Source organism: Microcaecilia unicolor, chromosome 1 (genome assembly GCF_901765095.1).
Source record: "Microcaecilia unicolor chromosome 1, aMicUni1.1, whole genome shotgun sequence".
NCBI lineage: Eukaryota > Metazoa > Chordata > Amphibia > Gymnophiona > Siphonopidae > Microcaecilia > Microcaecilia unicolor.
Genome location: NC_044031.1, coordinates 730,442,828 through 730,688,437, shown reverse-complemented (window position 1 = coordinate 730,688,437; position 245,610 = coordinate 730,442,828). Strand labels below are relative to the sequence as shown.

The window sequence follows — 245,610 nt, the reverse complement described above, 5'->3', positions numbered from 1 at the left end:
ACAGCTGACATAAAAGTTTGCGCCTAAATGCCGGAGATATGCAAATAAATGATAGTATTCTAGAAGTTATGTGTGCAAGTAAGAGCCCCTCCCAGACTTCGCCTATATGTATGAATGCTATGTAAGGTGTGCATGCATTAACAGAATAGTGCTTAGATGGAATTTTGGCATTTACATGTGCATTTACACACACAAGTATGTATACGCCATTGTTCTAATCATTTACATGTATAATCAGTGTGTAAACGTTAGTATCATAAGCAGCATAATGAGGAGGGCCACAGGGGCCATGACCCCACCCATATTTTGCCCAACACAGTATCAGTAACTTGAGAGCTTGGAGAGGGGCTGGAGATTGGTTATTTTGGCCCCTCCAGACACAAAGATGTTCTGGTGCCCCTGACATGATATTTATAGAATTACCACAGTATCATGACAACAAGTGGTCTTTCATAATGAACATTCTTGGGATCAGAAAGAAGTCTCCTACAATCAGATTTTAAGAAAAACATTAAGATTGGATTTCATGGACTCTTGTCCTCAAAAGCTTATGATTCAATAAATTAGTCATTAATTTTTGATTATCACTTTCACATCACACAAAGATGATTAAACAGTTCCAGTTCTATGGGACCATCAGATGCAGGGATGCTCAACTCACCAAGCCACTTCGTATCCACGAAGTTCATTTTCTTCCTTATTATATTTATGCCAACAAAAATGAAAAATTATACTTCTGAAACAAATCAGGGATGCATGCATCTATATGATGCCAGCCACCAGCCTACAGGCCAACATGGCTACCCCTCTGGATATTTTCCACCTTAAAAAAGACAGCCTCACTTCTATTACAGCCTGGCAGAAATATAAGGGATGTGCTTTTTAACGGAAATGAAACATTTCTTCTTGTTTGTTAAACAAAACACAAAAGATTCATTTTAAAAATCCAGACCATATCCCTGATATCTATCTATAAACAGTTGCCTATGAGGCCCTTTCCCTATCCCCCTACCTTTTGAATTCTCAGCCCTGGCCCTTTATCCCCAGTCAGTCCTGCATGGCAAATTGGCACCTGCTGATCTGGCATAATCTGAAAATGCCACCAGCCTCCTATCAGCAGGCTTCATTTTACCATAATGAACCACTAAAGCTGGAGTGACTGGGAACTTTTCATTATATTTTGTTGATCATGGATTGGGTAAGATGCTGCGGTGTATGCGTGTGGGTGTGTGTGTGTGTGTGTGTGTGGGGGGGGGGGTTCCAGTGGGTTGAGGCATAGGCTTGGGGTAGGGGCTTTTTGCTAATTGAGAACCTTTTTTCTTTTCAGCATGTGCTATTGTAAAATAGCACACACTAAGAACAAAGTGACCGCTTCCCCAAGAAAATTTAAAGAAACAAAAAACAACTGACCTTTCAAATTCAAATCCGATGAAATGACAAACATCAAATGGAAAATATTAAAAATGCCCCGCACCACCCCTAAGACGTGTACTCTCTGGCCAGCCAGTAGATGTCACTGGAGTGCAATGGCCAGGACTCTCTTCTTCCCTATGGGCCTTCGAAGTACTCCCAGCAATATCAGACAGCAGGATCAGGAGCAGGATCTGGGAATTGAATCCAACGCTTTCACTTGGCAACACGTAATGCTGCCGTTGGACTTGGTCCACAATATTTTAAGTTCATTACATTCTGTTCTGATACGCGTATTATCATAGAGTGACCTCCACCTCCTTTTACTGATGGTTAGTGAATGCTAATGGCCCAGGGTCCATTTTGTTCCCATCAGCCCTGCTGCTATTAGCATTGCTAACTGTTAGTAAAAATCACCCCTAACTGCGTTTGGGTCAGAACACACAGATTCCAAATTCTAGCTTCCCATGTAGCTTTATTGTTAATATTTCAGGCGGTTTCCTTCTTACAGTAATTTAAAATGACAGAATATTGCACATGTGGAGATGGGGAAATTAAGAACATTAAAAAAAAACCTTCAACGAACCAAAGTTAATAGTAATATGGTACTGAAAGTTATAAAGAAAAATACTAACATAAACTTCTGTTCCTGGTTATAGAACACCGAGCACAGAAAGAAGCTATCCGTAGTGTAATGTGTCATTTCAATACAAACAAGACATTCATTTTTCATATATGTTTTAAAATAGTTTTTTTTTATTTGTATCTATTACATACAGGAGTATAACTTATTACAGTCCACATGCAGAAACAAGCAGAAGCTGATCTGAAAATTTTCCCTATATGTTATCTATATTTTCAGTTTCATGGTAGTTATGCGTTTAGACTGTACCCCTTGTGCGTGTGTGACAAATTAACTATTGTATACAGCCCAGCAACATTTCAGACCCCCTACCCCTTCTTCACCAAAAATATGCAAAATGTGTTTTAAAGGGTTAATAAGCTGAACTATTTTCCTGGCATTTGTGAAGGGAATGAGGTGCTCCAGCATGGACTGAGCTCTGCTCTAGAGAAGCAGTGAAGGAATAGCAGAAACTGTAGTCCAGAAACTGACAGGGCACTTCCTTGTATTACTTACCACCCTTGGTAGTCTAGTGTTATTGTTAGGAATAATTTCACAGCATCTTAAAAATAATTAGGAGCAGTTGAATATCAGACCATTTGATGCATGGAAGAAGAAATCTCTCCCAGACATGATCCATTTTACATCCATCTGTAACATTTCTCATTGCCGGATGAAAATCTCACTTTTTCACGTGGCTGGCTGCAGTGCAGAACTCTGTCAGAGTGACGTGGTCTTTTTCTTTTTGTGATTTAAAGACACACTCACTCGTGGATACATTCAAACTCAGTGCACTTGCTTTTCTGCCTAGCTACACCTCTTGAGGAAATAGATTGAGTGAAGGACACTCATCTCTGTTCTCTTCACATACTCGCAGCTTGAACGTGGTTGGATTTCAGGCACCTGTACTTGTGCTCTCACTCAATCACATTACAACAAATAAGCCAGCAGGCTGTTGGACCACATGGAACAAAACCCAGCATAAGAGCACATGAGGGAAAAGGAGCATTGGAAATTTCCAGAAAGCAGCAAAGGGGGGATGCACAGAGGAAACTGCCAGGGATGGGCAGTCATTTACAGTGATATAGGACTTGTCGACAATATTTCATTTGTCATTAACAAATGAAAATGAACAGAACCTCCCCCCCCCCCCCCCCCCCCCATAACATTCTGTGTTTTCTTTGCTTGCCAACAAGGGCACCTTATTTGCAAATTGTGTTTGAATGCATGAATCATCATGCGTGCACGAATTAGGGTGCATATGTATGCACTATCAGGAAAGAGTGTGCACTATTTACAAAGACAGTGCACTTTTAATGACTCTGCCCCCAAAACAAAAATGATAGACTAATCAAAACAAAAGAAAACGATGCTGCAAACACCACAGGAAACAACATGAAACGAAAACTTTTGGGCTGCCCATCCCAGTGAACCAGAATTTCGCCTAGGCAGATTATAAATGTTTTAAATAAAATTTTGCTCCATATAGGCTCGTAATTCTGCAAAATTCAGGAGGCACGTTAAATGTGGGATGTTTATTGTTTAATACCTTTTTTTTGCAAACTTTCAATAAGATAGTTTTAAATATGGGCAGCTGCTGTTGACCTTATATATTAAATTGAAAGTCTGAGACAGCACAGTTTTGTCCTTCCTCTTTCCTATACCCGGACTTGGCGTATCCACAAAGGTGTCAAGAGGAAAGGAGCAGAATACAGTGAACCAGTGAATGGATTCTGCAGGCTGGAGCAGGGATCTCTTTCAGAAGCTTCCCTCTGGCCCTATTTGTCACTGATATATTTGAACAATTTAGATCACCAAATATTCTTGTGTGTTATTTTATTCCCCACCCCACCCCCACCTCCTCTATTTTGAAGAACTGAGCCCTTGTTTCATTTGCTGCTGCAGCACAAAAAGTCATTGCACCAGGATCAAAAGACTATAGGGAGCTGCAATTGAGGGAGTAGCTGCTGAAATCAACACTTCAAACACAATGGACCAGAAGAGATAAGAACAGAGAGGTTTGTCCTGAGACATCTGCTTGGAACAGTCACCACTTAATACATTCCAGTACAAGACTCAACTGTTGACATCACACATTTAAAACAATACATAGGAACCTCTACACATGAACAGCAGGAGGCTGGTTACGTGTGTGATGTGACTGCACTGCTCGGAATATTATTGAACTTTCCCATTTTTGCAACAGTGCTTTTGGGACTTTCTTAGACTGTAAATTTGTCCCCCACCCCTACCCCCACCTCTCTTCTGTTATTTTATCCAAGCTACCTGAATGTTGTGCTTGATGTACACAGTATTATTTTTCAACATACAAAGCCCCAATGCTGGGGAATGCATTTAGCAGGGATGCTGGACATGAAAACAGAGGCCTTGTTCGTTGCTGAAAGGGTTTTTCTTCCTTTTTCTTTTTATAACACAGTATCTAATACAGTATGTAGATCTAAAATGCTTATTAAATGAAAACAAAAAAAAAAATCAGCACTTATTGTTAAACCTTACAAATTATAATAAACGTCACACAAAATAGAGCTTAACTTTGTAACAGTGGAAAAAATAAATATATAAATTAGACACACACACACACACACACACAAAAACCCCACTGACAAACAAACTCCATTTGTTTTGCGTTCTAACAATATGTTTTTCTAAGGCATTATTTCCCCTACACCACTGACAGAGCTTACAGTTCAACAATGGTGCAGCAGCTTTCAGCTCTCTGGTACCAGAACCAGGTCGACTGAAACAATGGGGAAAAGCTAAACTAATAATGAAGAACTTTACCCTGTGATTCAGTTTGTTAATCTTAGGTTTTAGTTTCATTTATACAACAGCCGTATCACCCGTCTCTCTCTCTCTCATAACTTCTCAACGACTGGTTTTACAGTCCGCTTTCCAAAAGGTCAGAGGAAAACTCACTGGTCTTGTCCTACATGGTGGCTTAGTACCTTAATTCGGAAGCAGCTCATATTCTCATAATAATTTCATCTCATTTCATTCAAGCCCTTGGCACAATGCCATCAATATAAACGCTTCAAAGGACCAATGGAGTAGAAATGGGCAAGTGCATTTACAAAGTCCATGTTGGCATCCTACCTTCACTATTCAAGGAGGAAAGGCAGAACCATCCACGCCTACCCCTAGACATGCTTCCATTCTATTATGCACATTCTACTGTTTTGCTTTAGATCTTTCCTCTGCTTAGCATTTTTCATTACATATTTCATAATAGCATTTATAGAGCAGGTATGATATAGTAAAGTGTGCATATGTGTATATGAGGTTTTAGTCATAAATGTTATATTTGTGTCCCAGTGACTATTCAGACGAGCTCATTCTGCTCTGTCAGTGTGAACACGTGGGTTCAGATTCTAAATGTAACTATTTTCCAGAATTTCCAGAGTCACTTTTACTACCACTGATTGTGTCACTGCTTCCTGTGTCACTTTTACTATCACTGCTTTACCTTTCTTTCTTTTATCCTCTGCTTAATTTCTTCATTCAATCAACTTCTTTGGAGAACCCGAGTTCTGTTTCACTGCTCTGACTCAGCTCCTGATGCAAGGGAAGGGCTTGCTGGGTTGCAAACCTACGTTTCATTCAAGAGCTATATTCATTTCTTCAATGTGGCACTCCTATCTGCATCAGGAGAGCATAGTTCAGAGCTCCACAAAACTATGGCATCTCCTCCACGGATAAAATTGTGGTGCATATATCCCTCAACTCATAAAAAAAATCCTTAGCTCCACAAATCTTTGCAAAATTGGAAAAGATAACCTTATTTTGTAGAATGGGGGGGCAGGCTGTAGAATCTTTCAGATTCAACCCTGTTGTAATGTTGTTTGAAATGGGAATGTCTAGTGAAGGCGATCGACCCATTAGTGTCTTCAACATTTTCTCAAATGAACTAAACAGAGCCGATATTATCAGCTAGTCCAAATGAACAGCCTGTATTTCCATCCAGTCTACCTGATTTTCAGGACACCCCAATCATGGAGGAAAGGATAAACGGGTACCTCTGAGATTAGGAATTTAGTGAAACCTTCTGCAGTGTAAAATGTCCTCGTCATGATCAGTCTGACTTCAGTTCTCTGTTAAGAATGCCAAATATTTGAAACTCAATGATGATCAAAACAGAGTTCATTGTTGCATTCAATCTTTCTGTGGGATTTCTCTAAAGGTGGTATTGTTCAGAAATGACAATCAATCCCTTCCTATGTTTTTATTACCAGTTTTTCCACCTGTTTTGGATTTTGATCAAATCATATCATCCTCTCTCTGCCAGTCCCACTTTGATATTCATACTGGTAGTAGTACCATCATAGCTACATTCCATTAGCCAGTCTACTGCATGCACAGTTTGAAAGAAGAATTTAATATTTATAAAACTGAAAGAGTAATCGGGGGGGAAAGGATGAGTCCAAAGTTATTATTAGTACTAGTTCTACAAAGATGCTCTAGGGAAAAAACCAAAACAAAACCCAAAAAGAACCAGAGAAATAAAAGCTGTTTCTCAAACTCCTAATGTGCCTTGCATAGCCCCCCGACCAGCACAGTTTAGAAGCATATTTGCCTCTTCTCCATAGGCATCCACTAGCATCCGACAAGTTCCTGGTGGGTGGGGATCCCACATTTAGAAGAGAGACCTGGACTATGACAGGACAGTCTTAGAGCTGCTGGGAGCTACATGATGGATTAAATAAAATCACTGTCAATGAATGGAAATGAACCGCGGCTATGCAGCTTAGAATTCAATTTTGCATGCTGGGAAGGATTCATCCTGCATCACAACTGTGCTGCTACTTGCTAGTACCATGATGTTCAGCTCCTGCTGTTTCTCATGGGTTTTCTGGTACCATTCTCGGGTTACCTCAGTGTCATGAGTTGGGATCAATGTCACCTGAAAAGGACAAGGGAAAAGGCATACAGACAATCTCAGTTATTTTGGCAATAATATATTTTTTGATCCAATAGTTTCCTCTTGTTTTTTTTTCAGTTCCCAGAGTCAAGGCTGGGATCTGGTACCCTGAGTCTTTATTCACAGCTACTTGGGGCTTCCCCCCCCCCCCCCCCCCCACACCTCCATTTGGCTCTCTCCCATCTTACTTTCAACCAGTCACTGCAGTGCAGTCCCCATATGAGAGCCATTCCATAAGTGCATAATGACAATGACCAGTTCCAGAAGGAAATATATGTACATAAGTGTCACTGTATAGAGACTAACCCAAGGCCCATCAAGCCCAGTATCCTGTTTCCAACAGTGGCCAATCCAGGTCACAAGCACTTGGCAGGATCCCAAACCAGCAGATTCCATGTTGCTTAACCCAGGAATAAACAGTGGATTTTCCAAGTCCACTTTAATAATGGTTCATGGATTTTTCTTCCAGCAACTTGTCCAAACATTTTTTAAAATCCTGCTATGCTATGCTAACTGCTTCTACCAAATTCTCTGGCAATGAATTTCAGAGCTTACTTACTTGTTGCATGCAGAAATATTTTCTCCACTTTGTTCTGTGTACTACTTTGTAACTTCATTGCATTCTCCTTAGTCCTTATACATTTGAAAGAGCAAACAAGCGATTCACTTCTACATGCTCCACTCAACTCAACTCATTATTTTATAGACCTCTATCATATCCTCACTCGGCTGTTTATTTGGCCCATCCTAGTTTTGACCTTACATTCCCGAACAGTGAGAAACTTGTCCCTGATTCTATCTATTGACGTCAATGCAGCAGGTCCCATAATGCCTCAGGACTCCTAGAACTAGCTAACTGCGTCTCTGCTGTGACACTCTCCCCACTCTACAGTATCTCTAGCCCCCACCATCCCAGGGAACAAGGATTCAAATCAATGTTCTTTCTAAGCCATGTGGGATTCCCTCAATTGTATTGCTGCCAATAAGGGGCGGTGCTTCAATACTGTGGGATCCTTTTACTAAGGTGCGCTGAAAAATGGCCCGCGGTAGTGTAGGTGCTTGTTTTGGGCGCGTGCAGATCCATTTTTCAGCACGCCTGCAAAAAATGCCTTTTTTAAATTTTTGGCGAAAATGGACATGTGGAAAAATCAAAATTGGCGCGGTCTGAGACCTTACTGCCAGCTGTTAACCTAGCGGTAAAGACTCACATGGTAACCGGGCAGTAATGACCTATGTGCATCAAATGCCACTTGGTGCGCATCCAAAATTTTTCAGACGCACGTATCGGACGCGCACCAAAAATGAAATTCACAAGAGCCATGTGGTAGCCAGGCGGTAACTCCATTTTGGCGCATGTTGGGTGCATGTAGATGCTTATGCGGCTTAGTAAAAGGGCCCTTGTGTTTTTAACCGCTAGAGACAGGCAAGTCCTCTGGTGTCCTGCAGTATTTGTCTGACTCATGCAATTGGAAATGTGATACAGCACTCCCAATGGCAGGAATGTAAGTGGAGAACTCCTGTACAGCTTAGAGAGAACATTTGCCCAGATCAAAATCAGATCTTTTGGCATGGTAGTACACAGAACTGACACTGAACCATTGGGTCAGCAAAGGTAACTTATACCTGAGCAATTACGATTAAAGTAATTGCTTTTGAAGTTTAAGGAGAGTATCTACCTTGCACATGAAAACTATGAATTAGTTCAAATAATGAACATTATTTTTAATACAGTAAAATCTATCATTTGAAAGTTGCCTTCATTTGATGATTTTTTAAAATCAATAATCCATGTCCCAAGAAATGTAGGTTATTTGGAGTCAAAAAGAAATTATTTTACCTAGGACAAGTCATGCACTGCCATATGAAACGATTATAAAAATTCTTCATATGCTGGTCTTGTTTTAAGTGAACTGAAACTGACTTTGATCAGGCCTCCTTTTAAATGGATGCAGGTGTGGAGACTTGTAGAAGAACAGCTGGCAGCTCTATGTTCAATGATATTTTGTCAAAATTAACAATATGTATAGTCAGAGCCACCATCTTGTCTGTCTGGGACCTAGGAAGAGTGACTGCTTTGAACAGAAATCTATCATAAAACTAATTCTGTGTAAACCATTTAGAGCTCAGTGGTTAAGACAGTATATTATTATTATTATTATATCTAGTTCAAGAATGGGCAACCACATTCTTCAAGGGCCACAGCAAAGTTGGGTTTTCAAGATGTCATAATGAATATGTATGCGACTGATTTGCACATACTGCTCCCACTGTATGCGAATAGAACTCATGCATACTCATTGTGGAAATCTTGAAAACCTGACTGGGTTGTGGCCCTCAAGGACCACGGTTGTCCACCCCTGATCTAATTCACCATTGTCCTGTTGCACAGTAACTGGTCACCATCAACCTTCTAGTTTCTGGTGAGCTGAAGCCTTTTGGTATCACCCCAGGCTATGTCGCAGTTTTGCTAAGCTGTGCTTCCTTTATCTGCCCCTGGTATTCTCCATATCACCTTGCTCACAAAAACAGACCCTGTGCACAATTCTTTGAACTGATATAGCAGTAGCGTAGCTATGGGGGGCCACGGGAGTTTGGGCCCCCTCAAACTGGCTCAGTGGCCCCCAGTTTGGCTAGTGGAGGGTCCCCAACCCCCGCCAGCTAAGGTGTCTGTCCTGCGCTAGTCATACATTGCTGGCGCCCTGTCCTGTTTTTTTCAGCGCTTTGCACGCTTGTTTTAATGAAACTGAGCATATGAAAACAAACATGCATGGCGCTGAAAGCAGGACAGGGCGCCAGCAATGTAAGACCAGCATGGGACAAACACTTTAGCTGGCGGGGGTTGGGGACCCCCGCCAGCCAAGATACCTTCCAGTGGCAGCAGGGAGGCAGATGGGTACCTTCCAGCAGTGACCGGGGGGAGCAGTGGCGGCGGCAGGGAGGCAGAAGTGGCGATGGTGGGGAAGCAGAAGCAGCGGGGGGGGGGGGGGGGGGGGGGGGGGCAGAGGTGGTGGTGGGAGGGAAGCGGGCCAAAATGTGCTCCAATACAACAAAGACTGAAAAACAGCCAATCACACTCTCAAAGGGTCGTGCAAAATAAATGTACAGCAATAACTCACCGGTGGGAAATACCCTCAGAAACCAAGGTCTCCGCCAAGGTCTGACCACCAGGACACTGATATCTACATGAGATTTCTATGTGCCTGTGATCTTATCTCTTTCATAGGGTATATTATCCCACCTTTTTTTAATGCAGCTACAAATACTACCTTTTTACTCAAACATTTTTCCAACTGCTTTACAGATTTTGTTGTATTAGATTACCTTAGTAGGATTAATAGTCTATACTGTTTATTGCACGGATTGCCAAAATGTGCTCCCCCACCTTGGGGTCTGGCCCCCCTCCCGTTGAAGTCTGGCTACGCCCCTGTGATACAGACAGAACTGCAAGCATGGTGATTTTTGTGGTAGACTGGAGATTGATCTCCCACGATCCGCAATAGACTAGAGGAGCATTACCTTCCTAGTACCAATTCCTTTTCCAGATACTCTCTCTCTCTTATGTGTTTTAAGATGTGACTAATATATCAGGAACAAGTGCAACAAGAATGGAAAGCAATGTTTAATGAATGGTCCATTAATTATCTCTGCCAGCAGCCATTCTGTGAAGGAATAGAGTTTACCTGAAGATTTTCTCCCCACTGGGATTTTCCTTCCAGAAGAGCATCCAGCACTGTCCGACTTGGTTCTCCGTTGGCTGGGTCATTGCCACTCACAACATAGTATGAAGCACGAACTCTCTTAAAGAACTCCAGGTCCACGTTCTTTCCACTGCAATGGTTGGGGATGTAAGCAAGGTCCACGTAGACAGGAGGTCCTGGTGGAACTGTTTTGGAACCACTGGAGACTTTTAAATAGAAGATAAATCACATTGTATTAATACTTTTAGCAATGAAAAGATCAACAAAATACAACTCATTTAACAATTGCTCTGGAATGGTAAATTCAGTTCAGAAGCTACTGAGGTCCCCTCCAGCTAAGCATTAAAAATGTTAGAATAATTTAATACTGAAAGCAGGACAACTGAAAAAGCCAGCGGTAATAATGCCTCTGAACAGGCCATTGTTGACATCAGGTCAACGTCACTGTGTTCATTTCTACAAGTCCTACCTACAAAGAGATATAGACAGAGCACAGCCAGTCCCAGAAAAGAACTAGCAAAGTGGTGCAGAGACGAGAAAGAAGAGTAAACGGGAAAGGTGGGTTGCCATTATTGTTTGCTTTCTCTAAAATCCATGGGGACTGGATAGTGCTGCTGAAAATCCACGGATAGGGGACTAGACATATAACTGCAGCCATTAAACATATAAATCCCTTTGAGTATTGATCCAGACATGGGGGAGAGTGATTTTCAAAAATTACTTACACCTATAAATCACTTAAGAACATAAGAATAGCCATACTGGTTCAGATCAATGGTCCATCCAGCCCAGTGTCCTGTTTCCAACAGTGACCAATCCAAGTCACAAGCAGTGGCGTTCCTAGGGGGGGGCAGTAGGTGCGGTCCGCCCCGGGTACACGGAACAACGGAGGACAGGTGCGCGCGGCACCCCCCCCAGCGGCATGCACCTGGGGGGGGGGTTCCTTCGCGGGGGGTGTCCTTTCGCCGGGGGGGGGGGGGTCCGCGCTGCACCCGGGGGGGGGCATGGCGCATCGGCAATCTGCCCCGGGTGTCAGCCCCCCTAGGAACGCCACTGGTCACAAGTACCTGGCAGAAACCCAAATAGTAGCAAGATTCCATGCTATCAATCTCAGGGCAAGCAGTGGCTTCCCCATGTCTATCTCATGAGCAGACTATGGACTTTTCCTCCAGGAACTTGTCCAAACCTTTTTTAAACCTAGACACTCTAACTGCTGTTATCAAATGCTCTGTCAAAAAGTCCCAGAGCTTAACACCTTTTGAAAACATGCATGGATAAAAGTTAAAAGGAGAGAGTTAATGAGGGGATTGTGACCATGTGAATACTTTTATTCAATTTCTGTGGAGGTGCTCTGAGGAGCAGGGTTAGGGCCCCTTTTACCAAACTGTGGTAAAAGGTGCCTTGTGGTAGTGCCAGTGTGCGTTTTTCACATGTGCCAAGGCCCCCGTTTACTGCAGAGGGTAAAAGGCTGGGTTTTTCTTTTCTTTTAAAGGAAATGGCCCTGCGCTAATCACAGGGATTGGCACACAGTTATTTCCGGAGGGAGCCCTTACGCCACCTATTTAGGTGACGGTAAGGGTTCCTGTGCTAACCCACCGGTAACCAGGCAACGTACAGTGAAGCCTGATTACCGCCAGATAAGCCCCAGTGCTACAAAAATACAAAATATTTTTGCAGCACCAGAAATGGTGCACGCTGGCGCAGTGGCGTAGCCAAGGGTGGGCCTGGGTGGGCCCAGGCCCACCCACTTTGGGCTGAGGCCCACCCAGTAGCAGCACACCTATGGTGTGGCTGGCAGGGATTCCCAAGTCCCACCAGCTGAAAACTCCCAACAAATGTCCTTGCTGCATTCCTTGTATATAGCAGATGGCATGCAGGTGAGCCAAGGAGAGACCAAATCACCTGTGGGACAGGGAGGGGTTCTTCTGCCCACCCATGTTGGGTCCAGGCCCACTCAAAGTTGGGTGTCTGGCTACGCCCCTGCGCTGGCGTGTGGCAAACCCTTTGTAAAAGGGCCCCTTAATAAGGTGATTGTCACCACGTGATACTTTTACTCACATTCAATGGAGATGCTCTTAGGGGCACGTTTAGGGTAGGGATTTTGTTATCGAGACATTATCCATTATGGTGCTACCCTCAGATTACCTGGTTCCATTTTCTACTACTGCATTGGCCACAGATGGAGTAAGAGGTTGGAGGTGGGCCGAGCAGATTTTTTAAAATTTTCCTTCAAAATACTACAGTGGAAACAAAACATTATGCCAATAATAGGATTAAGAAAATAATTTTGATAAACAAATAAAACATTAAAGAAACATCCTGGCCCAGGGACGTTAACCAAAGAACTATGGGAGAAGAGGTACAAGGAATGAGAAATTAATCTAAGAAAAGCCAAACAACAAAGTCGACGCTCTATTATTTAGCCCATTACAATTTGTACCCCAAATTACGGCCTAATGTTTCCACAGGGATGTACCTACATTCTAACTAAAAACTTTCATTTTTCTGAGCTTTGAGCAGGTAATAAGTCTTCCCATTGTACAGGCTCTTGAAATGTATAATCTTTCCCCTGAAACTGCACCTGACATAGTTGGGGAAATTTATAGAACGAGGACATACCAAAGGCCAAAGCCCTCTGTCACATGGTGTTTGCTGATCGGTTGGCTGTTCCTTTGTTCTCTCTGTGGATTAACTTACATACATAAAGGAATTCAAGCCTATCAGCTTCTCCTCAGAGAAAGTTGATTGTGACCCCTGAGGCAGGCGCTTTGGCGCCGAAACACGGACCGTGTCGGGTCCTTGATATTGATATGAGTATTCTGAATAAACTGTTTTTTGAGATTATCTCCCTATTGGTTTGCGCATTTGTCAGCCTCTACTTTTGCTGTTTTGCTTTGACTTTCCATGGAGGCTCCTCCTGTCTTCTTGGATTTGCTCAATTTAAGAAATTCCATATGAATGACTTGAGCCCTTCAGGAAACAGCAGGAAAAGCACATATAGGAGAACCATGAATAAATACGAAATCTGTTTCAGCATTACTTGAGTAGAGAGATGTGGTAGCCGTGTTAGTCCACTTCCAAAGGTAATCAATAGAAATAGAATAAAAGAAAACAGAGAAAAGAAAATAATATGATACCTTGTCACCCTCTTATCACCATGCATATCTCCCTGTCCCTCATCCACTCGGCCCTCCCTGTCTCTTACCGAACCCACCCCACCCTCACCCTGTTAGACTGTCACTGAAATGCTTTGATGTTTCACTTATATATACTGTCATCTACCAACATTTGCTTATTTCTGATCTGATGAAGAAGGGCTACCTTTGAAAGCTAATCAAAAAAATGTATTAAGTCAGTCCAATAAAAAAGGTATCATCTTATTTTCTTTTCTCTGTTTTATTTTATTCTATTTCTATTGATTAGCATCACTTGAGAAAGTAGTCATTAAGGTTCTTCTCAAAGTAGTTTCTTGTATAGACGTTTCAAGCATTGTGGTAAGGTCCACCTCTAGCACTTCCCCTACCTCACCACTTGAAACATTTTTAATAGAAGAGGCAACATAATAAGTTTTAACAATATTTGGTAAAGTAGAAGGGTCTAGACTGTGGACCAGTTGGTGGTATATGACATCATCTAAATGCACTTCAACTCAAAAATACTATTCTACAGGATCAAAAACCCTTTTCATCATAAACTATAGATTATAAATTGTAATACTGAGGACTCTACCTTCAATATAAAATACACAAAAAGAGGAAAAAGACCTCAAAGTACCCAGGTGCTCAGGCAAACTATGCCACCTCCATCTTTTTAATATCTATTTAAGAAGGAGCGAAAAAGCTTTTGAATTCTCCCTTGAAAAAGCTGGAGGGCGAAACGGGTCCCTGTTGGGAGTTGGAGCTATGCAGCAAATCTGATTCTTAAAAAGCTAAGTAGCTTAATACAAGCCTTTGCAAGTTGTGTATGGATTGTGGTGAATAAGATGTTCATTTGAACAAGAACTTTGCAGAAGAAAAATATTTATAAAAATATATACATGTATGGAGGTTTAACTTTGTGAGTGCTACGAAGATGGAAGCGGCGTAGTTTGCCTGAGCTCCCAGGTACTTCGAAGTCTTTTTCCTCCTTTCTGTATTTTATATTGAAGGTAGAGTCCTCAGTATTACAATTTATAATCTACAGTTTGTGTTGAAAAGGAGATCATCTAAAAGCACACCAACTCCACAGGTGATTGGAGGAGGGAGAACTATGGCCCACTCTGAGCCTTGGAGCACTTTTCAGAGAAGGAGGAATGCAGCAGGGAAACCCTGCAGTTGGCATATGAAGGTACACCCAGCTCCTGATTGGGAGAGTCACAGAATATGGCCCATGGATGCAGGTGCCCAAATGGGTTTCACAAAGGGGCAGATTTGGCCCATTTGGAAACTCTTCATAGTCACTGAGGAACCATGAGGAATTGGAAAATCCAGCGAAAGTGGTTTCTATCCCTATCTTGTCGGCTGTTTTGTCTTGGGCAAGAGGAAGGGGAAGATCTAGCGCCCTACTCAATCCTCTGTGGTACAAGTAACAAGGCCCTATGGAAATAGAGTTGAGGGTGCCCCTTTAGTAAAGGAGGTTCTCATGAGAGAAGCTATCTCGAAGAACCTCCTTAGTCCGGATCTCTGCTTGCAGGCTCAATTGTTTAGCATTTCTTTGGGTCCAACTCTCCTAGCTTCTATCACCTTTTAAGAATTGGGTGATGTAGGGTAAGACATGTGATATCAAGAAGAACCCAAAGTTTATAATAAAGGAGGAGAGTTATTGGAAACATCATTGAGAATACCTACCTCCCACTCTGACATGTTGGATACTTCCGTGAATGCACTGGGACATATGTCCTCTGCAGTTAAGATGTTCCTGAAAGTGATTTCCTTTGCGGGAATTTAGGATCTAGTGTTTTAACATCTGTGAATCCTCCAAAAGAGGTCACTCATTTGGAATTGTGGGGAAAAAATAGTGTGGTAGGCCATGTTAGTCCACTTTTAGCAATAATGAAAAGAAATTAAAAAAAAAACTTTAAAAAGATGATAAGATGATGCCTTTTTTTATTGGACTAACAATACATTTTTGACTGACTTTCAAAGGGTATACCTTCTTTGGGTCAGAAAAAAATTGTGGAAAGTGATAACTAAAATGGAGACAATCTTATCTGGCTTTTTGTCCCAGTTATGCTCTTTTTTTAGGTGAAGCAACATTAAAGGTCACCTCCTTGGAAACTGTGGTATTGCACAGAGGTATTTTGAATGAACGCTGAGAAGACTAAGAATCTATAAGAAGCCGTTAACTCTTCCTTAGTGAAAGGGAATGCTTTACTTGAAACGAAGATTGGAAAGAGTGTAATAACCTTCAATTCTTTTAAGTTTCCATATTGTTATACGATTTCTACTTTAGAGATGTTGAAACAGTATTTGCAGGAAGGATTTTTGTTATTCTTTTGTAGCAGGGATGGGGATATTCTTAAAACCAAAACCAAAAGCAATTTAAATCATGTTCTTTTTTTTTCTGTTCCAACCAGTGGTGTAGCCATGGGTGGGCCTGGGTGGGCCAGGGCCCATCCTATTTGGACTCAGGCCCACCCAAAATTTTGGCACCCTTGCTATGGCTGGCAGAGATCCTCAAACCCCACCAGCTGAAGATTTCCTCCTCTTCAGGCAGCTGGTGCTCTTTCAAACCGCAGCTGGCAGAATTTGCCTCGAGCTGGCACCTCTACACATGCTTAGTCTTCATGCATGCACAGCCTGTGGCATCAGCTCAAGGAAAGTGCTGCTGGCTGCTGTTAGGAAAAGCGCTGACTGCCTGAGCAGGAGGAAATCTTCAGCTGGCGGGGATTTTTAGATCCCTTCTTGCTCAGGTATTTAATATTTTGGGCTTGCAGGTGGAGGGAAGGACAAAGAGCAGAGAGCGGAGCAAATCAGAGCGGAGGGGGTCTAGGGACGGGGGAGCATGAATTCTGTGCCCACCCACCTTGGACTCAGGCCCACCCAAAATTGGCCCTCTGGCTACACCCCTGGTTCCAACAATGAAAGGAAACAAAACTGGAAACCAAATTGCAGAATGGTTACACGGGGCCCAGAATTATCCTAGAAACATTGCGGAGATAGCTTTTAATTCTCTATAATTCTGGGGGCTTTACGCTGGCCCTTGCATTTCCTGTCTCTAGAACAGAAACACAAAAATAATAACAAAAATGTAATCTCTCCCAACTATTAAGTGTAAGCCACAGTGAAGCAAAACTTGTTTTTGGATAATTGTGGGATATAAGAATGAATGAATGAGTGAATGAATAAATAAATAAACAAACAAACAAACAGGGGTGTCCAATTTCAGTCCTTGGGGGCTGCAACCGAGTCGGGTTTTCAAGGCTTTCCCCAATGAATATGTATGAGATCTATTTGCATGTACTGCCTCCACTGTGTGCAAATAGATTTCATGCATCGTGGAAATCCTGAAAACCTGACTGGGTGAGGGCTGAGGTTGTACACCCTTGATCTAGAACGAGGAGTCACAGGATGAGGTTGAAAGGGTGTAGGCTGGTGGTTCCCAAACCTGGTCCTGGAGGCACCCCAGCCAGTCAGGTTTTCAGAATATCTACAATGAATATTTCATAAGACAGATTTTCATGACGTGGAGGTGGTACATTCAAATCTCTCTCATGAATATTCATTGTTGATATCCTGTAAACCTGACTGGCTGGGGTGCCTCCAGGACCAAGTTTGGGAACCACTGGTGTAGGCTCAAGATTAGTCTAAGGCAGGGGTTCTCAACCCAGTCCTTGGTAGCCAGTCCAGTTTTCAGGAGACACATTTGCACAGAATGGAGGCATTGCATGCAAATTTATCTCATGCATATTCATTGTGGTTATCCTGACTGGCTGGGTATATCCCAAGGACTGGGTTGAGAATCCTTGGTTTAAGGAAATATTTCTTTACAGAAACAGTGATGGGCACATGGATGGAACAGTCTTAGTGTGCCTTAAAATGTGTTAATTTATGAATTAATGCACTTTAAGATGATTAATGCACATTATAAAGTTATATTCCTTGTCATCAACAGCAGACAAATCCAGAGATATGGGTTATAACCATCAACCAGCAGGTGGAGATAGAGAGTAGCAAACTGAACTTTGCCACATAGGATGGTACGCTTCTTGGTCAGTCAGTATTCTCTGTCTCCTGCAGGTGATGGGCGGTCTCTCACAAGCTCCTGGTTTCTCCTGTTTCTTTGACTCCCGGTCTGGTTTCCCTGGTTCAGTTGAGCTTGGAGGTGTCTAGGCAAGGTGTCTGACTTGTCTTTGGGTACACCTAGTGGTGCCAGATCCCTCCCCCCATTTCCCCCCTATCCTGCTACTTCCTTCCTCCTCCTTCTCACAGAATTTTGGAAAACAATAATGCTAGAACAGAGCAGATTTCTATTCATATGACATTCTTGAGGAAAGGGGGTGTCGCTGTGCTCCTGCAGCTGTCTGGATTCAGCCACCTAATCAGAGTCAGGACTGTGGGTACTGATAAGGCCAGCAAAATTGTGAGTATGAACTTTCACTCTTCCTTTCTGTTGGGTTTGTGTCGTTTGGGTTAGTGCACTTGCGGCGGTACACTATTTGAGCAGCCTGTGTGGGAGTTTGTCTGTGGTTTTGGGGACAATATCGTTGAGCCAGCACGGGAGTGAATTTGGCGTGGTTTTTTACAGTATTTCTCTTCAGACAGCAGCACCTATTTTGATCACAGGCTGCAATAATGGATTGTTTTTTCTCATTTTTTGTCTTCACAGTTTTCAGGCCATTGTGGTGTGCATGGCGCTGGTTCCCTTGATTGGAAGAGGTTTTTTGTCTGCCCTTGTGGTTTCGAGTTTCGGTTCCTTCTCACATAGCGAATTCCCGCAGAGAAGAAGCATGGACCTTGCTGCTCCTGGGTCACTCTTGGCTTCTTGACTGCTCTCTTCAGTGACCTTCTCCAGGTCATTTCTCCCGGCTGTGTTTTCAGTCTGCAGCTCACTTCTCTTTCTCAGGCCTTGGCTATGCTGGCATGGGTTGTCTTCTTTTCCTGGTGGAAGAGTATTTCCTTCTCACCTTGAGCTAAGGGACAACATTTCCTCATGGTTGCCTGGCCTGCTCTTTCCTGGCTGCATATGCAGCCTTTGGCTTGTACCCACACTTGTAGGGTCATTTGCTGCCCTCTGCTATGTTTATTCCAGGTAATGGATTGCGGGGTTCCTTGTTTTGGTAGGTATGGCTCTATGTGACTTGGAATGTATTTTTTTCCTTCCTGAGGCATGGCCATTTTTCTTCTCTCTGATGTGGGGGCAGCTGGCGGCTCATGTCCACATGAGCATCTAGTGGTGAGCTGCTGTAGCGGCTGCCTTTGGTGCATGTCAGTCATCCCAGTATGGCCTCTCTAAGGTGGCGATCCCATGCAGTACTGGGAGCCTTAGACTCATGGTTGTCTGACCTGTTTTTTGGTCCGTTGCAACATTGTCAGCCTTCAGCTCCTGACTGCATTCGCGGACTTCGACTTCAGCATAGCTGGCATCATATTTCGGCTCATTCTATTTCTTTAGAATTCTGCTTGGCTCTAAGCCTGTGGCACAGTCTCAACCTATCCTGGGACTCAACTCTATCGTGCGACAAAATCCTCCCCATCTTACGCTGGAGTTCTCCTTTGTGCCTTCATGCTTGAACTGGCTCCATCTCTGCATAATCAGCATGACCCAAGCACGGCATTTTTTGCTTGGTTCCATTGCTAATTTAGAATCCTGACAATGTTCTGTGCAGATCCATTATTCATGAATTGGAGTCAAGGGTGACTCTCAGCATGGTCCCACCATTGTTGCGTGTAGTGGTATCCACATTTCCATTTCCATTAATCAACTGTTGATTCTTCCATTCTTCAGGAGAAAAATCATCCTGGGAGTTTCCGTCTGCTGCTTTATATCATGGTTGCTGTGGGCCTTTCTGGTACCTTCAGGCCACCAATGAATGTCTGGGCATAGTCTCCCTCCTTGCTACTGGTGGGCCCCAGTCGAAGCAATTCAGCCTCATGTGCAGCCATAGCTCGCTGGATTCAGGATCATATTGCTTGGGCGTATGTACTCTGGGTGCGTCTCCTCTTCATTTTCTTCTATGAAAGTCCCCTACGTGATTCTTGTGACACACATTTTCCACATCTTGTCCAGTTGATGGTTTCAGCTAGATCTAAGACATCCTTTGGGGCATTATTTCTTTCCGTGGGGTGTCTGGTTCCCACCCTACTTATGGACTACTTTGCTACATCCCACAAGTCTCTGGATTCGTCTGCTGCTGATGACAAGGAAGGAAAAATTATCTTACCTGATAATTTTCTTTCCTTTAGTCACAGCAGATGAATCCACCCTTTCATGCGGTTGACACTATCAGTTCAGTCTGTTTCTCTGCTTAGGTTTCTTGATGTGGTTGCCTATGCACAGTTCTGCTAGTTGACAGGTTTATGCCTCATTTCTGTGAGGAGGGAGAAATGTTTGCCTTATTATTCCTTCTGCTTTGTTATGAGAAATACCGACTGACGAAGGAGAATACCATGCTATGTGGCAGAGTTCAGTTTGGTACTCCCTATCTCCACCTGCTGGCAGATGGTCATAACCCACAAGTCTCTGGATTCATCTGCTGTGACTAAAGGAAAGAAAATGATCAGGTAAGATATAATTTTTCCATGTGTATTGAAATAAATTAATATGAATGTATGAAATGAATCAAAAAAAATGTTTGGAAATCATGGTACAGGTCTAAAATTGATTTGAAAACTATCTCAAAAATTTTGACATGGACATCTCTAGTAAGAACCATGAAATGCTCTCCTGTCAAGAGCTGGCAAGATAGTATTAAGAAACTGTTTGTCTACTTTGTTTATTCATTATATTTTGTATGTTATTTAAATTTCTATTTTTGTTTAGTTTTGAGTAGAGAGGTGTGGTAGCCGTGTTAGTCCACTCTTAAAGGTTATCAATAGAAATCAAACAAAATAAAACATGGAAAAGAAAATAAGATGATACCTTTTTTATTGGACATAACTTAATACATTTCTTGATTAGCTTTCGAAGGTTGCCCTTCTTCGTCAGATTGGAAATAAGCAAATGTGCTAGCTGACAGTGTATATAAGTGAAAACATTCAAGCATTACTATGACAGTAAAATAGATACCATTGGAGATTCTACATGGAATGTTGCTACTATTGGAGATTCTACATGGAATGTTGCTATTCCACTACCAACATTCCATGTAGAAGGCTGCGCAGGCTTCTGTTTCTGTGAGTCTGACGTCCTGCACGTACGTGCAGGACGTCAGACTCACAGAAGCAGAAGCCTGCGCGGCCACATTGGTGATCTACAAGGGCTGACTTCTACATGGAATGTTGCTAGTGGAATAGCAACATTCCATGTAGAATCTATAGAAATCAAACAAAATAAAACATGGAAAAGAAAATAAGATGATACCTTTTTTATTGGACATAACTTAATACATTTCTTGATTAGCTTTCAAAGGTTGCCCTTCTTCGTCAAAGAAGAAGGGCAACCTTCGAAAGCTAATAAAAAAATGTATTAAGTTATGTCCAATAAAAAAGGTATCATCTTATTTTCTTTTCCATGTTTTATTTTGTTTTTTTAGTTTTGAAAATTTTTCCTATATTTTATTGCTTTTAACTCTACAAATCACGTTAGACATTCTCTTATGGAGGCCAGGAAAGCAGTTTAGACATATTTTAAACAAACAAACAACTAACTAAAGAGTATAAACACATTATCAGTGAGATGTGATTATAAGTTGGATATTTCTGTATGTTTTACATGAATCATTCCTTAAAAAATTGCAAGCTCAGCTCTGTATAGATTTTATTATAATATGACAACAAATAAATTACTGACTGGCTGGCTCAGCTGATTGGACTATAAATAATATTGCACTCACAAAAATACTGTTCACAAAGCAGCATGGGAAACTGTATTCAGAAGGCCAAAGATATTATCAGTAAAAGTTGCTGCTTCTCCTTTTTAGCCTCTAGAGTTGAAGATGGATGGGAGCTGAGCAGTGGCATAGCTATGGGGGGGCAACGGGGGCCTGGGCCCCCCAAAAATAGATCTGTGCCCCTGGGTTGGCTGGCGGGGGTTCCCAACCCCCGCCAGCTGAAGCGTTTGTTCTAGCGCTGGTTTCTGGCACCGCCGCATTTCCTGCCCTGCTCTGTTTTCCCTTCATATCCGGCACACATGTTTTAGTGAAACTGAGCACGTGCGCACGCTCAATTTCATTAAAACGAGCATGCTGGACATGACGTAAGGGGAAGACAGAGCAGGGGCAGGAAATGCACCCCCACCAGCCAAGGCGGTGGTGGCGGTGCTTCAGCTGGCGGGGGTTGGGGATCCCCGTCAGCCAAGGTATGTGTAGCAGCAGCGGCGGTGGGTGGGTGGAGGGCGGTGGGGGGTGGGGGCGGCAAGGCCTCACTTTGGGTTCTGGCCCCCTCCCACCTCAAAGTCTGGCTATGCCCCTGGAGCTGAGGCTGGATCTGGATGGGGATAGGACCATGGCTAGGAAGAGGAGAATGTAAATATCCAAGCAATTTTTGAACTGAGAAGGAGTGCTGTAGGATCAGAGGAGCCAACAACCGCCATAATTTATAAGAAACTGAAAGTATGCCTGAAGGTCGAGTGACTGCAGGACAGGTATCAAGGATCCCCACATGAACAATAAGGGAGTTTAGTGGCATGGTGTCCATAGAGCCTTGGTTCAGGAAAAAGATTGACATGAATCAGGGAGTTCAAATAAGAGACAGAAAAGCATATAAGGAACTGTGGAAGATTTATTATATCTGAAAAGAGCAGAAAGTCCTGGGTAATTCACAAAATGCAGGTTAAGGGAGAAATATGGTAAAGTTTTGTAAATTTTTAAGAGGGCCTGGCAAGATGTTTCATGCAAGAAGACTGATGGACTATGAAAACCATAAAAGTTTGATGGTATATATTGAAATTGGTGAAGAGTACATAATAATTACTGTCCAGGAATTAAGACCCAGGAGCAGTCTGTCACTGAGTTAATGGAAGCAATATTTTTTAGTTATTAATTGCATATTACCATCAGTTGTGGGAAAGCAAAAGAATTAGGAATAGATGCACATTATGAACTGTGAGAAGGCAGCAATATGATGGGTAAAAGTCTTTTTTCAGTTGCCTATCTTACTATACCATATCCTATATAATAATTCTCACCTCCAACGTTCTGACTTGCCTGGGACCGTGGCTCATTCCAAGTTGGTCTGCTAGGCTCCGGGGGAAAAAAACATGCCTCACAGCTGATCCATGTCCAGAGGAGGGTTGCTGGACATGGGTGGCTAGAGGGGGGGCAGGGGAGAGAGGAGGGTCACTGGACATGGGTGGCTGGAGGGGGGCAGGGGAGAGAGGAGGGTCGCTGGACATGGGTGGCTGCAGGGGGGCAGGGGGTCACTGGACATGGGTGGCTGGGGGGGGCAGGGGAGAGAGGAGGGTCGCTGGACATGGGTGGCTGCAGGGGGGCAGGGGGTCACTGGACATGGGTGGCTGGAGGGGGGGCAGGGGAGAGAGGAGGTTCGCTGGATATGGGTGGCTGCAGTGGGCACAGGGGGAGAGGAGGGTCGCTGGATATGGGTGGCTGCAGGGGAGAGGAGAGTCGCTGGACATGGGTGGCTGCAGGGGAGCTGAGGAAAACCTTGCTAGCGCCCTTCATTTGTGTCAGAAACGGGTCTTTTTTACTAGTAGTATAATAACTGAACAGGAAAGTCGGAATTGGTAAATAAGGGTCTATGTGCTTTGAAATTGAGACTCAAAACATGCCACTACTTTCTGTGGATCATAGAACAACTGCTTTTTAACAGAGAAATTACTCAGATATGAGAATTTTCACATCACCTCTTACCTGGATGTGTCTTGATGCCATTAGATACAGTTTTGCCAGGGTTGCTGTGGCTGATTCGAGAGATCTCATCCTTCTCCTCACCTCGAGAGGGCTGTGCTAATGGACTCCGTGGTTTGGACTGTTTCTCTGCTACATCTTTTTCTTTTTTCACGGATGTGCCTTTCGGTGACTTCTCTGTTTCTTTTGTCATCTGCTTTGCAGGTATTGGGGAATGTTTACCTTTAGGATCTGTTTTCCTAGCAGGTGAAGATGATTTGGGTCTATTCAAAGGCTTCCTCATCCCTTTATTTTTTTCTTTTAGATCTTTTTTAGAAAGTTTTTCAGTTTTACTTATATTTTGATCATGTATGAGCATCTCAGGATCCACCATGCAGACGTCTGGGTGAGGGGGATGAGGATGAGGATCCAGAATTGGCGTAGGTTGAGGGTCATGTCCTGACCTTGAGCCACCATGATGAGAACCACTCATGGCTTTGTCCACAGGAAGGAAATCTGCATCTTCATCAGAGTCCATTGCAGCATCAGCTGTTATAGATGGACACTCTTCTGTTTCAGGAGGGACGTCTGAGTCTGACTGGGAGGTACCAGAGTCACTTACAGATGTTGAAGGAGTCTGCTCAACCATTTTCGCTTGTGCAACATGGCTGCTAGGGGTATGATGGGCCACTCCTTTCACTGAAGGGTGACCTTCATCCTGTGAGAAATCACTGTCCTCTGACAGATCATGTGGACTGGGGTTGATAAAGGATGGAGATAACTCACCCTTCCTATGTTTAAATTCACATGAAGAATACTTTTGTTCATAGACACGGGTGGCTCCTAAACATGGCTCAATTTCATGTGAGGCATCTCCATGGTCCTCATTTCTTCCTCCTGTCTGTGCATCTGGAATAAAAGGTTGGAATGTATGTTCAGGAGACATCAGTGTGGAAGGACGTTCTTGTTTTTCAGTGTCTTCTCCAAAATACGAAGAAACACACGGGTCAAAATCTGGCAAAGTCTTTACATGTTTTCCTTCCAGAGTACTAAACACCTCCTTCTGTGCATACTGCATGCTTTGAAAGGCCCGTGGACTTGTGCTTACTTCTGTAGGACCATTTGCCGTAGCTGCTCCTTCCTGAGGGACAGGAAATGATGTCAGGATATCAGGTAGTGCTGCCACGCCTGGATGCTTTTCAGTGAATTGTGATTGGTGCTCCAGGCTGGCTGCACACATTTGATCTTTTGCTTCAGTAGCTACTGGTGCAACTGATTCTCTTTGGCACTCAATTCTGCATGGTAGGGTGCTGTCATCCATATCATATGTGCAGGTGGATTCACAGTCTTCAGCAGAGATATGATCCTCAGGGTCAGATGGATATCTGTTGACAGAATCAGCTGGAGTTAGTGGAGATACATCCCACAGGTTCCTAAGAGATGGTTCTGCTGCCACATGAGATGAAAGCATTTGTGAGTAGAAACTTCCTGCTGTACTCTGTCTCACTGGTGTGGTGGCTTCAGGTGACGCTTCTCCTGAAAAGGTGTGTGACCTATCTTTTGTGGGCTCCTGGTGTGAAGTCTTTGCCTCTGGACTTTTGGAAACCTTTTGATCTTCCTCATAGGGGCTTAAGGGTGAAAATCTAGTAAAAGAAGAATCTAAGCTGGTAACATGTTCAGAAACCTCTAAATACTCATCCTGTTTTCTTTTGTGAGAAGATGGGGAGCCAACAATATCTGAGAAAACAGACTTATCCCCTGTGAAGGCCGAGGACTCAGACTGGCACACTGAGGACTCCTCATGCCAGAACACAGCAGACTGCCTGGGTTTTTCACTGTACTTTTCAAATTCATAAGAATGTAATTCACTTCCAAAACCAGCTTGTTCTGAGTACCTTTCTTGTTCTTCTGTACCAGCAAAACAAGTATCTTTTTTTTGTCTGCCCAGTACTGGTTCATCTCCCTCATTCTGTTTCTCCTCAGTTGTTTTGAGCTGAAATTCTTGAGTGCATTTTTCAGCATAATCACTTTCTTGGCCTAAACAACCCTCTGTATCAAAAGCAAACCCTCCCTTTCCGATATGCGATACATAATGATAGCCAATGGTGTTGTGCTCTTCGTCCTTTTCTTCTTCCAGTTCTTGTACAGGAAGCGCTGAAGTTGTATGGCTAGATTCTAGGTGTTTGGTTGGGAGAGCAAATTCTGATGTGCTTGTTCTCTCCACCTCTAAGATATCTGTATACAAGTTTCTTCCACAAGGTTTTTCTATAGCCCCATAAGAAGCTGTGGATTTAGATTCTTTTTCAGATTTTTCATTAGCACCCTTTTCTGTCTCAGAGTCACTGGCACTTTCTTCTTCTAGCTCTGCCTGCTCATAGTAAAGATCTTTGGCTTGTGGTTCCTTTGGTGATACAGGCCTGCAATGTTCACTTGCTGAAAAACTGCTTTTATCCTTATGGGTTGTTTCAATATAAGAATCCACTGTTCTTTGCTCAGCATGATTTGTAGTGTCCCTTTGTAGTGAATGCTCCTTGCCGCCTGGAGATGATTCCTGTGATACCAAGACAATCCTTTCTTTTTCAGTTACTACTGTCAACTCACTCAGGCTCCCCTTCTTTTCCTCAAAACCTTCACTAGTATGATCATCCTCTTCCTTATCTGCAGGAGATGAATATTTTTCATGGACATCTGTATAATTGAAAGCTGTTGATTCTACTTTGTCTTTGGGGGAAACTGGGGATGAGAGTTCTTTTTCAGTGCAAGTGTGTAGACATGATTCTTCTTCTTTTGCGGAGATATGATAGAGCAATTCCTTCTGAGTTACCTGTGCATTTTCTGTCCTAGAGGTCTCACCTGACACTACAAATAATGCTTCTGGCTTTTCTCTATCAAGGTAACTTAGACTTTGTGAGTCTGTTTCTTTTACAATGGGGCTCAGATGTGTAGCTCTAGAAACAACTACCTTTTCATAAATGTCAGCATATTGAAATGTTTTTTCATGTGGGTACGGTGTCGGCTCTCTTTCTTCAACTTTGGGCTCACTTAGCTCTGTCTCAGGTGAATATAATTCAAAATGACTTGAAGGTTTCTTAGAGTAGACCTCTCTGTGAAAGTTTAGTTCTTTGAAAGAGTCTCTCTCCTCTTGTCTGATTAGCAGTTCTTCTTTTTCATCATGGTAATATTCTCGAACAGGAGAATGCACACTTTGTTTTGATAAAGCATCACTGTCCTTTAAAGAAGAGTCAACATATTCATATGGACTTGTTGAGTAAAGATAAGGATATCCTGCCTCATGGTCGTCATCTTTTCTTAAATCACTCTCAGCCTTTCCAGTGAGAGATTTGCTTTCTGCATCCTTTTTGTGCAGTGCTTCATCAGATTCCCATTCTTCTGTTTCCATGTGCAGGTTTTTAGAAGTCAGCATCTCTTCTTGTTGTACAGAATGTTTACTTTGGTTTATTGAGAATAGGATTTCTGGTTTAAGAGAAGTTATATCTTGCTCTTGGTCTTCAGTTTCAGCTACTGCTGGTGGAGGCAACACTACTGAAGCTTCTTCCAATGATTTGGCATATATATCTGGGATAGCTTTCTCTATATCTTCCAAGTAAGAAGCTTCCTGCTTTGTCATAAATGCTACTTCAGGAGGTATTTTCACTTTGCTTTCCTCCTCTTGCAAAACTACAGATTTTTCTGATGGTACCTGAAAAAATGGAGGCGGTGACGGGGTCTCAGATGTGAACTTTTCTATTGTACAAGCTTCTAATGAAAGGTCTACAGAGTCTTTTAATGCAAATGCTTTTGTAGTTGTTGGTAACTTGAAATGAATATCTGTATCTTCCAGCGTTGGCTTAGTGCTATTATCCCAGACAGCATCTTCTTTGTAAGTAGAAGATTCTGCTTTTTCAAGGGATTTTTCCTCTTGAAAGTAAGAACGTTTTGATTCACCTATTTTATTTTCTAACATTTCAGGAGCAGATCCTTCAGACACATCAGACTCCTCATCTTCTCTGAAGTAGACAGAAGATTTACTTTCATAATCTTGCACTTCATCCAAGAAGGTGCTTTCTCCTGCCTCTGTGTACCTCATTTTATGTTCTTCATCTGTCACTTTCTCTAACTCTTTCTCTATTCGCTCTCCAGTAAACCACACTCTTTTTTCAGTTGCTAACTCTTTAAAATAAATGGCTTCCATGTCTATAGATTTTTCATCTTGTACAGCTTTCTCTTCTGGAAAAGGTTCTTTAGCCAAACTTTCAGGATAGTTTTCCTGAAGGGAGATCTTCTCTTTGGCAGTTTGTGATATAGTATCTGCAGAAATTTCTGTGGGAGAAATGTCTGGTAAATATTTTTCCTTATCAGGACTATGTTCTTTGAATGAAAAGGATTTTGTATCAACGGGGCTGCTTTCTGGAGAAGAAATATGTTTATTCTGCTCACTTTCAACTAAAGCTTGTTCTCTGTAGTGAAATGATTTAGTATCTTCTGAGTATATTTTTTCTGCAGGTATTGATGTTTCCATACTGATAGCCCTTTCAGTAAAATAACAGTATGTTGTATCATGTGGAAACAGCTCTCTACTTGAACCCTGTGGGAACATTTCTTCATTTGAACTTGGTGCCTTTGTTTCATCTTGAATCTGGAGGTCTTCAGTTTTTAAGGGAAAAATGGGTCCATATCCTGAAGAGAAAGGGACTTCCATGCAGCTTTCCAATGATTTTCTGATTTGTTCTGGGCTTTGCTCTTTAAGGTGTAGTGACTCTACATCTTCTGAAAGAACTTTTACAGTGGAAGCCAGCTCTTTAGAGCACGTGGTTTCTTTAGACAGTAATGTCTTTGTCTCTTTAAAATAATTCTCCTTGTCAGTCTCAGGAGACCATTCATGGTAAGGAATGGGCTTTTCATAGTGGTCATCCATATGAGATGTCAGGATTGTTTCTTGGTCAATGGATGTCAGAGCTTCAGTACAGGTGGCCAGCTCATGATCTTCATCATCTTTACGTAAGGACTCCTCAGAAAATGGCAATTTGTCTTCTACAACAGGCTTCTCCTTCATAATAAAAGGAGATGCCTGTTCTGTCTTAGATACATGTTCAGATGAATGTATTTGATTGTCATTAAATATTTCCAATTCATCTTCAGGTATTTTAGGAACAGCAATTGTTCTTATGTCATCTCCTTTTGCAAATATATCTGTCTTTTCAAACATCTCTGCATGCAAAGTGGTAGAATTATCCTCCATAGGAGACTGATGGAAAGGGGTATGGCCAGCACTTGTGGGACCAGACTGTGTTGGAGATGCCATTCTAACAGTGCTATCATCAGGGCTTAAGCATCTTTCCTCAGATTCTCCATAGCTTGGATCTTCATGAGACAACTTTCTTTCTTCACTAGATAACAGAACAGTAGCTGTCATTTCTGTGGAAGCTTCATTTAAAACAGCAGTTGGTACAATGGATTGAGAGAACAACAGAGAGTTATAATGTTCTTTTACGGGCACTTCAAAATTCGGAGTTTCATCCTCTTCTTCCTCCTCCTCCTCCTCCTCCTCTTCTTCTTTTTCATGGCCCATCTTATGAATGTTAACTGTACTTACTCTCTCTACTAATGGTTGGAAGTCTTCAGAAGGTGGAGACTTATAGCATTTGTCTTCTTCTAATGATGAAGTTGGAGACATTGTGCCAGCTGAGGGTAGATACTCTATACCTTGAGTTGCTTCGGTGCGAGACGAAGGAATACTGTTGATTGTATCTAACAGCAAAGAGCTCTTTCCAGTCTCCTCTGTTTTTGGAGCTGTAATAGAAGCAAGAGATTGATCCTCTGCTACAGATGTTGCAAAAGAAGAAAGTTTGTCACATTCAGTAATAGATGTGGCAGAGGAAATATGCTCCTCTTCAGCCAAGGGGGCAGCAATGATATTTGTGGGATACACAACAATTTCAGGTTCTTGGTCAACATAGTGCTCAGGAACCATCTCAGAAGTGGGAATAGCCTGAATACCATGGATAGACTCAAAAGACCCTGGCTGATCAGGCACAGAAATATCATAGGCAGCAACATCATACTTTAAGTGGGGAATTTTTTCTTCTTGCTCATCATGTATTTCTTCATCGGAAATGGTTTGTTCAGTCTCTGAATAGCCAGGAATGGTTTCATCTTGGATATATGAAATGTGTTCTGCTATTGTTCCTGATGCCACAGGTACGCCACTCATGTACATTGATCCCTTTGTAAATTCTTTTTCATATAACTTTTCTTTGCCATCATTTTCCTCTGCCTCTTCTGCAGAACCTCCAGACTCATATATATCCCTTGATTTTACTTTGGAGGTGTAGACTCTATCTTCATCTTTGTGGAATAGGTACATTTCCTTAGTTTGTGCTTCCTCTTCTTCTTTTTTCATATCTATTTCTTCTAAATTTGTCTTTTCTGTTACATTTCTCTTTTCTCTATTCATTTCTTCCCCTGCTTTCCTACCCTCAATGAATTCTGTATATTTCTCCATTTCATCTTCCTTCTGTTTTCTGTCAAATGCAAAATTTCCTTCTCTTTCTCTTCCTTTGGTAGTTCTTCCTTGATGTCAGAAGACTGTTGTTTCCATGTGGGTGATGACACCATGTCTTTTTTGTCTATGGTTTCTGTATCATGATCTTGTGATACTTTTTCAATTTGGTCCTGCTTCGTAACTTTTTCCTCTAACTCTCCTATCTCAAGAGGTTCCTCCATAGCTGCCCCCTCATCTTCAAATTTCTCAGTTAGTTCTGCAATCTCCTTTGTTTCATGAATTACCTTGTCTTCATTTGGTGACTCTCCTTCTACATCAGTAGTAGTGATTCCCTCATCTGGAGACTCAAGAGGAAATTTATTTTCAGTTGTTTTTCCTGCTAATGTTATATCATCATCAAATTGTCTTTGGTTCTTCAATATATCATAAAATTTCATATCTACAGTTTGGGGTTCCTTTATGTCAAGATCACCTGCTTCTCTGCTGGCTATATCCTGAGCAACCTTCAGCTCCAAGTCCTCTTCATGCTTCAGTTCCTCAAAGTCTTTGGTGAGATCCTCAGGTGAAGACAAAACTGACCTCTGTTTTACCATATCAGTCAAAATGGGCTGTTTCTCTACAGGTACCTCTTCACCTGGAATTGTTTTCTGCTGAGCCAGGGTTTCCATTTCAACTTTGGGTTTGATTTTTTCTATTCGTGGTTTACCTGAAAGTTTCGCTTTGTGTAAAGTTTTTCTTACTTCTGGTGTAAAGGGTCTCAGATCTGGTTTTGAGATTTTTTTCAGTTCTGGTTTTGCTTCTTTCTTTTTTTCTTCTTTTTTTACATCTTTTTTCTCCTCTTTTTTAATGTCATCCTTTTTAATATCTTTTTTATCTTTCTTCATTTCTTTCTTTTCCTTGTCCCTTTTCTCCTCTAATTTAGACACTTTATCTTTGAGGTGCTTTTTTCCTGATTTTTCTTTTATAAGTTTTCTCTTTTCTGCCCTCATCGCATCACTTGATTCTATTTTTATCTTTTCTACTTTAATAGGTTTCTCTAGGATTCTTTCAATAGGTTCTTTTATCTTTTTATCAACTTTGGACTCTTTTACTGGCTCCACTTTGAGCTCCTTAGTCACTTCTTCAGACACTTCTTCCCTTTTTCCTGGCTTCCCTAAAACTAGTTTTGGAGATTTAAGACTTTCTTTACTGTCTGTTCTCTGTCTAATCTTTGTCTGTCTCAGAATGGAAGAAGGCATGCCAGATGATACTTCTTTTTGGGTAGCTATTGGATACCGCAGAAAATCTAAGTGCTTCAGTTTCTCAAGACCTTCCAAAATTTTATTTTGTGGAGCATTCCCTGGGAATAAAACGCGTACAATCTTTTCTGAGGGGCTTGCTGGAACCCACACCACCAAAGCTGTAATAGATGTGAGATAGGGAACCGAAATTTCTCCCTCTTTGCCGTTTGCCAAAATAATACCAGTCTTTGCTTTGCTGTTACCAGCCCATTTCTGCATCAGAAACTGCATTTCTTTACTGTCTTTCACAGGGTTTAAGATATACATATCCAGCCTCCCAACCCCCATTTTGTGAAACAAAGTAATAGGTTCAATGGTGTTGCTAACTACCCTATAAAGAGGTTCTGACTTAATACCAAGTTTATTCAGGTACTGTAATGTCAGGCAAGCCTCTTCAATGCTTCTTTTCACCTTCATGGTGGATTCTGGCATCTTGAGCCTTTCAGGGACATTAAAGAAAACTACACCGAGCTCTGGAGAGATAAGATTTTTCATCCAGTCACTGTACGTAGTGGAACCCTGAGATTGTTCCTCATCTTGCTCAGCAATTTTTCTCTGAAGAAGCCCATTAATCCCAGGTAGATTGTCTGCACCAATGTGTGTAAGGAGTACAGAATCAATCCTGTCCAAGTGCCTAACCAACTTCCAAAAGCAGGACTTCCTCTCAGAGCCTCCATCTACCAGGATGTTAAATCCATTGACAGCAAAAAGAGCAGAGTCTCCCCTCCCTCCAGGGAATATGTAGCAACAAGGTTTGGATAACTTCAAAAATCCACCAGATGTTGGAGGCTCCAGAAGATCAAAGGGAGATGGTACATCTATTGTCTCAGAGACGTACTCTGCAAACTCGGAGACCCCGTCCATCTTAGGCAAGATTGGGTTGGGGTTGAGTTTGTAGGTAATTATATCCTGAAAACTGGACTGCCCGAGGTTGTTCCAGTCGCCCTCTCCCAAACAGGATACAGTGAAAGAAGCCTTGATTTCTGGGTCAGTATTGCTCAGCAACTGGCAAACCTAACAAAACAAAAAAGACAAGGAAACAGGTTACATTTAGGAACAAAAGAGAAACACTGGGCAACTCTTTTTTTTTTCAAATTTAAAGAAACAATATTGTGGCAATGTACAGCTCTGGAATATTAGGCCACAAATCAAAAATCATATGAGTCATTTTAAAAGCCACACATGCACAAAAAATATAGGTATATGTGCACATAGGGCTTAGTTTTAATTGCCAGGACTATACGTTAATAGAAAATATGCACAGAGAGCTTATATGTACATAATGTTTCTTGGGAGGAGTTGGAGATTGGTTTGGGGGGATTCTACTTATAGCGCTGAAAGTTAGTTCCCTGACCCAGGGCCGGTCTTAAGGCGAGGCGGCCGCATAGCGCCTCGTGCTCAGGGGGGCCCCGCGCCTCAGGATGCCCCGCCCCGACCGCCCAAGCACCACTCTCCCGCCCTCCCAAGTTCAACAACGCGCGACGGCGACGTGGTGGGGGCGGTCCGCCCCAGCTGTGAGCGGGTGGTGGTGGGGGTGCTCCGAGTCCGCTCCCGGCGCTGCTCATCCTGTCCTGCCTTTAAAAACCCAATTTGAAGCGCTGGAGTAACAGGCAGCAGCGCCTCGCGTCTGCCCTTCTACTAAAAATCTCTTCGACGACATCATTTGGCCTTCCCACATTGAGTCCCGCCCTCCTCTGAGGTAACTTCCAATTACCGCGAGGGTGGACGGGACTCAATGTGGGAAGGCCCAATGACGTCGTCGAAGAGATTTTTAGTAGAAGGGCAGATGTGAGGCGCTGCTGCCTGTTACTCCAGCGCTTCAAATTGGGTTTTTTTTAAAGGCAGTGAGGGTGGTGGGCCTGGGCGGCAGGAGAATGGAGCTGGTAGGTGGGGAGGGACTCAGATGGGAGAAGGGTGTGGGGCTCTCAGGTGGGGGAAGGGTGGGGTGGGGAGGGGGTTCTCAAATGGGAAGGAGACTGAGGTGGGGAGGGATTCATGGATGGGAGAAGCAGAGGGGGGTGGGGAGGGGGTTCTTGGATATTTGAAGGGGACGGGTGGGGAGGGGACTGGGGTTCTTGGATGGGAGAGACTGGGGAGGGGGTTCTCGGATGGGAGAAGGGGACGGGTGGGGAGAGGACTGGGGTTCTTGAATGGGAGAAGGGGACTGAGGTGGGGAGGGGGTTCAAGGATGGGAGAAGGGGATGGGGAGGGGGTTCTTGGATGCTTGAAGGGGACGGATGGGGAGGACTGGGGTTCTTGGATGAGAGAGACTGGGGAGGGGGTTCTCAGATGGGAGTAGGGGACGGGTGGGGAGGAGACTGGGGTTCTTGGATTGGAGAAGGGGACTGAGGTGGAGAGGGGGTTCTTGGATGGTTGAAGGGGACGGGTGGAGAGGGGACTGGGGTTCTTGGATGGGAGAAGGGGACTGAGGTGGAGAGGGGGTTCTTGGATGGTTGAAGGGGACGGGTGGGGAGGGGACTGGGGTTTTTGGATGGGAGAAGGGGACTGAGGTGGAGAGGGGGTTCTTGGATGGTTGAAGGGGACGGGTGGGGAGGGGACTGGGGTTCTTGGATGGGAGAAGGGGATTGGATCTGAGAAGGGGCAATATGGGAAAATGGGGGCCATGCCTGGGGCTGATGGGAAAATGGGGTATGCGTGGGTCAGGTGGGAGAATGGTTCTGAAAAGGGGGGCCCTAATACAAGGCATGTGGATGAAGGGGGCTGGAACTGGGGGCTGAAAAGGAGGTTAGGTGGGATAAGAGGCTGGAGACTGAAAAGGGGCAGGGGCTGAAACTGGGGACTGGGGGCTGAAAATGGGACAGGGAGAAGTGGCTGGGGGGCTGAAGCTTGGGACTGGTGGGAGAAAAGGGCTGGGGCTGAAATGGGGGACTGGTGGGATAGTGGGGCTGGAACTGGGGGCTGAAAAAAAGGGGCGGAGAGAGGGGCAGATCCTGGATGGGGGAACAAGAGGGAGGGCAAACCCTGGATGGATGGGAGAGGGAGGCCAAATGGTGGATTGAAGGAGCAGAGAGAAAGGGCAGACAGTGGATGGAAGGGATAGAAAGGGCAGACAGTGAATGGATGGGGGAGAGAGAGAGGGCAGACGGGCAGATGGTGGATGGAAGGGGCAGAGATAGAGGGCAGATGTGGATGGGGAAGGAAGAGAGGGCAGACACTGGATGGAGGGAACAGCAGAGAGGGCAGACACTGGATGGCAGAGAGAGACCGAAGACAGATGCTGGATGGAAGGAAGACAGTGAAAAGAAGATGAGGAAAGCAGAAACCAGAGACAACAAACTGTAAATAAAATATATATTTAAATTTTTTTGCTTTAGGATAAAGTAGTATTGTAGATATGTTAATAAATGTTTATAATAGAACATGCAAACAAGGTAATCTTTTTATTGGACTAATTTTAATACATTTTGGCTAACTTTCAGAGAACAAAACCCCCCTTCCTCAGGTCAGGATAGGATACTGTAACAGTACTATACTGTATTGACCTGAGGAAGGATGTTTTGGCCTCTGAAAGTTAAATATATTAGTTGTATAAAATGGTATTTTATTTTCTATATTTGTTTTATTTCTATTTGTTAATTTGTAAAGTGGTGATTGGTATTTGTTAGTTTTTTTCAAATTTACATCTGCTGTCTTTATATTTTGCACAGTACTAGGGGACATTATCTGTTTCTGTGGTGTTGCATTGTATGCAGAGTCTGGCATCTTGGGGTTTCATTTTATTTTTTGTCTAAATAGAAAGTTTATGATTACTTATTCTACAGTGGGTTAGGGTGTATCTGTGTTTGTGAAAAAGACATGGCTTTCAGTTGGCACTGACTGCAGGATCGACAAGCCCTGGAGCTGGGGGCCTTGGAGCTCGGAGGGAGGGGTGGCGGGACCTGGAGCTAGGATGGGGGCGGAGTTAGGGTGGGGGCAGGGCTAGGGTGGGGCCCCATCAAATTGGTCTGCATAGGGCCCCGCACTTGCTAAGACCGGCCCTGCCCTGACCTTTCTAGATTGCTGGCATAGGATGCAGACTGTGCTCAGCTTTGGGTGCTGGACTTATGCCTGATAGAAAACGGTATAAGACCGGCACCCAAAGGTAGGCGCGGATTGGCAGAATTCTATAAGTTGATGCCTAACTTTTGGGAATACCCATGACCCTCCTATGACCCTCCCATGGCCACCGATACCATAAGGCACCAAGTTATAGGGAATAGCACACAAGGGAGATCCGCGCACATCTTCAATTAGACACCAAAACAGTTGTCCTAACTTTATGCACCAAGTTAACCGGGCACTGGTCTGAATATCGGCCAGTGTCCAGTTAATTTACGGGTCAGCAGAGAAACCTGGATATTCAGTGCCAGGAGCCATGCATGCCCTCGGTAATGAATATGCAGAATTAGCTCAGCCTGTACTGGAAGTGGCTTGCAAGTAACTTAGCTCTGCCAGCTGAATATTGACCCCTTTGAGTATAAATTTAGGCATTCAGCCCTAATACATTTTCAGAGAGGCTAATTTAGGAGTATAACTCTGAAAGTTAAGAGCATAAATCCTTTAAATATTTGGCTCACAGGAAGCAATTCTGTAACGGGACACCTCCATTTAGATGGCCTAATAACAACGGTAGTGAGGACTGCCAAAGGGGTGGGGTGGGGGTGGGGGGCTAAGATCACCTGGGCCTGGATGCCCAGGGGGTCTAGTGCCGAGGTTTGTTTCTCTCCTGGTCCTGTGTGTCGGGACCTGGTGATTGCATTAACATGATAACCCGGGTCTCGGCAAACAGAGCAGTGAGTGTGACAGACTGAGGGAGGAGAAGAGAAGACCCAGGAAAGTAAGGGGGCAGCAGCTTGAGGGGTGGGGCAGGGGCGGCGGCCCTGTTCCTGGCCCGGCTCTGTCTTTCAGTGGCCCTGTAGCATAGTGGCATAACCCAACATCAGCATACCAAATTATAGGTGCTCATATTTATGATAGGTCTATGACTTCTGGACATGTTCATGCCAGCCCCCTATAACAGTTACATGCTATGCCATTTGAATGCGTAATTACAGAATACCAATTAAGCACAATGCTGCCATTTATGTGAATGAGCGTACACTTACCCACAAGGATGGAAGGGAGGGGGGATGGGATTTGATATACCGCCTTTCTATGGTTACATTAAAGCGGTTTATATATTTATTTACGGGTACTTATTTTTTTTACATGTATGGCAGTATTCTACAAATTTACATGTGAAACTGATGCATAAATTTAAGTGAACTGTTATGAAATAAGTTAGATAATATCCCATTGGGTTTTTTTTTATATTGCTTTGTATGTTTCTGGGAAACTGGGAAATAAGTGAACTGTATTGTATGGGGGAAGCCTCCAGCTTTTTGTCACATAGGTGTCTCACTGGAGGGTTGCAGTTAGGGTAGCCCAGATTGTCCAGCAGGGTTGTTCCACCCTGTCCTAGGTTTACCCCATTGCATGCAGGGATTTGCAGTTCTAATTTCCCAATTGCATTCCCTAAGAAAATAAAGATTTCAAGCCCATGCATGCAACCCACTGAGGGTTTTCTTTACAAAGCAGCGCTAGTGTTTTTTGCTCATGCTAAAAATCAGCAGCGCTAAACGCTGAGACGGCCTCAGGAATACAATGGGCATCTCAGCGTTTAGCACCAGCTGATTTGTAGCACAAGCTAAAAATGCTAATGCTGCTTTGTAAAAGACCCCCTTGAGTGAATTTGAAACCACCTGTAAAGAACTGAGCCCCGGGTTCTGACTTCACATATAAGAGCAGAGAATTAAGTTCAGATTTTCTTTCTGCTCAATGCTACCTTGTGCTACCACCTTGAAATGTCATCTTTTGACTATGCAATACTAACCTCTGGATCTGTGAAAATTTCAGCAAAGTTTTGATAAGTGAAGGTTCCTGTTTGCAGGATCAAGTCTCCTTCCTGGTCTGAGATCTGGCCACTAAGGATCAGGAGCTTGTGGGCAGATGGATTTGATATGAGAGAACGCACCTGCAGATAACAGATGAGGCATCATCATACACTGTTAGCATAAAAAAGGGCGGGGAGGGAAATTTTCAGAAGCCATTTATTTCATTTTATTAAATTTATGAATCACTTTGCCATATGTGCAAATTATGCACAATCTAAATAATAAATATGTAAAAGTAGACAAGTAAAATCAAGTAAAAAATAAATAATAAAACATCACAAAAATAATTAAACAAGCAATATGAAAAATATAATGTAAACAAATCATCAAACATTTTAATAGCTTGTCCATAATAACCAGGTCTTTTACAAACTTAATTTATGGTAAACTCTGATGTAAGATGTTTTGGAAAGGTGTTCCACAAAAATGAAGCCATCATAGAAAAAAAAACATATTTCCTTGTTAATGTCAGATGTTCTTCTGAGAAGTACCATGGAGCTGCCACTAGAGGGCATGTCAGCCATTTTGGAATGCAAGTGGGCATTGCTCCCGCCTGATTTCCCCCTAGATCAGCAAGAACTTCTCCAGGGTAGGCCTGGGGGAGCCTAAAGTGCTGAAGGAGTGGAGGCTGGGGCAGCCTTCTGTTTCCTGGGGGGGGGGGGGGGGGATCACAGGGACGGGGACTGTTTTGAGTACCCAGGGTGGGGGTAGGGGAATTGGGACTGGGGGGGGGGGGGGGACTCCTGAACCGGCATTATTTAAATGCAGGTTCAAGCGAATATTCAGCTGGGACCCGCCGGGACCTGCATAAGCTCTGGTGGCTAACACCATTAAATTAACCTCATATGTAATTATTAGTGATTGTTCTAGTCTTCTTATATTGTAATCCACTTAGAACTTTGCTGGGTTTAGCAGAATATAAATTAGAATGTAATGTAACGTATATTCGGTGTGGTTGCCCGGATATGGCCCAGCACTGCCTATCAGGGGTTAATTCTTATTCTACCTGTGGCAATCAGTGTTTGCCATGGGCTGAATGTCGACCAGATTATTTTTATCACATTAACTAGTATTTATTGCGATTTATTTATCCAATCATCCATTTTTACATATCATTTCTGTTTTGGATGGTGTATCTTGCTGGTCTGCCGCTTCCTTTGTTTCTTTGTTTCCTGTTTGACCTTGGACATCAGTCAAAGCAGCTTAAGCTGACATCTGCACCCAGTTGGGATCTAATATAGATATCTAACGATAGGAGTAGTTTATCCAGCATTTACTCACTTAAAAGTACACGGGGTGATCAACACCATGCACACCGTTATGTGGTTAGTTTGGGGTATAGATTACAGTTTCAAATCGAAGGGCAGGATTTAATGAAAGGTACCCTTGCGTTACTGTGCAATAACATGCATTAAAGCATGTTAATGACATCTGGCTCCATAAGTGAATGTTTGAAAACTTAAGAGAGCTTCATTGGCTCTACACTGAGTACAGAGCATGTTTTAAGATTGCTGGTTTAATATGTGTGTTTATTTTGGCATACATTCATATATTTGCTGAATCAATTGACCGAATACGAGCCTACGGGAACATTACATTCTTTTTTAAATGTTGTTGCCATTATGAAAAATTAAATTCACACCTGCTCAGGAAAAGGTATTTAATTATGCTGGCCCTAAAATTCGGAATAAGATCCCTGTGGAGCTTAAAGAAGATACTATCTGTACTGGTACTTCAGGAAACAACAGCCTTTCTATTTAAGAAATGCTTTGGTGATGTGATGTAAGATTAAGGACAAAGAATTATTTAGTAGTGTTTAAATACAAGTAAATACTCTGGGAGTTTGGGGATAAAATTTTAGCAGTGGTTGAATCATGGACATAGCCAGCCCTCCAATTTTGGGAGCACGTAAGAGTGGACTGGGGGAGGGTAACATATCCCTCCTTCCTCCTCTCTTCCTCCCCACTGTGAACATTAAACATACCTTTTGCTGGTGGGGATAGCCAGGCCTTGCCAACCAAAGAAATGTAATGCCCCAGCCACTCCTCCTTGTGCTTCTGTAATGTGAAAGTCAGCAGCATGCCTTCAGCCGCCTAATCCAGGGCTCCCCAAGCATGAACTGAGCATGTGCGAGAAGTCCCTGGTGTTGGTAGCTGGAGGCACACAATGGACTGCATTACAGAAGCAGAGCGAGGAGGAAGGGAGCAGTTTGAGCACAACATTTCTTTAACTAGTAAGGCTTCCTCACCAGCCATTTAAGGGGGTGCTGCAGGTCTAGAGGGGACCCAGACCCCCAAGGCCCCCCCTATAGTTATGCTACTGGGTTGAATGTTTTACAGTTGGGGTATTTTATGTTATTTTTATGTTTATATTGTTATGGTTATTAGAATTGTGATCCACTATAATGCTCTGTGAACAGCAGAATGATAAAGTAATAGATCAGTTTAATCAAATTAATGCAATGGGACCTACTAATAATCAGTGCATTTTTTCTAGCAAAAAAGGCTCTGGTACTCAACTGCTAGGCTGCCCTTCAGGAGTCGGGTGCTCACTGAGGGACCCACCCCACAATAGCCAGGCCCCCTGCAACCAGTCACAGAATCTATGACAAGACTGAATTGGTATGTAGAGCCTGCTCTTTCATTAAAACTTGGGGTCCATGGGTCAATTTTAGCAGACAATAGAAAAGGTGCCGGTACTCAGTACCCCCCAAGTAACCCCTCAAAAAAAGCCCTGCATAATAATACACATTAATGGAATTAGTGTGCACTGACCCAGTAGCACACATTAGTAAATCTAGCTGTTTAGGCATCCCACTTTCAATGAAACGAGTGCCTGCTAACAAAGAAGGCACCAATCTTTGCGTACACTTTTTCACAGAAAAGTACGCTCAAACTTTCCCTTTGAGAACAATATAAAGCTTGTGGCTGAAAATGCTCAGAGACATTTAAAATGATATGAGCACTTTTGAAACTGCCTTTGTTGTTTCTAGCCTAAAGCCATGAGGTCCATATTGAGTAGATTTAGGAACTTTTGATACGCTAAGAAATCTCAGAACAGCACACCATAAGAGAATATTTATTTATTTATTAGGTTGATTTATCGCCTTTTTGAATACATTCACCCAAGGTGATGAACACTGCATATTTCACCTGGTTTCCATGAGAGTAATTTTATAAAAAGGTGGCTATGTGTGAAGGGTAAAAAAGGCACCTTTTTGTCTATTCTATAGAATCCTTTTACTAAAGGGTGATAAGCCCTCAATGGACAGTTAATGCATGCTAACAGGCTACTGCGAACACATTATGCGCTAATCCCATGTGTTAATGATTTTTTTTTAGAAATATATTTTAGAAAGGTGTGGCATGGGTGGAGAGTGGGTGTTCCCGCATTATCTAGCTAATGAGTTAGGACAGGCGCATGTTAACCAGATAATGCAGGAGCACTTAGTGTCTCCGAAATGGGACACAGTAAATGCTGCCATGTTAATTCTGTGCAGGTACCACATACTGATGACAATATTAGCGCATGACCTGCACTTGAAACAGAAAAAACCCCTAAAATTTGCCCTGTTGAATCTGGGCTTAGCGCATGGGAAATTCCTGCGTTAACCCACGTGAACCCGATTTTACTAGTGCTTACCAAAGCAATTCCTGTGTATCTTTATTTAAAAAAACTAGCATAAATCCTGCAGAAGTAGTACTGCAGACATTACGTCTTCCTGGGAGTAGGCGTAAAGTGCACGTGTAAATCAAAACTTTGCCTGTGCTCTATCTAAACGCCTATTCTAAAGTTACTTTTAGGCATGAAGTAATTTGTATAAAAGCCCTTTTACATGCACAGAATAACATCTAAATGTGAAAATAGCTTATAAAATTATCTCCTATGTGTGGAAATCTCAATAAACACTTTCCACTTACATTTGTTTTTAATTATAAATGTCTCTATTTACCAAGAAGTGCTAAGGGGGCAATTAGTAACTAGGTCTCATTGCATAGTACGCAACCTGTTCTAAAATAACATGAGTTAGTTGTAAAGTAACCCATCTTAATAGTAGCCCACATTGATAACTTCCCCCCTTAGTGGGAAGAGTTTTAGTCTCTGGTAACCAGAACTGATATTATGATGTCATAATGTCTCATTCCACCAATGCCTAAAGAACCAACCTCATCAGTAATGTCACAATGGCTTGATTGTCCTATACTTGGCTCACTATTATTACATATAACAGCTATTTTGATTTCAGACCTAGGCAAACCCGTTAAGGACAGGCCGAACACAAATGGGCTGAAGGCTAATGAAGACAGGAAAGGGGGGGTTGGTTAGCAAGGGGGTTGAGAGCATGGTAAATGTTATATAGAGGGGAACAATCAAATGGCGCTGGCGAAATTGATGGCCGGCCATCTTCAGGGCCAGCGCCGTAAGCGGGCGGAGCCAAGCGTATTTTTGAAATACGCTTGGCGCCAGTCAAATCGCTCGCCGGGTTTAGAATAGGATCGCTGGCGGATCACCGGGTTTAGATGAGATGGCCGGCTCCGATTTTTAGCCATAATGGAAATCGGACCTGGCCATCTCAAACCCGGCGAAATGCAAGGCATTTGGCCGTGGGCGGAGCCAGCATTTGTAGTGCACTGGCCCCCCTGACATGCCAGGACACCAACTGGGCACCCTAGGGGGCCCTTAAAAAAATCTTTAAAAAAAAACACAAAATTAGCTTCCAGGTGCATAGCACCCTTCCCTTGTGTGCTGAGCCCCCCAAATCCCCCCCAAAACCCACTGCCCACAAGTCTACACCATTACCATAGCCCTAAGGGGTGAAGGGGGGGCACCTACATGTGGGTACAGTGGGTTTTGGGGTTTTTTGGAGGGCTCAACATTAACCACCACAAGTATAACAGGTAGGGAGGGGGGTGGGCCTGGGTCCACCTGCCTGAAGTGCAGTGCACCCACTAAAAACTGCTCCAGGGACCTGCATACTGCTGTCAGGGTATGACATTTGAGGCTGGCATACAGGCTGGCAAAAAATGTTTTAATTTTTTTTGTGTGTGTGTGGGAGGGAGTTGGTGACCACTTGGGGAGTAAGGGGAGGTGATCCCCGCTTCCCTCCGGTGGTCATCTGGTCAGTTGGGGTTCTTTTTTGGGACTTGGTCCTAAAAATACATGGACCAAGTCCGAACGGCGAAATACTCGCTTGAGCCGGCATTTTTTTTTTCATAATAAGGTGAAGCTGGCCATCTCATAACCCTGCCCCATCCCGCCTTCGCTACCCTACCAACACGCCCCCTTGAAGGTTGGCCGGCGCTGCAATGAAAAAGCAATTGGGGCCGGCCAAAATCGGCTTTTGATAATACCGATTTGGCCAGGATTGAGAGATCGCCAGTGATCTCCCGATTTGTGTCGGAAGATCGCCGGCGATCCCTTTCAAAAATAAGCCTGATAGCAATCAAGGGGAGGAGAGGGTTAAAGAAATAAGGAGGAACCCAAAGGAGGAGTAAAAAGCAAAAGAGAAAGCGGGGGGGGGGGGGGGGGGGGGTAGGTGGCAGTTGGAGAGAGGAGAGAACATGGAGAGCAGCGCTGACCCAGCTCACCCACCCTATGGCCAAAGCGGTAGTGGTCGTGGCCGGGCGTTACGCTACATCAATTATACGTTACCAGCGCCGGGTACACAGCATCTTGGCAGATAACAGTTATAAGTTTGATGTTAAATATTTGGATGAAAGTTGAAATGTAATTCAAGAATTATATGCCCGCTTGTTAGCGGATATGTTGACAGAAAGAATGGTGACGCAGCTTGTCTCCCGGCTTGGATGGTCGGGAGGCCCAGAACATCGGGTGTGTGGAATAAAGGGTAGGTGCATCTTTCAATGGGATACACCCAAAGAACAACGGGTGCTCGCTGAAACAGCGCAGAGAGAGAACACAGGATGCTTAGACGGCACACCTGTGAGGTAATGAAAAGTAGTGATTAAGAAAGGTCTGTGTACCTAGGCAACAGCTAAATGTTAAAATACAGCATGTTGAATTAATATTCTATGTACTGTTTTTTTACATATGCAATGTCTGAAATCCTGGCTGCGGCCAAAATAAATTCCACTTACAGTTGAAATAAGACTATTGTGTGGTATTTTTAGTGTAAAAGGAATACCTCTTGAGTGTATGCCGAGTGCCCAATTTGTAGAGACATTTTTTTTCTTTAATTATGGGGGAAAGTTATCAATGTGGCATAGTGTTAAGACAGGTTACTTTACTGTTAACCCCAGTTATTAGAAACTAGATCTCATTGTATAAAATGGGACCAGTGTTAAAGTAACATGACAGTGGTAAAATAACATGTCTTAACAGTAGCCCACATTGATAACTTCCCCCCTTAGTGTGAAGCGTTTCAGTCTCTGGTAACCAGAGCTGATATCATGATGTCATAATTCCTCATTCCACCAGTGCTTAAGAGCCAACCTCATCAGTGATGTCATAATGACTTGATTGTTCTATACTTGGCTCTCTTTTATTACATACAGCAGTGATTTTGATTTCTAGAGGCAAACATAAGCAACCCATCCATTTACCGGTTCATCTAATCATTAACAACGACTCAGAAATTACCTCCTACCAATCTTCTTTCTCTCCATGCTCTTCAATTACCTCTTCTTCATCACTCCACTTCCTTACCTATCCCTATCCTTTCTCTCATACCTCTTTTATCCCATTTACCCCTTGTTCATTTGTCCTACCACATACCTCCTTTGTTGATCCTGATACTACAGATTGTATTCTCTTGTTACTATGTAAGCCGCATTGAGCCTGCGATGAGCGGGAAAGCGCGGGATACAAATGTAATAAATAAATAAATACATTTATTATTTTTTTCATTAATTACGGGGGGAAGTTATCAATGTGAGCTCTGTTAAGATGTGTTACTTTACTGTTAACCCTAGTTACTGGTAACTAGGTCTCATTACACAAAATGGAACCAGTGTTGAAATAGCATGAGTTAGTGGTATAAATAATACATCTTAATGGTAGCCACATTGATATTTCTCTCCTCCGCCCCTTAGACATTAATGCAATATTTATTTATTTATTAGGATGTATTCACCACCTTTTTGAAAGAATTCACTCAAGGCGGTGTACAGTAAGAATAAGTCAAACGTAAGCAATAGACAATTACAGCAGTAAAAATATTCAAATAACAATACAAAGTAAGGCATAGTATACTACTTACAATGTCAACACAATATAAATATCTAAGAGCTCCTTTTACAAAGCCATGCTAGTGATTCTGGCACGGGAAATGTGACAAAGCCCATAGGAACTGAATGGGCTTCGCTGCATTTGCCATGCTGGTATCGCTAGCGTGGGTTTATAAAAGGAACCCTAAATGTGGGTTTACACATATTTAAAACCCAATTAGCATTTCTAAAATAAGCGCCTTTCTGACCTCATTTGCAACTCTCTTTTTTTTTTTTTTTTTGGTTTAAAGTAATTTTATTGATAACTCAAAGTTAAGCATACACAATAATGCCAACTTACAAACAATAAGATACTATGCATGAACCATACAGCTTATAAACTACCCATACCCCCCCATCTCTCCCCTCCCCTCCCCTTCCCATCCCCTCCATCCCACCCCTGTACCGCTCAATTTCCAAAAACTCCGTATAAATTCAAGGAAGTACAACAGTACCAATAATCCAGAACTGTTTATGTGGTGACCTCTATACTCTATGGAAAGCAGCTTATTACGAAGCAGAGAGGAGGTGGAACCCCCCCCCCCCCACCCACCCACTCCACAACCAAAATCAACAAGCATTAATAAGTAAACTCCGACCCCTTGGACTTAGAATCTGAAGATAAGGCATCCAGATCTGAAGAAATTGTTTTCTACGTTTAGGCGACATCTTGGAATCTCTAGCCTCCCAAGATGCTAAAAGGTGCACCTGATTACGCCAATGCCAGTAAGCGGGCGCTTCCGAAGAGGTCCAATATTGCATTATACACTTTCGAGCTACCAAACTCAGCTTTCTGCATAGCAGAGTTGCAGGAGTACTCAAAGAGGCAAAAGCCCGTGGATGGTCTAGCAAAAACTGTCCCTCCGTGCCCTCAATTTTGTTCCCAAGTTTGATCAGAAACCCCCGGACCCGCTGCCAAAATGCTTGCACCCCTGGACACTGCCACAACGCGTGGTAGAAGGAACTATGACCCTCCCCCACACTTACAACAAGCAGCATCAACCGTCTCTAACACATGAGCCAACTGCGCTTTAGACATGTAACCCCGAAGAACTATTCTATACCCGCATTCTCTCAACCGTTCATCCGTTACTAATAGGCGAATGCCTATTAAAGTAGTCTCCACATTCCATGAAGTCAATGAGGACCCCAGATCCTGTTCCCACTTATGCTTAAGACCCTCAAATGTTCTCCGAGGCCTACGCTTAACCAGTGCCCCAAACAAATCAGAGACCGAATGTCTAGCAGTTTTCATCCCTTCAAAAAAACCTCGGACCCGGTCCCCCAATCGACCCCTCAAAGAAGCCTGATGCAAGGACTTCATATAGTGCGTGACCTGCGTATAAGCAAACCTGTTACCCCAGGCTACTCCCACCTTGTCTTGTATAGCCTCAAATGGCAACAACTCCCCATTATTCTGCAACAAATGTTCTAAACGCGCAACTCCCTGCTGTCCCCAGGCACCAAAAATCGGATTGTCCATCCCTGCCTGAAACGCTATATTTCCTACTATCGGCAATAAGTCCTTGATATACGGTTGTCCCCCCAGTTGTCGCACCCACCACTGCCATACCTCACGAAGCGGCTGTAACAAAATGCTGGTTTTAAATCTAGGGGGTACCCTACTTCGAGGCAAATGAAGAAGCGTCATCACATCATATGGAACAAAAAAGGCCTTTTCTAAATTTGTGGGTGTGTAAAAATGAGTCGATTCAATCCAGTCCCCCAGATGACGCAATAATCACGCCTGATTATATAAGAACAAATCTGGGAAACCTATGCCACCCTGCTTCCAGCTCCCAACTAACATTTCCTGACTGAATTTTGGCTTTTTCCCCGCCCAACAAAAACGACTAAAAAGTCGCGTTATCCGTTTCAGATCTTTCTGCAACAATCGGACTGGCAAAGTTTGCAGAACGTACAGCCACCGGGGAAACAACATCATCTTTATTAAATTTATACGCCCCATTAATGACAAAGGGAGACGCATCCAAGCATCTAACTTAACCTTAGTGTCATCAAACAGAACCTTTAAATTTATTTGATAGAGTACAGAGGTATCCATGGCAAGCCGAACCACCAAATATTTGAAAGATTCATCAGCCCACTGCAGTGGGAACTCAGGTCCCCAATCCCACTGGTGTACTTCTGGGGAGGCCAAAACTTCAGACTTGTCCAAATTTAACCGAAAGCCAGCATAGTCCCCATTTTCTCGAAACGTCTCCAACAATGCCTCTAACGATTCCCTTGGGTTCGTGAGGTGTACCAAAAGATCATCTGCAAAAGCAGCGACCTTGAACGTTTGAGACCCCACACGTACACCCATAACCATGGGATTCTCCATAATATCTCTTATAAGGGGATCCAATGTCAAAACAAAAAGAAGTGGTCATAAAGGACACCCCTGCCTAGTGCCCCGCCGGATGGGAAAACTCTCCGATTCAAGCCCGTTCACCAATAATGTTGCACTGGGATTGGCAACTCTCTTTAAACTAGTCCTTTATTTTTTTTTTACTCCTGTTACTCTATCCTATGCTGTCTATTAAAATGTTTTATTGTGTTGGCATTGTAATGTAGCATACTATCCAGCTTATTTTCCAAAGAGAAAGACGGCCATATTTCGACCCAAATCGGGAGATGGGCGCCTTTCTCTCATGGGCGTCCAAATCGGTATAATCGAAAGCCGATTTTGGGCGCCTCCAACTGCAGTCTGTCGCAGGAACGGACAAAGTTGACGGAGGCAGGTCAGAGGCGTGGTGAAGGCGGGACTGGGGCATGTTTATCGGCTGAGGAGAGATGGGCGCACTCGGCCAATATTGGAAAAAAGAAGGGTGCCAGAAGCGAGAATTTGGGTCACTTTGGACCCTTTTTTTTCCCAAACAAGTCCCCAAAAAGTGCCCCAACTGCCCAGATGACCACCGGAGGGAATCGGGGATGACCTCCACTGACTCCCCCAGTGGTCACTAACCCCCTCCCACCAAAAAAACCAGAACTTAAAAAACTTTTTTTCCAGCCTGTATGCCAGCCTCAAATGTCATACCCAGCTCCATCACAGCAGTATGCAGGTCCCTGGAGCAGTTGTTAGTGGGTGCAGTGGACTTCAGGCAGGTGGACCCAGGCCCATCCCCCCTACCTGTTACACTTGTGGTGCTAAATGGGAGCACTGCAAACCGCCCCCAAAACCCACTGTACCCACATCTAGGTGCCCCCCTTCAGCCATAAGTGCTATGGTAATGGTGTAGAGTTGTGGGCAGTGGGTTTTGGGGGGGATTTGGGAGGTTCAGCACCCAAGGTAAGGGAGCTATGGACTTGGGAAGTATTTTAAATTTTTTTTAATTGTTACAAGTGCCCCCTAGGGTGGCCGGTTGGTGTCCTGGCATGTGAGGGAGGCCAGTGCACTACGAATCCTGGCCCTCCCACGACCAAATGCCTTGGGTTTGTTCGTTTTTGAGCTGGGCGCCTTCGGTTTCCATTATCGCTGAAAACCGATACCCAGCTCAAATCCGCCCAAACGCGATGCATTTGCCCGGCACAAATCGTATTATCGAAACAAAAGATGGATGCCCATCTTTTTCGAAAAACCGGTCTGGCCCGCCCCTTCGCGGACCCGTCCTCGGAGATAAATGCCCATGGAGATGGGCGTTCGTGTTCGATTATGCCCCTCCATGCCATACTTTGTATTTTGTTTGAATAGTTTTACTGCTGTAATTGTCCATTGCTTATGTTTGACTTATTCTTTCTCTACACCGCCATGAGTGAATTCCTTCAAAAAGCAGTAAATAAATCCTAATAAATAAATGTAAAAGCAAGGATATATGTGACTTGCTAAAAACTTTCAAAGTGGTAAATGACAGAGAAACATGCCATCTTATAGACTAACCAGTTTATTGAGGTATGATCTTTCAAGAGCCAAAATCCACTTGTCAGATGCACGAGGATTTATGTGGTTTGATGCAACTGGAAATATTTTTAATATCAGCATAACCTTATAAACATATCACATTCTGTGCATGATGGGATGAAATATATTCATTATGCAATTATCTCATTACTGACATCAAACTCCTTTGGAATCAGGACCATAGTAGAAAGATTGAATGAGTTCTTTGCCTCGGTCTTTAAGGAAGAAGATGTAAGAGATCTACCTACACTGGAAATGGTTTTCAGGGGTGACAATGTGGAGGAACTGAAAGAAATCTCAGTTAACTTGGAAGATGTACTGAGCCAAATTGACAAGTTAAAGAGTGATAAATCACCTGGACCAGATGGTATACACCCCAGGGTATTGAAAGAACTCAAACATGAAATTGATGATCTGCTGCTAGTGATCTGTAACCTGTCATTAAAATCGTCCGTAGTACCTGAAGACTGGAGGGTGGCCAATGTGATGCCGATTTTTTTGAAAAGGTTCCAGAGTGTTCAGGGAAATTATAGACCGGTAAGCCTGACTTCAGTGCTGGGCAAAATAGCGGAAACTATTATAAAGAATAAAAGTACAGAACACATAGAGGGGCATAATCGAACAAAAACGTCTATTTCCATGGGCGTTTATCTCCGAGAACGGGTCCGTGAAGGGGCGGACCGAACCGTATTTTCGCAAAAAATAGACGTCCATGTTTTATTCGACAATTTGTGAGCTGGGCGTTTTTGTTTTTCAGCGATAATGGAAAATGAAAGCGCCCAGCTCAAAAACAAATAAATCCAAGGCATTTGTTCGTGGGAGGGGCCAGGATTTGTAGTGCACTGGTCCCCCTCACATGCCAGGACACCAACCGGGCACCCTAGGGGGCACTTTTACAAAAACAAAAAAAAAAAGGTAAAAGAGCTCCCAGGTGCATAGCACCCTTCCCTTGTGTGTTGAGCCCCCCAAATCCCCCTCAAAACCCACTGCCCACAAGTCTACACCATTACTATAGCCCTAAGGGGTGAAGGGGGGCACCTACATGTGGGTACAGTGGGTTTGTGGGGTTGGACGACTAATAAGCATTAAGCAGCACAATTGTAACAGGTAGGGGGGGATGGGCCTGGGTCCACCTGCCTGAAGTCCACTGCACCCCCTAACAACTGCTCCAGGGACCTGCATACTGCTGCCAGGGAGGTGGGTATGACATTTGAGGGTGAAAATAAAAAGTTGTGAAACATCAGTTTTTGTGGTGGGAGGGGGTTAGTGACCACTGGGGGAGTCAGGGGAAGTCATCCCCAATTCCCTCTGGGGTAATCTGATCATTTAGGGCACTTTTTGGGGCCTTATTCGTGAAAAAACAGGGTCCAGGAAAAGTGCCCTAAATTCTAGCTACAAACGCATACTTTTTTTCCATTATCGGCGAAAGGCGCCCATCTCTGTTTGGGTGATAACCATGCCCCAGTCCCGCCTTCACCACGCCTCCGACACGCCCCCTTCAACTTTGTACGCTTCCGCGATGGAGTGCAGTTGAAAACGTCCAAGTTCGGCTTTCGATTATACCGCGTTATTCGTTTTTGTGAGATAAACGTCCATCTCCCGATTTAGGTCAGAACTTGGGCGTTTTTCTCGTTCGATTATAAGCAGGATAGACACCTATGGTTTAATGGGACAGAGTCAGCATGGATTTGTCCAAGAGAGGTCTTGCCTCACCAATATGCTTCATTTCTTTGAAGGCATGAATAAACATGTAGATAAAGTTGAGCTGGTTGAAGTAGTATATCTAGATTTTCAGAAAGGGTTTTACAAAAGTACCTCATGAGAGACTCCTAAGAAAATTAAGGAGTCATGGGATAGGAGGCGATGTTCTGGTGTGGATTAAGAATTGGTTATTGGACAGAAAACAGAGGGTAGGGTTAAATGGCCATTTTTCTCAATAGAGGAGGGTGAATAGTGGAGTGCCACAGAGAACTGTACTGGGACTGGTGCTATTTAACATATTTATAAATGATCTGGAAATCAGAATGATGAGTGAGGTGATTACATTTGCAGATGTCATGAAACTATTCAAAGTTTTAAAAGGCATGCATATTGTGAAAAATTGCAGGAAGACCTTAGGAAACTGGAAGATTGGGCATCCAAATTACAGATGAAATTTAATGTAGACAAATGCAAATTGATGCACATTAGGAAGAATAATCCGAATCATAGTTATCTAAAGCTAGGGTCCACTTTAGGAGTCAGCACTCAAGAAAAAGACCTAGGCGTCATTGTAGACAATACACTGAAATCTTCTGCCCAGTGTGCAGCAGTGGCCAAAAAATCAAACAGGATGCTAGGAATTATTAGGAGAGGGATGCAAAATAAGACCAAAAATATTACAATGCTTCCGTATCGCTCTATGGTGCAACTTCACCTTGAGTATTGTGTTCAATTCTAGTCACCATATCTCTTAAAAGATGTAGCGGAATTAGAAAAGTTTCAAAGAAGAGCGAACAAAATGATAGAGGGGATGGAACTGCTCCCATGTGAAGAAAGGCTAAAGAGGTCAGGGCTCTTCAGCTTGGAAAAGAGATGGCTTGGGGGTGGGGGTGGGGGGATATGATTCAGATCTATAAAATTCTGAGTGGTGTGGCGCAGTTGGACGTGAATCGATATTTCACTCATTCAAAAAGTGCAAAGACCAGGCCCAGGGGACACTCAAAGAAATTGCATAGAAATACTTTTAAAAGAAATAGGAGGAAATATTAGTTCACTCAAAGTTAAGCTCTGGAACTCATTGCCGGAGGATGTGGTGTTAGCATTTCTGGGTTTAAAAAAGTTTTGACAAGTTCCTGGAGGAAAATTCCATAGTCTGTTATTGAGATAGACATGGAGGAAGCCACTGCTTGGAATGGTGCTACTTATTGGGTTTCTGCCAGGTTCTTGTGACCTGGATTGGCCACTGCTGGAAGCAGGATGCTGAGCTAGATGGACCATTGGTCTGACCCACTATCGCTTATGTTCTTAGCTCTGGTCCCTCTGTCTGTCTGTCTGTCTCTCTCTCTTTCTTTCTCTCTCTCTCTCTTGGAGTGGGTCCCTGCATCAAGTTGACTCACTGCATCTAGAAACTCTCTGCTGGCCTTTCATCTTGAAAAACATAGAAAAATGAAGGCAGATAAAGACCATATGACCTATCAAGTCTGTCTATTCACACCAACTACTAAGCTGTACAATCTCTTCCTCTCCCTTAGAGAACCTCTGTGCTTGTCCCATGCTTTCTTGAATTCAGATACTGTCCTTGTTTCTACCACTTCCACTTGGACACAGCTCTATGTATCTAACATCTTTCTGTAAAAAAAAAAAAAAATCCTTATACTACACCTGAATCTGTTCCATTTCACCCTCATCATATGACTTCTCATTCTAGAGCTTTCTATTGAAAGAGGTCCCTCCCTCTCTTGTGCATTTATACCTTGGAGATATTTAAATATCATATCTTCCATTTCCTGTCATTCTTCCAAAGCACACATAATGAGATGTTTAAGTCTGCCCCCATATGCTTTATGATGAAGATCACTGACCATTTTAGCAGGTACCCTCTGGACCAGCTCCATCTGGTTTATATCCTTTTCAAAGTGGGGTTTCCAGAACTGTGCAGAGTACTCCAAATGAGCTCCCACCAGATACAGAGACACTATCATCTCCTTTTTCCCGCTGTCCATTCCTCTCCCAAACATCCTTCTGGCTTTTGCTTTTGCCTTTTCTACCTGTCCAGACATCTTAAGATTATCAGACATGATTCTTTATTTATTGCAATATATTTGGTATAGTGCTCTTCTAAAGTCACATCAAGGTAGTTTACAGAATAAAAGAATTATAACTAGAACATCAAACAATTACCAACATAAGAACAACATAAATAGACACAAAAGAGAGGAAAGAGCACAACATAAATAGACACAAAAGGGAGGAAAATGCCAGTGGCATTCCGAGGAGCGCTGACACCTGGGGCGGATCGCCGATGCGCCCCGCCCCCCGGGTGCAGCGCCCCCGTGCACGCCACTGGGGGGGATGCCGCGTGCCGGTCAGCGTCGTTGGTTTCCATGCTCCCTCTGCCCCGGAACAGGAAGTAACCATGGAAACCAACGACGCTGACCGGCGCACGGCACCCCTCCAGCGGCGTGCACCCGGGGCGGACCGCCCCCACCGCCCCCCCTTGGTACGCCACTGGAAAATGCATAACACAATAATAATTAACCAGTAGACCAATAAATACTACTACTACTACTACTTATCATTTCTATAGCGCTACTAGACGTATTCAGCACTGTACACTTGAAAATGAAGAGGCAGACCCTGCCTGACAGAGCTTACAATCTAATCAAGACAGACAAATAGGACAAATAAGGGACATACTTAAGGTGGGAATGATAAAACAGACATGGGTATTGAACAAATGAATTGGGGTTAGGAGTTAAATGCAACCTCTAAGAGGTGGCCTTTTAGCCTAGATTTGAAGACAGCCAGAGATGGAGTTTGACGTATTGACTCAGGAAGTCTATTTCAGGTGTAATAAATGCAGTGACACACAAGGTAGAAAGGTCAAGAATATATATAAAAATGAAATATCAGGCAGTTAAAATTTCTACATTCCTTACTAGCCATGTACAGTTGTATAAAATCACCTGCAGCTGTAAAACAAGTTGACAACAATTTCAATCCTACTTTCAATTTCCAATTAGATACTTCTAGTTGCAGTTCTGAGGGGCAACACAGTTAAACACTGTATGGAGTGATGAATCTAACCATATCCTCTTATGAGTTGGTACAACCAAATAATTTTCGTGTGAAGATCTTAAGAGTATGAGAAGGTTGATAAGACACCAACAATGTATAATAGGCTTTGATCACTCCTAGATTCTCTTCTTTTGTGTATAGAGAATCAACCCCTATACTCTACAGCTCCCTTGGGTTTTTGCCACTCAAACACATGATTCCCTGCATTTTTTAGTATTAAACCTTAGCTGTCATTCTTCAAGCTTCACAGATCCTTCCTCATGTTATCCACACCTTCCAGAGTGTTTACTTTGTTGCAGATCCTGGTGCCATCTGCATAAAGTCAAACCTTTCCCCAATAGCTCTTTACAATATCACCTCTAAAAATATTGAAAAGAATCAAACCAAGGATCAGTTCATGCAGCATACCACTGGAAATGTTTATTCTCAAAGAGGACTCCATTAACCACTATACTTTGTTGTCTCCCATTCAACCAGTTTCTAGACCAGTTAATCACTTGAAAGCCCATAGCAAGGGTGCTCAGTTTATTCATGTCATCTATATGGAAATGCATCAAGAGTCATGATGAAATCTAAATACATGACATCTAGCCTTCGCCCCTGATCAAATTCTCTGATGAGTCAAAAAAAAACTGGTAACATTCATCCGACAAGCCCCACTTCACTGTATTCCAGAAACTGCTTGGTTACCGCCAGGTTAACGCGGAAGCCCTTACCGCCACCTCAATGGGTGGTGGTAAGGGATTCCCTCTGAAATGGCTGCACGGCAAGTGCTTTACTTGCCGCCCAGCCATTTCCCGTCAGAAAGCGAGACTTCCCTTTTACCAGCTGCAGTAAAAGGGGGCCTCGGCGTGTGTGTAAAACATGCACTGACACCAGCACTGGCACCCTTTTTCCACAGCTTGGTAAAAGAGGCCCTTAATTTGGCACATTGTAATTAAGAGGTCCTCTTACTAAGTCGCATAAGCATCTATGCGTGCCCAATGCGCTCCAAAATGGAGTTACTGCCTGACTACCACGTGGCTCTTGTGGTAATTTCATTTTTGTCGCGTGTCTGATATGCGCGTCTGATAAATGCTTTTTATTTTCGGGTGCACGTAATGGGCACACGCCAAGTGGCATTTGGTGCATGTAGGTCATTACCGCCCGGTTACCATGTGAGTCTTTACCGCTAGGTTAATGGCTGGCGGTAAGGTCTCAGACCCAAAATGGAGGCGCAACAATTTTCATTTTGCCACACGTCCATTTTTGGCAAAAATTTTTAAAAGGCCTTTTCTAAAGGCACGCTAAAAAATGGATTGGCGCGTGCCCAAAACCCGCTCCTACACTTCCACAAGTCATGTATTTTTGAAGCAAGGGGCTTCCCCAAAAAGATCCCCCTTGTTTTAATAAAGTAGACAGAGGTTGTGGGATATTTGTAAGGACACCACTCCACTAGAGCATGCTCTCCCCAGCAGCTTTTTCCAGAGTAGTATTTCAGTTTGCATAGTAAGACAAACCATTGTGGTGCAAATCCAAATTCTGAATTCAAAATAAAATTGCACTGCTTAGTTTAGGATGGGCTGCTAATACATGTGCTGAAAATGACCAGAAAAGAAGCTTACCTCTGCTAGAATGCTGTCTGCATTTGGGTTCACCAGGATCACCGTTTCTAGGATGTCACTTCTATGGTGGAGCGTCCTTTGGCCTAAATAGTTAAAAAACAAAAGTACAGGTTTAAGAGGGGAAGGAGCAAGATTAAATGTGGAGTAGCACATGACCAGCTTAACCATTAGGCAGACTGCAGCTTCTGGGGGGTGCCAAGGAGCAGTTATAGCCTGCCACTGAATTTTATGTGGCCCCCCAAAACCATGGGAAGTATACAAAGAAAACATTGTTACCCGGAGTGTTGGTGATTTTAAATACTATATTTTATAAATATTTTCAGAATATGTTACCATTTGTGGTTAAATGTTTACTTATTTATCACAGAAAATCTATAAAGCTCTGTGCATTTCAGATTCTGACATTATATAATGTTGCAGCCCATTAGTGATATTCAGGGCTTTTTTTGAGGGGGTACTTGGGGGTACTGAGTACCGGCACCTTTTCCATTGTCTGCAAAAATTGATCCATGGACCCCAAATTTTAATGAAAGAGCTCAGGCTCTACACACCAATTTTGCCGTGTCATAGATTCTGGCCTGGCTATTGCAGGGTGGGTCCCTCAGTGATCACCCCAACCCTGAAGGGTAGCCTGGCATTTGAGTACCGGCACCTTTTTTTGCTAGAAAACACGCACTGGTGATAGTTCTGACATTCATGCAGCCCACTTTGTATAAAGGTTGCCCACCCCTGAGTTACAGTCAAAGCAAAACAATAGAGTCTAGCATCTACAATTAAAAAAAAAACATTCATGTACACTTTTACACATAGGAAGGGTGAACAGTTTTCAAATACTCCAGGTCATCCAATGTTTCAGCAAGTAAAATATTGGACCTTGGCATGCAATGCTGATGCCCTGTTGTGTGTGATTTATCTAAGCAGGGCTACTATTTGCCTTTACGTATTTACTGAAGGAATGTAAGGGAGTGTTTTGTAGCCAGCTTTCCTCACGGGTAGGAGTTGATGAGGTCATTGAAATTATAAGTAAAATGGTTTTAGAGGGAAGCTGGTCTTTGTTCCTTTCTGCCAGTCTGGCAATAGGGAGAAGAGGGGGTGCTGAATGATGAAGAAGGACTTGAACAGGGGAAAAAGAGAGATGGAAGAGTTGGCCTCATTTTACTGGCAGGGAGGTTGATGTGTCTACTGCTGAGGCCAGGAGAAGAGGACTAACAGTTTTTGGTGAAGTGATAATGAGCCTGTGACCTGTAGGGGTCTACTGAGGAAGAGGATGTCCAAGAAGGTTCTACTACATGCCAGAAGAGTTTGGCATTAAATTGGAAAAGTGACAATCTGGAATATCACCAGATCGGAGTACCACTGAGTTCAAGAAACTCATAGTAGAGTGAGAGAGAGATGCCTGGTTATATTTTTTCATGATAAAGAGATGTTGATGGCCAAAGAGGTGATAGAAGAAGGGAAACCTTACCAGCAAATCCTGAGAAGCTCCAGAAGATGAGAGAGGTCCTGAAGGAGGATCCAAAGAGTCAGAGAGGATGAAAGGAATAAAGTAACAAGGAGGAGAATACAGAGTGCTGGTGCATTTGATGGGTTACTCCCTGGTGTGTAGCCCAGCGGTCTGTCTCTTGGGGTTACATAATGAGAGAGAATCTTGGGAATACAGTAAATGGTTGAGGTGGGGATCTGCGGCAGCAAAATGCCTTATAGCACAATTTTGGAAGACAGCAGAAATTCCATCAGTGGGGGGTTGGAAGATTAAGTTGTGCCAGCTAATACATATGGAGCGTCTCACGGTATATCGAAGAGAGGGTGATTTGAGATGTAAAAGAGGGTGGGATAGAGTTCAAAAGGGTCTGTTAAGTATATAAGGATAATGGAGTTATATGGGGATGGGGGTTGGGAGGGAGTAGGATGGGGGGGATAAAGGGAGGGGGTAAGTTGAGGTAAGGGTTTAAAGGGGAAGGGTGAGTAGATGTGAGTATATGTTTATATAAGTAGAGCGGTATGCTAAGAAGTCGGTAAAATATTATGTAGGGTGCAAAATGGTTTTCCGGTGCCCCTGCGAGGGCAGGATTTGTGGGGGGTTTATGTTTTGCGCCCCAGGGTTGTTGGGATGTTGTTTAGTTGTTTTACTAATATTGAATAATAATAATAAAATTAATTGAGGAAAAAAAAATATAGAGAGGGGGGTTAATTAGATTAGAGGGGGAGGAATAGATAAGGGGGGTAGGAGTAAATGATAAAATGTATTGTCCTTGTGGCTGTATTTCTTTTAATTGTTTGTTCTTCTTCTTGCATTGGACAATAAAGATATTTCAAGTAAAAAAAAAAAAAAGAAGGCGAGTACAGAGGATGGAATAACCAGTGTCTTTACTCTAACATAGTAACATAGTAGATGACGGCAGAAAAAGACCTGCATGGTCCATCCAGTCTGCCCAACAAGATAAACTCATATGTGTATACCTTACCTTGATTTGTACCTGCCTTTTTCAGGGCACAGACCGTACAAATCTGCCCAGAAGTATTTCCCACCTCCCAACCACCAGTCCCGCCTCCCATCACTGGCTCTGGCACGGACCGTATAAGTCTGCCCTCCACTATCCTCGCCTCCCAACCACCAACCTCTCTTCCCCCCACCTGCTCCGCCACCCAATTTCGGCTAAGCTTTGTTTTTTTTTTTTGTTTTTTTTTGTTTGGGGTTTTTTTGTCTGTAGTTTTCCTGTCTATGTCTATGAAACTCTGTTGAGATAAATCCAGAAAATTCAAGCAATTATCTGTTAATTTTCTGGATTTATCCAGTAAAATATCAGGTCAACATTCAAATGCATGTATCCAGGTAACAACATTTTGCTTATCCAGATAAGTGCTGCTGACTGGGATACTCAGCAGCACTACCCAGATAATGCCTTTGAATATCCTTCCAGAAGGTCTTGCATTTCTTCTCTATTTATTACTTATTTATTGGGACTTAGTAGCCACCTTTATGAAGAAATTCACCCACAGTGGTGTACTGCAGGTAGTTTAACCTAAAACTTTCAATTTTAACAGTATAACAATAGTAAAATGACCAAATATAAGTAGAGGAAAACTTGGAAATGGCAAATTGATACCTTGTAATAGGACTATCATGATACAGTATCAGAAATATACACATTTAACAACAGTATAGAACAATCAAATAACAGAACTATGAAAAATGTCACTACAATACAAATGATACTGTGATAGCATGAAAAAAAACATTCAAATAACATAGATATGATATGATGTCAGCATAATACAAATGAAACAACCAGTAGACATTAATTAGAACATTCAAATAACAGATAAGTACATAAGTATTGCCATACTGCGACAGACCAAAGGTCCATCAAGCCCAGCATCCTGTTTCCAACAGTGATCAATCCAGGTTACAAGTACTAGGCAAGATCCCAAAACAGTACAATACTTTTTATGTTGCTTGTCTTAGAAATAAGCAGTGGATTTTCCCCAAGTCGCACCATGGAGTGATACAAAAGCATCGTAACGTCCTCATTTTTGTTTTCCATTCCTTTCCTAATAATACCTGACATTCCATTTGCTTTCTTAGCCGCCACCGCACACTGAGCAAAGGGTTTCAACGTATCATCAACGATGACGCCTAGATCCCTTTGCTGGTCAGTGACTCCTAATGTGGAACCTTGCATTACATAACTATAATTCGGGTTCCTCTTACTATGTAACCATGGGGGCAAGTGCAGTTGAGATATATAGGCAGGGTCAAGATGGCAGAGGCATAGCTAGGGGGGTCACCAGGGCAGCGGCCGCTCCCCCAAACGAACTTCCAATGGCACCAGTGCCTATTTTTCATGCGATCTGTCACATTTAAGCCATCAGCAGTCCATTCTCCACTCCCCCTGCGCCCTCAACCTGACTACGCTTCTGCAAGATGGGTAGTACAATGTCAGTTGGGATAAATAGATGGATGGCTAAACTGAAGGCAAATTGTATATAAAGATCAGTAAGATATGGGGAATTGATTGAAGTTACAGGGTTGAGTGAGCTAGTTCAGCTGCAGAGTGAATGGATGGTCAGTCACCACATACGTTAAAGGCTTAGGAGAAGATCCAGGCTTCCACCTGCTTCCTGAAGCAGAGATAGTCTTGAGTTAAGATGCAGTTCTTCTGGGAATACATTCTAGATTGTGGTCTCTGTCTGAGGGAGTACTTGATGGTGAGGAAGGCTAGTGAATGCCAGGAAGAGAGAAATGGCTCTCCCAAGGCTAATCATTTTCATGGGCTTTTGCTCCAGGAATTTGTCCAATCCTATTTTGAATCCTGTTATGTTAGTCGCCTTGACCAAATCCTCCAGCAGCAGATTTCACAGCTTAATTGTACACTGTGTAAAAAGAAAAAATGTCTAGGATTTTTGTTTATGCTCTGCTGGCCATTAGTTTCATAGAGTGACCTCTACTGTTCCCTCTAAGCTGAGTGAGAGTGCTCCAACTGCATTGCTGCCAGTAAGGGGTGATGCTTCAATATTGTGTTTTCAAAGGCTAGAGACCAGGGGCGTAGCCAGACTTCGGCGGGAGGGGGGGGCCAGAGCCCAAGGTGAGGGGGCACATTTTATCCCCCCTGCCGAACCACCCCGCGCCGCCATTTTGACCCCACCCCCCACCGACGCCATCTTTGCCCCCCCCACCGACGCAATCGTTGACTCCCCCTGGCGTCGCCAACCCTCCCCCGTCGCCATCGCCGTCGAGTACTTGTGCTGGCGGGGGTCCCCAATCCCCGCCAGCTGAAGTTCTGTGTCTTTAGCTCGTCTCTGGGCCGGCGCTGATCTCATTCTGGAAGCAGGAAGCCGATTCTCTTTGCGTAGTATGAATCGTCCTGACGTCCTGCACGTAGGAACTAGATTACAAAGTAATTATTCTGAAATCTCACGCCTTGATTCTTGCTATATCCCCCTCCCCCCCCCCCCCCCCCACACACACACACAAAGCTCTTTGATATATTTGCATTAGTGGCTATTACTTTGATCTTTTCTTAGAAAGACAGCAGTCTTTTTTTCTGCACATTTTAGGTGGAATTCCACAAGAAAAGCTGGAGATGCAGGGCTGGTCTTAGCAAGTGTGGGTCCCTGTGCAGACCAATTTGGTGGGGCCCCATCCTAGCCCCGCCCCCATCCTAGCCCCGCCCACCCTACCCTAGCTCCTCCCCACCGTAGCTTCACCCCATTGAAAAGATTATTCCATTTTTAGAAAATTTTAAGTGTGACTGATGAAGTGACATGGGGATCCCTAGTAAATTATTTATATTGGGTAACTAGGTTGTTTGTGAGACCACCTGCTGTGTAATAGCCAATTTCTTTGCAACCTTCTATTTGCTCTCTAATTCTCTACCTCTACTAAGTGCTTCAAGAAGTAATTTACAGTAACATACAAAAGCAAACTGTATGCCATCAAACAGAAGACTGTGAAGCATCAAAACACAGATAAAATTGCATATAACCCTTTCTAGACTCCAAGAAATGGAGCACTTGTCACATTAAGCTAAAAAAAACCATCATGCACAAGCTTTGATCTTCTGTAATAGATTCCTTACAACTGATTATATTAACCTGAAAATTAAAATGGCTTACTGGGAAAAGCACGGCAGCATTGTTCTGTTACAGAAAGGTTAATCGTTTGTTCTACCTGAGTGATGAAGTTGTTGGGAATAGAGGGGTCCCAAGCCCCCCCAAGAAGGCTAGAGTGACCTCAATCTGACTCCATCTCTAAATAACACTAGTACTGGGGTAATCAGGGGGTTGTGAAGTTCTAAGAGAAATTGCCACTGAGAGAGACGCTAGGTCTAAGGAAAAGGTACCAGCCTTATGACAAACTGGAATCAGATTACAAGTTATACAATGCAGTGAAAGATAGCTGCTGGATGCAACAAAAGCATTTGTACTTACAGCCTTTCATCATTAAGTGAAGCCCACAAACCATCATTTAGAATGAAGAGTTTATTTGCATATCAGATTTTAATCAGGTACATTCATCAGACAAATTCTGAATTCAGCTGACCGGAGCTCTGCTGCTTCCGAGGCGTTGGGGACGGACTCCGAAATTAAGCCCAAATCACCCTTCTTTTATACTCTCATCTCTCAATAGAAGTCTATGGCAGGACCTATTTTGGGACCTATTTTTTTCAAATATTTCTCAATTTCTTAGATCATACTTTCATATCCGGCCATCTGTACATCTGTACCCAACTCTTTCCGTTCTAGCTATTGCAAGTTATTTCGCAATTTCCTCTTTTGTCAACATGTTTTCTCCTCTGCCAGAACATCTTATTCTTAGCATATCAGTTTCACTTCCCCTTTTTCTATTATCTTATGATCTAAGTTTCATCTTATAGAAAGACAAACTCCATTTTAATAAGTGCTACATTCAATTTGTACCTGATTTTGTTAAGACTCATCTATAAGGCCATTAGTAGGTTATCAGGCCTAGTCAGTGCTTTTCAGCTGTACAAAGCTATGTAGCTTGGCCCACCACTATTCCAGTGGATAGATCTTAAACTAGAACGCATATTAACTTGCAGGAAAAGCAAGTCCTTGCTCAGCCAGTCATAGATTTTTAAACCTAGCTGGTATTTTTACAGCCTGAGTCCTAAAATCTGGCCTTCCACCCTTCCGGTGGGCATCCAGTGAGGGCCTCTTGCTGTAGTATAATTATACAAAGTTGCCGTCACAAGCATAAATCATAAGTTTCTTTATTTTTTAAGTCGCACTCGCACTGGCACGACCACGCTGCAGCTCCTTTTCCCTTCCCGCTCAATGACTCCCGCCCGCCCTTGCGGAAACAGGAAATACCTCATCAGAAGGAGGCGGGACATTGAGCGGGAAGGCGGAAGGGAAAAGCTGGGGTGAGCCGTCATGCCTGCAACTGTCTGTCGGGGCCGGGCCGGGCCGTCGCTGCAACAGTCGTTGTCCTGGGACTGGGAGGCTCAGCCGTGGGGGGGGGGGGCACCGGTGGCTGGAGGTGGGAGCGGAGCGATCATGATGATGCAGTCCGGAGCGAGCGCGGGATCATGATGATGCGGTCCGAGCAAGGAGGGCTCGGAGAGGCAGAGTTGAGGCGCGCCGCGCAGGGCCCCCTTAAGCGCAGGGCCCTATGCGGCCGCCTTGGTCGCCTCTGCCTAAGACCGGCCCTGTGGAGATGAACATGGCCTTGGCAAAGAGAAAAAGATTAACCTCTTATTTACAGCTGCCAATTGAACAGTATCTTTCTCAAAGCAGTTAACCCAGTTCCAATTTATTTTATGAAAGATACTAAAATGGTCACCCTTTTATAATGCAGTACTCTTATTTTTGTAATTCCAAGCAGATGGTAATGGTCGTAATTTTAAGTGTCTTCGACGTTAGCTTCAGAACTTAGTACAAGAACAGTGCTGGGCAGACTTCTACGGTCTGTGCCCCGAGAAAGGCAAGGACAAATCAAACTCAGGTATACATATAAAGTATCACATAGCATGTAAATGAGTTTATCTTGTTGGGCAGACTGGATGGACCATAAGGTCTTTATCTGCAGTCATTTACTATGTTACTCTTTGGGGTTCTACATGGAATGTTGCTACTAATTGGGATTCCAGAATCTTGTAACTCTTTAGGATTCCAGAATCTTCAGAACTTAGTACAAGAACAGTACTGGGCAGACTTCTACGGTCTGGGCCCTGAGAAAGGCAAGGACAAATCAAACTCAGGTATACAAATAAAGTATCACATACCATGTAAATGAGTTTATCTTGTTGGGCAGACTGAATGGACCGTTCAGGTCTTTATCTGCCGTCATTTACTATGTTACTGTGTTATGTTATGTAACTACTTCTGTTCTGTTTTGAGTTACTGTTACTTTAAAAATTAATAGGGGCCCTTTTCCTAAGCTGCGGTAGGGCTACCACACGGGTATTATGTGCCAAATCGACCCTACTGCCGGGGTAGCATGGGCCCCCAGTGGTAGTTCTGAAGTTGGCACGTTCAGTTTCCATGGTAGAAAATAATTTTCCGTTTTCTAAAGGGACGGCGCTCTCAGTCACAATCGGCAGCGTGGCCACATTGCCGCCTGCTGAATGATTACTGCATGAATAGAGCACGAGCCCTTACAACCTTCTAAACAGGTGGCAGCAAGGGCTAAGGCAGTAAATAGCCATGCGCTAATTTTAATATTAGCATGTGGCCGTTAACTGCCCCATTTTTAAAAAGGCCATTTTCATGTGAGACTTCTTAGTAAATTAAAGAATCAAAGGATCGGAGGTTGTGCCATTTCGTAGACTGCAAACTGGTTAAAAGACAGGATATAGACAGTAGGACTAAATGATCACTTATCCAGTTATCCGAATCTGGATCCCGTTGGCAACCCTAATGATAACAGGTCTCTCATGTACCAGTCTCAAACACTCAATCCTTTTTGGGATTCACTTCCATACAGATTCTTTCCAACAGGATAATCTAGTACACTGTACCTCTTCCAGTAGTCCAACTCCTAAGTTGGGCTTCTCTCTTCTTATCCCTTCAGCATATGCCGCTACTAGACTCCCTAGTTAAATAGAAGGCAGACAGGTTGGGTAAAATCTCTTTTACATTTACTCAAAAGTCAAAGGACGCTTCGCCTAAGACACAAACCCAACTAGGTCCAAAGACTGAGCCTTAGACACATTGCCTCTCTTGGCAAATTCACACAAATCCACCATATACTCTGTAGGGGTCTCTGACTTATATAAGGGCAGGCCGAACCATGGCAGCCATTCCAGAAGGAGGATACTTTAACTAAATGCTATACACCTGCTCTCTACTCTAACTTGATATGGTTCTCAATGCGGGACTGTACTGAGATAGTTAGGGGGCTGAAAAGATCCTTACACAAATTGTGCCAAGAACTATGAATAATCCACAAATTCTGGTATCACTATTTAAGTAGAGGGGGTATCACAATATACCAAGAATCATTACCCAACTCTCAAGCATTTCAATAAGTTCTTCTTTAACTTTCAAGGGTATCTGATTACATTGTATAGGATCCTTCAGATTCCCCTGACACCGCCATACAGGCTAATATTGTGAGCCAGGCACTTTTATGGTGGGCAGGCATTCCTCATTTGATCCACAAATTTTAATTCTATTTAAACAAACTTTTTTTTATCATATTTTCTCTTTTTACTTAAATATAAGCACTTAGCTTTAATCTGTAGCATCACTACGGACTCCTTCTCCAGATATTTTAATAAAACTGCTCATTCATCTCGGAGATATCATGCCGACATGAATTCACGTTTCGCAACTAGTGCTAGAACTATGAATATGCAGGACCGTAGGCTGTGTCCACCCACAAGTGGTGTTGATGAAAGAGGCAGAAGTGTGGTAGCTGCCAAGACCTGAGAGATGGCTGGGAAGAGGGGAAAACAAAGTTCTGTTGTACCAAGCAACACCACACGACACCTTCTTCTGCTGTGCATAGCTGACACTCCGACTGCTGTGGCACCACTTAAAGAACGCTGCCTGCCCACCTGCATACCATCCATAAAGGAAATGAGATACTGAGCTGGAAGAGTCAGTCTGGGCTCTGGAGGTGCCACGATGGGAGGGAGCTGCTGAACCACAGCTGAGAGGGACAGCACTGATTGACCTCAAGGAATCTGGCCCAGTGGCGTACTAAGGGGGGGGGGCGGTGGGGGCGGTCCGCCCCGGGTGCACGCCGCTGGGGGGGGGGGGGGGTGCCGCGCGTCTGTCGGCAACTCTCGTTCTCTGCTCCCTCTGGCCCCAGAATGGGTTATTTCCTGTAACAGGGCAGAGGGAGCAAGGAACGAGTGTTGCTGACAGACGCGCGCCGCACCTCCCCCCAGCAGGTAAAGATGCACCGGGGGGGGGGTCGTTTCGCTGGGGGGAGCTGCCCCATTCTCGTCCCCTGTCCCGCCCCTTCCATGCCCTCACCTCCCCCCTGTCATCTCTCCTCCCCCTCCCCTTACTCTCGCGAGACTTCAACTCTCGGCGGCCATTTTGAAACGCCGAGAGCCGGACTCACCAGGACAGGAGGATGTAGGGCAGCTAGCAGCTCCGGGCAGGAAAGAGGGGGCTCTTTCCTGCCCCGAAGAGGTACCTCTAGACCACCAGGGATTGGGATAGCAGAGTAAGGGGAGGGGGGATAGTCGCGTTTCGCCGGGGGGGGGGTCGCGTTGCACCCGGGGGGCGCTGCACCTGTGGGGGGGGGACGCATCGGCAATCCGCCCCGGGTGTCAGCCCCCCTAGGAACGCCACTGATCTGGCCTGCCAACTTGACAGAGGCAAAGGAACTTCAGAGCTGCTGCTGCTTCCTGCTACAGGCAACAAGACTGACCCAGTAAAATGTTCAAGCTAAGGGTATCATGGAACAAAGAGGTAGAGAGAAAGTGTGAGAAGAGAAAGGGAAGGATGAAAAGAAGAAGGAAGGGAAGAGCCAAGGGGAAAAGAGTGGTAGGGAAATTAGAGTAGGGGAAGCAGGGTTGAAAGACAGAGACCAATGGGTGGTGGAGGAGAGAACGACAGGAGGAATGATAAGGGAGTGGGACTGACATGAGACAGGTGGGGATGAATTTTATGGAGCACCATTAGCTGAAGCACTCATCCTATAGCCTTGAATCTCTTCCATGAAAAGTTCAATGACACTTAAAGGCCCTTTTACTATAGGGCATAAAGCTGTAACGCATGCTTAGTGTGCGAGAAAAGGCAAACCACAAAACGTATTAGAATGTGCTAAATTGTGTATGACCTTTTTTTTTTTGCAGGGGGGCGTGTCATGGGTGGAAAATGGGCTTGGAAGTGTTATCCAGCTAGCATGTTCTGATTAGTGTACTCGAACTAGACAATGCAGAGTTAACATGGGAGCACTAAGGACTCAGGGCCAGATGCACTAAACTTAACGAGCCATTAACGAGCAAGTAGTAAACCCTGGCATGCACTAAAGGCCATTTTCCGATCTCGGTAGCAGCTAACGAAAACGGAATGCAGATGATCCAAAGGCTATTGGAAGGCTATTATAATGAGATGCACTACGGTTTTCCGATCCCCTTACCGTGAAAAAACCTAACGGGAGGTCTACAACTCTCGTTATGGCAAATCGGAAGAAAAAAATGTCATCTGGGACATCCTTTTTGGACGTCCTTCACTTGAAAAAAACCCCCCACTCCAAAGACGTTCTTTTTGGACGTCCTTCTAAAAATCTGTGCCGCCCGAAAGGAAGACGCCGGAGAGTGCAGTTGAGGACGTCCATCCAAAAAGATGTCCTTTTTGGACGCCCCCTCCCAATAATAAAATGTCCTTTTGGACGTCCTTCACTCAGCTGAGAGACCTTGAAGTCTCTGAGCCAATCACAACACGTCTGACGTCAGAAGAAGGCGGGACACTGAGGGAACCAACAGCGCGAAGGGAAGGGAGACGTCGGCAGCGCTCCGCTTTCACAGACGCTGCTGCGACTGCAAGTAAAAGATTTAAAGGCCTTGGCGGTGCGGGGCGAGGGTAAGCACCGCGGCGGTGCCCTCCAGAGGTGGGCACCCTCCTGCGGTGCTTACCCCGCTTACCGCATCGGCACGGCCCTGCCTAAATAGATGGCGGTAAGGGATCCCCTGGAAATGGTTGCGCATCAATCCCTGTGATTAGTGCAAGGCCATTTCTCTTTTTTTTTTTTTGGCTGAAAACAACCTTTTATCTGCTGTGGTAAAAGGGGGCCTCGGCGTGCGGCAGATCCATGCGCCAATACCACCGCAGGCCCCCTTTTACCACAGTTTGGTAAAAGGGGCCCAAAGTTAGGCAGGGGAATAGGTACTATACGCGATTCTATAAAGTATAAAGTATTTTTGTATATGTAACTGCTTTGGTTGTACCCACAGAAAAGCAGTTTATCAAACCCATGGTTATGCTAGTATTCTGTAAAGGAAAGCAGACACCTACATTCCTTTACAGAATAGGCTTTTACCAGGTGTCCTTTGGGTGCCTGTTTATAGACTGACACTTATAGAATTACCCCCCTAACTGTTTGGGTAAATAGCTCGCAACCCAGATCAAAGTGTCTGACTGGAGATTCCTTTCCAAAAATGTTAAAAACCTCAAAGAAATATGTTTTTAATCTTAATTCTGTTCTATTTTGTTATGTTTTTATAGTTTTATAACTGTTAATTCCTCCTTATTTTTGGAGTTTTCTTTCCACTGTGAATCCTTTTGGAAAACTAGTGGTTTTTATAAAACTCCAATAGAATAGTATAATATAGTAAATGAGCCTAAAATTGTGGACAGGCTCCAGAACACCTGTGCATTCAGCTACATTATAAGGAGATCATCCTGAAGGCATGTGTAGGTTGCAGGAGGAAAACAGCAAAGCTGGTTCAATTTTCAAATTCATGTCCTCTATGTATAGCCCCTCCTCCTGCACAAATAGCAGGTGCATAGTACACAGCTGTTTTAGTACATTTATCCTGCTGTTGCCAATTTTCAAAATGAAACAATGCGGGCATTTTCTCTCTTGAAAATCTGTATTAAAACCACCCGTAGAATTTGCATCTACTCAGACTGTTTGAAAATCACCCCCATCACCAACAGAGACCATACTTGACAGCACCTGAATTCTGGAATTCTCTGCTTATCTTTTCCAATTTTGTTTTTACTATATACAGTGGTGGAAATAAGTATTTGATCCCTTGCTGATTTTGTAAGTTTGCCCACTGACAAAGACATGAGCAGCCCATAATTGAAGGGTAGGTTATTGGTAACAGTGAGAGATAGCACATCACAAATTAAATCCGGAAAATCACATTGTGGAAAGTATATGAATTTATTTGCATTCTGCAGAGGGAAATAAGTATTTGATCCCCCACCAACCAGTAAGAGATCTGGCCCCTACAGACCAGGTAGATGCTCCAAATCAACTCGTTACCTGCATGACAGACAGCTGTCGGCAATGGTCACCTGTATGAAAGACACCTGTCCACAGACTCAGTGAATCAGTCAGACTCTAACCTCTACAAAATGGCCAAGAGCAAGGAGCTGTCTAAGGATGTCAGGGACAAGATCATACACCTGCACAAGGCTGGAATGGGCTACAAAACCATCAGTAAGACGCTGGGCGAGAAGGAGACAACTGTTGGTGCCATAGTAAGAAAATGGAAGAAGTACAAAATGACTGTCAATCGACAAAGATCTGGGGCTCCACGCAAAATCTCACCTCGTGGGGTATCCTTGATCATGAGGAAGGTTAGAAATCAGCCTACAACTACAAGGGGGGAACTTGTCAATGATCTCAAGGCAGCTGGGACCACTGTCACCACGAAAACCATTGGTAACACATTACGACATAACGGATTGCAATCCTGCAGTGCCCGCAAGGTCCCCCTGCTCCGGAAGGCACATGTGACGGCCCGTCTGAAGTTTGCCAGTGAACACCTGGATGATGCCGAGAGTGATTGGGAGAAGGTGCTGTGGTCAGATGAGACAAAAATTGAGCTCTTTGGCATGAACTCAACTCGCCGTGTTTGGAGGAAGAGAAATGCTGCCTATGACCCAAAGAACACCGTCCCCACTGTCAAGCATGGAGGTGGAAATGTTATGTTTTGGGGGTGTTTCTCTGCTAAGGGCACAGGACTACTTCACCGCATCAATGGGAGAATGGATGGGGCCATGTACCGTACAATTCTGAGTGACAACCTCCTTCCCTCCGCCAGGGCCTTAAAAATGGGTCGTGGCTGGGTCTTCCAGCACGACAATGACCCAAAACATACAGCCAAGGCAACAAAGGAGTGGCTCAGGAAGAAGCACATTAGGGTCATGGAGTGGCCTAGCCAGTCACCAGACCTTAATCCCATTGAAAACTTATGGAGGGAGCTGAAGCTGCGAGTTGCCAAGCGACAGCCCAGAACTCTTAATGATTTAGAGATGATCTGCAAAGAGGAGTGGACCAAAATTCCTCCTGACATGTGTGCAAACCTCATCATCAACTACAGAAGACCGCTGTGCTTGCCAACAAGGGTTTTGCCACCAAGTATTAGGTCTTGTTTGCCAGAGGGATTAAATACTTATTTCCCTCTGCAGAATGCAAATAAATTCATATACTTTCCACAATGTGATTTTCCGGATTTAATTTGTGATGTGCTATCTCTCACTGTTACCAATAACCTACCCTTCAATTATGGGCTGCTCATGTCTTTGTCAGTGGGCAAACTTACAAAATCAGCAAGGGATCAAATACTTATTTCCACCACTGTATATATTTTTCAATTTTTATAACCATTGTCTATATTGCTTTGGAAACATGGGTACGAATTGTCATGCCAATAAAGTAGCCCATTTACCACACTGTGTTAAGCTTTTCAGTCAATGCAGCCCAGGGGCGTAGCCATGGGCGGGCCCGGGTGGGCCCGGGCCCACCCAATTTGGGGTCAGGCCCACCCAGCAGCAGCACAGCGATTCCAGATGGTCGCAGGCTCCAGTCCCCATCATCGTTCCTTCCCCCGTGGCGTGCCGCAACTTTCACCCCATCTTCCCTCACCCTCACTCTCGCAGGCCCGCCCAGCAGTGATTCCGATCGCACGCAGCTTCTTCGGCTCGCACACACTGCCTGCCGGCTGCCGCTCAAATCTCCTTGCAGCTACTAAGCAGCAACGCTAACCCGGAAGCTCAGAGGAGAGGCTTCCGGGTTAGCACTGCTGCTTAGTAGCTGCAAGGAAATTTGAGCCAGTGGCGTAGCTAGGTGGGGCACAGGGGGAGCTCCCCTAAACAGATTTTTACGAAAAATGGCGCCTATGCCACATGCAAACCAATATCTTCTCTGCCCCTTCCCACGCGAGTTGTGCGTCTTCTGTCTCTTCTGCCGCTCTCTCCCGTCTGCATGGTCATTTTGACTGAAGCGTTAGCGTTCTTCTACCGCCGGCGATTGACACAGCCAGCTAGCCAGCATCGGGGCCTCTCCTGAGGTGCGTCCCGCCTACTGTAATGTAACTTCCTGTTTCCGCAGAGGTGGGACGCGCCTCAGGAGAGGCTCCGACGCTGGCTGGCTGGCTGTGTCAATCGCCGGCCGTAGAAGAAGAACGCTTCAGTCAAAATGACCATGCAGACGGGAGAGAGCGAGCTGAAGAGAGGGAGAGAGGTGTAAGACGCGGGGCAGTGGAGAAAGATGTAAGTCGCGGGGGGTGGAGAAGGGAGAAAAAGCTGGCCAATTTCGATTATTAGATCGAAGTGAAAGTGAGCCATCTAGTCCACTGTATGCAAGGAAGCCAGACAGTTTGATTAATTTGTTTTCACTCCCCCGCGCAGCCTTTTAGGTACACAAATGGATTATTCTGTTGTTTGTGCATGTTTCAGGGACAAGTGGTTAATAAGTCAAAATAAAATTAAATATTTTTTCCTGCAGATCTCTTTTGCTTAAACATAAATGGGCTATAAGCCCCTAATGCAGTCCATTGGTTTTCTTATATTTTATTCTTGTGCCAAAACTAAAAACTCTTACCTCTATTTGGTCGATGATAATAGGAATACGATCCACCCTAAAAAGTTGTTTTGTGGCTGTACATAAGGAATTGTGCTATTGAATAAATAAGTGTATGTTTGTGGCCCTAGTCATGCATCCTAAATGTATATAATCCTTTCAAGAAATCCAGTTAGTTTAACATTAGTGGAACATAGCCACAGAAGAATGGTATGGTCGTTTTATAATATGGTAATACTAGGGCCCAGCTAAGGACCAGGTTATTTTGAGTTAATCTTCACTGGCCCGAACTTGCTTTCCTTGCACTGTTTATAGAGTCTGGCTTCCTTGGGCAGAGAGAAGTGGGGGGGGGGGGGGGGGGGGTCTTTATTTCAATTTTTGTTGGTGGTGGTGATAGTGTTTTCTTTTTCTTTTTGTGGCTCCCTATTCTGTATTAGATTGGTATTATGGAATATTGTCACAATTTGGGTTTCTGCCAGGTGCTTGTTACCTGGGTTGGCCACTGTTGGAAACAGGATACTGGGCTAGATGGACCATTAGTTTATATTATATAGATGAGGGTCTGTCCATGTTCTGCATGTGTGACTGAGGTGAAGGATTCTGCAAGCATGTAGCATTTATGTAGGAATGTGTAACACAGTGGCGTAGCTACGTGGGGCCTGAGGGGGCCCGGGCCCCCGCAGATTCGCCCCTGGCCCCCTGCCGACGACCCCCCTCCCGCCACCAACCTTCCCCCACCATCGCCGCCAGCCCCGCTACCGCATGATTTACCTTGATTGCTGGCGGGGATGCCCAAACCCCGCCAGCCAAAAGTGTTCTTCAGCGCTGGAGTTAGTAAACTCCGGCGCCTTCATTCAAGAAAGTTCGTCTGAAGGATCAGCTGGTTTTGACGCCTTACGTCCTGCACCGTGCATGTAGCCCCGTGCAGGACGTAAATGCGTCAAAACCAGCTGATCCTTCAGACGAACTTCCTTGAATGAAGGCGCCGGAGTTTACTAACTCCAGCGCTGAAGAACACTCTTGGCTGGCGGGGTTTGGGCAGCCCCGCCAGCAAACAAGGTACTTCATGAGGCGGGCGGCGACGGCGGCCGAGGGTTGGTAGCGGGAGGGAGGGAGGGGGGGGAGTTTAAGAGTGTCGGCGCGATCGAGCGGGGGAAGGGGGGTTGCCGGAGGGGGGGAGGCGGCTTAACAATGCCCCCCCATCTCGGGCTCTGGCCCCCCCTCCTGGCAAGGTCTGGCTACGCCCCTGGTGTAACAGTGCATTTTGTTCCAGTTTCCCAATAGTAGGTTAATTGATGCTCCAGAGCCCAGTGTAATATATTTAGCACTGTCTTTCATAGGTGGGTTAGGGCTGTTATGGTGTGGTATGTTTTGTGTTGTATGGCATTGTTTCCTAAGTTGGTCCTGGAGTACCCCCTTCCAGTCAGGTTTTCAGGATATCCACAATAGATACGAATGACATTGATTTGTATATACTCCCTCCATTACATGCAAATCTTTTTCATGCAGATTCATTATGGATAGTCTGAAAACATGAATGGCAAGGCGGGGGGGGGGGGGGGGGGGGGGGGGGTTATTCCAGGACCACCTAGGGAAACACTTCTCTAGGTTCCACTGTAATATTTATAGCACCGTCTTTTCATAGGTGGGTTAGGGCATAGAGCCTGCCATGAGTGGGAAAGCGCGGGGTACAAATGTAACAAATAAATAAATATGGTGTAGTAAGTTTTCAGTATAAGTTTTTTTGGTGTCTTTTTGCAGTGGTTTGTGTTATTTCACAAAGTGTCTATCCCTATTTGAAAGTAGACTCTAGGGCAAGGTTTGGTGGCACTTGTCACCCAAGTAAAAATGCTCCAGACTAGTGTTCTTCACATCCTGAAGAGTCACCACACAAACAAAAGCCCATCTGATTTAAACAAGGTGTCTAGCAGTGGAAGGAATGTGTGTGCTATTCATGATTTGAATATTTTTACTTTGTAGTTAAGAAGACAGGTTGCCTTCTCTGGCCAGTCCAGGGATCTCTTCTGCGTCCTGCCTCCTGATGAAACTTACTGTTTCCTTGTAGGCAGGACACAACAGAGACAGCCTGTATTAATCAGTGCCTGCTACAGCCTCTGAGCAACAACACAGACACTGCTGAGTAGCTGACACCAGCTGGCGCCTATTTTATAAAAGTCTGCTCCCCCTGAGATCAAAACCTGGCTACGCCTCTGATTTGAGCGGCAGCCGGCAGGCAGCGTGTGTGAGCCAAAGAAGCTGAGCCTGCGATCGGAATCGCTGCTGGGCGGGCCTGCGAGGGTGAGGGTGAGGGAAGATGGGGTGACAGTTACGGCTAGCCACAGGGGAAGGGATGATGGGGAAAAGATGTTGGACGGGGGAGGGAAGACGGGGACAGCAGCTGCACAGGGGGGGAGGGAAGAAGATTGAAGGAAAGATGCTGCACAGGGAGGAGGAGGGAAGATGGAATAATGAGGTATGGTGGGTGGGGGAGAAGCTGCATGGGGAAGAAGGGAGAGATCCAGTAAAGGGGTGGAGGGGTCAGGAAGGGAGAAGTCTTGGCTGCATATGAGATGGAGGGGAGGGAGACATGCTGCATAGAGAGGGGATAGGTGGTGAGACGGGGAGAAATGTTAAACATAGGGGCGGAGAGGAGGGCAAAATGGTGGGCATAGGGGTGGAGGGAAGGGAGAAATGTTAGACATGCTGGTAGAGGGGAGGAAGGTAGATATGCTTTATGGGAAGGGGAGAGAGATGTTGGACAGTGGGAATGAGAGGGGGAGATAGACGTGGGGGTGGATGAGAGGGAGGAAGAGGTACACAGTAGGTGGTGAGGGGGGAAAATGCTGGGCCATGGGGGAGAGGACTACTACTATTACTATTTAACAGGAATGAAGAGAGAAGGGGCAGGAAAATATAAGGCTACCATGGTGGGGTGGGGTGAGGTGGGGAGGGGATCAGATGCTGGTTAGAAGGGTGGAGGGAGAAGATGATGGGAATGGTGGAACCCTGTGGGAGAGGGCAAGGAAATGAATGAGAGATAGTGATTACAGAGGGTAGAAATATGGTAATGGGAAGTAGATTAAAGATAAAAAGAGAAAGTAGCGATGGGGAATGGGAGAGCTAGTGGGTGAAAGAAGAAGATGGAAATTTGATAGGTAGTTGAAAAGTAAAAAGGAGACAAAGAAGGGTGAGAGAGAGAGGCAGAAAAGAGCTACAAAGGAATGATCAACATGTCAGAAGCAGGAATAGTGAGGGAACAGACAGGAGAGAGGAGAAAAGACAAATGGACTACAGCCGCTTGAAGAAGAATTAGCAGACGGCAGAGAGGAAAGCAGAAAAGAGAAAATGGAACCAGCAAGATGGAAAAATAAAATGTCCAGACAACAAAGGTAGAAACAAAGCATTTTATTTTGAATGTTTTAAATGGAATATGTTAGCTTTTGGAAATGTGCATAGGAAATGTCTTTGTATTGTGTTCTGTAGAAAAGGAAATGCATGTTTTATGTCTCCAGTGTTGCAGTAATGCTATGTTTAACTTCTTGGGGTTCCTTTTTAATTTTTGTCTAAATATTTTTATTTCTAATTTGTGATCCCTTGTTCTGTATTTGGTGAGGGTCTGTTGGTGTGATAGTAATGGCAGGTGAGAAATTGGAAGGGAGGCAAAGAGGAGAGGGAATCGGGGAGGGGAGCCCTCCTTTATTTTCTGACCTGGGCCAAGTAGGTCTTACAACAGTCCTAACCCTTGCTGTATAGCTGGTGAGGATTCCCAGACATCCCCAGCTAAGGACCTCCTCCAAAGGCGGCCAGAATTCCCTTCTACCAAGCTCTGGCAACAGCATCCTTGAGCCATGGACAGCTAAGCATGTGTGGGGTGCTGGCATCAGTGGCTTAGGGTCATTGCTGCTGCCTGCCAAGCTTGGTAAAAGAGAGTTCTGGCCACCTTCAGAGAAAGTCTTCAGCTGACTGAGCTTGAGGATCCTCATTAGTTAAAGTATTTATATTTTGAGGTGGAGGTAGGGCGGAGCAGAGAAAATTTTGTGCCCACCCACTTTGGGCTCAGGCCCACCCAAAACTGGCTGTCTGGCTACGCCACTGATGCAGCCTAATGTGGGATTGTATCGCACGTTAGCTGCAAATCTAATACAGCAATCAGTGGAAGCATTTGTAGCTTTTTTTATATTCAGGTCATGCGTTAATGATCCCATTAGTGCATGGTAGTAGTTGCTCACAGTTAATGCAGGATTCTACACATCGCGTCTAGAGATCCACGCTGAAATCCAAGCATATTCTGTAACAACGCGCATAACTTAATTGGCTTAACAAGCCAATCGGTGGTGTTAACAGCAGTTAACAAGCAATAGTGAGCACTAATTGGCAATAATTAGAATTTATGCACACAACTCCCTAAGCTTATTCTGTAATGCACTGCACCTAAATTTTAATGCATGCAGGCAAAAAGGGGAATGGTGATGGGCAGGGAAATGGGCGTTTCAAAATTTACGCACATTGTTACAGGGCTGCCGAGAGACTGGGCCGGGCCCGGGGCAAGGCCGCCCCGCCCCTGCTCCAAGGTTGCCGCCGCCGCTCCACACCCCCCCCCCCCCGAGGTCACCACCGCTCCCCCCCTCCACCCGCCCCCCTACGTCCGCCACCAGGCAGGGCCCCCTGCATTGAAATCTCACCTCTGTGTGAAAGCACTGCAGGCAGCAGATCGCCTCCCTTCGGCCCTTCTTACCTCCTTGTGTCCCACCCTCATGGAAGTTATGTCAGATGAGGGCGGGACACAGGGAGGGAAGGAGGCCCGAAGGGAGGCGATCTGCTGCCCTGCTGCCTGCAGCGCTTTCACACGGAGGTCAGAGGCGCTGTGATTTCAATGCAGGGGTCCCGGCCCGGTGGCAGACGGTCGATGAAGGAGGGCGGGTGGGACTGCGGCGCCAGGCCCCCTTGGAGGCCCGGGCCTGGGGAATTTTGTCCCCCCTTGCCCCCCCCCCTGTCGGCGGCTATGCATTGTTATAGAATATGGTCCTCTGCACCTAAATCTATGAGCCAGGATTTACGCCACATTTTCGTTGGTGTAAATGGAGGCACGCAGGTTTAGGCAATAGGATATCAACTAAGGGTATTCTATATACTGTACCTAAATCTAGATGCTACTTACAGAATATGCTTAGACAGAAATGTGGTCTGCATGGATCTTCTAGGCGACATATATAGAATCTGGCCCTTAATGACTCCTATTTAGGAGGCACTAAGTGCTCCCATGTTAACTGTGAATTAGTTAGCGCACAGTAAGTAAAATGCACTCACTGGATAAGGTTTCTCTGATGCCCTACCCATGCCACACCCCTGAGAGAGAAATTCTGAGAAAATCATTAATGTGCAGCCTACTGTGTGACAAACCTGCTGAACACCTGAACACAGTTCCACGTTAGCCTGGGGCAAAAAGTGGCCTTAGCATCCTTACACGGGTCTTTCCTGTGCACTACGACCACTTTTTGCTGTGGCTGGAAAATGGCCTATTTTCTATGTTCAGCATTAATGTAGAAGGGGAAGGGAAAGGAATTTGATATACTGCCTCTCTGTGTTTACAATCAAAGAGGGTTTACATATTATGTGCAGGTATTTATTTTATACCTGGGACAGTGGAGGGTTAAGTGCCTTGTCCAGGGTCTCAAGGACCTGCAGTGGGAATTGAACCCAGTTTTCCTGGTTCTCAAGCTGCTGCGCTAACTATTAGGCTCCTTCTCTCATCAGTGCATGGCTATTAGCATGTGGTCCCTTACCGCTACCCTTTTTGTAGGCAGTAAGGGCTCATTGCACTAACCACGTGCTAATCATTTAGGGCCTCTTTTAGGGGCCCTTTTACAGAGCGGCAGTAAACCCAATGCGGGCTTACCGCTCGCTCTTCCAGGCCTACTGCTGACCCAACGCAGCTGCCCTAAGTGAGTAATTTCCAGGGGAAAAAGAAAACGCCTAGAAATGGATTGCATGGCGGTAACTCGGCAGTAATCGGGCATCGCCATGTGCGGCCCAGTTACCACCGGATTAGTGTGGGAGCCCTTATCCCCACCTCAATGGGTGGCGGTAAGGGCTCCCTGCCACATGGCCATGTGGTAAGAGTTCTCATGGCCATGTATGCTGGGGACTTTTTTACCTGCTGTGATAAAAAGGATCCCGCTGCTAGCGCAGGGCCCTTTTTCTCGTAGCTTGGTAAAAGGACCCCTTACATAGCCACGCTAGCGATTCCTGCGCTGTCACCAAACTGACAGAAATTACCAATGAAATCAAGCTCAGCCTGAACATCATGGACTCATGGGCAAATGCATTTCAACTAAAACTCAATAAAGAAAAAACACACTGTCTCATCCTCTCATCCCAACACAGCGCGGACAACCCCACAAGCATCAACACCTCAGATTACACCCTCCCTATCTCAAATAGCCTGAAAATCCTCAGCGTTACATTGGTCCGCAACTTAACATTAGAGAGCCAAGTGACATCCACAACAAAGAAAATGTTCCACTCAATGTGGAAACTCAAACGCGTGAAACAATTCTTCCCGAGAGAAACATTTCACAACCTGATACAATCAATGGTACTAAGCCACATAGACTACTGCAATGGAATTTATGCGGGATGCAAAGAACAAACCTTAAAGAAACTTCAGACTACTGAAAACACGGCAGCTAGGCTTATATTTGGTAAAACGCGATTTGAAAGCGCAAAACCCCTCCGCGAAAAACTACACTGGCTCCCAATCAAAGAACGCATTGCTTTCAAAATCTGCACACTGGTTCACAAAATTATCTACGGTGAAGCCCCGGGATACATGACAGACCTGATTGACTTACCAATTAGAAACACATCCGAATCAGCACGAACATATCTAAATGTGCACTACCCAAGCTGCAAAGGACTTAAAAACAAATCAACTTACGCATCCAGTTTTTCCTACTTAAACACACAACTGTAGAACGCATTACCAAAAGCCTTGAAAACGACGCACGACCACCTAAACTTCCGGAAAACACTAAATACTAACCTGTTTAAAAAGGCATACCCTACCGATCCAACTTAAATGCCAAATCTCTGCAACACAACAAAACTAAAGTACGTAATGGACGTAACACAACTCTTCCGTTGTACGATTCCCTAATGTGGCTGTGCAACATGAACTTTATCTTACCACAACATCACTTTGTATTTGTTCACACCGGAGTCTGCAAACGCCTCTCCGGTACCATGTAAGCCACATTGAGCCTACAAATAGGTGGGAAAATGTGGGATACAAATGTAAGAAATAAATAAATTAGAAGAAGCCAATGGGAATTGAATGGGCTTCCTCTCATTTGCTCTGCCAGGAATCACTAGCGCAGTTTAGTAAAAGAGGTCCTTAGTGCGCAGCAATGTGGCACTGATTAGCGCAGACACACCCACTATCTACCCCCCAGACATGCCCCCTTCACCCCTCCAAAAATAGCATTGTTTAGCATGTGAGTAGCACATGCATATCGAGATTTTACCGTGGGATGCCTCAACACATACTGCGGTAAGCCCTTTTAAGCTGTGTTAAGAACACATAAGTTTTTACCGCAGCTTGATATAAGGACCCTTAAGTGCCTAACGCAATTTTCAAAGTTTCCTAAATCTGAATTTGAGGTGTCTCTGGAGTGAAAGGCATTAGCAGACCATCAGTACTGGTTCCCTCATTCCCTCTCCAATATGTTTATTTTTTTTTCTAGCTATGCCAAATACCCTAAATTTTTCCAAATAGCTCCCAAATATGTGCTTTACAACAGATGCTATTTGCTTTTTTCTCTCCCTGATATGCATCCTCAAGGGGCTAAAAACATTTTGGGTGAACTGAGCCTTTGCTGCTTGAGGTGATGGGAAGTAGCAGAAAAGTGGAACTAGATTTTTGGAATAACTGTTCTCATCTCACTACTAGTTTGTACCCCTACTACTACTACTACTATTTAGCATTTTTATAGCGCTACAAGGCATACGCAGCGCTGTACAAACATAGAAGAAAGACAGTCCCTGCTCAAAGAGCTTACAATCTAATAGACAAAAAATAAATAAAGTAAGCAAATCAAATCAATTAATGTGAACGGGAAGGAAGAGAGGAGGGTAGGTGGAGGCGAGTGGTTACCCCTGACGCAGCCTGAGGGCGAAACGTGGCCACGTCGGGAAAACGCTGGTTTATGCTGCTTTTGCTGGTTTTTTATAAAGGAAATTCCTTTTAGCCTTGCCCTGATATATGATTTACTACCGCTCTCATTTAATGAAGACACAGATTAGCCCCTGACGCAGCCCTATTGTTGGGCGAAACACGGCCTGTGTCAGGCATTTAATACGGTATCTTCAATAAAATGGTTTGGTTATTATATTGATCTGCTAGTTTGTTTTCCACATTGGATTTTGCAGATCGCTTGCCTTGTTGTTTTCTGAGACCTGTATTTTTGCTTATACAATTTTTTTTATTATTTTGAATTACATACGAGAATAGAACTTCAATTCAAAGAAGACAGTATATAAGTGAACTATAACATGCCAAGTTCTGACACTGCTACTCTTTCCACCAAACAGCTGCCTTGCTTGTCTCCATCAAATATGATGTCATGTTTTACTCATATTTTCTGTACTTTATTTTTTTATATTGCATCTGTTCCTTTACTTTTGTATGTGGATTTCTTTCCTTCCCCTTGTTCTCATGCTCTTCCTTTACAGCTATCTACTCTCTAGAAAACAGAACATATCCAGCCCTTACCTCTCACAAAGTAATTACTTCATGCAACAGGGTATCCCCAAATGACCAAATGCAGGATAAAGAAAACCATGACACTCAGGAGTCCTTCAGGTTTGTTTACAAGTTCAATCAGACCTCAGAATGGAAGGCAGAGAAAATTTTAAACCCAGCATTTACTTCATGGAAGAGAAGATGAAAGATAACTGTTGTTTTTATCACAAAAATACAGCCCTTGAATTTGCAAAGATAAAGTATTTCTGTGTTAATAATAGCTTTGGATTTGTTGTAGGCGGCAGTCAAACACAGTGCTGGAAAGACTATGTTGCACACTGGTCCCCAAAGGTCTTATAGTCTGTATTTTTTTAAAATCATTTTTATTGATGACCCTGCCAACGTAAATTACAAGCAACAAGACAATCCAGCTTATAATGGAAAAAGAAAAACGCCTATATTGTGACCCAAATCGGAAGATAGACGTTTATCTCACAAAAACGAATAAAGCGGTATAATCGAAAGCCGAATTTGGACGTTTTCAACTGCACTCCGTCGCGGATGCAGACAAAGTTGATGGGGGCGTGTCAAAGGCGTGGTGAAGGCGGAACTGGGGCGTGGTTATCGGCCGATCAGAGATAGGCGCCTTTCGCCGATAATGGGAAAAAAATATGCGTTTTTAGCGAGAATTTAGGGCACTTTTCCTGGACCCTGTTTTTCCATGAATAGGGCCCCAAAAAGTGCCCTAAATGACCAGATGACCACTGGAGGGAGTCGGGGCTGACCTCCCCTGACTCCCCCAGTGGTCACAAACCCCCTCCCACCACAAAAATATGCCGTTTCACAACTTTTTATGTTCACCCTCAAATCTCATACCCACCTCCCTGGCAGCAGTATGCAGGTCACTGGAGCAGTTATTAGGGGGTGCAGTGGACGTCAGGCAGGTAGACCCAGGCCCACCCCCCCCCCACCTGTTACACTTGTGCTGGTAAATGGGAGCCCTCCACACCGCCCCCCAAACCCACTGTACCCACATGTAGGTGCCCCCCTTCACCCCTTAGGGCTATAGTAATGGTGTAGACTTGTGGGCGGTGGGTTTTGAGGGGGATTTGGGGGGCTCAACACCCAAGGGAAGGGTGCTATGCACCTGGGAGCTCTTTTACCTTTTTTTTTTGTTTTTGTAAAAGTGCCCCCTAGGGTGCCCGGTTGGTGTCCTGGCATGTGCACTACGAATCCTGGCCCCTCCCACGAACAAATGCCTTGGATTTATTCGTTTTTGAGCTGGGCGCTTTCATTTTCCATTATCACTGAAAAACAAAAACACCCAGCTCACAAATTGTCGAATAAAACATGGACGTCTATTTTTTTTGAAAATACGGTTCGGTCCGCCCCTTCACGGACCCGTTCTCGGAGATAAACGCCCATGGAGATAGACGATTTTGTTCAATTATGCCCCTCCATGTTGTCCAACAAGAGATACACAAAACACATAAAACCAAGTTGCAGTGTGCCATCATAGATTTTACATTTTCTCCCCCCACCTCCCCCTTTACTAACATCATCGTTTACAATAGAATCAGATGATATGACCATGATAGAACAGTAACAGCGTACATTTCTGATGCCACAACTTTTCTTTTTGGCATTCACCATTCCATCTGCATACCATCCCACCCGGTTCCCTCCCCCCTCCTCCTCAATACCCTCCCCTACCCACTACCCCCCCCCCCCCCACCTTATTCCATATTTAAGTATGTGTGGAATAACTTTACAAAACATTTTGGGCCCTTATAAAATTACATGGCTGAATATGCACATATAAGCGTCTACACCAGCGTTTCTCAAGCCAGTCTGGTTTTCGATATCCACAATGAATATGCACGAAATATATTTGCATGCAGTGGAAGCAGTCTATCCTAATGGTTAGTGCAGCAGGCTTTCATCCTGGTGACCTTGGTTCAATTCCCACTGCAGCTCCTTGTGACCTTGGGCAAGTCACTTAACACTCCATTGCCCCAGGTACAAAAAAATGTAGATTGTAATCCCTCTAGGGACAGAGAAAGACCTATATATAATGTGTACAGCACTGCATATATCCAGTAGAACTCTAGAAATGATTAGTAGTATATACTCATTGTGGATATCTTGAAAATCAGACTGGCTTGAGGTTTACAGGGCCGCCAAGAAGGGGGGAGAGCAAGATCCTACGGGGCCTGGCCTCTAAGGGGGGCCCGGCGCCGGGGTCTCTCTCTCCCCTACTCCTGACAGGACTCGGGTGATTGCATCCTGACAGGAGCAGGAGAAAGAAAACTCCAGCACCGGGTCCCCCTTAGAGGCTGGGGAGGAGCAGACACAGGGCTTCACTCTGCCGCATTGCCTGCCCTGCGGCTGCTTTTCCCCTCATGTCGCGCATGCTCGGTTCCCCAAAGGCCGTGTTGAGAAACTTTGATTGTACATCAACAAGAGGATGCATTCTTATACACGCAACATGTATAAGACAGGCCAGGATTAAGGCACAGGCAAACTAGGCCCATCCCTAGGGTCCAGATGTTTAGGCAGGCAGGGCCTTCTTAGAAGTAATTCAATGACTCCCAAAGCTTTTTGACTTGATAAGTCACCTGCTGGCAGAAAGAAGACTGGGGGAGGGGGCCAGGGTCATGGCTGCCCACACAGGTCTATTCCTCTTACCTAGGGTTACCATATGGCTCCAGAAAAAGGAGGACGGATTGAGCCAGCCGGGTTTTACTTCCATTGCTTTCAATGGAAGTAATTGAGCCAGCCGGGTTTTACTTCCATTGCTTTCAAAGCAATGGAAGTAAAACCCGGCTGGCTCAATCCGTCCTCCTTTTTCTGGAGCCATATGGTAACCCTACTCTTACCCCCTGCTGCTGCTTCTCTGCAGTGAGAATTACACAGGACTCTGTGGGACTTTTAAAATGTATTTATAGTATAATGGGGGGTCTCTAAAAGGGTTAATCTTGCCCTGTGCATAGATCTTTCTAGGGGTGTAGGATGGTGCAGGAGGAGTGGAGTTACAGTGGGAGTACAGGCACAGAGGGCATCCACATATGTGCATCTTGCATCAGGATGTATGTGCTGCTGGGGATAGTTCTGGGTGCCTATATATTACCTTTGCAATATAAGTTTAAAATAGACACCCTTTTGGAGCTTTGTTATAAGTGCCTTATTATTAAAATACCCCAAAGAAGTTAAGAGATTCATTAAAAGGGGGACCAAACCCAGTTTACCACATCTTTTTTTTTTTTTTTTTAATTTATTTATAATTTTAATACATTTTAACAAGGGTATACCTTGTGATAGCAATACAGGCAGAAATTAATATAAAGAATAATGTTCCATTCATAGTAACAATAACAAAATATAATATTTTAAAGAAAAAAATATCAATGGTGCACTTATACAAAATAATATTTTACAGCCTTTCTTAGACCTCAATAATAATGAGAGAGAGAAAAGAGTTAGAGAAGATTACAAGAACAAAAGAAATAATCTCAAAGGTATAGGCTGTTATTAACCAGTACTTCATTACTTATTCACTTCACTTCACTTTCTTCATCTCTATAAACACTTTCAGCTGTTCCGGTGAAAAGAATGTATATTTTGTTTGAGCCAGCTTGACCACGCATTTGCACGGGTATGCAAGAAAAAAGGAAGCTCCAATATCAATTGTATTTTGTTTTAAAGAAAGAAATTGCTTCCTTTTTTGCTGAGTTAACTTCGTAACGTCAGGATATATCCAAACTTTAGCGCCATAGAATTGAGACTTTAAATTTTTAAAATAAAGTCTTAAGATATTATTGTAGTCTTGTTCAAAAACAAATGATACAATGACTGTGGCTCTGTTCACTATTATATCCGAAGATTGTTCTAGAATATCAGAAATATTTTGCAAATCAAGATTATCTTCAACAGGACCTTGACCCCCATTTCTAACAGGAATATGATAAATCTTGTTTAGCGGAGGTATAGCCTCTAAAGGAATATTCAGAACTTCCATCATATATTTCCGAAAAATATTGATTAGAGTTTCCCCCGCTATTATTGGAAAATTAAGTAATCGGAGGTTTAGGCGCCTGTTAAAGTTTTCTAGTTGTTCAATTTTATTTCTAATTTCCGAAGAGTCTTTTATTATCACATTTTTAAATGAGGATAAAGTTTCAACTTCTTTCTTTATGGCTTGTACTTGCGTCGATAAATCATTTTTGACAGAGTCTACAGTACTTTGTAATTCTTCAAATTTAGTATTTAGTTTGACCACATCACCTGAGGTTTTCTGTAGCGTGAAGGAGATCTGGTCCAACATCACCTTCAATGTCTGTAGAGTTACCTCCGAGGTCTGCTCCGTGGCAATCAAACTACCCACAGAGCCCCGGAACGCCGTTTGCATGCCTGGGTCCTCCACTGTCGCCCCTATCGACGCATCATCGGAGCCGATGGGGTTTCCCGCCAGGGACGCTCTCGACGCCGGGCTAGGAGGAATGAGTGAGGTGGATGGTGGTGACAAGGAAACTTCCTCTCCCGGCGGGGATTCCGCTCCTCCGGTTATCCCCGCTATGGGATCCGCTCCTCGTTGTGATCTGGTAGCGCCGGGGAAGAAACGCTCAAGGGACGTCTGTGCTGGTGAAGAAACTGCGGTAGGTGGAGGAACCAATCTCACAGTTCCTTTTCTTTTAGAATGAGGCATTTCTGTATAGAAACCAGGAATTATTCGCTCATAGCCTCGAGAGCGTTTCAACAGTCAACCTGCGCGGCAGCCATCTTAGATCTCTCTCCCCAGTTTACCACATCTTAACTGCTATTTGTACAAATTACTCTGCTGTTCACTTTCTGGGGTAGTGGCCCAGAATGATGAGAAAATGACCTTCTCCAATAAATATAAATCTTGAATTTCGTATCCATTATGGTAATTTCCTCTCTACGACAGTCCACATTTTGAGGAATTGTCTTTGTTTTGCTAGAATTCACTGTGTGAGGAAGTTTTCCAGAGAGAGCTACTGAAGCAAACTTAAGCTGTTTTCTGTCCTCTTTCCTCCCTCCCCGTGATCGCCAGCCCTTCTTTGTAGCATAGGGAAACTGAGTGGTACAGAGTTGGCTACTTGCTCTAATCTGTATGCAAAACTAAGTCATGTGTTTTGAATGATATCATGGTGTTTGCCCCACTAATCCCCTGCTGACTTAATTTGGTGGTTGTGAACAGATTTCTGCTTTAGCTCTCAGCTCAACATCTTTCTTGGCTGACCAAAAGTATTTCCTTGACAATGGAGCTGGTTCAAGGGGTTGTGGTGCTCTGAGCCAACTTTTATGAGAGCCAACGAACATGCTCTCACCAGTGAGGCAGGCTTTGGCGTCTTGAGCCAGTGCCTTATCTGGCTCATGCCGTAGGCTGGCCCTGCTTGACAAAATATCCAGTTGTGTGTTAACACATGCTGGATCCCTTTCTCCAAGGCTTTTCCCTGAAATACATAAAAAGATACATTTATCCTCTGGGCCTCCACTACGTTCTATAAAAACGTGCCTCTATCTGCCGTGCAGGAGCATCTTAGATGATTGCCATGGTAACTACTGCTTAATGTGGTTCATATGATATCAGTGTTCCATCAAATGACTATGCACTGCTGGGCAGCCAATATTTCAGAGGTACCAAGGGAAGATTACAGTACATCTTTATAAATAATTTAAACACTAGATACATATATGATTTGGGAAGATGGTGTGATATGCTGAGTGAATTTGGATGACACTGATGGAAGGATTTACTTGTGATCTGAAATAGAAGATAACTTTATTGAGATGGTGGGGGCAAGGTCTCAGTCAAGCATTCCAGTAAATCTATTGTCCATGAAAGGTGCCGGATCAGCAATAATGAGAGCATGTCCATTTAGTCAAAGAGCAGATACAGCTTATGCCAGTAGCACTGAAAGCCTTCTCCTCTTCTGTATGCTCAATATGTCTCAGTCTAGTTTTCTGTAATTGTATATATATATATACATACAAACTGATTGAAACCAACTTCACCTTCACTTTGATTCTGTTATTTACCAGATGGTTAATGAAAGACTAGTAAAAAAAAGGCCTGTTTCTGAGAGAAATGAAACGGGCGCTAGCAAGGTACCATAGTACCAGTAGATGACGGCAGAAAAAGACCTGCACGGTCCATCCAGTCTGCCCAACAAGATAAACTCACATATGCTACTTTTTGTGTATACCTTACCTTGATTTGTACCTGTCCTTTTCAGGGCACAGACCGTATAAGTCTGCCCAGCACTATCCCCGCCTCTCAACCACCAGTCCCGCCTCCCACCACCGGCTCTGGCACAGACCGTATAAGTCTGCCTAGCACTATCCCCGCCTCCCAACCACCAGTCCCACCTCCCACCACCGGCTCTGGCACAGACTGTATAAGTCTGCCCAGCATCATCTCCACCTCCCGCCACCGGCTCTGCCACCCAATCTCGGCTAAGCTCCTTAGGATCCATTCCTTCTGAACAGGATTCCTTTATGTTTATCCCACGCATGTTTGAATTCCGTTACCGTTTTCGTTTCCACCACCTCCCGCGGGAGGGCATTCCAAGCATCCACTACTCTCTCCGTGAAAAAATACTTCCTGACATTTTTCTTGAGTCTCTAATGGCAATTATGTTTTTAAGGGAACTGTTAGGAGAGAGAGAGAGAGAGAGAGTGAGTGAGTATGTGTGAGAGAGTGAATGAGTATGTGTCAGAGAGTGAGTATGTGTGAGAGAGAAAGAGTGTGTGTCAGAGAGACAGAGTGTGTGATTGAGAGACAGAGAGTGTGTGATTGAGAGACAGTGGGTGATTGAGAGGGAGACAGAATGTGTGTGTCTGTCTGTGTCAGTGAGAGAGTGTAGTGTGTGTCCTGTGTGCACCAATTATGCTGTCTCCCCTGCATTCATCCAGATGCAGCAAACGTCCTGTGTGCCCTGCCCCCTCCATCCATCCATGTGCAGCATCTCTCCCCTGCCCCCTCCATCCATCGTGGTGCAGCAAAGTCGGAGGGTGGAGAGGGGACTGCCGAACTGGTGAGGGGTGGCGGGGGGCTTGTAGGGGGGTCAGCGTTGCTGGGGGTGTGTGGTGAAAGTGAGAGAGGGTGTGGCGAACTCGGAGCGCGTGTGTGTGTGTTTGTGTGAATGTTAGAGGGGGGTGCGGGACTGCCAAACTGGGAGCGGGTGGCGGGGGGCTTGTAGGGGGGTCAGCATTGTAAGGCTCACCCGGACGCGCTTCTCTCAGAGTGACGGTGATGGGAACACCACCAGCTTGGTCTCGGGGCCCTTGTAGCGCCGCAGCTGCTCAATCCGCTGCAACCTGGCCGACTGCCCGCTTAGTGCCCAGGTCCTGCTCCATCATGATAGCCGCCCTCCCGTTGGTTGACGGCTGAGGCTTCTCCTTCTGACGTCGCGTTACCATGCAGGCGGGGCAGTGATCGTGTGTGCGATTACAAACCCTTCGAACATTACACGGCTTCACTGCCACGCTGCCACGGAGTCAGCTTCAGAACGTTGGAGGTGCGATTATATTAGATGTGTAAAATCTTCTTTCTCTGCACATTCCCCATGAACTGGGCAGAGCACATCTGAGCTGGGTTTCATTATTTCAGTCAAGAAACCTGAATATGTCCAGAGAATGAAGATTTCAACTACAGCTGATATGGAAAATCCTAAAGAGATTGAAGTTGTTTCAGACTATAATGTATGATGAGAATAATGGCAACAAGAGTGGAGGAGTAGCCTAACGGTTAGAGCAGTGGATTGGGAACCAGAGAAGCTTGGTTCAAATCCCACTTGGCTCATTTTGATCTTTTGTTGCCTCAGGTAGAAACTTAGACTGTAAGCCCTCTGGACTGAGAATAACTTGCCTTGAGCTAGTACTGAGAACTGTGTGTTATATCCATATCTTTCTACTCCTTCTGTACTCTATGGGCCTCCGTGGATTCTTCATTCTCTCAATGATTTCCACTTGTAAATCCCTTCCCCAAGGGTTGTTATGCTAGAATGCAGCAGGGGCTGTGCATTTTATTGCATTTCACCATCATTATGGCATGCTCTTCCTTCCAATGTTCAACTTGGAATTTCATATTTTCTAAATTTTGTATTGCTTTGAAGAAAAGCATTTGGAGATGCGGCAGTGAACAGTAATCGTGCATTGGGGTGAATTCTATAATCTGCGCCTAAGAAACAATGCAGAAAAAAACCGCTTAATTGCTATTCTGTAAGCCACACCTAAAGATAGGCGCAGTGTATAGAAGAGCACTTAAGCACAGGGATCACATATAAATTTAAGCAGGTCCATTTGCACCAATGGCCTAAATTTACTCACTGAACCCCCCCTTAATTCTATAATTGTGCATGTAACTGGAATCCATGCCCATGTTCTGCCCTGAAATGCCCATGACCCTCCCATTTCTGCACCCCCTTTTCCGGGACACATGTAAAATTTAGGCACGGATCACACGCCTAAATTTACACGTGTGTATATTAAACGATTTCAATTAGCGCCAATAATTGCTTGGTAAAAATCCAATTATTGTCACTAATTGGCTCATTATTTAGTTAACTTGCATGCACAAATTGGGTGTGCGCCAAAATTTGCGTGCTGCAATGTTTGTTGCCTTTTATAGAATTAAGGGGATTATGTATTCAGTACCTGATTGAATTAATTTGACTGCATTCTTTGGGTTTTTTTCTCTCTTGCTGTATGTCGTATGACTGGTTCTTTGCTCTTTTAACAATGGCGTTTCTTTCTTTTATGTTATATTTGACTGCAAACTACCTTGGATCTTTTCGATCTTTTATATCGGTGGTTCCCGGGCCTGGTCCTGGGGACACCCCAGCCAGTTGATGTATCCACGGTGGGTGCTCATGGGATAGATTTGCATGCAGTGGAGGCAGTGCATGCAAGTCTCTCTCATGAGTGTTCATTGTAGGTATTCTGGGAGGCCTGGCTGGCTGGGGTGCCTCTGGGGCCAGGTTTGGGAACCACTGTTCTGTATTGAAGGGGCTGCTTTATGGAATGCACTACCTGAAGCCCTGTGCAAAACCTGGAGGAATAGCCTAGTGGTTAGCACAGCAGACTCTGATCTGGGGAACTGGGTTCAATTCCCACTGCAGCTCCTTGTGACTCTGGGCAAGTCACTTAACTCTCCATTGTCCAGGTACAAATAAGTACCTGTACATAATATGTAAACTGCTTTGAATGTAGTTGGAAAAACCACAGAAAGGCAGTATATAAGTCCCATTCCCTTTCCCTATTGGAGATTCTACATGGAATGTTGCTACTATTGAGATTCTGTTGCTACTATTTGAGATTCTACATGGAATGCTGCTATTCCACTAGCAACATTCTATGTAGAAGCCTGCCCTTGCAGATCAGCAACGCGGCCGCACAGGCTTCTGTTTCTGTGAGTCTGACGTCCTGCACGTACATGCAAGATGTCAGACTCACAGAAACAGAAGCCTGCGTGGCCGCATTGCTGATCTGCAAGGGCAGGCTTCTACAAGGAATGTTGCTAGTGGAGGAGTAGCCTAATGATTAGTGCAGTGGTCTTGATCCAGGGGAACTGGGTTTGATTTCCACTGCAGCTCCTTGTGTCTCTGGGCAAGTCACTTAACCCTTCATTGCCCCAGGTACAAATAAGTACCTGTATATAATATATAAACCGCTTTGAATGTAGTTGGAAAAACCACAGAAAGGCAGTATATAAGTCCCATTCCCTTTTCCTATTGGAGATTCTAGATGGAATGTTGCTACTATTGAGATTCTGTTGCTACTATTTGAGATTCTACATGGAATGTTGCTATTCCACTAGCAACATTCCATGTAGAAGCCTGCCCTTGCAGATCAGCCACGTGGCCGCGCAGGCTTCTGTTTCTGTGAGTCTGACGTCCTGCATGTGAGTTCCCCTGGATCAAGTCCACTGCACTAATCACTAGGCTACTCCTCCACTAGCAACACGCGGCCACGTGGCTGATCTGCAAGGGCAGGCTTCTACATGGAATGTTGCTAGTGGAGGAGTAGCCTAGTGGTTAGTGCAGTGGACTTGATCCAGAGGAACTGGGTTCAATTTCCACTGCAGCTCCTTGTGACTCTAGGCAAGTCACTTAACCCTTCATTGCCCCAGATACAAATAAGTACCTGTATATAATATATAAACCACTTTGAATGTAGTTGGAAAAACCACAGAAAGGCAGTATATAAGTCCCATTCCCTTTCCCTTTCTATTGTATAATTCAGAAAGCAATTGAAGGCACACTTGTTTACTTTTGCCAATATGTAAAGATAGCAGCTGTGGGTGCGAACGTAATACACATACTTGCTGCTTATGAATTTTATGTTATGCTTTTATAAAAAGTGTTGGTTTGTATATGTTTGTTATTTTTACTTTTGTTAAGACTCTTATTGTGTATGTTATTTTGGAAACTGCCTAGAATTGTAAGATAGTGCGGTCTATACATTTTTAAATAAATAAATATCAAGGAAACAGTAGAGGACATATCTTACGAGACTGACTGGGGGGGGCTGGTGGAAGTTTTAGTTAAAATGTACTTATTTCAGTGATGAACAGTATGGAAGTCAGTAGCATCATCTTAAACAGATGGGGGTATTTGCTTCATAGCTTCCACTTCTAGGCTGTCTTTACTACACAGTCTGAGCAGGAACCATAAGAAGGTCCTTGGCTTTAGCTTCCTTCTCACATTCTGCAGTGCTCAATCATCTCTTTCTCAGAAAAGCTTTATGTATGCATTATCCGATTTCAAGTGAAAGGATGCCACAGGGAGCAGAGTCCAATGATTTTCTGGTAGGTAAAAGGTTAGGGTGCCAAGAGAATTCTTCAAAGAGTAATGATCATGAGCCCGGGGGTTTTATAGCCTTCTGGCAAACAGAAAGCATAGACTGCAATGCAATCTTTGAAATTTGAAAGTCACAGAACTGATGAATCTCTGAAGAGATTTAAGCCCAGAGGCATAATGAAATTCTGGCAGCCAAAAAGCCCCAAGGCTCAAAGAACAACAAGCTGAATGCTGATGGATTCCTGAAACTCAACCAGGCACCTACTGTATTTCTTCTTCAACTACTAGTGAAAAGCTGCGAGCTAAATCCTAACTCCAAATGCCTATAACATATCTTTTTTTTAATGGTATATATTCAATCCTACACTAAAGGTACAAGAGGAAGTGTTCAGCTGGCCTCAGTGGCAGGCTAGCCAGCTTATAATCGAAAGACAAAAACGCCTATATTGCGACCTAAATCGGGAGATAGGCGTTTATCTCCCAAAAACGAATAACGCGGTATAATCGAAAGCCGAACTTGGACGTTTTCAACTGCACTCCATCGCGGAAGCGTACAAAGTTGACGGAGGCGTGTCGAAGGCGTGGTGAAGGCGGAACTGGGGCGTGGTTATCGGCCGATCAGAGATGGGTGCCTTTCGTCGATAATGGGAAAAAAATATGCGTTTGTAGCTAGAATTTAGAGCACTTTTCCTGGACCCTGTTTTTCCACGAATAAGGCCCCAAAAAGTGCCCTAAATGACCAGATGACCACTGGAGGGAATCGGGGATGACCTCCCCTGACTCCCCCAGTGGTCACAAACCCCCTCCCACCACAAAATATGCCGTTCACAACTGTTTATTTTCACCCTCAAATGTCATACCCACCTCCCTGGCAGCACTATGCAGGTCACTGGAGCAGTTATTAGGGGGTGCAGTGGACTTCAGGCAGGTGGACCCAGGCCCATCCCTCCCCTACCTGTTACAATTGTGCTGCTTAATGCTTATTAGTCGTCCAACCCCCCAAACCCACTCTACCCACATGTAGGTGCCCCCCTTCACCCCTTAGGGCTATAGTAATGGTGTAGACTTGTGGGCAGTGGGTTTTGATGGGGATTTGAGGGGCTCAACACACAAGGGAAGGGTGCTATGCACCTGGGAGCTCTTTTACCTTTTTTTTTGTTTTTGTAAAAGTGCCCCCTAGGGTGTCCGGTTGGTGTCCTGGCATGTGAGGGGGGACAGTGCACTACGAATCCTGGCCCCTCCCACGAACAAATGCCTTGGATTTATTTGTTTTTGAGCTGGGCGCTTTCATTTTCCATTATCGCTGAAAAACAAAAATGCCCAGCTCACAAATTGTCGAATAAAACATGGACGTCTATTTTTTTCGAAAATACGGTTCGGTCTGCCCCTTCACGGACCCGTTCTCGGAGATAAACGCCCATGGAGATAGACGTTTTCGTTCAATTATGCCCCTCTAGAGGTATTTGTTTGTGTATCAGCTTTTTCAGGAGGATAAAATTAGGACTTTCGAGCTGCTTAAGAGGGAATATAAACTGTAAAGTAGGCATCATTATCAATGCAGGCAGTTGCTTGACTGCTTAGTATGGCTCCTGAATTGACTAATTTTTCTGTGTCTCTAGTGGACTCTTCAAAAAAAGGTATCTACTATAAACAAGAAGATGACGACGACGTGTGTGGGGTATATTTGTGTTTGATTCGGAGAAGGTCTTCTCGAGACACTCTAGGAAACTTTGGGGACTAAAGTATAAAGGGCCATCACTATCAGCGGTGGTCATTTAGTCTCGGTATTATTTGACTCATACAGCCTTAATGACCATTTCCAAAGTCGGAATGGTTCTAATAAATACTGGTCTTATGGGTCTGCTGAGGGAACTCTATCTCATATGTTGTTTGCCTGTATGAATTTAAAATAATTTTGGGATAAAATTTAAGATGCGTTAGGAATTTGCACTGATTTTCATTACAAAGTTGTGTTGCAGTCAGTTGTGTTATCTCATTTCTAGTCTAATCTAATCCAGTGTTTATTAACCACCAATTCCTATGAGGTCTAAGATTGAAAAATACAAAATAATATAAATAATACAGCTAACAAAATAAAATAATATCAATTAAAGTAAATATTCATGACATAAAAAAGTCTTAAGATTTTTATGAAATAACTAGTAAAAAAGGCCCGTTTCTGAGAGCAATGAAACGGGCGCTAGCAAGGTATTTGTTTTGTGCAATGAATGTTTTGAAAGGGATTTTGTGCTAGGGTGGCCCCCCTCCCTCCCACCCTCCCAGGTGCAAGTGTGTGTTTGTGAGAGAGAGAGAGAGAGACAGTGTGTGTGTGTGGGAATGAGAGTGTGTGCCAATGTGTGCCAGGGTGGGCCCCCTCCTGGGCCACTGTGTGTCAGGGTGTGCCCCTTTCCCTAGGGCGGCCTCCTTCCTTTGTTCCCTGTGTGCCTGGCAGATGGAAGTGTGTGTTTGTGACTGAGAGAGAGTGATCGTGGGCGAGTGTGTTTGTGAGAGAGAGAGAGAGAGTGTGTGTGTGTGTGAATGAGAGTGTGTGGCAGGGTTTCGCCCCTCCCCCCTTCCCTGAGTGAGTGGCAGGGTGTGGCCCCTCCCCCCATTCCCTCCCTCCTTCCTTGCCTGCGTGCCTGCCAGTGAAGGGGAGTCACGTCAGTGCTGCATAGCATGGTAATCCTCTGTTCTGTGTGAACTGGTGGAGTAAGGAGTGGCCCACCCCCCTCCCTTGCCTGCCTGCCTGCCAGTGAAGGGGAGTTATGTCAGTGCTGCATAGCATGGTAACCATGTCTTCTGTGTGAACTGCTGGAGTAAGGAGTTTAGCTGTGTGTGTTGATAGTTTTGGCTAATCGTCTGTTCTCTGTGAAGTGTTAGCGGAAGGAGTGCACTTGTGTGCGTTTATTTGTTTACCTAACGCCGCTGCATTTTCTTCAGAGTCGCCCTCGCACTCCTCCGCGGCGCCGATCAAGGCGGTGTGGAACTCCGTTTGTATTGTGTTATCATCACCCGCCCTCGACGTAATGATGTGTAGACGCGAGGGCGGGGCGGGTGCAAATGTTGTTTGGAGCAGCGACTCTGGAGGGGGGAGGGAGAGAATAGCGGGTGCAGGAGCGAGTGGGAGGGAGTGGAGAGAGCGGTCCATTGGCCATTTCGTGGAGGAGGGTAGGTGAGGGGGAGGGGGCGAGCGGTGACTCGGGAGGGGGGAGGGAGAGAAGAGGAGCGGATCCAGTGGCGAGCAGGAGGGAGCGGAGACAAAGGGAACACAAAGCAAGGAAACCTATGAGCGCCCTCGACGTCATCACGGGGGTGAAGCAGCGACTCTGGAGGGGGGAGGGAGAGAATAGCGGGTGCAGGGGCGAGTGGGAGGGAGTGGAGAGAGCGGTCCATTGGCCATTTGGTGGAGGAGGGTGGGTGAGGGGGAGGGGGGCGAGCGGTGACTCGGGAGGGGGGAGGGAGAGAAGAGCAGCGGGTCCAGTGGCGACCAGGAGTGAGTGGGGACAGAGGGTGGTGTCGCAAGGGCAACATAGGCTGCTGCAGTGTGTGCGGTTGGGTGGGCGGGCCTGGGACGAAATTGGCAGGCCCACCCGTAGATACGGCCGTCCCCTTGGCCTCTGACGCTCCTCCCTTCTATTTCAGTTCCCTCTGATAGGTCCATCATTCGGTGTGACGCTCCTCCAGGGTTGCCAGGTGGAAAAAATTTTTCCCACCCAATCGAGCCCAAATCCAGCCCAAAACCCGCCCAAAGTCAAACCCCGCCCCTGACACCCCCACCCCCGCGCCATCATCCCCGCCCCCCATCAACCCCGCCCCCGCCGTCATCAACCCCGCCCCCGCCGTCACCGGCCCCGCCTCCCCGTCACCGGCCCCGCCTCCCCCGTCATCGGCCCCGCCCAAAACGTCATGAACCCCGCCCAAAACGTCATGAACCCCGCCCAAAACGGCACTAACCCCGCCCCCCGCGGCCGAAAAAAAACACTTTTAAAACTGCCCAAACGACCCAAAAGGAGCCCAAAAAACCGCAACCCGCCGCGGGCAAAAATTTCCTGCGGCGGGTCGCGGAAAACCGCCCAATTGGGCAGTAAAACCGTCCACCTGGCAACACTGCGCTCCTCCCTTTTCCTGTTTCAGTTCCCTTTGATAGGTCAGAGCGGTGTAGCTGTGACACTCCTCCCTTCTCTGATAGGTCAGGGCGGGGCAGAGATGTAGTGTGCTTAAAACTCCCTTCTCTGATAGGTGAGGGCTGGGCAGAGATGTATTGGGTTTAAAAATGGTTACAGAGCTTCGAACATACAAACTGTTGAAGCCTCAGAGTGTGGTTTAGAACATTGAGGGTGCTTTTTATGTGCAGATGGGGCGTGGCCTAGGGCCCAGATGGGCGTGGCTGAGTGCGGCTCTATGACTGAGGGTGAGTAGTCCGAATAGCCTAGCCTACCAGGAGGACAGGAGTTCAGGGCTTCACTGCCACAGATGGAGTGAGCTTCAGAACGTCTGAGGGGGGATTTTATTTATATAAATGAGTATGAATTTTCAGTTCTTAATTCCATGAACAAGGAATTCCAGTGAAAAGCAGCCTGAAAGGAATATGATTGTTCACAATTTATCTTTGAAACTTAACATTGATCCAAAGGATAATGAAGAAAGTTATTATGCCTGAATCGAAATGTTAACTTAAAGAGAGGTAAACAGAAGTCTGACCATGAAATGATTTAAAAACTAAGGGATCCTTTATCAAAGGCGTGCTGAAAAATGGGTTGTGGTAGTGTAGGCGCTGGTTTAGGGCGCACGCAGATCCATTTTTCAGCATGCCTGCAAAAAATGCCTCTTCTTTTTTTTTTTTTTCCCGAAAATGGATGTGCAGCAAAATCAAAATTGCCGCGCGTCCATTTTGGGTCTGAGACCTTACCGCCAGCCATAGACCTAGCGGTAAAGAATTTGGGTGGTAATGACCTATGCGTGTCAGATGCCACTTGGTGCGCGTCCTCTACGCAGGCCATAAAATAAAAAATATTTTCCAGATGCGCATAGCGGACGTGCGTCAAACTTGAAATTACCGCAAGGACCACGTGGTAACCGCCCTGTAACTCCACTTTGGTGCACGTTGGGCACGCGTAAGCACCTACGCGGCGTAGTAAAAGGGGCCCTAAGCAAGAAATCTTATAAATAATCTTAGCTTTCAATGGTAGCCAGTGCAAATCAATTAACACAGAAGTGACTCAATGATATTTGTTATTTTGAAAGATCATTTTAGCGGCAGTGCTCTTTAATAATACACAACGCAACAATGATTTTGCTACTGAGAGAAAAACATGTGATTTATACTAAATTGAATCCGTCGATTCCAAATATGAACTCCGAATTTGCCTGGCATGTCTAGATTTTAAGTTATACATGCAAAGCTTATACATATTAATGCTTGGGATGCATTTGTGCTAGTAGTGCAGAACTTCCTTGGGAACAGACGAGCTGAAAACTATGCTGAACTAGTAACAACATGCTTAAAGCATATGAACAACTTGGCTGTCGAATGTCATTGAAAATGCAGTTCTTACATTCCCATCTTGACTTTTTCCCACCCAATTTGGGACACGTAAGTGACGAACATGGAGAGAGGTTCCATAAAGACATTTCTACAATGGAGAACAGATATCAAGGCCGCTGGAATCCCAACCTGATGGGGAACTACTGCTGGTTTTTGCAATGGGGGAAAATATGACCGGTCACAAACGCAAAAGCAGATGCCTGAAGCACTTTTAACAGTACTGGGCCTTGCTGAAGTACGACTTTTAAACTGGAATACGAGTCTTTTTTGAAATGTTGTTATTCCATTCCATTTTCATATACTGTTTACTATGAAAACTTTGATGTAGATCAGGTAATTGTTGGAGTAAAACTTGTTCTGTAAAAAATTATTCAATGCTTTCCAAGTGCTTAATTCATTTCGGCAAACTTATGCATAACAAAATTTCCTGAGGTGTTACAACAATTCTGACTTCAGATTTGGAATACGCACACTGAATTTAGTATAGGACAAATGGTTTTTGCCCAGTAGCACACGAAAAGTTTTTTTTTCTACCAAGTTGTTGCTGAGGAAACCCAACATAGACTGAATTACAGTAATCCAACTGAGAAAGTATGAACCAAAAGAGCAAAATCTTTATTATGAAAATAAGAACAGATTAGCCTCAGTTGCCTCAATTTTAAAAATAATCTTTCTTGATAAACTGTTAATCTGAGGTTCAAATGAAAGAGTAGAATCAAAAATAATACCTAAAGTTCCAGATGTTTGTTCTACAAGAAGAGAATTAGATTGCTCAAGTGGAATCGACGAAGGAATAGAGTGTAAGGAGTTACTAAACCATAACATTTTTGTTTCGTCAGCATTAAGCTTCAGCATATGTATGGTAGCGTAGCCCCAGATTTTATATTATTAATACAAAATGAAATTGCAGAGTTGGTGAAGTCTAAACTGTCAAATACAGGAAGCCAAAATAAAAATATCATCAGCATATGAAGTCATATGGGCTCCTGGTGCCAAGATTTTAGTACTTAAAGTACTCATAATAAAATTAAATAAGGCAGGAGAAGGAGGAGAAACTCGTGGTTCTCTACAAAAGGGTCTAAGACTTAGAACCCTGTTTACTAAGGTGTGCTAGCGTTTTTAGCATGCACTAAATGCTAGAGTCGCCCGTATGTTTTCTATGTGTGACTTTAGTGTTTAGCGCATGCTAATCATTAGTGTGTGCTAAAAACGCTAGCGCACCCTTAGCGCTGCTTAGTAAACAGGGTCCTTAGACTTTTCACCGTGTTTCAATACAAAGTAATTATGATTATCTTAGAAAATCCTTACACCACGTATAAACTGTACCTGAAATACCAAGATCTGTAAGACTGGCAAGTAAAATAGAATGATCTACAGTATCAAATGCCCCTGAAATATCAAACTGATCTCCTGAGGTTCAAAGCCACTAAGAAGCTGGGCCCTGATCGGGTGTCGCATAACTAGTTAGCACAGAGGAGTCTCATTCATTATCATTATTAACCCCACGTTTACTAAGCCACACTAGCGGCTGGCAGTACACTATTGCCGATACAACCTAAGCTATTTTATTTGCTTATGGCCGTAGCTATACGGTCAATATTGTCTGAATGGAATACTGTTGGGCTCATTTTTGAAAGAGAAGGACGTCCATCTTTCAACATAAATCGGAAGATGGACGTCCTTCTCCCAGGGACGTCCAAATCGGTATAATCGAAACCCAATTTAGGACGTCTCCAACTGCACTCCGTCGCAAGGACGGCCAAAGTTCAAGGAGGCATGTCGGAGGCATAGCGAAGGCGGGACTTGGGCATGCCTAACACTTGGACTTCCTTGACCCTTAATCGAAAAAAGCAAGGACGTCCTTGACAAACACTTGGATGTTTTCACCCGGACCTGTTTTTATTACTACGAATAAGGCACAAAAAGGTGCCCGAAATGACCAGATGACCACCGGAGAGAATCGGGGATGACCTCTCCTTACTCCCCCAGTGGTCACTAACCCCCTCACACCCTCAAAAAACATCTTTAAAAATATGTCGTGCCAGCCTCTATTCCAGCCTCAGATGTCATACTCAGGTCCATGACAGCGCATGCAGATCCCAGGAGCAGTTTTAGTGGGTACTGCAGTGCACTTCAGACAGGCGGACCCAGGCCCATATCCCTCCTACCTGTTACAATTGTGGAGGAAACAGCAAGCCCTCCAAAACCCACCAGAAACCCACTGTACCCACATATAGGTGCCCCCTTCACCCGTAAGGGCTATGGTAGTGATGTACAGTTGTGAGTAGTGGGTTTTGGGGGGGGGGGTTGGGGGGCTCGGCACACAAGGTAAGGGAGCTATGTTCCTGGGAGCAATTTATGAAGTCCACTGCAGAGCCTCCTAGGGTGCCCGGTTGGTGTCCTGGCATGTCAGGGGGACCAGTGCACTACAAATGCTGGCTCCTCCCATGCCCAAATGGCTTGCATTTGGTCATTTCTGAGATGGACATCCTTTGTTTCCATTATCGCCGAAAATCAGAAATGACCAATTCTAGGGATGACTATCTCTAAGGATGACCAAATTTCAGGATTTGTGTGTCCCTGACCGCATTATCAAAACGAAAGATGGACATCAATCTTGTTTCGAAAATACGGGTTTCCCCGCCCCTGGATGGGGATGTTTTGCGAGAACGTCCTCATCAAAACTTGGATGTCCCTTTCGAAAATGCCCCTCTGTGTGTCTCACTAGGAAGTGTGGAGGGGCATAATCGAACGCAAACGCCCATGTGTAAGAACGTCCATTTCCGAGAACGGGTCGTGAAGGAGTGGGCCGAATTGTATTTTCGTAAAAGATGGACGTTTATCTTTAGTCTCGAAAATACGGTTTGTGCCAGGCAAATGCATTGGATGTGGGCGTTTGTTTGAGCTGGGCGTTTTCGTTTTTCAGCGATAATCGAAACCGAAGCATCCCAGCTCAAAAACGACCAAATCCAAGGTTTTGGGTCGTGGGTGGGGCCAGGATTCTTAGTGCACTGGTCCCCCTAACATGCCAGGACACCAACCGGGCACCCTAGGGGGCACTTTTATAAAATAGGAAAAAACATTAAATTACCTCCCAGGTGCATAGCTCCTTTACCTTGGGTGCTGAGACCCCCAAATCCCCCCCCCCCAAAACCCACTCCCCACAACTCAACACCATTACCATAGCACTTAATGGTGAAGGGGGCACCTACATGTGGGTACAGTGGGTTTGGGGGGCGGGTTAGAGGGCTCCCATTTACCACCACAAGTGGTACAGGTAGGGGGTGATGGGCCTGGGTCTGCCTGCCTGAAGTGCACTGCATTACCCACTAAAACTGCTCCAGGGACAGGACTTGTTGCTGCTGTATAACCTTGGCACAGCAGTTCACACCTTAAGACTAATCTGACTGAAAACGTCCTTTATTTCAATAACCGCGTTTGCTCACAGTTAACTGCAGATCAGAGGTTGTGCCCCACTGGTAACGAGTCTCCCTGGTACTAAGATTAGCAATAGGTCAGAGCTGGCCGAATGGTGTACAATGCCCTCTTTCAGCAACATTCAAGGTAAGAACTAAGTTCTGTAACGTGGCTAACACACGAAAGGGATCTAAAACGGACTTACAAAAATGGCCACTACCTCGTGGACTACAGGAAACAAAACAGGGCACACTCTGACCCAGTGAGCAGAGGGAAAAGCACCATGGGAGAAGAGCCTACCAACTACCAACATCGTGAGACTGTAACACAAGCTAGTGAAATCACGGAGCCCAATACCCTACACCCCCCACAATGCAATGCTGATGTGATCCTGCAGTGTACCCGAGAGCCACATCTGTCCCAGGGAAAAGCTGTGAGAGGATCGAACACATTCTGCTGTCATGGAGGTGGGTACGGAATTTGAGGGTGGCATAGAGGCTGGGAAATAAGGTTTTTGCAAGTGGGTTTTTTTTGGTGGGAGGGGGTTAGTGACCACTGGGGGAGTCAGGGGAGGTGATTCCCGATTCCCTCCGGTGGTCATCTGGTCATTTAGGGCACTTTTTTGGGACCTGTTCGTGAGAAAAAAGGGTCCAAAAAAAGTGTCCTAAATTCTCGCTAAAAACGCCTTTCTTTTTTCCATTATCGGCCGAGCGCACCCATCTCTGCTCGGCCGATAACCACGCCCCAGTCCCGCCTTCACCACGCTTCCGACACGCCCCCGTCAACTATATTCGTTCCCGCGACGGAGTGCAGTTGAAGATTACCAAAATCGGCTTTCGATTATACCAATTTGGCCGCCCACGGGAAACGGACGCCCATCTCCCGAACATGGGCGTTTTTCTCCTTTCGAAAATAAGCAGGATAGTACATTAACCTACAAAGATTACTGGACAAAATAGGCATCGGAGAAAAAGTGCTAGAATGGTTCAGGGGATTCCTGACCTCCAGATCCTACCAAGTACAAACAAACACAACGATCTCCCCCCACCCCCATGGAAAGTGGAATGTGGAGTCCCCCAAGGATCTCCATTCTCACCAGTACTCTTCAACCTTATGATGACCCCTCTGGCACCGTCACTTGCAAATCAAGGATTCAGCCCCACGTATACACCAATGACATTACAATCTATATTTCTTTTAAGAATGACCCATCTGAAATCTCTACCAAAATCACGGGCAGCCTACAACTCATGGAATCTTGGGCAGCAGCCTTCAAACTGAAACTCAACAGGGAAAAAACTCATTGTCTGATATTCTCATCTCCTTCAACAACAAACACTTCACTACCATAAACACTATGGAAGCAAACCTCCCCATAGCATGTTTCAGAAGTAAAGCTTATCTGAAATTTGCACCTTAACCCATAAAATCATCCATGGAGAAACTCCATCATACATGTCAGACCTAATTGACTTACCTGCATGAAACATCAAAAGTTCATCACGTACCTTCTTAAACCTTCACTACCCCAATTGTAGAGGACTCCAATACAAATCACTACACGCATCTACCTTCACATACCTCTGCACAAAATCATGGAATAAACTACCGAATGCTATAAAAAACAACGCATGACTTGACAACCTTCCGGAAGTTATTGAAGATGCACCTGTTCGAAGAGACTTACAATAAAAATCCTCCTTAATGACTTGATTCCATTCTACATCTAAACCAACTAATACTGATCCCTTCTAATTTGATTATGTTAATCACATTATCACTATTGGTCATTATATTTATTTATTTATTTATTGCATTTGTATCCCACATTTTCCCACCTCTTTGCAGGCTCAATATCTTACCTGTTTTATTTTGTGCTATGTGAATAATTCTACTGACCTATCTACCTAATTTCTTACACAGTAATATGTAAAACTAGACCATACCTCTTACTCTGTTTATGATTATACCTTTTGCAACATAGTGTAAGCCATATTGAGCCAGGGGCGTAGCCAGCCTTCCGTGGGAGAGGGGTCCAGAGCCCGGGGGGAGGGGGCACATTTTAGCCCTCCCCCTGGCGCCGCCCCCCCACCGCTGACATTGCCGCCCCCCCCCCCCTCCTGCCATGAACCCGCCGCCGCTGCCGCCTACCTTTACTTTTGCTGGCGGGGGATCCCACTCCCCGCCAGCCGACGTCTTCTTCTTAGTCGCTTCCCGCTCTTCAATTTGTTTGCTGACGTCCTGCACGTTGTACGTGCAGGACGTCAGACTCAGAGAACAGAACTGTTCTCTGAGTCTGACGTCCTGCACGTACAATTACGTGCAGGACGTCAGCAAACAAATTGAAGAGCAGGAAGTACTGAGAAGACGTCGGCTGGCGGGGAGTGGGATCCCCCGCCAGCAAAAGTAAAGGTAGGCAGCGGCGGGGGCGGGTTCGCCGGGAGGGGGGTCCTGGGGTGAATCTGCGGGGGCCCCGGCCCCCTCAGGCCCCACGTAGCTACGCCACTGGATTGAGCCTGCAAATAGGTGGGAAAATGTGGGGTACAAATGCAACAAATAAATAAACTATTAATAAAATAAACAAATAAAAACGTCAAAATAAGTTAGGGGCAAGCTATTTGCTGTGCTCATAGCAATAATTGGTCAACTAGTGCTTAAAGTCATAACACTGAAAAAGCCATACATTAAAAACACCCCCAACCCAACAAAAATAAATCAATAAATCAAACTATCTTATTTCAATACCCAGTATTCTAGATCTATGTTGGAAAAAGGTTTGATACATAATATCAGACACAGAAATGTGTATGTGTGTGTGGGGGGGGGGGGGGAGGGGGCTAATTTTATAAACTTCTTCCACATGTAAAGCTTACAATCTAATTAGGACAGACAAACAGGACAAACGAGATAAGGGAATATTAAAGTGAGGATGATAAAATAAGGGTTCTGAAGAAGTGAATAAGGGTTAGGAGTTAAAAGCAGCATCAAAAAGGTGGGCTTTTAGCTTAGATTTGAAGACGGCCAGAGATGGAGCTTGACGTACCGGTTCAGGAAGTCTATTCCAGGCATAAGGTGCAGCAAGATAAAAGGAACGCTGGAGTTAGCAGTGGAGGAGGAGGGTGCAGATAAGATAGATTTACCCAGTGAATGGAGTTCCCGGGGAGGAATGTAGGGAGAGATGAGAGTGGAGAGGTACTGAGGAGCTGCAGAGTGAATTCACTTATAGCCCCTGAGCAACAACACAGACACTGTTGTCTAGCTGATACCCACCGGTGTCTATTTTATAAAAGTCTGCTCCCCCTGAGATCAAAACCTGGCTACGCCTCTGCTTATGCCCAGGAATTGTGCCTAACTTTAGGCATGACCATTTGAACCAACTGAAACGTGGTGCAAATCCTTGCACCTAAATTAGGCATGGATCCTCCTTATTCTATAATTACGAGTGTAAATTCTAGGAATGCCCCCGATCTGCCCATGACCCTTCCATTTCCATGCCCTCTTTTTGAATTTGCATGTAAATTTATGTGCGTACATTTCAATTAAATCTAATTAGTGCCAATAATTGCTTGTTAATCTAATTATCAGCACTAATTAGCTCATTATTCAATTATATTGAGCGTGCAAATTAGGCGCACACCCAAATTTTTATGTGCAATTTTTAGCACTTTTATAGAAATCAGGGGTTAGTGCACACTGTTAACATTTTGCATGTTAATTAGTAATAGTGTTGCATGAAAATGATTGGTGATCACTAAAAATGACAGAAACTAAATGAAGTTTCATTTTTTTGTCATGACATTATAAAAATTACAAGAAATGACACAAGCAATGTTGTTTCAAATGCACACTTCTATTTTTGGCATGCCAAAATCCTTTATCTTGAATGCAAATCTTTACTGCACAGGCCCCACTAGGGCTGGCCCTGCCACTAGGCAAACTGAGTGTCCACCCAGAGCAGCAGAATTTGAGGGTGGTGATGTGACTCCCATGTTGTACAAGAACAACATTTTAATGCTGCTATCAGTATGGTGTGGAGCATTTAAGCACAAACCTGTCCTCAAGAGCTGCTGCATCTTGCCCCCCTCCCCCCAACAGGAAGTCTGCATTGAAGGGGTCAGGATATGGCAGCATTTGAGTCTGGGCTGAGCGGCTTTGTGCTAATGTTTCTTCAAGCCTGGGTAAGGTAGGAAACAATGACAGTGATGGAGTCAGGAAGAAGGGAAGATGCAGGGAAATGCTGGATATGGGGGTGGGAGAAGGGTAGAGAGATACTGGACACAAGAGGGAGGAATGAAAGGAAAAATAATATGCTAGACACAGGTGAGTGGTAGAGGAGGGGAGAAGATACTGGCTATCTTGGGAGGATCAGGGAGCAGAAGGAGAAATATTGGCCACATGGACAGGTAGGGAATGGAAGGGGAGATGCTGGCCACTGAGAGAGGGGCAGGAAAGCAAAGACTCTGGTCACCTGAAGGAGGTGTAGGGAAGGGAAGAGGAGATGCTGGCCACCTGAAGAAGTAGTGAAGGAAAAGAGAGATGCTAGCCATCTGGGGAATTGGGTAAGGAAAAGAAGGGGTGATACTGGACTATGGGGGTAGGCCAGGATAGAGGTGATGCTGTCCACCTGGGTGTGTAGGAAAGGAAAGGGGTGATGCTGGCCACATGGGGGGGTAGGGTAGGAAAAGGAAAAGGTGATCCCGGGTTCTGGGGAACATAAGCAACAGAAGAGGAAATACTGACCACCTGGAGAAATAATGAAGGGAAAGGGAGATGCTAGCCATCTGGGAGATCGGGTAGAGAAAAGAAGGGGTGATACTAGGCTAAGAGGGTAGGCGAGGATAGAGGAGATGCTGGCCACCTGGGTGAATAGGGAAGGGAAGAGGAGATGCTCGCCACATGGGGGGTAGGGTAGGGAAAGGAAAGGAAAGGGTGATCCTAGGCTAAGGGGAGTGTAAGCAAGAGAAAAGGAAATGCTGACCAGCTGGAGAGATGGGGGTTAAGGAAGATGCTGGCCACCTAGGGGGTAGGGTAGGGAAGAGAAGGGGAGGTTCTGGACACCTGGAGATTAGGATATAAAGGAGAAGGGGTGGAGCTGAACTATGGGGGGACAGGCAAGGCATGGAGAAATGCTAGCCACTGGGGGGTGGGGGGAGGTGTAGGGAAAGCAAGGGAAGTTGATGGACATGATGAGTAGATTATATTAGGGTAGGCAAGGGAAGGAGAGATGCTGGACTATGTTGGGGGTGTAGGGTTTTGAGTTGCCCTGGGGGAAGGGGCACATGGTTGATGGTTTGCCTTGGGCATCAGATAGCCTTGGGCTGGCCCTAGGTTCTAGTGAATTACACCAATTGTAACATGTAGTAACAAAATTCTATACAAAACATTCCCTTTACTGTGATGTAATCTCTAACAAAAATTATTCTTAAATTGCTTCACGGTTTTAACTAAATTCTCTCTGGCATTACCTATTATCAGACCCTGCAATTAAGTAAGCATCACTAAATTACAGTGAATGTCACTGATCACTGTCATAGTAATGAATTGTCTCAATTACTTTCATACGCTTTGTTGGTAATTTTTTCATTTGTCGGCTCAGATTACAGTACCATTCTAATACAGTGTCACCCATAAAATAGGCTATACTGAAGTAAACTATGGAAGAGAATTTTATGCTTGGACAAATTGTGGTGGATAAGTTCATTAGATATCTGTTGAGCAGGGACTGTCTTTTCATGTTAATTTGTACAGCGCTGCGTAAGTCTAGTAGCGCTATAGAAATGTTTAATAGTAGCAGTAGTAGTAGTAGATATCACAGACCAGGTAGATTTGGGGAACAATCCCCCCACCTTTTTTTTTGTTCGGGAGTGATCTCCCCATTACAATTGCCAGGTATTTTCAAGTGACTTAGACTGATTTGGAATCAGTATTCTGAACTCAAAGGACTATTGCTCTGGCCCACTTTGAAACTTATCTTTCTCCCCCCCCCCCCCCCCCCCCCAATAATTCAAGCTTTTACATCAACTTAACAGCTTCTTACATACAAACAGAATTATAGAGGTTTACATATGGCAGGCTCAGTGTTAGGTATAGGCTCTCTGGCACGTCTTATGTTGTTATGTACCATGTGCTCCTTCTTCTAGGCAAGGCATAACTTTCTAAAGAAAGTTGTTTCCACAATTTTCTCTCTAATTCCTTCTAGAATGTTTGCCCAGTGTCTTTGGCTGCTCTCTAGTTTCCATTCTGTGAGAAGCTGTTAACCAGTGCTTAGAGAGAGCCGAAGGCTGGAAAAGAAAACAGAGCACGGAGTTCTGTAAGAAAATTATAAACATCATTTTCCAGTCAATCACTGCTAAAGATTTTGCCCCTCCCCTTCCTCCACAAGGCTGAGCAGACAGGATAGTATGGTTTTTATTTTTTTTTTTGTCAGCTCTTGAAAGTAGGAACTCTATCTTCAATCTAATTTGATCACTCTGGAGACATGGTATAACAGAGTTTGACACTACATAGCTATGCAATGGTTTCCATTAAAGACCAGAGATGCTCTCTGAAATGATCACAACTGGATAAGTACCGGTTGAGGCCCGCAGGCATTTATATTCATACCTGAAAACAACTGAATTTACAGATGGGAAGACTAGAGAGGCCTTATTGCACTTTTCCATCCTACTGTTTCTACAGTATGTTTGCATCACCAAACATATGACCCTGTTTATTAAGCCGCGTTAGAGGCGCACTAGCGATTTTCGTGCATGCTAAGCATTAGAGTGCGCTAACATAGTAATATAGTAAATGACGGCAGATAAAGACCTGAACGGTCCATCCAGTCTGCCCAACAAGATAAACTCATTTACATGGCATGTGATACTTTACATGTATATCCGAGTTTGATTTGTCCTTGCCTTTCTCAGGGCACAGACCATAAAAGTCTGTCCAGCACTGTTCCTGTACTAAAAGTTCTGAAGCTAACGTCGATGCCCCTTAAAATTTACATTCCAGCCCCTTCCTATCTATTCAGTCACGATCAGGGCACAGACCGTAGAAGTCCGCCATGCACCGCTTTTATTCTCCAAATACTGGCGTCGCCACCCAATGTCCGCTAAGATTCCATAGATCCATTCTTTCTAAACAGGATTCCTTTGTGTTTATCCCATGCATGTTTGAATTCCGTTACCATTTTTATCTCCACCACCTCCCATGGGAGGGCATTCCACGTATCCACCACCCTCTCCGTGAAAAAATACTTCCTGACATTAGTCCTGAGTCTGCCCCCCCCCCCCCCCTTCAACCTCAATTCATGTCCTCTAGTTCTACCACCTCCCTGTTTCTGGAAAAGGTTCGTATGCAGATTAATACCTTTCAAATATTTGAACGTCTGTATCATGTCACCCCTGTTTCTCCTTTCCTCTAAGGTATACATGTTCAGGTCGGCAAGTCTCTCCTTATACGGTTTGCAACACAAATCCCATACCATTTTCGTACCTTTTCTTTGCACCACTTCCAGTCTTTTTACATCTTTAGCCAGATACAGCCTCCAAAACTGAACACAATACTCCAAGTGGGGCCTCACCAACGACTTGTAGAGGGGCATCAACACCTCCTTTCTTCTGCTGGTTATACCCCTCTCTATGCAGCCTAACATCCTTCTGGCCACGGCCGTTGCCTTGTCACATTGTTTCTTCACCTTCATATCCTCTGACACAAACACCCCAAGGTTTCTCTACTGAGTCGAGCTTACTAACCTCTTCCCTCCTATTCGGTATCTCTCTTTTGGGCATCTACGCTAACCATGTAAATGCCCATAATATTCCTATAGGTGTCTACATGGTTAACACATGCTAAAAATGCTAGTGCACCTTAATAAACAGGGCCCATATTGAATACAATCTTTATTTAATTTAAAATATGCGTATTTATTTCACACCTGCAGATTTCACATTCTCTACCTGAATTCCTCTTTGAATCTTCTGTATCTGAAGCATATGATCTCTGTCCAAGTACGTGGCCCATGCACATTTTATAAAACTGGCCTTAGTGATTAGAGAAGCAAGTTGTAAATCAGGGTTCAAATTCCACTTTCTGTACTTTGTGACTTTGGGCAGCTCACTTCATCCTCCGATGCCTTAGGTAAAACTTAGGGCCATGTTTACTAAGGTGCATTAACGTTTTTAATGTGCCTACAATTAGTGCACATGCTATCCGTGTAGGTGCCTATATGGATATTATAGGCGCATACACGGTTAACGCGTGTACATGGTTAACGCACATTAAAAGCGCTAACGCGCCTCTAACGTGGCTTAGTAAACAGGGCCCTTAGATTGTGAGACCATCTGGGCAGGAAAACAGTTCATGAAACTACACCAGAACTGGACTAAACCAAACTCTCTACACTTAACTGCTTCACTTACTTTGATACCAAGGAACTTTAACGCAATTCCACTTTATTTCTTATTCTGGAATTGAACTCTTTATACTTGAATGCTTATTCTACTCTGTCACTTATGAACTCTATACAATATCACGTTGTATTTCTCATCCTGGACATGGCGATCGCCACTACGGCATACTGTAAGCCACATTGAGCCTGCAAACAGGTGGGATACAAATGCAACAAACAAACAAATAAATAAATAAATAAATATAACACACCTTGAGCTCAGGGAGTAATACATGCAGAAAATCCACATCCAATATGCTCAGTTTCCTTGTTTTTTTTTTCCAAATCCTGCTTGCTGATGCAAAGAAACATTCTTTAGACCCTTTTGAAAAATCACCATCTCCTCCGATGCATGTCTCACATTCTTACTGTGATTGTTCAGTCATCTTATCTCCTGTATGTCTCCTCCTCTCCCTTAGGGGGCTTTTTACAAAACCACACTAGCATTTTTAGCTCACGTTAAAAATCAGCTGGCAGTAAACGCTGAGATGCCTGTTATATTCCTATGACGTCTCAGCGTTTACTGCCAGCTGATTTTTACCGTGAGTTAAAAACACTAGCACAGCTTTATAAAAGGCCCCTTTAGATTCTCCCACCCAAAAAACTCAACAACAACAAAAAAAACATGAATTACTCAGATGCATACCACAATTTGGAAAAAATTATTCTATAAATAAAAATAAGATTTATATTATTTGATATGACAAATTATGTAATCGTATGCAAATGTACCACAGAATTTCAAAAATGTTACTAGGAGTTTTTGAACTCTTGCTGCAGAATGAACCCATGGGGCTGCTACAAGAAACTAGCTGCTGGATTTATAAACCCATAAGTGAAATGACATAAACCTAAGCTTGACTAAATCTGTCTTTAGAAAAGTGCTTCCCAATTCACTCTTGGAGGCACAGGGTTCCTTTTACTAAGGAGTGCTAACAGATTTAATGCACACTAATGAATAATGTGTGTTAAATAATAAGAAAATAGCTTTGGAGACTGCCTTGAAACAGCAATTTAGCGAAACATGGATTTATGTCGGTGCCATTGGGTCTCCATCATGTATCGTTTACTGTGCCTGAAAAGCTAAGTACTAATTTGGAGTTTAAAGACAACAATAAGTGTGAAAAACTAAGATAAATGATATAACTGAATATTATAAAGAAAAAATAAGTAAAAATCAAAAAATCTGGATTGATGAGGATTGCGGTACTGCCTCTTTAAATATGTTTGGCTCATAATAATCACTAGCCATTATACAGGCAGGTACGCTGATCTGATGATCCTATTAAAGCGCTTTGATTATTTAGACCGTCGTGATATAACAAGGATGTGTTCATGTGAAGCTGAGTATAGTGACATTGATTGATCGATAACTCCCTTCACTATCTAAATTGTATGTATGCCTAGTTATTACTGTGATAATATATGGAATTAGGGCATTAGTGTGCACTAATTCCATTAGTGCATGCTAAGCTTTAATAAAATGGCCTTTAAGTCTCTAACATATACTGTATAGCGGGGTTTAAAAAATGATTGGACAAATTCCTGGAGGATAAGTCCATAAACTATTATTAAGGTAGACCTGGGAAAGCCACTACAACGTTTTGGGACTGCTCCAGATACTTGTGACCTGGACTGGCCACTATTGGAAACGGGATACTGGGCTAGATGGATCCTTGGTCTGACCCAGTAAGGCAAGTCTTTATATTCTTACGTTCTTTTATGCAGATCTCATGAATATTCATTGTGGCAAGCCTGAAAGCCTAACTAGCTAAGGTTTCCTCTAAGAAAGGTTAATAAACATGGCTTCAGAACATGTAAGTACCTTGTCTATAACTATATATCCAGGACTAATCATTATATTGTATCTGCATATTCATTGATTACATGTCACGTAAAATATCACTAACAGCTCAATTTCTACTCCAATCAAATCAACATCTTTAGAATACCAGTTCTGCATAGCTTAGCTTAACATGCATATATCTAACTTCAACAAACATTCGTGTTTTTAAATAATATTTCACTCTTTCTGTCCTCTATCTCCATATATCCATATTGGGACAGATTGGCAAAAGAGAGTGGTGAGACCATAGCTATGAACCTGGAGAGACACATTTACTTCCCCCTTTCCCATAGATTAACACGTCACAAGGAAGCCACTTTACGTACCTGTGCTTGTTTTAGTGATAAATCCTTTGGACAGGGATATTGTGACCATTTGAGCTATTTTGTGAGATGCTGTATACACTGCTAGCATTATGCAAATGTGAAGCATTATTGTGATAATGGATATCTTGGTGGTCAACTGTGCTACCATGAACACTGGATACCATGAGTCATTCTCTGGGCTTCTATTCAGCTGAGCCAAATTTCTGTCTGTCACATATAGTCAGTTTCTGCTAAATGCTCCATCTGTCTTTGAAATAGCACGTGGTCTGTTCTCACATCGCTTCATGGAGCATTAGTCTAACTGCTGAATACAGCTACAATGATCAAACATCTAGTTTAGAAAAAATGATTATCATTCAATCAATGTTTTGAATGTATTTAAAATATGATTCAAAGCTCTGAATCTAATTAGTCTATGGAGGTGATTTCGGGAGGAATAAGCACTATTTACATGTAAAAAAAAAGCTGATTTACATATATAAATCACCGTATGGTGGCTTATTTTAGAAGTACCACTTTCATTTTAGATATGCATAAAGCGGAACTTAAACATGTATCTTGCATAAATGTCTATGTTCTAATTTTGGAAAGGCGGGATATACACTTCTAAAACTAAAGAACATGCAAATGGCAAGGGGGTGTGGTCTGGGTTTGTTCTGGGCAAGGATAGGCCTAAAAAATGAATGTTTATTCCTCATTTCAGAAGGGGAAAGAACGTTTATATCCGAACAGATTTACATCGAGATTTACCTAGGATTAAATAAACTATAAACACCATTTACAATTTAGAGATATATAAACTGACACTTAAACGTTTATCTTGCGTAAATGTCTAAATTCTGGTTTTACAAAGCTGGGGTATATATGTCTAAAACTGAAGAACATGGAAATGGCAAGGGGATGTGGTCTGGGTGTGTTTTCAGCGAGGCTAAAGCAGGCCTAAAAACTGTTTTCATTCAAGCTGAGGTTTTCTTTGATATTAAGCACCTTAGATCTCTTTGGCATTGACAACTCATTTGTAGGTGCTTCAGCCAAAACACGGCCATGTTGAGTCATGCTTCTCCAGGTGCATTGCTATTTTCCAGTAGATGACATTTTATTATCAATAAATGGAAGTGACTATTTTACTCTTGGACTCCACGTTTTTGGACCTCACTCTACCTCTTTGCTGTTTGAGGCCTAAAAATGAATATTTATTCCCCATTTCAGTCCTAGGTTACACCAGTGGCGTAGCTACAGGTGGGCCTGGGTGGGCCGGAGCCCACCCATCTTGGACTCAGGCCCACCCAAAAATGTGGCAGTTACTGTGGCTGACTGGGGTCCCTAAACCTTGCCAACTTAAGATTTCCTCCTCCTTGGGCAGCCAGCACTCTTCCAAAGAGCAGCCGGCAGGTAGCACTTGCCTCGAGTTGATGCTGGCATTGGCCCAGCTGGTGGGGTTTGGAGATCCTTACCATCTCAAGTATTTAATATTTTGGGTTGGCAGGCTGGTGGGTGGGAAAGGGTGGAGAGTGGAGCTGAGGGGGTGGGGGGGAGACAAATTCCATGCCCATCCACCTTGGGCTCAGGCCCACCAAAAATTAGCCATCTGGCTACGCCCCTGGGTTACACAGTAATAGTTAGGCTATGTCAAATAGACAATACAATTTAACTTACTCCAAAAAAGAGGCAAATGGTGGGAAGAAATAACAGACAGGATATGACAAGACTCATGGACAGGCACCATAGCAGGTTTTGTCAGTGAAATGGTAGTCGTACAAGAAAAAGGAAAAAAAATGGTAGTTGGGTGGAAACGTTAATGTAAAATAGGTTTTCAGAGCTTTCCTAACAGCTTTATAAGTAGTTTCAGTGTAGAGGCAGCTAAGATTCTGCCCTTGCAGTGGTATTAGAACCTTCTGTGCTCTGCCAAAACTAAAAGCAGTTCTGACCTTTCCTAACCCCAACAACTTCCAGAACAAGGGCTGTGCCTTCCTTCCTGACTGACAGGGTAGGAGGATCCATCCCTTGGAGGGAAATCTGGGTCCAAATATCCAGCCTAGAGGGAGGGTTTGCTCCAGCACCACTTAAAGGGACTAAACATTACTTTTAACCTCCACAATGAAGTAGTCTCTTTAATAGTGGGATTAACACGCTCACTGACCCTGAGGATTTGGGTGGGAACAGCCTCAGAGCATACCAAGCTACTGGATTGCTTCCATGGATCACAGGTACAGGACACTGCCTGAGAAGAGCAGAAGGAAGACAAAGCTAGAGAAATCCAGCTAGAAAAAAAGGAAGAATGACAAAAAGGTAAAGACTTTCTATCCTTCATACATCTGTCTAGAAGGAACCAGCTGGACACTGTAACTAGGAAAGGAGAATTAGGAAGAAGATTATTGCAGATTTGTAAGAGTTGATTTATGCTTTGAGCAACTTTACTGGAACATACCTCCAATTCAAGCTATCAACGTCCCACCTCTACAAATCTACATCTACAAACCTACCTCATCATAACCCTTCAGATAATTACTTAAATTATCATCCTACCTCCTCCAGAACATTTTATAAACTATGTCCTCTCCATGTCATAACGGTTAAATACTAATGTAACTCTCAACGATAATGTAAATTGAAAGCCACTTTGAACCGAAACTTGTTTTTGGATAACAGTGGGATACAAGAAAGCATAAGTAAACAAATGTCAATAATTGTATTAAAGGAAGTGAATCCTTGTTGAAATATTCAAGTTCCAACTAACCCCTCCATAGTTTGAAGCATATCTAATTGTGTAGACTGTGTATTGCAGGGGCAGAGGAATGCCGTTTTGTTTGAGGGTTCCAAGCTCTGCCCCCCCCCCAAAAAAAAAAAAACCCATCTTAGCTCTGCACCCAACACCAGCATCTCCCCTTCCTTTACATGACATCCCATAGCCCTCCATGACTTCCAGCATTTCTCTACTTCCCTGTCTCACCCCCCCCCCCCCCAGGCTGTCCATGAACCTTCCCGCTGTGGTGTTCAGCATTTATTTCTTTATTTTTATTTACAGATACTTTATATACTGCATTTACCATGGACTGGTTTCAAAGTGATTTACACACAAACTGAATTATGACTGCTATAGAGAGGAGAGCTAAGGATGACCAGGGTAGGCAAGGTTGAAAAGATGGGTTTTCAAAGCTGCTTTGAATTTGACAAAGGAGGGATCAGACTGGAGGTCGGGGGTGGAGGGGCAGACCGTTCCAAAGTTTGGGGCCAATGTAACTGATGGCAGATGCACGAGTGAAGTCTAGACGGATTACAGAAGGGGGAGGGAGTTGGAGAAGACCAGCGGAGGTGGAACATAGTGAGCAGGAGGGAGTATAAGGGATGAGGAGGTGGGAGAGGTAATCAGAGGCTAATGGAAGGCAAGCTTTAAACACAAGTGTTAGGAGCTTGAACTGTATGCAAAAGGAAAGGGGCAACCAGTGTTCGTGACGGAAGAGTGGGGTAACGTAATCAAAAGAACTAGAGCGATGTAAAAGACGAATTGCAGTAGATTGCATCAATTGAAGATGCTTCCCTACCTCTCATCCCCCTCCCACAGTGTTCAGCATTTCTTTCCTTCCCTACCTCTCAACCTTCTCCCCCCCTCCATGGTGTCCAGTATCTCTTTCATTCTCTCCCTTCCCTCCACCTCATCAGCATCTCTCTACTTGTTTCATTCCCCCTCCCATGTGGTCTACAGCATCTTTCTTCTTCATGTTCTCCATGAAGTGTTTTTATTTTTTACCTTCCTTCTCTTGGGCTGCAACATTACAATTGGCACAACAGAAGAGCATCATTGCCAACCTGCGTGAGGCCTTGTGCATCTGAGGATGCTCAAGCTCTGCCGGCTCCCTCTTTTGGAGGGGGCAGAAGTTGGCAGGCCTTGAGCACGTGCAGATGCTCAAGGCCCTATGCTGGCCAGTCACAATGCTTCTGTTGTTATATCAATTGTAGCATTGCTGTCCCAAAGGAGGGAGGTAAGGAAAGAAACACTTCATGGGGGAGGGAAAGAGGCAGTGGTGTGCTGGAGCAGGCTCTCACAGGCTCGCAAGAGCCGGTTGTTAAGTTTTTAAGAATTTTGGGAGCCGGTTGTTAAAGTAAGGCCCTCCATGGCTACTTTAACAACTGGCTCCCAAAATGTGGGCTTGGGCCCCCTGCTGAATTCTCTTTTACTTTGCTGGTGGGGATGCTGAGCCCTGCCAGCCAAGTAAATAGATTACTGCTGCTCCCCGCTCCTTGTTTCCAGCATGCTGCTCAGAGCAAGACGTTGGGAGTGGTGGCAGTCCATTTATTGGCTGCCAGCAAAGGTATGCCTAGCGTGCCCGCACGAAGGGAGGGAGGAGAGAGAGGCAAGTGTTGCTCCCCCCCCCCCCCCCCCCCCCGGCCACCCCTGGCCCTTCCAACTGCAGAGCTGGCTACGTCCGGAGAAAGAGCCTGTTGTTAAAAATTTACCAGCACACCCCTGGAAAGAGGGAAGGAAGGAAAATTACAGCAGAACCAGGGAACCTGTGGCTCGCCCCCACTCTGACATCTATGGTTTATTGCTGACTGAGTGGATTATGTGCCAACCTGCCTCCCAACTTCACCAGTTCTAGCTCTGCTTTAAAGTGATCCATAAAAAATATATCTGCGTAGCCCATCTGATGCTGAGATCTAACTCAGGATTACACTAAGCAAAGCCAACTTTACAGAACGCTCTGAAAACAAGAAGAGCTGTGTATGAATATATGTGTGGGTGGGGGTGGGGGGGTTAAAAATAATATACCTGTACATGGTCAATACGTAAACTCTGTTCTCTGTGATTTTTTTAAAAATCTGGATATTTAGTACAGCTACCCAGACGGTGAGCAGTGCTGGATATCTGGATAGAGAGGATGACACTGCCATAATCCTGTATTCAAACCACTATCCAGATAGAGTTAGGACAGCAATTATTCTGTTCTCCCTTTATATGGATACTTATATTTATTTTTTTATTTTATTTGTTGCATTTGTATCCCACATTTTCCCACCTTTTTGCAGGCTCAATGTGGCTTACATGATACCATAATCGGCGTTAACCGATTTCGGTATGAACAAATACAAGTTGCGATTAATATCAAGGTGATATTATGGTAGAGTGAGATACATGTAAGGTAAAGACAATTGGGGAGAACTTAGAGAGGGAAAGGAAGAGTTAGGATATGTCCGTTACGATCTTTGGTTACGTTGTGTCGCAGATGTCCAGGTTTTTTTATGTTGGGTCGGTGGGGTATGCCCTTCTGAACAGTTCTGTTTTTAGTACTTTCCAGAAATTCATGTGGTCGAGTGTGGTTTTTACTACTTTTGGTAGTGCGTTCCACAATTGTGCGCTCAGGTAGGAAAAGCTGGAAGCATAGGTGGATTTGTATTTGAGTCCTTTGCTGCGTGGGTAATGGAGGTTTAGGTATGATCTTGCTGATTTTATGATGTTTCGAAATTCTGGGTTGGTAGGTCGATGAGGTCATAAGTACATAAGTAATGCCACACTGGGAAAAGACCAAGGGTCCATCGAGCCCAGCATCCTGTCCACGACAGCGGCCAATCCAGGCCAAGGGCACCTGGCAAGCTTCCCAAAAGTACAAATATTCTATACGTTATCGCTTGTCATGTATCCCGGTGCCTCGCCATAGATGATTTTGTGAACTGTCGTACAGATTTTGAATGCGATACGTTCCTTAACTGGAAGCCAGTGCAGTTTTTCTCGGAGTGGTTTGGCGCTGTCAAAACGTGTTTTTCCATATATAAGCCATGCTGCTGTGTTTTGGGCGGTTTGAAGTTTCTTTATGATTTGTTCTTTGCATCCCGCATAGATTCCGTTACAATAGTCTGTGTGGCTTAGCACCATTGATTGTACAAGGTTGCAAAATATTTTCCTCGGGAAGAATGGTTTCACACATTTTAGTTATATGGACAGCAGTTTGAATATCGCCACTACGCAGACGTTTGCCTCTGCCCACACTCCACCCCTGTACTGTCTGAGCAGTACCTGCATAATACCAAGGGGGGGGGGTGTCTAATGATTTTAGCAGTATTATTCAGATAGTGCCGCTGAAGATCAATGGAAGGCCCCAGTTAACGGCATTCACCCTGACAGCAGGTGCTATATACCACTAATACTATTACTAATCATTTCTATAGCGCTACTAGACATATGCAGTGCTGTAAACATTATATGCAGGTACTTTCTCTGTCCGTAGAGGACTCACAATCTAAGTTTTTGTACCCTGGAGGGCAATTGAGTGTTAAATGACTCAACCAAGGTCACAAGGAGCTGCAGTGGGAATTGAACCCAGCTTGTCAGGATCAAGGCCTGCTGCACTAACCATTAGGCTACTCCTCCACTCCATATCTGGATAAGTGTGTTTGAATATTGGGTCCAAAATGTACAGAATAATGGGAGAATAGTCAACTTACAATAATCTATGGGCCCAATATTCAGCGCTTTTTAACTGACCAGGAACAGCTCCTGGCCGGTTAAACAGCACTTAGCTGGCTAGGTGCTAATATTCAGTGCAACATAGCTGGTTATGTCTGCAGGATAATAGTGTTCAGCACATAGGACTAGATTCTATACATGGCGCCTAAAAATTTGGCTCTGAAATCAGTGCCGACTAAGCGTATTCTATAATCGTCATCTAGGTGCCGATTATAGAATACGCTTAGTTGATATCTCAGTGTCTACAATTACGAGCATCCATTTACACCAGTGAAAATGTGGCGTAAATCCCAGCACGTAGATTTACATGCAGTGGGCCATATTCTATAACTGCGAGCATAAATTTCAGAACACCCACGAAACACCCATTTCCCTGTCCGTAACCATGCCCTTTTTTGTATGCATGCATTATAAGTTCGGCGCACTTCATTACAGAACACACATTTAGCGTGTTATGCACTTAAATTCTAATCAGTGCTCATTATTGCTTCTTAAGAGCTGTTATCAACACAGATTAACTTGCTAAGCCAATTAAGTTGTGTGCATTGATATAGAATCCGAGCTGATTTTGGCGCAGATCTCTGAGTGCACTATATAGAATCTGGAGAATAGCAGCTAACTGGCTATTGCAAATATTCACACACTGGTTGGCTAAGTTTAGTGGGCAAGCGGACTGCCTAAATAGCAGTCCTATCTTTGCCCACTATTAACTTAACCGGCCAGTGCTATATTTACATAGGGACCTTTTTATTAAGGCGCATAGGCACCTATGCGTGTCCAATGCGCATCAATTTGGAACTACTGCCTGGCACTGCAAGCCCTAGGCGGTAATTCCATTTTTTCAATGTGTCCGATATACGCGGCAAAAAATATTTTGTATTTTCTACCACATGGCACTAACTGGGCAGTAATCGGTAGTGTACGCGCGCTGACGATTACTGCCAGGTTAATGTGTGAGATCTTACTGCTAAGTCAATGGGTGGCGGTAAGGTCTCAGGCCCAAAATGGACGTGCGCTAATTTTAATTTTGCCTCGCATCCATGTTTGACCAGAAAAAAAGGCCTTTTTGCAGACGTGCTGAAAAATGGACCTGCACGCGTTCCAATACACGTGCCTACAACAACGCAGGTCATTTTTCAGTGCACCTTAGTAAAAGGATCCCATAGCCGGTTAAGTTACAGCTGGCCAAATAAACCCTGGATATTCAATGCAGGTCACTGGAAACAGCCCGGCACTGAACATCCAGGACCAGCTAACTGAGCTGCCTGCCGCCAGCTGAGTATCAGGGAGTATATTCCCAACAGGAACTCCAATACACCACTACTTACTTGGTAGTTTGACTGTTTTCTGATTTACTGAATTGATTATATCCACTATGTTACACTTGTTTTTTTGTATGTAACCAATTGTTCATCTACTCTTGAATGGCACCTGCCATGATGTAATATTGTAAGCCACATTGAGCCTGCAAATAGGTGGGAAAATGTGGGATACAAATGCAACAAATAAATAAATTAATAAATAAATAAATATTCCTAGATCCTTCATATTCATCAACAGTGAAACATATGTTAATGTGCTCAGAAAACAAAAGTGCCATTTAAATCATCAAATTCTTGGTACACACATTTCTATCATCACATGTTCACAGTCTGTTATAAAGATAATTTGACCCCACATGAAGAAAATCCAATAACATAACTACAGACACTTATCAGAAAAGTTCATTAAATGATTCTTATACATCCATAAGAAGTATAATAGACAACTGGATGGATGTAAAAAGAAGAATTTAGGGGTCCTTTTACTCAGGTGCATGAAAAATAGCCTGCGCTGTTGTAGACGTGTATTGGATGCGTGCAGGTCCATTTTTCAGCGCGTCTGCAAAAAATGCCTTTTTGTTTGAGCCAAAAATGGGCATGCGGCACCCATTCACATAGTAGATGACGACAGAAAAAGACCTGCACGGTCCATCCAGTCTGCCCAAGAAATGTGCCACTTTTTTGTGTATACCTTACCTTGATTTGTACCTGTCTTTTTCAGGGCACAGACCGTACAAGTCTGCCCAGCACTATCCCCGCCTCCCACCATTGGCTCTGGCACAGACCGTATAAGTCTGCCCGGCACTATCCCCGCCTCCCAACCACCAGCCCCGCCTCCCACTACCGGCTCTGTTATGCAATCTCGGCTAAGCTCCCGAGGATCCTTTTCTTCTGAACAGGATTCCTTTATGTTTATCCCACGCATGTTTGAATTCCGTTACCGTTTTCATCTCCACCACCTCCCGCGGGAGGGCATTCCAAGCATCCACCACTCTCTCCGAGAAAAACTACTTAGCTGTAAGGTCTCATGCGTTAACCAGTTGGTAATCATCAGCATGCATTCAATGCCGATTACCGCCCAATTAGTGCCGCATGCCGGGAAATATATTTTATTTTCCAGCGCGCATACTGGACGCAGGTAAAAAAAATGAAATTACCGCCCGGGCCACACAGTAGCCCGAATTGGCATGCGTTGGTCGAGCGTAAGCGTCTACGTGGCTTAGTAAAAGGGCCCCTTAATGAACTTTTCTGGATTTCAGGTTAGTGTCTGCAGTTATACTACTGGATCTTCTTCATATGGAGTCAAAACATAACAGACTATGAACATGTGATGATAGAAATATGTGTTCCGAAGAATTTGATGACTCAAATGGCACTTTTGTTTTCTGTGCCCATTAAGGAATTCTTTCACAAAGGTGTGGGAAAATTGTGACCTTAGCGTGCCCTTGTGCCGGACACTAAGGTCATTTTCTACCTCAGCAGTAAAATGACTGATTCCCCATTTTTTAAATAAATGGCCTCACACTCATATTTAGCAAAATAAATAAAAAGATTCTTTATATTCTCATCAGTAAGCAACGGTTTTGAATGGAGTCTACATTTTCTGACCGGTTGACCCTGAACCAGCTCAACAAAATGCTGACCACGGTTGGTCATGGTCCTATTTTTGGTGTAGCTGGAAAAAAAAAAGAGACTCTACAGCTAAGTATTTAAAGCTGGTATTTTCGATAAATCTGTTTAGACTTCACAATTTGCACTTAATTCACCAGGAAGGTTTTTTTACCAATGATGATGAAGCCCTGCTCTTTTAGCTAATAGCTGTGAGCTTCTTGAGGCTTTTTTTCTCTATTTACTATTTTTATTATTTTCATTATTATTTTTATTGCTTACTGATGAGACTATAAAGAATCTGTTTATTTATTTTACTAGGCATTTTTTGATTCTTTTCCTCATTATTTTTGTTCTCAGATTAATGTTGCCATTGGCCATTAAAACAAATTGGTCGTGAACACTTATTGACACCTATTTTGTAGGTTGTAAGGGCTCATGTGACAATCAGCACAGAGTGTGCTAAATGAACAGAGCTGGCAAGCCCACTCTCTACCCCCCGACTCACCCCTCTACGGTTTGCACATACTAATCTCAGACTTACTGCAGGACCTTCCATGATAAACCCTTTTAAACTGTGGTAAGCCCATGCTAGTGCTAACCACAACTTAGTTAAAGGATTCCTAACACTTTTAAAACAAATTAAATCAATGTTTTCTAAATAAGAAATTCAGGGGTTCATTTACTAAGCTGCAGAAAAAAGGGCCTTGCGGTGGCTGTTTTTCCCTCACGCTAGGGATCTTTTTACCGCAGCGGGTAAAATACCCCCCAAAATGGCCTTGTGGTAAGATAACCTGTACCGTGTGGCCATGTGGTTGAGAGCACTTACCACCACCCATTGAGGTGGTAGTAAGGATTCCCACTGTCACCAGGCAGCACACGGCAATGCCTGATTACTGCCGGGTTAGTGCCGCGCTACAGAATAAAAGAACATTTCTAGAGAGCTGGAAACGGCGTGCGCTCCAGACAGAACCACTGACAGCAGCCACGTTGGTCTGGCAGTAGTTCCAGATTAGCGAGCGGTAAGCCCGCATTGGGATCAATGCCGCTTTGTAAAAGACCCCCTCAATTAGTAGTAGGTTACATTTTTTTTTTAAACAGGATTAATAAATGTTTGTGCACTGTTAAAACCCAGACCTAAAGATTATTGTTGAATATTGGGTCCCACAAACAAAAGGGGAAAAAACTCCGCTCAACTTTAGAAATACAGCAAAAAAAACTGCAGGTATGATTAAATGATTTGCAGGATAGTGAACAAATAATGGAAGGGGGGGAAGGACCTCAGACTGGTGACAAACAGCCTAATCAATAAGATTGCTTATACACAGTCACCATAATTCAATCATAGGTCCCTCACCAACCTCCTCCCTTGGTGTTCAAATAGTGTACACTTTATAATTGTTTTTCAATGCAAAAATAATAAATCCACATCCCGGACATAAAGAGCAAAACTACTTATCTTATTGCAGCTTCAAACTAGGGCTTCCCCAACGGACCCGTTTCGCCAAATGGGGCTTCGTCAGGGGAAGGACGCCCTGCGATAAAGTACTGCTCAAACAGCAAGTGGTAACATCAGCTTGCCTGTCCTGCCATCAACTCCACGGAACAAATATTGGGTCCTACATTTTTATATTTGCCATTTTCTAAAACTGATGGATGCCCTTGATTTAGAGGTCATAATACATGTAGCTATCTTAAACCTAGGTTGACAGGTAATTAAAGGATCCGATGATAGAAACCTCTCTTCCCACAAACAACTGAAGGCACAATGACTAATGAATGTCACTATGAAATTTCTGTACATAAATTAACAAGAAAATAAAGAAAGTTCAGAGAGAGAAAAAGTAGGAAGCACAAGACTGATGTGTATTCGGAGACTTTGAAATTTGGGATGGGTGGAGAGGCAGGCAGAGCCTTTTCTGAACTTCATGCACAATAAAAGTCAGACAGTTCTAGCGGAGCGGGTGGGGTGTTTTGGTCTGTGGGTCATGGATGAAGCTATTTCTGTAACCACCAGTCTGCAATCTTTAAATGAGTCACTGGTGAAAACAGGGACATTACTTGGAATGTTTGTTCCTCACTCTGAGTAACGCAAGCCATAGTCACTGTGGACATATTTTGCAGAGTATTCTGAAATGCTGCTACATAGAACTAACAACAACGCTTGAATGCTCACATCTCCTTTTATCTACTACAGAAACATGCAGAAAGAGAAGACAAACCAGAGACCAGAGATGGAACCATTAAAGGCATCTGTTCTCGTACAAACAGCAATCACATGCACAAAGTCTCTTTAGGTTATGAAGATAAGGATAGCCACATCTAATGCAGTAGGAGAAGAATTAGCTAGATTATCAAAATATTATAGCTAATATTAATGATTAGAATGTTAGAAAATTCCTTTGTGTTTCCAATTCCATTTTCTTTCTAATCATTTGATTATAAGTTTCAAACATTAGATTTCCAGGACTTCATAAATATAGAAAAATCACATTTTTCTACTAAAATCGTGACAACCACCTACTACCAATAAATATTTTCATGGTGCTACTTGACATACGCAGCACTGTACAGATACACAGGGCTTTTTTTGAGGGGGTACTTGGGGGTACTGAGTACTGGCACCTTTTCCATTGCCTGCTAAAATTGACCCATGGTCCCCAAGTTTTAATGAAAAGCTCAGGCTCTACACATCAATCCTGCCTTGTCACAGATTCTGTGACTGGTTGCAGGGGGCCTGGCTATTGTGGGGTGGGTCCCTCAGTGATCACCCCACCCCTGAAGGGTGGACTGGCATTTGAGTACTGGCACCTTTTTCGCTAGAAAAAAATGCACTGCAGATACATAAAATTAAGACAGTGCCTTCTCCATGGAACTTACAGTCTAGTTGATACAGATAGACAAGACAATCAGGAGGTAGTTCTATAAAGGGGTGTCAGGGAGTCTCGGGTTACATATAGGATGCTGCCACTTCCCCTTAAGGACACTCCCTCACAGTGGTACAAATCTCACCCAAGGGGGAAGTGATATGGGAGGGGTGGAGCCAGGAGAGCATGGTCCAGGAAGTATAAAAGACCAGTCCAGAGCTAGATTAAGGGGGCCCAGAGAGAAGCAGCAATGCCCAGTGCAGATGCCTCCACCCTAAAGCTAAGAAACTGCTATGTTTGGGTAGGCTAAGTTCAACTTGGAACCTGAAGGATTTGTGTTTGGACCTGGCTGGCTACAGGCCAGCCTTGGGTACCTGCTAGAGTCTGTGCTGAGCTGAGAGACATTCATGCATGCTGTGGCCCTGCTGATGATGCTGTGATGTTTACAGAGCTAGCTTTGAGTATTGTTTCCTCCCTACAGAAGCCCTTACATGAAACCTTTAATAACTATTACTTGCTTTCACTGTAACTTGCTGAGTGTGTGTGGCTTGTCTTACCCATCTTCGCTCATGTTACTACATATTGATCTAGTGGTGGGTTCAGCACTTAACTTGCCAGAAGAAGCCTTCTTGCTGTGGTATTCTGTCTGTTTACCTCTAGCATTTTCGAAAGACACATAGGAGCTTATGAGTCTTTATAAAATAGGCTAGAAATTGGGATCTACTTGATCTTTACACACAGGAGACCTCTTAGAAAATTACCCCTGAAAGGGGCAATTGTACAACTAGGTGCCTCCATTAAGGTGCGCTGAGGATGCGCAGTGGAAGCCTATTCTATCATGGAACTTGAGTGTTCAGGTTCCGTTATAGAATATTTCCATAATCCAGTATCGTTGCATAACCCATTTATGAGCCCAAAGTTACACCAGCCATATAGACCTGGTGCAAATGCAGAAATTTAACCCCCTAACTCTATAAAAGTCAACAAAAATTGTGCACCTTTTAGGGCGTCTGCCCAATTTGTGCATGCAATTTAATTGAATAATGAGCCAATTAGTATCAATAATTGGCTTATTAACAAGTAATTATTGGCACCAATTAGATTTAATTGGAACTTACACACGTAAATTTAGGCAGGAGAGCCACGTCTAAATTTTAAGCGCAAGTGAAAAAAAAGGGGGCGCAGAAATGGGAGGGTCATAGGTGGAACAGGAGTGCTCCTACCATTTACGCATGTTGTTATACAATAACTGGAATATGTGCCTAATTTAGGCATGTACAGTTATACCACGTTTCAATTGATGCAAATAGCCGCAGCTAAAGTTAGGTGTCAATCCCAAGCGGTGGATGTTATGGAGGTTGTGGAGACGAGGACTGTATAAGAAAGAGTGGGACAGGCATGTGAGATCCCTTAGGAAAGGAAGAGTTAGTGGTTACTGAGGATGGGCAGACTGGATGGGCCATTTGGCCCTTATCTGCAGTCATGTTTCTAGGTATAAGCGTTATTCTGTAAACCGCGACTAACTTTAAGTGAAACTTTTTTCGGTGCTGATTATTTCGGGGCCATATATAAAATTCACCCCTTTATGCATAAATGACAGCATTCTGTAAGTTATGTGCATAATTGGTATTCCCGCCCATGTCTTGGCTTTGCTCAGCCCCTGTGGATGTAGGTTATGTGGGTATTTGCAGAATAGCGCTTAGGTGCCCCGCTGGCACTTTCACTGGTGAGTTCTAGTAATCTAGACATTTATGTGCACAAAAAGGCCTTAAATGCAGGTGCTTAGATTTAGAATGTCTCTTGTATGACCTATTGTGTGATTGTAGCTAGAATTTGTTATATTGTGACTTCAGTAGGGGATTTTATTTCTCTTTCCTTCTTTCAAACATAGAAACATGATAGCAGATAAGGGTCAAATGGCCCATCCAGTCTGCCCATCCTTAGTAACCACGAACTCCTCCTTTCCCTAAGAGACCCCACATGCCTATCCCATGCTTTCTTAAATTCTGACACAGACTTTGTCTCCACCACCTTCACCGGAAGGCCATTCAACGCGTCTACCACCCTTTCTGTGAAAAAGTATTTTCTTGGATTACTCCTGAGCCTATTTCCGCTTAACTTCATCCTATGCCCTCTCATTCCAGAGTTTTCCTTCATTTAAAAAAGGCTCATCTCCTGTGTCACGGACACTGGCCTGACTACAAAGGGTCTGCACCAGCTCCAGTTGATTCAGAATGCTGCAAGACTAACAGAAGGTTGCAAGTGACATGACCACATCACACCATTTTTGCAAAAGCTTCATTGGCTACCAGTACAATACAGGCAGTGGTGTGCTGGAGCAGGCTCTCACAGGCTCGCAAGAGCCGGTTGTTAAGTTTTTAAGAATTTTGGGAGCCGGTTGTTAAAGTAGGGCCCTCCATGTCTACTTTAACAACTGGATCCCAAAATGTGGGCTTGGGCCCCCTGCTGAATTCTCTTTTACTTTGCTGGTGGGGATGCTGAGCCCTGCCAGCCAAGTAAATATACTGCTGCTGCTCCCAGCTCCTTGTTTCCAGCTCTGAGCAGCAGGCTAGGACTTCTCCAGCATGTGTGAGAAGTTTCAGCATGCTGCTCAGAGCAAGACGTTGGGAGTGGTGGCAGTCCGTTTATTGGTTGCCAGCAAAGGTATGCCTAGCGTGCCCGCACGAAGGGAGGGAGGAGAGAGAGGCAAGTGTTGCTCCCCCCCCCCCACCACCCGGCCACCCCTGGCCCTTCCAATTACAGAGCTGGCTACGTCCGGAGAAAGAGCCTGTTGTTAAAAATTTACCAGCACACCCCTGAATACAGGGCTAAAATTAAAACATTACGTCTAATCTTCAAGGCCCTTAAAGGAATGGACCCCAAGTACTTGAAGAACAGGATCACCATTTACACACATTCAAGGACACTAAGGTCCTCCCAAGGAGTCTCCAAAGGTCATTACACAATGTGATACTCACAAGCGAGTCTTCTCTGGACTAGAAAAGCTCCATTTAACACAAGACTATCTCTACTTCAGGAAGCAGGTAAAAGCTTGGCTCTACAACCAGGCCTTTAATGGAAGAAGTAACTAACATGCTAGTCTCACACACACACACACACACACACACACACAACACAAGGAGTGGCATGGGCTGCACATATTGTAGCAGGACATGTTTATCCACTCCTACCCTAGCTGAGGTAATATTTAATTACCTCTCTGACCTCATGTGCAACTTTCTATAAATTAGTCTTTATTTTCTAACTCCTCTAACTCTCTTATCTATCTCTATGTTCCATCTTTGCTTATACCCTACAATCTCTATTAAAATGTTTTGTGTATTGTGTTGACATTGTAATGTAGCATACTATGCCATACTTTGTATTGTTAGTTGAATATTTTTACTGCTGTAAATGTCTATTGCTTATATTTGATTTATTCTCGCTGTACACCGCCTTCAGTGAATTCCTTAAAAAAAGGTGGTAAATAAATCCTAATACATAAATAACTTTAAATGTCTCTATATATCCCCTCTTTCTATAAGCCTGTCCTCAACAAACATAAAAGTTTAATATTAATTTCTTTTCTTCCAGCTGGCAAACTTAAAGAGAATATTCAAATCTTTATTTTCTTACCAGGCGGGAAAATGTTGGAAGCTATTACCTGTTGATTTAAAGGCTGTTACAAACTGCACGTACTTTCATTGGAAGTTAAAACTTTTTTGTTCACAAAATAATTAAATGTCAATATTCAAAAGGGTTTAACTGGGCAGAAGAGGCACCTGTGTTAAACTCTGTTGAGCCAGCTGGCCACTTCAGTGGTACTTAATCAATTAGTGCCACTGAAAAGCTTCGTTAACTGGCCATTTCCTAACTGACAGGGTTAGAGGAGGTCTGGTGGTGGAGCTTGGGCAGAGCCGTTACTAAACCAGGTAGCAGCAGTCCGCTAAGTGCATGAAGTTAGAATAGAAAAAAGGCTGACCGAGTTAACCAGGCACTGGTCTGAATATCGGCCAGTATTTAGTTAACTTCTGGGTTGGCGCGCATACCCGAACATTGAGTGCAAGGAGCTGCACACCAGCTTTTCTTTATGGAACAGGCATAAAACAGGCACCTTCTCAGCCCAACTTACTATTGTAGTCTCCAAGAGCTCCAGTTTACCAAAAAGGCAACCTGAAACACCTTGATTAAAAGTTAATCTTGCCACTTTTCAAACAGAATGGCTTCTGAATCTCCAACATCAACAGAAATATAATTATCGGCTTCAGAGTTCTGCCTCATGGTTTTGCATGTAGGACAGGAGTTTCCAATTCTAAGGGCGTGCTGCTACTTGTGCAGTAAGACTTCAGGATGATTTAGATAAAACTGTAGCAAGAATCACGGCAAGACCAAGTCCTAAAATTGTCTGTCACCTGCTATCTAGCAGCCTGCTGAGTTGCCATTTGTTGGGTGGGAAGTGGCGACAGTGGCGTTCCTAGGGGGGCTGACACCCGGGGCAGATCGCCGATGCACCCCGCCCCCCCCCCCCGGATACAGCGCAACCCCCCCCCCGGCGAAAGGACACCCCCCTCACGAAAGAACCTCCCGCCCGGGTGCACGCCGCTGGGGGGTGCCGCGCGCGCCTGTCCGTCGTTCGTTCCATGCTCCCTCTGCCCCGGAACAGGAAGTAACCTGTTCCGGGGCAGAGGGAGCATGGAACGAACGACGGACAGGCGCGCACGGCACCCCCCCCAGCGGCTTGCACCCGGGGCGGACCGCCCCCCCTAGGAACGCTACTGAGTGACGACATTGAACCCTGGGACCAGAGGTTTGCAGCTTCCTTGGTGTAGAAAGAGGCGGAGCTCTGTCTATTTTGTGATGACATCGTAATTATCATATCTGTGTTCCTCCATGCTGTCTATAATGCTGTATCATTTGTCCCTGCTGACATTTATCATATTTCTGTAATAGGATTGTTCTACTGTGCTGTTTTAATGTGTAGATTGACTGTATCATGTTAGTCCTATTATTAGGACTAACAGGAGAAGGCTTTTTCTGCAGTCAGAAACTGGCAGCCACTTGCTGCAGAAATTGCCGCAGTGTGTGTGTGCATGTGGACTCTGTTCCTCCCCTCCCTCGGTGTTTTATTATGATAAATGGGTCTGGAGCACCCTTCCAGCCTACCTAAAGCTCTACCCTTCTGATCAATCCAGTATCATTTTCATATGTCTCCGCCCTATGCCTGCCCATCTCCCAACTCCTCTCCCCATCTCATTATTTAAAAAAAATCTTTTGTTAACTCAGTCCAGCAGCCTTACACTTTTAACCAGTCCCTTATAACTTTATATATTGCTTTAATCTCATGCTTTTGCTTTTTGTAATTAACCCCCAGTTGTTTTGAACAGACAGACTGCTCTCTGGAACTCGACAGCAGCACCTGTCCCTCCCCTTTCTTCCACAAAATTACAGACAGTTATTACACAAAGCACGCCTGTCAAATTTTATGCACTGTAGCTATTTTTGTCATTTGTAGAACAGAACTGCCTTTTTTCCCCTTTCTCTAAATATCTGCTCCCTCAGTAAATGGTATCTGTTTCCTTATTGTACTGAAAATTATGCAATCACAATGCTCTTTGTCACATCCACTTCACACTAATGCTTGGCAGGACAGTTCTCTGAGGGGAGAACTGTATACCAGGGTGATACAATTAGCAGTGAATTTTCCACCCCCATCTAAATTGCATTCTCTGTATCTCAGCAGCATGGCCAGACAGTAACAGCAAAGAACAAGGCCAGAGAAGGAAGGAGCTACCTTTTAAAAAGCGTGCCTCATGCATGAGGAATTGGAAATCTAAACATTCTCTGGTATACATAAGAGGCTCTCCTTTAACTGCAAGGGAAGGAAGAGTATGAAATGGTAGGTGAGATGGAGAACAGAGCATTTAACTTTTTACTCCCTTATAAAAAGAAAAAGACTAAAACCTTAATAAAACCTTTTGATTTGTATTGGGGAAGAAAGAAGGATGAGTCAGATTCTAAAATACATGGACACCAAAGCAAGAGGCCTCAGCTACTACCACACATATGCAGGTGGCTTCAAGCCACAGAGACCTTAGCTACTGATCCCTATGATAGAGATCTCAGCCAGAAACACAAGTCAGAGACCTCAGCCATGGACACCTATTCCCAGGGGGCCTCAGCCAGAAACACCAAAATCATATACCTCAGCCATGGATACCTACACAGAGGGGATCAGCCACAGACACCAAGTTGAGAGGCCTTATCCACGCATATCAAAGCGAGAGGCCTCAGCCATGGACTTAAACACAGGGGCCCCTGGTCACAGACACTAAAGTGCGAGGCCTCAACTATGGACATCTACACAGAGGGCCTTAGCCTCAGATACCAAAGTGAGGAACCTCAATCACAAACACCAAGGCAACACCAAGGTTTCCACTATATACATGAAGATGGGGACCTCAAACATGACACTAAGGCAGGGAGTATCAGCCACAGATATGAAGGCAGGGAACATAGCAACGGAAATCAAGAAGGGAGGTCCCAGTAATGGACACCAAGACAGGTGATCTCAGTTATAAAAATTAAAGTAAGAAATCTTAGTCACAGACACTGAAGTACTGGGTCTCAACCGTAGGTGTCAAGGAGAGTGCCTCAACCATGGCCACCAATGCACAGAGTCGCAGCCAGGACCGTACTGAACTTTAGTCGCATCCTGTGTGGCTCTCCCATTGGTGCTCCGCCTGCTTCGCCAACGCCAATAAGAGAAGGCAGTGGGCTGGGAGCAACTATTTCAGCCTGTCATATTTGTGCCTTGTGTAGTTGCACCAATCACATAGCCCTTGGTATAACACTATCAAAAATACAGCAATCAGGAAAATATATATATTAAATAATTACAAAGATGAAAAAGGCTTTAGTACCAACACAAATATATATAAAACCACATATACAAAAAAGTAATCTGGTGGGTTGCCAAAAAAATGTTTTTTTTTAACACAGAATGACTGCCCACTTTCAGTCTATCAGTTTATTTCTGCCATATATCATATGCCCTCAGTCTGTTATATTTATTTCCATCAAATACCATATGCCCGATATGTTTTGGCAGAACACCTGCTTCAGGGTTTCTAAAATGTTGTGGTGGTGAAGTGATATGTAGACAATATACAAGGTACTGCGAAGAAAAAAAAACTCTACAATACTTCAAAGTAACACCACAGTTACCATCTCATGTCAGCTCTCATCTAACGTGGCAGTTTCAAGGAGGACAGCAAAAAGTTAGTGCAGTCAAACTAGAACAGATCTTCACATTCATACTAAGTTAAAAAATCACCAATGTTGGTATCATGTTTATTGTATCTCTGTTCTGTGAACGTCCTAATAGGTTGCCTTTTAAGGAGTTTCATTTGTATTGTGCTGACATCGTAATTATCATATCTGTGTTCCTCCATGCTGTCTATAATGATGTATCATTTGTCCCTGCTGATATTTATCATATTTCGGTTATATGATTGTTCTACTGTGCTGTTTTAATGTGTATATTGACTGTATCATGTTAGTCCTATTATTAGGATTCAGTTTGCCTGTCTCAAAATTTACCTTATTGATTTTATTTATGATTATATTTGTCATTTTACTGTTGCTATACTGTTAACTCTGGCTGCTAGCTGAGCTCCTTATGAGTAAGATTAGTTGCAGGTTCCAAGCCTGGATCAAGCAGGGGCATAGCCAGACAACAGATTTTGGGTGGGCCTAGGCAAGAAATGGGTGGGCACCAAGTGTTCTTCCCAACCCCCACCAGAAAAATATCTGAGCTGGCGGGAAAACGCTTCTTTCCACCTTGGCAGTCTGCAGTAGGCATGCGCTGAAAACTGAGAATGCACAGGTGCCAGTATTGTGGAGAGCAGCGTTTTAATTACTATCAGGAGGATGTTTTCAGCTGGTGGAGCTTGGGATCCCCACCAGCTACCGCTAAACATGTGCTACTGTTGGGTGGGCCTGAGCCCACTGGGATCAAGTGAGGAGGTTTGGCAAAAGGTCACTCCACCACTATAAAAATACAAAACAAGACCTGGAGGGGGAGGGGTGAAGATCAAGGAAAGACATACTGGCTGGGTCATTAACGCTGTCAGCAAGGACCATGTAACAGACTTTGGGACTAGGGGCTGTAGTGATGTGTACCAATGAGTCCTGAACTGAAGGGGAGAAGTTGAGAATGATAGGAAGAAAAAGACGAGGAATCATTATTGGAGGAAGTAATGTGAGAACCAGTGCATTTTGTTTAGCAAAAAAGGTGCCGGTACTCAAATGCCAGGCCACCCTTCAGGGGTGGAGTGATCATTGAGGGACTCACCCCACAATAGCCAGGATCCCTGCAACCAGTCATAGAATCTATGACAAGGCAGAATTTGTACGTAGAACCTGAGCTCTTTCATTAAAATACGAGAACCATGGGTCAAGTTTAGCAGACAGTGGAAAAGGTGCCGGTACTCAGTACCCCCAAGTACCCACTCAAAAAAAGCCCTGGTGAGAACACTACCAAGCTGAAAATCTATTAAAGAACAAACCATAGAGATTTAGATATGATGTGGTCAGTCTGTTGAATAAGATAGAAAGGAAGCAGCAAAATGGATAGTGGAAAAATAATATGATCAGGTGGATAGAAGCATGATTATGGAGTCAAAATGGTACTAGGGAAGAGAGCAACAGAAGTGCTGATGGGATACCATTTGATAAGCAAAAGAACGATGCGAGCTAGATGTTGAGATTATCCAAGGGGGTAAAACAAACAGTGGATCCAACAAAAAGTCCTCTCACAATGAGTGTCTTCCTGAACAAGGTCTTTATTCACAATGGCACAACTGACCCGACACGTGACGTGTTTCGGCCGTGAGGCCTGCGTCAGGGGTCAAGTGTTGTCTGAAGTCAAATAGCTAACCGGATGAAAGCTGCAGCTCGAACTAGCGAATTCTTCAAGACGTATATCTGCCTGCCGCCGGCGCAGCCAGTTTCAGTGTTGGTTTTTCATCTAATCCACAAGGCTATTTGACTTCAGACAACACTTGACCCCTGACGCAGGCCTCACGGCCAAAACACGTCACGTGTCGGGTCAGTTGTGCCATTGTGAATAAAGACCTTGATCAGGAAGACACTCATTGTGAGAGGACTTTTTGTTGGATCCACTGTTTGTTTTACCCTGTTGGTTTTCCTGTGGAGAGCTCACCTTCTGTGGGTGTTTGCTTCGTTGGACTGAGATTATCCAAGGACCATGACAATGCTGTGATGAGTAGCTAGCGTGCATCACCCCAAAAGCCCAGGGAGCATAGATACCATGAGAGCTGGGGGAGGGGAACTGTCATCACATACACTCCCCATCAGTGGCTTAGGAAGGGGGGGCGGGGGGGCGGTCCGCCCCGGGTGCACGCCGCTGGGGGGTGTCGGCTCCACGCTGGTGCACTGCCCTCTCTGCCCCGGAACAGGTTACTTCCTGTTCCGGGACAGAGAGAGCAGTGAACCAGCGTGGAGCTGACACACCCCAGCAACGTGCAGTCGGGGCGGATCGGCCCTCCCGCCCGTCCCTCGCCACAGGTATGCACTCTGGGGGGGGGGGTGTGCTCCAGCGGGAGGAGGGTGCGCCGTGCTGCACCTAGGGGGGGGGGTGCGCAGCGGCGACCCGCCCCGGGTGTCAGCTCCCCTCGCTACGGCTCTGCTCCCCATCTCCTATATTCTATGGTAGATAGGGATCCAGACACAGTGGAGGAGGAGAGGCATCAGACCCACCCCAGCAGTTCCAGAGCAAACTGCTGGGGTGGGTCATTTCCACCAGGACAAGCTGAGAAGAAGTATGCTGAGGGAGCCTGACAAGCAGAACCTATGGAGTTAGAAACAGTTTTGGAATCACTTATAACTAAAGAGTTGAACTCAACGGCATAGGAGCCAACTTTTCAAAATTAAGTGCTTAAAAGAGCAATACTTTAGGAATCTAAACAGATAAACTATTTTCTTGTTGTTGTTGTTTTCTTCAGTGCAAAATACAGCTGTGAGGTGAAGGATAGTCTCTGACAGCCCAATGCTCAAAACTCTGGTGTTGTACAGAACAGTGCCAGAACAACGAAAAAAAACTTCCTAATGCTCAATACTAATATGCTGTTAGCGTTGAGCATTAGGAAGTTAAGGGGGAGGACTGTGCCTGAGGCATGTGCACAAGAGCTGTCTGGTAAGCAAAGCTCTTGTGAACATGCCCCGTCAAACTGGGGGAGGGGGGCAGGGAGCTCATGGCCAGGGGGAAGAGGTCTTGAAGATTGCTGTCCCGTCCCCATTAAGATAAAGGGCCCATGACAAGCACTGGCATTAGGGCTATGTGATAAATCTTTCAAATATAGGTGCTCCCCCAGACAAGCTCTTTACTCATTTTACGGCTACAAATGCTTTTAAATTGTTTTTGAAATTATTCTTCTCATATTGGGTAACCTTGGAGCAACCTTCTCAGCAGGCGTTATCAGTTGCATTACTCACAATACTGTCCTGGCTGCAATCGAAGAACAGGGAAAACGGCACAGAGCCTGCTTTGACGCTCTAATGCCAGCTCTGAGCTGGTGTAAGGTTTCCAGTGGAACGGGCGCCCTTGTTCCCTGCGCTGTTCTCTGAGCTTCAGAAGGAATAGGAAAGTTTATAGGTTAGTTTATTGTTACTTGCTATACCACTCTAACTGACTAGGCAGAGCAGAGCAGTGCACATACTATAAAAATTCAGAAAGAAAAGGAACTCCATTTTGGGTAGGAAAGTAATATATTCACATAAAGACAAGGATGGTGGAGAGGACTAAAGTAAGGAAAAGACAGAGGAAAGGGGTGATAAACCTCAATATGCTGGGGGGTGGGAGGGGGTTGGCTGGTGGCCCCTATCTATCTGTTAGCATATCTGGGTTTTAAAAAGGTTTGGACAAATTCTTGGACGAAAAGTCCATAGTCTGCTATTGAGACAGACATAGGAATCAATTGCTTGCTCTGGAATTTGTAGTATGGAGTGTTGTCACGATTTGGGTTTCTGCCAGGTACTTATGACCTGGCTTCTGTTTGGAAAACAGGATACTGGACTAAATGAACCATTGGTCTGACCCAGTATGGCTACTCTTAAGTTCTTATGTAGCTGGTGAGCAAGGAATCATGAGACGGAAGAGATAATCAAGAAAGCCTACTCTGAAGGCTTTGAATGTCAATGTCTCTCCTTTATAGAGAATGCGTTGTTGGACCAGTAACCAGTGTTGAGGAAATGACCTAATTTACATCCTTTCAACTACATTACCCTGATATTTACGCTGTTCTTTGCAAGCTCGTTTCCCGCAGTTAGGGCCTCAGAGCATTGTGCTCTGGTAAATGTGGGTGCTAGTCCAGCACTAATGGCCTCTAGCGCCCATGTTTGCTTCTGAGCTTCAGGGCCTGAGTACTTTCTTTCTTTTGACTATCCTGAAGGGAGGGGCTGTTTAGGCTAGACTATTTCACCAAGTATTTGAAAAAAGCAAGCCTTTAAGCGCTATATGAAGGACCATAGGCGTAGACTGGGGGGGGGGGGCGAGGGGGGGCAATGCCCCCCAAACGACGATGAGGCGCCGCCGCGCCATTAGTTTAAAAAAAAAACAAACACATGCACGCACGCGCTCCTCTCCATCCGCTTGGCTTTCCTGCTCTCTCGGTCTGCGTCCCGCCTTCCTCTGACGTCAGAGGAAGGCGGGACGCAGACAGAGAGGGCAGGGAAGCCAAGCGGAGTAGCGGACGGAGAGGAGCATGTCCGTCTACCCCTCTCTCTTCCTCCTTCCCTCCCTCCGCCGCAGGCAGCAGTCTTTTCCAGTGTTCCTGGCAGCGGTAGCGTTGTACATGCTGCCTTTGGCTCTGCCCCGAAGCCTTCTCTTCAAGTTCCTGTTCCCGCATAGGTGGGAACAGGAACTTGAAGAGAAGGCTTCCGGGGCAGACCGAAGGCAGCGTGTACATCGCTACCGCTGCCAGGAACGCTGAAAAAGCTGAAGCCTGCGGTGGAGGGAGGAAGAGAGGGGGTAAACGGAGTCACCATCTTGGACCTCGGGGGGGGGGAGCAGAGGGAAGATGGATGGGACTGGGAGGGGTGGGAAGCAGAGGGAAGGAGCAGGAGATGAATGGGACTGGGAGGGGTGGGAGATGAATGGGACTGGGAGGGGTGGGAAGCAGAGGGAAGGAGCAGGAGATGAATGGGACTGGGAGGGGTGGGAAGCAGAGGGAAGGAGCAAGAGATGGATGGGACTGGGAGGGGTGGGAAGCAGAGGGAAGGAGCAGGAGATGAATGGGACTGGGAGGGGTGGGAAGCAGAGGGAAGGAGCAGGAGATGAATGGGACTGGGAGGGGTGGGAGATGAATGGGACTGGGAGGGGTGGGAAGCAGAGGGAAGGAGCAGGAGATGAATGGGACTGGGAGGGGTGGGAAGCAGAGGGAAGGAGCAAGAGATGGATGGGACTGGGAGGGGTGGGAAGCAGAGGGAAGGAGCAGGAGATGAATGGGACTGGGAGGGGTGGGAAGCAGAGGGAAGGAGCAAGAGATGGATGGGACTGGGAGGGGTGGGAAGCAGAGGGAAGGAGCAGGAGATGAATGGGACTGGGAGGGGTGGGAAGCAGAGGGAAGGAGCAGGAGATGAATGGGACTGGGAGGGGTGGGAAGCAGAGGGAAGGAGCAAGAGATGGATGGGACTGGGAGGGGTGGGAAGCAGAGGGAAGGAGCAGGAGATGAATGGGACTGGGAGGGGTGGGAAGGAGCAAGAGATGGATGGGACTGGGAGGGGTGGGAAGCAGAGGGAAGGAGCAAGAGATGGATGGGACTGGGAGGGGTGGGAAGCAGAGGGAAGGAGCAACAGATGGATGGGACTGGGAGGGGTGGGGAGCAGAGGGAAGGAGCAACAGATGGATGGGACTGGGAGGGGTGGGAAGCAGAGGGAAGGAGCAAGAGATGAATGGAACTGGGAGGGGTGGGAAGCAGAGGGAAGGAGCAGGAGATGAATGGGACTGGGAGGGGTGGGAGATGAATGGGACTGAGAGGGGTGGGAAGCAGAGGGAAGGAGCAAGAGATGGATGGGACTGGGAGGGGTGGGAAGCAGAGGGAAGGAACAGGAGATGAATGGGACTGGGAGGGGTGGGAAGCAGAGGGAAGGAGCAGGAGATGAATGGGACTGGGAGGGGTGGGAAGCAGAGGGAAGGAGCAACAGATGGATGGGACTGGGAAGGGTGGGGAGCAGAAGGAAGGAGCAAGAGATGGATGGGACTGGGAGGGGTGGGAAGGAGCAGGAGATGGATGGGACTGGGTGGGGTGGGAAGCAGAGGGAAGGAGCAAGAGATGGATGGGACTGCGAGGGGTGGGGAGCAGAGGGAAGCCTACTGGAAAGAAGACACTGAATACAACAGAAGACACTGGGACCAAAGCGAATAGAAAAACTAAATGATCAGACAACAAAGGTAGATAAAAGTATTTTATTCATAATTTATTAATTGAAATGTGTCAGCTTTTTGAAATGTGCATCTGTGATATTTTGCCTGTAAATTCAATTCCTTCCTCCACATTAGCATATTCATTTGCATATGTATATATGCAAATGATATGCTAATATGCTCCGCCCATTCTTTGCCCCCCCAAATGAAACACTCAAACTACGCCTATGATGAAGGACTAATTCAAGAACTGTTTAGTAAATACTGTTGAGTCAATTGACAGATAACATATAACATAGAAGGAGGGGCATTTTCGATATGGCATCTAAATCCGACTTTAGGCGTTTTGCAAAAAACGTCCAAAATCTGAATAAGAAAGAAGTTCATTTTTCAAAAAGAAAAACGTTTATCTTTTGTTTTCGAAAATACTGTTTCTATCAAGGCTTTGTGCTTTGGACGTTTTGTTTTTTGGTCCATTTTCAAACAAAAAAAAACATCCAAGTGAAAAACATAGAAAATCAAGCCATTAGGATGTAGGAGGGGCCAGCATTTTTAGTAGACTGGTCTCCCAGACACCCCAGGGATAAATGGGGAACCCTAGTGGACTTCAAAATCATGCTCCCAGGTACACCTCTCACCATTGTTCCCTTATCTTGTCTGCTGAACCCCTCCCCGCAAGCCCCCCCAAAATCCATTGCCCACAGCTGAACACAATAGCCCTTATGGGTGAAGGGGGCACCTATATGTGGGTACAGTGGGTTTCTGGTGAGATTTGGAGGGCTCACAGTTTCCACCACAAATGTGACAGGTAAAGGGAGATAGGGACCAGAGTCCCCCACGCCTTGGTGCACTGCACTGACCACTACACTATTCCAAGGACATGCATGCTGCTCTAATAGACCTGGCTTTAACATCTGAAGCTGTCATACAGGTTGCTAAATCATATTAGTATTTACATTTCTCTTATTGACCTATAAGTGCATTCACTCTGCCGCTCCCCAGTACCTCTCCACTCTCATCTCTCCCTACGCCCCCCCTCAAGTACTCCGTTCTGTAGAAAAATCTCTCTTATCCATCCCCTTCTCCTCTACTGCTAATTCCAGACTCCGTTCCTTTTATCTTACTGCACCTCACATCTGGAATAGACTTCCCAAGCCTGTACGTCTAGCCCCGTCTTTGGCCGTTTTCAAGTCCAGACTTAAAGCCCATCTCTTTACCACTGCTTTTGACTCCTAACCATTACTCACTTGCCCTCTCCTTTATCCTCACCTCTTTATTCCCCTCCCCTTAATTGTTCTGTCTGTTTTCCTGTCTTATCTAGATTGTAAGCTCTTTGAGCAGGGACTGTCTCTTTTTGTGTATGGTGTACAGCGCTGTGTATGCCTTGTAGTGCTATAGAAATGATAAATAGTAGTAGTAGTAGGGTGGGAAGGGGTCAGTGACCTCTGGGGGGGGGTACTGGGAGGGTCATCTGGTCATTTAGGGCACCCTTTTGTGCCTTATTCGTTATAAAATCAGGTCTAGCTCAGAACATCTTAGTTTTATTCCTGGATGCTTTTGTTTTGTTCCGTTATGGCTGAAAAACGTCCAAGAGTTAGGAACACCCAGATCCCACCTTTAACATACTTCTGACACGCCCCCTTGTGATTTGAACGCACTTCTGACAGACTTCATAGAAAAACGTCTAAAAATTGGTTTTGAAAATATCAATGTGGATGTTTTTGTGAGAAAAACATCCAAATGCAGATTTATGTAACTTTTTGGACATTTTTCTCTTTTGAAAATGAGCTCCATAGTGACATAGTAAATAATGGCAGATAAAAGACCTGAACGGTCCATCTACTGTGCCCAACAGTCACATTCATTATCAATTCTTGATTAAATCAACAATGTGATATTATATATTTTATCATGGACTAAAAGGTGAGATAGGACCTAAACAAAACTTGAGAGAACTGTGCATTAGAAAGAATGATTTAAGTCTTGCCTTCTAATGTTCCTTAAAGGACCTTAGCAACCTATCTAGATTAGATTGTAAGCTCCGTCAAGCAGGGACTGTCTCTTCATGTTCAAGTGTACAGCGTTGCGTACATCTAGTAGCACTACAGAAATGATAAGTAGTAGTAGTGGGAGAGGCAGAGAGATGGAATCATTGATCTCATCAGAACCTCAACTGCCAAGGCCTGAAGTGGTGGGTGAAACTATTTTGTATATGTGATTACCTACACCAATCTGTCTTTTTCTTTAAGCCAAACTGTTATTTCAGTATTTTTACTGCTGTCTATAGCCTATGTTTGAATTATTCTTGGTGTACACCACATTGGGCAAATTTCATTAAAAAGACAGTAAATAAATAAAAAAGAGAAAAGATACTCTGGAATTTAATAAAAAAATCAGAAGTATTCTGAAATAATGTAAAGAGTTACTTTTCTATTTTGTATCTGAATTTTTGAAGTTGAGCTGAATTTAACCCTGAGAAGGAAAGGGACTGGAATTAAAGACTACTGCAGCTAAGGAGAATATCTTTGAGAATTTTGTTTACAGTGGGGCTGAATCTTTATCCTCTCTGCCCTACTGTGCCTGGTACACATTATAATATGCACCAACTAATGAATGATGAGTAGATGCCAGAACATTTTTTTTGAGCAGCTTGAAGAAGAGATGGAAAATGCATGGAAGAATGATATAAAATTCATTATCAGAGACTGGAATGCAATGATTGGAAAGGATAATACTGGATATGAAGATGAGATGGGAAAATATGGAGATGAATGAAAGAGGTGAATAACTCCTAGACCTTGCAAAGCAAAATGGTCTGTATATGGTGGAACACCAAGTTCCAGGGTATAGGAAAGCATAACTGGACATGGAAATCACCAGATGACCAGACAATGAACATGATTGACTTGATTATGGTTGAAAAGAAGCTCACCAAGATGGTAACATAATGCCACAGCTTTCCAAGTGTGGTCATTTCATCTAAGCACCAATTAGTGTTGTGCAACTTCAAGATGCAGCTGAACAGAAAGGAAGCAAGAAAGCATAGAGTGAAAGGCACAATATATGACAGGATCTAATTGCAAAAGTTAAAGGAAGTGATGAAGAAGCTTGTCAAAGACAGCGTGGAAATGAGAACACGTGGAGGGGCATTTTCGATAGGGTTGTCCAAGTTTTGATTTGGACGTCCTCACAAAATGTCTCGATCCAGGGGCGGGGAAACCCGTATTTTCGAAACAAGATGGACGTCCATCTTTTGTTTCGAAAATACCGTCAGGGACGTCCAAATCCTTAAATTTGGTCGTCCCTAGATTTGGTCGTCCCTGGACATGGACGTTTCTGATTTTTGGCAATTTTCGAAACCAAGGACATACATCTCAGAAACGACCAAATGCAAGCCATTTGGTCATGGGAGGAGCCAGCAATTTGTAGTGCACTGGTCCCCCTGACATGCCAGGACACCAACCGGGCACCCTAGGGGACACTGCAGTGGACTTCATAAATTGCTCCCAGGAACATAGCTCCCTTACCTTGTGTGCTGAGCCGCCAAAACCCCCCAACATAGGCGTAGTTTGACTGTTTCATTTGGGGGGGGGCAAAGGATAGGCGGATCATATTAGCATATTCATTTGCATATATACATATGCAAATGAATATGCTAATATGGAGGAAGGAATTGAAATTTACAGGGAAGTTCCATCCATCTTCCTTCTGCTGCCCCCCCCCCCCGCGAGGTCCAAGATCGTGACTCCGTTTACCCCCTCTCTTCCTCCCTCCCTCCGGCGCAGGCAACAGTCTTCTTCAGCTTTTCTGTGTTCCTGGCAGCGGTAGCGATGTACACACTGCCTTCGGTCTGCCCAGGAAGCCTTCTCTTCAAGTTCCTGTTCCCACCTATGCGGGAACAGGAACTTGAAGAGAAGGCTTCGGGGCAGAGCAGAAGGCAGCATGTACATCGCTACCGCTGCCAGGAACACAGAAAAACTGAAGAAGCATGCTTGCTGCCTGTGCCGGAGGGAGGGAGGAAGAGAGGGGGGTAGATGGACACTCTCCTCTCCATCCGCTTGGCTTCCCTGCCCTCTCTGTCTGCGTCCCGCCCAAAAGGAAATGATGTCAGAAGAAGGCGGGACGCAGACAGAGAGGGCAGGGAAGCCAAGCGGACGGAGAGGAGCGCGTGCCTGCTTTTTTTTTTTTAACTACTGGCGCGGCAGCGCCAGTCTCACGTCGTCATTGTTTGGGGGGGCATTGCCCCCCAGTCTACGCCCATGCCCCCCAAAACCTAGTACCCCCAACTGTACACCACTACCATAGCCCTTACGGGTGAAGGGGGGCACCTAGATGTGGGTACAGTGGTGTGGTGGGTTTTGGAAAGCTCGCTGTTTCCTCCACAAACGTAACAGGTAGGGGGGGATGGGGCCGGGTCTGCCAGTCTGAAGTGCAGTGCACCCACTAAAAGTGCTCCAGGGACCTGCATACTGGTGTCACGGACCTGAGTATGACATCTGAGGCTGGCATAGAGGCTGGCACAAAATATTTTGAAAGATGTTTTTGAGGGTGGGAGGGGGTTAGTGACCACTGCGGGAGTAACGGGAGGTCATCCCCGATTCTCTCCAGTGGTCATCTGGTCATTTTGGGCACCTTTTTGTGCCTTAGTCGTAAGAAAAACAGGTCCAGGTGAAAACATCCAAGTGCTCATCAGGGATGTCCTTCTTTTTTTCCATTATAGGTCAAGGACGTCCAAGTGTTAGGCACGCCCAAGTCCCACCTTCGCTATGCCTCCGACACGCCCTCTTGAACTTTGGCAATCCCTGCGATGGAGTGCAGTTAGGGACATCGAAAATTGGCTTTTGATTATATCGATTTGGACGTTTCTGGGAGAAGAACGTCCATCTTCCGATTTGTGTTGAAAGATGGGCGTCCTTCTCTTTCGAAAACGAGCCCAATAGCCCTGGAAGAAAGAGCAAACAAGATTACAGAGATGCTGCATTAAATGGCAGCTGGAATGGAAGAAGCAAGGAAGCCGAGAAAGCAGTGGATGAACAGTGAAACATTGAGCTTGATGGAAGAAAGAAGTAAGGAGAAAAGTTGGAGCTGAACTTTCAATGGCAGGGGAGTAGAAGGCATTAAGTAAAAAGCCATCAAGAAAAGGGCAAGATTAGATAAGAGGAGGTAGATTGAACAGTAGTGTGATGTAATAGAAAAGATGATCGGAAATTGTAAGACATGAGAATCAAGTTGATTAAGAACCTAATAAGAGAATCCAATCCAGTCATGACAAGCAGCAAAGACAAATCAGGAAAATTTTTCAAAGACAATGATCAGATATCTTAAAGATAGGCCAAATACATATGCAGATATGAACACTTATGGCAACAGTGTCTTGGAGTTGCTGAAAAAGAAAAGATGGCAGGCCAAAGGAAGTGAGCACTGAAGATAGTATACGGAAGTCAGAAGTAGAAAGAGCAACTGGGAAACTGCAAAACAATAAAAGCTGCAGAATTGATAAGACACCTGTGGATTTAATTAAGGCAGGGGAATCTTGGGTAGTCAAATGTTGGATAATAACATTTGGGAAATCAGAAGAAGGCTGAAAGATTGATGTGGATCCATCTTGGTGGCACTACCAAAGAAAGGAGATTTGATGAACTTTGCAAACTACAGAATAATCCCACACCTATCAAAATAATTCTGAACACTCTGAAGGAGAGACAGAAATATTCCGAGTGAGGAACAAGGAGGCTTTACAAAAAAACAGAAGTACTAATGAGCAGATATTGACACCAACTAATTGCTGAAGAAATGCTAAGCAGTCAAAAAACCTCAAAAAAACTTTACCTGTGCTTCATTGACTTCACAAAGGTATTTGATTAGGTATGGCATGAAGGACTGTGAGGCTCACTAGCAAATATGGAAACACCAATGAAACAGATCAGGGCAATGAGAAATGTGTACAAAATAAATGAGTAAATCAACAATAGGCAATAGACAAGAAGATCAAATGTCCCTGTTGTTATTCATAACAATTCTGGTGAAGGTCATAGAAAAAAATGGAAGTGCCAGAGCATGGAAGTGTGGTTATACAAGAAATGCACAAAAAGGATTTGTGATTTGCAGATGATATAGATCAGTTGGCGAAAGTAGAAGACCACTTGCAATCAATAGAAATATAACAGGCTGGGAAAGACTTAGGACTTCCCATCAACAAGGTTGACTAAAGTGATGGTAATGATAATTTATTTATTTTTGTTACATTTGTACCCTGCGCTTTCCCACTCATGGCAGGCTCAATGCAGCTTACCAGTGACGTACCAAGGTGGGGGCAGTCCGCCCCGGGTGCACGCTGCTGGGGGGTGCCGCGGCGCACGCCTGTAGGCTCCGACTTCACGAACTTCGCTCGTTCGCTGCAGCTCCCTCTGCCCCGGAACGGGGGGGGGGGTGTCATTTCGCACGGGGGGGGAGGGGATGTGTCATTTTGCAGGCGGGGGGGGGGGGCGCATCGGCGATCTGCCCTGGGTGGCATCCACGCTAGGAACGCCACTGCAGCTTACATATTGTATACAGGTACTTATTTGCTCCTGGGGCAATGGAGGGTTAAGTGACTTGCCTAGAGTCACAAGGAGCTGCCTGTGCCTGAAGTGGGAATCAAACTCAGTTCCTCAGGACCAAAGTCCACCACCCTAACCACTAGGCCACTTAATGACAAAAAAAAGCTCAGGTGTTCCTAGAAGGTGAGGCATTGGAATGCATAGATCAGTTCATATACCTGGGAAGCCTGATAACCAAAGATACTGACTGTTGCAAGGAAATAGGAAAAGAACAGAACAGTGAGTAGTGCTTTCATAAACTTGACCACTGACCGCAATATAGAAGAGCAAGAAAATAAACAAAATAACCAAACTGCAAATCCTGGATGCATTTATGAAGTCTACATTGCTATATAAAAATGGGCACCTTGAAGTTGAATGCATTTGAAATGAAGTGTTATAGAAAATATATGGTGAGCAACAGAGAAATCTGAGAGGATTTGAACAGGAAAATATTGATTGTAGACAAGATCAAATCAATGAACTTGGTGACGTTTGGACACATCTGTAGATGGAAGACAACAGGTTGATAAGAACACCAATATTTCTAGGGCCATGGAGTTAAGGCATAGTAACATAGTAGATGATGGCAGAAAAAGACCTGCATGGTCCATCCAGTCTGCCCAACAAGATAAACTCATATGTGTATACCTTACCTTGATTTGTACCTGCCTTTTTCAGGGCACAGACCGTACAAGTCTGCCCAGCAGTATTTCCTGCCTCCCAACCACCAGTCCCGCCTCCCTTCACTGGCTCTGGCACAGACCGTATAAGTCTGCCCTCCACTATCCTCGCCTCCCAACCACCAACCTCTCTTCCCCCACCTGCTCCGCCACCCAATTTTGGCTAAGCTTCTGAGGATCCATTCCTATTGCATAGGATTCCTTTATGCATATGCCACGCATGTTTGAATTCCGTTACCGTTTTCATCTCCACCACCTCCCGTGGGAGGGCATTCCAAGCATCCACCACCCTCTCCGTGAAAAAATACTTCCTGACATCTTTTTTGAGTCTGCCCCCCTTCAATCTCATTTCATGTCCTCTCGTTCTACCGCCTTCCCATCTCCGGAAAAGATTTTTTTTGCGGATTAATACCTTTCAAGTATTTGAACGTCTGTATCATATCACCCCTGTTCCTCCTTTCCTCCAGGGTATACATGTTCAGGTCAGCAAGTCTCTGCTCATACGTCTTGGAACGCAAATCCCATACCATTCTCGTAGCTTTTCTTTGCACCGCTTCCATTTTTTTAACATCCTTCGCAAGGTACGGCCTCCAAAACTGAACACAATACTCCAGGTGGGGCCTCACCAATGACTTGTACAGAGGCAGGGCCGTGCCAACACAGTAAGCGAGGTAAGCACGGCAGGAGGGCGCCGTCCTCTGGGGGGCGCCCCGCTGCACCATGCTTACCTCGCCCTCTCCCATGGCCCAACTGCCCGCCCTCTTCTCCCCCCCAACAAGATCCCTTTTAAATTTACCTCCGGCAGCGAACGAAGGCGCAGCATCAGTGAAGGAGGCGGCACTCCCGACGTCTCTACTAGTCTTCCCTTTGCTCAGTGTTCCGCCTTCTTCTGACGTTAAGGAAATGACGTCAGAAGATGGCGGGACATTGAGCGAAGGGAAGACTAGAGACGTCAGGAGCGCCGCCTCCTTCACTCTCACTGCGTCTTCGTTCGCTGCCGGAGGTAAATTTAAAAGAGATCTGGGGGGGGGGGGGGGGGGGAGAAGAGGGCGGGCAGTTGGGACATGGCCCAGGGAGCGGGAGGGCAGCGATCATCTTCACGGGGGGAGGGGGGGGAGGTGGGCGAGCAACTGTTCATCTGCGGGGGCGCCAACTGATCATCTGCAGGGGGGCGCCACAGACCCTTGGCACGGCCCTGTACAGAGGCACCAACACTTCCTTTCTTCTGCTGATCACACCTCTCTCTATACAGCCTAGCAACCTTCTCGCTACGGCCACCGCCTTGTCACACTGTTTCGTCGCCTTCAGATCCTCGGATACTATCACCCCAAAATCCCTCTCAGTACCTATCAGACTCTCACCGCCTAACACATAAGTCTCTCGTGGGTTTCTACTCATCAGATGTTTCTGCAACTGAGAACCCATACTCTTGAGTTAGAGCCTCTTTTTTATCTTGAGGTTTCCATGCACGTCTGTGGTGAAAGTTCAGGATAACAATGATATACTTGTATTTGTGGATCAAACTCAATAAAATTTTTGAAAAGAAGAATGTTCTGTAATTTCTTTATTTTGTAGTTTGATGAGGGGAATTAGCTCAGGGCTTGAGTTTTCACCAGGATATTAGTTTGAGAGTTTTTTTTTTTAATCTCTTTTGTTGTTTTCTTCTGTAGATTTCTTTTTATTTCTTTACTCTTTTCCTTAATGTGGGCTCGTGTTGTCAGTGACAATGGTATGTGAGATATTAATTATTTCTTAATGTTGTTCTCTCATCATCAATGCTTTACTTGTACGTTTCTTGTATGCAACTTCAAATTATTAAATTTTAAATTATTATTTTAAAAAAACACCATGATTCTTGGAAGAACTGAAGGAATAAGGAAAAGAGGAAGACCCAAACGAAGATGGCTGGTTGAAATATGGAAGTGGACTGGACCAGGAGTGTAGTAATCGATGGCTCAGGACAGCAAATATTGATTGTAGACCCAAGGCCCAAGGCCTCCTTTTACCACCGCCGGTAAGGCTTTCTTGTTTTAAATAAGGCAATGGCTGCGCGGTAATTTTAACACTTGCTGTGTGGCCATTTCCTGGGGGAGCCCTTAACGGTAGGGGCTCTGGCGGTAGCCCGGTGATAACCTGTCAGTACGTGGTGCTGCATGATTACCGTTGAGTGTGTCCCCAGTGCTAGAAAATACAGAAGAATGTTCTAGTGCCCTAGCTGCCGTGCGTCAGAAGCCAGAACGACTGCTGGGCTCCTGAGAGCACTCCTGGGGGTTGAGATCCGGAGGAACCAGGTTCAATTCCCTCAGCAGCTCTGTGTGGCCCTGAGCAAGTCTCTTAGCCCTCCATTGCCCCAGCTACAATATATAATTGAGATTGTGAGCCCATTAGGAATCATGAAAAAGTACCTGTAATAGAAATTATTACCTCGGGATCACTTGCAATATATCAAGCACTAAAAATAAATGTACGTATATATATGCCCCCCCCCCCCCCCCACAAAAAAAGAAAATTCTGTCACCCCTTACTGAGTATGATTACTCTGTGAAAAAAAAAACAGGTAGTAATCTTTTAGGGGAGGCAACTCCTTTCTCACTAAGGCCACTATTCATGAGATGGAGTCATAGATTGGCACCAGCTAGGGTTGGGAGACCATTGGACCCTGGAATCACTCACTCCACTCACTTCCTCTCTTAGAAATGTACAGTACAGTCCAAGTTTTGGTCTAAACCAATAGACTTTAAAAGTTTTTAAATACTAGACCAAGTTATATAAGTTACTAAAAGATGGTGGAATTTACTTCCTCCTCATATTCGGGTGGAAGGGTCATATGAGAATTATACGATTAAATTAAAAACCCATTTTTTATGGAAGCCTTTGGTTTGTAGCTCCTTGGCTCCAGTTTCTTAAGTAGATTACTGAGGAGACTTCTGTGTCAGTGGTTCTGTTGAGTGTGGTTCTCGCTTTCCTTTGAATTATGATGTTCTTTTCTGTTTCTTCTCTTGAGTATTGTGAACCACCTAGACCTTCTTGATGGAGTGGTATACCAAGAGGGGCATAATCGAACGGGGCACCCAAGTTTTCCTAAGGGTGTCCTCGCAGGACGTCCCCGCGAAGGGGCGGGAAAACCCATATTATCGAAACAAGATGGGCGGCCATTTTTCGTTTCGATAATATGGTCGGGGGCGCCCAAATCTCAACATTTAGGTCGACCTTAGAGATGGTCGTCCCTAGAGATGGTCGTCCCCGATTTTCGGCGATAATGGAAACCGAGGACGCCCATCTCAGAAACGACTAAATGCAAGCCATTTGGTCATGGGAGGAGCCAGCATTCATAGTGCACTGGTCCCTCTGACATGTCAGGACACCAACCTGGCACCCTAGGGGGCACTGCAGTGGACTTCAGAAAAAGCTCACAGGTGCATATCTCCCTTACCTTGTGTGCTGAGCCCCCCAACCCCCCCCAAACCCACTCCCCACAACTGTATACCACTACCATAGCCCTTAGGGATGCAGGGGGGGCACCTAGATGTGGGTACAGTGGGTTTGTGGTGGGTTTTGGAGGGCTCACATTTACCACCACAAGTTTAACAGGTAGGGAGGGGATGGGCCTGGGTCCGCCTGCCTGAAATGCATTGCAGTACCCACTAAAACTGCTCCAGGGACCCACATACTGCTGTCATGGAGCTGGGTATGATATTTGAGGCTGGCATAGAGGCTGTAAAAATATTTTTAAAAACTTTTTTAGGGTGGGAGGGGGTTAGTGACCACTGGGAGAGTAGGGGAAAGTCATCCCCGATTCCCTCCGGTGGTCATCTGGTCATTTAGGGCACATTTTTGTGGCTTGGTTGTAAAAAAAAAAAAAGGACCAAGTAAAGTCGGCCAAGTGTTCGTCAGGGACGCCCTTCTTTTTTCCACTATCGGCCGAGGACGCCCATGTGTTAAGCACGCCCAAGTCCTGCCTTTGCTATGCTTCCGACACGCCCCTGTGAACTTTGGTCGTCCTCAGACGGAAAGCAGTTGAGGGTGCCCAAAATCGGCTTTCGATTATGCCGACTTGGGCGACCCTGGGAGAAGGATGCCCATCTCCCGATTGTGTCGACAGATGGGTGCCCTTCTCTTTCGAAAATAAGCCTGAAAGTGTTATTAAACTGTAAACTGTATTATGAGTCACAGTTCCTTCACTGCCACCACCACCTCTAGGTAGAGAACAAATTGTTCTCCTTAGCCCACATAACTGAGAGCCTTGGTTCCAGGGGCGTAGCCAGACAACAGATTTTGGGTGGGCCTAGGCAAGAAGTGGGTGGGCACCAAGTGTTCTCCCCCACCACCAAAAAAAATATCTCAGTTGGTGGGATAACACTTCTTTCCACCTTGGCAGTCTGTATCAAGCATGCACTAAAAACTGAGAATGTGCAGGTGCCATCATGGAGAGCAGCGTTTTCGTTACCATCAGCTGGCAGAGATTGGGATCCCCACCAGATACCACTAAACATGTGCTACTGTTGGGTGGGCCTGAGCCCTAAGTGGGTGGGCCCCGGCCCACCCAGGCCCACCTGTGGCTACGCCAGTGCTTGGTTCAAAGCCTGACTTTGGCTCAGGATCTAAAAATGACAGAAAAGCTTACAGGCCTGTAACTGTAATTTGAACCCTGGAAGTTTCAGTAAAGCTCCTGAGCTGTTGGGACATACCATGCAGCAGTGAACCACCCCCCCCCCCCACATGTACCCTGATAGAACTCTGATATTAACCCTCCCCCAAGATTCCCCCCAGACATCAAGCCCTCACTCCATGGGTACCTCCCTAGATATCAAAGCCCACCTAAGGGTGTCCCCTGGATAACAAACCCACTACAAGAGTCCTCCCAATACACCTCCCACCTCCAGCTCTTATTGGTGGTGTACAGTGTTGCCAGGTGGAAAATTTTTTTCACACCCAATCTAGCGTAAAAACAGCCCAAAACCCGCCCAAACTCAAACCCCGCCCCTGACACCCCCACCCCCGCGTCATCACCCCCGCCCCCGCCGTCATCAACCCCGCCCCCGCCGTCACCGGCCCCGCCCCTGTCACCGGCCCCGCCTCCCCCGTCATCGGCCCCGCCTCCTACGTCATCGGCCCCGCCCAAAACGTCACTAACCCCGCCCCCCGCGGCCGAAAAAACCGCGGACAAGAAAAAAAAGAAGCCCAAAAAAACGCGACCCGCCGCGGGCAAAAATTTCCCGCGGCGGGTCGCGGAAAACCGCCCAATTGGGCGGTAAAACCGCCCACCTGGCAACACTGGTGGTGTAGTAGGACCAAGAGCAATCCCCAGTCGCTCCTTCTGCTCCAATTTCAAAATGGCTCCTATAACCATTACTACAGTATTACTACAAGGGGTCAAGCAGCCAAATAAGGGTTCTTATGCATATTTTATAAGAAGTTCTGTATTTGTCAGAGCCTTTGTAAAATAATATGGTGGGAATTTTCTACCTCCCAACCTGGACGTCTTAATTCACTTCTCCACATCTTATCTAAAATGGAGTTCAAAATGACTTGCTCAAGGTCACAAAGAATCACTTGTGCATGCCTTGGACCAATGTCTAAACATTTTGCTATCCATATGTATTCCCCTTGTGAACTAGGGAATACAGATCAATAATACAGACCCACCCAAACCACACCCCTTTCAATTTGGACACTGTATATATCTTCACATGCAAATAGTGGATTACATATAGTAACATAGTAACATAGTAGATGACGGCAGAAAAAGACCTGCACGGTCCATCCAGTCTGCCCAACAAGATAAACTCACATGTGCTACCTTTTGTGTATACCTTACCTTGATTTGTACCTGTCCTTTTCAGGGAACAGACCGTATAAGTTTGCCCAGCACTATCCCCGCCTCCCAACCACCAGCCCCGCCTCCCACCACGGGTTCTGGCACAGAACTAGGATTTCTTGCTATGTGTAAGTGCAGCCCATCTACATCTACAAATGCTGCTCTTTGCACATGGAGATGCTTCTCTCTCTGGCGTCTACAAAACTCATCTGACACTAGACTTTGTCTTAATTTGGCATTTTTGGCCAAAACATTTACAAAGTCATGCATGTTGGAACTGGGTAAACTCAATCATATTGTAGGTATACCAAAGCCAGGTAAAACACATCTAGTCTTCACAACTCTGGGTCCCAAAGCTGATGCCAAGTTGAAATTATTATGTCTGTGGCTAATCCATGCATTCCAACATTTAGGATTAATCCTTAGACACTTTTACACTGTAACTAGTTGCCAAGGAATAAATACAAGAGCTTATGAACAAATACTGTATATTTGGGGTTATGGCTTAATCAGGATTATCAGAACTGCTAAGCAAGATACAATGAGGACAACTGTATAACTGCCATGCAGAGGGTGTCTGGCAGGAGCCTGTAATTTAAAGGATCAGAGACACCTACTTTCCTTTATAGAATAATGGGGTAACAGCAAAAATACATGCCTATAAGTTAGAACAAGCATTTACACCAGTGCCCCAAGGTTCTCCCATATCTCCCATCCTCTTTAACATCATGATGGAACCTCTAGGCCATCTCCTGGAAGCCCAAGGACTGCAGTCTTTTATTTGTGCAAATGACGTAACCATCTACATACATTTTGATACTCAGTTACTAGATATCCTAGACATAATTCAGACCACCTTAGACCTGATGGCGAACTGGGCATCCTCTTTCCACCTAAAACTAAATATGGAGGAAAACCAAATTTCTTATAATCCATAATCCCAATATCTTCCCATCCCAATCTAGCTTCACCATCAACCAAGTAATCTACCCACTGGAAACATCTCTGGAAATTCTTGGAATCGTTATAAATCAACAATTAACAGGAGAAGACCAAAGTCAACACCGCTGTATCCAAGATCTTCAGATCGTTATGGAAGTTAAAAAGAATTGGATCCTTTTTCCCATCCAATTTCTTCCGAACAATTGTACAAGCATTGGTCCTATCATAACTGGACTACTGCAATACATATTACCTAGGGAAAAAATAATCTTTAATAAAAAAAAAATACAAATGACCTTAAACACAGCTGTGAGACTTGGGTTGGGAGCTTCAAAATTTGACAGAGCTTCTCCCTTACTTTCCAAACTACAATGGCTTCCAATCAAAGCTAGAATAATTTTCAAAATCTGCATATTCATTTACAAAATAATACCTGAACACATATTGGATTTAATTGATTTACCAGCTCAAAATGCATCCATATAATCCAGAAAATACCTTATACTTCATTATCCTAACCATAAAAACATCAATTTCAAGTCCATATTATGCAAATATTTCTCTCTCATAGGCACTAAATGGTGGAATGATTAAATGAATTTCTAACTATTTAATATTCTGAAAATTTCTGAAAACTTTTGACTTTGGAAAAATTCCTGAAATAAGTATGTTATCCATCAGATTCTACTATTTCTGTAAAAGCCTATGAACTTCTAGCTAAGTTGCTTTAACGGATCGATCTTTACATCAATATTTGTATCTGCTCTTACTTAACTGTTGTAAGCTACAGAGAGCTGAATAATTGGTATTCAGATTACGTGGGATATAAGAACCAAAATAAATAAAAATAAAATAAATATAAATGGTGTAAATGCTTGTGCCAAGTGTCAGTGATCTGCACGGAACTTAGTATTCTATCAGCTATGTGCACAATTGTGAGTCCCACCTATGTTCTACCCAGAGTCTGCCTCTGTGTAACATCCACCTGCAAAACTTCATGCTATGAAAGACATGCATGTACTTACAGAATAGCACTTAGGAAGAATTTTGGCATTTGTGTGCATAGATACATATGAATATGCCATTATCTGAACGATTTATGCATGTGATTGGTAACTGTTAGCACCGACTTTAAAGAATTGCTCTGTTTATGTGTGCTAAATTCTGCTGTTAAATTATACATACTATTTGATGGCTTGAATCTATGCACACAGCTTGTAGTGGAAAGGAGCATAAGATTTGATACACTGTCTTTGTATGGTTATAATCAAAGTAGTTTACATGTTAAATAATGTTCTGTAGCTGGGGCAACAGAGGGTTAAGTGACTTGCTCAGAGTCACAAGGAGCTGCAGTGGGAATTGAACCCAGTTCCCCTGGATCAAAGTCCACTGCACTAACCACAAGGCTACTCCTCCACCAGCAGCATACCATGTAGAATCTCAAATAGGGAAAGGGAAATGGGACTTGATATACTGCCTTTCTGTGGTTTTTGCAACCACGTTCAAAGCAGTTTACATAGTATATACAAGTACTTATTTGTACCTGGGGCAATGAGGGGTCAAGTGACCAGAGTCACAAGGAGATGCAGTGGGAATTGAACCCAGTTCCCCAGGACCTCAAGCTACTGCATGAACCATTAGGCTTTGAGGCATACACAGTAAGTATAGCAGCTGACATGTGGAAGCTGAGATCAATGGAAATGAAATGTTGGCTTGCTATATGAATAATGATTTATTAGGCAGGAATGCCAGTGTGGAATATTCTGGATGATACATGGAAATGAGTTCTAAGATTAGTCATTGGGACAGAGATTTTAAAGGCAATGCTTCCAAAGCCATCAGCACCAGGCCTATTATTTGAGACATGGATCCACACTCGTCTATACCTACTAAATGATGCAAACCCTTCTGATGTTAATGGGGGAAGAACCAATCCATGGAATATTATAATACCCTCCAAGCAGAAATTTGGTGAGGTGGGGCAGCTACGTAAAAGGTCTATTTTGACACCTGTTGTATTGTATCTCATCTTAAATCTTTCGTCTTCATGAATCTGGTAAGATGTTCCATGAATCTAATAAAGGCGTCAGTAAAAGTACATCAAGTTACCGTCAACCACCCAGAGAAGTGTTGCTATAGAAATAAAACCTGCCTGTGGATCACCTGGTTTTGCTCCTCCTCCTGTCCCCAAGAGAGGCTTGGGGGTTGGGAGAAAGGCCATTCTGATATTATTCTGACATTATGACAAAGAAGCCACATTTTCCACCTGGGCACACAATAAACCTTTTTTTTTCCTTCCAGTTCTCTCTTTCACATCCCGTTGCATTTTGTTAACAGTTAAAGATAACAAATACAGCTAAAAGATGAGTTTCTCCTTCTTCCTAATCTGAGCCAGGAGGGGCAAGGGAGGGGCAAAATATATTAAACAAACTGGGAAAAAAAATTGCGTGCTCCTCTCATTCTGACAGCCCGGCTTCCTTCAATGCAGAAAACACCACCTGTCAAGCTCCAAGCTCCAGCTCCTCTGTCTGGGCACTTTATTCTCATTTTATATAGCATCTCTCAAAAACAAATGGAATGACTCATCAATGAAGACTTGCTCCCTGAAAACATCACCAAAGCCAGCAGATTCCCCCTCCCTGCTGACTGTGCTGTCTGTATCTGTCATTAAAGAAAAAGCAGAGCAGGGAAAGAACAGGCTGAAAAGATTATTGCTTTACGACTCTGATCTCAGACTGGCTTCCTCTGAATTTCCATAGAGGATTCCAGCTGGATGCTAATGGGCATAGAAGAATCCACCCTCCCAACAAGGAGTCTGAAATCCGCTGGAGGTTAAAATTTCATCAGCACCCACTTACCTAGAGTTTTTTTTTTTTCACTACTCTTGCCCCATTCAGTCTCCACAAACAAGTGGATTTTTTTCTGTTCACTGACAACTGCCTTTCAAGGATTCAGGCAAATTGTTACTGCTTTCCTCCCCACCCTATCCATATGCCTCAGCCCCTGTTAGAGCTGCATCAGAAGGAAGAGCCCACAGACATACCATGTTGCTCTGGAATCTGAAGTCCATAGGAGAAGGAGCAGCCACTGCTGGAGATGCCAGGGGAGCAGGCGGGGCTGGAAGGAAGCTGGACAGCAGCGAAAGAGAGGGAGATGCAGTGATAAAAATTGTACAGTAGAGTCTGCGGAAAGCAGCAGCTGTGCGAATGCAATTCTGGGAGGAGTAACCCAGCCTCTCTCTGACTCCCACTCAGCTATGCATCAGGCAGATTTTAACCACCTCACTGCCATAGCCACCACCAGGAAACTCAAGCTGTTCTAACCATCACTCCTGGTCCAGGGCTGTTCAATAACCTTCATTGCCTCCAGATAAACTCCCTTACTAATAACTTTCACTGCTCAGCCAAAACTGTTAACCCTATCCCTGCCACAGCTGCTCAGCAAGTCCTGTTAACTCCACCTTGTCAGAACCACTGTTGCTCTGGCAGTGCCATTCACCTCATCCGTTTCACAGTTTTCTATACTCATAGTATGGTTTCCATCTCATGTACACTGTGCGGCATGTTTAACCATCACCTTTTGTTTGCTACTGACACAGCTGGCCCAGAGCTTATAAGGTTTCTACCAGTACAATCCAGTGCTGTAGTTCACAAAACAAAGCCTTCACCACCATAGCACTTATCATCACTCAGCCTGTGCTACAGGCTCTTCCTGGTACCCCATGTGGTTAATCCTTTCTGTGCTACAGTGCTTATCTGATCATCATATTCTTATTCATTATGAATGTGAATTTTATTTTTGCTTGTTTTCATTTTTAAGCAAAAATAAGGCAGCCAATGCTGTCAAAGCAAACAAACAAACAAAAATTAAAAACACCCACTCCTGGTGGTGCTGCCATTTCAAATGGTACTGGGAACTAAGGCTGGTGCCATTGGGATCTTCTTCTATACAAAAACATGGCCACTAGTCTGGACCTGCTGACACAAATTCAGAAGGGCACTGGCCTCAGTCTACTGGCACAATTTGTAGTTGTGGCACCAGTGGTACAAAATGGAGGAGGACTTGGACTTGGGGAAAATCCACTATTTCTGGGATAAACAGTATAAAATGTTTTATACTTTTTGGGGATCTTGCCAGGTATTTGTGACCTGGATTGGCCACTGTTGGAAACAGGATGCTGGGCTTGATGGACCTTTGGTCTTTCCCAGTATGGCAATACTTATGTACTTATGGTTTGATATAAGAGCAACAGCGGAGTCAGACACACAAAACTCAAAGTACTGGATATCAGACGTACTGATTTTGGTAAAATGGGGGAATACCCGAAGAAGAAGCTGATGGCATGGGTAGGCATAGGAGAAGTGGAAGGGCAGTGATCCAAGCTGAAGGCTGCTATAAATATAGCAGCAGATCTTTATATTAGGAAAGTAAACAACAGCAAGAGAAACAGGAAGCCTATACGGTTCTCCAAACAAGTGGCTGAAAAAATAAGGGCAAAAAAAGGCTGCCTTTAAGAAATACAGAAGAACAACAAGCAGATCATGGAAAAGATTACCAGATTAAACTCAAAGAAGTGATGCGGGAAATACCACTAGCGAAAGTGCAGATGGGAGAAAAAATGACTACAGATGTAAAGAGAGGTGACAAGACCTTTTTCAGATATATTGAGGAAAGGAGAAAAGATAGGAATGGAATTGTAAGACAGATGCTGAGAATGGCTATATGGCGAGTGATGAGGATAAAGTGAATGTTCTAAGCAAATACTTCTCTTTGGAGGTCTTCAAAGAAAATCCTGGAGAAGGACCACAGTTTGCTGCTGAGGGTATATCTGGGAATGGAGTGGATATTGTGCCGTTCATGGAAGTAAGTGCTTATAAACAGCTTGAAAATCTGAAAGTAGACAAAGCTGTGGGGCCAGATGGGATACGTCCCAGGATACTGAGGGAGCTCAGAGAAGTCCTGGTGGGACCTCTAAAAGATTTATTTATTAGATCTTCAGAGATGGGAGAGATTCCAAGGGATTGGAGACGAGCTGACGTGGCCCCTCTTCACAAAAGTGGAGACAGGGAAGAAATGTGAAACTGCAGGCCAGTAAGACTCAGGTCAGTGGCAGGAAAAATAATAGAGTCCCTGCTGAAGGAAAATATAGCTTTCTAGAAGCTAATGGGTTACAGGATCCTAGGCAATATGGCTTTACCGAAGGAAAATCCTGCCAAATGAATCTGATTGACTTCTTTGTCTGAGTGACCAAAGAACTGGATAAAGGACATGAGCTAGATGTAATCTACTTGGATTTCAGCAAAGGATTTGCCTCGAAGTTAGTACTGCTAGATTTATCAGCAGCTTTTGACACTGTGGATCATGATATCATACTAGCACGACTGTCAGAAACAGGTATAAATGGAACAGTACTTGCCTGGTTCAGATCCTATCTATCAGATAGACAACAATCCATAATGTTTGGCAGCAACTCATCACCACCATGGACACTGACCTGCAGGGTACCATAAGGATCGATACTGTCACCTATTCTGTTCAATATCGACCTCAAGCCACTAGCTGAGCTGATTCAGTCAATGGACACTCAGTTCTACATCTATGCGGATGATATGCAGCTACTTATACCCACTGAACCTGACTTACCTACAGCCTTGAATGTCAACTGATTACCTGTCTAACATCAATTCAAGAATGAGCTAAACACAACAAACTTTGCCTGAACCCAAGTAAAACTGAGCTTCTCTGGGTCCCTAACACAAGTGGATACATACCTAAGATCAAACTCCTGTCACGACTGTGGTCGTGACCCCTCTTTGACTCACCTTATTTCCCGATGGTCAGCTTCTCAGCTGGCTCCTGTCTGTTCTTTCACCTTGCATTTTTGTTTCTTTCCTGTAGTATTTCCACTTCCTGTGTGTTTCAAGCCTCATTTTGGTGTTCAGTGTGTTTCCTGCCTCTGTCCTGTAGTTGTGACATCATTAGTGAGGGCCTTTATAAGAAACTGGTGGACTTTCATTCAGGGTCTTTGCAATGCCAAAGGTCTCCAGGTTAGTTTGTGTGCAGTGAAGCACTTCTGCCTTGCTCATAGTCTGTGTGCCCGTGGGCACTTCTGTCTTGATTTCTTGTTTACGGTGCCTGTGTGCACTTCTGCTTCTGTTCTTCTCTGTTTGTTTGTGTGCTAGGGTCAGCCTTAAGCCTTAGTTCTGTTGTTTGTCTATGTTGGTCAGCCTTGTGTTCTGCCTAGTCTGCCTTGCATGCTCTAGACCACTCTACCTTCAGCTTCAGCTCCAGTCCTGTTGTTCCAGTCTTGTCTGTTCCAGCACTGCCTGCCTAAAGCTTCAGCTCCATTCTTGCTTGTTAGTCCAGTCCTAGTTGGGGGGGGGGGGGGGGGTTGTCGTTCGACGACAGTAGGCTAAGGGCTCACATTGTTCCACAGTCCGTGACTGTTTAGAGCCTGAGACCTTGACAAATCCATTTTGTGAATTACGAACTCCCCCTCAAATCATGAGTCAGGAACCTTGGAATATAGTTAGATTCAACACTTACTCTAATTCCCCAAATCTAAGTAACCTTCAAGAACTGCTTCTACTATTTGCGACAGCTACGCTGCCTCTCTTCTTACATCGAGGAGGTAAATCTTATCCTAGTTGTGCATGCCATGATAACATCAAGACTGGATTACTGCAATGCACTATACAATGGTCTGACTACAAAGGGCCTGCACCAGCTCCAGTTGATTCTACTACTACTACTACTATTTAGCATTTCTATAGCGCTACAAGGCGTACGCAGCGCTGATTCAGAATGCAGCAGCAAGACTCATAGAAGGTTGCAAGCAATGGGACCACATCACACCATTTTTGCAAAATCTTCACTGGCTACCAGTACAATACAGGGCTAAATTTAAAACTCTATGTCTGATCTTTAAGGCCCTGAAAGGAAATGGCCCTGAGTACCTGAAAAATAGGATGATCCTCCACACACCGCCAAGGACACTAAGGTCCTCCCAATGACTTTCACACCCTCTCCAAAAGACATTACACAATATGATACCCGCAAGCGAGCCTTCTCCAGAATAGCCCCCACACTCTGGAATGTACTTCCTGAAACGATCCGCTTAACACAAGACTATCGCTACTTCAGGAAGCAGGTGAAAGCTTGGCTCTTCAACCAAGCCTTTAATGGAAGAAGTAACTAACTTGTTAGTCTCACTCACACACACAAGGATTGACTCGGGCTGCACAAGCTGCAGCAGGACATGTTTATCCACTCCTACCCTAGCTGAGATAATATTTAACCATCTCTCTGACCTCATGTGCAACTTTCTTTAAATCAGTCACCTTACTTTCTACCTCTCTTACCTATCTATACGTTACATCTTTGCTTTACCCTTAACTGTCAATTAAAACGTTCTATTACATATTGTGTTGACATTGTATGTAGTATACTTTGTATTGTTATTTGAATATTTTTACTGCTGTAGTTGCCTATTGCTCATGTTTGATCTATTCTTACTGTACACCGCCTTGAGTGAATTCCTTCAAAAAGGCGATAAATAAATCCTAATAAATAAATAAATCTACTCTTCATTCCCTCTCCTTCTTGTTCCAGAGAAGACCCTGCATCTTCTAAAACACCCCATTTCTCTCTCAGCAACTAGCATTAGTCATCATTTCTCCCCACATTCTTTCCTATTCCATTATTCCAGGTTTCTCCGTCATTCTCCAGTTCCTAGCAATTGCCATTTTTGATGCCATAAGCACTGTTGGGCAGTAATATATTATTATAAAAGTAATGAGTAACTGTAATGATTACTTTTGTATGATGTAATGAAATAGCTAATTTATTGCATTTTCCAGTAATGAGTAATATAATGGCTAGTTACTTTATATAGTTACTTTTTAGTGACACCCATCTGTCATGTCCCCTACCTCAATGCAAGCGGCGTCCTCGGGCTGTGCAGGGTCCCGTCAACATGTACACTTGACTGGCACAGCCCTGAGCCATGTGTGTGTAGTTCTTCTCTGGCTACAGGCTCCTTGATTGCTTTGCTTCCACCCACCTGGGTCTGCTCTTCCTCTGCCTGGCTTCCCTTGCTTCTCTCCTATTGGTCTTCCGGTTCCTCCTTCTCCTACTCTTGTCCTATGGCTGTGCCCCTTCTCCCTGCTGATGTCAGACGCCAACACTTTATCAGCTGTGCTCTTCCTAGACTCCTTGCTTTGGCTTCTACTTTGGTAGGTGTTACTTGCTCAGTAGTGTGCTTCCCCTCTATTTTGTTCTTTGTTACTGACTCTGCCTGTACCTGGATTACCCTTGTATCTGTTGCCTGCCTACTGACTCTGCCTGTACCTGGATTACTCTTGTGTCTGCTGCCTGCCTACTGACTGCCTATACCTGAATTACTCTCGTGTCTGCTGCCTGCCTACTCACTCTGCCTGTACCTGGATCACTCTCTTGCCTGCTGCCTGTCTAGCCATCATGTTCATCACCCTGCTTCCTGCTCCATCTCATAAGCCCTGCAGGCCGCCCGCACCTAGGGGCTCAACCTCTGGGGAACGGCGGTCAGCGCATGTGAAACCCGGGGTTGTCTGGCTGCCAAGCAGAACCTGGTCCGAGTACCGGGCTCGGCAGCGCTCTACTTGGTACAAGAACTCACAGGTCTGACACCATCTGATTTTCTTTGCATCACTAAGCCCGTTATTATGTTGCTTTTGATTTCCAGCAAACTTCCTTTTGAGTGAAATTGTTCAAACGTGCAGCAAGAGGTAATAAAGATGACTGGGTCTGATATTTAAACACTCTGGGGTCCTTTTACTAAGGTGTGCTGAAAATACCCGGCCTGTGCTAGTGTAGTCATGTGTTTTGGATACGCACAGATCCATTTTTTAGTGCATCTGTAAAAAAATGCCTTTTTTTGGGGGGGGGGGGGCTGAAAATGGACATGCAGCAAATGAAAATTGGCACATGTCCATTTTGGGTCTGAGACCTTACCACCACCCATGCACTTAGTGGTAAGGTCTCACATGTTAACCGGGCGGTAATGGTCAATGCGTGTTCAAATGCTGATTTACCACTCGCGTGCCGGAAAATAAAAATTATTTTATGGCGCGTGTAGTGGATGCGCGTAAAAAATGAAATTACTGCCTGAGCACGTGGTAACCGGGCAGTAATTCCAAATTGATGCGCATTGAGCATGCATAAGCGCCTACGCGGCTTAGTAAAAGGGCCCCTCTGTTTATGTCAAACTTTTTGATTTAGTAAGCAAAAAAGATAGCAATATTTATGTTAGGTGCAAGTAGTGTCTGGTAAGCCATAAACCTGAGAGTGATGAGGTGGTGTCAGTGACAGCAACAAAATAAAATCTTGATCAATCAACTATTGATTTTAACCATGACATCAAAGATGAAGGACTCTGCCTGGTGCTGCCACACTGAGGACTACTGAATATAGATCATGTTTGATTGATTTCTGCATTGCTGCTATGCTAGTTATTTTCATGTTTTTTTCCTTATTTGATTTAAATATTTCTCTAATTATATTGGATCCCTATATTTGAGGACTTGAGTGTCTTTTGTTTAAATGTTTTCTTTGAAAATGGATGGATTTCCAATTACTGTATAATTAATTTTATGTAATGTTGAAACAACTGTTTATATCCAAGAATTAAAAAGTAACTAAAAGTAACATTTACTTTCACAGTAACTTAATGTATTACTTTCATTAAACAAGAAACTAGTAACTGTGATATATTAGTTTTTCTTTGCAGTAACTAATAACTTTTTTTTTTTACATAAGTATTGCCATACTGGGAAAGACCAAAGGTCCATCGAGCCCAGCATCCTGTTTCCAACAGTGGCCAATCCAGGTCACAAATACCCGGCAAAATCCCAAAAATGTACAAAACATTTTATACTGCTTATCTCAGAAATAGTGGATTTTCCCCAAGTCCATTTAATAATGGTCTATGGACTTTTCCTTTAGGAAGCCGCCCAAACCTTTTTAAAACTCCGCTAAGCTAACCGCCTTGACCACATTCACTGGCAACGAATTCCAGAGTTTAATTACACATTGAGTGAAGAAAAAGTTTCTCCGATTCATTTTAAATTTACTACATTGTAGCTTCATCACATGCCCCCTAGTCCTAGTATTTTTGGAAAGCGTGAACAGATGCTTCAAATCTACCCATTCAACTCCACTTATTATTTTATAGACTTCTATCATATCTCCCCTTAGCCGCCTTTTCTCCAAGCTGAAGAGCCCTAGCCGCTTTAGCCTTTCCTCACAGGGAAGTCATCCCATCCCCTTTATCATTTTCGTCGCCCTTCTCTGCACCTTTTCTAATTCCACTATACCTTTTTTGAGATGCGGCGACCAGAATTAAACACAATATTCGAGGTGCGGTCGCACCATGGAGTGATACAAAGGCATTATAACATCCTCATTTTTGTTTTCCATTCCTTTCCTAATAATACCTAACATTCTTTCTTAGCCGCAGCAGCACACTGAGCAGAAGGTTTCAACGTATCATCAACGACGACACAATCCCTTTCTTGGTCCGTGACTCCTAACGTGGAACCTTGCATGACATAGCTATAATTCAGGTTCCTCTTTCCCACATGATTCACTTTGCACTTGCTCACATTAAACGTCATCTGCCATTTAGACGCCCAGTCTCCCAGTCTCTTATGGTCCCCTTGTAATTTTTCACAATCCTCCCGTGATTTAACGACTTTGAATAACTTTGTGTCATCAGCAAATTTAATAACTTTACTAGTTACTCCCATCTCTAGGTCATTTATATATATATTAAAAAGCAGTGGTCCCAGCACAGAGCCCTGGGGAACCCCACTAACTACCCTTCTCCATTGAGAATACTGACCATTTAACCCTACTGTCTGTTTTCTATCTTTTAACCAGTTTTTAATCTACAATAGAACACTACCTCCTATCACATGACTCTCCAATTTCCCCTGGAGTCTTTCATGAGGTACTTTGTCAAACGCCTTCTGAAAATCCAGATACACAATATCAACTGGCTCCCCTTTATCCACATATTTGTTCACCCCTTCAAAGAAATGGTAAGGCAAGATTTCCCTTCACTAAATCCATGTTGACTTTGTCTCATTAATCCATGCTTTTGAATATGTTCTGTAATTTTGTTCTTAATAATAGTCTCTACCATTTTGCTTGGCACCGACATCAGACTCACCGGTCCATAATTTCCCGGCTCTCCTCTGGAACCTTTTTAAAAAATCGGCGTTACATTGGCCACCCTCCAATCTTCCGGTACCATGCTCGATTTTCAAATTATTACAATCACATCACAAAGAATGCAACTAAAGAAATTTAATGAGATATTATACATAAAAAGAAAATTAACAACCTGAAAATATTCCTCAATCTTACATCCACTAAATTAGGCAATTGGGAGCAAGATATCTAGAAAAAAACAAATAGGGGAAAAATAACTATATCAGAAGTAGACACCTTATACAAACAAATACCACAGCCAGTTAACAGTGGCCTCCTCCATAGGTTGCCATGTATTTACTTTCACTTATTCCTTTGAAACCAGAAATTCCAGCAAATGTTTGGGTTCATTAAAGATATAAGAATTATTTTGATAAGATATATAACAAGCACAAGGAAAATTCATATCCAGAGCCTGCATCCGGGGTGTAAATCCAAAAACTCCTGGCGCCTTTGCTGGGTATTTCTCAAAAAATCAGGAAATATTCTTATCTTTGAACCCATAAATTCACAATCCATATAGCAGAAATACAATTTAAGAACTGTATTCCTGTCTGGCTCTAATGCAAATGTCACCAACCCCCCCCCCTCCCCCCACCCCCCCATTTACTAAGCCATGCTAGTGGCTGATGGGCACTAATGCCAAAACAGCCCATTTAAAGTGAATGGGCTGTTTCAGCATTAGTGCCCGACAGCCGAAAGTGTGGCTTAGTAAACAGTGGGGTAAGTCCAGAGAAGAAGACTCCAAGAATTCTGTCTCCTGAAGGCTTGAGCGACCCTTACCTCCTGGCAAAGCCAGGTACTGGGCTCTTACTAAAGGTGGTAATGTCTCAGATGGAAATGTAATCACTTCCATGAAGTACTTCTTGGCCATATCAACTGGGGCAATTAAAGGGGACTTAGGAAAGTTCAAGAAACACAAAGTATTTTTCTTTAAATGGTTCTCCATATATTCCATGTTCCTTGAAATAAAATTCTTGTTCTTTTTTATTTATTGCATTTGTATCCCATATTTTCCCATCTTATTTATTTATTTATTTATTTATTGCACTTCTTAACCAAAGTCCCACAGAGTTCCTGTAACTTGCAAACCTTAGTCTACAAATTAACTACCTTTGCAGACTGTTGTTCCACTGCATGAGCCCAAGCATTCAGGGTTTCAGTTCGCAATTTCAGATCAGATGAAAATGTAGATACTACCTTATTTAAAGAAGAATTCACTGTGTCCATGGCTTCCCATAGAGTATCCAAAGTTATCTTTGCCAGCTTTACCAGTAGCTTCAACATATCTGGATGAGCCTCTTCCCCTACACCGACTACATCACTCGCAGTAGATGGAAAACACTGGTTTGGAGAGTGGTGAGTGGCAATGACCCCAGGGGTGGATGCCACAGCTAGGAGATCCTCCAGATGCTGGAATTCCTCCAGACTGCCATTCTGCCCTGCTGCGCTTTCTCTTCCGGGTTGTGGTGGTGCCAACCTTGGGGCTGGGCTAAGGGAAACCCCGCCAACTCTGCTGCCGAGAGACTGAAGATCCGGTGAAACTGAAACAGTTCTTTCGTTGGTAGGGGCAGGAGCATGAAACTCTTCCAGGGCTGCCAGCCTCAGGACTTGGGCCCCACTCAATGCCGAAGGAAGCTGCCGGACCTTGCCTCTCCTTTCCCCCATTTTACAACGGGGAAGGATGTTCCAAGAAAAAGGCAAACCCATTCGGAGCTGAGCTCCGGTCCGGGCTTCTGCATACTATGCCATCTTGGATCGTAACTATTAACTTTAATATATTATTTTTGCAAAGTAACTTTGCCAACACTAGCTGTAAACAGATTCAGAAGCAACTCCTGCTCCCCACTTTCCCTGTTTTGGAATTGAACCAAACCTAACAGGCAGGTTTAAAGGGTCTAAACACAATGCTTTATATTCAGGTCTTTACCTCCCTCCCCCCCCCCCTCAAATTCTTAGATGACATTACAATCCCACCACAATTGGATAAATGTTCCCTGTGGGGTTTTGGGGGGGGGGCAAAATACTTTTTATTCAGCAACTTCCCAACACATTACAACAGCATCAAAGCTCTCCAATGCTCTGAAGATGGCATTTCCCCTATGTTATACAGTTGCAATGGAGTCAGTGAAAGCCTGTTCACCAATTTAAACTGCAATTGATTGTAATTAGATATAAATGAACATCTATGTATGTATCCACGAATTTTCTTCTTCATCCCCATTTGTGGTCTCAAGTCTTGGTGCCATTTCTCTTTATGGAGGGGGCTATTCCTCGCATAAGTGTGAAATAATCCCTTATACAGTTGAGCTCAAGCCCTCTTTGGTTTTCCCTTTAAATAATAGCCTTTCACTCTCTGTCACTTCCTAATGGTTCCTTTTACAAAGCTGTGGTAGAAAGTGGCCTTACCGCGCCCTTACACAGGTCTTTCCTGCACGCTAAGGCCATTTTTACTGCTGTCAGAAAATGGCCGATTTTCCATTTTCTGAATTAATGGTCACGTGCTAATTCTGCCATTAGCGCACGGCCATTACCAAAAATTAGCACGTGAGTCGTGATTGTCACCTATTTTGTAGGCAGTATGGGCTCACATTTTTTTTCTTATATTCCACTAGTTCCATTTACATAGTTCAAAGCGGATTACAGAAAGACACTAGAACATAAAGAGGGGCATTTTCGAAAGAAACGTCTAAATCAGAATTTGGATGTTCTACAAAGACGTCCAAATTCCGAACAGGAAAGAAGGTCATTTTCGAAAAAGATGGACATCTATCTTTTGTGTTTGAAAATACAATGGATGTCCTGTGATTTGGACGTTTTGTGATTTGGACTTCCCTTTTTTGGTCCATTTTCAAACAAAAGACGTCCAAATGCAAGACGTCCAAAACAGAGGGGGAGTGGCTTCATAGTTACTGCAGTGGGTTTTGATTCTAGCAACATGGGTTTAATTACCACTGCTGCTCCTTGTGACTTTGGGCAAGTCAAATGCACAAGGGGCATTTTTGGATATGATATCTAAGTCTGAATTTGGAAATTTTTTTGTAAAATGTCCAAAATCAGAACAGGAAAGGTCATTTTCTACAAAAAAAAGTCTATTTTTTCCTTTTGAAAATGCTGTTTAGAAAAATGTTTTGTGATTTGGATGTTTTATTTTTTGGTCCATTCTCAAACAAATACATCCAAATGCAAAACGTACAAAATGCACAAGAAAATCCACAATAAAGTGAAACCATTCACATGTTCTAAGTGTGGTAAAAACTTTGGTTGTAATGTAAATCTCAAAGTGCATCAGAAAGTCCACATGGGAGAGAAACCATTTGCATGTATACAGTCTGGTAAAAGGTTTGGTCAGAAGGTAAATCTCACAATGCACCAGAGAATACACACAGGAGTGAAACCATTTACATGCCCTGAGTGTGGTAAAAGCTTTGCTTGGAAAGAAAGCCTCACATGGCATCTGAGAATCTACACAGGGATAAAACCATTTACATGCACTGAGGAGGTAAAAGCTTCAGTTGCATTGGGACAGGTAATTAGGGAATGTACACTCTTGCTATGAAGTATGGAAAAATAGCGCTCTGGTATTTAGATATAAGTAATGAGACCTCCTTTTCATCTATAGATCTGAATTCAAAGTCCAAATCTAATAATAAACAATAGACACAAGGCTCAGATGTTATAAAAAAAATAGAAAGCTTGGCATCAGGTAGAATAATGGAAAAGTGAGATCCCAGGAGAGCAATAGGGCATCCTTGGGGGCACTGCAGTGGACTTTATAAAATGCTCCCAGGTACACATCTGACCATTGCTCCCTTACCTTGTCTGCCGATCCCCCCAACCCCACCCCCCAAAACCCACTACCCCCAACTATACACCACTACCATAGCCATTACAGATGAAAAGAGCACCAATATGTGCATACAGTAGGTTTCCTCCACAAGTGTAACAAGTAGGGGGAGGTAGAAGCCTAGGTCCACCTTGTCTGCAGTGCACTGCACCACTACTAGACTACTCCAGGGAACTGCATGCTGTTCTAATTGACCTGAGTATAACATCTGAGGCTGGCAAGTAATATTTTTAATCACATTTTTGGGGGGTGGGAGGGGGATAATGACCACTGGGGGAGTAAGGGGAGGTGATCCCCAAGTCCCTCCAGTGGTCCTCTGGTCATTTGGGGCACCTCTTCTGTGGAGTAGAGGAGTAGCCTAGTGGCAAGTGCAATAGACTTTGATCATGGGGAAGTGGGTTCAATTCCCATTGCAGCTATTTGCTATAAAAACAGGTCTAGCTCAAAGCATCTTAGTCTTGGACATCTTTGTTCTGTTCCATTATTGCTGAAAGATGTCCATGTCTTAGGAACGCCCAAGTCCCACCTTGAACATGCCCCTGGCACGTCCTCTTGAGATCTGGACGGCCTTCAGAGAAAGATGCCCAAAAAAGAGGTTTTGATAATACTGATTTGGACGTTTCTGTGAGATAAACATCCAAATGCTGACTTATGTCACTTTTTGGACGTCTGTCTCTTTTGAAAATGAGCCTGATAGTGTCTAGGATGTAACACAAAGAAAATATAACAGAATTAACACACACTATTTCTTTTCCATATATTGAGAAAACACAAGTCTTTTGGACCTTCTAAAATGTATGATAAGATAATAAAAACCTTAATTTTGTAGACAAAAATTTCCAAACCTTAGCAGCCTGGTACGCAAACAAGCAGGTAAAATGTTTGTTCCCAGAGATGCCCTTAGGATTTGGAAAATCGAACAACAGAAAATTACGAGTATTATATAGTTTTCTTCCTAACGCATAATGTACAAGAGAAATTAGATATTGTGGAAGTAATCACATGCTAATCCCATGCTAATCAGAGTACAGAAATGTAAATGCCCTGACTAATTAGCTCAGAAATACCCACTCTTCACCCTCAGACACTCCCACTCCCAGAAAAATGTGAAAAAATATATTTTGTAGTGTGTGGTTCACAGGTGCACATTCAGAACTTATGGCGGGATGCCTCAGCATGTCCTGCGGTAAGCCCAAGCGTGCACTAGTTCTTACTGCAGCTTAGTAAAACGATCCCTAAATAAGGTGTTCTTCCTGTTAGGATTTAACAGCCAGTGACTTGATCGAAAGCATTGGAAAATGACCTCCTTTACCCCTTTCTTTACCCTTCAGTCACTCCAATGTGTAACATCACTGGAATGAAAGGACATTCTTTCCACCAATCTCCCCCTTTCTTCCGCTATCCTACCATTTCAAGGCTTTAACCCAGTGCACATCCTGCTGTGTATAGTATCACTAGCGCTTTTAAGATTGCTGTCTTACACTATCTTTGTACAGGGCTTTCACTTCTCCATTCTCCGTATCCTGCATTACCCTTAATTTACTGAAATATGATTTTCTCCCTCCCCAAATAAAATGAAACATTTTTTGTTCCTTTTTAAAATCTTTTTCTTGGAAACGTATATTGGAAGATATGCAGTCATAAGAATAAACGTGGGGTCACCCTTGTCTTAAATGTAGTTATACATCCCATTCATGACAGAGCTAGTTCCTTCCAGCTCTCTAATTCTTTCCTAATAAGTTTGGATCATGGGGCTATAATTCAATTTTCAAAAATCTTGGGTTCACTATTATTTCTAACCCCTAAAAATCTCATTCCCATCTACCCTACAAGAAATGGAAACTTTCCTCTTCTAAAAGCTAATCAATTCTTCTATTTTAGCAAAGTTGCCCTCTCCTTCTGATGTATGAAGCTCGCCACAGAACTGTCTCAACTCTTCCCCTATACCTTTATGAGAGCTCACCCACGTCCAATCCCCTTGACAAAGCTCCCTAACAGTTTATATCTGCCCTCTTTTTTGAGTTACCAAGCAAGTAGTTTATTAACCTTGTTTCCCCACTCTAAAAAAGTTTCTTTTTGTTAGACTCCTAGGATATTCGATCTTATCCCCCCTCAATCCATCTCAGTTTTATTCTGCACTCTGATAATCTTTGCCCAAATCCTCTTTCCTCCTGACTTTTTATAGGATAGTTGTAATTTCTCTACATCTTCCTTCAAACGCATTAGTCTCTCTTCCTTTCCTTCTCATTTGCCTTCTTAATCAACACTCCTGCCATAATCACTTTACTGATGTCTCATAACATGCTGAAGTACTACCCCTTGTTTCCCTCCCACTACTACCTCTGCTCTCTAGCTGGCCCTCCCTGTACCCTCCCCCACACTTCTGTCTTCGCTGGCCTTCAGCCCGGTTGTGGTCGGCCCCCCCCCCCCTTTAATGGGTGTGCCTGGTTCTTTCTGTTCCAGATATCGAGCCCTCTTGCTCAGAAACTGAACCACATCATCTCTTTGTAATAAGGCTAACATTAGCCTGCCATCCTATCCTCCTTGATGTGGCCACTGTTTCTTTCTTCCTACCTCTACCGACACCATTGCATGACCTGATACCACAATGGAATGAATTTTACTGGACTAAAACATGTATTTTGATTTCTTTTCTCCCCAATAGACACTCAGTTCTCTAATGAGGCTCATTTCTGCAGGAATAGAATGTATAATCTTTTTAATTTTTGTTTTGTTCTCACCAATCCTAGGTTTTCATTGTCGGCTTAGCTCTTTCTCTTTCCTTCTCTTTCCAGCCTTGCCCTGTTCCAGATCTATCCGTATACTCTACCACATAAAGTTCACCTCCCGCTCATACTATTTGGAGTGGCCTAGTGGTTAGGGTGGTGAGGAACTGAGTTCAATTCCCACTTCAGGCACAGGCAGCTCCTTGTGACTCTGGGCAAGTCACTTAACCCTCCATTGCCCCATGTAAGCCACATTGAGCCTGCCATGAGTGGGAAAGTGCGGGGTACAAATGTAACAAAAAAAATGTATACCCCTTACCTTTTCCTTAAAGTTTAAGATACCTTCTTGGGCAAAAATCCTCTGTTCACTCCATTAGGTATGTACATGTTCAAAATTGCAATCTCCATTTGGTTCACCCTCCCCTTCCATTCTCATAGAGCACAATGGGTACTCTGTTATTTATCAGTATAGCAACTCTCCTGTATTTTTTAGTTAAATACTGAAAAACATATTTCTTTCCACTTAACTCTCTTCAGTTTGTAATGTTCATTCTCACTCATGTGTTTTCTGAAGTAATACTATGGGGCGCATTTTCAAAACAGAAGAAAATCCAAAAAGCGGCACAAAGAGGCAGATGGATGTTCGTTTTTGCCGAAACATCCAAATTGCTACTTTTGAAGCTCATTGTTAAGATGGGTTTCTATGCAGTTCATAAGCAGTGCATCCAAATCACAAAGAGGCATGTTGGGGGTGGGATTTGGGTGTTCCCAAACTTGGACATTTTTCTGCCATAATGGAACAAAGTGAAAACATCTGGGGCTAAAGATTAGACAGTTTGGTCTAGACCTGGTTCAATCATAACTAGGTCACAAAAAGGTGTCCTAAATGACCATTGGAGGGAATAAGGCATGACCCCCCCCCCCCTACTCCCCCAGTGGTCACTGACTAACGAGGCCTTAACGAAATTACCATTAAAAACCGATATCCGCTTTCCCTTATTCTGGAATTATTCGACCGTCTGCAGGGAGCTTCAATTTTTACCAAACTGGATCTTCGAGGCACCTATAACCTGGTCCGAATCCGGCATGGAGACAAGTGGAAGACTGCTTTCAATACCCACGAGGGACATTTTGAATACCTTGTTATGCCTTTTGGCCTCTGCAACACTCCTGCAGTCTTCCAAGATTTCATTAATTTAATTTTTCAGGATCTCCTGTATGGTTTAGTTATTGTTTATCTGGATGACATTCTGGTGTTCTCTTCCTCTGCTCAAGATCACCCCTATCATGTACACATCGTTCTCCAGCGCCTCCGAGATCATCGTCTCTTCGCCAAGCTAGTGAAATGCTCATTCCACCAACAGTCTATTCCATTTCTAGGATATATTGTCTCGTCCAAAGGTCTACAGATGGACCCCACTAAACTCCAAGCCATCCATGACTGGCCTATGCCCCAGAGTCTCCGAGCTCTGCAACACTTTCTGGGGTTTGCCAACTACTACCGACAGTTCATTCGGCAATATTCCCTCATCACTGCCCCTTTGACTGCACTTACTAAAAAAGGAGCTGATGTGAAGAACTGGTCTCCTGAGGCTCAAGAAGCCTTCTCTGCCCTAAAGCAAGCCTTTTTGTCTGCCCCGGTGCTTCAAAGTCCAGATATAACAAGGCCATTCACCTTAGAAGTGGATGCCTCGTCGTTGGGGGCCAGGGCGATTCTGTCTCAAGCCACCAATTACGGCAAGTGACCCCCCTGTTTTTTCTTTTCCAAGAAATTCTCCCCAGCGGAACAAAACTACACCATCGGGGACCAAAAGTTGTTGGCTCTAAAACTGGCTCTCCAGGAGTGGTGATACCTTCTGGAGGGGGCCTTGCACCCCATCATTGTGATCACCGACCACAAGAACCTTTTGTATCTCCAGGACGCTGAAAGACTGAACCCGCAACAGGTCTCTTTTTTTTTCACCCGTTTTGATTTCCGTTTGGTATTTCGGCCTGCCGAAAAAGAATGTTCAAGCCAATGCTCTCTCCAGAGCCTTTAATCCTTCCGAAGAGCCCGAGGAATCCTACCCTATGTTAAACCCAGCCTGTATCGCCTCTGTAACTGTAACTTCGGCCACCTCTAAGACCTCCGTTCCATCCCAGGCCAGGAAAAAAGTTCTCAAATGGGGACACTCTTCCATGTTTGCTGGTCACTCTGGCTTCTGCAGTACTATTGGTGGCCACACATGGCTCAAGATATTTTACATTTTGTGTCCACCTGTCCCGTTTGTGCCCAAAACAAATCCTCTCCTAGCAAGCCGTGGGGATTTCTACAACCGTTGCTGGTTCCACAGTATCCTTGGCAGGAGATCTCCATGGACTATTACCGACTTACCACCTTCCCGGGGCCACATGGTTATTTGGGTAGTAATTGATCGATTCTCCCGCATGGCTCACTTCATTCCCACAAAGTCTCGCCAAAAGAATTTCATCCAACATGTATTTCGTCTACATGGTTTACCTCTGTGGATCATAAGCGACCGAGGGTCTCAATTTACGTCCAGGTTCTGGAGAACTCTGTGCTCTGCCTTTGGCGTCACCACCCATTTTTCTTCTGCATACCACCCTCAAACCAATGGGATGGTAGAACGTGTCAATCAAACACTCAAAGCTTTTCTGCGTATGTACACAAATAATCGACAGGATGATTGGTCTACATTACTCCCATGGGCAGAGTTTGATTACAACAACGGTCTCCACTCTGCCTCTCGGATATCACCATTTTTTACCATGTATGGATGCCACCCACTCCTCCCTCTTCTGATTCCTCTGACCCAAACCTCGCCTCAGCTTCAACAGACCCTCACGGATATTCGGGACATTTGGAGTAGAGTCCAACATCATCTTCAACAAGCTGCTGCAAAGTATAAACCTTTTTGCAGATAAGAAGAGGCAAGTTGCACTGACTTTTCAACCCAGACAGAAGGTATGGCTTAGTACCAAGTACTTGAGACTTTGTTTACCCTCTTTCAAGTTCGCTCCCCGGTACATTGGACCTTTCTCAATACAATCCCAAGTGGGGACAGTCACCTATCGGCTCTGACTATCAGCCAGTCTCAAAGTCCACAACGCCTTCCATGTGTCTCTACTATAACCATTCTTGTCCTCGAAATGGCACCCAGAGCCAAAGAAGGTTGCCATCCCTGATACTGAGCCAGACCCTGAGTTCAAAGTAGAGAAGGTTCTAGATTCCAAACGCCAAAGGGGATGACTCTCTACTTGCTTTCATGGAAATACTTTGGTCCTGAGGACAATTTGTGGGAACCGGCTACTAATGTCCATGCCCCAGAACTAATCCAAGAGTTCCACGCTTGCTACCCATCCAGTCCCAGACCTAGGCAGAGGGGGGGCCCTTAAGGAGGAGGTACTGTCATGTCCCCTACCTCAACGTAAGCATCATCCTCAGGCTGCGCAGGGTCCTGGCAACACACACACTTGACTGGCTCAGCCTTGAGCCATGTCTGTGTACTTCTTCTCTGGCTGCAGGCTCCTTGATTGTCTTGCTCTCATGTACCTGGATCTGCTCTCTCTGCCTGGCTTCTATGCTCTTTGCCTTGCTACCACGCACCTGTGTTGACTTTCTCTCTGCCTACCTGACCTATGGAAGCTCTCTTCTTCAGCTGGTTCCTGTCTACGTCAGAAAGCCTACACTATTTCTGGGACGCTTTCCCTCTGCCTCATTGCTTCGGCTTCTACTTGGGTAAGCGTTTCTCTTCAGCGTACTCTTCTGTTTGCTGCCTGCCTGTAAAGACCCTGCTTGTACCTGGATTACTCTTCTGTTTACTGCCTGCCTGTAAGACCCTGCTTGGACCTGGTTACTCTCTTGTTGGAGCCTGCCTGGATATCCTGCCTAGACCTGGCTACTCTCTTGTCTGCTGCCTGCCTGAATATCCTGCCTGGACCAGGTTACTCTCTTGACTGCTGCCTGCCTGGATATCCTGCCTGGACCTGGTTACTCTCTTGTCTGCTGCCTGCCTGAATATCCTACCTGGATGTGGTTATTCTCCTGTCTACTGCCTGCCTGAATATCTTGCCTGGACCTGGTAACTCCCGGGTCAGTTACCTGCCTCTATACCTGCCTGGACCCAAGACACTCCTTAGCCTACTGCCTGTCACTCTGTTGTAACCCGCTCCTGAACTTCTTCCTTCTGCTCTCCTCTGGCTGGTCTCTCTAGGCGCCCCTTTCCTGGCCTCTCAGTATGTCCTGTCAGCCACCCGCACCTGGGGGCTCAACCCTCGAGGAATGGCGGTCACCACAGGTGAACTTCGAGGTTGCTCGGCCACTATGCAGAACCCGGGTCCGTGTCTTTTCATACCCGGCAGCACACTGCTTGGCACAGGAACTCACCATATCTGACAAATGGTGAGATGCATACCTGGGACCTTTTATGTGAAGTTCATTGCACTGCCCCCTAGGGTGCCCCACTGCTCTGCTGGGATGGCTGTGTAGTAAGTCTACTAAGAATGCTGCCCCCCTCCCCTCCGCCCATACATCCCAATAGATGTTTTTGTGCATTTTTCCCTTGGACTTTTTTTTTTTTTCAAAAATGGTCCAAAAAATAGACGCACTGAGACAAAATATCTAGCAAATGGCTATTTAAAAAAAAAAAAAAAAGTTGGACAGTTTTCTGGTTTGTTCTTGAGGGATATGAACATTTTATGGAGGTATTTGAAGGGGACTTGATCTTGGATCAGCCCATGAAGGACTTAAAAATATTCATTGAGAGTAGAAGGCCCCAGAGGGGGCATCGTCTGATTTAGGGGCTCTTAGATTGGGAAGGAAGTCATGTTGACATGGTTTCTCTTTTGTGTGAAATGTTAATGTGCTGAAATTGTGAACAGGAACATTTATCATGCACCAGCAAGCGGTGATACATTTTCTGGAACCCAGTGGTTTCAGTAAGTGAAGTAGTATTTAGTCAATAGATTGATAATAACTAATCAGCTTATTATCATCTTATTTGCATAATTTGTATGCATCCATATGCAAATTCTTAGCATGCAGGCACATGGCAAATTTATTAGGAGCAATTTGAAAACTGATGAGTGCTTTGTACCTCCAGATCTGCAAGCTAATTTTCAAAGGAATTTCCCCCCCCCCCCCCCCCACAGTGTTTTCCCTTGAAAATTCAGGTCCAGCAAACAGTGGCTGGACCAGCTGTCCTGTTCTCTTTCCTGCAGAAGCCCTGCCCCAGGTCTGCCCTTCCTAACCACAAAAAAAGTACATGCTGTTAAGGGGAGGGAAATTTTCAGTCTGGGAAATTTACCTGGATAACTGCTTAGTTATCCAAGTAAATCCCACTGAAAATTGTATTCCCTGTGAATTGGTCACTAATTTGCATGCACTTAGCAACACAAAAGACCATGGTAAATAAAGACTGAAAAGGCCCATCTGGTCTGCCCAGTAAGTTGTTCGGGTTGTAATTACCACTCCATGCAGATTTTACCCCCCCCCCCCCCCCGCCCAATATATTTATTAAGGGTTGTAATTGCAACTCCATGCACCTGCATGTTACACCCATGTTTTCATTTAGGGCTCTAATTGCTGTTGTACGCAGGCCACTACCCTGATTTCTTAAAGCATTAAAAAAAGATTTCGCTGCTGTTCTTAACTGAATCACCCAGGCTGATGATCAGATTCAGAAGCCCCGCGTTATTCCAAACAGCACTCTAAAAACAGTACTGGAAAAGCACAGGGCTCTAACGCCCTATGGTCAAAGCTAATAGCATGCAAAGTTATGCACTCTATTCTGATCATAGGGGTAATTCTGTGGGAGGATTGTGCCTGGACATGTGCCCAAGGCACAATCCTCCCACAGAAGTTGTTTAACAGGTCTGGGCTGTCAAAAGCCCGGACCTGTCAAACAGCAGGTTTGGCAGGTCCAGGATTTTCTCCTGGACCTGCCAAATCTAAGCCTGCCCCCAAACACAAGACCTAGTGGTCCAGCGGATGTCCAGGCCCCCCCACCCCACAAACACTAAACAAACCTGGTGGTCCAGTGGGACCACTACTTCCCCCCTCCCAACATTGAAAAAATGGCCTGGTGGTCCAGTGGGACTGCTAACCCTCCCTCCCTTCCTTTGTCTCACCCAGAACGTGGCACACTTCCCCCCCACAACCTACCTTATCCATAGTTAGAAAAGGAAGAGACTAGCACTCCCTCTCTCCTCTTCAGGTGCCTCCTCAAAATGACTGCGCCCTGCCTGGTGCATCCTGGGATGCAGTAGGCGGGGCTTAACTTCCATATAAGTGTTAAGCCCCATCCAGCACAACCCAGGATGCATCAGGCAGGGCAGAGTGCCATCATTTTCAGGAGGTGCCCAAAGAGGAGGGTGGGAGTGCTAGTCTCTCCCTCCTCCAACTATGCACAAGGTAGGTCATGGGGAGGGGGGGGGGCGGGTGGGACAGAAGAAGAGAGGGTGGGAGGGCTAGCTGTCCCACTAGACCACCAGGCCATTTTTTCAATATTGGGGAGGAGGAAATAGTGGTCCCACTGGATCACCAGGGTTATTTAGTGTTTGGGGGGGCCTGGAGGTACCACCGGATCTCCAGGCCCTGTGTTTGGGGGAGCGGGCTTAGGTTTGACAGATCCAGGAGAAAGTCCCGGACCTGTCAAGCCTCGTCAGTGGGTGTCCCCCATTCCTCCCTTGCTTGCAAACCCTAACACCAGCTCCGAGCTAGCATAGAGTTTGCAGCGGGAGCAGTACCCTTATTTGGCATGCTGCCCACTGATCATTAGGAATGAATATGGGAGACCCTCATTTGCTTGCATTTGCATATAATTTGTGATCAGAGCCGATGAGCGCATTGTTTCACACGCTCACTGGCTCTGATTCTGGGGTGCCAGCTCTGAGATGGCATAGAGTTTGCTGTGGCAGCAGCATCCTTGTTTGGTGCGCTGCCCACTGAGCATTGGGGAGGAATATGTAATGTCCTGTTTAGCATGTGTTCTGCATACTACTTGCAATTAGAGCTGGCGAGCTCATTGTTTCATGCACTCACCAGCTCTGATCATGGGGCAGGAGAAAATGCGGGCACTAGTATGGTGCTAAAAGCTTCTAGCACCCGCGTTTGCTTCTGATCATCTGGGCTTCAATGGGCTTCTTTACATTTAATGCATGCTAATTGGGAGCCCTTGGATTGTAAGCCCTCTGGGGCAGGGAAATACCTACTGAACTTAAATGTAAGTCACCCTGAGCAAAGCTACACAAAGATAATTTAATCTAAAATCCAAGTCCAAAGAAAAATTCCAGAGCTGTGACGTAGCCACAAGGAACGAAGAAAGACTAAGGAGGCTAGGGCTTTTCAGCTTGGAGAAGAGACGGCTGAGGGGAGACATGATAGAGGTATATAAAATAATGAGTGGAGTGGAACAGGTGGATGTGAAATGTCTGTTCACGCTTAAGAAAAATACTAGGACTAGGGGGCATGCGATGAAACTACAGTGTAATAAATTTAAAACAAATCTGAGAAAAATTTTCTTCTTGTTGCCGGAGAACGCGGTGAAGGCGGTTAGCTTGACAGAGTTTAAAAAGGGGTTAGACGGTTTCCTAAAGGACAAGTCCATAAACCGCTACTAAATGGACTTGGGGAAAATCCACAATTCCAGGAATAACATGTATAGAATGTTTGTACGTTTGGGAAGCTTGGCCCTTGGCCTGGATTGGCCGCTGTCGTGGACAGGATGCTTGGCTCGATGGACCCTTGGTCTTTTCCCAGTGTCGCATTACTTATGTACTTATATACTTATGTACAACTGTCTCCCCCCAAACTGCTTTGCTCCCTTCTTTGTCACCTCATTTCCACTTCCCCATCCACAGGGAACCCCAGTGGCCCAGTGCATTTTTAGCGCCCTCTGCTGGCACCATGTCATATCCATGCAAAGTGTGAACTTTTGCAAAACTCTGACAATTTATGGGTGAAAAACAGTTTGACTGACAATGAAGGACTCTGCAGATTATGTAGACTAGTAGAAAAGGCCCGTTTCTGACACAAATGAAACAGGCGCTAGCAAAGTTTTCCTCGGAGTGTGTATGTTTGAGAGAATGTATGTGAGAGTGACTGTGTGTGAGAGAGAGAGTGAATGTGCGAGTGTGTATGTGTGTTTGAGAGAGAGAGTGAGTCTGGGTGCGAGCGTGTCTGTGAGAGAGAGTGTGTGTGTGAGAATGAGAGTGTGTGCAAGTGCGTATGTGAGACACAGTGTGAGAGAGAGAGAGTGTGTTTCTCGCACACACTGTATCTGTGTGAGAGAGAGTGTGTGTGAGACAGACTCGCTGTGAGACTGAGTGTATGAGACCAAGAGAGTGTGTGAGTGACTGTGTGACACATAGAGAGTGAATGTGATACAATGTGAGACATAGAGTGTGTATGACAGAGATACCTCCCCCCCTCTCTGGTGTCAGGCCCCCCCTCCCTCCCTCTCTCTGGTGTCAGGCCCCCCCCTCTCTCTGGTGTCTGAGCGTTACTGTGCAGGACGCTGAGCTCTGGCTGTGCTTCAAGGAACTGACCAATCCTATTTAGTAGAATGCACCTCCAAAATTCTGAAGCTGAGAAACCTCGTGTGGTTGGTCACTTCTGCTTGTGACGAACCCGGAAGTACGTGATGTCAATTCAGGAGATGGATACAGAGAGCAGGAATGCCTCAGCCATGCAGTCAGCTTCAGAATGTTGGAGGTGCGTTTTATTATATAGGATTCCAGACTGTGCTCCCACATAGAAGAACCGATTTAATGATGCTTTTAAACAATTTTAATTGTCGTTTACTGAGTGCTTGATATAGGCCAGGAGTTTGTTTATTGCACAGGCCCTGGGAATTTTTGTTCTAGTGTCTGTGATAGCTATTTCAAGGGGGGGGGGGGACATGTTGTAGGGGGCATGTATACAAATGTTACTTTAGCTTGCACCCCAACAGACCTACCTTCATTTTTCCTCCCTACCCCAAATACGTCTATCTAAAATACGTTACAAAGTTCAGATTAAAGAGCAAAAAACTCCTTCTTGTTGGGGCGTCTCCAATGACTGCCTATCCTCTCAAGGAAAGGAAGGACTCTGGCTGAAAATGCTGTTTCCCCCAACAATAGCATCTGAAATTAAAGAAGACCCCCTCCCCCCCCCCCCCCCCCCCCCCCCCATGTACTGTAGCCAGACCACAGACTTTCCTCTGATCAGATTGGGCCAGATAGGTCTGTGACATGAAATGCCATTGCCTGCGCTTTCTGCTTTTCAGTGGCAGTTTCCATTCAAGCAGCTTCCTTCTTCATCCTTTCTGCCGGCTGCAGTGAGCAGGCTCCCTTTCTGCACTATACATCCAGCAAAGCCACAGTCTCTGCTCCAGCTTCTCCGCAGCTGCTCTCACGCGTACTCCCTCCTTTTATGGACACCAGCCTCTTTGTGTGATTGGCTGTTAGTCGGAGTTGTGGATTGGTCGCGCAGTTGGGACGTGGACTGTATCTGTGTGCATCACTCCCTTTTCCTTTGGCTTTTGGCATGTTCCCTCCTTCCTCTCAAGCGGTAAACATGGGAACAGCACACATTTTTACAGCATGTAGCAGAAAACGCTTCCAAAAAAAAAAAAAAAATCCACAAACTTTGCCAGAAATCAGTAAAAAAAAAAATTCCAATATTCACCAGGAGCCCTTCACTGAATGCCATTTTTAATGTAACTATCCAACTCTTCGGCCTCACAAAAGGAAAGTATTTATAACACAGGGGATGTTGCCTCCCAGGGGGGACACAGTAAATATCAGTTAGGCCCAACGTTCAGCTTAGTAATGAAGACTGGCAAGAAAACCACAATCCATTCACAAAGCGAGACCACCCCCATGATCAGTAGATTCCCATTAAAACTGTCACCTCTCTATTTGGGTAATAAAACATTTTGGAGTTGCAGCAGACAGCACCCACACAGGGATTTGTCCAAGTCAGGTTTCAGATGTGTGCTTCTGTCTGACAACTTCCCATTTCTCTAAGGTTATTACTACTCCTCTCTCCTCCTGCTGGCAGTGGGTCCTTCCATTGGCTGGGGTGGAGGGTCCAGTATAACATATCCCCCCTCTTATCTGCCTCTCTTTCCTCTGCCCAGAATTCTTCTCTCTCTATCTTTCTCTCCTTATACAATAGTATTCTCTTCTCTTTTTTCACCCCCTGCCCAGCACTCCCCTCTCTCTCTCTCTCTCTGTCTCAGCATTCTCCTGTCTCTCTTCCTCATGCCCAGCTGTATCCCCCTCCTCCTTTCTCTCATCCAGCATCCTCCACTGTATGTGTTTGTGTGTGTGTGTTTCTGTCTTTCTCTCCCTTTCATCAGTAGCTCCCTCCTCTCTTTCGTGCCCTCTGCATAGCTCACCTTTCCTTGTTTTTTTTTCTCTCCCCAACCCCCTCCACCCCCATCACCTAGCTTTTCCCTTTCTCTCTTGCCCTCCTGACATTTCCCTTTCTCCTGCTACTCAGAAATATACACTCCTTCTTATTCTCTATCCTCCTACCAGTGGGGGCTCTAGGTTTCCACACTGGCTGCACCCCTCCCCCTCCTTTGGCGCACTGCAGAAGCTCCAGCTGAACTCCTGCATGCATCTGTCTCCCCGGCATGTCTGCACCTGAGCCCGAGGAACACATCCCAAAGGACCACTGAGCTGTCCTAAGCTGACGATAGCCGACAGTAACGACCTTTTAGGCGGCATCGCTGTTACCAAGATAAACAGAACGCCAGGGTATATGGGGAGCTGGGGAAAAACATCCTTCAATGTCATGGCCAGTTTTTCCGCCCTCCAATGCTGTTAATGACGTGACTGGCCAACTGGTCCCGTTCCAATGACGTTTCATTAAGAAACATTTTTTCTGCTGCTCTAGTGACAGGAATGAAACAGGGACTCCTCTCCTCTGATCTGGCACCCAGGTGAGCTCCCTCTTAACCATCCTTTCTGAGGGAACTGCCTTTAAACATTATGCCTGGGGCTGGTACCTTTTAAAGAGACCTTCTATTGCCTTTTGTTAGGAATCAGCTAGCTCTGCTTGTCACACTTCTATACGGTCCTCTCCAGTTGTCTGTTACAGAGAGCTCTAACTGGGACCTACAGTCTGTTTTTAGTGGTGAGTGGAATAAAATGAACACGGAAACAGAGTAAAAAAAATGTGACAAGGAGTGGAGGAGTGGCCTAGTGGTTAGGGTGGTGGACTTTGGTCCTGAGGAACTGAGTTCGATTCCCACTTCAGGCACAGGCAGCTCCTTGTGACTCTGGGCAAGTCACTTAACCCTCCATTGCCCTGTGTAAGCTGCATTGAGCCTGCTATGAGTGGGAAAGCGCGGGGTACAAATGTAATAAAATAGATACTATTGGAGATTCTACATGGAATGTTGCTACTATTGGAGATTCTACATGGAATGTTGCTATTCCACTAGCAACATTCCATGTAGAAGGCTACGCAGGCTTCTCTTTCTGTGAGTCTGTCGTCCTACACGTGCAGGACGTCAGACTCACAGAAGCAGAAGCCTGTGCGGCCACATTGGTGATCTGCAAGGGCTGACATCTACATGGAATGTTGCTAGTGGAATAGCAACATTCCATGTAGAATCTCCAATAGTAGCAACAGTGGAGGAGTGGCCTAGTGGTTAGGGTGGTGGACTTTGGTCCTGGGGAACTGAGGAACTGAGTTCGATTCCCACTTCAGGCACAGGCAGCTCCTTGTGACTCTGGGCAAGTCACTTAACCCTCCATTGCCCCATGTAAGCCGCGTTGAGCCTGCCATGAGTGGGAAAGCACGGGATACAAATGTAACAAAAATAAAATAGATACTATTGGAGATTCTACATGGAATGTTGCTGCCATTGGAGATTCTACATGGAATGTTGCTATTCCACTAGCAACATTCCATGTAGAAGGCTGCGCAGGCTTCTGTTTCTGTGAGTACGTGCAGGACGTCAGACTCACAGAAGCAGAAGCCTGCGCGGCCACATTGGTGATCTGCAAGGGCCGACTTGTACATGGAATGTTGCTAGTGGAATAGCAACATTCCATGTAGAATCTCCAATAGTAGCAACAGTGGAGGAGTGGCCTAGTGGTTAGGGTGGTGGACTTTGGTCCTGGGGAACTGAGGAACTGAGTTCGATTCCCACTTCAGGCACAGGCAGCTACTTGTGACTCTGGGCAAGTCACTTAACCCTCCATTGCCCCATGTAAGCCGCATTGAGCCTGCCATGAGTGGGAAAGCGCGGGGTACAAATGTAATAAAAATAAATAAAACAATTGAAAGACAGATGTGAGAGAGAGAGAATGGACAAAGTGCAAAGAAACAAAAGAAATAGAAAACTGGAATAGGATGAATAGAGAACGAATAAGAAAGAGCAAAGAGATGATGAAACTAAAACAGCCACGATGAAAACAAGAGGTAACAGAGAGAGTGAGAGCAGGGCCAACCCTATGCACGTGTGGAGTTTTCACTGCACACAGCCCTGCCTTGCTCAGGAACTCTGCCATGGTCCTGGCGCTTCTTTTTCCTGTGGCATATGCCGCTACTTTCTCCTCCCTTGTGCTTCAATGAAATGTTTGAAACACGTGCTTTTCCTGTAGCTGTAGTGAGCATGTGCAATTCAACAGTGGCGTTCCTAGGCTGGCTGACACCCGGGGCAGATTGCCGATGCGCCCCCCCCCCCCCCCCCCGGGTGCAGCATGGCCCCCCTGGTGAAATTACACCCCCCCCGGGTGCAGCGCAACCCTCCCCCCGGCGAAATTACACCCCCCCCCGGGTGCATTTTTACCTGCTGGGGGGGGTGCCGCGCGCCTGTTGGCTCTGAGTCCGCTTGTTCCCTGCTGCTCCCTCTGCCCCGGAACAGGAAGTAACCTGTTCCGCGCAGAGGGAGCAGCAGGGAGGGAACGAGCGGACTTGGCCAACAGGCGCACGGCACCCCCCCAGCGGCGTGCACACGGGGCGGATCGCCCCCACTGCCCCCCCCCCCTTGGTACGCCACTGCAATTCAAACATGAGAAGGTAAACTGCCAACCAGCACTGTAAAAGCAAAATTTAGCAGCCCTAGCTATTTCCTCCTCCCAGGGGCCACACCAAGTAGGAAGGAAATGAAGACAGAGAGGCCCCAGGACTCTGAAACTGGGTGATGGGTTGGAGGGCAGGGGAGACCCTGTCCTGGCTTCACAGCCAGGGCTGGCTTAACCATTGACCAGGTGAGCACTGGCTCAGGGTGCCTCACCTGGTCCCAGTGGCGTACCAAGGGGGGGCGGTGGGGGCGGTCTGCCCTGGGTGCACGCCACTGGGGGGGTGCCGTGCGCTAGTCAGCTTTGTTTGTTTCCATGCTCCTTCTGCCCCGGAACAGGTGTTCTTTCACCAGGGGGGGGGCGCGCTGCACAGGGGGGGTGCTGCACCCCGGGGGGGCAGGGCGCATCGGCGATCCGCCCCGGGTGTCAGCCCCCCTAGGAACACCACTGCCTGGTCCAATGGTTAAGCCTTCCCCCCCCCAACCCTTGCAGGTCCAGCATTACACCCTCTCCTCTCTCCCTCCATTCCCCCCACCCCATGGTCTTGTAAACTTTATGATAGTTACCAGCAGCAGCAGCAGCAACATGAAGACAGGCTGTCTTTGGCCCCTGGATCTTCCCTCTGTCATGACACCTCCTCTGACGCAATTTCTGAAGGCAACAATGCCTAAAGAGAAGACCTAGGGGCTGGCCGAAGGCAATCTGTCTTCATGCTGCTGCTGGTAACTCAAGTACAAGCTCAACAGACCTGCCTCAGGAGTCAATGTAAAAACAAATGTATGTAAATAAAAGCATTCCAAAATATTTACAAATCATTTCATAAAAAGCCATGCAAATAGATAACATAAATGTATATGATAAATACAAAGGTGAAACCCTTCATATAAGTACAATTTAAAAAATGAGGAACAAATAGAAATTGGAAAATGTCAAATTAAATTTATAAAGGCTTAACAAATGTCACAATCAAGCTACACCTAAGCTAAAGACTGTTAAAATCAGTGAAGAAAGTGAAGATGGAGAAAATGTGACAAAATACTGAAAAGATACAATGAAACAACCCCATAGAAAAGGAGAGTGTGATAGATGACAGCAGGACCAAGGGAAGAACAGGAGGAGAAAGAGTTCACAATATTCCATTTTCAGCATTATAAAATGCCAGTTAAGACTATTGATACAGGGATTATGTAACCATCTTCTTCCACTCATTTTGCTTGACACAGATGTCCGAACCCAGCTGCTCTTAATCATGTGATAGGTCTCAGTTGCCTTAACAGAGATCGAATTCCAGGGGCTTGACTGCCCTTTTAACCTCTCAGTGGGTCCCCTGGGGTTCTTACTACAGACAGCAGTTAGATATACACCACTTAATGTCCTTTCTAGCACTCCTAATGGTGTCTGTCAGGGAATCATCACACTCCAAAACTTCTGCACCTGCACCCGTCCAGGATGAAGAAAGAATGGCCAAAAGCTTTTGAAGGGATTGTACAATATTAAAAACCATTTATCTAGATAGTAATTAGGCATCTACCTTCTCCTATATGAGCACACAGCTATGGAACGCACTACCACGCAACCTGAAAACGGTCCGTGAACTGGCCAGTTTCCGCAAACTACTAAAAACTTATCTCTTCGAGAAGATATATCACAAAGATCGACACGTGTAACTGCACAATCTTTAATATAGATAAGAATGTCTTATAACGTCTTTTGCTGTAATACAACCATGTACTTACCACTATGTAACCCAAACCCTCTATAAACCAAATGTATATTCTTTTCTATTTCCAATATTCACGATGAATTGTAAGCCACATTGAGCCTGCAAAGAGGTGGGATAATGTGGGATACAAATGCAATAAATAAATAAAAATAAAAATAAATTTACTTGGGAGATTGCCCCAGCACAATCTGGCTAAAAAAGCATGTGAGGTTCTACAGTAACCAAACTGAAGAGAGGTAAACCTGGGGGCAGAATGAATAAACAGTGCATATAGGTTGCACTGAACATTTTTCTTTTCTTTTGTTGGTGGTCATTGCATATTTTTATACACAATATTCTCTCTCTCTCTCTAGAGGACATAAAATGAGATTGAAGGGGGACAGACTCAAGAAAAATGTCAGAAACTATTTTTTTCACGGAGAGAGTGGTGGATGCTTGGAATGCCCTCCCGCGGGAGGTGGTGGAGGTGAAAACGGTAACGGAATTCAAAAATGCGTGGGATAAACATAAAGGAATCCTGTTCAGAAGGAATTGATCCTCAGAAGCTTAGCCGAGATTGGGTGACAGAGCCGGTGGTGGGAGGTGGGGCTAGTGGTTGGGAGAAGGAGCTAGTGCTGGGCAGGCTTCTACGGTCTGTGCTCTGAAGATGGTGGATACAAGTTGGAGTCAGGTATACACGTGAAGTGGCACATATGAGTTTATCTTGTTGGGCAGACTGGATGGACCGTACAGGTCTTTTTCTGCCGTCATCTACTAGATAGATAGATAGATAGATAGATAGATAGATATAGTATCTTTTTACAGACCATTGTTTTTACTCATTGTACCAACAGTGATTACCCATTTGTGATTTCCATATATTCATATGAAGGTCAGTTTTTTCATCTTAATTTTTTATTTCTATTTTATATATATATTATCTAATTAATGTGATAATATTCTTTGTATTCTAGTTTTACTTTGTATATTTTGTGTTTGTGGACATAATTTGTTTATGTAAATTTTATTACTATTATTTTTAATATACACTCCTGAAGCAGGCTCACCGTCAAAACACAGGTATGTGGAGAGTCCCTGAAATAAATGTTTTATCATCATTAGACATCTCCAAGTTATTCCTGGACAGCCTGGTCTACTTCTCTCTATCCTTGCTTGTCTTTCTTTTTTTAAATACAATTTGGGGTCATAGAAACATAGAAATATGTAAGCAGATAAAGACAATATGGCCTATTCAGTCTACTCTCCTTATCAGTCACTTAGAGATCCTATATACTTGTCCCAAGCTCTATTGAATTCACATGCTGTTTTCATCTCCACCTGGAGGCCATTCCACAAATTCACTACCCTTTCGGTGAAGAAATACTTCCTCAGGTAACTTTTGAGTCTATCCCCTTTCACTTTCATCAAGTGGCAGATGAAGTTCAATGTTGACAAGTGCAAAGTGATGCATGTGGGTAAGAGGAACCCGAATTATAGCTACGTCTTGCAAGGTTCCGCGTTAGGAGTTACGGATCAAGAAAGGGATCTGGGTGTCGTCGTCGATGATACGCTGAAACCTTCTGCTCAGTGTGCTGCTGCGGCTAGGAAAGCGAATAGAATGTTGGGTGTTATTAGGAAGGGTATGGAGTCCAGGTGTGCGGATGTTATAATGCCGTTGTATCGCTCCATGGTGCGACCGCACCTGGAGTATTGTGTTCAGTACTGGTCTCCGTATCTCAAAAAAGATATAGTAGAATTGGAAAAGGTACAGCGAAGGGCGACGAAAATGATAGTGGGGATGGGACGACTTTCCTATGAAGAGAGGCTGAGAAGGCTAGGGCTTTTCAGCTTGGAGAAGAGACGGCTGAGGGGAGATATGATAGAAGTGTATAAAATAATGAGTGGAATGGATCGGGTGGATGTGAAGCGACTGTTCACGCTATCCAAAAATACTAGGACTAGAGGGCATGAGTTGAAGCTACAGTGTGGTAAATTTAAAACGAATCGGAGAAAATTTTTCTTCACCCAACGTGTAATTAGACTCTGGAATTCGTTGCCGGAGAACGTGGTACGGGCGGTTAGCTTGATGGAGTTTAAAAAGGGGTTAGATAGATTCCTAAAGGACAAGTCCATAGACCGCTATTAAATGGACTTGGAAAAATTCCGCATTTTTAGGTATAACTTGTCTGGAATGTTTTTACGTTTGGGGAGCGTGCCAGGTGCCCTTGACCTGGATTGGCCACTGTCGGTGACAGGATGCTGGGCTAGATGGACCTTTGGTCTTTCCCAGTATGGCACTACTTATGTACTTATGTACTTATGCCGCCTTGTTCAACAGCTTCTTTTCAACTGAAAGAGACTCACCACCTGCGCAATCGTATCTCCTCTCTCCCGCTTTTCTTCCAAAGTGTACATTTTAAACAAATGACTTCACTTTTTCTCTTTCGAGTACTTTTAAAAACTTATATATGTGAATTTTAATAAGCTAGGGATGTTTATTTTTTATTTTTGTTACATTTGTACCCCGCACGTTTTCCCACTCATGGCAGGCTCAATGCGGTGGGCAATGGAGGGTTAAGTGACTTGCCCAGAGTCACAAGGAGCTGCGCCTGTGCCGGGAATTGAACTCAGTTCCTCAGGACCAAAGTCCACCACCCTAACCACTAGGCCACTCCTCCTTAGAAATATGGCAAAGATCTGCTTATTTTTTATTTTTCTTGTTGTAATTTCCTCTTCAGGAGGGTCTTTTACTAAAATTTAGCTCGAGTTATCTGCAGCAGGGCCCGTTTTATTCCTATGGGCCCAGCTGCAGCTAGCTTGAGCTAAGCTTTAGTAAAAGACCCCCTTTATTGCTAGATTGTACACTGCTGAGAAGTATATTATGGATAATTGAGCAGTATATAAGACAAATATAGAATAGCATAGCACACATATTGAGATCTTTAAGTCTGTCCCCATACACTTTTGGGCTCATTTCCGAAAGAGAAGGACGCCCATCTTTTGACATAAATCGGAACATAGACATCCTTCTCTCAGAAACGTCCAAATCGGTATAATCGAAAGCCGATTTTGGATGTCCCCAACTGCACTCCGTTGCAGGGACGGCCAATGTTCAAGAGACGTGTCAGAGGCTTAGCGAAGGCAGGACTTGGGCGTGCCTAACACTTGGACGTCCTTGATCCATAATGGAAAAAAAGAAGGACGTCCCTGAGGAACACTTGGACATTTTCACCAGAACCTGTTTTTCTTACGACTAAGGCACAAAAAGGTGCCCGAACTGACCAGATGACCACCGGAGAGAATCAGGGATGACCTCCTGTTACTCCCCCAGTGGTCACTAACCCCCTCCCACCCTCAAAAAACAACTTTCAAAATATGTCGTGCCAGCCTCAGATGTCATACTCAGATCCTAGACAGCACATGTAGGTCCCAAGAGCAGCAGTTTTAGTGGGTACTGCAGTGCACTTCAGACAGGCATACCCAGGCCCATACCCCCCTACCTGTTACATCTGTGGAGGAAACAGCGAGCGCTCCAAAACCCACCACAAACCCACTGTACCCATATACAGGTGCCCCCCTTCACCTGTGAGTCTATGGTAGTGGTGTACAGTTGTGGGTAGTGAGTTTTGGGGGAGTTTTTTTTGGGGGGGGGGCTCAGCATACAAGGTAAGGGAGCTGTGTTCCTGGGAGCATTTTATGAAGTCCTCTGCAGTGCCCCCCAGGGTGCCCGGTTGGTGTCCTGGCATGTCAGGGGGACCAGTGCAGTAGAAATGCTGGCTCCTCCCATGACCAAATGGCTTGCATTTGGTTGTTTCTAACATGGACGTCGTCGGTTTCGAAAATCACTGAAAATCAGAAACATCCATGTCTAAGGACGTCCATCTCTAATGACTACCAAATTTAAGGATTTGGATGTCCCTGATGGTATTTTCGAAACGGACGTCCATCTTGTTTTGAAAATACGGGTTTCCCCGCCCCTGGATTGGGACATTTTGTGAGGACGTCCAAATCAAAACTTGGTCGACCCTTTCGAAAATGCCCCTCTTTATGATGACGACCACTGACCATTTTAGTAGCCGTCCTCTGGACCGACTCCATCCTGTTTACATCTTTTTGAAGGTGTGATCTCCAGAAATGTCCACAATATTCTAAGAGGCAGATGCACTAAACGTTTTTCATCGTTAAATGAGCCCTCGGGGAAGAATTTCCGATCCTTTCCATGCACTTAAGCCTATTTTCCGACGACAGTAGCAGCTAACGAAAACGGAATGGAGATGAGCAATTAGTGTGAAAACCCCATTGAAACGACATGCACTAACCTTTTCCGATTGCCTTTACGCAGGAAAAAGGCAGGAAAACTAACGAGAGGTCTGGACCTCTCGTTAGGACAGCTCTGTGCCAGGAAAAAGTGTTAAGTGAAAAAATAAACAAACTTTGAGCCAATCCCAGCGCATTAGCAGAGCTAAAAGCGCTGTGATTGGTCCAAAGGACCTCAGAAAACACATAAAAAAATAAACTAAAAAAAGGATCGGGAGGGGGCAAGGGCGCTCATCAGGAGCGTCCTGTATGGACGGCCTTGCCCCCCCCCCCCGCCGCTGCTCCCCACTTTCCGCCGCTCCCCCCACCCCGAAAAAGCAAAATTGTAGCAGCCCCTGCCCCCCTCCCTTCCTCACTACTCTCAGCTCCGCCTCCCGACATCCTCCGTCTGTGCCCCGCCCCTTTGGGGGTCGTCGCCGCCATTCCCCTTCTCCATCGGGCCCCCCTCCCTCTTACCGGGCCCGTGCAGCGCCTCTTTCCTCTGTCCGAAGGCGCTGCACGGGCAAGAAGAACGCTGAATCAGCTGATGCCTGCCTTCGCGATAGAGCGTCTTTCTCCTCCTGGGCCCGCCCCTGTCTGATGACGTCAGACAGGGGCGGGCGCAGCAGGAGAAAGACGCGCCATCGCGAAGGCAGGCATCAGCTGATTCAGCGTTCTTCTTGCCCGTGCAGCGCCTTCGGACAGAGGAAAGAGGAGCTGCACGGGCCCGGTAAGAGGGAGGGGGGCCCGATGGAGAAGGGGAATGGCGGCGACGACCCCCAAAGGGGGCGGGGCACAGACGGAGGATGTCGGGAGGCGGAGCTGAGAGTAGTGAGGAAGGGAGGGGGGCAGGGGCTGCTACAATTTTGCTTTTTCGGGGTGGGGGGAGCGGCGGAAAGTGGGGAGCAGCGGCGGGGGGGGGGGGCAAGGCCGTCCGTACAGGACGCTCCTGATGAGCGCCCTTGCCCCCTCCCGATCCTTTTTTAGTTTTATTTTTTTATGTGTCAATTCAATTTGCCATGTGCTTGTGATTTGACTGTTTGTGGCATGCGCAGAGCAGCTAACATAACGCTTGGCTGCTCTGCGCATGATTTGGGGGCCGATTAACGATGTGTATTGTGATTCTTTGATACATTCTACGTTTCAATACCGATTCCAGCATGTGTGACTTTTTTTTTTGGTGCATTTTTCGTTATTTTAAAATCGTTAGGGACTTTAACGATTTAGATTTTTTTACGTTTGGTTGCTGCATCTGCCTCTAAATGAGGTCTCACCAGAGTCTGGGGCATTATCATCTCCTTTTTCCTACTAACCATTCCTCTCCCTATGCATCCAAGCATCCGTCTAGCTTTTGCTGTCGCCTTTTCTACCTGTTTGGCCACCTTAAGATCATTACATATGATCACACCCAAGTCCCACTCCTGTTTCATGCACAAAAGTTCTTCATCCCCTAAACTGTACTGTTCCCTCAGGTTTTGCAGCCTAAATGCATGACCCTGCATTTCTTAGCATTAAATCTAAGCTGCCAAATTCTACACTATTCCTCTAGCTTCCCTAAGCACTTCCTCATGTTATCCACAACATCAAGGGTGTCTACCCTATTGTAGATTTTGGTATTATCAGCAAAGAGGCAAACCTTACCAGACAGCCCTTCAGCATTGATAACTGTCTGGTTTTTTTTTGGTTTTTTTTTTAGTTCTCCTTAGTTTTTGGAATGTCTGTGAATGCTGGGCAGATGAACTGAGTTACATTTTTGATTCATCCAATAAACACTATTTTTATCTACTAGACTTCTGGAATGGACATTGAACTTCTTAAAAACATGCTGCTAGCCTGGAAGAAAAGCAGAGAGGATTAACTGTCCACTGAACTAGGGTCTGGTGAAGGATCTCCCCTCCACCTCTCAGCATCTAGTATTGGCGATGAGGCAAGGTGTCCCCGCTAACCCCTAATTTATTTATTAGGATTTATTTACCGTCTTTTTGAAGGAATTCACTCAATGTGCTGCACTTGAAGCTCGACCTTAAACGTAAACCCTACCTCCTCTTTATGATCCCCAAATATTTTTCTCACACATGAACTCTACCCTACTACAACTTCACTCTGTATTTTGTTCATACCTGAATTGGCGACCGCCTAATGGTATTATGTAAGCCACATTGAGCCTGCAAAGGGTGGGAAAATGTGGGATACAAATGTAACAAATAAATAAATAAATAAATAGTCTAGCTGGGGTCCAGCTGCTCTTTAGGATTGTACAATGTAGCTCTATTAATGTACATATCTGGCCACACTGAAATAGAAACATAGACACAAGATGGCAGGTAAAGGCCAAAAAGTCCATCCAATCTGCCGCACATCCTCAATAACACAAATTCTTCCTTTCCAAAGGAATCCCATTCAAATCCATAAATTCAAAGGGAAGGGAAGAGAAATGGGACTTGATATACCAACTTTCTGAGGTTTTTGCAACTACATTCAAAGCGGTTTACATATATTCAGGTACTTATTTTGTACCAGGGGCAATGGAGGATGAGTGACTTGCCCAGAGTCACAAGGAGCTGCAGTGGGAATTGAACTCAGTTCCCCAGGATCAAAGTCCACTGCAGTATCCAGGCTACTACTCCACTAGCAACATTCCATGTAGAAGCCTGCCCTTGCAGATCAGCAATGCGGCCGCGCAGGCTTCTGTTTCTGTTAGTCTGACGTCCTGCACATATGTGCAGGACATCAGACTCACAGAAACAGAAGCCTGCGCAGCTGTGTTGCTGATCTGCAAGGGCAGGCTTCTACATGGAATGTTGCTAGTGGAATAGCAACATTCCATGTAGAATCTCAAATAGTAGCAACATTCCATCTAGAATCTCAATAGTAGCAACATTCCATCTAGAATCTCCAATAGTAGCAACATTCCATGTAGAATCTCAAATAAGGAAAGGGAAATGGGACTTGATATACTGCCTTTCTGAGGTTTTTGCAACTACATTCAAAGTGGTTTACATATATTCAGGTACTTATTTTGTACTAGGGGCAATGGAGGGTTAAGTGACTTGCCCAGAGTCACAAGGAGCTGCAGTGGGAATCAAACTCAGTTCCCTAGGATCAAAGTCCACTGCACTAACCAATAGGCTACTCCTCCACTATAGGATAGGCTGTATAAAAGTGACAAGGTTTTTTTCCCCCACCCCATACTAGCCAAAGTAGTGAAATATATTTTACTACATTCACTTTGCTTGTCAGTGCTACGAGCGACTTGCTCAGAAAGAAATCGAGAATATATTTACATGTATAGGAATAGCAACTGAACTGGTATTTTAGATGATTGATTGATTCTTGCTATTCTGTTCTACAGATAATTTGAGTTTGGTATTTGAGTTTAGACTGGAAAACACTTGAACTAACTTACCCCCTCCCCCCTTTTACAAAGCGTCACTGGTGGTTGCTAAACAGCAATGCCAACACAGCCCATTCACTTTAATAATGAGTTAACTACAACAAGGGATTCTTCAACCAAAACATACTGTCTTTTGTTTTAGAAGATTAAAGGATGTGATAGTAAATTAGTTTGAATCAAGGGTGGTTAGTTTAATAAGAGAACGCAGAGTGTTTTATAAACAGATAAAAGTTTGATAAAACTGTTACAAAAAAAAGTTCAATGCTGTTCTTTATCGATGATGCCAGAAAATTCCAACTCACTTTTTTTTTGCCATTTGCAACAATTGTTCAGCAATTAGCCATAAAGTGAGGGCCTGACTTTCAAATATCTGAAATCTCAGTGCCTTAGAGTTCAGCCAGAAGTGAAAATAAGGTAGCAGTCACTCATATTTTTCTGATCTATGGATCTTGGATTAAACGTGGGATGTCATATGTCACAGCCATCTTGAAAAATTCAAGATGAAAAACCTGTACGCCGAGTCTCCGGCATCTTGAGTCAAGTTTCTCTACTCCCATGTAGGAGCCAGAATTTTCCATGAGATGAGAAGATACAAGGGACGAGAGGCATATTAAATAACTTCTACGAAATACGTTTGCATAGGAGGTGACTGGGAGAGCTTATTCTGTTATGAAGAGAAACTGTGCATGTAAAGTGGTCATGAGATGGAAACAAGGAGAGAAGGATAGAAGAGAAGATGAGAATGAAGAATGGAAGTTGATAGATTATCCCTGCGTCCCAATCTCCTTTTCTCTCCTTCCTTCTTACTCCTTCCAATCTTTCTGGCACTTCTTTCCATATTGCGCATGGTAAAAAAAAAAAAGTTCAGTTTGTGCTCATTTAAAACACATTTTTCCTGTCTTTAAGGCACTTTTTCATGTTTGTTTGACCTATTGGTTTGTTTTAGATGCACAGAACTTAAAAATGTCATAACCAAACTCTGTAAGCCACATTGAGCCTGCAAATAGGTGGGAAAATGTGGGATACAAATGTAATAAATAAATAAATAAATAAAATAAACAATCAATTGTACGTGTGTAAGGCTCCAAATGTGCCCCCTGTTACTGGGTCACCGTTAGCATCTCTGGTGAATGGGAGCACTTATCCAAATTAATAACAGCTTGCCTAGGCCTATTTTGAATCAACCTGCCAAATCAGTTCATGTCCCCGAACTACGCCTGAATGTTTGAGCATAATCGGATATGAATATCCAGCAACTTTTGTTGGGTTTTCTCCTAGCCCAATGCTCATCACCATATGTTGCCAAGTCCAGGAAGCCAGATTGCTCTCAGCAGCGCTGTCTTGACATTAAAAGTGCCACCAGAGACAAGGAAAAACATACCCTGGAAGCTCTAGAGTTAATTGCTGGAGCTCTGGATCACAGCCAAGGAAAAAATTCAGGAGCATATGTTTCCTCCTGGGAATGAGGAGGCAAGGAAGGGAGAGGAATTATGGGGTTTAAAGCTACAATGGCATATGACAGCAATTAATCTGATGATGAAATGGGATTACCATGCCCTTTGCATTGAATGCTCTCTGTTCTATTCTCATCCACCGGAACTACAGTCCAAATAAGACTGTTAGCCTACAGATGTGACAACAATATGTGACCATCTCTGGGAAAGGGTGACTAAAGAATTTCTTATTACTGCTACAGAATTTGGGATTCTCTTTCCTCACCACAGCTTCTGGACATTGGGCAGGTCATTATTTGGATTTCGTGACCACTAAGGACTTAACATTTTCTAACGCCCCCTCCTTTGATTTTACCTTTTACCTGGACAGATCATTATTTGTTGAACTTTGCTTGGTTCATGATCTTTTAGGTCTATGTAGCCTTCTACCTTAAAACACCAGTACAAGTTTTTGAATGAGGAAGATTTTATGGAACGGTTATTTAACAAATAACACTCAGTCTTCCATTGATAAGACATTTCAGATCTTTAAGTCACATATCATGGACACACTTGACTCCCTTATTCCTGTAATCTCAAAATTTTAATCTGTGGTTTTTGCAGGAGCAGGATTGACTGGAGATCACTCCCGCCCCGGTTAGGTTACTAGTAGAGCTGTACCAAATAGCATGTTTTACTATTCGGCTAGATATGAATAATGAAAAATATTACCAGATCTACAAAAAAAGTTACACTCAAAAGACAGTATATCTTAGGGATATAGATGAAATGGAGGTGAAAACTAAATTATTCCTCAAAATATATGATTTCAAAAATTATACAGGAATAAAGTTGTATTCAAATATATGTTTGCAATATTTATCTTAATTAAGTATCACATTTCTCCACTATCATATGAAATCTGCTATTTTATTGCTGAACACAATACAAAATATATTATTTACTACATACTACACATTGTTCTCATAAAATGTCCATATATTTTAAAGTATCGTATTCAAAGTCCTCTATTGAAAATTTCTTGCATTCTGCAAGTCAATTCTTTGTCCCATCATACCGCATTGGATTACTTCATAATAATAATAGTCCTTCTTCAGCCAAAAAACAGCTGATAGAATAGATATTTATTCGATGATGTTCACATTCTTATGTCAAAGATTTATGTGTAAAACAACTACTCGCAGCTCTACAGAGTGCTGTGTTTCACCGTTGGCATCCTCAGGAGCTGTTCACAAATTGCTGTACTAGCGACATATCAGCCATTTAACAGTGATTTTTCAATGATGGTAGAATATGATGATATATATCTTAACTTCTCACTGACACATTCCTTCAGATGGGAGACCTATTCTCGTAGGTTCATCCTGTGTTCATTCAATCAAGGAGGAGCAGGGTGGGGGTAGGGTATGGGAGGGGAGTATACGCACAGGGGAAGGGGTTCTGTCCACTGGACCCCCATGGACATTAAAAAAAAGGTTTGTGGGGTCACGGGGAGTTGCGGGGGGAGGTCGTGGTCCACTTGAAAAAAAAGATTGGGGCGGTCAGGGTCTATTGGACCACCAGGGTACATTAAAAAAATGTGTGGGGTCTGGGAGGTCCAGTGCATCAGAGCTGTCAAATTCATTGGCAGCTCAAACTCGCAAACAGCGAGGATGCACAAAGGGGGATCCATGCAGCTCATTTGCATGCGATCCCCGTTGTGCATCGCTGGCTGTTAGTGATTCGCTAAATTTTAGCGAGACAGCCGTATTTTACAGCTGCCTTTGTGCATTGGGGCCTTATAGAGCTATATCGATCCAAAAGATCTGCTCATTATCATTGGCAAAAAATCTTCCATATCGTCTAATGTCCAAAATTCCAAAACAATAACACCTTCAAAAGTGCCCAACCTAAATATTTTCAAAATTGTCCAACTTAAGTATCATACAACAAAGATAGTGTAGTAATTCATTCAAAGCCAGCTTCTCAATTCCCCCAAGTGGAACTTTTTTGTAGATCTGGAGATTTTATGATTCCACGCCCGTTTTGATTTTGAGGTCGATTCTAATGAAAAATATTTTTCAGCCGAATGCAAATACTGAATATGAATAATAGGCATTGAGCTTTAACATAACAATAATAAAAGAAGCAACATGAAATCAGCGATCAAGTGTTTATTTCAGCATGATTTAGCACATAAGTACATAAGTAATGCCATACTGGGAAAAGACCAAGGGTCCATCGAGCCCAGCATCCTGTCCACGACAGCGGCCAATCCAGGCCAAGGGCACCTGGCAAGCTTCCCAAACGTACAAACATTCTATACATGTTATTCCTGGAATTTGGGAGTTTTCCAAGTCCGTTTAGTAGCGGTTTATGGACTTGTCCTTTAGGAAACCGCCCAACCCCTTTTTAAACTCTGCTAAGCTAACTGCCTTCACCACTTTCTCCGGCAACGAATTCCAGAGTTTAATTACACGTTGGGTGAAGAAAAATTTTCTCCAATTTGTTTTAAATTTACTACACTGTAGTTTCATCGCATGCCCCCTAGTCCTAGTATTTTTGGAAAGTGTGAACAGACGCTTCACATCCACCTGTTCCACTCCACTCATTATTTTATATACCTCTATCATGTCTCCCCTCAGCCGTCTCTTCTGCAAGCTGAAATAGCCCTAGCCTCTTTAGTCTTTCTTCATAGGGAAGTCACCCCATCCCCGCTATCATTTTAGTCGCCCTTCGCTGCACCTTTTCCACAGGAGAGAGAGCTCTAGATTATTTGTATTTTCAAACTTAAATCACTATTCAGCCGAATACGAAGAATGTATTCAGGGCCAAATCGAATCGAATATAAATATTCGGTACAACCCTAGTTACTAGACCATCAGACTTTAAGGTAGGCCTAAGGGGGCTCATGGGTGGGTCCAGGAGGGGTTTCTGTCTGATTGCAGGGGTGAGGGGAAGGGAATGGATACTGTTCAGGGGGTGGAGTTGGGTCGGTTTCGGTTTCAGCCTACACTGAATGGCAAATTTTGGTTTTGGACGAAACCGGAAAACCTGGTTTTGGTCAGCCTCTAATCTTCGACAGTGCATAATTTGCAGGTGGTGGTATATATGGGCTGAGACTGGGCAGAGCATGAATGGGGTACAAGATGCCGCCTGAGGCAGAGCAAAGATGCCACCCCCCCCCCCCCTGGGCCAAGATGCTGCTCTCCACCCCATGCCAAGATGCCTCCTCCTCCCAAGCTGAGATGCTGCCCCCCTTCCTACCTCCAGCCCGTTTGCGGCGTTTACCTGTTTTGTCACGTTCCAAACCTGACAGCGATTCCCATATGCTGCCCTGCGGCCAGCACCCACCTCTTCTCTTTACATATCTAAGTGCACAACTTTGGAACACACAAAGCAGTAAAAACTATGCTTGACCACCTAAATTTCCGAAAACTACTAAAAACAAACCTGCTCAGAAAGGCATATCCCACCGAACCAACATAAACAAAACTTGGACACCTGCAACACAACGAAACCAAAAACCGAAATGGACATCTTCAACTCTTCTTCTTCCTTCTCTAAGTTCCCCCACTGTATTTACAATACATGAACCTTAATCTACCACAATATCACATTGTATTTATTCGTATGAAATTGTGGAAACCCGGTGGTGGGAGGTGGAGCTGGTGGTTGGGATGCGGGGATAGTGCTGGGCAGACTTATACGGTCTATGCCACAGCTGGTGGTGGGAGGCGGGACTGGTGGTTGGGAGGTGGGGATAGTGCTGGGCAGACTTATACGCATAGGCGTAGACTGGGGGGGGCGAGGGGGGGCAATGCCCCCCCAAACGACGATGAGGCGCCGCCGCGCCATTAGTTTAAAAAAAAAAAAAAACACATGCACGCACGCGCTCCTCTCCGTCCGCTTGGCTTCCCTGCTCTCTGTCTGCGTCCCGCCTTCCTCTGACGTCAGAGGAAGGCGGGACGCAGACAGAGAGGGCAGGGAAGCCAAGTGGAGTAGCGGACGGAGAGGAGCGTGTCCGTCTACCCCTCTCTCTTCCTCCCTCCCTCCCTCCGCCGCAGGCAGCAGTCTTTTCCAGCGTTCCTGGCAGCGGTAGCGTTGTACACGCTGCCTTCGGTCTGCCCTGAAGCCTTCTCTTCAAGTTCCTGTTCCCGCATAGGTGGGAACAGGAACTTGAAGAGAAGACTTCCGGGGCAGACCGAAGGCAGCGTGTACATCGCTACCGCTGCCAGGAACGCTGAAAAGCTGAAGACTGTTGCCTGCACCGGAGGGAGGGAGGGAGGAAGAGAGGGGGTAAACGGAGTCACCATCTTGGACCTCGCGGGGGGGGGGGAGCAGAGGGAAGATGGATGGGACTGGGAGGGGTGGGGAGCAGAGGGAAGGAGCAACAGATGGATGGGACTGGGAGGGGTGGGAAGCAGAGGGAAGGAGCAGGAGATGAATGGGACTGGGAGGGGTGGGAAGCAGAGGGAAGGAGCAGGAGATGAATGGGACTGGGAGGGATGGGACTGGGAGGGGTGGGGAGCAGAGGGAAGGAGCAACAGATGGATGGGACTGGGAGGGGTGGGGAGCAGAGGGAAGGAGGCAGGAGATGAATGGGACTGGGAGGGGTGGGAAGCAGAGGGAAGGAGCAGGAGATGGATGGGACTGGGAGGGGTGGGAAGCAGAGGGAAGGAGCAACAGATGGATGGGACTGGGAGGGGGGGGGAAGCAGAGGGAAGGAGCAGGAGATGAATGGGACTGGGAGGGGTGGGAAGCAGAGGGAAGGAGCAACAGATGGATGGGACTGGGAGGGTGGGAAGCAGAGGGAAGGAGCAGGAGATGAATGGGACTGGGAGGGGTGGGAAGCAGAGGGAAGGAGCAGGAGATGAATGGGACTGGGAGGGGTGGGAAGCAGAGGGAAGGAGTAACAGATGGATGGGACTGGGAGGGGTGGGAAGCAGAGGGAAGGAGCAGGAGATGAATGGGTAGGGTTACCACATATGGTAACCCTATGAATGGGACTGGGAGGGGTGGGAAGCAGAGGGAAGGAGCAGGAGATGAATGGGACTGGGAGGGGTGGGGAAGCAGAGGGAAGGAGCAACAGATGGATGGGACTGGGAGGGGTGGGAAGCAGAGGGAAGGAGCAGGAGATGAATGGGACTGGGAGGGGTGGGAAGCAGAGGGAAGGAGCAACAGATGGATGGGACTGGGAGGGATAGGACTGGGAGGGGTGGGAAGCAGAGGGAAGGAGCAGGAGATGAATGGGACTGAGAGGGGTGGGAAGCAGGGAAGGAGCAAGAGATGGATGGGACTGGGAGGGGTGGGAAGCAGAGGGAAGGAGCAGGAGATGGATGGGACTGGGAGGGGTGGGAAGCAGAGGAAAGGAGCAAGAGATGGATGGGACTGGGAGGGGTGGGAAGCAGAGGGAAGGAGCAGGAGATGACTGGGAGGGGTGGGAAGCAGAGGGAAGGAGCAAGAGATGGATGGGACTGGGAGGGGTGGGAAGCAGAGGGAAGGAGCAGGAGATGGATGGGACTGGGAGGGGTGGGAAGCAGAGGGAAGGAGCAGGAGATGGATGGGACTGCGAGGGGTGAGGAGCAGAGGGAAGGAGCAGGAGATGAATGGGACTGGGAGGGGTGGGAAGCAGAGGGAAGGAGCAAGAGATGGATGGGACTGGGAGGGGTGGGAAGCAGAGGGAAGGAGCAGGAGATGGATGGGACTGGGAGGGGTGGGAAGCAGAGGGAAGGAGCAGGAGATGGATGGGACTGCGAGGGGTGGGGAGCAGAAGGAAGGAGCAAGAGATGGATGGGACTGCGAGGGGTGGGGAGCAGAGGGAAGCCTACTGGAAAGAAGACACTGAATAAAACAGAAGACACTGGGACCAAAGCGAATAGAAAAACTAAATGATCAGACAACAAAGGTAGATAAAAGTATTTTATTCATAATTTATTAATTGAAATGTGTCAGCTTTTTGAAATGTGATCTGTGATATTTTGCCTGTAAATTCAATTCCTTCCTCCACATTAGCATATTCATTTGCATATGTATATATGCAAATGATATGCTAATATGCTCCGCCCATTCTTTGCCCCCCCCAAATGAAACAGTCAAACTACGCCTATGCTTATACGGTCTGTGCCCGGAAGAGGACAGGTACAAATCAAGGTATACACAAAAAGTAGCACATATGAGTTTATCTTGTTGGGCAGACTGGATGGACCATGCAGGTCTTTTTCTGCCGTCATCTACTATGTTACTATGTTACTATGTTACTATACCAGAACTAGCAAACGCCGTAACGGTATTATGTAAGCCACATTGAGCCTGCAAATAGGTGGGAAAATGTGGGATACAAATGTAACAAATAAATAAATAAGAGCCTCTGACAAAACAGGAAGTTACATCAGAGAGGCAGCTACAGTAAAGGGAAGAGGCGGGTGCCGGCAGCAGGGCAGCGTATGGGAATTGCTGCCGGGTTTGGAACGTGATGAAACAGGTAAACGCTGCGAACAGGGCAGAGAAAGGAAGGAGGAGATGCCGCTGCCTGAAAAGTGCCGCCTGAGGCCCCTGCCCCTGCCTCAGGTAGCCTAATGGTTGTACCGCCCCTGCTTATGTGTGTAACTTAAAGAATGCTATAAGTTACCATAAGTTACATGTGTATCTCTGGAACACAGGCAGGCACACAAACAAACACACACACACACACACACACACCTGTGACTGGCGCAAGCACTCATGCCTACGTACATATAGATCTGGTTACACTACCAGTCTACAAAGGAAAGAAGACACCTACTTTCCTATGTAGAATATACACCAATCAGGCGACATCTGATTACCTACATATAGACACACTTATAGAATTATATGTTAGTCCAATAAAAACGTATCACTTTATATTCATTTTTTTATTATTTATTCCAATATATCATCCACACTGAGATCTTTTTCCTGAATGGTACCTCCTAATATGGAACCCAGAGTTAGAATTATTTTTCCTATATGCATCACTTTGAACTTATTCAAATCAAATCCATTTAGTTGCCCAGTTCCTCAGTCTCAAAAGTTGCTTCTTCACGAAATGCTCATGCTTTAACCACCTTGAATAAGTTTGTGCCATCTGCAGATACAATCACTTTGCTCACTGCTGCCTTTTCCAGATCATTAATGAATTCATGAACACAAATTCCAGTACAGATCCTCATGGCATTCCACAATTCCCATTTTTCTATAGGAAAAACTGACCATTGAGTCCTGCCTTTTGTTTCCGATTCTAACCCTGTCTTGTGCAGTGCTTTGGTGCAGTCCCATGTCTCAGCAGGCTTGGCAATATGGAAAAAGTCATCCAATCATCTGCACTGATTGCTTTTGTCAGATAAGTCCTGCAGTGGAAGAGTAATTTGATTGGCTGGTTAAAACATGATTGACAATGATTGGCTTTAGCTCTACGGACTGTTTTCCCACCACAGAAATATAACAATTCTGATTTGGAAGGACCTACATAATGTGCCATGATGATGGCAAGGCCCTCTTTCTAACATAAATTGCATTTTTATTGGAACTGAAAATTGCTCAAATAAGCTAGTTATCAGATATTGTATAAATCCACTGGAATTTTGAATTGACCAAGCAGATTGATTGTATCTCACTACTGTCACCTAGTTAATTGAAGAGACCAAAACTTTGTATCCCTTATGTCCCATAAACAGGGCAGGATAAATCATTTGGTGGGTCCAATGCAAACAAGAAAAGTGCATTAGCCCCCCCCCCCCTCCCCTAATTTAAATGTGTTTTAAAACTCCCACAAATCAGGCCCCATGTGGTTCTAACTTCAGAGAAGAACCAGCAGAAGAGGAAGTAGCATGTAAGAAGCTCTGCTCACCAGCTCCTCCTGCTGGAGTGGAGGAGTGGCCTAGTGGTTAGGGTGGTGGACTTTGGTCCTGGGGAACTGAGGAACTGAGTTCAATTCCCACTTCAGGCACAGGCAGCTCCTTGTGACTCTGGGCAAGTCACTTTACCCTCCATTGCCCCATGTAAGCCGCATTGAGCCTGCCATGAGTGGGGAAAACGCAGGGTACAAATGTAACAAAAATAAAATAGATACTATAGGAGATTCTACATGGAATGTTGCTACTATTGGAGACTCTACATGGAATGTTGCTATTCTACTAGCAACATTCCATGTAGAAGGCTGTGCAGGCTTCTGTTTCTGTGAGTCTGACGTCCTGCACGTACGTGCAGGACGTCAGACTCACAGAAGCAGAAGCCTGTGCGGCCACGTTGGTGATCTGCAAGGGCCGACCTCTACATGGAATGTTGCTAGTGGAATAGCAACATTCCATGTAGAATCTCAAATAGTAGCAACAGTGGAGGAGTGGCCTAGTGGTTAGGGTGGTGGACTTTGGTCCTGGGGAACTGAGTTCGATTCCCACTTCAGGCACAGGCAGCTCCTTGTGACTCTGGGCAAGTCACTTAACCCTCCATTGCCCCATGTAAGCCACATTGAGCCTGCCATGAGTGGGAAAGGCGGGGTACAAATGTAACAAAAAAAAATGCACAGAGGATGGGAAGGACAGACAGACTTCTGTGGGCAGCAGTGGCTCTGACCCCTCCCCCTTCCCCTAACCATCACCACCACACATTCTTCTTTCTGTTAGCAAATGACTCAAGAGGGCAAAAATCTGCCTTCGAAGCCATTGAATTAGCACATCTGAGATGGCCCTTCCTAAACCTTTGAGCCCTAGGCCTAAGCCTAGTTTTCTATGCATTCATTACATATTTACATAGTGAGCTGAGGAGCTGCTATACACAGTCAATGCAGTGCTTGGTATTAATGAAAGTAGACTGAAGGAGTAGCCTAGTGGTTAGAGAACCAGGTGCCCAGTTCAAATCCCACTGTGTTACGTCTGTGCTTTCCTCACCCTCTGGTGGCCAGAATGGGTGGCTGCTATGGACCATCACCCGTTCCAGATTTTAGCTCAGTCCGGTCCGGATCTTCCAGGCTGCCAGGTTTGCTTGTGTTGTTTGAGCCTGCACAGCACCCGTAGCTGCCTGGTGATTGCAGCAGCTGAGTCTCAACTGCTTCTGGGCTTATTAGCCATCTTGGAACAATTCTGCTTGCCTTTGTATCGTCTAAGGCCCTGGTATGTTGGGGTGCTGGTGCTCTTCTGCTGAGTCCAGTTCTAGTTTGGTTTCCTGCCTTGATTCTTGTCTGTTCTTGCTAGTCTGTGGATAGTTAGATTAGATTGTTGTTTGTTTGTTTGTGTGTTTGTTTGCTTGTCTTGACTTGTCTCTGGGTTATAGTTTTGTGTGTAGTCCATGTCTGTTTGTATCTTAGTGGCTGCTCTGCAGCTTTTAGTTTTGTGTCTTGTTAGTCAATGTTTTACTCCCTGTTTTAGTGGCTGGTTACAGCTTTCAGTCTGTCCTTTATTTTACCCTTTCCTTGCCCTGCTGTCCCTGTATGTTCCTTTCCCCTCTGACCCTCAGTCCCTGTTCAGTCTAGTTGGGATCCTGTTCCTGCCCTGTCCTACAAGTCCTGCCGGCCACCTGAAGCCAAGGGCTCAACCCTTGGTGAAAAGTGGCCAGGTGCAGGTGAAGCCTAACTGTTCATTAAGCTCTGCCTTGTCTCCGGTGTGGGGGTGGTTTTGCCTGCCACTGCCGCTCCTCGGCAGTGGCCCAAGGGCTCACAAACCAGTTTCCAGCTTTGAAAACATGACATACTGCTGCTCCTTGTGATCTTGGGCAAGACACTTAACCCTCCATTGCCTCAGGTACAGGGAAGTACCCCAGTGTACCTGAATGTAACTCTACTACAGAAAAAGGTGTGAGCAAAATCCAAATAAACAGATACGAGTCTGATTAAATATCTTTTGGTGTCTATGTCCATGTAGTGCCAGTCCACTGTAAACCACTGCCAGAAAATCTAAAGACTTCACTGCATCCAGAAGATAAACTGTGATAAGAGCAAGAGCCAGATGATTAAAAACAAGCAGCTATTTTAGGAACAATGTAAAGAAAATGAGCTTTAGTAAAACAGTCCATGTGCTTGTGGAAACAGCTTGACAGAGAGTTTGAAAACAGAGAGCCTTATTCTATAAACATATTTTCCATAGACTGGGGGAAAGTACTTGATGAAGATGACTCAGAAATTGTTACATAAGACACTAAAATAAGTCAACATTGAACTCTTTTATTTGTTTACTTTACTCACATTATTACTGTTGAAGGTTTTACATTTACCCTTGATCTTTAATGCCTGTATCGAATTGTATATTTATTTCTTATGACTTATTTTATTTTCTGTACTTTAATTGCAATAATGCTCTGTATCTCTCATTCCGGAATGGCGATCGCCATTATGGCATAATGTAAGCCACATTGAGCCTACAAATAGGTGGGAAAATGTGGGATACAAATCCTGCAAATAAATAAATAAATAAACAAACAAATAAAAACAGAATCTCAGACCTTAAACCCTATCATTCTATAAGTTGGTGCTTACATTTAAGTTCCATTTGCATGGCTAAATTATAGAATATTAGCACTTGTGGGTCAGTGTGCACTTGCACATGAACGTACTAAGTGCACGCTCAACACTATGCTATAAATGACAAGTGAAACTCACTCAGGGGCCCTTTTACTAAAGCTTAGCATTTGCTCAAGGAAATTAATCTGCACTATGGGCTCCTTTTACTAAGGTGCGCTGAAAATGGCTTGCAGTAGTGTAGGCACGGGTTTTGGGCGCGCACCGATCCATTTTTCAGCGCGCCTGTAAAAAAAAGGCCTTTTTAAATTTTTCGCCAAAAGTGGACAAGCAGCAAAAATCAAAACTGCTGCGCGTCCATTTTGGGCCTGCGACCTTACCGTCAGCCATTGACCTAGTGGTAAAGTCTCACGCGGTAACCGGGTGGTAATGACCAACGCACGTCAAATGCCACTTGGCGTACGTCTGATATGCGTGTCCAAAAATAAAAAAATATTTTCAGCCGCACGTATTGGACGCGCGATAAAAATGAAATTGCCGCAAGAGCCGCGCGGCAGTCGGGCAGTAACTTCATTTTAGTGCACGTTGGGTGTTCGTAGACCCTTATGTGGCTTACTAAAAGGGCCCCTAAGTGCCATGTGGCCCATAGGTATAGAATAGGCTGTGCAGCATGTGCAGTGTAATTCTATAAATGGTGCTTAAAATTGCGCATGCAAATTTGGGCCCACCATTTAATTGGCGCCAGTGGCGTAGCTACTATGGGGCCATGGGGGCCTGGGCCCCCGTAGATTTGGCCCTGGACCCCTGCTGACAACCCTCTCAACCCCCCTCCTGCCGCCAACCCGCCGTCGCCGTCTGCTACCTTTGCTGGCGGGGGACCCCAACCCCCGCCAGCCGAAGTCTTCTTCCTTCATTTTGTTTCTGAGTCTGACGTCCTGCACGTACACCGATGTTAGACTCATAGAAACAGAACAAAGCCCTGCAGATCGTAAGGTCCCCGGTGACGGCGGGCGGGCGGGGGTCGAGAGGGTCATCAGCAGGGGGGGGTGAAAGTTGTTGGTGGCGGTGCTGGCAGCGGCGGGGGTGTCGGCATGGCAGGGGGGTGTTGGCAATGGCGGTGTGGGGGGGGGGGGTCGGCGGCACCGGGGGGGGGGGCTAAAATGTGCCCCTCACCTTGGGCTCTGGACCCCCCTCCCGCCGAAGTCTGGCTACGCCCTTGATTAGCACTGATAATTGGGCGCTAACAATCGATTACTGGCACTAACTGGCAACAATTTGGATTTATGCGCATCTTGCTAGGCACTATTCTATAAAGATTCATGCAGAAATATTTTACTGTGCAAGTGAATAGGGGGCATGGCCATGGCAGGGGCACGGGTGGGTTAGGGGTGTTCATTAAAAATGCTTGCACAGTATTAGAGAATTCGGGGAATCTGCGCCTAGTTTAGGCATGAGGATTTACGTCAGGTTTCAGTTGGTGTAAAGCCTTGTGCCCATAATCGGGTGCGGATCCCGGCACTAGGCTCTATTCTATAATTGACGCTCATATCAGAGTGCTGGTTAGAGAACAGCGCTCAGCGCTTTTTTTTTTCAGGAACTAGATTTGGGCACCATTTACTGAATTTAATCCTTAGTGTGCACTAATTCCATTAGTGTGCACTAAATTTTAGTAAAAAGGCCCCTTAGGGGGAGATTCTATATATGGCACCTAAAAAATCGGCACTGCAAATCAGTGCCGAGTAAGTGTATTCTATAATCGACTAGATTTTGGTGCTGATTATAGAATGTGCTTCGTTGACATTTCAGAGCCTAAATCTACACACATCCATTTACACCAACGAAAATGTGGCATAAATCCCAGCATGTAGCATAAAATCCCAGGCACACTGGGTCATATTCTATAACTAGGCAGGTAAATTTTGGAATGCCCATGAAATGCCCATTTCCCCACCCATAACCATGTCCCTTTTTGCCTGTGCACGTTAGAAGTCTGGCGCACATCATTACAGAATACGCTTAACGAATTCTGTGCCTAAATTCTAATCAGTGCCAATTAGTGCTCATTATTGCTTGTTAAGGGCTGTTATCAGTGCTCATTAGCTTATTAAGCTTGTTAAGTTACGCGCATTGTTATAGAATCCTTGCTGATTTTGGCACGGATCTCTAGCCACGCTATATAGAATCCAGGGGTTAATGCATAAGTGCAATAGGGCATTCACAGGGAAGAAGCATGAGTGGGACCAACATTTACACACGTAACTTACAGAATACTGTAAATTTCACATTAATGAGTGGAGTGGAATGGGTAGACATGAATCGCTTGTTTACTCTTTCAAAAATACTAGGACTAGGGGGCACACAATGAAGCTACAAAGTAGTAAATTTAAAATGAATCAGAAAAATTTTTCTTCACTCAATGTATAATTAAACTCTGGAATTCGTTGCCGGAGAATGTAGTAAAAGCAGTTAGCTTAACAGGGTTTAAAAAAAGGTTTGGATGGCTTCCTAAAGGAAAGTCCATAGACCATTATTAAAATTGACTTGAGGAAAATCCAGTGCTTATTTCTAGGATAAGCAGCATAAAATGTATTGTACTTTTTTGGGATCTTGCCGGGTACTTGTGACCTGGACTGGCCACTGTTGGAAACAGGATGCTGGGCTTGATGGACCTTCGGTCTGTCCCAGTATGGCAATACTTAGGTACTTATGTAAGTGCTGCATGTAGGTCTGTGCATTTATGACATGGCATAAATGACCATGCCAAAATGTAGGTGCATAGATGCCAACTTGCACCAGTATTTTATAACAGAACCTTGGTGCCCACATTCCATTATAGAATTAGCGCCCAGCATGCTGCATCTAGGCATCTTACCTGTGCCACCCAGTTACAGAATTGCCCCCCAAAATATTTGAGTTGTCAGTATTCTGAAAAATGGTGCATTCAAAGATAAAGTAGCTTATTTCTAGCTCGAGAGAAATATTTTGACTGTATACTTTGAATAAAAGAACCAGCTCCAAAGGAGGCACTTGAAAAGAGGTTTATGTCCTAATTTCATCTCCATGGGATGAGTGAGATGGGATCAGATACCATACTATGTATTCATTTGCTTCTCAGCAAAGATTCTGGCAATATGCACATTGGAGAAGTTGTTGTTGAAATCTGTTGCCTGCTTAAGGAAAAATTAGTTCTTGTACTCATTCAGAAACAATTAAACACTGTCTGAGAATGCCTCAGCATGGCAGAGAGCAGGACTGGCATGCACAGAACATCTTAAGGCACTGACAGACCACAGACCTAACCAAGTGTGAGTCTTGATTTTAAAGCCATTCAGATCTTCCCAGATGTTTCATGGAATACTCAGGTTCATAGGAAGACCTTTCTGGCCTTAAATTTGGAGTAGTGACCATAGGGCCACTTTTTTCCCCTTCATTTTCCCTGTAAATGTTTAATTACATTTCGAGAGAAACATATTTTCTTTGATTCCTCTCAGTTAGAAAGGTTTCTACAAGAACATGAGACTTAAAAGCTGGAGTAGAAAATTGTAAATTTAAATTTTTGAGTCCAAGATGTTAAGAAGTTATCTTCTTTATTCTTATTTTTCCCAGTTAAGGGGCCTTTTTACTACAGGGTGGTAAGGCTACCACCGCGTTGGCGTGCGGCACATCGGGACTAATGCAGGATCCCAGCGGTAGTCTCAGCCTCTACCGCATACCAACTCTGGCCCTAGAAAATGCATTTTTATTGTCTAGCTTACCCAGCCGTAATCGGGCAGCCCCATGTGCTGCCCAGTTACCGCTGGGTGAGCGTGGGAGCCCTTACTGCCACCTAAATGGGTGGTTCATATAAGTACATATAAGTAATGCCACACTGGGAAAAGACCAAGGGTCCATCGAGCCCGGCATCCTGTCCACGACAGCGGCCAATCCAGGCCAAGGGCACCTGGCAAGCTTCCCAAACGTACAAACATTCTATACATGGTATTCCTGGAATTGTGGATTTTTCCCAAGTCCATTTAGTAGTGGTTTATGGACTTGTTCTTTAGGAAACCGTCTAACCCCTTTTTAAACTCTGCTAAGCTAACCGCCTTCACCACGTTCTCCGGCAACGAATTCCAGGGCCATTTCCCTTAAAAAAAAAAACATTTATCCTCTGTGGTAAAAGGGAGCCTCAGCAAGTGGCAAATCCGTGCACTGATGTTACTACATGGCTCCTTTTACCTCAGCTTGGTAAAAGGGCCCCTAAATGAATTAAGTCCACCTTTTCCCATGATGTGGGCTAATTATTGTTTGGTGTTACTTTGTATTATTATATGCCTTTAATTGTCTTCTTAGATAATGGTGTATAATTTCTTTTTAATTTCTTGCTGTATGTCATTTCTAAAAGCAAATTAAAAAAAGTGCTGGAACAGGAATGTGTGCATAAATATTTTACTTTTTTGGGAAATTTCTGTGCACCTGCTTCAGTGACACTGCAAAATACACAGATACATTGTACTTGTCAGTGACTACGTGGCCTGAATTTTCAGAGTGGAGTTCCTTTTGCAAATTAGGTTACAGACCTGCAGGGCTCCATTATTGCCCTGTTAGGTTTTTTTTTGAAAATGTGGGACATTGAAGGTTATATACAAAAGGAAAGATTATTACAGATTCATGGCACATTTCTTTCCTTAGAAAGCTCCAGTGGGAATATTACCATTGAACTATGTGTATCCTGCCACCTTCACAATCTCACTTTACTGCATCATATATTCTACATCTCCTTATTAATACTGGTATTTTTATTTGTAGAGACCTTAGTAAGTCTCTGCAGCAGCAATGCCTGCAGTAACTCTTGAAGACCCAATTAGAAAGCAGTGGAGGAGTTTCACCAGGAAACATAATGAGTTGCTAGGCAGAATAAATAGCTGGAACTCTAGCAGCATAGAGGGCGTGTCCAGAAAGGGGCGGAGATAAGTCTTGGAAGGAACTGCTCAGGACTATGAAACCTGAAGTAGAGTCTGAATCCTGGTCTGTTGGTTTTTGCCTCCCGGCCTAGACCCATGTCACAAGGGAGTGCCCTCATATTAAGCCCTAGCGGTATATTATTATTATTATTATTTGTTGCATTTGTATCCCACATTTTCCCACCTATTTGCAGGCTCAATGTGGCTTACATAGTACCGTGATGCCGAACGCCAATTCCGGTGTCAGAAATACAGAGTGGTAATTGCGTAAAAGTTCATATCTCACATAATTTTAGTATAAATATACCTGGTCATCCAGATCAGAACAGAGTCTATTATTCAGAATCTAGGGGCGTGTACAGTGGATTGTGATGGTATCACTGAAACCCCCACAGTATCTGGACAGTAAGAGTGGGATATTTGTTCATTCCACTCCCAGATCTCAGGAGGGAGGTGAGAAGTGAGATCATTAAGAAATTATATCTGGGCACCCAGGATCTTCCAACTCAGCTCTACGGGTCCTGGATTGACACCAACCAAGGATGAAGGAAGAAGGGCTAAAGGGATCCTCTGGAAGTCATCTGTTTCTTGGGAACAATTTCCCCCTACAGTGAGAAGCAACATCTCCTGCTCTGACAGAGTGTCAAGAGCCCTGAGCCCCCAAAAGAGACACTTCCCAGTATTAACTCTTTTAATACCTATTGGATACAGAGTGGCACAGTGTTGTGATGGGAGTGGTTGGAGAGTGTCTGCACACTCTCTTCTAAAGACTCAGGGGAGATAGAAAGGAGAAACACTGTAAATAGTTTGCCTGCCTCTGCTATGCTGATTTATTGCACATATGTATTGTACAATTTCCTTGCAATTAGAAGTAAGCAAAAACATTAGTTCAGGGCACACCTATTGGAGTGGTCTGCATAGAAACATGACTGCAGATAAGGGTCAAATGGCCCATCCAGTCTGCCCATCCTCGGTAACCACTAACTCTTCCTTTCCTAAGGGATCTCACATGCCTGTCCCACGCTTCCTTAAATTCTGACACAGTCCTCGTCTCCACAACTTCCACCGGGAGGCCATTCCACGCTTCCACCACCCTTTTGGTGAAAGTATTTTCTTAGATTCTTCCTATTTCCTCTTAACTTCATCGTTTGCCCCCCTCATTCTTCAGTTTTCCTCATTTGAAAAAGGCTCGCCTCCTGTATATTGACACCACCGAGTTATTTAAATATCCCTCTCTCTCACCTCTCTTCCAGTGTATACATGTTGAGGTTCCTAAGCCTGTCCCTATCTGTTTTATGACACAGACCACTTACTAATTTCGTAGCCGACCTCTGGACTGACTCCATCCTGTTTATATCTTTCCGTAGGTGTGGTCTCCAGAATTGCAGGCAGTACTCTAAATGGGGCCTCACCCACAGACTTATACAAGGGCACTATCACCTCTTTTTTCTTGCTGGTCATCCTTCTCCTTATGCACCCGAGCATCCTTCTGGCTTTGACCGTCGCTTTTTCTACCTGTTTGGCCACCTTAAGGTCATCAGACACAATCACCCCCAAGTCCCGATCTTCTTTCGCACACAAAAGCACTTCACCCCCTATATTGTACTGTTCCCTTGGATTCTTGTACCCCAAGTGCATGTCCCTGCATTTCTTAGCATTAAATCTTAGTTGCCAATTATCGGATGATTCTTCAAGCTTTGCTAGAGCCTTCTTCATACCATCCACACCCTCCGGGGTGTCCACTCTATTACAGAGTTTGGTATCATCTGAAAGAGACAAACCTTACCAGACAGTCCTTCCGCAATATCACTCATGTTAAAAAGAGCTGGCCCAAGGAGCAAACCCTGCGGTACACCACTGATAACAGCCCTATCATCAGTGCAAACTCCATTTACCACTACCCTCTGTCTCCTTCCACTTAACCAGTTTTTAACCCAGTCAGTCACTTTAGGTCCCATACCAAGGGCACTCAGTTTCTTTATCAGTTGCCTGTGCGGGACCATTTCAAAGGTTTTGCTAAAATCGAAATACACCACATCCAGAGCCCCTCCCACATCCAACTGTTTGGTCACCCAGTCAAAGAAATCAATCAGATTCATCTGACTTAACCTGCCTCTAGTGAAGCCATGCTGCCTCGAGTCCTGCAGTCCATTTGATTCAAGAAAGCTCACGATCCTCCACTTTAGAAGCGTTTCCATTAGTTTACTCACTACCGAGGTCAGACTGACAGGTCTGTAATTCCCAACCTCCTCCTTACTTCCGCTTTCGTGCAGAGGGACCACATCTGCCCTTCTCCAGTCCTCCGGGACCACTCCGGACTCAAAGAAAGCATTGAGGAGGTCATACAGCGGTGCTGCCAGCAGGGGCGAATCTGGACTCTGGCGGTAGGGGGGGCCAGAGCCAGAGAGAGGGGGCACATTTTAGCCCCCCCCCAACGACCCCCCCCCGCCATTGCCGCCATTGCCAGAACCTCCCCACCAACGACTCTCCACCCTCCCCCGCTGCCGTTGTTTACCTTTGCTGGCGGGTGACCCCAACCCCCCGCCAGCCGAGGTCCGCTTGCCGCCTTTTAAAGATATTTCTTCAGCTGGCGGGGGACCCCAACCCCCGCCAGCCCACCCGACATCTTTAAAGTTCTTCTTCGGCCTCCGTGGCCGTGCTGTAGTTGACTGTTCAATCCAGTTCGGAGTCTGACGTCCCAGCACGTTGTACATGCAGGACAACGTGCTGGGACGTCAGACTCCGAACTGGATTGAACAGTCAACTACAGCACGGCCACGGAGGCCGAAGAACTTTAAAGACGTCGGGTGGGCTGGCGGGGGTTGGGGTCCCCCGCCAGCAAAGGTAAACAATGGCAACGGGGAGGGTTGACGGCGGTAGGGGGGTCCAGGGCAAAATCTGCGGGGGCCCAAGCCCCTGTGGCCCCACGCAGATACGCCCCTGGCTGCCAGAACATCTCGGAGTTCCATGAGCACCCTCGGATGTATCCCCAGGCTTTGTCTACTTTTAGTTTAGCCAGCTCCTCCTAAACAGAGTCTGCTGAAAATCGGTCCTGCTCTACCATCCATCCATCCCCATTAGCATTTGTTTTCTGTGGGTTACCCGAGGCCTTTCATCCGTGAACACAGAACAAAAATAACTGTTAAGCAGTTCAGCTTTATCCTTCTACATATTCCTCCCCCTGCACTATTTGAAGAGTGAGGTGTGCGTGGTGGAGCAATCCAGTCCTCGGCCCTGGTCCTGAAACAATAAATTTATTATGTGCTGGGAAAAGCTCTGATGTTGGGTTTATACTATGCAGCCACCTAAGCAAACTAACAAAGATACTATAATACCTCCTGGCGAACTATTTCCACGGAAAGCATGAGGTGCAAAACCTGATCAAAGTTATTATGTAAATAATTTCTCACTAAGCCTTACATTTAACAACTAATCTTGTGCCTCTGTGGGAGATTTGCAAAAATGCAGCATGGGTGTTTTAAGTGCAAAATTTTAAAACATGTTTAAATGGCATAACAGGGCTTTGAATCAGAGCCAATAATCGTCTACCAGTTGAGTTGGCTACGGCCAACATTACAATAGAGCTTAAAAATGCTTGGGACAGATATCCCAGGACCTAATGAGAAGAGGGTTGATGGAATAGGTAAGTGACATGGGAGTAAGGGGCATGGAAGAGCTGGTGTATTTTAAACATGGGAATTTATATGCTCATTCCCCAAAGTGGTACAAAACCGGAGAAGAAGACGACTGGGTGAACCAGGTGAGCCAACTGGCCTTTCTCTACTATCATCTGCAACCAACGTTACTTTATTTCTTATAGGTCAGATCAGTGCATCACTGTCTACACATATACCAATTAACCCCTCATTAACATCAGCCAAGCAACCTCCATGCACACACCCAGCAATACAACCTCTTTGTTCACACCCATCGACTGCTCTCTGCTCTTCCATACTCTCTCACACAAAACAAACACCCTAATTCTATAATCTTGTGCACACATTTTCACACTTACCTCCAGATTCTATATAGTGTGACTTAAGTTTTGCATGCAAATCTGGTCATATTCTGGATTTGCATAAGCTCAACAAGACAATCAGCACCAATAATTGCCAATTAATTGGCATTAATTAGAATTTATGTACACAACAGTCTAAGTGTATTCTGTAAGGTGATGTGCATAAATTCTAAGTCGCATAGTTGAAAAGGGGGCATGGCCATTGGCGTGGAATGGGCAGGTTGTGGGCATTTCTAAAATGTATGAGCGTAGTTATAGAATAGACCTGGTCTGCGCCTAATTTAGGCAATAGCATTGCACGTGACAGACAGGCACTCAGTGTATTCTATAAACTAGAAGAAATTTAGGCGTACTCTATAAAATATGCCTACATTCAGATATACTTTATGCCTAGGAATCAGTGGCGTTCCTAGGGGGGCTGACACCCGGGGCGGATCGCCGATGCGCCCCGCCCCCCCCCCCCCCGGAACAGCGCGACGCTCCCCCCCGGCAAAAGAACCCCCGATCCCCCAGCGAAAGAACCCCCCCCCCCCCCCCCCGGGTACATAAATCACTTGTTTGTTTGCACTCCTATGAATTAACATCCATGCAATCAATTTCTTGCACCCATACAATGTACACAAAAAAAACCCACAATTCACTTTATTACTAAGCTGTGCGCTAATGCCGAAAGAACCCACTCACTCTGAATGGGCTGTGTCGGTATTGCCGTGCAGCATAGTAAACAGTGGGGGAATGTGTGTAACAGTGGCGTAGCCAGACTGCCAATTTTGGGTGGGCCTGAACCCAAAGTGGGTGGGCACAAAATTTTCTCTGTACCCCCCCCCCCCCAGCAAAATTTAGTCACATTCAGATGCATTTGTCACACAGGGTAAAGTGCTGCTTTTCAGTGCATCCGATTTCAGACAATTTACTAATCCTTTTCAGTGAGCTTTCAGAGGCCAAAACCTCCTGCCTCAGGTCAGTATAATGCTGTTACGGTATCCTCTCCTGACCTAAGGAAGGAAGTATTGGTCTCTGAAACTTTATTAACACCATATTACTTTATCCTAAATTAAAAATAAAATTATTTTCTTTACCTTTGTTGTATAGCCATTTACTTTGTCTCATTGTGTCTCTAGATTCTGCTTTCTTTCGTTTAACTCTTCTGCCAGGGTTTCCTGGCCATTTCTCATTTTTCTCTCCTTTTTCTTTGCTTTCTTCAATATTTTTCTGCCTCTCTCTGTGTCCAGATTTAATTCATTCTTACTATCCATTCTTTAATTTCCTTCATCTACTTATGGCTTTTCATCTTTTTCTCACCCTTGTTCTCCCCATGCCCCTTCCTCTTATTCTCCAATCTTTCACTACTCCCCCTTTCCATGCAGCAGCTCTCCTCTTTCTCTCCCCATCCTTCCAGTGTCTCCCCTCTCTCTCCCCATCCTCCAATAGTCTCCCCTCTTTCTTTCTGCATCCTTCCATCCAGTGTCACCTCTTTCTCCCTACCCTTCCATCCAGTGTCTTCCCTCTTTCTCTCCCCATCCTTCTACCCATCTACCCTCTCTCCTGATCCTTCCATCTAATGTCTCTCTCCCTCCTTCTAACCAGTGTCTATCTCTCTACCCTTTTCTGTTCAGTGTCCCTTCTCTCTCCACATCCTTCCAGTCTCTCCCCTTTCTCTCTGCATCCTTCCATCCAGTGTCTCTCTCCCCACCCATCCGTTTTCCCTCTTTCTCTGCCATCCTTCCATCTTCTTCCATCTCTGTACCTCTATCTTCCTCCATGTTTAGTATCTCCTTTTCTCTGTGTCCCTATATTACTCTGTCCATCTTCTCCCCTCTCTTTGTCCCCAGTGCCAATATATTTCTACCCTCTCTGACCCTACCCCATCCAGCTTCTCTCCTTCTCACTCCCTCCTCTTTCCAGCATCTGGTTTGGTTGCTTGATTTCCTGCCTCCCTCCCTCAAGCTGTAGGTTTAATATTCCCTTTTCCTTCATCTCCTTGGTCTGGTATCTCTGTTTCCCTTCCCTCCCTCCTTGTGCTGTACCAGCAGTTCTCTCCCTTCCCTCCAGTTCTCCTCCCATGTCCAGCAGCTCTCTCCCTTCCATCCAGATCCCCTCCTCCTCTTCCTCCCACATCTAACAGCTCTCTCCCTTCCACCCAGATCCCCTCCTCCTCTTCCTTCAGCAGCTCTCTCCCTTCCATCGTCCCCTCCTTCTCTTCCTCCCATGTCCAGCAGCTCTCTCCCTTCCCTCCAGTCCCTTCCTCCTCTTCCTAGCTTGTCCAGCAGCTTTCCAGCCCCTTCCTCCTCTCCCTCCCATGTCCAGCAGCTCTCTCCCTTCCATTCAGTCCCCTCCTCCCCTTCCTTCAGCAGCTCTCTCCCTTCCATCGTCCCCTCCTCCTCTTCCTCCCATGTCCAGGAGCTCTCGCCCTTCCCTCCAGTCCCTTCCTCCTCTTCCTCCCTTGTCCAGCAGCTCTCCAACCCCTTCCTCCTCTCCCTCCCATGTCTAGCAGCTCTCTCCCTTCCCTCCCTCTTCCAGAAGCTCTCCAGCCCCTTCCTCCCACCTCCAGCAGCTCTCTTCCTTCCCAGTTCCCTCTAATCCCCTTCCTCCTACAAGTCTGACTGTCTCTGGCAAAAGTATCCCTTCCCCCCCAACCAACAAACCACAAATCCAGCACTTGCCCTCCAGGCCCACCCATCCAAATCCTTCATCGCTGTCGCTGCCTTTTCTCCCGCGGCTTCCGGGAGGCAGCGATCAGCGTTACCTGTAGTGCCTGCCCTGAAATTATGCTTCTTTTCTCCCCAGGCTTCGCCCCGCTCGTTTCTTCGCTCGTCGGCAGCGCTACGCTGCGCTGCTATTCAAACAGGCAGCTCCGCTCCTCTCTGCCGCGTCCATCCGGCCCTACTAAACAGGAAGTGCATCAGAGGGCCGGATGGACGCGGCAGAGAGGAGCGGAGCTGCCTGTTTGAATAGCAGCGCAGCCAACGAGCGAAGAAACGAGCGGGGCGAAGCCTGGGGAGAAAAGAAGCATAATTTCAGGGCAGGCACTACAGGTAACGCTGATCGCTGCCTCCCGGAAACCGCGGGAGAAAAGGCAGCGACAGCGATGAAGGATTTGGATGGGTGGGCCTGGAGGGCAAGTGGGTGGGCCTGGGCCCGTCCAGGCCCACCCGTGGCTACGCCCCTGAGTGTGTAAAACACACAAAAATTGCTAAACCTTCATTTAACACAAGACTAACCAAATGTTTTTTTGGCCATGTACACTCCTATTACATACAAAGAAAGATTAAACATAAGAGTAAACCTATGCAGTAAATTGTAGAAGCTTAGCAGAAATTATGTTGTTTTGCTTTATGATTATTTATGAGTTGCTTGTTTGCTTTGGCTTTTACCTTATCTTTCCTTATTTGATTGGTGTTCCTTTCTTTGTTTTATTTAATTTATTTATTGTAAATGGCTACGTTCCTTTTCTGGCAATTTGTTTTGTTACATTTGTACCCTGCGCTTTCCCACTCATGGCAGGCTCAATGCGGCTTACTTGGGGCAATGGAGGGTTAAGTGACTTGCCCACAGTCACAAGGAGCTGCCTGTGCCTGAAGTGGGAATCAAACTCAGTTCCTCAGGACCAAAGTCCACCACCCTAACCACTAGGCCACTCCTCCACTCCATAGTTGGGGTATATCAAGTATTTTAATAAATAGAAACACTTTATTGTGAATTTAAAACCTCAGTATGATGCATGTCTCTCCCTGACATAGACTTTATGTGCTATACATGAAAGACAAGATAATTCCTTGCATATTTTCACAAGTATGAAATGACAGAGAGAGAGATCATTTGCAGCAGGATGACTATTGAATGATATAAAGAATCAATAATGTAAAAGAGGGGTATGCCTTGCCAGTTTAATAAAGCTATTTCTAATCAGTGCGGTGCATTTGTTTTAAGCAAAATGGGGGGGGGGGGGGGGGACTTAAACAGGCTTGTTTTGTTTCGTTTCATTTCTTGTCAAACCACAAAACACGTAATGAAATTCTTGGAGTTTCTTTTTCTTCTATGGTTTCATTTCGGTGCATGCTATGAATAAAATGTAAAAAAAAAAAAATGAAAACTAAAAGAAAACAAATATTCCAATAAAATAAAAATTGTGGAAAAAAGCCCCTGAAATGAAAAAAGAATGACAGCCGAGAACTCCAGTAATTGTAATATTGGGTAATTCTATAACAGAATACCTGGGGAAAGAGGGTAAGCAGGCTCTTATTTCTTACCTATTCTATAAAGAAAGGTGGAGCCACATGGGAATTGTAGGTTTGGTCTATAGCATTTAGGAACTGCAGAAAGGAATTGACTATTTCATTGCTGGATGTTCAAAACTTTGACAATTACATTTGAAATTCTCCATTAAAGTAACATCATATACCCCTGGTGCAAGTCAAAATGTGACTGTGTCAGGCAAGTAACTTTTATACCAGCAAATGAACTGTAAATTATTGAATACTAGTAAGAAATGCCCGTTTCTGGCAAAAATGAAATGGGCGCTAGCAGAGTAATCCCCCCCCCCCCGTCCTCCCTCCCTCCCTCCCGAGTTGCACACCCCCTCCGTGGCTCCGTTCCGAGTTGCACACCTCTCCTCTTCGTCCCTTCGTCCCTAAGTGACGTGGTTGCGAGGGCCGCCCCGCCCTCAACGTCATTGCGTTTTGACGCGAGGGCTGCCCCGCCCTCAACATCATCGCATTTTGACGCGAGGGCGGAGCTACAGTGACTGGAGCCTGCAGGCCAAACCGGATATCTCGGGCGCCTCAAGTTTCCGGCTTGAGGCTACAAAGTGCCTTTTATATATATAGATTTTTTTTTTACCATATTGTGTTCTTTTCTTGATTTTTTTCTAACTCTATTTTCTGACAGTGCTAGCAGCAATTTCAAAATTTACAATATCACATTTAGTTTAGACTTTTCCTATGCTTTCCTCACATCACTCTTAATTTGTGAAGTTTTTCACATAACAGTAAACGAAATACTGCTTTAGAATCATTCCCACCCCTCGTTCTCATTTCTTTCAGAAGTGTTACATCCCAGTTTTCATGATATCACACCTAAAGTAACAATTGTACACATACTTGCCGGGGCTCTGCGTGGGTGGGTTCAAGTGAGACTAAACATTTTCATGCACTGTCAGATTTTTGTTTAACATTGCTTTAATCTTTTTGCTTTTGAACTTCAATCTTACAAGAACACAAAGTTAAGGGAAAGCATGCAAAATGATCTTATGGAAAAAAAATGGCCAGACTGAAATTTGAGGTCCCATTCTCAATAGAAATTTACTACCCCCAGTTAAAGTTTAGAAGGCCACATTCTTCTCCTTGCTGACATGCTGTGACTGAATTCTGCAGCTGCTGGGAATTTGCACATGGATTTGGTTATCAATAGAAATCAAACAAAATAAAACATGGAAAAGAAAATAAGATGATACCTTTTTTATTGGACATAACTTAATATATTTCTTGATTAGCTTTCGAAGGTTGCCCTTCTTCCTCAGATCGGAAATAAGCAAATGTGTTAGCAGATAGTATATATAAGAGAAACATCCAAGCATTACTTTGACAGTCTGACAGAGTGGGGGTATGCATGGGGACATCAAAGCATTTCATTGATATTCTAACAGAATGGGTGTTGGTAGGTGAGAGGAGGGTAATAAACATTAATAATATTTTCTTTTCCATGTTTTATTTTGTTTGATTTCTATTGATAACCTTTAAGAGTGGACTAACACGGCTACCACACCTCTCTACTTCACATGGATTTGGGAAAGAGAGGAGGGAAGGAACATTTCAGTACACTAGCTGCTTGCCTGCATGAAGTCTGTGTGTAAGTCAATTATACTCACAATTCTTAAAGCACAAAAACATGCAGATTATTAACAAGTGCAGAAAGCATGCAGAGCATGGCTCATGGAATTCTTCCCAAACCCTCTCAAAGTATGTGTATACGTGTAAGTATGTGTGTCTATTGTGTGTTCTGTGTGTGCTCTGCGTGTGGGAAGTAGCTGGGGGTGAAGGATACTTTGCAAAAGGGTGGTGCAGGGTGGGGCATGGGGGATATATTGGTTGTGGGGTAATTTGTAGGGTGTCAACAGCTGCAGGGGTAGTTTATGGTGGAACAGTTTGTGGGGGAAATTTGTGGTTGGTGGGGCATTTTCAGGTAGGTAGCTTTTGGGCTTTAGGGATAGTTTAGAAGAGGTAGGGTAATTATTTTAGGAGGGGTAGTTTGTGGGCTGGTGGAGCAGTTGCAGAGGATGTGTCAATCGCAAAGAGTAGCTGTTGGGAGTGTGGCAATTTGTGGGATGTCAGGAAGTTGAAGGGAGTAGGTTTTGGGTGTAGAGCAGGTTATGAGGTGGTAGGGTGATTGCAGGGTCTAGGTTTTGGAGGTGGGGCAGTTTGTGGAATAGCAGAGCAGTTGCAGATAGGGTAGTTTTGGAAGGTGGAGGTAGTTTGAGGGGTGATGGGCTAGTTGAGGGTGGGTAGTTCTTTGGACTTGGGCAAGATCCCAAAACAGTAGTTTGCAGGGGTAGTTTTGGAGGTAGTCTCAGAGAGTATTTTGTAGATTTTGTGCTACAGAAACTGGAATGCCTGTGATCATGGAAATGCATTGAACCATTTTGTTTGGGGGGGGGGGGGAGAAGGGGATTATTTCTCAGGAACCCTGGTCTGATTTAACCCATTTTTTAACTTGATGTGTCTTTCTACTAGTTTTTAGCTTACGCCAAGTTTCACCCCATTTCGTTATATCTTTGGAGAGTTATTTTGCCCCCAGCCAGATAGACGATAGAAATGTGACCCCGTCTGTATAATTCTTTCCAACTTCCATTGGGTTGGAAAGAACAGAAAACTAAAATGACAGGATTTCCCTTTGTCTGTATTAATTTTTCGGGGACAAATGGGGTAAACTAGACTCTGCTATAAAGATCTAAAGGAGAAAGCCTTCATTGATGCCTAATGATTACGTCAGCTAAAAATACTCTTGAGTGAACAGTCTCGTTTACAAATGTGCCTGATTGTGGGGTCTCTCTGCCCCTTTGCTTTGTTCTTGGTCTTGCAGCTCTCACAGCTGAGGTCTGAATTCATTTAATTGCATCACCCTGTTGCTGGGTAGCCAACGGAAAAAGAGGTGGAGGAAAAGAAAAGGAAAGGGGCAGAAAGAAAGGAGAACGGTGAACATAAGTAAAGAGGAGAACGCAGCAATAAAAGAAGAAAGAAAATTAATATGGAAAGAGGTGGCTAAGCTGAAGAAAGGATACACAGAGAAGAGAAATGAGGGAGAACAGGCACATGAAAGCAAGTTTTGCATATGTGAAATGAGAGGAATGGAGACACTTGGAAAAAGGAGAAAGAGTTACTGTTGCAAAGAAGCATGAATGGATCCCTAAACAAAAGATCCCTTGCTGGGGTAATTTTAATAAATAAACACTCATATTTTAAAAGTTTACATTAAATGTTTATAGTAATTGTTGTGTTCAATAAAATTGCTGCTGCTTTACTGGAAATGGAAATGTGAATTTAGCATTATAATTTTTAGATTCATCTCCCAGAACCTGTACGTTATGTTGATACTGGAGATGTTTTACCTTATGGGTCCCCAAAGACAAGGCCATTGATTTGCAAAATCCAATGTGGAAAATAAGCCAGCAGATCAGTATAACATCAAAAGGAGTTTATTAAAGATACTGTCTGTACCTCCTTATACAAAAATATATTATTTACCTCAAAAGAAAGTTTCATCTGTAGATTCTGCAGGATTGTCACAAGGGGAGGCTCAGAAACCTCAAAATTTAACTGCATTTCTTGAGGACTCGAATTTTGAGATTACAGACCGAGGAACATTGTTAGTTCAGTTTGCATTTGAGAAAGATTTGAATCATGTGTTTAAGTTATATTTCAAGAATTCTGTTAAACTGTTTTATGGACAAAAAATCTGGATGTACCCTGATGTTGCGAAGGCAACTCAGGAGAGAAGGAGACAATTCTTGGATTTAAGAAAGAATGTAAAAGCTTTGGGAGCATCGTTCCTGTTAGCTTATCCCGGTAAGTGCAGAGTTAACTTCCAGGGAAATAAGTATGTTTTTTCTGATCCATTACAGCTAAAAGTTTTTGTGGAAGCTAAGAGGATTCAGACCCCCACAGTGTAATAACATCAGACCAATTAAGATAGTTTGTGGAATAAAGGTTAGCCGATTTATTTAATTAATAGTTATGTTAAAAAAATTTCTCCTCATGTTTTCTTAACGCCCCCCCCCCCCCTTCCTCCCATATTTGAGGTCTAAGGAAGAATGAAAATTGTCATAATCTAGACAAGGAAGTGTATTGTAATTGATTCTTGTAATTATTGCCTTCTGTGTTTCCTATGCAAGTTGTTGTACTTGTGAAGTTGAAAATCAATAAAGAATTTAAATTAAAGATACTGTATGTAAAACAGTTGCCCGACACAGGCCGTGTTTCGCCCACAAAGGGCTGCGTCAGGGGCTAGATTGTATCCTTCTGAAAAGAACAATTTCAACTTACATACCAGCTCAAGGAAAAAACGTAGAGAAAACCAGCATAAAACGGCATGTCCTATTGTGTTTCCAAATCGCCAGCGAGTACTCCACTATCAAAGCTGGTTGCAACACTAAAACCTTGTGAAGAGAGTTGTTATTCAATATTTACTCATCTTTAAGGGCCCTGTTTACTAAGGTGCACTAGCGATTTTAGTGCGTGCTAAAAATTAGTGCATGTTAACTGTGTAGATGCCCATAGGAATATTATGGGCATCTACACGGTTAGCCCGTGCTAATGCTTAGCACACGCTAAAAATGTAGCGTGCCTTTAGCACAGCTTAGTAAACAGGGCCCTTTAAGTGTCGATGACTAAAGACCTGGAGAGACTCCCCACTACCACCTATTGTTTGGATTGAACCCCCCAGGCCTGTACTGTACTGTACTGTACTGGGGTGCAGCCGGTTCCAAGGGCTGCATAGTGAATCCTTCATGAGCATAGGGACCTACAAGAGTGGCTACATCTACAGATTAGAAGGCAACAAAACCAACAATATAAGCAAACCAAAAATACCTTTTTTTCTTTCTAAAATTTTGTGTGATACTTTAATATATAGATGGGGTCCACGTTAGAATTGGGACGTCCTGCTCCAACTTGAAGGTCTGACCTTGGCTACACAAGAAGACCAAAGCATGTATGAACATAACATTACTATCCCACTTACGACTATTACTGTGACTTTGCCATTTAAACTTCATCTTATCACAACATCACATTGTATTTGTTCACATCGGAAACGGCAAATGCCTTTCCGGCACTATGTAAGCCACATTGAGCTTGCAAATAGGTGGGAAAATGTGGGATACAAATGTAACAAATAAATAAATAACATACCAAAAAAAAATGTCCATCTCACAGCAATTTCTGAACAGGAAAGACGTTTGGATTTCCTGTTTGGAAAATACATGAGAAGAACGCCCTTAAGCTGGAGACATCCATCCTGAACAACCATTTTAAACTGAAACATTTCAATTTTAAAGGGGAGGGGGAGGAAACAAGGCACAGAGATGTCTGTCTTGCAGTATCCTAATAAGGAGTAGCTTAGTGGTTAGTGTAATAGACGCTAAACCAAGGGGCATGGGTTCAAATCCCGTTCTAACTCTTTTTGTTTGTAAATGTGATCCTTCCAGGAACAGAAAAATGCCTACTGTATCTGAATGTACACCACTTAAATAGCCTTCAGGCTTACAGGTGTCTTATATCTATAGGTACAGTAAGTAATTTTCTGTTCCTGCAGGGAGCCCAAGAAAAAAAATTAATAGAGTTACAGTGGGATTTGAACCAGGGGCGTATCTGCGTGGGGCCACAGGGGCCTGGGCCCCCACAGATTTTGCCCTGGACCCCCCTACCGCCGTCAACTCTCCCCCGCCTACCGCCATCACCTACCCCCACCGAGGTCCACTTCCTCCGGTCCGGTGCCTTTAAAAGTATTATTTCAGCTGGCGGGGGACCCCCAATCCCCGCCAGCCCAGCCGAGGTCTTGTTTTAAGAAGTTTTTCCATCCTCGTGCTATTGAAAACTGCCTGCCTGCAACCCTTCCAGTTTCGGACTGAGTCTGACGTCGCAGCACGTTGTATGTGCAGGACGTCAACGTGCTGCGACGTCAGACTCAGTCCGAAACTGGAAGGGATGCAGGCAGCCAGTTTTCAATAGCACGAGGATGGAAACAAGACCTCGGCTGGGCTGGCGGGGGTTGAGGGTCCCCCGCCAGTTGAAGTAATACTTTTAAAGGCACCGGACCGGAGGAAGCGGACCTTGGCGGGGGTAGGTGACGGCGGTAGGGGAGGGTTGACGGCGGTAGGGGGGACGGCGGCCGGGGGGGCTATAATGTGCCCCCTCACTCTAGCCCCTGCCCCCCCTACCGTCGAACCTCAGATACGCCCCTGATTTGAACCTATATCCCTTGGTATACAGTCCACTGTATTCACCACTTGTCTTCTGTGACTTGCTTACTGCTTTGTTCAGAATGGCCAGAATACCTGTAGCTGACAGAGCCTGATTTTCCTTTCCACTTTCACTTTCAGGAGAGAGAGGGAACAGCATCCACAGGAGGATTAAGGAGGGGTCATGCCTTAATCCCTCCGGCTGTCAGCTGCTCAATCAGAGCACCTTTTTGTAACTTGGAAGTGACAGAAAGAGGTCTAGATAAAAACATCCTTTGTAGATACAGACGTTTCTTCCTGTCTGAAAATTGTTGTTGGATGACCTACTTTAGAGCCTTCTTTTGTCTCACCCAAAACACACCCACAACATGTCTCCTTGCTATTTGGAGGAACTGCAGTGTGAAATATACAAATTCTGACTTTCTAAAATCAGGATTTGGATGTTTTTAGCTGATGGCCTTTTTATTTTTTAGGTATTTTGAGGTGTCCATATGCTTTGAAAATGAGCACCATAATCTAGTTAGCATGGACAAAAACATTGCATTTATTGGTGCTGTCATCAATTTTAGGTGCTATGCTGCACTTTGGGGTCCGTTTACTAAGCAGCAGTAAAAAAATGTTGGTGTGGTGTGTCTCCTCAGTGATTTTTTTTTGAGTGCTTCATATCAGGGGCATAGCCAGGGTCGCTTTACTCATACTACCCCTCTCCTCAAGACCCTTCACTGGCTCCCTATCCGTTTTTGCATCCTGTTCAAACTTCTTCTACTAACCTATAAATGTACTCATTCTGCTGCGCCCCAGTATCTCTCCACACTCGTCCTTCCCTACTCCCCTTCCCGTGCACTCCGCTCCATGGATAAATCCTTCTTATCTGTTCCCTTCTCCACTACTGCCAACTCCAGACTTCGCGCCTTCTGTCTCGCTGCACCCTACGCCTGGAATAAACTTCCTGAGCCCCTACGTCTTGCCCCATCCTTGGCCACCTTTAAATCTAGACTGAAAGCCCACCTCTTTCACATTGCTTTTGACTCGTAACCACTTGTAACCACTCACCTCCACCTACCCTCCTCTCCTCCTTCCTGTACACATTAATTGATTTGATTTGCTTACTTTATTTTTTGTCTATTAGATTGTAAGCTCTTTGAGCAGGGACTGTCTTTCTTCTATGTTTGTGCAGCGCTGCGTACGCCTTGTAGCGCTATAGAAATGCTAAATAGTAGTAGTAGTATAGCCAAACTTCGCGGTGGGAGGGTCCAGAGCCTGAGGTGGGGAGGGCACATTTTGGTCTGCTGCCCCCCCCCCCCGCCCCCCGCCATCCTGCTGCTCCCCACCCACTACTGCAGCAAGGTACCTTGGCTGGTGGAGGTCCCCAACCCCCCACCAGCTGAAGCTCTCTCCAGTGCTGGTCTCCGGTGCCACTGTGTTGCCTGCCCTGCTCTCTCTTCCTCCTCACTTCTTGCACACTCCTTTAAGTGAAACTGAGCACGCTCAATTTCACTAAAAGGAGCGTGCAGGACGTGAGGGGGAAGAGAAAGCAGGGCAGGCAACTCGGCGGCACCGGACAAGACTTCAGCTGGCAGGGGTTGGGGACCCCCGTGAGCAAAACCAGGGGCCTGGAGGTAATTTGGGGGAGGCCCCATGTGGCCATAGGAGCCGACTCTGTGGGTGCTGTGGGTGCTTGAGCACCCCCAGTTTTGAGAAAATTCCTTGTATGTGTCCAAGGAAGGGATATTTCCACTGGGCTTAGCACCTCCAATAATTTTGAAAAGTTGGCTCCTATGCCTGTGGCCCCACCTAGCTACGCCACTGCCTCATATGAAGGTCTTTGATGAGGCTAGCTAGGAAGAAGCTATATTAAGCTAAGTACTTGGATTTATCTTATACGTTATATATGGGAAGAAAATGCAAATTGAAAATGAATGTGAAAATGTAAAAACTCTACACTAGATTGATGACGATTACATGCTCACCCTTATGCCAGGCTCAAGAAAAATTAGCCTTGTGGCTGAAGCATGCCCATCTGATGGATCCAACAGTAAATCTAAAACTGTGATTCAAAGTATTTGTTGATAAGAAATAGTGATAGGAGCTGAGGTTGCTATTTTGGTGGAATACTCAAGATGCAGGCACAACATAGATCAACGCAGAGACTTCATTCCATTCTTTGTTGTCTGACTGTTCACCACTCTCCATCTAATCACCCTTCCCTGTTGAGCTACAATCTGCATAAATATCAACAACTCTAGAACTGTGGGGTGAAGAATTCGACGATGCATTAATATTCATGAGCTGGAAATGACTGTGGCTGGTAAATTTTCCTCAGATATCCCCCAAGAGCCTCTCCTTCATGACCATCAATGGATGGCTCCTGGGACCTTTGTGAGGGAAAGACCGTAATTATTCCAAGAACTGCTGCTTTTGAGGTGTTTTATGAATCTGAAAAATGCTGACAGTCACACAACAGCGGCACTAATCAGAAAGCAAAAAACTGAATTTTATGTTTTCATCTATTTTCAAAATGAACAGAGAAATTTACTCCATACCAAAGAAAATGTATGCCTTACTCTGAAAGCAGATGCAAACCAGTCATCATAAACTCGTTAGGGTAACGGCAGTGCTGTGGGAGAGACGCAGGGAGATGGAGGAATGTTGTAAGAAATTTATACCTAATAAAAGGAGTTTGAGTTATAAGGTTGGTTTAAAGGTGTCCCGATCAATTGTTAGGGAAAAAAACTTCCACCTTAAGTATAACATATATATCAAAAGGAACCTCAAACCTCCACACAAGGGGCCATCCCAACGGAATTTAACACACCTTGTATAATCCGGAGTCCATTACTATCATAGGTTCCACCCAAGAAGGAAAAGGAGAAAAAAACCCCAGACGTAAAAACTCAAACTACATGAGAATAAAACGAATGGGATGAAAAAACTGTCTTTCCTTCTTGTATCTACCAATTGAATGGACACCTCACCCAAACCAACCCAACCTAGGCTGTTCCCTCTCTCAAAGGACTATGCAAAGAACACTCCTGAGAGGAATATCTAAGCCCTTGTAGGATAGGAGGAAAAACTAAGGGGCAACAGTCTAACCACCCCCTTAAACCTTAAATGTAATCCCCCTAAAGACCCAACTTACTAGAAACATACCAGCCAATAATATGTCTAAAAAATTACTTAGCTTAGTCCAAACAGGGCTATTTCATTGAAAAAAATACCCCTCAGAAGGTCTCCGGAGCCTTTCAAAAAATCTTCAACTGAAGAAGACGCCAGCCCTCTAAATCTTCGGCCGACGACAAACGCCAGCCCTCCAACAAGAGCGCCTTGTTTCGCCAACCTTATGGCTGCCTCAGGAAGGGCGCTTACAATCCATCTAACATTGTGAAAAATAACGCTGAAAACCAAGCCTCAGTCGTGTAAATGCCAAAAATGGTGCGGGAGCAGAACTTCCGGAATGAATGTTGCTTTTTATGCTTGCACATACGTCTTGACGTCATGACGTCACCTCATATCCAATCGTCTCAATCCTAAATTCACCGAAGCAACGTCACTCACCCCAGATGCACCTCAATAGTAAGCATTCCACTCGATGTTTTTATTCAATCCATGAGGTGTAACTGTTTTCAAACCAACCTTATAACTCAAACTCCTTTTATTAGGTTGGAATTATTTCTATAGAGTTTGTGTTCTCCTTTAGTTGTAAGAAATTAATAAAAATTTCCCTGCCTTTTTCAATGTTTTTGGTAATTATCTGTGTAGTAGGGTTTTATGCAAAAATATTTTACACTAAATACAAAAAAAATGGCAGAGTGTGTTGTGAACACTCAAGATTATAAACATCCATTCTCAGTTCATTTGAACACGAAGAAAGCTCTTTATAGAAAAAAAATACCAATGTTTAGTGAGATGTATTTGGAGGTTAGATGGTTGTCTTTGGAAGGGAAGCTTTGAGAGATTTTGGAGATGTGGAGATAAATTGATTGGAAGGAAGAGACAAAGTTTGAATTAGCATCCTTTCGTGGGGATGGAACTCCTCTCGTTTGAGGAACGGCTAAAGAGGTTAGGGCTCTTCCGATTGGAAAAGAGACAGATGAGGGGAGATATGATTGAGGTCTACAAAATCCTGAGTGGAGTAGAACAAGTAGAAGTAAATCGATTTTTTACTCATTCCAAAAGTACAAAGACTAGGGGACACTCAAGGAAGTTACATGGAAATACTTTAAAAACAAATAGGAGGAAATATTTTTTCACTCAACAAATAGTTAAGCTCTGGAACTCTTTGCCGGAGGATGTAGTAACAGCATTTAGCATTTCTGGGTTTAAAAAAGGTTTGGACAAGTTCCTGGAGGAAAAATCCATAGTCTGCTATTGATACAGACATAAGGAAGCTACTGCTTGCCCTGAGATTGGTAGCATGGAATGTTGCCACTATTTAGGTACTTGTGACCTGGCTTGGCCGCTGTTGGAAACAGGATACTGGGCTAGATGGACCATTGGTCTGACCCAGTATGGCTTTTCAAATGTTCTTATGACTTTTCTTCATACAGAAGGAAGGGGAAATGCTTTAATAAATCAGGCCCAAAGACTGTCCTATATGAGAACTTACAAAGTTATGGGGCACAATGGTATCGCCTGCTTCACTGGAATGTATGAATACTGACTGCTTGCTGTATCTGTCTCTCTTCTGCTTGCTGTACTGAGACAAAGGCAGTTGTACTGGGTGCTGGGTACACAGAGAAGCGCGTGGCTGTGCTTTGTTTGGGTGCTAGTGATCCTGTGGTGAAGAGTGATGTGGCTTTGTTCATTGTTAATCTCCCAAAGAGTGATGTGACAGTAGCTGTGCTGGCCACAGGACTGATCGTGGCTGCAGATGATACTAGGTTCACAGCGAGGGATTTAACAGTACTTAGTTCTAGGTTTCCAGAGAGAGAACCCAGCACCCACGGACTGATAGGACTGTGCTTAGAGCTGGGCATTCAGAGCTGTAGGAGGTTGCGCTTGGTACTGGGTCAGGGTAGTCCCCAGGGGAGGGCAAAGTGGGGTAACTACCCTGGTTCTGCATTTCGGTTATTATCTCCCCTCTGTTTTCCTTTCATCAATAGGAGGGAAGTAACACTCCTTGTTTCCATCTGCTTTCTCCAGTGCCAGCTTCAGTCTGAGATCTCAACCACACATAGGTCTCTGCAGACTCACAGGACCCCCCCCCTCCCCCTGCCCCCAGCACCAAAGATTCAAATTTCTGATTGAACCCCCCAGAGAAGGAGGCAGATGTAGGTAAAGAAAGTTATTCTCTTCTTGCAGCAGAATGACGTGATAAGAAGATTGCACTGGGGAAGGACAGTTGGAGAAGATTGTATAAGGGAGGGGGAAAGAGCCAGGCCAGGCTAATTTACTCTGATAGGCACACAGATGTAGTAACATATAACATAACATAACATAGTAGATGACGGCAGAAAAAGACCTGCATGGTCCATCCAGTCTGCCCAACAAGACAACTCATGTGTGCTACTTTTGTGTATACCCTACTTTGATTTGTATCTGTGCTCTTCAGGGCACAGACCGTATAAGTCTGCCCAGCACTAGCCCCGCCTCCCAACCACCGGCTCTGGCACAGACCGTATAAGTCTGCCCAGCACTAGCCCCGCCTCCCACCACTGGCTCTGGCTCAGACCGTATAAGTCTGCCCAGCACTATCCCTGCCTCCCAACCTCCAGTCCCGCCTCCCACCACTGGCTCTGGCACAGACCGTTTAAGTCTGCCCCGCACTATCCCCGCCTCCCAACCTCCAGCCCCGCCTCCCACTACCGGCTCTGCTATCCAATCTCGGTTAAGCTCCTGAGGATCCTTTTCTTCTATAGTGGTGGTTGTACTAGGTGATGGGCACCAGGGCTGCCGAGAGACTGAGCCGGGCTCGGTGCAGGGCTGCTGCCGGGCCCAGGGCAGGGCCACCCCTCCCCCCAGGATTGTCGCCACTGCTGCCCCCCCCCCCCCCAGAATTGCCATTGCTGCTGCCCCACCCCTCACCCCCGCCGCAACTACTTATACATTGGCTGGTGGGGATCCCATGGCCCCGCCAGCAGAAGAAGTCTTCCTCCAGCCTGCTCTTCACTCTGCCGCAATTGCCTGTCCTACCACTTTGGCTGCTTTTTCTCTCACGTCGCAAATGCTCGGCTTCAAAACCGAGCATGCGTGGCCTCAGGGTAAAGCACTTGGCAGGCAATGTGACAGAGTGAAGAGCAACGCTGGAGGAAGACCTGCTGGTGGGGCCTGGGGGGACCCCCGATAGCCAAACCAGAAGCCCTGGCCCAAAGCCCTGCTGTATCCGCTCCTCCCCTGCCTCCAAGGGGGGGCCCAGCAGCGGAGTTTTCTTCAGGAGCAGGAGAGAGAGAGAGAGACCTCAGCACCAGCGCCGGACCCCATTGGAGGCCAGGCCTAGGGAATTTTGCTCCCCCTGCCCCCCCCCCTCAGCGGCCCTGATGGGCACACAAAGATAGTGGTGGTAGTGCTAAGTGACTGGCACATAGAGATAGAGGGGTTTGTGATAGGAACATGGTGATAATGGTTCTGTTTGGTGCTGTATGGACAGTAAGAGGGTAACTTTATAAACCACTTTCACAAGTTAGATGCTGTTTTATGCACTAAGTGGATCATTCTCAATGGTGTACTTCTGGGCTTGCACGGGTAGGGGGTTACCATATATGGCTCCAGAAATTTGATCCAGTCCGGGTTTTGCTTCCATTGAAAGCAATGGAAGTAAAACCCAGACTGGCTCAATCTGTCCTCCTTTTTCTGGAGCCATATAGTAACCCTATGCATGGGGATATTTTAAAAGCCTTGCAGATTGCTCAAAATGCTGCAACCAGAGTCCTTTATGGCTGCCCATCTTCAAGTCCTTGCTCAAAGCCCACCTCTTCAATGTCGCTTTCGGCACCTAACCACTACACCTCTACTCAGGAAATTTAGACTGCCCCAACTTGACATTTCGTCCTTTAGATTGTAAGCTCCTTTGAGCTGGGACCGGCCTTCTTTGTTAATTTGTACAGCGCTACGTAACCCTAGTAGCGCTCTAGAAATATTAAGTAGTAGTAGTAGTATTCCCAGTATACGCATGTCACTCCTATTTTAAAAACATTACATTGGCTCCCTATTAAACAGAGGACTGCTTTTAAAACTTTATTATTAGGTTTCAAAGGGCGAAATAAACTGGTTTCTCCTGTTCTATCCTCTTCCTTACGAGCATACCAACCTGCAAGAGCTTTGGGAATTTGTCATCTTGGAAGTGCCAACTTTTCAGGTTATCAAGCTTGATGATTATCGTAGGTCTTCTTTTAAACTTGAAGGGCCAAAATTGTGGAATGAGTTGCTTATGTACACAAGGTCTTTGAAGGGCTTAGATCAATATAGGAGGGAGCTTAAAACATTGTTATTCTTAGGAACATGTGGCGACCAGCAAGATATCAGTCATACCTGCTTTGGTAAACTAGTGAGTAATGTGTAGTTGATGTTAGTTTGCTTTACTTGGTCTAGTATGTATGTGATGGTTATGTTTTTGTTATGATTTCTCATTTCATCACTATGAATATACTTATTGTAAATTGTCGAGAGCTCTATGGATTGTGCAGGTTATAAATGTTTTAAATAAATAAATAGATCGATGGCCTATTGCCATTATAAGTTTGCAGTTATATGCCAAACTCTAAGTGCGAGCTCTTATGCTACCCAAGTGGCTGGTGTAAATCTTTGCACCTAAAGTTGGGTGTTCAAGTTTGTAGAATTAGGGGGTTAATGGGATTGCATAAAATTAGGTCATGCCTAAAATATGAACAATGTAACCCAAAGTGTAATTTTACAGTAGCCATGCAAGTGGGTGGAGCATAGGCAGAGTTCCAATTTATGCACATATTTTACAATATACACACCTATAAGGTGATTCTATAATGTCAGCTCCCACATTTATGTGACCTTGGCACACAGATAAATGTCTAAAATGCAAGCCCATACTCACAAAAGTGTCAGCAGGGCACCTCAGTGATATTCTGCAAATACCCACATAACTTACATAGTGGATATTTGCAAAGGGGGTGTTCACATGGCTGGAGCATGGGCAGGGCTCCCACTTACACATTTGTTTTGTTACATTTGTACCCTGCACTTTCCCCACTCATGGCAGGCTCAATGTAGCTTACATGGGGCAATGGAGGGTTAAGTGACTTGCCCAGAGTCACAAGGAGCTATGCCTGAAGTGGGAATCAAACTCAGCTCCTCAGGACCAAAGTCCACCACCCTAACCACTAGGCCACTCCTCCACGGTTGCTACTATTTGAGATTCTACATGGAATGTTGCTAGTGGAATAGCAACATTCCATGTAGAATCTCCAATAGTATCTATTTTATTGTTGTTACATTTGTACCCTGCGCTTTCCCACTCATGGCAGGCTCAATGCAGCTTACATGGGGCAATGGAGGGTTAAGTGACTTGCTCAGAGTCACAAGGAGCTGCCTGTGCCTGAAGTGGGAATCGAACTCAGTTCCTCAGGACCAAAGTCCACCACCCTAACCACTAGGCCACTCCTCCACTTCTTAAAGAATACTATAAATTGCATTTGGTGGGGACAGAGTGTGGACAGAGCCTGCAGGGACAGGGCAAGGACAAGGACACAGTCTGTGGTGATGGGAAAGGGACAGAGCCCATGGGGATGGGGACAAACTTTACACCCATATCATTCTCTACTTTGAAGGCTGTTAATGAATTGGACAGTTATTCATGTTCGAGTGATGCAGATGATGATCTTTTCATTTTTGGGGAAAACAAGCAAAAGTGCTGGCCACAACTGTCAAAATTTGCAGGGGGATCCTATGCATTCCTGCTACCAGCACATCTTCTGAGAAGACATTTTCTATTGCAGAAAGGACTGTGGAAGACGGGAGAGCTAGACTGAATCCTAAGATTGTTGATGACTTATTATTCATCCACAGATTTAAAAAAATCATTCATAGAGCATATTTCTCCCCCACTAGGGCATACAGAGCGGGTTGTATTTTGTACACCTGACAGGGTGGATTAGGGTTCCTTGGGGCAGGGCCGCCGAGAGACAGAGCCAGGCCCGGGACAGGGACACTGCGGCCACCGCTGCCCCCCCCCCACCCACACTCAGGCCACTGCCACTGTGTCCCCCCCCCCCACTCGGGCTGCTGCCGCCACCCCCCCTCACTTAGGCCACCGCTGCCACCCGCCGCCCCCTTACCTTCTTGCATCTGCTCCTAACTCGGTCAGTCACTCTCCTGCTCCTGTGTGCTGGGACTCAGGTTATTGCATTACATGCAATCACCCAAGTCCCGACACACAGGAACAGGAGAGAGACAGATCAAGAAAATAGAACCTTCTGACTACCTCCAGAAGCCTTGCTGGCACTGGGTCCCCCTTGGAGTCCTGGCCCAGGGAATTTTGCCCCCCTCCCCACACTCGGCAGCCCTGCCTTGGGGTAATATAAGCCAGGGTAGAGGGTTGTGGTGGTGGTGGGGTTATTATAGTTGCTTGTTGTTATTATTGTTTTCTATTTGTGATTTATAAACAGTTGCACAGAATATTGTTCCTTTTGATACAGACTGCCCCAATTTGACTGCCCCGATCGGACCGACCGTTCACTTGTCTATTAGATTGTAAGCTCTTTGAGCAGGGACTGTCTCTCTTTGTTAAATTGTACAGCGCTGCGTAACCCTAGTAGCGCTCTAGAAATGTTAAGTAGTAGTAGTAGTACTTTAATAAAAAGATTTCAATATAAAATCATAAGAGTTTGAGGCTTCTGCAGATGAAGACATAGCACTCGCGGATGGGATGGGGATGGGGACACATGAACCTGGGCCTCTGGGTTCCATTATAGAAGAGGTTTCTATTGAATGTCCTCTGAGAACCTAAATGGAGGTGCTCAATTGTAGAATTGTCCGTTATCTCCCGGATTCTATATATTGGAGAGTCAAGGGATAGGAGGCAGTGTCCTATTGTCTATTAAAAACTGGTTAAAAGATAGAAAACAGAGAGTAGGGTCAAATGGTCAGTATTCTCAATGAAGAAGGGAAGATAGTGGGGTTCATCAGGGGTCTGTGCTGGGACCGCTGCTTTTTAACATATCTATAAATGATGCAGAGAAGAGAGTAATTAGTGATGTAATTAAATTTGCTGACGACACAAAGTTATTCAAAGAACAAATCACGTTCAAAGTATGCACCCTAGTTCATAAAATTATCCATGGAGCTGCCCCAGCCTACATGTCAGACCTAATAGATCTGCCACCCAGGAACGCAAAAAAATCTTCTCGAACATTCCTTAATCTTCATTTTCCCAACTGCAAAGGTCTGAAATACAAATTAATGCATGCCTCTACCTTCTCCTATATGAGCACGCAACTCTGGAACGCGCTACCACGCAATCTGAAAGCGACCAATGAACTGGCCAACTTCCGTAAATTATTAAAGACTCAACTCTTTGAAAAGATATACCACAAAGATCAAAACATGTAACAACCTCCAAATATACCCAGAAACGTCGTAACGCGTCTAATGTCTTATAATGTCTTCTGCTATACCACTATCTTGTATTCCTAATGTTTGTAAATGTCTTCTGCAATACCACTATCTTATATTCATGACCATGTAACCCAAAATCCTTCTGTAAAACCAAATGTATATCCTCTTCTTATTTCCAGTATCCATGATGTATTGTAAGCCACATTGAGAATGCAAAGAGGTGGGAAAACGTGGGATACAAATGCAATAAATAAATAAAATAAATATTCAAAGTTGTTAAAACGCAAGCGGATTGTGAAAAATTACAGAAAGACCTTATGAGACTGGGAGATTGGGCATCTAATTGGCAGGTGAGATTTAATGTGAGCAAGTGCAAAGTGGGAAAGAGGAACCCAAATTATAGCTACGTAATGCAAGGTTCCCTTTAGGAGTCACTGACCAGAAAAAGGATCTAGGAGTCATTGTTGACAATGCTTTGAAACCCTTTGTTTTGTGTGCTGCGGCAGCAAAGAAAGCAAATAGAATGTTAGGTATTATTAGGAAAGGACTGGAAAATAAAAACGAGGATGTTATAATGCCTTCATATCGCTTCATGGTGTGACTGCACCTTGAATACTGTGTGCAATTCTGCTTGCTGCATCTCAAAAAAGATAGAGTGGAATTAGAAAAGCTACAGAGAAGAATGACGAAATGATAAAGGGAACTGGACAACTTCCCTATGATGAAAGGCTGAAATGGCTTTGACTCTTCAGCTTGGAGAAAAGACGGCTGAGGGGAGATATGATAGAGGTCTATAAAATACTGAGTGGAGTGGGTATGGAAAGGGGACTTCATATACTGCCTTTCTAAGGTTTTTTTTGCAACTACATTCAAAGCAGTTTACATATATCCAGGTACTTATTTTGTACCAGGCATAGGAGCCAACTTTTCAAAATTATTGGGGGTGCTAAGCCCAATGGAAATTACCCCTCACTGGACACATACAAGGAATTTTCTCAATATTGGGGGTGCTCAAGCACCCACAGAGTCGGCTCCAATGGTAACAGGGGCAATGGAGGGTTAAGTGACTTGCCCAGAATCACAAGGAGCTGTAGTGGGAATTGAACTCAGTTCCCCAGGATCAAAGTCCACTGCACTAACCACTAGGCTACTCCTCCACTAGACATGAATTGCTTGTTTACTCTTTCCAAAAACACTAGATCTAGGGGGCATGCAATGAAGCTACAATGTAGTAAATTTAAAACGAATCAGAGAAAATATTTCTTCACTCAACATGTAATTAAACTCTGGAATTCGTTGCCAGAGAATGTGGTAAAAGCAGTTAGCTTAGTGGGTTTTAAAAAGGTTTGGATAGCTTCCTAAAAGAAAAATACATAAGCCATTATTAAAATGGACTTGGGAAAATCCACTGCTTATTTCTGGGATAAGCAGCATAAAATGTATTGTACTGTTTTGGGATCTTTCCAGGTATTTGTGTCCTGGATTGGCCACTGTTGGAAACAGAATGCTGGGCTTGATGGACCTTCAGTCTGTCCTGGTATGGCAACACTTATGTACTTACGTACTTATATAATGTTTCTTCCCATTCGGTTATCACTGTTGGATGTCCTGAGTTTGGGCCCTCCCTAATCCATCCCAAAACACCCCCTTTGCTATTTGGATGTACTGCATTGTTGGACATCCCTTTTCTGCCTTTGCAAAATCGGGATTTGGACATTTCATGCACACGGATGTCCATTTGGGTATTTTGAGACGTCCATATGCTTCAAAATAAGCCCCTTAGTGTATCTTAACCCAAATATAGTGAGACTGACCAGAGGAAGTAGGAAGGGATTCTGTGTTATGAGGGGAATTCTTAACCTAAAGCTAGTAAAACTATTGTCATTATTGATAAATTAACTGTGAAATATATTGATTGTTTTACTTATGCATTTATTGAGAGCCTGGGTGGCTCAATGGCTTGCCCTAGAAAAATCAGAATCTTTCTTCTCTAGTTTTCTATTTCATGTCCCTCTCCGAGTGATTGTATCTGGTAAGCATTGTCATCTAAAAGACATTCAGTGGCCCGTGTAAAGTGATTTACTAGTCTCTCTGGCCAGATCCCAGTCGGCAAGCCTCCCTAGAACAAAAATGCTACTATTTATCATTCCCTGATAAGTTCATCATGTTATTCTAATTAATGCCCTGTGATCTTTGTATCGTTGTAATTAGTGTGGAGCACCTTAGTCTAGGGTGCTATATATATGTCAAAATAAATACATTTATTTATAGAACAGCTGAGACCAAATGAACTCATTTTGTGAGTAAGATATTCATACAATAGATAATGTTGCCATTTAATTAGTTGTGACAAGACAGGAGAAACGCTTAAGGCATTTGCCCATCATGCTTCTGCACCAGAAGCCCTTCTTCTCTTTTTAGTTTTGCAAGTAATTTACTTTATAGTGTGTCACTGGCTGAGCTCAGCTGCAGTGACCCTCAGGCCTACCCAGCAGGTCTACGAAATCTGCCAGCAGTCGGAGCTTGCAAACTAACTCACTGCCTATAGACAATTACAGAGCATTACAGAGCTGAGGACTAGCACCACACAGAATGAAAGCTGCTCCCAGGCATCCCTGTGAACAGCGATATAATGCACACTGCCTCACTATATTTGGGTTTCATGCATGCTGAGAACACACAAATTCACAAACCAGCCAAAGAACTAGAGATTTCCAAGCCTTATGATACTTGTGATATTATGCACTTCTGTAATGATTTATACACAGTACTATTAGATTGTAAGCTCTCTGAGCAGGGACTGTCTTTCTTCTATGTTTGTGCAGCGCTGCGTATGCCTTGTAGCACTATAGAAATGCTAAATAGTAGTAGTAGTAGTAAATAACACAGGTGAGAGGTAATTCTATAACAGAACACCTATGTAGGAAGTCTAAAAAGATGCTTCTAATATTATACATCTCATATATACATATGAGTTATGCATTTAATATAATTTTATAACAGCAACATAGGTGACTATCCACCTTATAATCGAAAGAGAAAAACGCCTATATTCCGACCTAAATCGGGAGATGGACGTCTTTCTCTCGCGGGTGCCCAAATCGGTATAATCGAAAGCCGATTTTGGGCGTCCTCAACTGCACTCCATCGAGGGAACGAATAAAGTTGATGGGGGCGTGTCGGAGGCATGGTGAAGGCGGGACTGGGGAGTGGTTATCGGCCGAGCAGAGATGGGCGTCTTTAGCTGATAATCGAAAAAAAGGCGTTTTTACCGCGATTTTGGGTCACTTTTTTTGGACCCTTTTTTTTCACGAACAAGTTCCAAAAAAGTGCCCCAACTGACCAGATGACCACTGGAGGGAATCGGGGATAACCTGCCCTGACTCCCCCCGTGGTCACTAACCCCCTCCCACCAAAAGAAACCCACTTTACAAACTTTTTTTTGCCAGCCTGTATGCCAACCTCAAATTCTGTACCCACCTCCATGACAGCAGAATGTGTTCTATCCTCTGACAGCCTTTCCCTGGTTCTGATGTGGCTCTCAGGTGATTGTGACACCTTTTCTGTTATGCGCACTGCAGAGTCACATCAGCAATGCATTGTGGTGGGTGTAGGGTATTGGGCTCCGTGATTCCGCTAGCTTGTGTGAAATGCTCACGATGTTGGTAGTTGGTAGGCTCTACTCCCATGGTGCTTTTCCCTCTGCTTACTGGGTCAGAGTGTGCCCTGTTGTGTTTCCGGTAGTCCATGAGGTAGTGGCCATTTTTGTAAGCCAGTTTTAGATCCCGGTCATGTGTTAGCCACGTTACAGCACTTAGTTCTTACCTTGAATGTTGCTGAAAGAGGGCATTGTACACCATTTTGCCAGCAGGGACCTACTGCTAATCTCAGTACTAGCGAGACTCGTTGCCAGTGGGGCACAACCTATGATCTGCAGTTAACTGTGAGTAAAGGTGCTTATTCAAATAAAGGACGTTTTCAGCGACATTAGTCTTCAGGTGTCAACTGCTGTGCCAAGGTTATATACCAGCAACAAGTCCTGTCCCTGGAGCACTTTTAGTGGGTACTGCAGTGCACTTCAGGCAGGCAGACCCAGGCCCATCCCCCCCCCCCACCTGTACTACTTGTGGTGATAAATGTGAGGCCTCTGAAACCCACTGTACCCACATGTAGTTGCCCCCTTCACCCCTAAGAGCTATGGCAGTGTTGTACATTTGTCCCTCCCACGACCAAATGGCTTGGATTAGGACGTTTCTGAGCTGGGCGTTTTATTTTCCATTATCGCAAAAAAAACAAACTGCCCAGCTCAGAAAGGACCAAATCCATGGGCATTTGGTCCGTTCAAACTATATTTTCAAAACAAAAGATGGACGCCCATTTTTTTCGAAAATACGGTCTGCCCCGCTTCTTCACGTACCCGTTTTCGGACATAGGCGCCCATGGAGATGAGCGTTCGCGTTCGATTATGCCCCCCCCCCCCCCATGGGGCTCATTTTCAAAGCACTTAACTTACAAAGTTCCATAAGTTACTTCGTAAAACAGACTGCCAGAATCAGCCCCAGTAACGCTTAAATGCCAATGCACACATTTACACATGATCCAAGAAAGGTGTAAGTATCTGACTGTGTATACATGCACTTCCATATTTATAAAATTGATGTACATCAACGCTGCATCCGCTCTGCCCAAACTTTGCCCCAGGAAAGTCTATATGCAGATCATGGAAAAGCAGGTGCACTCTTTCCCCCTAATTCTATAAAGTTGCATGCCCAAATTTACGACTAGCATGCAAATATGCATGCACAATTTATAGACTAGGTCGGTTGCGCCTTTAACTTAATTTAATAATTAGATGGTAATTGGCCTTAACAACCTATTATTGGCTACTAGTAAAAAAAGGCCCGTTTCTGACACAAATGAAACGGGCGCTAGCAAGGTTTTCCTCGGAGTGTGTATGTTTGAGAGAGTGTATGTGAGAGTGACTGTGTGTGAGAGAGTGTGTGAATGTGCGAGTGTGTGTGTGTGTGAGAGAGAGTGAGTCTGGGTGCGAGTGTGTCTGTGAAAGAGAGAGTGTGTGTATGAGAATGAGTGTGTGCAAGTGCGCATGTGAGACACAGTGTGAGAGAGAGAGAGAGTGTGTTTCACACAGATACAGTGTGTGTGAGAGAGAGAGTGTGTGTGTGAGACACAGACTCTCTGTGAGACTGAGTGTATGAGACCAAGAGAGTATGTGAGTGCCTGTGTGACACATAGAGAGTGAATGTGATACAGTGTGAGAGAGAGTGTGTGAGAGTGAGAGAAAGACATTGACTGTGAGAGAGAGAGAGTGTGTGTGTGTGTGACAGAGATACCGCCCCCCCCCCCCCACTCTCTGGTGTCAGCCCCCACCCTCTCTCTCTGGTGTCTGAGCTTTACTGTGCAGGATGCTGAGCTCTGGCTGTGCTTCAAGGAACTGACCAATCCTATTTAATAGAATGCACCTCCAACATTCTGAAGCCGAGAAACCTCGTGTGGTTGGTCACTTCTGCTTGTGACGAACCCGGAAGTACGTGATGTCAATTCAGGAGATGGATACAGAGAGCAGGAATGCCTCAGCCATGCAGTCAGCTTCAGAATGTTGGAGGTGTGTTTTATTATATAGGATAATTGGTGTTAATTGGCATTAACTGGCAGTTACACACGTATCTCTCCTTAGAGAGTATTCTGTAAGTTTTGTGCTCAAATTCCAGGTGCACAACTGCAAGGGGGCCATGGACCTGTGTGGGTCAGGGGTGTGTTAGGCAGTTATGTACGCAGGTTATGGAATGCTAACTTTTATACCCCTAACTGCCTACAGTCAGGTCAAGCATTTACACCTGCCATTTGGCTGGCGTAAGTGCTCAAACCTAAAGTCAAGTACGTAAAGGCAGACTTATAGAATCTGCGTTTAGCATGCATCATCCCAACACCTAACTTTAGGTGATCTGTTGAGAATTACCCCCTTCATATGCATCTACCCTTTGCGTGCATACACTGTTGTGCAACTTCATAAAAACCCTTTTCTGCAGATTTTTTATGCAAAAGTGCTTTGTAAAACTATCTCCAAAATGTGCATTTCTCTTTGGTACATCTGTTTCTTAGGGCATCATTGCTTAACGGGTTTCTTCTCCCATTTGGGGAAAAAAACCTTTTACAAATTAGGGTCATAGTAAAAATGCACGCACATTGCACGAGTCACCGTCTACTTCAGAAGAAACCTGCACTGAATATTGTGTATGGAGCTGCATACACAAATGTGTACATAGACAGTGTTCTGCATTGACGCACACTATGCATACAGAAGTAAATGTAGTCTGCAAAAAAAAAAAAGGGTCCTTGCTACCCTTTATTTCCCTGGTATTCACACATTTTCTTTTATCTGCAGAGCATCTGCAGTTCACGTATAAAAAGGGAGCAAGGGAGGCAGCCTGGTAACCATGGCGACATAGGCCAGCCCTCCCTACCCCACCTATCTGCTCCACTGCAGTCTGATACAGCAGGCAGTCTACTGCATCACAAAGAGAGAAAGTCATTTCAAACATGCCAGTGCCTCAGAGCCCATATACTGGGATAAATTCATGCTCACAGGACTGTTCTGCTATTAACTCTGTATCAGAGTACCACAAACCCGATAAGGAGCAAGGCATGTGGCCATCGCCACTCTGATTCTGGAGGTACTACTACTACTACTACTACTTAACATTTCTAGAGCGCTACTAGGGTTACGCAGCGCTGTACAAATTAACGAATAAGGACGGTCCCTGCTCAGAAGAGCTTACAATCTAAAGGACGAAATGTCAAGTTGGGGTAGATGAGATTTCCTGAGAAGAGATGTAGTGATTAGGTGCTGAAGGCGACATTGAAGAGGTGGGCTTTGAGCAATGATTTGAAGATGGGTAGGGAGGGGGCCCTGCGTATGGGCTCAGGGAGTTTGTTCCAAGCATGGGGTGAGGCGAGGCAGAAAGGGCGAAGCCTAGAGTTGGCGGTGGTGGAGAAGGGTACTGAATGGAGGGATTTGTCTTGAGAGCGGAGGTTACGGGTAGGGACGTAAGGGGAGATGAGGGTAGAGAGGTAAGGAGGGGCTGCAGATCGAGTGCATTTGTAGGTGAGTAGGAGAAGCTTGAACTGTATTCGGTATCTGATTGGAAGCCAGTGAAGTGACTTGAGGAGAGGGGTGATATGAGTATATCGGTTCTGGCGGAATATAAGACATGCGGCAGAGTTCTGAATGGACTGAAGGGGGGATAGATGGCTAAGTGGGAGGCCGGTGAGGAGTAGGTTGCAGTAGTCAAGGTGAGAGGTAATGAGAGAGTGGATGAGAGTTCGGGTGGTGTGCTCGGTGAGGAAGGGGCGAATTTTGCTAATGTTATAGAGGAAGAAGCGACAGGTCTTGGCTATCTGCTGGATATGCGCAGAGAAGGAGAGGGAGGAGTCGAAGATGACACCGAGGTTGCGGGCAGATGAGACGGGGACGATGAGGGTGTTATCAACTGAGATAGAGAGTGAAGGGAGAGGAGAAGTGAGTTTGGGTGGGAAAACAATAAGTTCGGTCTTGGCCATGGAGGTAGTTTTATTAGCAGCACATCCCCAGCAGAGAACTCTGGAGCCCATTCTAGAACTGGGCACCAACTTATAGGTGTCCCGAGGCTGCGCGGTAAGAGCCTAGGGGTGAAAAAGCGCTATTCTATAAGCCACACATAAAGTTAGGCGTGGTTTACAGAATAGTACTTACACCCAGGAATCGCACCTAACCTTAGGTGTTTTCATTTGCACTAACTGAAATGTGGTGCGAATGTACATGTCTCCATTAGGTGCATATCCTCCCTCATTGTATAACAAAGTACATAAATGTTAGGAATGCACCCGTTAAGCACATGACCCTCCCATTTCCGCATGTAAAATTTAAATTTATGCATGTATATTTCAATTACATCTAATTAGTGCCAATAAATGGTTCTTAATAAGAGCTAATTAGCTCATAATTCAATTAAATTGCGCTCGCAAATTGGGCACATGTCCAAATTTGCACATGCAATTTTTAGCTGTTTTTATAGAATTAGGGGGCTACTGCACAATGGAACTTGGAAGCCCAGGTTCTGTTATGGAATATGTGTAGCCCAGTATCAGCATGCCTAATGTAAGTGCCTACACTGATGGAGTGGCGTACCTAGGTTGGCTGCCACCCAGGGCGGGTTGCTGCTACGCCCCCCCAGAGGGTCACTGCTACACCCCCCCAGCGCATCACCCCCTCCTCCCGAAGCGCATTACCCACCTTTCCCCCCAGGCACATCATCCTCATCTCCTGGGGGTGCATGGAGCAGTCGCGCGGCTGTTGGCTCCGCCGGTCCCCTGCCCCGTACAGGAAGTAATGTCAGAGGGGGCAGGGAACTAGCAGAGCTGACAGGTGCACGACTGCTCCATGCACCCCCTTGCTGTCTACACCCAGGGCGGGCGCTGGAGCACTTATGCTATCCATAGACCTGGAAGTCGGGGTGCTTAAATGTGGCAGCATCATATGTAACTTATAGCATTCAGTATTCTGTAAGTTGCTTGTGTAAGTGGGAGCCCCACCTAAGTCTTGCCTAAGTTCCACTCCTCTGTACACCCTCTTGCAAATATGCACCATGCAAGTTATGCGGGTATTTTCACAGAAGTGCTAGCATTCTAGATATTTACGTGTGTAATGTGTGTAGAGGCAGCTGCCTAGACTATAGAATTGTCCTTTCTATCTTTTCTTTTATTCAGTGGGATTTTACATAGGATGATTCTGGACCCATCATTATTAAGGCCTGGGTGATATACAAATCTCATGATCAGTCTCTCACTTCCTTCCCTCTGCCTCTCCTCTTTGGCAGCCGTGATGCTCAGGAATCTTCATTCATATTCCTGCTGCCAAGCCTCTCTGAAGTAGTGCGACCATGGGCTGCCCTTGGAAAGCCAGTTATTTAATAATTTATTTACCTCTATACAAAGTCAAAACATGTAATGCATGCAAATTTTGAAAATTCTTTATGTATTAAAAAAAAAAACTAGGAAGAAATAAGTGGCATGATTTAGAAGTAATATGTCCTTCCTCATTTAGAAGATTTTACTCAAATGTAGGAAGTATATATTATTTCCAACGATGAGGTTTTCTATATTTTGATAAAATTTGACCATTGCCTTTCCCTCTCTCTCTCTCTTTAAAATAAAGCACCATCGCATGCAGGATTGAGGCACATTTTATATGTCAGATGAATCTGTTAATGCCGATATGTAGAATAGATATACTGGGATAAACCTTGTACTCTTCAATCCAGTTCTAGGTGCAAGGCAGCAGCAGAAACTTCTACAAAACCACCTCTTGACAATGCAAAGCTACTGGAAGCTTCAGAGCTGCTATATTCCCTGTAGTGGTCAGTTCCTGTCAGTGATCCCGGGACGGCCAGCATTTACACTCATGGATACCGAATAAGAAGTCCCTTTGAGTCTGATAACATCAGAGGTCATGGCAACAAAATAGTGCTTTAGTTTTAGGTAGAAATAGGCCATGAGAGTAAACACTGCATGGATTTTGTCTGTACCCTGTGTTTGATGTATTTGTTTTTTTAAAAACTGCTAAAGGGAAATCTTAACATTACTGTTTCTTGCTGTTTAGGCTTGGATGTAGCTTTAGGACTGCCTTTACAACATGAAAAACAACTGATTCTGTGTGACCAGAGGTGAACTGATGCATGTCACTTCCACAGCAACACTCAGAGCCAGTGGCGATCCTAGCCGGCATGACACCCGGGGTGGAGCACCGATGCCCCCCCCCCCATGGGTGCAGCGCGCCCCCCCCCCCCCCGGGTGCACGCCGCTAGGGGGGGGTCCGCGGCGCGTGCCTGTCAGCTGAGTTCGCTGACTTCGCTGCAGCTCCCTCTGCCCCGACCGGAACAGGAAGTAACCTGTTCTGGGGCAGAGGGAGCTGCAGCGAAGTTAGCGAAGTCAGCGAACTCAGCTGACAGGCGCGCGCCGCGGCACCCCCCCAGCGGCGTGCACCCAGGGCGGACCACCCCCCCCCCCCCTTGGTACGCCACTGCTCAGAGCTCAATAATGATTAAAATAAGAACAATTTCTAAATCTATTTAATGATTCCTAGATGTTTATTTAAAAGAGGAGTTCTCAACCCAGGCCTCGAGAAACACGAAGCCAGTCAGGTTTTCAGGATACGCACAATGAATATTCATGAGATAAATCTGCATGGGCTGCCTCTATTATATGCAAATCTATCTCAGGGATATTGGAATTCACCTCCAAAAACTGATCAGCAACATCATTATGACAGTTTTTGGATAACTGAGAACAGATAAGATTTTATATAATTACAATAAGGTGAATAGTCATATGCTAATCTTGTTTTTCAATGTTGTACCTTTTTTTGACTTGACAGTGTGCTGTTACATAGTAACATAGTAGATGACGGCAGAAAAAGACCTGCATGGTCCATCTAGTCTGTCCAACAAGATAAACTCATATGTGTATACCTTACCTTGATTTGTACCTGCCTTTTTCAGGGCACAGACTGTACAAGTCTGCCCAGCAGTATTTCCCGCCTCCCAACCACCAGTCCAGCCTCCCAACACCGGCTCTGGCACAGACCGTATAAGTCTGCCCTCCACTATCCTCGCCTCCCAACCACCAACCTCTCTTCCCCCACCTGCTCTGCCACCCAATTTTGGCTAAGCTTCTGAGGATCCATTCCTACTGCACAGGATTAGGAATGGATCCTCAGAAGCATAGCCAAAATTGGGTGGCGGAGCAGGTTTCTTTGTACTCTCGGCTCAATCAAAACCAAAGCTGAGATTTGGTGCCCTAAGTCTATACTGATAACTGTGTGGGGGTGGGGGGCTGGATTTTTCTTTATTTTATATACCCTCTGATCATGCCTTGAAGCTGATGCATTACAGTGCAAACCTTTTCAAAAAAGGGACTTTATGCAGTAAAATCCACAAGACTACCCAGAAACTCACAAAAATGCTAAACCTTTGGCAGAATTTGGGGGTGCAGGCATGGCTCCAGCACAGCAGGTGAGCAGTGTTTTAATGCTATTTCCAGTCTAGCACAGCAGCTTTCAGCACAGACCCACACTTAATCCCTGTCATGTTCTACCCTTCTGGCAGGAGGTTTGCAATGGAGGGGATGGGACAAGGTAGGCATTCAGCTATGCTTGAGATCTCATTATATACTCTACCATGTCCCAGGGGATGGGAGCAGTCAGTCTTGAGCATGGACCTGTGTTTGAGAGCCCAACCAATGTTTTCATTTTATCAAAGCCTCAGGTCCAGGTGGAGGTAGGGTTTTGGCAGTGATGCTGGTGGGAAGGAAGAAGAGGAGAGAAGCTAGACACAAGAGGTTTAGGGAAGGAAGAATATGATGCTGGACACTGGTGGATAGGCAAGAAAAGGAGGTTAGAAAGGGGAGATAAGATGCTGAACACCTAAGGGAGAGGAGAGGACAGGGCAAGAGAGATGTTAGCCATCTGGGGGCAAAGGGAGAAGGGAAGAGGTTGGACACATTGGGGTATGGTAGAGAAGAGATGCTGGACTATGGGGTAAGAACAGTTAAAGAATACGTGATAGCTTCATGAAAACTCAACTGAAAAGTAGACACTGTATTCACATAACACTATTTACTTGATAACCTGTCTATTTCCTGATTTATTGAATTGATTATATCCATTATGTTATACTTGTTCTTTATGTAACCGATTATTTATCTACTCTTGATTGGCGCTTGTTATGATGTATTATTGTAAGCCACATTGAGTCTGCCAATAGGTGGGAAAATGTGGGATACAAATGTAACAAATAAATAAGTATACAATGTATTTTGGTGTATCGGGGGAAATGGTCTCAATAGTCACCAGGATAGTCACCAGGATTATCAGCAGCATCAAACATATGGAAATCCCGTCTGTGACTCAAATCATCACTGACCAACCCCACCTTGCCTACTTATGCATTTATGTTGACAATCTAGATAATTTTTATAGTAATTTTTCTTCTTTTTTTTGTTTTTTATTCCGGTCTTTCCTTAATCCTAAAACATTAGTAAGGATATCCACCCTTTACTTTATGAAAGGTATAATAAAGTAGGACACAACATAGAGTTCAACGACTAGGCATGCACATATCAATGATGGTCATGCTTAGCTGAAAAAATGGCTGATCCCTTATGGGGTAGGCAAGGGAACAGGAAATGCTGGACACAGGGAGAGGTAGGAAAGAGGAGATGATTTCTGGACACTGAGAAGCAGGGATGGAAGATAATACCATGGACTTCTTGGGGGATAGGGAAGGTAAGGATAAATGCTGGACACTGGGATGCACAAGTCAAATACCCTATGGCTAGCCTTGAATTTTAGAGTTTTAGTACTCCAAGACTCTTTTGCAAAACAATCCACAAAAGTCAGGCTGTTTTGTAGTAAATGTTTACACACAGTCCACTATGAATGAACTTTGTTAAATTCAACAATAATGAACTACTGCATTGTAAAATCATGCAAAGCAGCTCATTAAAGCTGAATTCTGCCATCAGTAGGGGGGCAGGAAAGATCACCACTTGTTTCTGGCCTGCTGGTGCCATCTTGGGAAAAATTTACCAACTAACGCAGTTAATAGATCCCAATAAATAAATGCCTTCTGAACATCCAGATTCTATATGGTGTTGGGGATTTTGTTGTTTGAGGACCTGTTACATCTAAAGAGACAGTAGAACAGCTGATTGTGATACTATGCAAGCCGCTTTGGAGGAGTCTACGATGACAGTAATGGCTGATTTTAATAATCATATACTGGTAGATAAAGAATTGAAGAGTTTTACATTAGTTTTATATAGACAGCATGTGTTCCTTTAGACATTTTCCAACATGAAATGGAAGGACATAAGATGGAGGACATATTTTAGACATGGATTTCTTCATCAGATATGAACCGTGAAGGAAGAGGAACAGATGGGGTAGTTGCTCATTTGAAAGTGGATTTTGATCCACGGTGAGGACATGGACTAGTGTCATTTACAGTTTCAACTACTGAGAAGGCAGAAATGGTAGGAGTAGGACCTACAGTGGTCAGGAACGATAAGGATTTGGTTCAAATAAGGTTCTGGAGATGGTAAATGTTACAATTCAAAGTGGTTTAAACTAGGGACTAAGAGGGCAATTCTCTAACTGGAAGCCTCCATTTAGGCAACCTGAGGCAGCGTGGTGAAAGCCTAGATTAAGAGCCCCTTTTACAAAGCTGTGGTAATGTTCCGGGTATGACTCCTAAAGTTTTCCTCAGAAATATTTCCTCAATTATTCCTTTAAAAGGAGTGAAGCCTGTGAAAACTGGGATTACTTTAATCAGTGGGATTTGAATTAGACACTTAAGTATATGTATTGTTAAATAACTTCTGGTTTTTAAAAGAGAAAGAATGTAATCAGATGTATTATTTCTAACTAATATTGGACAATAAGTATGTTTTCAATTAAATGATTTGACTATACACCGTATTGGGCTTGAAGAAGCCAACCAGATGATCAATGTGGAATAATGAATTAGACGAGTAATATCTGGGGAAAAACCAGTTAATACCACGTTTTTTTTCTGTTTACTGTTTAATTGATCTCCTTGTCTTGTTTCACTCTCCCTATTTAGTGGTCTAAGGAAGAGAATAGAATTACCTGACTGAAATAATTCCTACATATTACTTTCTCTGTATTTCCAGCAAGCTGTTTTATCGCTTGTAAAAATTTAAATGGTTATAAATAAAAAATTTTAAAAAAAACAAAGCTGTGGTAAAAGGGGCCCTGCAGTAGTGTCAGCGCATGGATTTCCCATGCACTGAGACCCCCTTTTGCTACAGCAGATAAAAGGTGAAAAAAAAAAAACCGTGAAATGGCCATGTGCTAAGTGAACCACTTGCTGTGAACCCATTTCCCAGAGGAGCCCTTACCGCCACCTAGGTGGTAAGGGCTCCCATGCTAACCCGGCGGTAACCAGGCAGTGTGCAGGGCTGTCTGATTACTGCCGGGTAAGCTCCCAGAGCTAAACTTTTATCAGCGCCGGAAATGGCGCATGTTGGGGCAGCCACTACCGGCGGGCTCCTGTGGTAGCCTGGCAGTAGTACCAGACTGGTGTGCAGCCACTTTGTAAAAGAGGCCCTAAATGAACTAGGCACCAAGGCATTTTGAAAAGATTTTTGGACCTGTATGAGGCTTAGAAAGGGATCTACAGGACACAGTTGGCCCATCAGAGATTTCATGTCTTGGATTGGGGGGGGGGGGGGGGGGTCACAGGAGTCCCCTTTAAAAAAAAATGCCACCACATGTAAAAGGGAGAATTTACATGCATTCCGATAGCCAGGAGATGACATTCCAAGC

The 245,610-nt window shown here is 44.6% G+C and overlaps 1 protein-coding gene across 1 annotated transcript; it reads right to left on the bottom strand.

The window, feature by feature from the left end:
• Positions 1-2,182: 2,182 nt before the first annotated feature.
• On the bottom strand, positions 2,183-152,278 carry MAP1A (microtubule associated protein 1A). Its single transcript, XM_030189637.1, is given in 7 exon segments — positions 2,183-6,950; positions 10,649-10,872; positions 23,613-30,129; positions 30,132-32,384; positions 37,243-37,383; positions 54,814-54,896; positions 152,173-152,278. Coding segments are annotated over 4 exon segments (9,000 nt in total). The 5' UTR covers positions 32,235-32,384; positions 37,243-37,383; positions 54,814-54,896; positions 152,173-152,278; the 3' UTR covers positions 2,183-6,794.
• Between the last annotated feature and the right edge of the window lie 93,332 nt (positions 152,279-245,610).